General features: G+C 47.1%; 2 protein-coding genes across 4 annotated transcripts; one reads left to right on the top strand and one right to left on the bottom strand.

Moving 5' to 3' along the window:
• Positions 1-72,881: 72,881 nt before the first annotated feature.
• Positions 72,882-134,846, bottom strand: TARBP2 (TARBP2 subunit of RISC loading complex). 3 transcript variants are annotated; one of them, XM_078687886.1, is made up of 9 exons: positions 134,721-134,846; positions 130,730-130,899; positions 102,183-102,285; positions 97,544-97,627; positions 96,756-96,828; positions 95,968-96,085; positions 80,799-80,926; positions 76,665-76,857; positions 72,882-74,012 (listed from the first exon to the last, which is right to left on the bottom strand). In XM_078687886.1, exons 2-9 carry the CDS (start codon positions 130,887-130,889, stop codon positions 73,855-73,857), a joined length of 1,017 nt encoding a protein of 338 aa, XP_078544012.1. In that variant the 5' UTR covers positions 130,890-130,899; positions 134,721-134,846; the 3' UTR covers positions 72,882-73,854. The 3 variants fall into 3 exon arrangements, with proteins under 3 accessions (XP_078544012.1, XP_078544005.1, XP_078544023.1); XM_078687879.1 differs by lacking the exon at positions 134,721-134,846 and adding an exon at positions 134,111-134,236; XM_078687897.1 differs by lacking the exon at positions 134,721-134,846 and adding an exon at positions 133,581-133,756.
• Positions 134,847-151,757: 16,911 nt separating this feature from the next.
• Positions 151,758-275,987, top strand: LOC144829103 (pleckstrin homology domain-containing family A member 3-like). The gene is made up of 8 exons (XM_078687910.1): positions 151,758-151,911; positions 175,508-175,624; positions 186,381-186,536; positions 213,049-213,185; positions 252,755-252,925; positions 254,637-254,680; positions 269,816-269,973; positions 274,914-275,987. Exons 1-8 carry the CDS (start codon positions 151,872-151,874, stop codon positions 274,973-274,975), a joined length of 885 nt encoding a protein of 294 aa, XP_078544036.1. The 5' UTR covers positions 151,758-151,871; the 3' UTR covers positions 274,976-275,987.
• Positions 275,988-288,358: the final 12,371 nt, after the last annotated feature.

Here is a 288,358-nt window from a genome sequence, read left to right as displayed (position 1 = left end):
CAGCCACCCCAGTTCAGACATGGCCATATGCAAATCAGTCTGACCCTGTGCCTCATGGGAACAGTCCAGCCTGAACTGCCAAGCCATGTCTTCCCTGGACCGGAAACAAGCATCCTGGGACCGGTTTCGGATTCATAATCCTCATCAGCCAGGCTATCTTGAATCCAGTGGCCAAGTGAGCAAGGGACTCACATCTGAGCATACCCTGCCAACTTAGGGCGAACAAAGCGATACAAAAGGGGATGATGGACGGAACGTTTGAGCAAATCAAACACTCACCCCCAGTCAACTGATCTGGGTTTAATCCATCACCATTCTTTAGCTCACTCAGCCACCCCAGTTCAGACATGGCCATATGCAAATCAGTCTGACCCTGTGCCTCATGGAAACAGTCCAGCCTGAACTGCCAAATCATGTCTTCCCTGGACCGGAAACAAGCATCCTGGGACCGGTTTCGGATTCATAATCCTCATCAGCCAGGCTATCTTGAATCCTGTGGCCAAGTGAGCAAGGGACTCACGTCTGACCATACCCTGCCAACTTAGGGCGAACAAAGCGATACAAAAGGGGATGATGGACGGAGTGTTTGAGCAAATCAAACACTCACCCCCAGTCAACTGATCTGAGTTTAATCCATCACCATTCTTTAGCTCACTCAGCCACCCCAGTTCAGACATGGCCATATGCAAATCAGTCTGACCCTGTGCCCCATGGGAACAGTCCAGCCTGAACTGCAAAGCCATGTCTTCCCTGGACCGGAAACAAGGATCCTGGGACCGGTTTCCGATTCATAATCCTCATCAGCCAGGTTATCTTGAACCCAGTGGCCAAGTGAGCAAGGGACTCACGTCTGAGCATACCCTGCCAACTTAGGGCGAACAAAGCGATACAAAAGGGGATGATGGACGGAGCGTTTGAGCAAATCAAACACTCACCCCCAGTCAACTGATCTGGGTTTAATCCATCACCATTCTTTAGCTCACTCAGCCACCCCAGTTCAGACATGGCCATATGCAAATCAGTCTGACCCTGTGCCTCAAGGGAACAGTCCAGCCTGAACTGCCAAGCCATGTCTTCCCTGGACCGGAAACAAGCATCCTGGGACCGGTTTCGGATTCATAATCCTCATCAGCCAGGCTATCTTGAATCTAGTGGCCAAGTGAACAAGGGACTCACGTCTGAGTATACCCTGCCACACTTAGGGCGAACAAAGCGATACAAAAGGGGATGATGGACGGAGCGTTTGAACAAATAAAGCACTCACCCCCAGTCAACTGATCTGGGTTTAATCCATCACCATTCTTTAGTTCACTCAGCCACCCCAGTTCAGACATGGCTATATGCAAATCAGTCTGACCTTGTGCCTTATGGGAACAGTCCAGCCCGAACTGCCAAGCCATGTCTTCCCTGGACCGAAAACAAGCATCCTGGGACCGGTTTCGGATTCATAATCCTCATCAGCCAGGCTATCTTGAATCCAGTGGCCAAGTGAACAAGGGACTCACGTCTGAGTATACCCTGCCACACTTAGGGCGAACAAAGCGATACAAAAGGGGATGATGGACGGAGCGTTTGAACAAATCAAGCACTCACCCCCAGTCAACTGATCTGGGTTTAATCCATCACCATTCTTTAGTTCACTCAGCCACCCCAGTTCAGACATGGCTATATGCAAATCAGTCTGACCCTGTGCCTTATGGGAACAGTCCAGCCCGAACTGCCAAGCCATGTCTTCCCTGGACCGAAAGCAAGCATCCTGGGACCGGTTTCGGATTCATAATCCTCATCAGCCAGGCTATCTTGAATCCAGTGGCCAAGTGAACAAGGGACTCACGTCTGAGTATACCCTGCCACACTTAGGGCGAACAAAGCGATACAAAAGGGGATGATGGACGGAGCGTTTGAACAAATCAAGCACTCACCCCCAGTCAACTGATCTGGGTTTAATCCATCACCATTCTTTAGTTCACTCAGCCACCCCAGTTCAGACATGGCTATATGCAAATCAGTCTGACCCTGTGCCTTATGGGAACAGTCCAGCCCGAACTGCCAAGCCATGTCTTCCCTGGACCGAAAACAAGCATCCTGGGACCGGTTTCGGATTCATAATCCTCATCAGCCAGGCTATCTTGAATCCAGTGGCCAAGTGAACAAGGGACTCACGTCTAAGTATACCCTGCCACACTTAGGGCGAACAAAGCGATACAAAAGGAGATGATGGACGGAGCGTTTGAACAAATCAAGCACTCACCCCCAGTCAACTGATCTGGGTTTAATCCATCACCATTCTTTAGTTCACTCAGCCACCCCAGTTCAGACATGGCTATATGCAAATCAGTCTGACCCTGTGCCTTATGGGAACAGTCCAGCCCGAACTGCCAAGCCATGTCTTCCCTGGACCGAAAACAAGCATCCTGGGACCGGTTTTGGATTCATAATCCTCATCAGCCAGGCTATCTTGAATCCAGTGGCCAAGTGAACAAGGGACTCGCGTCTGAGTATACCCTGCCACACTTAGGGCGAACAAAGCGATACAAAAGGGGATGATGGACGGAGCGTTTGAACAAATCAAGCACTCACCCCCAGTCAACTGATCTGGGTTTAATCCATCACCATTCTTTAGTTCACTCAGCCACCCCAGTTCAGACATGGCTATATGCAAATCAGTCTGCCCCTGTGCCTTATGGGAACCGTCCAGCCCGAACTGCCAAGCCATGTCTTCCCTGGACCGAAAACAAGCATCCTGGGACCGGTTTCGGATTCATAATCCTCATCAGCCAGGCTATCTTGAATCCAGTGGCCAAGTGAACAAGGGACTCACGTCTGAGTATACCCTGCCACACTTAGGGCGAACAAAGCGATACAAAAGGGGATGATGGACGGAGCGTTTGAACAAATCAAGCACTCACCCCCAGTCAACTGATCTGGGTTTAATCCATCACCATTCTTTAGTTTACTCAGCCACCCCAGTTCAGACATGGCTATATGCAAATCAGTCTGACCCTGTGCCTTATGGGAACAGTCCAGCCCGAACTGCCAAGCCATGTCTTCCCTGGACCGAAAACAAGCATCCTGGGACCGGTTTCGGATTCATAATCCTCATCAGCCAGGGTATCTTGAATCCAGTGGCCAAGTGAACAAGGGACTCACGTCTGAGTATACCCTGCCACACTTAGGGCGAACAAAGCAATACAAAAGGGGATGATGGACGGAGCGTTTGAACAAATCAAGCACTCACCCCCAGTCAACTGATCTGGGTTTAATCCATCACCATTCTTTAGTTCACTCAGCCATCCCAGTTCAGACATGGCCATATGCAAATCAGTCTGACCCTGTGCCTCATGGGAACAGTCCAGCCTGAACTGCTAAGCCATGTCTTCCCTGGACCGGAAACAAGCATCCTGGGACCGGTTTCGGATTCATAATCCTCATCAGCCAGGCTATCTTGAATCCAGTGGCCAAGTGAGCAAGGGACTCACGTCTGAGCATACCCTGCCAACTTAGGGCGAACAAAGCGATACAAAAGGGGATGATGGACGGAGCGTTTGAGCAAATCAAACACTCACCCCCAGTCAACTGATCTGGGTTTAATCCATCACCATTCTTTAGCTCACTCAGCTACCCCAGTTCAGACATGGCCATTTGCAAATCAGTCTGACCCTGTGCCCCATGGGAACAGTCCAGCCTGAACTGCCAAGCCATGTCTTCCCTGGACTGGAAACAAGCATCCTGGAACCGGTTTCGGATTCATAATCCTCATCAGCCAGGCTATCTTGAATCCAGTGGCCAAGTGAGCAAGGGACTCACGTCTGAGCATACCCTGCCAACTTAGGGCGAACAAAGCGATACAAAAGGGGATGATGGACGGAGCGTTTGAGCAAATCAAACACTCACCCCCAGTCAACTGATCTGGGTTTAATCCATCACCATTCTTTAGCTCACTCAGCCATCCCAGTTCAGACATGGCCATATGCAAATCAGTCTGACCCTGTGCCTCATGGGAACAGTCCAGCCTGAACTGCCAAGCCATGTCTTCCCTGGACCGGAAACAAGCATCCTGGGACCGGTTTCGGATGCATAATCCTCATCAGCCAGGCTATCTTGAATCCAGTGGCCAAGTGAGCAAGGGACTCACGTCTGAGCATACCCTGCCAACTTAGGGCGAACAAAGCGATACAAAAGGGGATGATGGACGGAGCGTTTGAGCAAATCAAACACTCACCCCCAGTCAACTGATCTGAGTTTAATCCATCACCATTCTTTAGCTCACTCAGCTACCCCAGTTCAGACATGGCCATATGCAAATCAGTCTGACCCTGTGCCTCATGGGAACAGTCCAGCCTGAACTGCCAAGCCATGTCTTCCCTGGACTGGAAACAAGCATCCTGGAACCGGTTTCGGATTCATAATCCTCATCAGCCAGGCTATCTTGAATCCAGTGGCCAAGTGAGCAAGGGACTCACGTCTGAGCATACCCTGCCAATTTAGGGCGAACAAAGGGATGCAAAAGGGGATGATGGACGGAGCGTTTGAGCAAATCAAACACTCACCCCCAGTTAACTGATCTGGGTTTAATCCATCACCATTCTTTAGCTCACTCAGCCACCCCAGTTCAGACATGGCCATATGCAAATCAGTCTGACCCTGTGCCTCATGGGAACAGGCCAGCCTGAACTGCCAAGCCATGTCTTCCCTGGACCGGAAACAAGCATCCTGGGACCGGTTTCGGATTCATTATCCTCATCAGCCAGGCTATCTTGAATCCAGTGGCCAAGTGAGCAGGGGACTCACGTCTGAGCATACCCTGCCAACTTAGGGCGAACAAAGCGATACAAAAGGGGATGATGGACGGAGCGTTTGGGCAAATCAAACACTCACCCCCAGTCAACTGATCTGGGTTTAATCCATCACCATTCTTTAGCTCACTCAGCCGCCCCAGTTCAGACATGGCCATATGCAAATCAGTCTGACCCTGTGCCTCAAGGGAACAGTCCAGCCTGAACTGCCAAGCCATGTCTTCCCTGGACCGGAAACAAGCATCCTGGGACCGGTTTCGGATTCATAATCCTCATCAGCCAGGCTATCTTGAATCCAGTGGCCAAGTGAGCAAGGGACTCACGTCTGAGCATACCCTGCCAACTTAGGGCGAACAAAGCGATACAAAAGGGGATGATGGACGGAGCGTTTGAGCAAATCAAACACTCACCCCCGGTCAACTGATCTGGGTTTAATCCATCACCATTCTTTAGCTCACTCAGCCACCCCAGTTCAGACATGGCCATATGCAAATCAGTCTGACCCTGTGCCCCATGGGAACAGTCCAGCCTGAACTGCAAAGCCATGTCTTCCCTGGACCGGAAACAAGCATCATGGGACTGGTTTCGGATTCATAATCCTCATCAGCCAGGTTATCTTGAATCCAGTGGCCAAGTGAGCAAGGGACTCACGTCTGAGCATACCCTGCCAACTTAGGGCGAACAAAGCGATACAAAAGGGGATGATGGACGGAGCGTTTGAGCAAATCAAACACTCACCCCCAGTCAACTGATCTGAGTTTAATCCATCACCATTCTTTAGCTCACTCAGCTACCCCAGTTCAGACATGGCCATATGCAAATCAGTCTGACCCTGTGCCTCATGGGAACAGTCCAGCCTGAACTGCCAAGCCATGTCTTCCCTGGACTGGAAACAAGCATCCTGGAACCGGTTTCGGATTCATAATCCTCATCAGCCAGGCTATCTTGAATCCAGTGGCCAAGTGAGCAAGGGACTCACGTCTGAGCATACCCTGCCAATTTAGGGCGAACAAAGGGATGCAAAAGGGGATGATGGACGGAGCGTTTGAGCAAATCAAACACTCACCCCCAGTTAACTGATCTGGGTTTAATCCATCACCATTCTTTAGCTCACTCAGCCACCCCAGTTCAGACATGGCCATATGCAAATCAGTCTGACCCTGTGCCTCATGGGAACAGGCCAGCCTGAACTGCCAAGCCATGTCTTCCCTGGACTGGAAACAAGCATCCTGGGACCGGTTTCGGATTCATTATCCTCATCAGCCAGGCTATCTTGAATCCAGTGGCCAAGTGAGCAGGGGACTCACGTCTGAGCATACCCTGCCAACTTAGGGCGAACAAAGCGATACAAAAGGGGATGATGGACGGAGCGTTTGGGCAAATCAAACACTCACCCCCAGTCAACTGATCTGGGTTTAATCCATCACCATTCTTTAGCTCACTCAGCCACCCCAGTTCAGACATGGCCATATGCAAATCAGTCTGACCCTGTGCCTCAAGGGAACAGTCCAGCCTGAACTGCCAAGCCATGTCTTCCCTGGACCGGAAACAAGCATCCTGGGACCGGTTTCGGATTCATAATCCTCATCAGCCAGGCTATCTTGAATCCAGTGGCCAAGTGAGCAAGGGACTCACGTCTGAGCATACCCTGCCAACTTAGGGCGAACAAAGCGATACAAAAGGGGATGATGGACGGAGCGTTTGAGCAAATCAAACACTCACCCCCGGTCAACTGATCTGGGTTTAATCCATCACCATTCTTTAGCTCACTCAGCCACCCCAGTTCAGACATGGCCATATGCAAATCAGTCTGACCCTGTGCCCCATGGGAACAGTCCAGCCTGAACTGCAAAGCCATGTCTTCCCTGGACCGGAAACAAGCATCATGGGACTGGTTTCGGATTCATAATCCTCATCAGCCAGGTTATCTTGAATCCAGTGGCCAAGTGAGCAAGGGACTCACGTCTGAGCATACCCTGCCAACTTAGGGCGAACAAAGCGATACAAAAGGGGATGATGGACGGAGCGTTTGAGCAAATCAAACACTCACCCCCAGTCAACTGATCTGGGTTTAATCCATCACCATTCTTTAGCTCACTCAGCCACCCCAGTTCAGACATGGCCATATGCAAATCAGTCTGACCCTGTGCCTCATGGGAACAGTCCAGCCTGAACTGCCAAGCCATGTCTTCCCTGGACCGGAAACAAGCATCCTGGGACCGGTTTCGGATTCATTATCCTCATCAGCCAGGCTATCTTGAATCCAGTGGCCAAGTGAGCAAGGGACTCACGTCTGAGCATACCCTGCCAACTTAGGGCGAACAAAGCGATACAAAAGGGGATGATGGATGGAGCGTTTGAGCAAATCAAACACTCACCCCCAGTCAACTGATCTGGGTTTAATCCATCACCATTCTTTAGCTCACTCAGCCACCCCAGTTCAGACATGGCCATATGCAAATCAGTCTGACCCTGTGCCTCATGGGAACAGTCCAGCCTGAACTGCCAAGCCATGTCTTCCCTGGACCGGAAACAAGCATCCTGGGACCGGTTTCGGATTCATAATCCTCATCAGCCAGGCTATCTTGAATCCAGTGGCCAAGTGAGCAAGGGACTCACATCTGAGCATACCCTGCCAACTTAGGGCGAACAAAGCGATACAAAAGGGGATGATGGACGGAACGTTTGAGCAAATCAAACACTCACCCCCAGTCAACTGATCTGGGTTTAATCCATCACCATTCTTTAGCTCACTCAGCCACCCCAGTTCAGACATGGCCATATGCAAATCAGTCTGACCCTGTGCCTCATGGGAACAGTCCAGCCTGAACTGCCAAATCATGTCTTCCCTGGACCGGAAACAAGCATCCTGGGACCGGTTTCGGATTCATAATCCTCATCAGCCAGGCTATCTTGAATCCTGTGGCCAAGTGAGCAAGGGACTCACGTCTGACCATACCCTGCCAACTTAGGGCGAACAAAGCGATACAAAAGGGGATGATGGACGGAGTGTTTGAGCAAATCAAACACTCACCCCCAGTCAACTGATCTGGGTTTAATCCATCACCATTCTTTAGCTCACTCAGCCACCCCAGTTCAGACATGGCCATATGCAAATCAGTCTGACCCTGTGCCCCATGGGAACAGTCCAGCCTGAACTGCAAAGCCATGTCTTCCCTGGACCGGAAACAAGGATCCTGGGACCGGTTTCCGATTCATAATCCTCATCAGCCAGGTTATCTTGAACCCAGTGGCCAAGTGAGCAAGGGACTCACGTCTGAGCATACCCTGCCAACTTAGGGCGAACAAAGCGATACAAAAGGGGATGATGGACGGAGCGTTTGAGCAAATCAAACACTCACCCCCAGTCAACTGATCTGGGTTTAATCCATCACCATTCTTTAGCTCACTCAGCCACCCCAGTTCAGACATGGCCATATGCAAATCAGTCTGACCCTGTGCCCCATGGGAACAGTCCAGCCTGAACTGCAAAGCCATGTCTTCCCTGGACCGGAAACAAGCATCCTGGGACCGGTTTCGGATTCATAATCCTCATCAGCCAGGTTATCTTGAATCCAGTGGCCAAGTGAGCAAGGGACTCACGTCTGAGCATACCCTGCCAACTTAGGGCGAACAAAGAGATACAAAAGGGGATGATGGACGGAGCGTTTGAGCAAATCAAACACTCACCCCCAGTCAACTGATCTGGGTTTAATCCATCAACATTCTTTAGCTCACTCAGCCACCCCAGTTCAGACATGGCCATATGCAAATCAGTCTGACCCTGTGCCTCATGGGAACAGTCCAGCCGGAACTGCCAAGCAATGTCTTCCCTGGTCCGGAAACAAGCATCCCGGGACCGGTTTCGGATTCATAATCCTCATCAGCCAGGCTATCTTGAATCCAGTGGCCAAGTGAGCAAGGGACTCACGTCTGAGCATACCCTGCCAACTTAGGGCGAACAAAGCGATACAAAAGGGGATGATGGACGGAGCGTTTGAGCAAATCAAACACTTTTGACATTGTTCTGCATTCTGTCCATCAACTGTTGTTTTGCATGTGTCTATATAATGGTGCCAGACTTTTATTGATTGAGAATAGGGGTTAGTCGTGTAAATGTCTCCGTCCTCAAATTTTGAGACTTAAAGGCTTGGCCAACTAGGCGCGCAAGAACTTCCCATGGACGTTCCATGCGATTGTAGGTACAACGTATCTTTGTACTGGAAGAATTTTTTTGTGAGGGCAATCTCCGCAGGGTTCAAGATAAATGTTCCTGGGGTTTGGAATTGCCATTCTTCCGCATATAAGACTTTCTCTTCCAGGTGAAACTCATCAATAGTCATAAGCACTGAATAGTCCCGCTCATGTTCAGGGACTCTAGAGCATAAACAAAATATATATATATATATATATATATATATATATATATATATATATATATATATATATATATATATATATATATATATATATATATATGTTTCCCAAAGTGCCTTCGCGCTGTGAGAGGTCACACGACATCGTCCCACCATTCGGTTTGAAGCTGCAGGCTGCTTTCCACAATGCAATATTTTCATGAGCCAACGCGTTTCAAGACTTCCTGTCTCTTCTTCAAGGGCTGCCACATCACCTCACTGAAAAAACGAGCATTGTATTAATTCATGGTTTTTATTCATTATCATGCTGTCCCAAGTGGGCGTATACTTATAACAAGAATTCTGGGATATGAAGTTCAGTGCTCGATATCATTCAGTCTTTGGTAAGTTCAGTGGTGCAATGTAATTTTGGGGCTGTATTATACCTTAGTAGGTGGCAATTGTGGGTGCAGCCTCATTAAAGCAGGGGACGCTGTGCACACAGTCCTGAAAGGTTCTGGACCGACTGCCTCTGCAACCGGCTTTACAGTCCAAACCGGCTACAGATAGTGCTCCTCTCGGCGGTAAGACCACCGCATCAGTTTTATGTTTCCCAAAGTGCCTTCGCGCTGTGAGAGGTCACACGACATCGTCCCACCATTTGGTTTGAAGCTGCAGGCTGCTTTCCAAAATGCAATATTTTCATGAGCCAACGCGTTTCCAGACTTCCTGTCTCTTCTTCAAGGGCTGCCACATAACCTCACTGAAAAAACGAGCTTTGCATTAATTCATGGTTTTTATTCATTATCATGCCGTCCCAAGTGGGCGTATACTTATAACAAGAATTCTGGGGCATGAAGTTCAGTGCTCGATATCATTCAGTCTTTGGTAAGTTCAGTGGTGCAATGTAATTTTGGGGCTGTATTATACCTTAGTAGGTGGCAATTGTGGGTGCAGCCTCATTAAAGCAGGGGACGCTGTGCACACAGTCCTGAAAGGTTCTGGACCGACTGCCTCTGCAACCGGCTTTACAGTCCAAACCGGCTGCAAATGGTGCTCCTCTCGGCGGTAAGACCACCGCATCAGTTTTATGTTTCCCAAAGTGCCTTCGCGCTGTGAGAGGTCACACAACATCGTCCCACCATTCGGTTTGAAGCTGCAGGCTGCTTTCCACAATGCAATATTTTCATGAGCCAACGCGTTTCAAGACTTCCTGTCTCTTCTTCAAGGGCTGCCACATCACCTCACTGAAAAAACGAGCATTGTATTAATTCATGGTTTTTATTCATTATCATGCCGTCACAAGTGGGCATATACTTATAACAAGAATTCTGGTACATGAAGTTCAGTGCTCGATATCATTCAGTCTTTGGTAAGTTCAGTGGTGCATTGTAATTTTGGGGCTGTATTATACCTTAGTAGGTGGCAATTGTGGGTGCAGCCTCATTAAAGCAGGGGACGCTGTGCACACAGTCCTGAAAGGTTCTGGACCGACTGCCTCTGCTACCAGCTTTACAGTCCAAACCGGCTGCAGATGGTGCTCCTCTCGGCGGTAAGACCACCGCATCAGTTTTATGTTTCCCAAAGTGCCTTTGCGCTGTGTTAGCGTATATTGAGGGCGGCTGCCCCGGCTGCCGGACTTGCACCACCCCGGTCCTCTGGGGGCCACGCTGCTTCGTATACTACGGGGCCGATATGTGGAACACAGTTGTGGGATTTAAGGCGGACACTGCTGGCGGTGGCCCATCCAGGGCTTGTGAATTTGGACAGAAATTAGTGCTACCATCTAAAGGTCAAAATACCTGGACTACATTTCCCATAGTGCTGTGCTGTCATTGTACAGGCCCATCAAGGGGCGGGAATAACAGCGCTATGAAAGAATCCAGGAGCACGCATTCACCTAGCGATTGCCTCTGAGGAAGATAATTCGCCAGTAGGTAGTTATAGTTAGCACCTATTTTCCATAGGAAATCCGCAACATTCTATTTGGAATACCTTTGGCGCAGGTTGATGAATCTTTGCAAAATTTTCCAAACTAATATATCAGCTCTGGTCCGCTCCTATCCTGAAAATTTCGGGATGATTCATGTACGGGAGCCGACAAAAAAGAGGGGTCCCAAAACGTGTTTTCCCCATGCAATTTTCCATAGGACCTTTTGACGTAGCTACAGCCCGAACTGCTGAATGGATTTACACCAAATTTGGCAAAGAGGTAGTCCTCAGTTCAGACTCGTGCCTTTTGCTTAAATGCTGTCAATCTGTTCAGTAGTTCCTGAGAAAATGACTGTTAAAATTATTTATATATCTATGGCCGCGGTGGATCCACGCACCCTGAGCGCAGAATGAGCGCACCATAAGCGCACCCTTCCGATCACGAGCTGAATGCTAATTGGCCGTCAAGTGGTTGTCAACATTCGAAACCAGGAACTGTTGGCAGCCATTCTGTGCCTCGGTAGAAGCGAGGCTGAAGAAGTTAGTGGAACAAGTGGGCAAAACTTATTAAGGGGCGGTATAGAAATATCCTAATCATCTAGACCTGTTTAGGGGGCCCCTAGGGCTCAAAATTCAAGTTATTATTTTTTTAAACACGGCAGGTGCGCGCTGGATGCATGGATTTTGCCGTAAAAAAATATATATCTATAATGGATCTTCTTTTATAATTGGCCCCGGGGTAAATTTGAAAAATGTACGGAGGGCTCCAAGGCCCCCCCTGCAACATTAGTGGTGGGGGGCCTCAACAACCCCCCCAAGCCCCAGTGACCGACACCCCCTGGGGCTTTCTGTATTGTTGGAGGGGGGCTGCGTGGCTCCCCTCAAGGAGCCCTCGATGGCCCTGGGGAACAGCACCCCCCAGGGTTGGCTCCTGCAGTCTCCTGGGGTGCCTACCCCCGGGACACTGCTGTTTGCTATGAGAGGGCGGGAGCCTCACGGCTCCCGCCCTCCCATAGCAAACTTGGTTTGGATTTTGAAAGAGAGAGCAGGGAAATCTGTTCTCTCTTTTAAAATCCAAACCAGATTGCTTTTCCACATGGGGAGCTGCATGTTAGCAGCTCCCCATGTGGAAAAGCAATGCCGGCTCCCAAACTCGTAGAAGTTGTGTACCAAACGCGCTGGAGTCACGCACCCTATAGATTATGAGTTGTGCATCCAACGCGTGCACACCAGGGGGCCGCACTAAGTGCCGCACTGGGTGCACAACTTCTAATTTTACTGTAAAAAATAGCCCCTATTAGTAATTTCTAATATCTTCGGGGACCCCATCCCCTGGGGCTTCTAAAAAACATTGGGGACTGTGGGGGGAGCCCTAATGCCCCCCCGGTCCCGCCGGCTCCCCGCGTCCTTCGGGACAATACAGAAAGCCCCGGGGGGTTGTGGTCCCCGGGGCTTGGTGGGGTCGTTGAGGCCCCCCACCTCTAATTTTGCAGGGGGGCCTTGGAGCCCCCCCAACCATTTATTTTATAGCCCTGGGGGTGGCTCTCACTCTTGCATAGCAAACAGCAATGTTGAAAATATCTTCCGGTAAGGTAACAAAGGATTTTGAAGTCCGTTTTCGCCGTTTTTGTTGGTTTTTTTTGCCGATTTTAACGAGTCTTTGTAATATGCCCCTAAGTTTTGTAATGTCGAGAATCCCGTCTCCCATTTAAATAGGCACGAAGTATTTATTGAAGTGAATCGTGAAGCAACACTGATTAATTGTGATCGATAAAGAATTGAAAGAGTTGGGTACTTCTTTTGCTCGTAAAATGCATGGGGGAGATTTACAAGTTCATTGCGTTACTATTGCATCCCTTTTAAGATGGTAAAAGTGACGCGAAAGTGGCGCAAGGGACTTGTAAATCTGCTACACAGTGTTCTGTCTTACTTTGCTTTCCTTTCTGTCATGTAGAGGATCCTGGGTAAATATACGGTTTCTGTACAGTCAGTACCTTTGAACCGTACCCCCAACTGCTTATTGCCTGTTACTATAGTAACAGTTCATGGAACACTTAAGTGAGCACAGAGGTTAGAAGCTCACCACACAATGTTGCTAATCGAAATAGTTACTGTGCTGGAGTTTTAAAAGTTTTCCATAGGAACCGTTAGTCGTAGCTATAGACTCTGGTAAAGAGCTAGTAAAGAGTTAGACTCAGTATTATACTTCTAGTTATAAATATCATTTCTATTTTGAAATGTTTTCTAACTACACGATTATCACACTAAATAAAAGTGAAATGTTGTCAGACAAAGAAGACGTATATACTTCTTTTAATTAACTTTTATTAAAACAACAATAAATAACTAGAAACGTAACTTTAAGATAACAATATAATAAATAACTAGAAACATAACTTTAACAAAACAATATAATAAACAAAATGTGATATGGACTCCAATAGAAGTAGGGTAGGTAATCTGCAAAACAAAAATAAAAATAAGTGTTTAAAATTAGATTGATGTGACTGAAGGAGGTCAAAGATTACAAGTTTAGGTTATCCTTGGCAATATTTGTTAATTTACATGTCTGCAGTGTGCCTGATACATTCCACCTCTCTTATAGGCCCGTGTTCAAGAGGTGTCTGTACGGGACTGCCTACTGCGTCAGATTTACAGTATGGACCAACAGGTCTTTAAAATGATTCAGAGATGAGATAGAATTAGATGAGAGATCAAGTCATTATGCAGGAGGCTTATTTACAAGCCCCTTGAGACACTTTTGTGTTACTTTTTCCATGTTAAAAGTGACGCAAAAGTGGCGCAAGGGGCTTGTAAATAAGCCCCTTTATTTCTAACACATTTAATTGGAGGTATTGTGTATCTAGGCCGCTCTGCTTACCTTCTGTAAACACTGTGGCTAACAGAGTTCACAACTTGAACTCAGCTTTGGTTGTACACTGCAGACTGTATTACATTCAGCCTCGATTTTTTTATCGGCAGAGTGGACAGCAGCGTCCATAACTTTAAAAGAGAAAGAGAAACGATGTGAGAGAGAGTGAGAGAAAGAAAGAGAGTAAAAAACGACATTAAAACTGTGAGAGAAAGCTATAAATGGAGCAGTTAATACTGGAGGAAATCTTCGTAGCTCACCTTTTTGCCTCTGTTGTGTGTCCAAGCACGTGCCGGTTTATAGTGCACCCTCTAGTTTAGTGATCTGAAAGATAGTATAGAGTTAGTAATAGCAGAGTATATACAACTGCACAAGTATATTTTTGATTTATGTCTTTGTAAAGACAGGATACTGTATTTCATCAACTTCCACTCTAAGGAGGTGTCTGTGCGCTGTTTTTCTTCCAAAGTACAATATCTCATGCACTCCCACTGCATAGCGGTGAGTTCTCAATACTGCGTACCCAGACTGTTGCACCCCATTGACCCCCAGAGTCCGGAGGTGAGTGCTTTTTCTTGCACACTCAGGGGCAGATTTACAAGCTCCTTGCGCCACTTTCCTCATGTTAAAAGTGACACAAAAGTGGTGCCCCTCAGACTGTTGTAACCTATCTATTCTCACTGCTCGGAGGTAATTGTACATTCCTACGCAGTGATGCTGCACACTACCCACTCTCTCCGTCCACGGATGACTTGACGTTGTTTCGGAAACAAGCTTCTTTGCTTACCTTGTGTCATTGGCGTGATTCAAAGAGGATGCACCAAGTGTCGAAGCAGTCTTCTCAGACGTTGTTACGATGGCCACGCATCATCGCAGAATGCATGAACGTTAAGCTTTGGAGGTGTTTGAGGGGAGGACGCCTATTTGTGAAACACAACCTGTAAGATAAAAAGGAAGTTAACATTGTGTGTCATTTCTTTATCGAAGGAGAGAGGAAGTGCGAGAGTGACTGGAAAGAATATTCGCAGCTCACCTTTCTGTCACCGGTGTGTTTTTCACCACATGCCGGGACATAATGCACCCTGAAGCTCTACATCTAAAAGATAGTAAAAGAAAGATGTTATGATTGGTATCTTAATGTGGAGTAGAATTACATCGCACTTTCACACACCTTCCCTCCCGCATTTAAAAACCACTATTTGTACATTTCCAACTTGTTTAATAGGCTTCTATTTTTGAAAAATTACTGTACTAGTAATGTTTTTATCCGGTTGTGAAAGCAAGTGGTGCGAAGTGATACACGTGGTTTCGATCATCACGAGCATCGGACATTTGACCGATTATAAAAATGTTCCTGCTATTGGAAAAAATATATAAATGTAATAAGATATGGTATATAGGACTGCGTACACCTAAATCGCTGCGTCGCCTTATTGTATCCAGTCTGCTACACCCCATCGACTCCCTCCGCTGCGCACCCAGGCCTTATTGCTCACCTTTTCGTGGACAGGACACCTTCTACATCATGCAGTCGCGCTCTGCCACCAAGAAGTCTTACATTTGGTGCCGAGTCTTGATATCGTTATGGGAAAGGACATACTCCTGCACCTATCTTCATTGCAGGTTCCTCACCCGCTCAGTCCTTGCGTTACCACTAACTCAGTGACCAAAGAGGCCATGCAAGTAGTGGTGAGCCCCCCTACTCGGTGGTTTGGGCCTACATGAGGGGTCCGAACCACTAGGACGGGCCATCACAGTGTTTGCGATGGGAGCAACTCTAAAATGGCGTAGAGCACATGTGCCCCGTCTTTTTTATTGGTAGGGTCACGTGTGTAGTGATGCATTTGCTGGATGGGTGTGGTGTGGGTGTATACCAGGCATGAGGGAGTGTGTCTGTGCCATTCTGACAACTAGACCTGGAACTAAGAAATCAGTACAATGGAAATCTGGGCAATGTTGCGTTTTTGTTTTTTCCTGGAAGCGTAAGCGGAGTGGGCTGGCCTGACGTATGCCAGTGCTGCGCAAGGCTCTGAACCATGATTCCGGAGCTATGGGCGTGGTTCCGTCGTGAGCTATATGAGAAATCAAGTGATTTGGGTGTCCGTCTTGTAGTGCTGACGTCACCCGGGTCTTAAACGCAAATGTGTCATTATATCTATAAAGTTCCACAACATGGCCAACATGGAAGGTACGGGGTATCACTGACTCTATATTCATTCATAGTTGCATACATAAAAGATGGTGGACATGACGTATTTCTGCGATTATGAATATTTGTTGTACATTCAGTGGAGTGTTGTAGCTGTAGTAATACAGGGCTGTGAAAGGTTTAAGTTGCAGTTTTTGGCACATAAAATGCAGATAATATATATACCTATGTGGTCATTCAGATATACTGTTGAACTTGGTGCTGGAAATCAGTGTTCGAGGCTCGGAGTTGCTCCACATCCTGTTATTGTAGAGTAATGACGCAATCTAATCCTGCCTGAAAATGTACTGTAAATACGGTGGTCATGTAAAGTGTTGATATAGTTTTGGGTTGACTTCGCGCTATATAAATATGCTAAAAAAAAAAAAAAAAAGAAGAAATAGAACACATTTATAAATTGACTATACAGTTTCTTTGCAGTATTGTAATGATCCATTTTGTATGTTCGTATTTGTAGAATGATCGAGAGAAAGTTTTATAATCAAAGTTTTTGTTATTGGCAGAGGTAAGATGGTTGCATACGCTGTTTACAGCACAATATAATGTGGTAGGGCGCGGGAGCAGCATTTTACAAACATGTTAAGTACACTGACAGATAGATAGTTGAAGTGGGTACGAGCACGTGTGCTCGACTCCATTTTAATACGTTTCTGTTGGTAAGAAGTAGAATAGTAATCATGATATCATACACAGATATTCAATCATAAACGGTTTATACATTCTGCTGTACAAAGGTAGGAGCATTATATGTGAAATAATACACAAAAGATTCTATCGTAAAGGGTTTATGAGTTGTGGTACTCTGAGGTAGGGGCGGTTTGTCTAGAGTCTGCGATGATGCGTGGTTCAAGCAGAACGCACTGGTAAAAATTTCTTTTGGCAACTGAATTTTGTCTTAATAAGGCCACGTGGCGATTATTTATGGTGCACTGAGTTAGTGGTACGTGTGGTGCTCAGCGTGTGCTCACCCTGCGATGATGCGTGGTTCTAGCGGTCTGTACTCAAAATATTGAGTGTTGCATACTGGTCTGCATGAACTTTGAGGTTTAATAAAAAACCTACCATCAATGGTTATCAATTGCTCTGCAAACTAGATCTACTGATTGCTCCCCATAACAAATTAAACGATTGCATTTCACGCAGTGCATTCCAAATTTCTCAAAATGGGGGCATATGTCTGGTGGCATTTTTGAAGGTGATACCCCAGAGGTACTTGGTATTCCCAGTGGTGGAGGTACATTTTAGCGCTGTGTTCTACATTTTTTGTAAACATAGTTCACAGGATGTAGGGATTAACGGGGCTTGCACATACTAGCAGTGCGACAGGAGTATTTTTTGTCTGTGCCTTAAATAAATCAAGGCTAAATTCTCTACTGTCTGTAATGTAGATCCAAAGCCGAATTCAAGTTGTAAACCCTGCTGTCCGCAGAGTAGATCTTAGGGTGGACTGCATTATCTGCAATCATGATTGAAATGAAAGATACAACATGTATGTAGCGTAAATTTTATTATTCAACTAAATTTATAAGTGATATAAAAGAAGTTTTTGAAGGAAGCATAATAAAGGGATTTTTTGTAGGTTTGATAGGGGTTTTACTTAGTTTGGTTTGCACTGAGTTAGTGGTATCTGAAACAACAAGGTTCTGTGGAGCCTGCGATAATGTGTGGTCCGGGCAGGCCGTACTGATAGTAATGTTTTTTTGTGTTGTGAATGCTAAGGCCACGTGATAATGATTTTCGGTGCACTGAGTTACTAGTACCTTTGGTGCTTAGCGTGTACATATCCTGCGATAATGCGTGGTCTGGGGGGGGAGGGGGGCACAGTAATTGGAGTAATGTCTTTTGTCGATTGGATTCTGCATGAATTCCGCGTAAAAGTGATAGTATGCCTCATTGCTGACATAAAACTGTTCACTCTTCTTTCCGGTGATTTATGGTGCACTCAGTTAGTAGTATCTTTGGGGCTGAGCTTGTACGTACCCTGTGATAATGCGTAATGCAGGGGGCTGTCCTGGGAGCAATGTTTTTTGCCTAGTGAATTCTGCTTTAATAAGGCTATGGGGAAATGACTTGTGGTGCAGTGAGTTAGTGGTACCGAAAGAACTTTCGCGTGTGCGTACCCTGTGATGATTTGTGGTTCGAGGGGGGTCGCAGTGGTATAATGTCTCTTGTCTACTGGAATGCGTCATGTACAATCCTCATTCTATCTGAATGGTGAGCTCTCACAATGTAGATCAAAGGCAGTAGTCATCAAGAAATTCTTTTTGTCATATCTTTTAACAAAATCTGAGGACATAAAGTACAATTAACTCTACCTTTAAAAAAAACAAGGCTAAATGTCATGTTGTTCGTAGTATAGATTCAAAGCTGAATTCAAGATGTGAACCCTGCTGTCCGCACTGTAAATCGGAGGCAGTAGTCAGCAGAGATATTGACGAATGATTTTTGTCACTTTTTTTAACAAAAACAGAACACATACAGTACAATTGTCTCTGCATTAAATTAATCAAGGTTAAATTCCTTACTGTCCGTAGTATACATGCAAAGTTAACTTCAAGTTGGGAACCCTGCTGTCCGCAGAATACATCTAAGGCAGTAGTTGACAGACATCGAGGAATGCTTTTTTTGTCACATACTTTAACAAAATCTGAGGACACAGTACTATTTTCTACCTTAAATAAATTGAGACTGAATGTTATGTTGTCTGTAGTGCTTATGCGCCACTGGTATCAAGTGGTAAACTCTTTTGATCGCAGTGTACATTTGAAAACAGAACTCAGTACAGTCATTGAGGAATGTTTTTTGTGGCATCCTTTAACAAAATAGTCTTTGTCTTACATAAATCAAGGATAACTTGAATGCTGTCCATAGTGTAGATGGAAAGCTGAATTGAAGTTGTGAACACTGCTGTCCGCAGTGTAGATCGAAGGCAGTAGTCGACACAAACATTGATGAATGCTATTTTGTCACAGTTAATAAAATCTGAGGACACAGTACAATTGTCTCTGCCTTAAATAAATAGAGAATTAATGTAATGTTGTCTGTAGTGCTGATGCGCTTCTGGTATCAAGTAGTGAACTCTGTTGAATGCAGTGTACATTTGAAGGTAGTACTCAGTACAGACATTGAAGAATATTTTTTGTTGCATCATTTAACAAAATTGTCTCTCTCTGCCTTATATAAATCAAGGCTAACTTCAAGGTTGTCTGTAGTGTACATGGAAAGCTGAATTCAAGTTGTGTACCTTGCTGTCCGCAGTGTAGATCAAAGGCAGTAGTTGACACAGACACGAAGGAATGCTTTTTGTCACTTATTTAAACAAAATCTGAATACATATAGTAGAATTATCTCTGCATTAAATAAATTAAGGCTGAATTATTTCCTACTGTTCATACTTTAACAAAATCTGAGGACATAGTACAATGGTCTTTGCTTTAAATAAATCTAGACTGAATTCAATTTGGTCTGTAGTGCTTAAGCGCTACTGGTAGCAAGTTGTGAACTCTACTGACCGCACTGTAGATCGAAGGCGGGAGTAACTACAGATACCGACAAAGAATTTTTATCACTTATTTTAACAAAGTCTGAGGAGAGTAGAATTGTCTCTGCCTTACATAAAAGAAGGATAACTTCAATGCTGTGTGTAGTGTAGATCCAAAGCTGAATTCAAGTTGTGAACCCTGCTGTCCACAGTGTAGATCGAAGGCAGTAGTCGATACATACATAAGTCTGCGGTGCTGTTGCGCGGAGATCGCAATCGGCCTGTATCGAGGAGGCACGTGGTCATGGTAGCAGCCACGTGGCAGGGTGAGGACCTTCGCTGTGGCAGAGTCTTTTCTCTTAGGCGTAGGCTAATTATTTATACTCTTACGCTGGGGTTGCGTATGTTGGATCAGCCCACTCCACTTCTGCTTCAAGGCGGGAGACAACACAGCAACATGACCGAGATATTCTCCAGAGTCTGAGATAATATGGTTGCATCTATATGCAGTACACATGTATCAATGGTATATCTACACATGAACAAGTTTTTAGTTTCTATAGTGAGTTGTGTATAGCATTTCACCGGTAGTCTTGGCATTGTGTAAATTATTGTTGATGTGCGAGTTCCCTTCCTTATACATAGTTGGTTGCCACATCTCTGAACATTCAGTTAGAGTGCTATATATATTTTGAGAAGGTTTGTTGTCCTGTTTTGCGCAGCCTCTGAGGTAGTAGAGGGGTCAGGGTCAGGAGGGGTGGTTGTAGTGGTGGTGGCGCTGGGTGTTGTGATTTTGTTGGGTGTCGGAGGTGCATAATTAGGACCTCTATCACATTTTCGTCTTTAAATATGGGTGTGAGTTGGATGTAAATCACACAATACATAGTCGACCTCCTTACACTAGTTAAATGTTGATGTTAATTTGTTAGTGGTAAGAGGAACTATTGCCTGTTTTTTTAGGTAGCATTGCAGATATGGCTTGTTGAAAATATGGGGAAGTGGTGTTTTTTGGTTGTTTTTCTATGGGAACGCCTAGTTTGTATATTATTAACGTTAGTTGTGGTTCTGGTTTGTGGCGATTTTGTTGGCGTAAGGTATCAATGGAACAGTGGTGATATTTGCAGTTTTTACTAGGTTGAGAATGGGATGATGAAAAAAGACAGAAAAAAACAGATATGCTTAATGAACATTATAATTAGAAATTAGTATTTAAAAAACTTTTGAAATTCACTGAAAAAACCAAAGGTTTCAGGTATGTTATAGTTAGGAATTATCATTTAAAAAACCTTAGAAATTCACTGAAAAAACCGTAGGTTTCAGGGGTGTTATAGTTAGCTGGACATTTCACTCATACAAAACCATTGAAATTCCTCCATTATAGTTAGTTGTACTAACTGTAAATTGCGCGCTCGCAATCCACTGCTGATGATGTCACATATTACATCATTAATGACACGGTCAGTGACATCACCGATGACATCACTGATGACATCTCAAATGACATCACTGATCACATCATCCACATGACAATCAGATACTTGTGTTTGTAACTTCTTTGGGGCTACACTTAATCCCAGGTGACCACTTACCTGCATCAACGTGCCGTCAGCGCTGTGGGCCGCCGGCTGTTGTTCTCCCCCGCCGCCGCTTCTGAAACCACCATGCGGCCGCCGAGGGGGGGGGACACTACAGCCCCCAGAATTCTTTGCTGCATCACCCCACCCACCTCCGCGCCGGAGGTGCTCAAAGGAGTGGCGCTCCCTCGGTAGAGCAGGAGCTCGTGTTTGTAACTTCTTTGCGGCTACATTTAATTCCTGGTGACCACTTACCTGCATCAACGTGCCGTCAGCACTGAGGGCCACCGGCTGTTGGTCTCCCCCGCCGCCGCTTCCAGAACCACCACGCTGCCTCCGAGGGGGGGGGGGGGGGGGGGGGACTACAGACCCCAGAATTCTTTGCTGCATCACACCCGCCCACCTCCGCGCCGGAGGTGCTCAAAGGAGTGGCGCTCCCTCGGTGGAGCAGGAGCTCGTGTTTGTAACTTCTTTGCGGCTACATTTAATCCCTGGTGACCACTTACCTGCATCAACGCGCCGTCAGCACTGTGGGCCACCGGCTGTTGGTCTCCCCCGCCGCTGCTTCCAGAACCACCACGCTGCCGCCGAGGGGGGGGGCTACAGACCCCAGAATTCTTTGCTGCATCACCCCGCCCACCTCCGCCCACTTCCGCGCCCGGAGGTGCTGAAAGGAGCGGCGCTCCCTTGGTGGAGCGGGAGCTCGTGTTTGTAACTTCTTTGGGGCTACACTTAATCCCTGGTGACCACTTACCTGCATCAACGCGCCGTCAGTGCTGTGGGCCACCAGCTGTTGGTCTCCCCCGCCACCGCTTCCAGAACCACCATGCGGCCACCGAGGAGGGGGACTACAGCCCCCAGAATTCTTTGCTGCATCACCCCACCCACCTCCACCCACTTCCGCGCCCGGAGGCGCTCAAAGGAGCGGCGCTCCCTCTGCGTCGTGGGACGCGCGCGGGCGGCACTGGGCTAAGCCCGGGCAAAGGGCGGGCCATCTGTGGCAGGCAGAGGCTGGGCTGTGCCCCCCCTAAGCTCCTGAGCGAGGTGAGTGCATAACAAGTACTATGGGGAAACGTATAGTCTCTACAACTACCTCGGGACCACTAACGGACCGTTTGGCTGTCATTGAATCTAGGTCCATTGATATCCCTCACAAAGTTTGCTTGGTAGATCCGTTATCAATTTGTCCCGTCACTATTGAACCGCGACCTTTAGACCAAAACCTAAATATACTGAGCTGGAACATCGCAGGTCTAAAATCTAAACTGAATATAGCGAAGTGGATTATCTTGGTAAGTAATTTTGACATCTTAATTTTCCAAGACACATGGTGTACCAGTGGCCTGTTTCTTGATGGATTTGTCTGTTACAATAATATTGTACCCAGCCATGAACTTGGTCGACCTAGTGGGGGACTATCCACATGGATAAAGATTACTGCAGGAAGTAATATAAAACCCCTGGAGACAAATGATGGAAATTTTCAGGCCATGATCTATTCACAGGGCATTACGTTATGTTTAATACATTTTTACAATAATGATTTTACATCACTGCCCAATAGGAATTTTATTAATTTATTTGAATTTATTGACAATTTGGTAGATGAAGAGAGGTATGGCAAATTGGATGGAATCTGTTTGGGGGGGATTTCAATGCACATTTGTACAATAGAATGGATAACCCTGTTGTCCCACCTGTCCGGGTAATTCCGTGCAAAAGAAGGGAAGAACTGCACAATTACCTATCCACTCTGGATTTAATTAATGTAATGGACAAGGTCGGATGCGAGTCAGACAAAGGCCTAATGCCTACCTATAGAGGAGGTGGCTGTTCATCTACCATCGATTATGTTTTTATATCCTCCTCTCTCGAGAATTGCTTAGTCAAGGCTGAAGTTTTAGGCACTAGTTACAGTGATCATAACCCTATTTTGACAACTATTAGATTTTTTTAATAAATTCATAAAATGGAAAGAAATAGGGGCAAAGAACCTGGTAGTATCGACCGACAAACTCAAAGTGATTTGGAAGGGCATAGATAATAAGGCCCTACTTGCCTGCACTATAAAATCCTATCCCCTATTAGTGGAGACATGTTTGTCTAGTAGATGCTCAGGTATAGAGATTGTCAAGGCCTTTACCGGGTTATGTGCTGGCATCAAACACGAGATCTCTAAACCTGTGAAGAACCTGAGTAAGAACCCTAGATGGTTTGACGGCACTTGTTCCCGGGCTAACAGAGCACTTCGTGAAGCATTAGCTGGTGATCCTAGGGACTTGACTTTAGTTAGATTATTGAGAGAGCGCTATAAGAAAGCAACTAAATTACGCGCAGATGAGATACTGAAAGAACGGTGGAACTGCCGCTCTTAAAGATGTAACTGGGTTTTGGAGTGAGGTAAAAGCTATGAGGTCTATGGGATTAAACATCACTCCCCTAAACTGCAATATAGCTAGTAAATCATGGGAGGAGCATTTCTCAAGAATATTCACAGCAACCATTGACAGTCATCTCCCAGTTACTAAGGTTGCCATATCAATAACTGAAGTTGTAGACGCCATACATCAAAGTGCATGGAATAAAGCCCCAGGTTCTGATGGTTTGTCAATTGATCTTATTAAATCTGAACCCGACTTCTGGTCCCCTCTTTCATACAATGTTTTTAAGAATTTGACCAATACCCCAATTCCGAAAACTTGGTCAACCAGTATAATTGTGCCCATTTTTAAGAAGGGCGACAGATCCAACCCTAGCTGCTATCGCCCAATATCTCTGATAGATAATACTTTGAAGATTTTGGGCAGGGTTGTTTTTAATAAGATTAGGAATTGGGCAGAGGACAATCAAATTTTAAATTGCTGTCAGTTGGGTTTTAGGAGTAACGTTGGAACTGTTGAACAGTGTCTAAACTTAAATCTTATATTGGACAAATATACCATCCCTAAAAAAGCCCCATTATATTTGGGTGTTATGGATTTAACCTCAGCCTTTGATTTTGTCAACCGATCACGTTTATGGGAGATTCTTTTAAATTATGGGTTGGATGATGCACTTGTTCACTTTTTGGCATACCTGAAAGCACGGGTGAGGATAAACAACGAAGGAGAGGTCTCCAGGGATATTTTAATTGGTAGAGGGGTTAGACAAGGTTGTGTCTTAGCCCCTCTACTTTTTATCCTTTATATAAATGAACTAAACAATTCCCTGTCCAAACTGACATTTGACGTACCCAAAATTAATGGTAAACTTTTCCCCGTACTTTTATATGCGGACGATGCGGTCCTTATGGGCCGCACCCCAAAAGCACTTCGCACTTTAATTACGGGTTTTGTATCTTTTATGGCAGATTTGGACTTTGCACTAATTTTACAAAATCATATATAATGTCCTGTGGGCCAAAAAAGCATCGCATTAAGCACATAATGTCGGGAAGTGATTCTCTAAAAAGTTCTAGCACTTTCCCTTATTTGGGTTTAGTTTTCTCAGACTCAGGATCATGGCAGCCACATGTAGCCCATGGTAGAAATAAACTTGGCAAGGCGGTTAATTCTATCATCAGCCTGCGACAGCCTAAGAAGGTAGAGGTGGTGATACCCCTATTACAGATTTATAAAACCCAATGTGTACCAACGGCGACTTATGGTGCCGAAGTGTGGGGGTATGTAAATTGTAATGGGATACAAATTGAGGAAAATAGATTTTGTAGAAAGGTACTAGGGGCACAAATCTCATTGCCTACTTATATATGCCATAAAGAATTAAATTTGCATCATGTGGAGGATTTTATTAAATCCCGACCTCCATTATTCTGGCTAAAGATATGGCGAAACCCAGCTGCAATTATAACTCAAGAGATAATTACAGATTGTCTTAAATGTGATAGGGGTAGCTGTATACCTTGGCTCGGTGCAGTACAAAATAGCCTAGCCAGCGTGAAGCTGGAGCATACCTTTCATCACCCCTTAGCTGCAGACGGTATTAATCTAAAAACAGTGAGAGGGGCATTGTATGATTTATACCGCAAGGAAAGAGGAAATATTGAGCTCTGTAAACCTTCAATTATCAGAGATATATCCCTATCTTGGTGTCATCAAGCATTGAATATCATATGCCACAGGACTATCTCAGGAAAAATATCGGGAGATGGAATAGGAGTTTGCTTTTCCGTCTCAGGGATAACAGCATAAAATATTCACTTTGTTTCCCGATTGGTTTTAATAATAATCTAGAGGAGTTGTGCTGTCCATGTGGCATTGATTGCAAACAAACACTGTTACATTTTTTGTTTTTTTGCAAATTCTATGTGAGATACACCAAACAATATTTTATCCCCTATTTTAAGGCATATGCCATTATTGATTATACTTTGGCATATCAGGAAATACTGCAGCTAGGATGTGATGATATGATTTTCCGAGTAAGTTCATTTTTGCAAGCTGTGGTACGTTCACAAGCCTCTATGAATACACCTTAAAACATGTTATATATCTGCACTCGCTCTTTTAACAAGTTTTATAGAACACTGGTGTTTTTTGCGGGTGTAATGCCTGTTTAAGAGGATTTAACAATTATGCAACTGCCTACTTTGCACTTAGTCCGAAGTTTACATCCGCCTATTTTGCACGGAGTTCAAAGTTTACAACTTGCGATTGTGCACAATGATGCTGCTAGTTTTCGTGTCTGCTACATGTTTATATAGTATTCTATTTGCACTTTATTGCTATCCTTTGCACACTGGTTTCATGCTACCTACTGATTGTTAGACTTGACTTACCCAACCCCATTTTTTACTTTTCAATGTACTCTGTTACTTGATTGTATATTTTATGTCCTATTGGCGGTGATGATTGTACTTTTATGGATATTTTATATCCGAATAAAGACCATTTGACTTGACTTGACTGACAATCAGATACACCTCATCATACACTACTATAACCTTTCATCACTCACTGTAAAATACAGAATACCATTTCTGAATCCATTGACACACCAGTACAAGTTTCTAAAAACCCACTCAGTGATTCCTAGATCTACACACACATCTAATCACGTACCTATAGATTCACTCATACATGCTGTCAATGATCAATACAACGCTATCAAATATACTTATACACCTATATCGACATTACACACAAGCACACATTCTATTCACTTATACAGTCATCCTACTCAGCTATACAAAAAATGGATTATACTTACATTTTCTCAGCTACACACTTATACAAACACCACTTCATTTATTCATATAGATAGTAACTCATACTTAGTGTGTTATAAAATCACTATTACAAGTATACAGTTATCCATACAGTCACTCATACAATCACTGAGTCTTAAGTATACTTATTTATATACAACAAATGTCACATACACTGCCTTTTTATTTTTCTAGTTTGTTGGAGATGTACAACTGAGAGATATATTTGCTCATCGCCACACCCATAATGATATTCACTCACCCAAACAACTGTTATAACATGTAGTCTTAACCTCATATACCTACTGAATCAACTATTCACACATCTTTGGGCAGTCACACCCCCCCACCGAACCACACACACATTCACTCTCCCATACAAATACTCAGTTAACTAATAACCCCGGTACTAGCACATTCACCTAACAAACTGACACCCCATGCACACACATTAAGCGCATCCCCCACCCCACCATAACCCCAGCAGACACTAGACTGGATGAGATCATGTCCACACTTCATCTAATCAAAGAAGACCTTCCCACTTTTAAAATCATGATATCGAATCATCCATGGCTCCCAAGATCCAACACTCTGAAGGACTGGACTTTTAACAGTACCAGCGGTGCCAGGGAACAACACCTATAACCTTCATGGGATACCTGTTTCGGCGCACAAACTACAGAGACACGGGACACTTCCTTCGGCGTCAAAGATTCAAGGTTTATTTACTGCAGGGAACACAGAAGTCACAACAAGTACAACACGTGCAACTTGGGGAGACTGCTTCAAATTGGTTCTGTGGAGCGCTCCTTTTATACAGAATTTACTCATAGGACAACATGGTACACAAAAGTTTACAACCTGGTTCCCATAATTATCCCCCAGAGGGGTCGCTTTGGTCACTTTGGTACACATAAGGTCCGGAACATAAGTGCGAAAACATTTGGCGGTTCCCAACTGTAAAAACCCATCTTCCCAACATTAGTGAATTCCAATCGGCAGTAAAACAGATCGAAATAGGGACAAAGACAGGTGCAGAGGAAGATGGAGACAGTGGGGAGATCGAAAAGGGTGTAAAAGGGGAGGTATCGGGAAACACGAGATACAGGCATCAAAGGGACGTGCCTAATGAGATGCACGGCTGAGACAATAAACCGGCACGGCAAGATGAGCCTCAAGCGGGGCCATCTGCCTTACAGTATCATCCCCCTCATCGTAAAAGATATTTACAAAGAACATGTGTCTTCCACAAATATCTTGAGAGTCCCAGGGTAACGAAGCGGACAGTGTCCGTTCGCTGGCTACTTGAGGGCAAGAGACAAAATGGATGCCGTATCTAAGATGGAACCCGTGCGTACAGATGAAAAACCCACATATTAAACGAACGGTTTAAGTTAGCACAGCGAAACTGCGCACACTTACTAAACTCGTCATTTGCGGTTCTTAGATACCAGACTCGACCATATTCGTGCGAGTCGAAAACATCACTTACAATTGTCACGGAACCTCAGACGCTCCTTTTGCCCTCATGTAGGCAAGCACTAGTCGGAATCATATTCGATATTCATCAGACCCTCGAGATGTTGCTGTAGCATAGCTCTGTCCAACCGAGACCCTTTGGTAACAGGTGGCTGTCTCATACACGTTGTAGCACAGAGGCCACATAAGGCAGGACCGCACTGCACGCAAAGGCAACACGTGATCAGGAATGCTACAACGACTCCAATGATCATCAGAATCTTCCAACCCCAAGTCGACATCAGGCCCCAAATCCATCCAAGTAGCGTCCAATCCCCTACATCCACGTGTATGGATTCGGAGATCTTATGCAACTTCGAGATGGCTTGATAGACAGTCGGAGCGTTATCAGGAATGAAAATACAGCAGCTCGAATGGATCACCTTACATACCCCACCTCGATCTGCTAAGATCACGTCTAAAACCATACGGTTTTGTAACGTCATAAGTCTATCCGCCTGAAGTTCTGTGGTGATATTACCAAGGGCACTGGCAGTAATATTAGCTGTCGATTCTACCACTCGAGTCAACTGTCTCAGGTTCCTACTATTAACCATAGGTCCCCAAAATGGGAGGAAACCCTTGAAAAAGTCTCCTGCCTCTTGACCGGCAGTATCCTCTTCGCTAATTACGCCTCTCACAACTCTAGTTTTGTGATAATCTGCATCTACAGTAAACGTCGGAGGCAACAGGTTTGCGATAAAACATGAGCCCATGAAGTCAGAGGGCAAAAATGCATACGCACGATCATGACAAATAAAGTATGTACCCTTGGCAGCCAAAAACACAGGGGACGAGACCATTGGCAAAATATAATTTTCAGTGCAAGCACTCTCTCCAAGTCGGGCTTTCGATCTACGGCCGCGACCTATTAAACAAAAATTGCCAATGTGGGGTACGACCCATATCGGAGGCGAGCTTTTAAGCTGTTTTTCACCAGTGAACACACTATATTCGCCTCTACTTAGGACCCTATAGGCTTGTACCTCTTCTTCAGGGATAAGCGAGGGATCATAGATATCACTATCTAAATCCTCTATTGCTATAGACAAAGATTTTTGGTACGAGGTAGGACCAGAGTAGGGGGAACGTGGTTCTCGAATGGGGTGGAAACCCAGTGCGCTTCGAAACATTGTTTGAAATGCTCGAGCAGACCCTTGGGAGCTATATGGTAACACCAGATATGGAATTCCCTTATCCGTAGTATGCGGCATCAACCCACACACCCAACAATTAGTAGTGTTAACCACTAACTGATGCTGATGAAGGAGCTGAATAAAGGAATTGTTGCGGAATTCTGCACGTCTAGCCTGCTCGTGTTCAGGTAAAATGTGAAAAGAATGAGGAGAAACAGTGGAGGTGAGTTTAAGGTCAGGGGTAGGAGTAGGTATGGTAGAAGGCAAGAAGTAAGACATCGTGTAATATACTCCACCCGCCAATAACGCAGAAACAGTCACAAACAGTACGAACATTTGGAACACAAAACATTTGGTACGACTGAGTTGCTGCAGCTTGAATCTTTGTGCTTGAGCTCTTTCCAAGTCCATCAGCTTCGAAAATGCCATTCCCTATGACCGTCCGCAACGTTTCTTGACGCACTTCGTTCTGTGTAGCAATAGTCAATTCCTAGGAGTTCCCAGGAACCGACGGTCTTTAACCTAGCGTCAAGACCTACTAACCAGAAGGAAGTACGCGCGCGGCCCTACGGCCTTTATTTCACAAATATATATATATATATGCGAAATCAATGTCTCTCAGCTGTGGAAACAAAAAGTGTAAGGAACGAAGCTCAATGAATATGTACAAAATAATTACAATAGTATGAGTGTTCAAACTGATCATGGAAAACGGGATAATGCACTTGTCAAGGGACAGAACGGGGTCTTTTATTAGTCTTTAGTGCTGGGTCGCAAAAAGTATCGGGTTTTCCCAGGACGTGTCTGTTCGTTAAACAAAAGATCCGTTGAAGGGACAACGCCCTGTTGATCAGCTGAATGTTCTGGTCTTGAGTCTTCTGATGACAAGTGTTCAACAATGCCTTTTTGCTGCACTGAGGATTCTCCGACAGGTTGTGCGTCGCTGAAAGGTACAAACGTCGGCAATCCTTCGGTTTCAGTTGATGCAATGCCTTTCCTCACCCACGAGTCTGCTGGCAACGGGATGGGGACTTTCTTGGTATGGGTGGCATGCACCCAATTCTTCCGCCCCTCGAGACGAACTGCAGTTCTCGTGGCAAGGAGGACCTGATAGGGTCCAATGAACCTGGGATCCAAATTGTTCTTGCGCGAAAAATTTCGCGTTACCACCCAATCTCCGGGCTGGAGCTGGTGGCCTGGACCCTCCGTCTGCGTCGGCAATGCTTCGTGAACCTGTTGGTGAATTAACCTCAGTTTAGCAGTCAAGTCATGAAGATAATCGATCAACATTGGATACTCAAGATCACAAAAGGCACCCGGTCTAGGGACCCCCCAAACATTGGCAGGACGACCGAACACTATTTCATAGGGACTGAGCCCTACTCGGGAGTGTACAGTTGCCCTTGTTGATAGCAATGCTAAGGGTAAAGCGTCAGGCCACGAAAGACCTGTCATAGCCTGAATCTTTGCTAGTTTTAGTTTAAGGGTGCCATTGTACCTTTCAACCAAACCAGCTGACTGAGGATGATTGGCACTATGGAATTTCTGATTAATTCCAAGGCCCTTGCACACACTCTTCATCACACTCCCCACAAACTCACTTCCGTTATCTGACCACACAATTCTAGGCATTCCATACCGAGGAAAGTATTCCTTCAGTAGGATTTTCGCAGTGGACAAAGCAGTATTGTCTTTGAGAGGATAGGCCTCAATCCATCGGGAGAATGCGCAAACAACAACTAAAACGTATTTCAGGTTATTGCATCGCTCCATATGGATGAAGTCCAATTGGATCACCTCAAAGGGACATGAAGGGGGAGCAAAACTACCAGAAGGAGTTGGGGTTCCCTTACCAGGATTGTACAACATACATATCATACAATTCTTAACCAAGCGTTCAGCACATTTCGTAATACCATCATTCTTCCACACAGGAAACAGCAATTTACAGATACCTTTCGCGCTAATATGTGCTAACCCATGTGCCATAGTTACAACAGCCAGCACATACGCATCAGGCAACATCCATCTTTTCTGTTCCGATAAGTCAATCCAACAACCATTCGCATCCAACTTTCCCGTACTTTCTTTCCACTTCGTCTTTTCAGTCTCGGTGGCCTCATTCTGAATTGCTTTCACACTCTCGATAGTGTTTTCACACATACTTGATTCTGCAGGCCACCTAACCGAACTCGTCACATACATTCGAGTGCTAAGGTTCCGGGCAGTCTCCTTAGCAGTCTCATCCGCAAACGCATTACCACGACCAACATCATCCGTCACCTTACGATGCGCACTACATTTAACAATCGCCACTTGCTTAGGCAACGTAAGTGCATCCAAAAGATCATTCACAAGTTGGCCATGTTGAATCTTCGTACCATGTGACGTAAGGAATCCTCTCTCTCTCCACAGTCGTCCAAAACTATGTGCCACACCAAACGCATACTGACTATCCGTAAACACATTCACCCGTTTATCTTTAGACAATACACACGCTCTCGTCAAAGCAATTAACTCAGCAGCCTGAGCCGAATTCTGACTTAACCTTGCGTTTTCCACAATCGTTCTCAATGTAACTACAGCATACGCAGTTGTCACATCACCGTTCGGTAACTTGAAACAAGAACCATCCACATACAAAGTACCATCGGGGTCTGTCAATGGAGTATCTTTTAGGTCAATACGACCCTTAGTTTCCTCTTCAGTTTTGAGATAGCAGTCATGTACTGCTTCATCACTTGATTCTGTGTTGATCGGCAGCAATGTTGCTGGATTCAACACATTACATCGTTTTATCCGTATGTGACTGGCCAGCAACGTCAACTCATATCCAGACAATCTTGCACTTGTCAGATGTTGAGTTTTCGTTCGGTTCAATAGAGTGTCGACAGCATGCGGAACCATTACCGTGAGCATATTATCCATGACTAGACCTGCGGACTGTCGAATGGACGCCGCAGCTGCCGCTGTTGCCCTTAAGCAAATTGGCAAAGCTCTTGCTACTGGGTCTAAAGTCGAAGAAAAATAGGCACATGGGCGTTGCTTACCACCAAAAGGTTGTGTCAAAACACTCAACGCGCAACCATCCCTCTCGTGAACGTATAGTGTAAACGGCTTACTGTAGTCAGGGGTACCCAACACAGGAGCCGAACACAGCGCATCACGTAATTCCGAAAAACTTTTCTGACATTCTTCAGACCAAGGTACTGGGGATGAAACATCCTTGCACGTAAGGGCTATCAATGGTTTCGCCAACAATGAAAAATTTGGAATCCATTGTCTGCAGTAGGACGTAATACCTAAAAAGGCGCGAACATCTCTCTGAGTTTTTGTCACAGTCATTCGGGAAATCGCTGCAATTCTTTCTGGGGTCAACCTTCTCCCTTCTTTTGACAATAAGTGACCTAGATAGGTAACTTCTTGACAACAATACTGTAGCTTTGAAGGCGACACCTTGTGGTGTAAGTCATGTAGATAGCGTAACAGTGATACTGTAGCCGTTTTGCAAATAGCTTCTGTATCAGCTGCCACTAAAAGATCATCCACGTATTGAATCAAAGCTGCACCCGTTGGTAATACAAAGGCATCAAGTTGACCTTTAAGTGCTTGGCTGTAGATTGACGGACTCTCACAGTAGCCCTGTGGAGCGCGTTTTAGCCTAAAACTGCGACCACCTAATGAAAATCCGAATAGGTCTCTGCTTTCCTCTGCAATTGGGATGCTAAAGAAAGCATTCTTTAAATCGATCACTGTGAACCAGGAGGCAGTTGCCGGAATCATTGTTAGTAAGGCCGTAATGTCGGGAACCACAGGAAATTGCGGAACTACTATTTTGTTTACCTCTCTCAAATCTATAACAAAGCGATACACAGGAGGTTTAGTTGGGTCAGTTCGTTTCAGAATCGGCAATACAGGGCTATTGCACACGTTTCCACGAGTTTCTTCAACAACACCTTTTCCAATGAGATCATGAACGATTGCTAACAGCGCTCGTTCGCCCTCAAGAGAAATACGATATTGAGGTAAACGCGGTAATCGCGCATTTGGTTTCAATTGAATCACATAGGGTGGAATGTCTAACAGGCCCACGTCATTGGGACCTGTGGCCCATAGAGACGCAGGGAGGGAACTCAATTCCGGTGGGAATTTATCGACTGACAAATACATGGGAGAGATCACTCTCCGTCCTAATGTAAGCTCCACTCCTTCGGGGGAACAATACAATGTTGCATATAATCGTTTCAACAAATCCAGGCCCAAAAGATTTTCACCACAGCCTGTAGATAGAATCAGTGGAGCCGTTAGCTCACGAGGTCCAATCATAAGAGGCAAAGGGTTAGAGACTGGGTTACTAACAGGGGCGCCAGAGAATCCAACGGAAACGTTCGTTAAGCCAGACAAAGGTGCGCCAGGGAGTTTTGAATGCATGATGGAACTTTTCGTCGCACCAGTGTCTAACAGAAAAGGCTCAACTACACCCAATGTAGTCACTGCAACGTAAGGCCCACTCTGATCGACCGGAACTGACACTACTCCCTCTCTTTGTCGTTGGCTGTCCTAGTAATGGTCATTTACAACAGTCTCATGCTCTGCATAATAATCATCCACATTATACTGTGCAGATCGAACTGACCCCGCATTTCGCTGGTCAAAACAATTATTTGCGTCTGATTGATTTTGATAACGATCACTCTGATTGTGGGATAAACCACGTCCTCTACCACGTGGTGCTTGTTGGGGACCACCGCCACGATTTCCTCGTGCTGACACACCATTTAAACGGTCTCGTAAAGCAAGACAATCATATTTTAGGTGTCCCTCTTTCCTACAATATGCGCACTGATTATACCCAAGTGAAGATCTGTAATCAAAGTTGTCAGAGCGCGGCTGTATTCTATCGAGCTGTGCTCGTGGTCGATACTGCTGTTTTGAATCATTTTGGTTTGATCGTGGAGGGTATGCTTGCTGCAACAAAACCTTCGTTTTGAGTTCTTTCGTTTTCTTTTCTACACGATCACTTTCTTCCTTTTCCCTATTCTCATAATACTGGGCCGTTGCTAGTATTTGCGCAGGGGTTGAAACTGCCCACGCACTTTCTGAATTCTTTAATTTGTTGCATAGCTCAGGCAACAAATTTGACACGAATTTGTCAACGAATAACCGCTGGCCTCCCTCAGCGCCCATGTCCTGGCCGCTGTGGTCGACAAACGCTTCTTCAAACCTTGTAAAGAAATCCGAGACACTCTCGTCTTTCTTCTGCTTACAAGCTGATAACTTATCCCAGTTCACCTTCATCGCTGGCATGAGAGTTTTCATGAGCGTAATTATTTTCTGAGGCAAATCCAAGATCAACTGTTCAGGCTTGGCCCCACCGACTTGTAATGCATCAGCTGCTAGCAGTGCAGCCCAATCACCCCCTAATTCAACTGCGTGGTTGGCTTGACGAATTTTAGTCCAAACTGGTTGCGGCACAACGTTGCCAAACAACATGTCGATGTCGGCAAGGTTCATAATAGAAGCTTCTATCAGTTGTGATAACTCCTTATAATAACCAGCCGGATTTTTACGTGGATCGGGCAAGGATTGCTTCACTTGCAAAACTTCTGATCGTTTCCATGGAAGATGTATCCACACTCTTCGAAAATGCGGTAGCACCGGAGGGTTAGCAGCAGGGTCACCAGGCACCCACAGTGGCAGAACCTCTCTCATGGGATACTGACTAGGAACCGCTTTCCAGTTCTCAGTGGTATCATCTAATGATACCCGAGAATGTGCTGTGGGTCTGAACGCTAATAAGCGTTCCACGGCACGTCGTACATCGTCTCCTATAATCATACCGTTCGAAAAGTGACTTTGAAGTTCAATTATGTCGGACGGTACATTATCTACATCATCATTGTACCACTCTTCTCTCAAAAAGTTACACATCTCCTCAAATACGAATCTCTGCGTAGGCTCATTAAACTGAGAAAACGTATCAAAGACTACACGTGGAGTGTAATTAGCAGGATGTCTTATCCACCTATGTGCCATTGTTACTAACGTCTCTTTCTCCCTACCACTAGGGATCTGACTCCGTCTCTGAGGAGTTTCAGATGAATCAGACGAAAATAACGGACCAGAAAGAGGTGAATAAAGGGTAGCAACAGAGTTAGGAACACGCTTACGAACAGAAGGGGAAAGAAAAACAGGGGCAACAACACTGGAGGTGAAAGAAGGCATAGTAGGAACAGACAAGGTAGTCGGAGTAGCAGAAACAACAGTCTGCGAAGGTACAGGTACAGGAGCAGTAGGAACGAGGACAGGTGGTGAAACAAACGTAGGGTTGACAGCGGGCTGACCCGCAGCCGCTGGAGCAACAAGAGGAACAACAGGAGGTACTACAGGAGCAACTACAGGAGCAGTAGCACCCTGTACATAAGGAGGTGGTGATTTCATCAAATATGATAACAAGGAATCCTCCTTCAAATCTTCTTCTTTCTTTTCTGATTTATTCGGTAAAACTGGGTAACATTTATCTATTTTCATGTGATGCAATCTAGTAGAGATTTCCATGTCCTTTTCTTCTTTGTCTTGTCTACATTCTTTTATAGCTTGCATTACAGGAACAAACTCTTGCTTTTGATCCTTTTTAAGTTGTTTGATTTCTTTCTGCTTGGCCTCTTTACGCCATATCCGAAAGGAATCAAACATAGCTGGCCTAGCTTTCTTTAAAAATAGTTTAGCCTCAAGATTATCTAAAATCGAAAGTTCAAAAGTTCCATGTGGTGGCCATCTAAGGTCACCGTCTTTCTTTGTATAACGGATCCAGTAATCATTATAGATTATAGGACCTACCCCATGTCGACTATAAAGATCATGTATCGGAGTTCCAACTGGAGGTATCGGACACGAGTCCTCCAACCGGGAATCCATTGCGCAACATTTGAAAATACGAAACAAACCACTATGGCTAGGCATCGTGCACACTAACCTAGTATCAAACTTCAAGGATTATCGAAGCAATGAAACCTCGTGTAAGTCAAAACCCTCGGTTTTTGGCAATTGCAACTGTCAAATAATACTAAGAACCAATACTAAGAACCACAAATGCAATGGAACCATGCAATACAACAAAGCCTTAAGGCTATTACAAAGCTCGGAGAGCTAACCACAAAGCCTGAGGAGGCTATTACAAAGCTCAGTGAGCTATTACAACAAAAACCTTAAAGGTTAACAACAAAGCTTTCAAAAAGCTAGAACAACCACCAAGGACTGGGAGCGACCCACAAATACTTAACTCAGAACTTCAATGGCGTCTCCAGGAAGGCCCGTCTATCGTCTCGCTTGTACATAAGGTCTACGCCGGGCGTCGAAGACAGGTCGACAGTCAGGGCATCGGTCCGTCGCAGCCGTCAGGAGGCGGGAATCTTCGCAGGGAAAAACTTCGGGCCACTTATTTCGACAACAGGATCGATGAAGCGGGGTGCACCTTCCCTCGGAGATTTCACACGAAGTTCCTCACGATCATCAGGCTTTGGACCGGTACCGCTGAAGTCGCCCCACGTTGGGCGCCAACTGAAGGACTGGACTTTTAACAGTACCAGCGGTGCCAGGGAACAACACCTATAACCTTCATGGGATACCTGTTTCGGCGCACAAACTACAGAGACACGGGACACTTCCTTCGGCGTCAAAGATTCAAGGTTTATTTACTGCAGGGAACACAGAAGTCACAACAAGTACAACACGTGCAACTTGGGGAGACTGCTTCAAATTGGTTCTGTGGAGCGCTCCTTTTATACAGAATTTACTCATAGGACAACATGGTACACAAAAGTTTACAACCTGGTTCCCATAATTATCCCCCAGAGGGGTCGCTTTGGTCACTTTGGTACACATAAGGTCCGGAACATAAGTGCGAAAACATTTGGCGGTTCCCAACTGTAAAAACCCATCTTCCCAACATTAGTGAATTCCAATCGGCAGTAAAACAGATCGAAATAGGGACAAAGACAGGTGCAGAGGAAGATGGAGACAGTGGGGAGATCGAAAAGGGTGTAAAAGGGGAGGTATCGGGAAACACGAGATACAGGCATCAAAGGGACGTGCCTAATGAGATGCACGGCTGAGACAATAAACCGGCACGGCAAGATGAGCCTCAAGCGGGGCCATCTGCCTTACAGTATCATCCCCCTCATCGTAAAAGATATTTACAAAGAACATGTGTCTTCCACAAATATCTTGAGAGTCCCAGGGTAACGAAGCGGACAGTGTCCGTTCGCTGGCTACTTGAGGGCAAGAGACAAAATGGATGCCGTATCTAAGATGGAACCCGTGGGTACAGATGAAAAACCCACATATTAAACGAACGGTTTAAGTTAGCACAGCGAAACTGCGCACACTTACTAAACTCGTCATTTGCGGTTCTTAGATACCAGACTCGACCATATTTGTGCGAGTCGAAAACATCACTTACAATTGTCACGGAACCTCAACTCCTAACAAGTCCCCCACACACCCCCACTGCACAAAACACATTGCTCCAAGACGGATATCAGTACCCTCCCGTAACCTACCCTCCCGCCCTTTGCGTAACAACAACCATCTCTCTGAGACTGATCTCCTCTCTCTCCTGCTCTCCTACGAACCGCCCTCTACTACCACTGTTCCTCTTACACACATGCCCATACTCTCTATCCTCGCAAACCCTCACAGGCCCTCGTCTCACAACAACAGAGGAATCATCATCAATAATCTCTGTAAAGTCCCACTCATCCAGGAACTCACCTCTTTCCCCGTCTCCCCACGTCTTAAATGCTCACTCCTGAATTGTAGATCGGCATCGAAACACGCCACTGACATAGCCGACCTCATTATCTCGACTAACCTTGACCTCATCATTGTGGAAAAGTAAATTTTGCCATGTTCTGTGTCCCTACGTGTCCTCCATCTTATGTTATGTGTGCATGATTAATATGCATATGTATCCCCCATGTTCGATTAAAGACGCAATTACAGTTGTGTCCATCTCTAGTATGCCAGTTTCCAGTTCTCGTGAAAGCTACGAGTATTAGGCCTATGTAAGGTTACGTTGCCACGTTTCTCAGTGTGCACGTTATTTCATTGTAAAGTCCCCGTTTTCTAGGCCTCAAATGGGCCCGGACACCAGATTCAGCTTCTGTCTCCTGAACCCTCGCTGAGGAGCGATACAGCCCCCACCTGTATCCTCGACCCTTCACTTACTTCCTGCCTCGCAGTGCCCGGCTCGGCCTGGCTCTGCCTACGAGTCTGCCAAGAGTATGTTATGATTCTAGTTATCAGTTCAGCCCTCCTTCTCTGCATTCCTAAGCTACTGAATCGCATCAATAGTTTCCGTCATTGTCTAGCCTTTACGTCTCCATGTAAGAGAAATACTGCATTTAATGGTCATTTAATATTCTTCAACGCACTACATGTAGAATAATGCATGCTCCAGTCTTAGAGTCTGTTAGCCTTTCCCCTCCTAACTCTTAGTTTATATCAACATGTTCTCTAAACATTAGATACTAGATAGGGTTTAGGTACATGTCGCCCTGACTCTCCAGACTTCAGTCTCTACTCCTAGCACAGAGTTCATAGCCCCCAGCTTCTCCTAGTAACACGTCATTGTCAGTTTGCGCGCACCATTAGGTTAGAGGTCCCGGCTCCTTAGGTAGCCCCCTCCATGTTTCCGCCCCATTTATGACATACTCTGTTACGTTTACATCACATGTCTATGTATACGCCTCCTGTTACACCTACTTTCACCCTTATCTTTCGCGACTGCTATTGACCACACCCACTGCTCCGCCTATTGTATTCACTGTAATGCAACTGTTTTAGTATATATGCTCGTGTACTGTTATTAAAGTTAGCGCGCTCATCCCAGATCCAGCCCCGGCAGCTGTCGGGCCCCCCTGCCGGGCCCTGTCATCCTATTCCTGTGCAGGTTGTCCTGTTCCTGTCCTTTATGCTGTATTAAACCTGCAAAATCCTACTACCTTGAATCTTGACTCTTATTTATTGAGCTATCTGTTATTCATTTATCCATTCAAAAATAGAGGTATTATTTATTTATTTACCACATAATGGCGCCCGAACAGGGACTTGCCCTTTCCCCACGCGCCGGTGAAGCCACGCCGGCCCCCTGACCCTCTGCAGCCGTGACGGAACTCTTCTGCGCACCGGCAGATATTTCTGCTTCAAGTATCCCTCAGGCCCACGGAGGAGACGGAGGTGGCGGTCCAGCATCCAGACGAGGCGGTGGAGGAACGCGGCGAGTCCCGACCAGAGCCCAAGCCGAGAGTCCAAGGTCCGAGGTATCCGGAGGCCCACCCGTAACAGAAGTCCGAAGTTCGTCCGTCCGGCGTCGAAGCAGTCCAGTCCAGTCCGAGGCCTTCCGTTCTTGCTGCCCGGTGAGTACCATTGCTGGGGTAGTATCTAGACAGGGTCAATCTAATTGACTCTGGTCCGTGGGTTGGTGGTACACAGACCCCAAAACGAAGTGTCCACTTTGGTGGATGCGGGTCCTGACGTGTCTCTTTATGAGACCGGTGAGTTTCGTACTGTTTTAGCAGTACATCTAGTTTCTGTTCTAGTCAGTTCTGTTTCTCGAGAAAATTCATGTATTCTGTTTTCAGTATTCCAGGTAGTATTCTGTTCGAACTGTTATTTTAAATGTTTTTCATGTATTGTAATGTCGTGGTATGAATGTGGAGTAATTATCGTGTTCATGGTGTATTGTGTCTAGGTTACAGTTCAGTCATGCCCTTATTTTCTAAACTACGTCAGTTAAAAACCAGAAAAGGTCTGCTAGAAGCAGCAGTTCCTGTCCCGCCTAGGGACAGTCCAGGTCATTTTATGTATCAAAAGCATGGCATAAGTGCCATATTATATCTAGATTTATGGGTAGAGTATACCAAACAGTTAGAGGAAAAGTATAGATGGCCCGTATCAGGTACGTGGGATGCCGAGTGCATCATGCGAGTAGAAGAAGCATTATGGAAAAAGAAAGCCAGACAGTCACAGAAAGATGCCATCGAGTTATGGCGAAAAGAATCTCATAGAAGAACCGAAAAAGAAATCAGAAAGTCAGAATTAAGTAGAGAATCTTTAGAACGAGCCCAAGAAAGGGAATTAATCGAGATAGGTGAACGAGTCAAAACCGAACAGTCAGACAGACAGAGGCATGCCCTTACTAAGGGTATGTATCCTCTTCTTGCCGAGGGCTTGCCAAAAGCGACCCCGGAGGCATCCAGTAATTTTCCGCCACCATTAGTTCCGATCAAGCTACGTCACAAACCGACCGCAGCTGATATTTTCATCTCGTCCTATTTGGACGACACAGTCCCAGAATATGCAAATCCTGTTCCGCCAGCTCCTGTAAATAATGTAAATCCTGCTCCTCCAGCCACCGGGGCACCTGTTACGGTACCCCCGGTCCAGCCTACATTACAATTTCCCACTCTGCCAGCACGAAGAGTATCAGTCGACGATTCCAGTTTAGGGGCCGCAGGAGGAGGTCCTCCTGGTACCCCGCCACCACACCAACGTAGAACGTTGGCCGAGTTACATGAATGTGCGTTACAGCGTACGCCCAAATATAAGTCCGTTGCAGATATCCGACGAGCTCTCACTGAATGCCGCTATGATCCAGTTGCAGGTGATGATAGTACAGTTATATATTCCATCCGTGTAAGACGGGTGACCGGGTATTTGGACACCCTACCGGATATGAAAGGAGATCTAGACAGAATATATCGTTTCATCCGTACAGGGGATGATCCAGAAAGTATTGGCGAAGCTATGTCTCAAAGGAAAGCTGAGATCCAGCTCATGATATTAAAGTTTCTGATTAATTGTCTAATAAGAGAACAAGATTATCCGACTAAAGATCCGGCCGAAATGAGAATCCTGACAAGGTGGAGTGATAATATAGCCGAGGGTAAACACAGGACACTCAGTAGTATAGAGAGTATGTACAAGAAAATCCGTAAAGAAATAATAAGGTTACACGAGAAACGCAAAGAAGCACTAGTAAACGAGAAAGAAAATGACTCTTCTACTGAAGAGGTAGACGACGAGAATCCCACTAGAATAGCGTATGTAGGTAGAACTAGACTTTCCGACCGACATCCACGTCTAGACTACAAGAAAACTGTTCCTCATCCAGCACCAGAACAAGGTTCTCTAGAACAAGTATTTCAAGCTACCGATCACATTCTGAAATCACGAATCGGTTACAGTGAGTTAAGTACTATGCATGAACAAGAACTAGCCCGATCAGCAGTCCGATGGATTACTCCAGCCGAGCAACGACTGGTGGGTATGTATATGATCCAGCACCTCATTACTCTGTATGAGGGTCAACATTCTGATCCAGGTCCGTTACACGATGTCCTGAACGAGTTACTCCAGTATAGATGGAAAGGTCTAGGTACCGATTTAATTAGTGTTATTCTAGAACAGCGCCACAAATATAGAACGTTTTTGAACCCGCATTTTGTTCATGTCTCACCCCCAGAAAGTAAACCCTTTTACATAGATAGACAGAATCCGTTACGAGAAGTACACCCAGTCAGGACAGCAGATGGTGAAATGCAACGAGTGTTTGTTTACACCCCGATTACAAAGATGGAACTCTTAGAGATGAAGAAATTAATTCCCTGTCATGACAAAGATCCAGCAGGGTTCCACCGAGAATTAAAAGACATGCTCCGTATGGGAGAATACACGTATCCAGATATTATTAAAATGTTAAAAGTCCTGTTGCCCGCAGGGGTATATGAAAAACTCAAGGAAAAAGAATGGGAGGTGGGAGAGAAAAAGATCGATTGGGCAGTTCTCGAAGCTGAAGATAAGATACGAGTACCAGGTACCGGTCTAGGAGAGAAATGTAAAGAATTACCAGAACTGTTAATACAAGTTTTGCCAAGGTTATTAGCCACTAAAAAGGAAGACTGGGATGCAACCTCAGCCTGTAAACAGAAACAAGACGAAGACACTAGTGATTTTTATTCTAGATTCGAGAAATGCTTTAGTATTAACAGTGGCCTCAAGACAAGTAGCGAGTCATACCCTCATCTCTTTGTTACTAAATTAGTCGAGAATTCAAGTCCACAAGTTAAGAACCGAGTTTTGAAAGTCGAAAGTACCTGGCAAGCTAATACCCCGTCCCAAATGTTGCAGATGCTTCAATATCACCAGAATAGAATCAGAGAAGAGCAAGATCATGAAAGAAAACGTATGAAAGATACGAAAATGAAAGTACTAGTTGCACAATCTGTTCCTCAAGACAGTCAGAAGAGGGGTACGAATCAAGCCAGTCATCCTGCAGTTCCCGTTAAAGGGACCTGCAATTATTGTAAACAGCCAGGTCACTATATAAACGAGTGTGCAGTTCTGAAACATAATATAGCTACTGGTAAAACTAAAGAAAGACCACGTCCGCCTAGACAAGAACAAGTTTCACAGACTTCTCAGCCACAGAATGTACAACAGACAGTTCCAGCACCGCAGCCTATTGCTGCAACACAGCATGTTACACAGCAGATGTACCAGTATGCACAGTCCGAGTATCCAGAGTATCAGCCATATTCATGAAACAGCCTAGAGAGGGAGGTAGGCTTGCCTCTCATCGAGATACCTGTAGATCAAGAGGGTCCCTATGTTCATAGTCAAGTATTAGGGAAAGACAGAAAGTTTTTGATTGATACAGGGGCAAGTAGGACGACCATCAGTCACGCCGAAGTTCCAGGGGCTCCGCTCTCAGGCTCTAGAAATGTTTCCCTTGGATTTTCAGGAAAGCCTATTGTAAACGAGATATCTAAGCCAGTTACTTTAGAAGTAGGTCCATTGTCCCGCACTACCGATCTGTTACTTACGAAGTCATGTCCAGAAAATCTGTTAGGTATTAAAACACTGAAAGAATTAGGTGCAGTTATTTGCTGCTCCCCAGAGGGAATACGATTGTTCTTACGTGACTTCAAGGGTCACTATGTATTACGAGATTTTGATCCGAGATTATCTAATGTTCCGCAGCATCTATGGGCGCAAGGTCCAACTGATGTTGGTTATATGCAAATCACACCCCATCGTGTGACTCTCAAACCAGGTGTAGTGTTACCACGAATCAGACAGTACAGATTGCCACCTGAGGCTGTAGCAGCCTTATCCAAAATTATTGACGAGCTCATCGCTCAAGGAGTAGTTGTAGAAACTGACTCCAATGTATGTAATTCTCCGATCATTCCAGTCATGAAACGTACTGATCCAAATGCACCCCCAGTATATCGATTAGTGATTGACCTTCGAGAACTCAACAAATGTATTATTCCCCAGTACCCAGTTGTCCCAGATATCTCTTCCCTATTGACAGCCATTGATTCTGAAGCCTCATTTTTTACAGTCATAGACCTCAAGAACGCGTTTTTCAGTGTCCCCATTCATCCAGACAGCCAGTTCCTTTTCGGTTTTTGTTTAAATGGAAGGAGCTATATGTTTACACGAGCTCCTCAAGGTTTCACAGAAAGTCCTAGTATTTACAGTCAAGCACTTAAGAGACAACTAGACAATATTCACATGCCAACTGACACTGCCCTGCTCCAGTATGTCGATGATCTACTGATCACAGCCCGTTCTGAACGTGCTTGCGAGCGAGCATCCCTTACAGTCTTGTATTTCCTTGCAGAGATGGGGCACAAGGTGTCCCCTTCGAAGCTTCAATTCTGTGTCCAGCAAGTGATCTATTTAGGCCACTTACTGTCCAAGAGGGGTAGGCAGTTGACACCTGACCGTATCCAGTTAATAGCGAGTCTTCCTCAACCCAAGACCCAGAAGGAGGTACGTGCTTTTATCGGCCTCACTTCTTATTGCAGACAATGGATTCCTCAGTATGCATTTCTAGCCAAGCCACTGATACAGTTAACGACACAGGAGGCAGCCGTATCGACTGTCCTCCCTTGGACATCTGAACATACACTTAGTTTCAATGAGTTAAAGAAAGCCTTATGCCAAGCTCCAGTTCTCGCTACACCGAACTACAGTAAGCCTTTTACACTTTTCGTCACTGAACGCGAAGGTACAGCATTATCTGTTCTTACACAAGATCAAGCAGGACAATACAAGCCCTGTGCTTATTTTTCGAGCACACTAGATCCTGTAGCCCAGGCTCTGCCTGCGTGCCTCAAGTCAGTTGCAGCCACAGCACTAGCTATCAGACAGAGTGATTCCATAGTGTTAGGACATTCCTTGACAGTACAAGTTCCACACTCCGTGGAAGTTCTTTTAAACCGAACACAGACTCAGCACTTGACAATTGCACGTTTAACAGGTTATGAATTGACACTGTTCCAGCCACACATAGAAATCAGACGCTGCAACGTTCTAAATCCTGCTACACTGTTACCATCAGTTACTTTAAATCCTGCCACACATGACTGTGTGGAAATAGTTAACATTATGACTAAGCCAAGACAAGATCTGACAGATATTCCATTACCAGATCCCGACCTGACACTTTATGTGGATGGTTCATGTATGAGAACAAGTACAGGAGAATTAGTAGCCGCGTATGCAGTGACTACAGACACTGAAGTTATAGAGACACATCGTATTGACACCCTGTCTGCTCAAGCAGCAGAGCTAGTTGCTCTGACCCAAGCCTGCATACACGCTAAAAACCTGAAAGTTAATGTTTACACAGATTCACGTTACGCATTTGGAGTCGTACACGACTTCGGAGTGCTCTGGCAGGAGAGAGGTTTCATGACTTCTCATGGAACCAAGATTCAGCATGGTCTCCTTATTCAAGCTCTGTTAGATGCCATACATTTACCGACATCTATTGCTAATATGAAATGCAAAGCACATACGAAAGTTACTGACACTATTTCCCAAGGTAATGATCTAGCAGATCGCACAGCCAAGCTTACAGCTCAGACACCAGACATTCCAGTTAATCCGACACAGACACATACTCCAGATCTGACTACCTGTATGACAGTTAAGGACCCCACTCAAGATGTCATAGATATCCAGTTACATGCTACTCCCGATGAAATCAAGAAATGGTCCGAACAAGGAGGGGTCCAGACAGATCAGGGATGGGTAACGAAGGGTAAAGCCACATGGTTTCTCCCCGATTCTATGGTTCAAGTCATTATCAATACCGCACATAGTCCAGCACATTTAGGAGAAAAAGCTATGTTAGACAGTATCCAGAACATTTGGTCCAACAAGCATTTACGAGCTGCAGCCAAGCAGAAGGTCCGTACCTGTATGATATGTTGCCAGTTTAACCCAGGTAAAAGTGTCCCGGTGGAACAAGGTGGATTCCAGCCCCCTGACCACCCTTTTGAAGTCCTCCAAATGGATTATATTCAGATGGAGCGATGTCGAGGTTTCAAGTATGTCCTTGTAGTTGTATGCGCTTTGTCCAGGTGGACAGAGGCATATCCAGTCCCAGATTACACAGCCGCGACCACTGCCAAGCAGTTGGTTCGTGAATTCCTCCCCCGTTATGGACTCCCTAGAGTCGTATATTCTGATAACGGCCAACCATTCTCATCCGAGCTTATGAAACATATTTCCCTGTTGTTAGGGTACCAGTGGAAGTTCCATTGTGTACGCCATCCTGAAGCAGCCGGTCTCGTAGAGAGACATAATCAGACCCTGAAAATTCGAATTGCAAAAGTATGTCAAGAGAAAGGTGTAGACTGGCTAGTAGCTCTGCCAGTTGCTTTGTTTTATATGCGCATGGTCGCACATTCCAGATCAGGTTTGTCCCCGTACGAGGTCGTATTCGGCCGCCCCCCTAATATGTGGGGTACACCTAGACCTCGAAGTATTACCGATGTTTCAAGTAATATGCTGACAGATTACCTAGCTTCCTTGATGTCTGCCCTACACTCTTGTCGTTCACAGGTTGCCGCCGCATTTCCAGACAATACCGAGGTGGCACCGCATGAAATCGTTCCCGGATGCATGGTTCTTGTGAGGAACTTCGATCGTTCAAGTCCGCTGGAGCCTCGCTGGAAAGAACCCAAACAGGTCCTCCTGGCCACCCGTACTGCCGTCAAGCTGGAAGGCAGGAAGGGCTGGGTCCATTTGTCACATGTGAAAAGATTTTTTGGATTGAAGTCTGTTACCAAGAACATTTCCGAGGATTTGAAAGACTGCCAAAGTACTATTCTTAAGGACTGTCCCGCAAAAGACTATGATACGAATCCCTCCCCGTTAGAGAAAACTCCGCAGCAGGAGTATAAGCTTAAATTAAGGTCTAGTAAAATAAGTCAGCCAGTTTGATTGTCTAAGTCCTCCCCTAGGTGAAACGGTTAGACCGGTTTCTGACATGTATAAAATAGACCCCCATAGTGAGAGAGTTAGTCAAAACTCAATCCGATGTATCGTTTTTCTAAGTTTCATATTGTTTTTCAGCCTTATGATTTCCTGCACATGTTATGCATTTTACTTGTGTTTTCCAGTTTCTCATGTAAATAAGTCTGCTAATGCTACAGTAGAGCATACGTTTAGTGATCTGCCTCCTCATGAACTCTCATATCGTCTTGCTATGCGTAATAATTCTTTTATCCGCATGTTACATTATTCACACCAGACCAGCAATGCCACTAATTGTTGGGTGTGTGGTCGACTCCCCCCTTTCCAGACACCGAAGGGAGTTCTGCCACTCTTTCCCTATCCATTTTCACATAATGGTTCGTGTGGAGCATGGTCCACGTTAACGTCATCCTCAACAGATATGTCTTTTCTTAACAGTGCATGTTTCCCAGGCAAGCAAGGTCTTCCCCACAGAACAGGGTTAGATCTAGAAAATGAAGTTTATAATTTGGGTAATTATTCTTCGAATTTTATGGTCCTGAATGTTCAGTCTGATTCTACTCCAGACTTACCTGCTATGTCAGTATTACCAGTCAAAGGCGAATTATGTGTCCGAAATAATGGTTCCATACATGTAGGCCATAGTGATTGTACGACTATTGTCAAGTATAGTGACAGTAGGAAATCTATTTTCAAAGCTTCACGTCATTCTTATTTTGTTTGTGGTCAGACCGCATATGTTCGTCTGCCCCTCGATTGGGAGGGAACCTGTTACATTGCCTTCCTACTTCCACCAGTTTTTCTAGCCCCACCTGACTATCATAGGAATTCCCACCTAGTACATACTAGACACAAGAGAGACCTCCCGATTGTCGATTATACTGAAACTGCTCTAGAACAATACATAGATATCAATAAAGGTGTCTTCCCTTACTTAGGTACTGTCGTGAATAGTAAACTGATACGTAGATTAACCAGAACCCTTGAAGCAGTAGTGATTGAGATTACCTCTGCTCTAGGTAACTTAACCGAAGAACAATCCTTTATGAGAATTGTCGTGCTCCAGAATCGTCTCGTCCTTGACGTCATACTGGCCGATAGGGGCGGGGCATGTAGAGTCATCGGATCTAGTTGCTGCATTTTCATTCCTAATAACGCGCCGTCTGTTTATTCAGCTATAACCAGACTCCATAAAATTGCCCATATGTTACACCAAAATCCAGGCACCTGGACATGGTCCGGTTGGTTCTGGAATATAATTTCCGCCTGGGGATGGAAAGTATTGTCATTTCTGGGTATTGCAGTAGCGATCATATTCAGTTGCTGCCTCTGTATACAATGTGGCCCTGCGATTTGCGGCATTTGTGCTACATCCTGTATTCCTAGTCCCAAGTCCCGTTCTAAATCCCGTTCCAAGAAAATTCGAGACGAGCAAATGATACTGTATGAAATGATAGATGGTATCATGAATATTGATGTTTCCTGATGGAAACGTAGTGACAAGGAGGGAATGTGGAAAAGTAAATTTTGCCATGTTCTGTGTCCCTACGTGTCCTCCATCTTATGTTATGTGTGCATGATTAATATGCATATGTATCCCCCATGTTCGATTAAAGACGCAATTACAGTTGTGTCCATCTCTAGTATGCCAGTTTCCAGTTCTCGTGAAAGCTACGAGTATTAGGCCTATGTAAGGTTACGTTGCCACGTTTCTCAGTGTGCACGTTATTTCATTGTAAAGTCCCCGTTTTCTAGGCCTCAAATGGGCCCGGACACCAGATTCAGCTTCTGTCTCCTGAACCCTCGCTGAGGAGCGATACAGCCCCCACCCGTATCCTCGACCCTTCACTTACTTCCTGCCTCGCAGTGCCCGGCTCGGCCTGGCTCTGCCTACGAGTCTGCCAAGAGTATGTTATGATTCTAGTTATCAGTTCAGCCCTCCTTCTCTGCATTCCTAAGCTACTGAATCGCATCAATAGTTTCCGTCATTGTCTAGCCTTTACGTCTCCATGTAAGAGAAATACTGCATTTAATGGTCATTTAATATTCTTCAACGCACTACATGTAGAATAATGCATGCTCCAGTCTTAGAGTCTGTTAGCCTTTCCCCTCCTAACTCTTAGTTTATATCAACATGTTCTCTAAACATTAGATACTAGATAGGGTTTAGGTACATGTCGCCCTGACTCTCCAGACTTCAGTCTCTACTCCTAGCACAGAGTTCATAGCCCCCAGCTTCTCCTAGTAACACGTCATTGTCAGTTTGCGCGCACCATTAGGTTAGAGGTCCCGGCTCCTTAGGTAGCCCCCTCCATGTTTCCGCCCCATTTATGACATACTCTGTTACGTTTACATCACATGTCTATGTATACGCCTCCTGTTACACCTACTTTCACCCTTATCTTTCGCGACTGCTATTGACCACACCCACTGCTCCGCCTATTGTATTCACTGTAATGCAACTGTTTTAGTATATATGCTTGTGTACTGTTATTAAAGTTAGCGCGCTCATCCCAGATCCAGCCCCGGCAGCTGTCGGGCCCCCCTGCCGGGCCCTGTCATCCTATTCCTGTGCAGGTTGTCCTGTTCCTGTCCTTTATGCTGTATTAAACCTGCAAACTCCTACTACCTCGAATCTTGACTCTTATTTATTGAGCTATCTGTTATTCATTTATCCATTCAAAAATAGAGGTATTATTTATTTATTTACCACATCATACTCACTGAAACATGGCTTACAGACTCTTCCTCGCCCCTCATCGACATTTCTGTTCCCCCAAACTATGACATCATCAGACTAGACAGGTTGGGAGGCAAGATTGGAGGTGGCATTGCGTGCATACACCGCAGCAACATCACCATAAACAGAGCCATACCCTTGTTACTCCCTTCTTGTGAATACATCAGTCTTGACATCAACAGAAATGGTAAACCTGACTGCTCGCTCCACATCATCTATCACCCACCTGGCGACAACCTCCTATTCACAGAACACCTCATGGACCTGATCAAATCACTCACCGGTCGACGAAACACACACATTTTCCTGGGTGACTTTAACCTCCACTGCAACGACCTTAACGACACAGTAGTCAACAGCCTCAAAAACGTCCTCAACGCCTTAGACCTCATCCAATTGTGCAACTGTCCGACACACAATAAGGGGGGAATCTTGGACTTAATAATTGCTAAGACTGATGCCACCCAACTGTAATTGATCCTCCCTTGTGACTGGTCTGACCATCACATCATCACCTTCTTCATCAATGAAACAATCAAGCTGACCTCTGCCCAAGTTACAAAACCTAAGGTATGGAAAAAGGACTGGAAAAAGCTCAACACAAACTCCTTACCCGCCTCTAGCAAGAATCTACTTCTACCCCCCCGCTGGAACTTCCAACGTAACTGACCTCACCAACCACTACCTAAACTCCATGACCTCGATAATTAACGAATTTGCTCCCCTGCAACTAAAGAGAGTCTCCACGAAAGACTCTAAACGCTGGTTCAACTGGCTCCTTAGCGAGGACAGACCTTCTCTCAGAACTGCCGAACGCAACTGGAAATCAGTACCATCCCCCAATCTCCTTCGGACGCTAAAAAGAAAGAGAAATGCTTATTTTCGTAAGGTCAAACGCACTAAAGCAGACTTCTTTAGCCAACAACTTGAATTAATCAAAATGCAATCTAAGGACCAACCGCAAAGGCCACTTGAACTAACTCACCCACAACCATCTTGTGATGACTTTTCTAACCACTTTAACCTAAAGACGGAGACATCAAGAAAGATCTCCTCAAGGATTTAATCTCTCACTCTGGCCCCCTCACCAAATCCCCCCCCCAACCTATCCCCAAACACTTCTCAACAAATTCCATCAAAGTTTACCTTGAAAAACAACGCAACATGGTCATATTTTTACTCCTACTCTGAAGAAGCTATAGGAAAATTTCTCAGTGCCCTGGAGCCTTCCAGTCATCTCTCGGACCCTCTCCTCGCAAATGCGGTCAAAGATCGTACACCTTTGCTACTACCCATATGGACCAAGATCATCAACAGTTCACTTCAACAAGGCTGCATCCCGGACTCATTAAAGGTAGGACAAGTGTCTCTCATCCTTAAGAAACCCACAGCTGACCCCACGGACCTCAACAACTAAGGCCCAATCTCCAATATTCCCACCCTGGCCAAACTTCTGGGAAAATGTGTTCATCACTAACTGACAAAACATATCGACCACTTCAACCTCCTAAATAAACACCAATCCGGCTTCCGGGAAAATCACAGCACGGATTCAGCCATGACACACATGATTGATGATGTACTACAACTTCTCGATCATAACGAAGCATGTCTCCTCATCCTATTAGACCTTTCCTCAGCGTTCGACACGGTCAAACACGATCACTTGACAGATCTATTGAAACACAGAATGGGTCTTTCAGGACCAGTGCTAGACTGGTTTACCTCTTTTCTGCATAACCGGACTCAAAAATTCAAGGGCAACAACACACTGTCCAAACCAGTTCCTGTTACTCTAGGTGTCCCACAAGGTTCCTCGTTATGGCCCACACTCTTCAACCTCTTCATGGAATCACTCACCGATCTGTTACAAACATCCAACGTGCAATTCCACATGTATGCAGACGACACTCAATTCTACCTCAAAATCAACACCTTGGAGGACATTAGTTTACTCAACAATATTCTTCAGACCACCAAAACATGGCTGGCAATGAATCACCTCAAACTGAATGCTTTAAAAACTGAATTCCTCCTTATTGCTCCACCCGCCAAAGTTCCCACTATACACAGTTTGATAAAACACCTCACAGCACTTGATGTTCAACCAACCATCGTGGTTTCGGTGAAATCCCTTGGTCTAACTTTGGACAGTAACCTCAATATGCAGAAGCATATTAGTAATGCAACGAGGGGAGCAAACTTTCAGATCAATACACTAAGGAAGCTGAAGCCCTTCCTACCTCCCAATGACTTCAAGTTAGCGGTTCAGGCTCTAGTTTTACCTCAGCTGGACTATGGAAGCGTCTCGTTATGCGGTCTCCCCAAAGCCACTAGAGCTCCTCTAAGAGCCTCCACCAACGCGGCAGCGAGACTCATTACTGGCTCAAAAATAAGGGCCCGCATCTCCCCGGATCTAAAATCTTTAAACTGGCTGCCATTTGAAGCCAGAATCCACCTGAAAATAGCTTGCATGACGCACAGGGCCCTACATCACAATGCGCCCAGCTATCTCACACAAAAACTCGGAATATCTGGAGGTCAAGATCAACAAGAAGTGCGGACAACCTCCTTCTGAAACCACAAAAATTCAAAAAGAAAAAAACGTATAATCGCTCCTTCTCAGGAATGGCACCTAGGATCTGGAATGCCCTACCACCAGAAATAAGACTGAACCTCTCCTCCTCTTCCTTCAACTGGAAGTAAAAGGCATCCGTATGGCTAAATTTACATAAACATTGCCTCACATGACTGTGGAGAACCCCTATTCCATTCTTATTTCCTACCTATTTAATGCTTGGCTCTTATATGTACAGCTTTGTTCCACTTATTGTTGTCGTTTTCACCATCAATGTATTACCATCATCCTTCAAAGCCAATCGGTACTGTTTTGCACCTTATCTGACTTACCCTTCTATCCGTTGATTGTCTTTGCTGCCATCCCTTTTGGTCCTGCTTATCCTTAAATGTTTGATATGTCCTTTTGCTTTTTTATTAAGCCTTTTGAAGTTATACTTACGGTCCTGCTTATTTTTACTGTTTGTTTTGCCTATACACTTTTTTACTGTAAAGCGTTCTGATACCCGCAAGGGTCTTGTTCGCGCTCTATAAAACTTTCAAATAAATAAATAAAATAAATAGACTTTCACATTGCTAGTAACCAACTGGTACAGCAGTTTACACAACAACTGACAAAGTGATACAGATATCCACACAGTTTAGTCACTACATTTAGTGAAACACTATAAATTAGTCAAGTAAACAGTCAATCACACTGCTACTAAATCCTCCATCCAGATATTTATATATCCACTCATTTTTCAATGCAGATTGCTAAATACATAATAAATATTTAAATAATGAACCAAACCACATTCACTAGATGTCATCAGTGATGTCATTTGAGATGTCATCAGTGATATCATCAGTGATGTCAATGACCAAGTCATGAATGATGTAATATGTGACATCATCAGCAGTGGATTGCGGGGGCGTGAGTTACAGTTAGTACAACTAACTATAACCGAGGAATTTCAATGGTTTTGTATGAGTGAAATGTCCAGCTAACTGTAACACCCCTGAAACCTGTTTTTTTCAGTGAATTTCTACGGTTTTTTAAATGATGATTCCTAACTATAACATACCTGAAACCTTTGTTTTTTTCAGTGAATATATATATTTAGCATTCCTGTAAATAGAACATGCACTCCTTTAGTGTTTTAACATAGCCCTTTATTTTCAAAGAAAAAGGCAAGTAATAGCAGGCAATTAGCCGAACGTCTGCATATAAGAAAAACACTCCAGTAATATAACTGGTGCCGTGCCTTTAAGACCTCCAAGACCTACCTCCCTGCTCCCATCATGCCCCATTAGTGACAGTTAGGTCAGTTCTTTTTTTCCGGCTCCTTCAGTGAGGACCCTGTAGCATTGAGCTTGTCAGTTTTTGGCCTTTCCTGTCAAAAATTAGTTTCGAGAGATTTTTTTCTCTTCTTTCACTCGACATTTTTGACTGCTGACTATCTTTTCTAGCTGTTTTCTAAAAATGTTGAAAGATTTTCTGTCAGAAATGCCAGCATTACTCAACAATGTCCTTCATGTAGAAAGATGGCTAAATCTGATCCACACTCTGTCTGTATTGTGTGTTTGCCATCCTTGCACAATCCAGATAAGTGTTACAATTGCCAACATTTCTCCAAGGAGACACTTCGGGACAGAGAGAATATCAAACTGCATGCCTTGCAGGAACGAGGAAAGGGATCACAAAGTGACCTTGGAAGCAGCCATGCTTACAAAGAGCACTACTCTTGTGACAAATCGGAACACAGGGGCAGATTGGAGAAGAAAAGACATAGTTCTGCTTCGCCATCATTGAAAAAGAGATACCTGTTGAGGCAAGTACCTGACTGTTCTCCTTCAGCGTCACGATCGACGTCTGAGAAGCATACACAACATGCGGCGATGTCGAGGCAATCAGCGCCTCTGTCGACGAAAGGCAAATCAGAGTCGAGACCCCTTGCTACGGGCTTGGAAGACGTGAGACCTAAGAAGGGCAAGTCAATGCCGAAGAGCAGACTTGGGTCGACGTTGAGGAAGCCTCCACGTCGCCATTCGCCGACTACTCTTCAACGATCAGCGTCCAAAATTCCACCGAAGTCAGAGCATAGACTGCTGGTGTCAAGAGCATCGCTGTCGTACAGCCGCATGTCGTCGTCGAGGACTCCGCCGATGGCACATGGGTGATCGGCATTGAGCGCGTCACAGTCAGTGTCACCGTCTCCAGGTCAACATTCGGCATTGAGAGGCCCGAAGTCGAGGCTTACCTCTCCGCACCTCTCACTGGCGTAGGACTACTTCCCTGCAGAAGAATCCTACGGCGACGGTAGTCATCACGACGTCGAGGTCCCCCTCGCAGTCGACATATGCACAGGAAAGATGGAGATCTACATCAAAATCCAGTCAGTCGACATAGAGAGAAACATCCTCTCCAGGCATCAGGATTGTGCAAATTACACCAGAGGGCTCTCCGGTTCCTCAAAAGCAGAAGCCTCCTATTAATCTGCCTCCAAGGTGGTTGCAGAGTGTCAGACATTGGAGAGTTCCACGCAGAAGTCCAGGACCAGACTACTCACAAACGTACTCCCCTTGAATAGTCTCTGCTGGGCCTCCACCTAAAACGACTGCTGGAAGATCGCCACACAGGTCTCCAAGGAGAACGAGGTCTCCTTCCTCTCGAAGATCCCTATCTAGAACACCTCTCAGGTGGTCTAGATCTCACCATTCTCGCTCCTCCAAATCACAAAGAGGCAGACAGAGATCACCCTCATGGTCTACAGCATCATCATGATCTTCAGTTCGGGACTATTCGCCTACTCTGTCTGCTACTCCTCCGGTTAGGGTGTCTCCAGTGGTCGATATGATTACCTTCAATGAAGTTCTGAGCAGAGGTGCCAATAAGTTGAACACTGAGATGCTTCTACATCAGTAATATTCGAGGCGCTACATCACAGGTCTTCAGCAAGGCCTCTGCTCCCTCTGGTTCTTGGGCTACTTGAACCAGCTCTACAAACCTTCATCACCAACAAATACAAGGTGCCAGACCAGGACCCACTGTTTATAAGAGCAGATCCTCCCCCAGACTCTGCAATAGTGTCAGTAGCTAGAAAGGCACATCCAGGAGCTGCCTTCTTTTCAGTCCCACCAGAGAAAGAGAGTAAACACATGGACTCATTAGGAAAGAAGATGTGCAGTACTTCGGCGTCCTTATTGAAGGTGGCTAGCGCCTCTGCACTCCTAGGGAGATACGTCAGGGTGCATTGGGACTCTCTGGCAAGGTTTACGGATAAGCTGCCCAAGGAAGACCAACAAGACTTCCAGGAGATCTTACAGGAAGGTAGTCTTGTTGCGAACCAGGAGATCAGCGTGGCTATGAATGCCTCGGATCTGGCAGCACATGGCTACTTCCACAGCATCTTTACTATGCGCTCGGTCTGGCTACGGCTCACTGGTATGAAGCCTGAAGCGCAGCGCAGGATCATGAACCTCCCCCTTCAGCGGTAACTCCCTATTCAGCACACATGCCGATGATGGTAAGTCCAAAAGGAAATCAGAATAGGACACTTTGAAGGCAGTCAGCCTTGAAAAGCGCAAAGATTTATGGCGTAAATATAATACCGACTTTAGGATTGTTGGCATTTCCAGCAGAGGGTTCAAACCCCTCACTGGTCGACGCAACAGCAGCAGTCCTGGTCACATTACCATCAGCGTCGACGAAGAAGAGGAGCCTCCAGACCAGCACCCTCCTCAGCAAAACAACCAGTAAAACAATGAGCACTGGCTTCCCCTGTCCCTGTTGCCCACTCCGGTCGGGGGGGGGGGGGGGGAAGTATCATGTTTCATCTGGACGAGTGGAAAAAGATTTCAAAAGACACGGGGGTGCTCAATATTGTGCAACATTTATGCAGATTGAAGTCCCCACCTCCAACAATACCATCTCGGGGATCATATGTCCATCAACGCCATTTACTCCAGACAGAGGTAAATACTCTACTACAATAAGATGGCATAGAGGAAGTTCCTTTACCACAACAACAGCCGGAAATGTATTCCTGTTCCTTCCTGGTTCTGAAGAAGGGTCCATCCCAGGTGTATGGACGCATATTATATCTAAGATGCTTAAACAGGTTCATCCACAGAGAAAGATTTCAGATGCTAGCATACACTAAATCTTTCCTCAACTCGATCAAGGGGACTGGATGTGTTTCATAGACCTTCAGGACACATATTTCCACATGCCAATTTCCAGAAAACATCAGCAATTCCTCCGATTTAAGGTGGTGGCAAAGCACCTCCAGTACAAAGTCCTCCTGTGTGGGCACATTCACGAAATGCATGGCAGTAGAAGCTGCTTTTCTATGTAGGCAGAAGATCTTCATCTACTCGAACCTGGATGACTGGTTGCTGAAAGGTTCCTCACCCACTCAGCTGCAGAAACACCTTCGATGCTGCACTCGAAAGCTAGGCCATCTAGGCTTACATATCAACTACATAAAGTCCATTCTCAACCCAACTCGAAAGATTCATTACCTAGGGTGTGAGGAGGCACGCCCGGACTACATTACGGGATGGGCCGGCTCGCCGCGTAGACAGAATGAAGTACGCTATCTAGCATCGGCAGGGGAGAACCCGGAAGACCGCCTGACGTCATCACCCGAGGACAGCAGAAAAGACGCCGTGAAGGAGTCGGCGTTGTCGAGAGGCGGCCCAGAGGAGGTGAGCATGGAACCAGGAGGGAGAGCTGACCCACTAAACGGAGAGGAGAACACCGGAGAGGAAGAGAAGACCCAGGAGAGAGCCTCTTATATAGCAACCCAGCCCGGTGGTTCAGCAAGGAGAGAAGACGCCCCGGGTCCCTTTACCACGGTCCTGGACTCGGACCGTGGTTCAAGGCGAGTACCGTTGGGGGGGGGGATCCTTCTGGTGGGGGTGGTTGTGAGATATGGGGAATTGAATCACGTGTGTGTGCTATCACTGTATTTTTTTGGGTGTGTAAGCTTACACCACGGCAGTTTCTCCCCTCCCCTTCACATCCTGCCCTCACTACCCATTTTTTTTCTTTAATTGTTGGTGGCGGTGACACATAGAAAAGAACCGTGACAAAAACGGTAACCTCTTGGTTTTGCTTTTCTCTTTTTTTTTTGCTGACTGACAAATCCGGACCGTGCTTCAAGTGGGAGAGAGCAAGTGCGAACAGAAGTCTCTTTGCCCAAGAACCCGAATAGGAGGACTTGGAGAGACTGTGATATTTTTTTTTATTTCATACCTTTGACTGTTGTGGTATTAGACAACTACCTAAAATTCCCTCATAAAGAAAATAGAATAAAGTGGCAATAAATCTCTAAAACTTACCATTTCGTGGTCCCTCTGTCCCACACCCCAACATAGGGATGACTCTGGATACCATAAGGGCAAGCGTGTGTCCTTCGGAGTAGAGGTTATCCTTTAATAACCAACAAGTGTCACACTCTCCTCAACTCACACGGCCACACAGGTCTCCTCCCTTCTGGGCTCGATGGCATCCTGCATCTTCACTGTCCCAAATGCTAGGCTACAAATGTGTCCTCTCCAGCAGGCTTTGGAGGATCAGTGGTCACTTGTCTCGGACCGCTGGGAAGACACAGTGGTTCTCCCTCAGGTAGCCAAGGATTCACTCAGATGGTGGAAGAATCGTTCTCACCTATTGGAAGGAGTTCCTTTCCACCAGGATCTTCCCAGCCAGACCATTATCATGGACGCTTCACTCCAGGGTTGGGGAGCTCACATGGGTCCTCTCGAAGTACAGAGATTGTGGTCAGAGGCGGAGAAGGGGTATCATATGAATATGTTAGAACTGAGTTCTGTACATCTTGTACTCAAGTCATTCTTCCCTTCCATCCAAACATGCACTCTGTTGATTCAGACGGACAGCACCAAAAGGAAGTTACCGTGTAATCCGGACCTTCTATCCAAACTCAGGGGAAGGTGTTCCACCCCAACCTTCCATCTCTGAGATTGACGGCATGGCTCCTGAAGTCCTCCAGTATGGACATCTAGGTTTGTCTTCAAACTGTATGAACATTCTTAAAGAGGATAGGAGACTATCCACGAGAAAGTAGTATGCTTTCAAATGGAAGCGGTTCTACATACGGTGCACCAATAATGATTATGATCCCATTTTAGGGCAGGAACAGGTAATTTTACCATACCTACTGTATTTTGCCAAATCAGGCCTTCAGTTTTCCTCTATAAAGGTTAATTTGGCTGCTATTACAGCATACAGAAAATCTCCCACACAGGTTTCCGTTTTCTAGATACCTGAGGTTAAAGACTTCCTTGAAGGGTTTAAAAAAGTCTATCCACTGATTAAATCCCCTTCCCCTCCATGGGAACTTAATGTTGTCCTCTCTAAGTTGATGGGCCCCCCTTTTGAACCCATTCATAAAGCATCTCTGCAACATTTGTCATGGAAGAACGCTTTCTTAGTGGCCATTACCTCTGCTCGCAGAGTGAGCAAGATACAAGCTCCGTGTTGTAAAGAACCTTATCTAATTTTCCATGCAAACAGGGTGGTCCTTAGAACTCATCCTAGTTTTTTACCTAAGGTGGTCTCCGATTTTCATATTAACCAATCCATCACCCTTCCTACCGAACCCATCAAGTCCTTCTGAGACAGCTTTATGTTCTCTAGACCTGAAAAGGGTTCTCAAATTCTATCTACACAGAACCAAGAATTTGAGAAAATCGGACCGTCTGTTTTTCAACTATGGTTCCATACGTACTGGTTTCTTATCTTCCAAACAGTCCACCTCTAGATGGATAGTCTCATGCATTACTTTGTCTTACCACCTGGCTAACAAACAACTCCCTGGTAAGCCAAAGGCTCATTCCACCAGGGGAAAAGTCTCTTCTACGTCCCTCCTCAAGAATGTACCGATTGCAGAAATCTGTAAAGCTGCCACATGGCGATCAGAACACACATTTACACGCCACTACTGTTTAGACTCTGACACTCAAGCGGATGCTAAGTTTTGGCAAGCCTCTTTAAGGAATTTGTTTGGATAATTTAACCTTACAGTGTTTTTTCTATGACTATACTGGTGTTCGTCCGCATGATGGTGGGGATGGGCTTGCTATTCTATTCAGTGCCTATGACTATAGATGAGTATCCCCTGGAAGAGAAGGATAAGTTACTTGCCTGTAATCCCAGTTCTCTTCCAGGGGTATACTTATCCTAGTCATAAGCAACCCACCCACATTCCCGGACAAATACTTTTGTTATAGTAGCACTTTCTTTCTTCACGATTCCTACAGATTAGTACGCCGTAAAAAAGACCTGACTAAACTGTCACCTGTGGGGCGTGATGGGAGCAGGGAGGTCTTGGAGGTCTTAAAGGCATGGCGCCAGTTTTATTACTGTTGTGTTTTTTCTATATACAGCCTATGGGCTAATTGCCTGCTATTTCTTGCCTTTTTCTTTGAAAATAAAGGGCTATGTTAAAACACTGAAGGAGTGCATATTCTATTTACAGAAATGCTATATAGATATATGTTTATTTTAAATGAAAAATCCAATGCAATTTTGGCATCTTAGCCTGTTAAATGGTTCTAGGCTGCATATTTATGAGTGGAGAAGTGTGGCTCAATGGTTAGAGCAGGCAGACCTCGATGCAGAGCTCTGGCCAGGGACCAGGGTTCGATTCCTGCCTCGGCGGGTCTCGGGCTCATTAATTCTCCTGACCGTATATTCTCGCCTCAGTGCCTATTCTGATCATGGGTCCCACGCTGCAACTCTGGGCAATAGCTTGCTTAGTCTCCACAGCGGCCCCCACAACGCGAGGGATGCCTGGTCTGCACCATGGGGGTGCCCAGGAGTGGACACTTCACAGGGAAAGCCAGGAAGGGTTCCTTTGCGGTATTCGTACAAGCGCCGGGAAACCCACTGCGGGTAGCTGTGCGCTATACAAGTACAAAACACACACATTTATATATGTTTGAAAGTACAACATACGTGTTTTTGTCAAAACATACATATATATAGATATATATCTATACATATATGTATATGGGGAAGGCGCACGCAGGCTCGGGTGCTACCCGCTATTTGGACATCCCCATGGAGCGTAATACATTAGCGGCGGTCCTGCGCTGGGTTGCACCACCCCGAAGAAACGGGGGCCACGAGACTCGCTATCCAAGGAGTCTCGTATGTGGAGCTGCGCGATGGATGAGGACAGGAGTGATGTTTGGGGCTCATGGTAGAGCCTTTGGAACGAGCAGTAATTTGAAAGTGCATCCATCCAGGATATATGGACTACATCTCCCACAAGCACAATATGTGTTTTCATACAGGAAGATGGTAGACGTCGTGCACTTTACTGCTGGCCCCTGATGAGGAAAATAAATTTCCGAAACGCGTCGGGCCTATTTCAAACACGCAACTGCCCATACCAACTAACGCTTTGGGGAAGGCGCACGCAGGCTCGGGTGCTACCCGCTACTTGGACATCCCCATGGAGCGTAATACATTAGCGGCGGTCCTGCCGCTGGGTTGCACCACCCCGAAGAAACGGGGGCCACGAGAATCGCTATCCAAGGAGTCTCGTATGTGGAGCTGCGCGATGGATGAGGACAGGAGTGATGTTTGGGGCTCATGGTAGAGCCTTTGGAACGAGCAGTAATTTGAAAGTGCATCCATCCAGGATATATGGACTACATCTCCCACAAGCACAATATGTGTTTTCATACAGGAAGATGGTAGACGTCGTGCACTTTACTGCTGGCCCCTGATGAGGAAAATAAATTTCCGAAACGCGTCGGGCCTATTTCAAACACGCAACTGCCCATACCAACTAACGCTTTGGGGAAGGCGCACGCAGGCTCGGGTGCTACCCGCTACTTGGACATTCCCATGGAGCGTAATACATTAGCGGCGGTCCTGCCGCTGGGTTGCACCACCCCGAAGAAACGGGGGCCACGAGACTCGCTATCCAAGGAGTCTCGTATGTGGAGCTGCGCGATGGATGAGGACAGGAGTGATGTTTGGGGCTCATGGTAGAGCCTTTGGAACGAGCAGTAATTTGAAAGTGCATCCATCCAGGATATATGGACTACATCTCCCACAAGCACAATATGTGTTTTCATACAGGAAGATGGTAGACGTCGTGCACTTTACTGCTGGCCCCTGATGAGGAAAATAAATTTCCGAAACGCGTCGGGCCTATTTCAAACACGCAACTGCCCATACCAACTAACGCTTTGGGGAAGGCGCACGCAGGCTCGGGTGCTACCCGCTACTTGGACATCCCCATGGAGCGTAATACATTAGCGGCGGTCCTGCCGCTGGGTTGCACCACCCCGAAGAAATGGGGGCCACGAGACTCGCTATCCAAGGAGTCTCGTATGTGGAGCTGCGCGATGGATGAGGACAGGAGTGATGTTTGGGGCTCATGGTAGAGCCTTTGGAACGAGCAGTAATTTGAAAGTGCATCCATCCAGGATATATGGACTACATCTCCCACAAGCACAATATGTGTTTTCATACAGGAAGATGGTAGACGTCGTGCACTTTACTTCTGGCCCCTGATGAGGAAAATAAATTTCCGAAACGCGTCGGGCCTATTTCAAACACGCAACTGCCCATACCAACTAACGCTTTGGGGAAGGCGCACGCAGGCTCGGGTGCTACCCGCTACTTGGACATCCCCATGGAGCGTAATACATTAGCGGCGGTCCTGCCGCTGGGTTGCACCACCCGAAGAAACGGGGGCCACGAGACTCGCTATCCAAGGAGTCTCGTATGTGGAGCTGTGCGATGGATGAGGACAGGAGTGATGTTTGGGGCTCATGGTAGAGCCTTTGGAACGAGCAGTAATTTGAAAGTGCATCCATCCAGGATATATGGACTACATCTCCCACAAGCACAATATGTGTTTTCATACAGGAAGATGGTAGACGTCGTGCACTTTACTGCTGGCCCCTGATGAGGAAAATAAATTTCCGAAACGCGTCGGGCCTATTTCAAACACGCAACTGCCCATACCAACTAACGCTTTGGGGAAGGCGCACGCAGGCTCGGGTGCTACCCGCTACTTGGACATCCCCATGGAGCGTAATACATTAGCGGCGGTCCTGCCGCTGGGTTGCACCACCCCGAAGAAATGGGGGCCACGAGACTCGCTATCCAAGGAGTCTCGTATGTGGAGCTGCGCGATGGATGAGGACAGGAGTGATGTTTGGGGCTCATGGTAGAGCCTTTGGAACGAGCAGTAATTTGAAAGTGCATCCATCCAGGATATATGGACTACATCTCCCACAATCACAATATGTGTTTTCATACAGGAAGATGGTAGACGTCGTGCACTTTACTGCTGGCCCCTGATGAGGAAAATAAATTTCCGAAACGCGTCGGGCCTATTTCAAACACGCAACTGCCCATACCAACTAACGCTTTGGGGAAGGCGCACGCAGGCTCGGGTGCTACCCGCTACTTGGACATCCCCATGGAGCGTAATACATTAGCGGCGGTCCTGCCGCTGGGTTGCACCACCCCGAAGAAACGGGGGCCACGAGACTCGCTATCCAAGGAGTCTCGTATGTGGAGCTGCGCGATGGATGAGGACAGGAGTGATGTTTGGGGCTCATGGTAGAGCCTTTGGAACGAGCAGTAATTTGAAAGTGCATCCATCCAGGATATATGGACTACATCTCCCACAAGCACAATATGTGTTTTCATACAGGAAGATGGTAGACGTCGTGCACTTTACTGCTGGCCCCTGATGAGGAAAATAAATTTCCGAAACGCGTCGGGCCTATTTCAAACACGCAACTGCCCATACCAACTAACACTTTGGGGAAGGCGCACGCAGGCTCGGGTGCTACCCGCTACTTGGACATCCCCATGGAGCGTGATTTTATATATATATATATATATATATATATATATATATATATATATAGATAGATATATATGTATTTTGTATATGCTCTAGGGTTCCCGCACATGGGCGGGACTATTCAGTGCTTATGACTATTGAGGAGTATCCCCTGGAAGAGAAAGTCTTATATGCGGAAGAATGGCAATTTCAAACCCCAGGAACATTTATCTTGAACCCGGTGGAGATTGCCCTCACAAAAAAATTCTTCCAGTACAAAGATACGTTGTACCTACAATGCCATGGAACGTCCATGGGAAGTTCTTTTACTCCACCCTTATGGCGGCCTTGTCATCTGCTCTTTCTCCTGCTATTTTGTCATGTGCATATGAGGACGTTTTTACTGTATAGAGTTTAATACGTGATTTATTTTGATGTTGTTTTATTCTGTTTCTTCCCACAGGAGGAAAGGAAGGGGCCCAGACACAGCATTCACTTTTCACGGGCAACCTACCCTTTTCACCTTGTCATCAGTGAGCACTTTTGACTGATGGCCACTATCGGCATGGACCACATGACATTCTGAGAATGACCAGATCCTCTTCAGGTTGAAGCAGTCACCCTCACCCACTGAGAACGACATGGACACCTGCCCGCTCACACCTACCAACAGGGAACGTCGTGGGCACTTGCTCGTTTTTGCTGAACATCTTGCACTATTAGTTCACACCTAAGATCGCGCACACGTCTCGAGAGCTGCGATTAGACCCTGGACAATGTGCACGCCCCGAGCATTTCTCTGCGGGCACGATCAGATGAGTGACGGGTAGGCACTCATTACCTGCCACTCGCTTTATTTGTAGCCGACTATCATATTTTATCACGTTTATGTGGTCAGGTCTTGTCTCAATGCCTACTTTTCCGCATGGGCATTAATTTATTCATTTAAGCCCAAAACACGATCCTTGGGGTTCGACCGATTTGTGGGTTTGTAACCTATGACATGCTCAAAAATGATCCACTACACGTTGGCGCATCAGATTTACATTTCCATTGAGACCGCATCTATCCAGATGTGGCTTTCATGGTTTCCGAGCCTTCACTATAATGGTTGTAATTTTGTGTATATACAATAGGCCTAACCTCACACTCCAAGATGTCTGCCATACTTTTTGACGGTATGCAATGCTTCTCAGTCCTACGTTTATCTTCATGTCTTTGTCCAATGCTTTATTAGTTTTGGTTTGTGCACATACATTCATGTGATCAAATCTTCTCTGCAAGCCGAAACATGTTGTGAATAAACACCCTTGGAACTTTGGAATCTTGTGGAGTCTATGTCACTGAGAGCGCACGTCATTGGGAACTTTTGTTGTGGATTAATTACCGGCGTGATCTGCCACCTCCCTAGGGTCCCCAGCAGTCGGAAGGAGCAACTTCGAGGAAACACACACATATATATATATATATATATATATATAACGCGGAAACCCAAGCTTCCAACCACGAGTAACACAGAGCAAGAGGGGCAACAACAAAAAGTAAACCAGCTCTCTGTTGTTAACTTATCAAAAAGACCTCTCTCAGATATTGACATTCGAACTCTACAAAGAGGACTCACTTTTTTCCCTACAACAGGATGGGATTATACCCAAACCCGTATCGACTTGTACCAATTTGTCAGGAAATTGAAGTTGAAGAAAATGTTCGTACAACATCCTAGACGGATCAACATTGGTGTTACATCATCCATAGCCCCCACAGATATACTCACAGGCAATGACTATGAAACGTTACAGATTTTACACCAGTTACAGGACTCCCAATCAGACGCAATATGAAGTAATACTGCTGGTTAGACAGAGACATTGGAACACCTGGGAATTGAGCAAACCAGCGGCAAAAGCCATTTTAAACCCACATCTAAATTCATTCCAAAGACCCCCTTCAATACGATTGACGGTTTCCATGAAGCAATGATTAAAGACTTGGATATATTGAGAACTGCGCCCATACAACAAGCAACTAAGAGAAAATACAATCTCTCTAGAGCACAATGGACTGCAGTGAAATCCCTTAAAGAGGACAATACAATTGTTATCAAACAATCAGATAGGGGGGGGGGATGTTGTTGTTTTGTCAAATTCACTAGTAATATCAATAGTGAGGAAATTGCTTTCCTAGATTTGTTAGTCTTCAAGTCAGATGACAAACTCTGCACCAAACTCTATAGGAAACCTACCTCAGGCAACAGTTTTACATTCACAAAGCCAACATCCATGAAATTTGACCAACAGCATCCCTTATGGGGAACTGTTGAGGTTTAAACAAAACTGTTTACTTCCCGAGGATTACGAAGAAGCTGAAAAGGACTCCCTTGCAAGATTTAGACCTAGAGGGTACAAACAGACCGTGTTGAAATGTGCCAGGGAGAAGGTCCAATTGAAGAATAGGCAAGAACTTTTAACACAAAGATCTGTCGACAGCCCAACTCCAGATGAGGATAACGCAAGTCAGGCTAATCCTTGGATCTCAGCAGAATCACCAAAGACCAGGGATCTGGTCCCTAAAAACTGGGGGATTCTCCAAACTAATAGTGTAATCGGGCAGTTGATATCTGATAGACCGGTTATTACATGCAAAAAAAATGCTTCCTTAAAAGATATTCTCGTTCATAGTCATTTCACAGAGGAATATTGTAATAAGAAAATATCAATTAATGGATTTTTTCCATGCACCAGCTGCAAGGCGTGCAAAAATAGCTCCAAGGTGAAGGACTATGTAGTACCAGGAAAGAAGGAAAAGCGATGCATTAACAAATTGCTCAATTGCAACTCCAGCTATGTTGTATACTGTTTGGTTTGTCCGTGTAGACTCCAATACATCGGTAGCACCATTCATCCGGCTAGAAAATGAGTGTTGGAGCACACACGGGCAATCATCAACAAAGATGCCTCATATCCTGTAGCCACCAGATTCGTTGATGATGGCTCACCTGTGAACAAGGCTACCGATGTAGCTGAAAAGCGTCAGGAAAAGTATAATAAAGTACTTAATAAGCAGAATAAAGTACTTGTTAATTCCAACGAATCTGGTGTCCGGCGCGCCTCTACGTGGATTAGAAGCGGTTTTGGATGTTTATGGAGGTTGTCCACCCCCATGCGACGTGACTGCCTTGTTGCGATCCATTTTCCCTGTGGACGCTTTGCGGTGGAATGTAATTAAAAGGAGCAGGACCCGCCAGCAGTTTGTCAACCAAAAAGGCACGGAGTTCCAGCCAAACGGTTCAGGATTATACTGCTGGCAAAGGACAGTGAAGGACACTCGTCTTTCTCATGCGGAGTCTAGGACATACAGGTACAGCAGTAATTGAATATTATTGACAGCTATGCAACCACAGAGCAAGAAAAGAACGGACCTTGAAAAGACTCATGTATGTTAAACGTTTCATTGCGAAAACACCAGTTTTTGAACAAGGAAGTGAAAATTTAGCAATGATTTCAGAAATGACGAGACTTTCTTTCAAGGGGCATGATGGGATTTGTAGGATGTTGGTGACTACGAGGGAACATTGTAGTCTGACAAGGGCGTATAAATCACGTGTTCGCGCCACAAATCCGTTGATGATGGCTCACCTGAGAACAAGGCTACCGATGTAGCTGAAACGCGTCAGGAAAAGTATAATTCAGCTGTCATTTTGCAGAATTAAGTACTTGTTAATTCCAACGAATCTGGTGTCCGCCGAGCCTCTACTTGGATTAGAAGCTGTTTGGGATATATCTATGTAGCCCCCCCCCCCTCTGAAGGCATAAAATACTCACTGCATTTTACAGCCATATGGGGAGAAGAAAGGAAGCTACTCACTGCATTTTACAGCCATATGGGGAGAAGAAAGGAAGCAGTCTCTCACTGCGTGAAGGTGACTTGGGTTGGACACACCATCATTGCCTCCTGTTTTACCTGCCGGATTAGTGTGTTCATCCGTAGCCAGCATTGTTTAGGACAACACCAGGTGTTCGAGTATGCAAAACCCTGTATTTGCTCTCGCAGCGTAGGCACAAAAACTGACCTGGATTATTGCAGGATGGGTGCAGCCAGAAGCAGTGGAGGATGGGCCAGCACTGCAATCCAATGAGATAAGATCCATTTGGATTTAAAGACCAGCCCCCAGGTAGAATACCATAGCAGTAATGAAGCGAGCACTGAGGAAAGCTGTTTGGCTGAAATGCGTCTGCCCAGCATTTCATGGACAGAGCAACATTGCAATATGCACTTGGAATTAGAATTAAAAACGTCACCCTTTTCACTGAGCAAGTGTCGGACCCATTCTGTGGAGTGGGATTGGACAATATATATGTACATACACACACACACGTATGTATTTTGTATATGCACCGGGGTACCCGCACATGGGCGGGAATGTTCAGTGCTTATGACTTGAATGAGTATACCCCTGGAAGAGAAGTAGGATACAGGTAAGTAATCTCAGTGTTTCCTCCTGGGGATGTTAGTATAAAATGATTGATATCTAACCCCACTAGGAGTTGAAACTACAAGGTACAATCCATATACGAATGGTATAGCAAACAATGCATCTAATGTCTCTTTTATAGAGTCTGACAACAGGACGATGTCCCACTCTCACCCTGAGTTCTGGAATGGTTATGTGAAACTCAGTTAAGAGATATACTGCTTCCGCATTAGTGCAATTAGGTTGCATGACAATACAAGCTAACGCAATTGTGTTTTTAGAGAAATGAAGTGAGTCACGATCCCTGCATGGGGTTTGGTGGAAGGCGTGAGTGAAGTGTGAGCACATATACAGATTTACAGATATGATTGCTCAAATAAATTGAGTGAGAACAATCTGTGAATGGGGCAATTCACAGGGGCAAAATGAGCTAACCTCTATAAGCCTATAATGTATTAACGAAAGGTTTGCATTTATAAAAACGTAATAGGTTATCATTTTATTACAGGACGTTTCTGGCGTGTTACCATAACAAAAAAGCGAAGTAAACACGAAAACCTCACTTATAAAATATTTTAGGAGGCTAGTAAACGAGTTCTATAGCCTGAAGAATTCCAAAGACCCTAGTGGGCTGTAGAATTTGGATAGACACATGTCAATAAAAGCAGAGAGGGTGACAGGGACGCTAATTCCTGAAGTACACCAGCAACATACATTTTTTAACCCCATCAGGAAGGACCTAGGAATAAAGTGAAACAAGCATTTACAATGCAATGGTCTCGGCATTATTAAAGGTAGAGCTATTGGCATTGCTCATGAATTTTTTTTTTTTTAAATCATAAATAAATAGCATTGTCATTTACATTGCCAATAGCTTAATCGTTTGCATATGCGAGACCTATTGCATTAGCACCCACACACAGGGGGCAGGGGCAGGAGAGCAAGCACAACGAACGAGGGGGCAGTGGGCAGGAGAGCAAGCACAGCCAGGGGGCAGGAGAGCAAGCACAACCAGGGGGCAGGAGAGCAAGCACAACCAGGGGGCAGGGGAGCAAGCACAGCCAGGGGGGCAGGGGAGCAAGCACAACCAGGGGGGCAGGGGAGCAAGCACAACCAGGGGGCAGGGGAGCAAGCACAGCCAGGGGGCAGGAGAGCAAGCACAACCAGGGGGCAGGAGAGCAAGCACAACCAGGGGGCAGGAGAGCAAGCACAACAAGGGGGCAGGAGAGCAAGCACAGCGAGGGGGCAGGGGAGCAAGCACAGCGAGGGGGCAGGGGAGCAAGCACAACCAGGGGGCAGGAGAGCAAGCACAGCCAGGTGGGCAGGAGAGCAAGCACAGCAAGGGGGGCAGGAGAGCAAGCACAGCCAGGGGGCAGGAGAGCAAGCACAGCCAGGGGGCAGGAGAGCAAGCACAGCCAGGGGAGCAAGCACAGCCAGGGGGAGCAAGCACAAACAGGGGGAGCAAACACAAACAGGGGGAGCAAACACAAACAGGGGGAGCAAACACAACCAGGGGGCAGGGGAGCAAGCACAACCAGGGGGCAGGGGAGCAAGCACAACCAGGGGGCAGGGGAGCAGGCACAACCAGGGGGCAGGGGAGCAGGCACAACCAGGGGGCAGGGGAGCAGGCACAACCAGGGGGCAGGAGAACAAGCACAGCCAGGGGGCAGGAGAGCAAGCACAGCCAGGGGGCAGGAGAGCAAGCACAGCCAGGGGGCAGGAGAGCAAGCACAGCCAGGGGGCAGGAGAGCAAGCACAGCCAGGGGGCAGGAGAGCAAGCACAGCCAGGGGGCGGGGCAGGAGAGCAAGCACAGCCAGGGGGCGGGGCAGGAGAGCAAGCACAGCCAGGGGGCAGGGCAGGAGAGCAAGCACAGCCAGGGGGCAGGGCAGAAGAGCAAGCACAGCAGAGCCATTACTCTGCGCCTCCAATGCCTGCCCAGAGTGGAGGTTGATGAGGCGGCCTTAGCTCCAGTACCACAGCTGCAGGTCAGTCTTGTCCTCCAGGAATGGTCTAACCTGGACAGGCCCCCCCTCTCGGCTGCCAGTGAGTAGAGGGGAACGTGTCGACTTGTAGGAAGAAGGGGCAGAGCACCCTCTTCAGCTGCTCCTGGATGCCCGGGTTGGGGATCAGCCGCCAGTGCTTCTGCTGCCCTCGGAGGGCCGTCCTCTGGTTCTGGAGGGCGTCGGGCAGAGCCTTGAGACCACGAAGCAGTCCTCGGAGTCCACAGCCAGCACGCCGCCCCTCCGGCAGCGCACCCAGGAGGCAGTGGCACGGGGCGGGGGGCAGAGGAGGCATGTTGAATCCGCTGGCACTGCAGGTAGTCCAGGCTGAGGACGGCCCCCGTAGCGCGGTTGCGCAGCCGGGCACCGTCCATCCATGCCCAGAGCTGCCCCTCGGCCTGCGCCTCATCGTAGTCCTGCTCCGAGGGCGCACTCTGGTTGGCTCGGCTGGTCAGCAGCTGGCACTGCCCACGTGCCTGCAGGAAGTACCAGCTCTGCCCCCCGGGGCAGGACAGGTTGGCATGGGAGGGCAGGTGCCTGGCAGGGAAGTCCAGGGCCACTTTCCTGGTGAGGGGCCCCCCGGACATGAGGCCTGCGGGGCCCGTGTATCGCCTCCTGCGGAGCAGCGCCGGGCCCATGGCGGGGCTGGCAATCCCCGCGGAGCTGTTGCGCTTTTGCCATCCAGAGTGCCCTGCGGGTATGAGGGGCGCAGCCTGCCTTTAGGTTGACGTGGCATTGACCCCCCCGGACGAGCATTTCGGAGGCATCCACTGGTCCCGGTCTGCGGATGAGTTCTGGGGAGGGTTGGCGCCGCTTGTCAAGGAGCCCAGGGCGTCGCCCCGGGACTCTGTTGTCTCAGCACTTTAGGACGAGGGCTGAGCGCCGGGCAGCAGAGTGCCTATCAGGAGAGGGCTTGAAGTGCTCTCGGTTACTGGGATTCTGCTGAGAGGCCCTTCGCCCTCTGCAAAGTCTGCAGGCAGCGAGAAGCCACGTGTGCGCAGAGAGCTGGCACCTGGGACCGATAGATTTAGGGTGGTATGATGGCATGGGTATGGTAGCACTCTAAATAAGAGGCGCAGTTGAGAAATGTTAGAGGGGTGCTGTACAGGGGGTAATATAGACATGTCTTACCTCTCTCGGATGTATTGTTTCCTCCACTCAGGGGTGATGTGGGCCGAAAGATGCTCCGCGAACTTCATGCTGCCCCCGGAACAGCTGCCGTCAGCGGGTCATAGAGGGTTACACGGACCTGGGACCCGCTCCCTCCCGTGTGTGTCCCTTTCACGGTTCCTCTGCCCTTCTCTCCTGTTCCCTTTCACTGTAACCCTCCTTTCCTTTCCCTCCCTCTACACCCTCTTTCCTCCTCTCTCTGCTTCTCAGCCCCTCTCCCTGTTTTCCCTCCGTCACCTCCCTCTCCCCTCTGTCTGCGGACCCGCAGCCATCTTCAGAGCGCTCACTACGCCTGCGCATTTCACCCGGCGTGATGTCATCGTCATGGTAACCACCTCCTCCTTCCCAGCGATCAGAGGCAACCTACACCTTAGGGGAGGAGCGTAAAATGTCAACAGCCAATCCGAAGGTGCAGAGGAGGAGTTAAAATCGAGGGTCATGCATAAGTCTCCACCTTACAAAAAACCCCCACCTATTAGTAAACAGAAAACCGGGGAGGGTGATGGTGGGTGGGGACAGAAGGGAGCGGAGCGGCCTGGATGGTAAAGACTGCAAAGCATGTCGGCCGAGAACTTTTTTTCAGCGCTATACAGCGCTAACTAACAAGAACTGAACCATTTTCAGTATTATTCAAAAGGGTCAGCGTAACATTTATGGAACAAAAGGGCTTTACGGTGTAAGGTTCCATACCGGAGTACAGCCTCTGTTGACTTTGGAGCCTGATAGAAATATACAACACTTCAGTCGGAAATTGGCCTTCTAAGTTGAAAACACGAGATGCAACAACTGTGCATTCATGAAACAAGCTATGTAAAAAAAAATGACTGCATTCTCAAAGGCAAGAGAGGAGCGCTCCACACGACCATGTTTCTCCGAAGCGAGGCAGGAATGCCTTGGAGAAAGCATAGTCTTTTTCAGATTAGGGGGCGTGGTTTTCGATCTCTCCTCTTCTCATTGGCTGGAAGGTAAAATTCCAGCCAATGGGAAGAGGAGAGAACGAAAACAATAAAGAAGAGAAAAAACACGCCCCCGAATCTGGAAAAGACGGGGCTTGAACCGAGTGACGCCCCTCTCCTCCAATGGCTGGCCTCCGTTTAGGAAGCCAGCCAATGGAGAAGATGGGCGGGTTCAAGCCTCCTACTAAGAGACATTAATTCTCGGCTGCGCGAGCACTGCTGTGCAGTGCAACGCTAGTCCGAGACTTAAAAAGAGGGTACTCTCCCAGATAGTTTTAATTGAATTACTGCCTCTGCAACAATGGACGGCTAGAGTGAAAAACAAAAATGCGCTCCACCCTGTATGTTAGCCTGCAGCAGGGTGTAGAAGCGGCCCTATGATAAATCATGCAACTTACTAGTGGGCGAGTGCAGTATTTACAAACCCTACGGGTTTCCCTAACTCAGATTATGAAAAACTAAATGAACATGAAGGCTTCCCTTTTTTGTGAGTGTTTATTTGTACAGAGCTGCCATGGGCAGCACTCACTTCCTACTAGTCGCGCTGGCTGCCACCTCAAACCCAAAGTGGAGTCCGTGCATGGACTCCTCACTGGTGAGCCAGTTGAAAGCTTGGGGGGGGGGAGACCGTGCAGTGCAACCTGGTATCACAGGGTGAGATGAGGTGAACCTACACCTAAATACTTGACTAGATTGGTGAACTTTTACAGTCAGAAGGCACTTGGTGGGGATTCTTTTAAGAGGGAGGATTACAAAGGTGGGCAGGATCTGGCTCAAGGCCTTCATTCCCAGGAATCACTGAAACAGTTTACAGAACAAGGACAAAGAGGCAGCGACAGGACTCTTTCACCGGAGGTAGGGGTTCCAGATTCCAGTGGGCAATAACCGCTATTGTTAGCTGCAGACTTTGCCCTTGGATGACTCTTAGGGTACCTTAGTCTGGTTATTATTATGGTAGATTTGTGTTGAACCGAAAGTAAAGTGTGGTGTTTCAAAATAAAGTTGGATGGACATTAGTATATTGCACGTTATTGTTGTGCTCAGTTCTGAATGTCTACACCCAAACCATCTCCCGCTGTGAGCCTTGAATTACTCTACTTCGTTAACCTGAGGAGCATACGCTAAAAGGATACACGGTGTGATAAATTTTGGATCCATTAGTAGATGAGCCCCTGGGAAATGTAACGTAAAAGGCCCCATCTGACAACTGGTGCCCAGTAACTCCTACATGCCACATCCCCTCAAACCAGTCCCAGCTAAGCCAAATGAGCATAAGCGTGACACATTTACACACACCCCGCCAGCGAGTTGTGGGTACAAAAAAGGTGATTGTGAGGAACACTTTCAGGGGAACCCAACAATGGGTTTAAGTGGGTGATGAAGCTGGGCGGGATGCAAAAATGCAGCGACAGCAGAACAGGACGCGGGATCAAAAAAAGAACATAAATCACATCTGAGGACACTGAAGAAGGAAGGAAATTGGGTTTTGGAATGATACAAGACTGTGAGATTAACCCACACATGCAGTGTTTCTTCCCAGTGCAACACATTACATCCATGGTATAGGTAAACGTTTTGGATGAATACAAATGACTCATAACCCTCTTACTCACTGCTGAGACTGATAACTCACTGAGGTATGCATCTACCAGTGAGCCAGCCTGAGCTACCAGACTATCCAGTTCTAGAAGTGGCAATCCCTTAACACTGAAACACACGGTGCACAATTTGTTTATTTTTTTAAATTATTTTTTAGTTTTGTAACCAGAAATGCAGCAATGTCCAAGGTGGCATTTTTTTCACAGAAAAAAAGTTCATTTCCCCCAAGGAGCAAACTCTTACATTGCACAACCTAAAATGGCCAGCATCGTGTTAGAAAATGACAAATTGAGCACAAGTGACAAGGCTGCTCTATTCGCTCAGAGGCATGGTACGTGTTACCGCTTCAGCACACGTGGATTTGGGCACTTGCAACACATTCTGGGACTACTTGTACATATCTTTTCCAGGGCTTCTCATTTCTCAAACAGAGGCCCCTTTCCCAAGATTGTGTAAAATCTGGAAATTGCTTCCTATTTGGTGAAGTTCTTCCGAACGCTAAGATCATAGTGGCCTTCAGAAGCCCCTTACTACACTGAATGGAGTGGGAAATACCTGCTGTGGCAGGGAGTGTTGGTGAAACACTATCTTCTGCCAAGCAGCTGAACAGTTGGGTGATACTTTCTGCCATCAATCCCATTACTGTGGCAGCTGAATTTGGACTCGCATCCCTCTCTTAAGTTAATCTTCCAAAATTAATGACTGTAAGAGTTGACGAAGCAGTGGAGACCTGCCGAGTATGACTCATATCAGGTTTTATCACTAAGGAAATTACCTTCCTAAGAAACAACACAAATGCACGTTGGTAGGTACCTATCTACATATTATACACAAACCCAGCATACTTCTTCAGAGTTCTTTTTTTGGTCAAGTCCCCCATGCTCTTCCTCTCTTTTGAAGAGAGGTGGTGGGCAGTCTTTTGCCATGTTGAAAAGTCAGATGCTGCCCGACACCTTCCTGCAGGTTTTGGCTCTCCTTCCAAGCTATTTTTTTGGTTGGAAACAGTTGAAAGGAAGACTAATTCATTCATGAATTTTAAAAGTCAAGTGGGGGGGGGGGGGGAGCAACATTCTCGTCCCCCCCCTCTTTTCACTTCCCTACTGCCATTATTTTGAGGTATTGCAGGGCGTTGTGGGCTGCGTTGGCACGAGCTGCATCACGCGACGCTGCCGAGCCATGGCACACAGTGGTCGGCTGCGTCGAGAGCTCCACGAGGCATTGGTAGAGGCCGCTCAAGCTGCGTTCATCTGCAGGGGGTGTAAACCATATGAACAGGGATTAGAGTGCGCAAACAAACAGACTCCCTCTACATATGTATTTTTTTTTTTTTAACAGAGTTTATATAGCACGAACTTGACCCGAATCGGGTATCAGAAAGCTTTACATATCACCAGTTGCATTACACGAGGACACATTCAAATTTTGTTAGGCACGGGGAGATTACGTGATTTGCCCTGAATCACAGGATGTTCAGCGCCATTGCAGAAACTCAAACCCAGTCCCCCAGATTCGAGGTCGACCAACCTAGATGTCTCCATATATTTTTTATAACTGCTGAATGGTACTGCCTGCCAGAAGGGCTTGTTGGTTAGTTGGTAGTTACGTAGGATTTGACCTTGCTTGCTCACCATACCCAACCGCAACGCGGTGTGCCTTGTATACACATGGATAATGTACAACTACCATTCTCCTCGTCTACCCAACACTGTGCTTTAAACCATTCCTTCCTCAACCACCAACCCCATCTTCATCGAGGCATATAGTATCTGACTTACATATCTTGGGCAGTTCCCCTTTAAGCCATCTCAACACGTTGTCTTTTTTCATGGTCCCTTTGATAGGTTCTGGATCATGTTTTTCTTTTCTGTGTCCATCTTAATCCCAACCCCTTGCTCAGTCTACCCTTCCTGCATCCAGGGAGGGTGTATTAAGCTTACAGGCACTTGCTCCATCTTCTCCAACGCATTCAGGAAGCAGATACACTTTGCAGGGAATCCGCCGTTGATCCTGTTGATCTCCCCCTCTACTGTTGTCATCCAGAGCCGCTGGATGATAAAACTCCACGATTTACTCACTTCTGCCACACTCATATCTTTACCATTCCTTTCCTGCCATTAATACGTATAATATATATTCTTTAAAAAACAACAGTTACTTTTACAAAGCAACACCTAAAACACAGTTATATTCGCTAATAAGGTTAGAACTCTAATCTGTACAGAGAAGCTGTGCAAACCATAACTCGCACAGTTTTCTGTGAATTTCTTTTTCTTTATAATATACTACATCAAACTTCTACGAAACCAAACCCTAACCACAGCCAGGCACTGCACCCTGCCTGCTGCAAGCTGGATGCCTTTGACCAGGCGCAGCAATGCTGGGCTGTAAAACTTTACTTTAACAGTGGTTTTAAAGTGAATTTCAGAGTTTTTTTTTAACCAAACACTAAGGTGTTATAACCAATTCTAACCACAGCTTCACTTTCACCTCTTTTTTTTCACAAGTAGCTGTCGTAAAAGTACCCGCAGAGCTTCTATATCAGTGTCTCAACACCGCCTTATTATCCTCAGATCCCTCCCTGTCCTACCTCCTACGTCATCAAAGTAGAGTAAGTGGAAGTACATTGCTCATCTTGTCTCCTGTAAATGACCTATATGTGGACAGGTGACCAAGAATCACAAAAATGTAGGTCTACAGCACCACTGACTCCCTCCCTCCAGGTCTCTAATGGTAAAGCTCTACAGGTACTTCGTTTTATGTCCTTTCTCACTATACGCATTTCGTACATCCAGGTATCGCCTGTAAAATCTCTACAGGCTCAAGTTGACACCATCATCCTATCAATCAACACCTTTTCCAATTATTTGATGGGCTTGTAGCCAACTACTTGGGTAAGAATCTAAGATTTGTGTGGGTACTTTGCCGATTGCCTCCTTATCCGCTCCCTCTTTCACGCTCTTAACTATACAATGCTGTGCAATTAAAACTCTACACTTATCACCGGCCCACCATTTCTGTTGTACACAATCGTTCACCTATGCCAAGGTTGCGGATGTCACAGCTCCACAGAGCATCTATCAACGGTGTTGCTACAACTGCTTCGGTCTATCAATCCACTTCTCATGTTCTCTCACAAATCCCAGGTGGCTGATGTTCAAGCTGTACAGGTTCTTTGCTCCCAGAGTCTATCCTCTGATCATACTTCTAGGTGGCTGATGCAGAAATGCCTCAAGCACGACTCCAATATCTCTTTCAAACCATGTTCCCATTCTCTACTAGGAACCCAGAGTGCTAATGTAGATCAACAAGTACTTTTCTCAGTGTATCCTGTCCACCATCTCTCACTTCTGCATAGATAGCTTACGTTACAAGTCTACGATACACAAACGGTCCAGCCCTTTCCTTCCCCTCACCCACTTCTTGAGACATGTCCAGAGAGCTGCTGCAGAAGCTCTAAAGGTAACGTACTCACGTTGTCTCTGCCCATCCTTTCCTTCTCCATCGCAGATCTCCCCGCATTTGCACTCAGGTAACTGAGATTGAAGTTCTACATGCACTTTGAGCCCCAGGACATCGATACTCTTCTTCTCCTATCATAATCTCCGGGAGAGGTGTGGCACAGTGGCCAGAGTGGCTGACTCTAGAGCATGGAGCTCACGGTTCGATTCCCGGCAGCAGCTCAGCTCAGCACGATGTGACTCTGGGCAATAGCTCACTTAATCTCCCCGACGGCCCCCAGCTCCTTGAAACCTTAAGGGGTGATATGTTCGCGCTTTACAAGTATGGATTATTATTATTATAATGATCCTCACTTCTAGGATGTTGTCGGAAAATCTACGCAAGCACACATCCCTACAATTGCCGTTTTCCCCCACACACCCATCTCCTCCGATGCTCACCTATGTCCAGATAGCTGATGTTGAAGCTCTGCTCCTCAGACAGCTCCTTCAGAAGGTTGCAGAAGCCAGAGTTGAGGAGCCCCAGAGGCTGGTTCTTCAGATGCAGGATCTTCTCGCCGACTGAGTTCCGCAGAGAGTCCCACGTGCAGCATAGGCTCTTCCCTTTCACATTGTCATGCTTGTTATTGACCATCTGTACAGTGGGATGGAAGGTTTTAACAAAGTGACAAATAGCGTAACGAGATCTGCAATCTCTAAGCTCCCTCCGGTCTGTTGAGGCTGCTGGCCTTCTTTGCATGGGAATGCTGATAATCTCTGACTAGGCGGTGTGCAGAAAGGGGCTATTGAAGTGAGCTTGGGCCGTGTCCATTTGTCAAAGGCTGCTGTGCAGCCCAAAGGCAGAAGGAACTGAACAGGTACCAATAGATAGTTATGCTCACCTGTAAAGAGTTAGTTATGTAAAGAGTTAGTTATGCTCAACTGCAGAGCACCTTGCTGCACTATTTGCACCAAGTTTCAAACCACAGAACTTGACAAGTCTCTAAACGCACAGCACAATACTAAACATACAAAATCGCTTGCCATTACAGGCTTGCCAATGCTCGTGTAGATAGGGGGCATGTTTGGAAACATGGTTCAGGGGGTGTACTTGAAAGTCAAATCTATTCAGTAATTCAATATTGTGTGGCTAAGAAGCTGGTGCGATTCGGCCCTCCAGACGTCTGCAGCTGTTCGACTGTGAACACCTTGGTTACTTTTTGCCGGTCATCACCGCAACATTAACCCACACGCCCTCAACATCCTGGACTTCCAGAACCTCACATTTTCCAGGCTAAATCCCTTACTTTTGGTCAATACCTCCGCCGGAGCGGCGCCACCGGATGGGACGCCTTGATATTCGTAACCCTAGCTAATAGAGTGGTTGTCTCCCTCGCGCCCCAGTGCCGCGTTTCGATACCGGCTTCCAGTGCTTCCAGGGACAGCCATCACCGAGCTGGAACCGACCTATCCCTGGACCTTCCCTCATAATTAGGCTTGTACATTCAGGCAGTACATTGGTTGTCCTGATGATGATCCTTTATTTTAACATGATCGAAACGCCGTCGACAGTTGATGTAGTTTAAACACTAGTTCCCCACTGTGTGACATAATTACCTTTTTACTACATGAGTAAAGCTAGGTTGATTTATTTCCATTTCCTCTAGCGGCTCATAAATTGTAAAATTGCCTGAGAAACCTCCCACCTTGTGTATATTGTTTGTCTAGCCTTGTGGGTTGTTGTGGATACAGGACTGTGTCCCACTATATATGTGTTCTTCTAAAATTTCTTTCTATTTTTGTCATTTATTAAATCATAGGGTCCGGCTGGACACCTTACTTATTATAGCGCAGATTGTGGCCTATAATTATTTAAAGTCTGTATATTTAATTGCTAAGGACCGTTGTTGACTTATAATAAGAAGCGACGGAAAGGCACATTTGAAACAGACCTTTGAAGGCTCATACAGCAGAGTTTTATAACTCGGCCAGCAGAACCAACACAATAATTCAGGGTAGGCCCCAGTGTATAGGTGCACAGGAGTACCAAAACATTGCTTCAGGAAGCTGCTTTCAACCTCCAACACTCCTGCGCTAGCATCCCACAGGCTGTTCTCACATGATGGCTGTACTGAGTGGGAAACAAAGGCTCCAGTTATAGAGACATAGTCCACCAGACGGTGCAGATGGAAGCTTTAACTGCTCCAAAGTGATGCTACTTGAGAGGCATCATTTTTCAGTTTTCCTTAACCAAGCCTTTGACTAGAAGGTTTTAATTCAGAAAGCAGCCAAACAGGCATCCCTGTTTTTGGATAATAGTAACTGGTACAGCTCTCTCTTGCCCACTATAACTAGTCTGCCTCGAGGTAGTGGTGGGGTATGCTGGCGGTTCATTGGTCGTGCTCCAAGCAGCTAGGCTCTATGCTGTAGTTGGTTAAAATAAAATTGGTTGTTAACATTATTTTAAATGATTACACACTTTTCGTGTGGTCTGTCAACCGCAAGGTGTACAGTGTTTGGATTTCAATCTCGTCTTTTCGCAGATACCTTAAACAAAAAAAATCAGGCATTGCAAGAGATAATTACAAGCCATACCAGTTGTCTAATACGAGTATCATTATGTGTTTACTACATCTATTCATATCAGAGCTAAGATAGGTTGACATGAATGTGAGACTTAATTTAAAAAAAAAATTTAATTTGTATTTATTGAGCCAATGTTCAGAGAAGCTACTTGGTGCTTCGGGATAAGCAAAAGAATTGATAAAAGAACATAGGTGCAACGCTCAAACTTGTATTCTTCAAAACGTCTCCATATCCAGTTATGAATCTTTTCTTGACTGTCTATGGTAAAACATGGCAGGTGGTACATGCCATTAGTTATCATCACACACCTTAACCAGTGTGGATAGTATATCTCTAGTTCTTTAAGGTGGTGTGCCATGATTTCTGACTGCAAGCCTTTGAAGTAGTGTTTCCTAAACAGTGATTTCAACGGCTGGCCTACCCTTTGCTTTGCAAATTCTCTGGATGGCTTCAGTTATTCAGTCTGTTCGGTGTCCAGTCATCTCTGTGACCTCAGCCCAGTACTGAGCCGTACAGGTCCAGAACGAATGAATGAGGTTTGGTTGTCAGAGTAACATTAGGCTATATATTAAAGGACTAAGGATGGCTCCTGTGTGGTGCAGTAATTTATATTGAATGAACTTAAATTGGGCTTTTCTGTACACTGCTTTCAGGTAACCCTGAACCCACCTCCATTCTGCATTTGTCAGACACTTGCCCGTATTTGCATAGCACACTTTTTTCAGTGTTTGAAGAAACGCTCCATTAATGGTCATTAGAGCTGAATACATCAGGGTCCCTGCTTTCCTACCAAAGTCATAGATGGTTTGTAATACAGTAGGTGTCTTACGCGCCTCTGTAACGCAGGCCCAGATAAGTTAAAGAGTACTGGTTCCAGGGTTAAAGGTTAATAACTGACCTGCAGGTATGAGAGGTCCTTCTACAAGGTCCGGTACATATGCCTTCCCGCGAAGGATTCTGTTCCAACACTGCTTGGCTATAAAGAGCACCCTGGACAAACCTTGGCATCCCTGCCGCCTCGCACTGAAGTGTCAGCAGCACCATAGCTTCAATTGTCTCTGTCATGTATCGTTTCGTCGGGCTACTCGTGTCTCCCAAACACCTGACTACTACCTGTGGTTGACAAGATAATAGAGCTGGATGTCAGGCATGTTTAGTCCTCCCAGAGCACAATTAAAGCTTAGCTAGAGACAATGTGTGCCTTTGGCGTCCCCAAAGGATGTCAGTCCGCGTGGTGTCTATTTTAATAAACCATTGCTGGGGCAAATACACTGGGACACTCCTGAGCAAGTCAAGGAAACAGGGTGGCGCTGCCATTTTTATTACAGCGATTCAGCCTATTGTGAAGAGGGGCAGCTTCTTCCAAATGGATGCCAACGTCTAGATGTTTGAGTGCGTCTCCACCAAATTTCTAGCTACTAGTGCCTCATCTGTGTGGAAAATCTGGACGCCAAGACATCTGAAATTGGTGCATTGTCAGTTGCTGATCAGGCAGCCTGCTAGGGTCTTCCCTTGGTAGGGGCTTCAGGGGGGGAAAGCAGTGATTTGTTGGTGTTCCCCTTCAGCCCAGATTCCTCCCCAAAGTGATTCAAGTGTTCCTGCACTACATCCACTTCAGCATTCTTTAAATTCAGAAGTACATTGTCCACATATCGAGAAACACAATATGTGTATAGAGACCTACTGCACTTCGGCTGCCCAATGGAGGTCTGAGAGGTCCATGCCCAGAGGAGCAACTTTGCACTGCACAAAGTTTGCTTTCCCACTGCCTCCTCACTCTCACACCATTTATCTACACAGTTCTGTACCCATGTCACACATGCCAAGAGGACTTAATATGCAGAAGTTGTTAACTCCATTTTAGCCAAACAAATGTGTCCTTTTATTACTTACCATACTGTACTTAGGAGTGATCTTGTGATTTTGGCAATATACCTGATCACTGAACTTGGCCTAAGAACTTTTGCACTATGGACTTTAATCAGTTACAGTGGTCTCTTCAATACGTACCATAGAAAACTGGTCATCCTCCGTCTCTGGCTCTCCACCATCCCGCTGCCCAGTGGGCACATTGTGGATCCGCACTAGCATTTTGGCTGCTGCATTCCTCTTCGCTAACTTTTTGGATGTGCCACTTCCTGCAGGGACAGGAAACAGAGGTTAGCGATTGGCACAGAAGACTTGACTAGCAGGCTAAGGAGGAGAGAATGCAGGGTAGTTGGAATTCACAGTCTAGTTTGGCTGTTTCCCCTACAGGGTGTTGCACTCCTGCAAGATCAAAATGAAAGAACGCAAAAGCCCAAACATGCTTCCTTGATGAATGACAATCCTTGTGGAGGTTCGGCAGGGAAAATGTCGTTGAAGGAAAGAGAGCAGCACACTCAGATGAAATTATTGGTAGTGAGCGATCCTTACATAAAACCACTCAACACACAAAAAATAATAATTATATACATACATATATACATACACACATACATACATACATACATACATACACATATATATATCCTACTGGCGGTCGCCAGTAGGTAGTTATAGTTAGGATTGGCTACCATAGGAAATCCGCAACATTCTATTGGGAATAACTCTGGCGCCGCTTGAGGAATTTTTGTGTAATTTTCCAAAATTTTGGCCAGCTCCGCTGCGCTCCGGGGGGGATTCGTGAAGTGGGGGCTGAGAAAAAAGGGGGTCCCAATACATGTTTTCCCCATGTTAATTTCCATAGGATGGTCTGACAAGTCTACAGCCCGAACCGCTGAACGGAATTACGCCAAACTTGGCAAAATTGTAGGGACTGGTACGCAGATGTGCCTTTGCTATATTTGCTGAAAATTGTTCCAGTGTTTTTTTTGAAAATTAACTTCAAAAACACATATATATCTATAGACGCGCTCCGAGCGCTCTCCGGGAGTGCGCGAGCAGAAAGCTGATTGGCTGTCGGGTGTCTGTCAACATTCTAAACAGTCCGGAGAGTCCGCCATCTTGTGTCTCGGTAGAATCGAGATACAAGAGGTGAAAAAGAAAGGGGGAAATAATTAAAAGGGAGCAGAGTAGATCCCCCCTGACCCCGTAGGTTTTCTGAGGGGGGCCTAGAAGAATTCTTAAGGGCAAAAAACATTTTTTTTTTAAATTTTCGCAGGGTAAGCGCTGGGTGCGCTCTCCGGTACGCGCACCCTGAGCGCACCACGGGTAAAAACAGTGTAAAAAATTATAGTAAAAAAAGTAATTTCCAGCAATGCATCCTTTCACGTGGGGCAAGCCCCATGTAAAAGGGCCTGCGTCAGTCTTACGCCTGCTGTGAGGCAGGCGCAAGATTTTGACGCAACGGTGTCCTAAAAGTGACGCAATGAAATCTCATAGATTTCACTGCGTCACTTCTACGACCCTTCCTTGCGTCAATACTCCCCCTTTGCATACATTATACCTGGCGCAGGTATAATGTGGCACAGGGGTTTACAAAGTGACGCATCTACCTAGATGCGTCACTTTGTAAATATGACTCAACAAGGTGCAATTTTTACACCACTGGTGCGTCACAACAAGTGATGCACCGGCGGCGTAAAAGTGACGCATAGCGCACCACAGGGCAAAACAGTGTAAAAAATTATAGTAAAAAAATAATTTCCAGCAATGCATCCTTTCACATGGGGCTTGTGTGAAAGGGCCTGCGTCAGTCTTACGCCTGCTGTGAGGCAGGCGCAAGATTTTGACGCAACGGCGTCCTAAAAGTGATGCAGTGAAATCTCATAGATTTCACTGCGTCACTTCTACGACCCTTCCTTGCGTCAATACGCCCCCTTTGCATACATTATACCTGGCGCAGGTATAATATGGCGCAGGGGTTTACAAAGTGACTCATCTACCTAGATGCGTCACTTTGTAAATATGACTTAACAAGGCCCTTTTTTAACACCACTGGTGCGTCACAAAAAGTGACGCACCGACGGCGTAAAAGTGACGCATGGCCTCATAAATGAGGCCCTCAGTCTTCTACTCTCACTTTTTCTTTCACTTTCTCTGTCTCTTTACTCCCTTACTCACCTTGTCTCACACTTACTTGCCTTTATCCAGTCTGTATCTCCACTCTTTCCTAAACATCACTGCTCTTTTCTTACCCTTCCACACCCTCGTTCCTTTACTACATTTTCTTCACTTATCCTCATTCCCCATGTTCACTCTCCTTCTCCTCACTCACCTCCCACACTCACCTTCTTTCAGTCCCCCTACTTCACTTCCCTTCCCCTCTCGTCCCTTTCTTTGCTTTCTCACTTATTTTCCTCTCCTCTCTTACTGCACTCCACTTCAGTTACTCTTTTTCATTTTTTTTTAAGAATACAGCTCTTTTTTGAGAATTGGAGGTAGTTCTAAAAAGAACTTTTTTTCCCCTTCTTTTTTCTTTTTTTTCAACAAAAACAAAAACAGGGAATGGCAAACTGCTCAACAGGAGCAAAAAAAAAAATCCAAATTAGGGCTGGGGACGGCAGCGGTAGTTCTCCAATGCTCGAGCAATGAACAAAATACTTTGTTCCCCGTAACAAAGTAGGGCATCACAATGTTTGCATTTGATGGAGGCCTCATTAAAACAAGCATTTGCAATGCAATAGGTCTCGTATTTGCGAGATTTTGAGAGCTACTGGCATTCTAAATGACAATGCCTTCAATTTATGTGTTTTGACAACCTGCAAGCGGTGCATAAAACACGCCCTTTCTACTTGTAGTCCTTGTTGACTTAACCCCTTCCACGCTGATGACGAGCTGGGCTCGTCATGAGGTAGCCTCCTGCTACGCTGATGACGAGCCCAGCTCGTCACGTAAAATGCGGTTTCGCAAAACTCCGCGTACGAGCGGAATTCCGCCCGCACGCATGCGGTTAATAGCACCAAGAGATTTTGTTTTGGTAGTGTTTGTTAATGCTATACGAATGGTCATTTAAAAATAATTGCATTAATAAGGATTATAATTATTAATATGAAGGAGGCTCTTCCTGTATTGAGACTAATGGAAGCTTGCCTGCTACGGTTTGTGCTGTATCCTGGTGTGTGAGAGAAACAAGCAGTGCTGCTGTCAGTGCTGGAATATTCGACGTGAGGGAAGCTTGCACAGCTGCTGCCTGTGTTGTAACTGTTCTCTATGCAGGGGATGGTGTTGGGGAGGGGGGAGTGTGTGTGTGTGTGTGTGTGTGTGTGTGCGCACCCGCCCTGCTGCTGCCTGTGCTGCACCTGTTATGCAAGGGATGCTTGCACTGATGCTGCCTGTGCTATATCTGTGCATGTGTGTGTGTGTGTGTGTGTGTGTGTGTGAGAGAGAGAAGAAACAAGTAGAACTTCTGTCTGAGCTTTACATGTTTTATGTGTGAGGGAAGCTTGCACTGCTCCTCCCTGTGCTGTACCTGTTCCATGTGAGGGAAGCTTGCACTGCTGCTGCCTGTGCTGTACCTGCTCCATGTGTGAGGGAAGCTTGCACTGCTCCTCCCTGTGCTGTACCTGTTCTGTGTGTGAGGGAAGCTTGCACTGCTGATGCCTGTGCTGTACCTGCTCTGTGTGTGAGGGAAGCTTGCACTGCTGCTGCCTGTGCTGTACCTGTTCTATGTGTGAAGGAAGCTTGCACTGCTGCTGCCTGTGCTGTACCTGTTCTATGTGTGAGGGAAGCTTGCACTGCTGTTCCCTGTGCTGTACCTGTTCTATGTGTGAGGGAAGCTTGCACTGCTGTTCCCTGTGCTGTACCTGCTCCGTGTGTGAGGGAAGCTTGCACTGCTGTTGCCTGTGCTGTACCTGCTCCGTGTGTGAGGGAAGCTTGCACTGTTGCTGCCTGTGCTGTACCTGCTCTGTGTGTGAGGGAAGCTTGCACTGCTCCTCCCTGTGCTGTACCTGCTCCGTGTGTGAGGGAAGCTTGCACTGCTGCTGCCTGTGCTGTACCTGCTCCGTGTGTGAGGGAAGCTTGCACTGCTCCTCCCTGTGCTGTACCTGCTCCGTGTGTGAGGGAAGCTTGCACTGCTGCTGCCTGTGCTGTACCTGCTCTGTGTGTGAGGGAAGCTTGCACTGCTGCTGCCTGTGCTCTACCTGCTCTGTGTGTGAGGGAAGCTTGTACTGCTGCCGCTTGTGCTGTACCTGTTCCATGTGTGAGGGAAGCTTGCACTGCCGCTGCCTGTGCTGTACCTGCTCTGTGTGAGGGAAGCTTGCACTGCTCCTGCCTGTGCTGTACCTGTTCTGTGTGTGAGGGAAGCCTACACTGCTGCTGTCTGTGCTGTACCTGTTCTGTGTGCGGGAAGCTTGCACTGCTGCTGCCTGTGCTGTACCTGCTCTGTGTGTGAGGGAAACTTGCACTGCTGCTGCCTGTGCTGTACCTACTCTGTGTGTGAGGGAAGCTTGCACTGCTGCCGCCTGTGCTGTACCTGTTCTATGTGTGAGGGAAGCTTGCATTGCTGCCGCCTGTGCTGTACCTGCTCTATGTGTGAGGGAAGCTTGCACTGCTGCCACCTGTGCTGTACCTGTTCTGTGAGGGAAGCTTGCATTGCTGTTGCCTGTGCTGTACCTGCTCCGTGTGTGAGGGAAGCTTGCACTGTTGCTGCCTGTGCTGTACCTGCTCTGTGTGTGAGGGAAACTTGCACTGCTGCTGCCTGTGCTGTACCTACTCTGTGTGTGAGGGAAGCTTGCACTGCTGCCGCCTGTGCTGTACCTGCTCTATGTTTGAGGGAAGCTTGCACTGCTGCTGCCTGTGCTGTACCTGTTCTATGTGTGAGGGAAGCTTGCACTGCTGTTCCCTGTGCTGTACCTGTTCTATGTGTGAGGGAAGCTTGCACTGCTGCCGCCTGTGCTGTACCTGTTCTGTGAGGGAAGCTTGCATTGCTGTTGCCTGTGCTGTACCTGCTCTGTGTGTGAGGGAAACTTGCACTGCTGCTGCCTGTGCTGTACCTGTTCTATGTGTGAGGGAAGCTTGCACTGCTGCTGCCTGTGCTGTACCTGTTCTATGTGTGAGGGAAGCTTGCACTGCTGCTGCCTGTGCTGTACCTGCTCCGTGTGTGAGGGAAGCTTGCACTGCTGCTGCCTGTGCTGTACCTGCTCCGTGTGTGAGGGAAGCTTGCACTGCTCCTCCCTGTGCTGTACCTGCTCCGTGTGTGAGGGAAGCTTGTACTGCTGCTGCCTGTGCTGTACCTGCTCTGTGTGTGAGGGAAGCTTGCACTGCTGCTGCCTGTGCTCTACCTACTCTGTGTGTGAGGGAAGCTTGCACTGCTGCCGCCTGTGCTGTACCTGCTCTATGTTTGAGGGAAGCTTGCACTGCTGCTGCCTGTGCTGTACCTGTTCTATGTGTGAGGGAAACTTGCCCTGCTGCTGCCTGTGCTGTACCTACTCTGTGTGTGAGGGAAGCTTGCACTGCTGCCGCCTGTGCTGTACCTGTTCTATGTGTGAGGGAAGCTTGCATTGCTGCCGCCTGTGCTGTACCTGCTCTATGTTTGAGGGAAGCTTGCACTGCTGCTGTCTGTGCTGTATCTGCTCTGTGTGTGAGGGAAGCTTGCACTGCTGTTGCCTGTGCTGTACCTGTTCTATGTGTGAGGGAAGCTTGCACTGCTGCTGCCTGTGCTGTACCTGTTCTATGTGTGAGGGAAGCTTGCACTGCTGCTGCCTGTTCTGTACCTGTTCTATGTGTGAGGGAAGCTTGCACTGCTGTTCCCTGTGCTGTACCTGTTCTATGTGTGAGCGAAGCTTGCACTGCTGCCGCCTGTGCTGTACCTGTTCTGTGAGGGAAGCTTGCATTACTGTTGCCTGTGATGTACCTGCTCCGTGTGTGAGGGAAGCTTACACTGTTGCGGCCTGTGCTGTACCTGCTCTGTGTGTGAGGGAAGCTTGCACTGCTCCTCCCTGTGGGGACACAAGAGGTGCGGGGAGGGAGTGCTTGTGGGGGGGGGGTCCGGTGAGTTGATTGAAGGAATGATGAATTTGCGACGCCATGCAAATGACGTTAGCTATTCCGGCTCCTCTGACTGTCATTGTGTGTCCTGCTGATGTAGTGATTGTGCTGACGGCAGAATGTTTGCGTTGGTTAAGGCTGGGTATAGCTGAACGCTATGTTCTGGGTCAGTTTTGAATGAATTTATCGATCTTCCTTCTTTTATGAATTACGAGAAAATGGCAGGATCTGGGAGTCTGCATCGATTGGGGTAGATTAAAATTGCATTATGCTCCCTTTCACCTTTCGTCGTGAAGAACAAGTTACTTACCTTCGGTAACGATATATCTGTAAGAAACAGTAGTTAGTATTATATTCCTTACCTTAGAATATACCCAGGCGTCAGTCTGGATCCGGAAACGTTTGCGTAGCAGTAAATGGTCCGTTTATGTACCGCCCGTCCCTTCTTCGCACCCACGTAGCCAACAAACAGTTGGTCATCCACCCGGAACTGGCGTGTGCGATCCATGTAAAATGAAAGTGCACGTTTTGGGTCCAGACGATGGAGCCGCTCTTCTTCCTTTGAAGGATGCGGAGGCGGGAAGAAGGAGGGTAAGGTGATGGACTGCCCGATGTGAAAAGCAGAAACTACTTTGGGCAGGAAAGAAGGTCTAGTTCTCAGAACCACCTTGTTTGGATGAATGGACAGGAAAGGAGGTTTGACAGAAAGAGCCTGGAGCTCACTCACTCTCCTGGCAGAGGTGATGGCAACCAGGAAGGCCGTCTTTAAAGTCAGGAGACGGAGAGGACAGGAATGAAGCGGCTCAAAAGGAGCGCACATCAAGAAGGTCAGAACCAGGTTCAAGTCCCACTGAGGCATCACGAACGGAACAGGTGGATACATGTGCGTGATGCCCTTCAAGAATCTCGTTACAATAGGGGACTTGAACAAAGAAGGTTGATCAGGTAGCCTTAGAAAGGCCGAAAGGGCAGAAAGGTAGCCCTTGATAGTGCCCAGAGCAGAGCCCTGCTGGGCAAGAGAGAGAAGAAAGAGGAGAACCTCGGAGAGAGGGGCAGAAAGGGGATCCACAGCCTTTGCTGTGCACCATGCCACAAATCTGTTCCACCGGCAGGCGTATACCGACTTTGTGGAGGGACGCCTGGCAGCCAGAATCACATCACAAAGTTCAGGAGGCAAGTCAAATGGCCTCAACTGTCGCCGCTGAATCTCCACGCATGGAGGTGGAGACTGGACAGGTTCGGGTGGAGGACCGTCCCCTGTTGCTGCGACAGAAGGTCCTCCCGAAGGGGCAGGCGGATCGAGGGACCGACTGACATGCTGAGTAGCTCGGGATACCAGTACCTTCGAGCCCAGTCCGGAGCCACAAGGATAACTTGGGCCCGGTCGCGCCTGATCTTCTTCAGCACTCTGGGCAGAAGTGGTATAGGCGGAAAGGCGTACAACAGACCGCAACTCCACTCGCGCCGAAAGGCGTCGCCGTGCGAGTGCCGTCTTGGAAACTCCAACGCGCAGAACTGATGACATTGCGCGTTCTCTTCTGTGGCGAATAGATCTAACCAAGGCTGTCCCCATTGCAGAAAGAGGCCTTTCGCCACGTCCGAGTTCAGACGCCATTCGTGATCCACCGAGCACCGACGGCTGAGTTCGTCCGCCCTGGCGTTCAGAGAACCTGCCAGGTGTTGAACCGTCAGAGTCACGCCCTGACGTTCCAGCCATTGCCAGAGACGTAGAGCCTCCTGGCAAAGGGTCCACGACCCCACTCCGCCCTGCTTGTTGCAGTACCACATGGCGGTGGTGTTGTCCGTGAACACCTGCACTACACTCCCGTTGACAAATGGGAGGAATGCCTTCAGTGCTAGGCAAATCGCCCGCAGCTCCAACATGTTGATATGGAGCCGGGACTCCGCCGGAGACCAGATGCCTCTGATCTCTGCCTCTCCCAAGTGGCCTCCCCAGCCCTGGAGGGACGCGTCCGTCACAACTACGTGCTCCGGTTGGGGAAGGGAGAGGGATCTGCCTCTGACCCAATCGCGGTCCGTAAGCCACCACTGCAGTTGTCTCGCAGTGCCCTCCGAGATCAAGACATGGTCGGACAAGTTGCCCCGATGCTGGGCCCACTGAAACTTCAGGTCCCACTGCAGAGCCCGCATCCGCCACCGGGCGTGATGCACCAGAAGGATGCAGGAAGCCATCAGCCCCAGCAGCCGCAGCGTCAACCTGACCGAAACCCGAGATAACGGCTGAAAGATGGGAATCAAGGCCTGTATGTCTCGGACTCGCCGTTCCGGAGGATAAACCCGAAACTGTGCCGAGTCGAGAACCGCTCCGATGAAAAGGAGCTTTTGAGAGGGACACAGGTGTGATTTCGGCACATTGATGGAAAACCCCAGCTCGTGCAGGAGGTCTGCCGTCATCTGAAGGTGGTGGACGACTGTTTGGGGCGAGCCCGCCTTCAACAACCAGTCGTCGAGGTAGGGGAAGACTGAAACCCCTAACCGGCGCAGATGAGCTGCGACCACCGCCATCACTTTCGTGAACACCCGTGGGGCGCTGGTAAGGCCGAATGGGAGCACGATAAACTGAAAGTGCTCGTGGCCTACCGTGAACCGTAGGTAACGCCGGTGGGCCGGCAGGACGGGGATGTGAAAATACGCATCCTGCAAGTCCAACGCTACCATCCAGTCTAGCGGGTCTAGAGCAGCCAAGACCTGAGCCAAAGTCAACATCTTGAACTTCTCCTTCCGGAGGAAGCCGTTGACGTTCCGTAGATCCAAGATAGGACGTAGGCCCCCTTTGTCCTTCTTGGGCACCAGAAAGTAGTGGGAATAGCAACCACACCCTACTTCTGGCCCAGGAACGCGCTCGATGGCCCCCTTGGCCAAGAGGGCCGTAACTTCCCCCTGCAGAAGTGTCAAGTGGTCCCCCGACACACGGTGGTTCTGCGGTGGCATGGCTGGAGGAGAGGTCTCGAAGGGGAGGGAGTAGCCCCTTCGGACGAGCTGCAGCACCCACCTGTCCGATGTGATCGTGCGCCAGTGGCAGAGGTGATGGCGAACCCTGCCGCCTACCGGCGTCACATGGGCCTGAAAGCACGGACTAGGAGGATTTAGAGGCGGAAGCTGCGGGGGGAGGTGTGGCCTGACCTCGCCGCTGTCCCCGACCGCCACCACGGCGGTTCCCACGGCCGCCGCTGCGTTGAGAAGTCTGTTGCGGCGCGTGGCTGGCAGCACGTGTGGGACCGCCCCTTCCGTGGCCACGAAAGGAGCGAAACGAACCAGTTTGCTGGCGCTGGGTCGAGAGACCCAAGGACTTGGCCGTGACCCTGGAGTCCTTGAAGCGTTCCAGCGCGTGGTCCGCTTTGTCGCCAAACAGGCGACAGCCATCAAACGGCATGTCCATCAATGCATTCTGGACATCTGCCGAAAAATTGGCGGACCTCAGCCAGGCGTGGCGACGAATCGCCACCGTCGTGGACATCGCTCTGCCCAGTGAGTCGGTCGTATCAAGACCACACCGTATGGAGTATCTCGCTGCGTCTCGGCCCTCAATCATAGCCTTGCCGAGCTTAGCCCGTACCTCCTGCGGGCATTCAGGCAGCGCTTCCGCGACCGTATCCCACAGAGAGTGGGTGTAGCGGCCTAAGAGGCATGCGGTGTTGCAAGACCGCAGTCCCAGACTCAGGGACGAAAAGACCTTCTTACCATACTGGTCGTACCTCTTAGATTCCCGGTCGGGCGGGGCCGACGGGAATGCGGACTGGGAAGTCGAGGCCTGGATCACCAGGCTCTCAGGGGTGGGATGGGTGGACAAGAACTTTGGGTCATCCGTACACGGACGGTGGCGTCTGGCCACGTTCCTGTCAACAGGCGAACCTGAAGCGGGCCTGGACCACGTGCCCAAAAGAACGTCAGTCAAGGCCTCATTGAACGGCAGCAGTGGCTCCTGTGGGCATGACTGCGGTTTGAGTACCTCAGTGAGGATGTTAGTCCTCACGGCCGCGACGGGGAGCTCAAGGTTTAAGGCCTTGGCAGCCCTCATCAACACCACTGAATAAGCAGCCCCCTCCTCCGTAGCCACGGTAGGAGGCGAGACAAAGCCAGGGTTGGGGGAGTCATCCAGACCACTGGCGTCACCCAAGTCACCTGTCTACTCCACGTCGTACTGACACTCGCGGGTCAGAGCGTCCTCAGACGCCTCCCAATCCTCTCCATAATCTACATCCTCACCATATTCTGAGTCAACAATGTAGACCGGCTTCCCGGGGTCAATGGGCCCCCTCGGCGCCGGACTCGGCGTCGGGCGACGCCGGTCCGACTCCGCGTCCGGAGTCGGAGAGGGAATGGGGGTGGCGCCGCCCGGAGCCGGCGCCGGAGCCCCGGCGCCGCGCGGAGGCGGCACTATGGGTTGCCCCGATGGAATCGGCGCCGGAGAGGCCGGTGGACCGGCCGGCGTCGACCCTGAAGGGCCCTGCGGCGCCGGGGCCGGAGCCGCCGGCGGCGTCGGGGCCGGAGCACCCGACGGCGTCGGGGCAGGAGCACCCGAACCGCTCGGGCCCCCGGACGGGACCACCGGGCCCGCAGGCGCCGTAGGCCCCGCCGGAGGAGACAGTGCCCTCATGGCCATGAGGAACTCCTCTATCTCCTCGCGCAACGCGCCTTGCCCAGGGACCGTAGGGTATGGAGCAGGCCGCGCCGGCGACTCACGCGGAGCCGCGGGGGTGGGGCCACCCGAACCCCCGGCCGCGTCGGGGGGAGTCGGGGGTACGATGACGACGCCCCGACTTCTTGTGCTTCCTACCTGAGGAACCAGAGGAATGGTGACGACTTCCGGAGCGCTCCTGACGGCTCCGCGACCGCTCCCTCGACCTCCGGCCGGACCGGGACCGCTCTCGACGCGGGGCCGACACCCGGAGCTCGAGTAGCTTGCGGGACCGCTCCCGTCTAGCTTTACTCGTCAAGGCCCAGCAATCGACGCAGGAGTCCACGTCGTGGTCCGGGCCCAGGCACCGGAGGCAGAGTCGGTGATGGTCCGTGACCGACATCGTGCAGTCACACCCGTCACAATTCTTAAAACCGGGCATCCTACCGGCACCTTAGGGGTAGATAAGTATCAAAAAACTTTGGTCAAAAGACCGGAGTACTGCTCTTCGGATCTGCGCTAACTGGCGCGGAGAAAAGAAGAACTGACGTCAGCGCGCGGAGGCGGCGTCTATATACTCCAGCGACGCCATCACGGCGCCGGACGCGGAGCCGCAGGAGACGCCTGCAGACGACGCCTACCGACGCGCAGGGGTACTGCTACGCAAAAGTTTCCGGATCCAGACTGACGCCTGGGTATATTCTAAGGTAAGGAATCTAATACTAACCTGTTTCTTTCAGATTTCTTAAATTATTGAATAAATAGCACGCAATGTGTGTCTGTCTCACCCAAAAAATGATTCCTTCAAATCCACATAATTCTAAGGCCTTAAATTAAAGTTGTCTGTGTTAGAGCAGTTTCAAGTGACTCACAAACTTTAAATCTGCCTCCAGTGACAGAGTTTGAGAATGCTTAACAAAGAATTAAAGAAAAAGATGGACTACTCATACCCACATTCAGCTCGAGACATGCCTCCGCGCGCATCAGTTAATGTATCGCTATTAGACATTGGCCGCAGCATGGCTTTTGTGCTTCTTGCCTTTCTGGATTTTAAGAACTATGCTTTGTCTTCTTATTGGGACTTGCACTGCGGAGCTTATCGTTGCTCTTTTGTATGCGGTGCTGTACCTTACACCTTGTGGTAGCACGAGCTGTTTAAAAATTCGAGGGTGACAGTGACTGCTTGGGAACGTGCATATCAACAGATTAATAAAGTTTATTTAAATAAAGAAGCACATTGAACATTTTAAGACGAATAGATTTGATTTATTTTTTTATTTACTTTATGCGTTTTTATATAGCGCGGACTTTACCCGAAGGTGTCAAAGCGCTTCACAATGGGAACAGTAGCGTTACATGAGGAGAAAATTACAAGTGGACGTGTTACAAAAGCAAACGTTACATTGCATGAGGCAAAGATGACAATTGTGCATGTGCCAAAAGCAAACAAAATACAAGAGGTAGCAAGCGATACGTTACAAGAGGAAAAAGTGACATGTGTGCAATTACAAGTAGAGGTAAAAAAAAAAGGCAGATAACAAGACCAGGGAGACATGGACGAGAAGGAAGACACTGGAGAAGAGACGGAGCAAGAAAAGTCAAGGCAGGAGCTGTACGAGGTTGTTCTAAAAAAACAAATCTTCTGGTCGTGACGTGCGATCATTGGAGGGGGTGCAAGGGATGAGGGAACACGGCCTGGGGGAAGCTGGCTGGGGAGGGGGAGGAGAAATGCAAGGAAGTTAGGGGAGGAGAAGCCGAGAAGCCGCAGAGCGCACGCTGGGCGAAGCCCTTTGATGTGCTGTGCGGCAAATGGAGGGAGGCTGATGCGCGTTCATGTTTGAACACGTGGTTCACATGAACTGCATGAAAACGCCAGCAAAAAGCTGGTGGTTTCATGAGCATTTTGAGCACTTGAATTCTCGCTCCTCAATGCGCTTGCGCGCATTTAAGGTCACGAGACCTAAATAGGCTGAATATTTGGGATCAGCTCCTCTGGTCGCCCCCTCACCGATGCAGTTGGTCCTCCAGTTGAAGTATAGGCACCATCTCTTTGAGCCTCTCGTGCCAGAGCCCTGACACTCTCCCGGGCATAGTTCTGGGGATGCCTTCTCTGTACGTGGCGAATCATGGTAGAATGACCAAAACTGTACTTCCTTCGGGGGTCTCCTCGGGAAAGTAAAGTATGGCAGATCTTACACTCCACCTTTGGAGCATTTACTTTTTTAAATCCCTCAGGAATATCAAAAAATTTCCAGATGAAATGTTCTTTCACCTTCGGCTGAGGAGGCTCTTCATCTATGAATCCATCTGACTCCTCACTGCTGCTGGATGCTCTGGCAGCCATTGTATCCACAGATTATAAGCAGAGAAAAAAAGAGGTCTTGCTCTCACCAAAGTGAAAGAAGAAGTGAAGGAAAAGGGTGGGGTTTTCATTCTTTGGAAAAAAAATCTGATAGCAACCAATGAAAATTGTTATTTTAAGTTCACATGACTTGACGCGCTTACGCTACGCGCACCGGAGCGCTTCCGGGGGCGCTCACGCGGCGCGAACGTAGGCGCTTACGCGGCATGAATGTAGGCGCTTACGGGGGCGCTTACGCGGCGCGCCTGAGTGACGTTTTGGTAGCTTTACGGAAATGCAAAATCATTTTCATTCGGAAAATCAAAAATACTGCTTTATAAGTATGGTACAGAATGTCTTGCATTATTATTTAGTTTTCATACATAGTTTTTTTTACGAACGAAGAAATAGCGCACTCGCTGCGCTCTCGGGAGAGCTTACCGGTGCGCGCACCCTGAGCGCATCAGGAAAAAATGATAAAAAAAATATATATACATTTAACAAATATATATATATATTTTTTTAAAAATATAATTATTATTTGTAAAAAACAGCTAATAAAAAAAAGCTAATAAAAAAAAAAGAAACGTAGGTTACAAAGTCGATATAAGAATTAGCTTTAAAAAAACTATGAAATTCACTGAAAAAACCATAGGCGTTATAGTTAAGAATTAGCATTTAAAAAACCTTTGAAATTCATTGAAAAAACCATAGGTTTCACACCAGTTATAGTTAGCTGAACATTTTACTCATAAAAAACCATTGAAATTCCCACGTTATAGTTAGTTGGACTCACTATAACTCGCGCGCCCGAAATCCACTGCTGATGATGTCACATATTACATCATTCATGACATGGTCAGTGACATCACTGATGACATCACTGATGACATCTCAAATGACATCACTGATGACATCACTGATGACATCATCCATGTGATAATACGATACTCCTCCTCACACTCTAATCTAACCTTTGATACACCCAGTGTTAAATACAAACTACCATTCCTGAAATTATTGACACAGCAATACCAGTAACTACATACGCACTCACTGATTTCTAGGTCTACACACACATCCACTCATTCACCCATACAGTCACTCATACATACAGTCACTCATCAATAGAACACTATCATATCCACTCATACACCTATACAGACACTCACACGCTGACACTCATCCACAGAGTTACTCACACACCTAGTCAGTTATGCAAATAATCAATCACACTCCCATTTCCTCAACTACACAGTTTTACTCACTAAACCTTCCTTAATCAAACATATACTAACACATACTTAACTCTCTTTTACAATCACTGATACAAGTACACATTGATCCATACAGTCACTTACGCAATCAAAGGCTCTCATGTATAGTCATTTATATATGCCAACTCTCACATGCACTGTGTTTTACATATGTACTTACTTGGACATTGAGCACTGACATAGCCATTCACTCACCAACACACCCATGCACACAGTCAACCACCCATACAGCTCTTTCCACATGCACTCTTGAACCCATATACCAAGTGAATCAACTGCTCACACATATATGCACAGTCACACACCTCCCAGCCACCCACACACACACTCATCCTCACATACAAATATTTGGGCAACCAATCAATAACCCATATAACCACTCATATAGCTACTGATCAACACATGCAGCAGCTTACACAACAACAGACATACTAATGCAGACATTCAGACAGTTTAGTCACTAACCAATGCATTCAGTAAGACACATTTAATCACTCACTCATACAGTCAGTCATGCACGCACCTACTAAATCCTACATCCAGACACTCATACATCCACTCATTCTTCAATATAGAAAACATTTTTATTTTTCAGAAGCACACGTTCACTGGATGATGTCATCAGTGATGTCACTGACCATGTCATGAATGATGTAATATGTGACATCATCAGCAGTGGATTGCGGGCGCCCGAGTTATAGTGAGTCCAACTAACTATAACGTGGGAATTTCAATGGTTTTGTATGAGTAAAATGTTTAGCTAACTAGAACTGGTGTGAAACCTATGGTTTTTTCAATGAATTTCAAAGGTTTTTTAAATGCTAATTCCTAACTATAACGAGTGTTAAACCTATGGTTTTTTCAGTGAATTTCAAAGGTTTTTTTAAATGCTATTCCCAACTATAACGTTTGTGAAACCTATGGTTTGTTCAGTGAATATATATATCTATACACACATATACATACATACATACATACATACACACATATACATTCCTAGCTAGCTTGACATACCAATCTCGACAAAGCGCTCCACCCGGCAGGTCATTGTGAATTCCTTTCGGTGTGCAGGGCCGGACTCCTGTGTCACTGTGTATTCCGGAAGTCGCCATCCCTTCTGCACCACCAGTTCCTGGGAGGGAAAGAAGTACCCATGAGGGAAATGGGTCCCTTGCAAGCAGTTACTTGAGTTAACCATGCTCAGAGTGACTCCCACCATTAAATGCAGCCCCTTTAAATAGTCCGTCTTTCTGCTGGGAGCAAAGGCGTGCGCCCTACTCTTGACATGGCTGCAAGGCAAACAATGGGACCTCTTTTGGATTATGAAATCAGAGTTAAAATATGGTTTTTGAACAGTAATTTAGTGGTTGAACTCAGGCTGTGGTGTCAAAGGTCAGTGGTAATTCCACTAACATGCACTTCTAACAATCTTTTGAACACTTGCTCTCTTGTGCTTAATTAGTTCTAAGAAGTAAGTGTCAGGGACCTTCTTGGAAGGTCACTGCAGTCTGCACCACCAAACCACACCCAGCGATGCCAAGGCACCAACATAACACCTAACCATCGCACTACAACAAATGTGAATTCAGACCGTTTCAGGCCACACAAAGCTATAATAATGGCATGATATTATTATTTTCAATGTATATTGACAATAAACACTGTTGTTGTACTCATCTAAAAATTAAAAAGACAGCACCAATATGTGGTGGACTGTCACTAGAGCTGGTGCTGAAAATTAAGTGCTGGTGCCGAGCTCCAGAAAACACTGGCACAAATTAAGCACTGCTGCTCTCACTCACCTGTAAGGCACCGACAGGGTTACACTCCGATTGCTGTGCAGTGGGCGGAGGCTTCATTTCCACTGAAGGATTTCTAGAAGGACACACAAAAAAAAACGAGTGGTGATGCCACCCAAGCAATCGTTGTGGGCAATGCCCTGACAGTGATCAATAGAATAGATGGGATGGAATGAGCGCACTGAGCAGACTAAAATGGGAGCACTACAATGTCTTGACCACTCATGAAAGAGCCTGTAAGTCAGAGAGGGGAGGATTCAAAGGGGGTTGGAGGTAATTCTACTTTCACTGGGACACATGCAATACGAGGCACTGCTCGGACCTGGACAGACAAGTGAGGGAGGCAAATCTTGGACTGAGACTAGTAACAAAGGCAGACACTCCTTTCGTGAGCACCAATACACAGGATAAGAGGCTGCACATCGCAAATGGAATTGCTGGAAAACTCCGCTCAATGTAACAGACTGGGGAAGAAGGGCACTGCTCTAGGGAAGGGTCTAACGGGAGAAAGTAGACTGACAGGACACAAATTCAGACTTAGGAGTTGGCGGTGAAGGGATTTAAGGTCATGCAAGGTAAGCCCGTTCCCTTGAAGTGGGATGTTTACTTTCAACGAACCGAGGGATGAATGTAGAAAATCAGCAGTCAGAGATGAGAGAAGCTACTAATGTAGTAATGAAAAGTGTTAAGTGTAAGACAAGAATGGATTCAAAAGTGAAAATAGAGTCCAAAAACCACCCTCAAGAAAGGGACAGAAAAATACAAACTCAGGCATGTCTGGCAGATCTTACCTGGGGGGTTGTGCGCCAGGGGGCTTGGGGACTGGTTCTGGAGCAGCAATGACCTGGGGTGAAGGTTCCTCTTTGACAGAAGAGCTAGAGTATGGAAAAATAGGAGTGTTATACACCCTACATGGCTAGATTTGCCTTTTAAATCACTGCCTTAATGAGCATTAGGAAATCGCTTACAATGCCATGAATTCCTGGGGAGTTGTCCTCATACTTCTGCTTATTGGGGCCTTAAAGGATAGTCATCTACCATTCATTAGAATAGCTCTGTCAATATGCAACATCTCAGCACATGGTTATACTAAATATTTTTTTGATAAGGCAATTTTAAAAATATTTAAGTTAAGCCTAACTAAAGGCTATCATGACTGAATTTCATTTGCATTCTCCTTTAAACTACCCATTTCAACAAAAAAAATAAACTAAAAGTGAAAACAGCTTCGCAGCTCACAGTCATTAATCAGTGGCTTAATGCACCTCAGGACGACTCAGCGTACCTCATGGACAGACATCTACTAGAACCTGGTGGGATTATGGGAGCACTCTATAATAAGGTCAAACGGACCGTTCTCAAGGGTCCAACGGCACACACCATTCAGGTATGGTTTGAGGCGCAACGAACACTGGGCTGGGAGGGGGTCATAACACAAGCCACGCCACTATGGGACTCGAAAAGGCTAGGTATGCTACGCAACACCAAAGGCTTTAAACAATGGGATTTCATAGGCATCTCGAAGGTGGGAGATATGTGGAAGAAAGGTGAAATGGTCACATTTGCCCAACTACAGCACACATATGGTCTAGCACAAGAGGGAATGTTCCGCTATATACAGATTAGGCATGCACTCAATGGGAGGATCTCACCGGGCACACACCTCGCAGAGGCATCACCGCTGGAGAAAGACTCCCGACAGATAATTTGACTAAAAAGGCCATCTCGCAAACCTATCGGAAAATAATAAACAATCAACCGGACACCACAACGGCCCTTAGGGCTAGATGGGAATTGGAACTAGGCGAATTAGATGACACAGATTGGCAGGAGGCACTTGCGTCCCCCAAGGAGGTGGCGATATCGTCTAAATTCAAGTTAATACAATTAAACAGTTTGCATCGTACATACTTTACGCGCTTACTTCTGCATACAATAGGTAGGTCAGATACACCGCTCTGCCTCCGTCAATGTGGTGAACCAGGCACATCCCTACATACGATTTGGCAATGTCCAAAGATTGCACGTACTGGGGAGCAGTCAGGCGCACAATTTCGTAGGTCACGGATGTTACGGTTTTACCAGAGCCGAAGAGGTGCATTCTTAACATTTGGGAGCCGACAGATCTCAACCACATGACTCAGGAATGGGTGACACTCGTTATAATGCTGGCGAAACGAAACATAACTCAATGTTGGGGTCCCGACAGACCCCTACCCTTCTTCAATGGTGTCGAGACATTGATAGTGTAATGGTGGTGGAGAAGTCAAGTCCATATCAACAGAGATTGCTCCAAGAAATGGGCACGAATATGGGGTGGGTGGAACGCTTACCGCTGGCATATCTGTGAACCCCCGCATGAGGACTTATTTTTGAATGTCAGTGGTTGATGAAAGTAACACAGAAATGATATGTATAGCACCAGTAACCTCTGTTGTCTACCAGTGAGAAGCATTGTAGAATATTTCCGGGTGAAAGTATCAGTCATGCAACTGATACATACTGCTAAGAAACAATATGTATGCACCATTGATTTTAACTGTATAGTATCATGTTTTGTTATTTACAAAATGCCAATAAAAATATATATTTTTTAAAAAGTGAAAACATATCTGTTTATGTCTAAAGCCTACTAATTAATGCTCCTGGAATACTCTTTTGATGGGATTAGTCCAAAGCCAGATCCAAAAGAAGAGAGTGTTTGTATAGGTAAGTAATCCAGCTGAATCCTCAAGGCATTCAGTGGAGTGCTGGTCTCCAGCTTTAGCAGTATTTGCAGTGGCTTGAGCCATTATGCTCCTTACCTCTGCCCCCTAGTTTACTACATAGGCTGCTTTTGCACTATAAGCCTCTAGCAGCAACGATACATTTTCAAAACGTATTAGAAAACGTAAAAATTGATCAGGCTGCTATCTACAGTATTGACATCTGCTTCTAGGCCAGGCTAATATGAGTTAATCAAAACTTAGTACAGTCTCAATATAAAAGGCATTTGAAGTTTGCACAATCTTACATCAATAGGGTACTTCCTTGGGCATAACATCTGCAGACGATCAGGACCATGCTTGTACTAATGGTCAACCTTCTTAGTTGTCAATAATAACAGAAGGCCTCCAGTGGGTGATGCAGGCCATTCTCAGTGCAAACAAGGATGATTGTGTCACAGGAACACTGGGGTGGGAAGGATCACTAGTGGAACATTTGCCACAACTCTAGCCATTATAGCGGCTACATTATTTACCAATACATTAAATTGGGGCTTGAGCACATTCCTGACTGAAAAAAAGTGTTTGCAGGCTCTTCTTTTGGGCCACAACAAACTGAGCACAGTTATCAGTGTGCATATAATGAATGCTTCCACCAGCCAGTGGATCATCCAAGCCTACGTCTAGCAGTGTGGACCACAGAACATTGCGGCCAATAGAGCATTATATAAAGAGAAGCCCAATTTTTTCCTGAGTAAATATATTTTCACATAGAAGACAACCGTTGAGCCTTATCCACTTACATCCTAAAGCCAGCTTCTGCAGAAAAAATAATAGAATTAGAGCAAAGCCACAGTTGCAAGCATGACAAACCCACTTTAAAGCGGATTTTTGCTCTACCATCGATCATCAATATGGGCCTGTAGTTGGTTGTCCTTCATGAATAGGGTCCCAACTATAGCATCTTCCCAGCAGAAAGGGTATTTCCCTTAGTCTGAATGCTTTTTAAAATAACAACTAGAAGTGGTACCCCCAGTTTAGGGTCTGATTTATACAAATCATCTCTGATACGGTCTGGCCTTGGGCCATGTTACATTTCTGTTGAGCCAAGGGGTATGCCTCTTTGCAGGTGAGTAATATTACTACGAGGTGTAACGTAGAGGACTTGGAAAAGATGTAAAACTGAGTGAAGTAAGCAAAACAGTTGTTCCACTGATGACTCAATTAGCGGAAGAAGTATCATTCGCCACGCCCCTTATAATCAAAGCCCACAAATTTCTGCTATTGATAAGATTTACCTTCTTCTTTAAAGTCCTGCCAGGCTCTACTGGTGACATCTTTCTTCTTCTGAAGGCTTAGACCCCTGTAGGAGGATTCGATTTGAATGATTTCCCCTCTAGCATTAAAATGAGATCATATAATAGGACTCAAGAGCACTCAGTAAGGGGGGGAGGGGGTCTCAGCGACTAGGTTTCAATCATTATTAACACACTTCACAGCCAGTGGAATATCACATGGCCTGTCAAGGACTGACCACGTTCAAGAGGGCTTTTTCAGCTGCTGGTTGAGAAAATGTCCACAGTGCAAGCAGTAGCTAGAGATTGCGATTTGTGGCCAAAGGACCAATACTTAAGCACCTTCGAGGACCCCGGAGTCGCTAGAATATAATCAATTACCTTTCCAGCCCTTTTATGAAGGTGCCCCCCCCCCCAGAGTTTATAAGACAGCCTCTAGCATGAAGGGATGTCAGAGCTAAAGAGGCTCTACTAAACTGGATTTACAATTTATTTTAGTTCTGCGTTTGGTTTTATATTGCGGTCTCTCAAACAAAAAAGTAAAGCAGACATTACACCTACCTAAATCAGTACGGACAGCATTACCTAAAAATGTATAAATATTAGAAACCACAAAGGCTAAAGGGCAACACTTTTATAAAATCAGGTGAACCTTTTAATGAAATATTAGTATTGTACTTAATTAGAGACAAGTGACCATATTTCCCAAGCCCGCTAGAATATGATATAGAATATCTGGGCTCGAAGGTCGGCCTCAGCGATTGGTAATTTCAAATAATTTTCAACCCAATATAAACCATTCCTGATACCGCTAATCTGCACATCCCCATCTCCTTTTGAAGCTGCAGTAAAAAATATGCTAAACCAATTCATAATTTGAGATAGTTTAAATTTCTTGCAAACAGCCAAGTTTGAGAAGACTACAATAAATGCGTCCAGTGGCTTCAGTTCTTATAGATGGAACCTTAGAAACTTTGAGTTTCTATGGATTATTATCCTCCTACTCCAGACAGGATCTTGTGTGACTTCAAAGACGTTCTAGTAAGCAGTTACCTATATTTAGAAAAAATTAAATAAGCAAAGCATTATTTAGTATGAAAGTGCTCCGAGATCCTGCACATGGGTGGGATTATGACTTGAATGAGATTCCCACGTTTGGGTACTATGATTACAGTAAAGTAGATTTCCTCTGCCTTGTCCAGTACAATCGTGGCAAGAACTTCAATAATAATTGTCAAAGGGCCCACTAGCCTCCTCGGTCCATCCCAAGTCCTCTTTAGGACTTGCGGCTTCTGGCAGGGGCCTGCGGAGTCTCTTGTGGTACACCAGGTGCTCCTTTGATCCCCTTCAACCCCAGAGCTCACGGTCTCCCTCCCAGGACACTCTGGATCCACTTAGTGTTGCTTTGCATGTTCTCTTCGATCCCTCACCTGTTTTCCTCGTTTAATGCCTCCAGCATGCTGGACCCTTTCAGCTGTTTCAAAGCAACCTCTGCAGCCCTATGTTTTGCAGCTTTCTTGCTGGGACCCTGACCTGAAAGAGAGGATAGGCATATCAGAATGTAAATAGTTGCCCTTTCTTTCTACAAAAGAGACAGCAGAGACTTTTTAGAACATCAACCTTTCTACAGAACAGGTAAGCGTAGTACACTATAGATTGGGTTGTTCCACATGCCAGTGACGCACTTCAATCCCTCTAACAGAGTAGATAGCATAAAAGTAAGAATGGGACATTTTGCAAACTTCCCACGTGCCCTAATCGCATGTGTGGCACTTTGTCAGCCATCAACTCAGTCAGTGACACTTTCTACAGAAACACTTTGCACAGTGGAGCCTTTTGGCTTCTGAAACTGCAAGCCCCAGAATACACTTTTACGCTGCATAAAAAAGACAGAGGTGGCTGAAAATGTCACATTATCAGACCCCTTGGCTACTCTACCTGTAAAGTGGGTAGCAAAACAAAGCATTTTTGTGCTTACTGTTATAGCAACACGTCAGCTTTTTTTGGTCACGGCAACTGTCTTTTGTTGCTGTATATATAGTTTTTACTATTTCAAATTTACATTTTCCGTTCAATACATAAACCACAAGATATCCAAAATATATAAAATTACAAAAACCTGACAAATAAAATCTCCAACCATCCTTCAGAAGAAACGCTAATCAGACGTAAAGCAGGCAGAAACCCTCCCACCGAGGTCAATTGATCTAAAATTTGCAAAGAGGCCTCAAAACACAAACTCATTCATTCCTTTCTCAATCAACACTATTCTTGAATCTCATTTTCTCTGGACCCCTGACAGATTAGTGAAGCTCAAGGTAACAGAAGCAACCCTCTGCTTGAACAGTAAAGCTGGTTAGGGCATTGAGTTGGGTAACAATAAACATCTGCTATTCAGCACTAAAATACCCTTGGGTGAATGTGCACTTTACAAATACTTGTTATGTTAATAGTGATCATATGTTGTAGGGGCTTGTTAAGCCTTACTGGGTTCAAACCACACCTGCCTTAATAGCATCTTCAAAGCCCATATAGTAATGGATTTCACAACAGTTTTTTTCAATTCATTTACAGCGTCTTCACCTCTATTTCTTAACACAGATGAATGACATTTATTTGACTTACTACTTACGGTTGCGACCAAACTAACCCGGATTGAATGGAAATATACTAATAATTTATTCTGCCACACATGGGGGGCATGGGTGTTGTAGAACCCACACAACCCTCATGAGCCATCTAGACAGTATGGAAGACAGTCTGAAATGTGAAACATTTTGATGCTTTCATGCACAATGCCAATAGGTAGTAGCTCAAAAAACGTTCCTTCCCTTCCTCTCTCGCACACCTCCCAGTTCCACCTTTGTCTCCAACAAGATGCTTATACAATGTGGTCAAATTTTACATCGTCATATGATCCCTGCATCACGATTGTCCTAAATACAGATACACAGCCTGCCTAAATCTCGACCCATTTATATATCTGTCCACAATTCTGGTACTATCACAGCATTGACAAAATATTTGTTGACCCCAGGTATGTTCAATGTACAAAAATAGAAGATTTGGGGCGGTAAACATATGTCTCACCATTTTCCCCGCCTCTCATCGGCTCCAGGATTACAGTAATTTAGCCATGTTGTAACGTTTAACCAGGGATATGTGTATTCCAACCAATTATGCTGTACCTGCTTCGATACACCATGTAACTTGTACCTGTTTTCCCTCATTTCTGTAGAACTTCATAAAAATGCTTTATATATATTTTTTAAGTATTACATGAACTGTCACTTTCTGTTGTCCAGTAGTATTCCACGCTTTCTGAATTCAATTTTATACGCTGAAGACCAGTGAAGAAAAAAGTGTTCTCATGCGACACTTCTTGTCTCTACATCCTGTGGTTAACCACTTTCTATTCTGAAGCAGAATACAGATTGGTGGAATAAAAAAGCACTGACAAAACCAATTCTTGACTTGGATGTGGAAAGCTGATGTGTGCAGAGCATATAGACCTTTTTTGTAAAAGGGAACAGTTAGCAAAGGGTGGTGTAATGGAGTATGTGTGCATAGCACAGAAGGGTTGAAAACAAGCTGTGTTAATAGTTGTGCCCAAAATACTTTATAATTTTTTAGAATAGGTCTATATCACAGTTCTTCAAACTGTGGGGGGCGTGGATGGGTCCCCAGGGGGCTCAAAGGCCTCTGCTAGCACATGTAAAGGAATACGCCTGGAAGTGCAGCGATGTTTATTTGCTGCATTTCCAGGCTGTCTTAATTTACTCCGAAGCCCTCAGAGTGCCGTGGGGCCAGAGGGTTTGCTGCTGGGGGCTTGGAGGGCAGTGTCTGGAGTCTTATTAAGACTCCAGCATAACCGAGTTTTTCACAGGTCTTTAAAGACCATTTGCATACCTTCAGAAACTGTTTACCAAAGTTTCGTTTTTTTCTTTTCCCAGTACCCCCTGGGCCCCGACTGCCTAGTTCTTACATTTGTATTTCAACTTTACTGCTGTACTGTGAAAATGCATTTCATGAAAAAGATTACAAAAAAGGGTTGCCAATAGAAAAAATGCCAGCCATGTATGTTTGAAGAGCCTGCAAAGACCTTGCTTTGACACTAAATAGGGTTTAATTAAATAAAAAAGTATGTATTCATTTGTAATGTGACTTTCTGTCTGTTCCTTTTATTTTCAGTCATGAATCATTCAGGCAGCCCTAGAACACATTTAAAAGTGCTTTATATTTGCTTTTCGAAGTACGCACAGATAAGTGCTGTAAATAGGGCTTTAGGTGACTGTTTATTTTTGTACCGTCTGTAACATCAAAATAATAAGCTGGCAAACCTAATCATAAGACTGGAAGTTTGTTGCAGGATCAGCACATTATTTATTTCACCCTCAATTCCCTGATTAATTCCATAATAGCAATAGTTTAACTTATATCTGAAACCCTATGACCCGTCAATAACATGCTACTAAACTTCAAGTATCTGGGAATTCACCCTGCATTCAGACAACTTATTCCTCATTCTCAGCCTTCACTTTTACGCCCACCTTGCACTCACAGCGCATAGTTAATGGTTTTCCGGCATTTGCCACATAATCCATCGTCTGCTGTATAATTTGCAGTTTAAAAAATTGTAGGAACACATGTTACCTCACAGTGGAAGGCCCTTTCCAAAGGTTGACTGCTCACCTTTCTGTTGCTTATTGCTATATGTGGGTGTTAATGTGGCACTTATGAGGGGCAATAAAGGCCAGGACAATGTTAACAAGTGTAAAAATAGCAAAATAGTGTAGAAATGCCGTCACAAAATATGCAGCATAATTCGCCTTTGCTTGCTGCAGAATTTAGTCAACCATGCTGCATAATTTGGCCTTCTCCTGCCGCATAATTCCAGTAGCCCTGTTTATAGTGCTATGAGGTCCCAGCCTGTGGCAGAAAGCACTGTGAATATGTAAGTCATTATTTTAAAACAGTATTTACATACTCTAAGCTAGGCTGCTGTAAAATGATGCAGTGATTGAGATAAAACAAATTCTTCCAAAATATACTTTTAGTAATAAGTAATCAAACTGTATCTAATGCAGACATTTTTGTAAGTGTCTCCACTTATCCAGATCCCCGCTGATAACTCCTTTACATTACATCTTAAAAAGAATAGATCTTTGCCACCATAAAGTTTAAAGCAGATCAACTGGAATTATTCAGCAGAAGAGGACAAAATTATGCGGCAGGTTTGACTAAATTATGCAGCAAGAAAAGGTAAATTATGAGGCACAATGCGCCACATTTTGTGGTTAGCATTACTTCATTATTTTGTCATTTTAACTCACAGTAACGCTGAAAGGGGAAATATTTCACCTCATTAGTACCAGTTTAACACCCAATTTCAGCAGTAAGCAACTACAAGATTACCAGTCAATCTTTGCAAAGGGCCTTCCACGGCTCCGGAACACTTTGTCAAGCTTTAATTACCTTTTGTTCCGTTTGAGCTAGAATCAAGTATTTTGTTGTTGAAATCTGCAGATTATGTAGCAAATGCAGTAAACTGATAATTATGTGAAAATGGTGGTGCTGCAGAAATTCATAATTCCAGTGGCCCTGGCTTTAAGTGACTCAATCAATTAATGGCTGTTAAGAAGGCCGGTTTCTTTTTTAACTTTCGGCACTACCACCACACACTTTGATTTCAGGCACAGGCACCTCAAAGTCAGTATTAACCATTCAGGGGAAGTTTTTCTGTGAAAGCGGAGTCCACGGGGTGGCAGGTAGAAAGCCAGCAGGGTTGCATTCAGATGCAGAGCCCTAATCCTCTCGATCCTTGGAGTCTCACAGAAATGGTCCAGGAGACAGAGGAAAGGAGCGAGATTCATAGACATTGTCAAAGAGAAGGCCCAGAATAGGAAGCACTGTATGCAGACTCATTTTTATGTTTACAAATGGCCAGAGACAGCTTCTTCAGAGATATACCACAAAGAAGGGGACAATATAAGTGTTTTTTTTTTTAAAGGGACATTTATTAGTGAAGCTGGTACTGCTGCCAAGTGTGTAAGTGGCCACTCCTGGGTATCATAAAGGAGCAGATGGAGCAGGACTGGGGCCTAGAAATTTTGGGGGCCCACTGCATCACAATTATGACTGTCTACCTTTAAAAAAAAAGGGGCATCAGAGCACATTATCCTTTCAAGCATTAGGACAGTGGTGATGATCCATCATGGTGGGAAGAGGCAAAAGAGGCAGAGGAGATAGTCTGCAACTCAGGAATGCAGTTATCATTAATGCAGGAGGTATAGTTGCATTGGGGTCAAGGAGTGCGAGGGGCTCACTACACCCCAATTATGAGGAGCAGTTTTTTGGGGATATCTGTTTTTGTTTAATGCATTTGCTGTTTTAAAAGTTTCATAATTGGTGCGGTTCATAAGCTATAGAAAAAATATTCCTGAAATCATCTCATAAGCCCCGCTCATAAGCCCCGCTCCCTGCATTCAGCCATGTCGCTCCCGCTCCCCTAATCCTTGCCATAAAGTTTTGGAGGGGGGCCTGATCTCAAAACATTTTGCTTAGGGGGGCTCAGAGTAAAAAGTTTGATGACCTCTGGTCTATATGCTAGTCCCTACCTGCTCTCATCGCCTTCAAAGCCTTTGTTTCAAGAAAAAAAAACAGTGTGCTGTATCTTCCTGTACTGAACACCGTCCTTAAATTTAGAATTTGTTGAATTACTGCAAGATTTGATTATTCGATCTCAATATGCGTACAGAGTATTTATGATCATGGGAGATGTTAATATATAATGGTAAACATATGAAGCCTACAAGGTCAGATGATGTAATGCAGGAAACCTGCTTGCTACTTAGCCTTTACGCTACACATCTGCGGGCCCACACATAAGGCTGGGCATACACGGAAATTAATATTCAGCTCCACTAATTATGCTAAATTCATAAGGACCATCAAATCTATCCGACTGGATCATCGCACTAAAACAAAGCGTTGAAAATAAATAAGTTTAGCTCAAGTGGAAGATAATTTCTTCAGAGGCTCCAAGTAACAATTCTGAAGCTGCTAATTGAGCAGCGAAGATGTAAAAAACATCAGCTTTGAAGGTAAGCTAGAAAAAGATAACGCCACATACTACCAGCACTAGACTCTCCTGCCCCTAAAAAGACAATATTTGTAAAAAAAATAAACTGCAATCACATCAGTGGTACACATCTAAATTAACAAGCATTTGCAATGCAATAGGTCTCGCATTAGGAAAGTTTGAGCTATTGGTATTGTAAATGACAAATGTTTTATTTATGTGTTGGTTTTGAAAATAGTGAAATTAATAGCTTTGTCATTTACAATGCCAATAGTTTTAACTTTCCCAAATGTGACACCTATGCCTTGTTTTATTAACTGGTCGGTTATAAACAGTTGCATTTTGTTGTGGACAGCGGGTCATTGGGGGTTTAAGCACTGCAGGCCTCCAGGCCAAACGTCCCGACTGAACTTTTTTTTTATTGGGGCTGTTGTTATTGTGAGGTTTATGGCGGGGTATTCTGGCCGCCTGAAAGTGTGCAGAACAAAAGAAGGAATTCCCTGGGTAGCTGTTTCAAAGCATCTGCAACGGAAGGATAAACAAATGACCCCGATCCCTTCTTCCTTTCCCCTCCAGTACCACCTCCACTGCCCCTTCACACGCTAACACACAAAAAAAGAGCTTTAACGTTCAAAGTGTACCTTGTATGTAACCTTTTAGGCGCTGTTCGCAAGCTGCTACGCGCCCAGGCTCGAACCTTTGTTTGCGTTAGCACAATTTTATTCCGTAACCTTCAGAAAATGTATACTCTATAAAGTTTTACAGCTGTCGTATTGTTTTATTGCGGGGAAATGCATTGCGCTTTTTTTCTTCTTTTTTTATGACAAGGCACTTCCTCGTCTCCTCCCTCGCATCCAAGCTGCAGCATTCGCTTCCCTTTGTGTTTCCTTTTCTGGGCTGTGCTCGCAGGAGCGGGGGATTCAGGGGAAATAGTTGCCAAGAGGAACAAAGCCACCCCTGATACTGTGCGTGCTTATTTTATTTTAAAAGTTTTATATAGCACTAGCTAGACCCGTGGGTATCAGAGCGCTTTACATACACACTCTGAAAAACAGAAGGGCCTTACATTAGATAGAAGGCCGGCAGTAAGTAAGCAAACCACGGATTTGCGAAGGTTTAATTGTGATGAGGCCTCCGTCTATTTCCTCGTGGCTGACTCCAGGCCAGGGCATGTTTGATGGCTGGATGGTCTGGCTTCCTCGCTCCTGGGCCTCGCAGCTCACAAACCACGGGCTTATTTTAGGAACACAATTACAGCCGATGTGTGGTGCGCAAATGGGAGTGAGTGTGTAAATCCTACACGTCCCCTGTCTTATAAAACAAAGCCTCCACCCTGTCTCGTAGCCAAAGAACGTGTCGTTAGTGCTTGTGTCTTACCCACAGGCATGAGCGGGTAGGGGAGCACTGAACAGACCACACGATCTTGTCTAAACAGCACAGATATCACAGCTGTCCACATGCACAGGTAAAACACTGCAGGTATCTTCGTAAACAGTACAGGTACCACATATATCACCCCTTTCCACCTATACTGTGCCATAGTAAACAGTACGAATACTGTAATTCTCCACCTTCACAGATAAACCAGGCAGCTGTTGCTGGCGCCTGCTATCCCAAATCCGTGGTTTGCTTACTTGATAAACAGTACAAATAACATCTATCCACCTGAACAGATAAAGCAGTGCAGATATATCTATCCACCTGCTCAGATAACACAGTGCAGATATATCTAACTTTCCCAAATGTGACACCTATGCCTTGTCTTTCTCACAACCACGCTATCAAAGCAAATGCTGTTTTATTAGAAATAACTTACAACGGTTTGTCCTTGTAAAATAAATGATATATGGTCACCCTGGCTCTAAGCTACTTAACGCATGCTGCGTTTTCCAGTGTTTCATATAGAAGGCAGTACGTACTACTTTTTATCCGCAGCCCGGCTTGAACAGGAAGCCAGGCAACCTGTGTTGGGACAGGGGCGGGCCGCAAAAAGACAGGAAGCAGACGGGAGCCTACCCCGCGCTCCTGTGCTGAAGCGCTCCTGTGCCCGTCAGCCGGAAGATTTGCCTGTCAGCTAGCGGGGCTCCCGTGCTCGTGGAGAGCCCCGCCTGCTGCTGAGGATGACCCGCTGCCTGCCGAGGGAGAGAGGGACACACGAAAAGAACTCGGTGAGTGGGGTGTGAGGGGGGGGGGATGTGTGCGCGCGTGTGTGTGTGTGCGAGTGTGTCTGTGTGTGTGTGTTTGTGCCTGTGTGTGCGCCGGTGTCTGTGTGTGTGTATGTATGCATGCATGCATGCGTGCGTGTGTAAAAAGAGCCGATGACTGGTGGGGGGATGGAAAGTGAAAGTAACCAGCGCGCGTGTGTTTCAGTCTATGTGGTGGCTGGCTGTGTGCGCACGCGTGGACGGAGCCGACGTGCGCGTTCTCGCACCCAAATCCTGGAGAAAAGCTCGTAACACCCTTTTGTCCCTCATTCCCCCGAGACAGGCAACATTAAGTCTCCAGCCTGGACGCATCCTTCGGATGCTAATTCCAGGCGAGACCTAAAAAGGGAGACAAATGCAGCTAAAAATTAAATGAATTCATCAGAAAGGGTAGCATGCAAGAGGCAAATCTAAATACAACAGCTTTGAAAGTATAACTAAGTTGTAAGAACTATAATAAAAAATGTGAGTATCTGAAAAATTCCCAAGGGAGATCTTTAAAACGATTGAATAATTGATCAGCCATTGCCAATAAGAAAGCTCTGTTGTAAAAGCTACGAATGAAAAATAAAAAGTGAAAGAAAGTATCATCTACAGATCCCAAAGCATAAGTCCCTTTGGGTATCTGTGACTAGTAGGTGTATAGCCATTGGAAGATTGTGAAAGGCTTAAGGCATCCAGTAAACTTTGGGATCTCTAGTTCAACACATCAAAGCTACTAAAAACATACATATTTACAACAAGGGGTGGTGATGGACAGAGTCTCTGAATTAAGCAGAGTACTCTCACCCAGTCAAGAGATCAGGGCTAGATCCAACAACTCTGTCCCTTACCACCCCTTGTTGTAAATATTTTTGTCCACCCTAAGCGTGGAAGGGTATACTCAGACATGAGTCCCTTGCTCATTGCACCATCAGGATTCAAGCAAGCCGGGCCGAAGACGGCTGTAATGCCAGAAACCGGTCCCCGGAAGCTTGTTTCCTTCCCAGTGTAAGAAATGGCTTGTGTAGTTTGGTTTGCCCTGTTCCCATCATGCACTGGGACAGTAACAGACTAATTTGCATACAGCCAGGTTCTGAAACTGGGATGGTGCAATGAGCTAAAAAACGGTGTTGGATCTAGCCCTGATCTTTTGACTGGGTGAGAGTATTCTGTTTAATTCAGAGACTCTGTCCCTCACCACCCCTTGTTGTAAATATTTTTGTCCACCCTAAGCGTGGAAGGGTATACTCAGACATGAGTCCCTTGCTCATTGCACCATCAGGATTCAAGCAAGCCGGGCCGAAGACGGCTGTAATGCCAGAAACCGGTCCCCGGAAGCTTGTTTCCTTCCCAGTGTAAGAAATGGCTTGTGTAGTTTGGTTTGCCCTGTTCCCATCATGCACTGGGACAGGAACAGACTAATTTGCATACAGCCAGGTTCTGAAACTGGGATGGTGCAATGAGCTAAAAAACGGTGTTGGATCTAGCCCTGATCTTTTGACTGGGTGAGAGTATTCTGTTTAATTCAGAGACTCTGTCCCTCACCACCCCTTGTTGTAAATATTTTTGTCCACCCTAAGCGTGGAAGGGTATACTCAGACATGAGTCCCTTGCTCATTGCACCATCAGGATTCAAGCAAGCCGGGCCGAAGACGGCTGTAATGCCAGAAACCGGTCCCCGGAAGCTTGTTTCCTTCCCAGTGTAAGAAATGGCTTGTGTAGTTTGGTTTGCCCTGTTCCCATCATGCACTGGGACAGGAACAGACTAATTTGCATACAGCCAGGTTCTGAAACTGGGATGGTGCAATGAGCTAAAAAACGGTGTTGGATCTAGCCCTGATCTTTTGACTGGGTGAGAGTATTCTGTTTAATTCAGAGACTTTGTCCCTTACCACCCCTTGTTGTAAATACTAAAAACATACAGACCTCGGGCACAGTCCCAAAGGCCTTTGAAACAGCTATCATATGCCTTCTATTAAAGAAACCTTCTGTCAGTACAGTAGAGCTTTCAAACTTCCGATCTATCTCTTTGCAGTCATGTCAGGCAACACTTTTAGAGTAGGTGGTGGAGCATCAATTGCAATCAATCAATCAATCACGGACATTTATAGAGCGCACTACTTACCCGGAGGGTCTCAAGGCGCTTGGGGGGGGGGGGGGGGGGTGCTGCTACTGCTCGAACAGCCAGGTCTTCAGCTTCTTCCTGAAGGAGAGGTGGTCTTGGGTCAGGCGCAGGTCTGTCGGGAGGGAGTTCCAGGTCTTGGCGGCCAGGTAGGAGAAGGACCTTCCTCCTGTTGTCGTTCTTCGGATGCGGGGGACGGCGGCGAGGGCGTGACTGGCTGAACGGAGGTGGCGTTTGGGAGCGTAGAAGTTGATGCGGTTGTTGAGGTAGCTCGGGCCTTGATCGTGTAGGGCTTTGTGTGCGTGGGTGAGGAGACGGAAGGTGATTCTTTTGTTGACGGGGAGCCAGTGCAGGTCTCTCAGATGTCCGGAGATGTGGCTGCGTCGGGGGATGTCGAGGATGAGTCTGGCTGAGGCGTTCTGGATCCGCTGGAGTCTCTTCTGGAGCTTGGCGGTGGTTCCGGCGTAGAGGGCGTTGCCGTAGTCCAGTCGGCTGGTGACGAGGGCCTGGGTGACCGTCTTCCTGGTCTCGGTGGGGATCCACCGGAAGATCTTCCGTAGCATGCGCAGGATGTTGAAGCATGACGAGGAGACGGCGTTGACTTGTCTGGTCATGGAGAGGGAGGAGTCCAGGATGAAGCCCAGGTTGCGTGCGTGGTCTGTCGGTGTGGGTGCGGTGCCCAGGGCGGGGGGCCACAGGAGTCGTCCCATGCGGAGGGCGAGGAGCCCAGGATGAGGACTTCCGTCTTGTCTGAGTTCAGTTTCAGGCGGCTGGTCGTCATCCACTCGGCTACATCTTTCATCCCTTCGCGAAGGTTGGCTCTGGCAGCGGCGGGGTCGTTGGTCAGGGAGAGGATCAGCTGGGTGTCATCGGCGTAGGAGATGATGTTCAGGTTGTGTTGGCGTGCGATGGGCGCGAGGGGGCTCATGTAGACGTTGAAGAGGGTGGGGCTCAGCGAGGATCCTTGAGGGACGCCGCAGATGACTTCGGTGGCCTCTGACTTGTACGGTGGTAGACGGACTCTCTGTGTTCTTCCGTCGAGGAAGGAGATGATCCATTCCAGTGCCTTCTCCTGAATTCCGACGTTGCTGAGGCGCTGCACTAGGGTGCGGTGGCAGACAGTGTCGAATGCCGCGGAGAGGTCTAGGAGGATGAGGGCCGCTGTTTCTCCGTTGTCCATCAGGGCTCGGATGTCATCGGTGGCAGCGATGAGGGCGGTCTCGGTGCTGTGGTTGGCTCGGAAGCCCGACTGTGAGGGGTCGAGGGATCCATTCGTCTCGAGGAAGGCGGACAGCTGTTTGTTGACGGTCTTCTCGATGACTTTGGCTGGAAACGGGAGGAGCGAGATGGGGCGGTAATTCTTGAGTTCGGTGGGGTCCGCTGTTGGTTTCTTTAGTAGAGCGCGGAGTTCGGCGTGCTTCCAGCTCTCCGGGAAGGTGGCGGTGTCGAAGGAGGTGTTGATGATGTCCCGCAGGTGGGGTGCGATGACAGCGTCGGCCTTGTTGAAGACGTGGTGAGGGCAGGGGTCGGTCGGAGATCCGGAGTGGATGGAGTTCATCATGCGGATGGTGTCATCGGTGCTGATCGGAGTCCAGGCGCGGAGGGTGGTGGTGGGCGGCGTTGTTTTGGGCGTTGTGTGCGATGGTTGAATGCTGAAGCTGTTGTGTATGTCCGCGATCTTGTTGTGGAAGTAGGAGGCGAGGGAGTTGCAGAGGTCTTGCGATGGGGTGATGTCGTTGTTTCCGGCGTTGGGGTTGGAGAGCTCTTTCACGATGTTGAAGAGTTCCTTGTAGTTGTGTGCGTTGTTGTCCAGCCGGTCCTTGAATGCAGTTTTCTTGGTGGCGCGGATCAGTTGGTGGTGCTTCCGGGTGGCAAGCTTGAGGGTGGTCATGTTGTCCGGTGTTGGTTCCCTTCTCCAGACTTTCGAGGGCTCGGCAGTTCTTCTTGGAGCTCTTGAGTTCGTCGGTGAACCATGGGGCTTTCTTGCTGCCGGGTCTGCTGGGCGGGGTCCTCAGAGGGGCGAGTTCGTCCGCGCAGTTGCTGATCCACTTCGAGAGGTTGTCGGCGGCCTGGCTGGGGTTCGCTGAGCTGGCGGGAGGGTGCTGAATCAGGGAAGCGGCGAGCTGGTCGGCTGTGATCTTGTTCCAGCTTCTTCGGGCAACCTGTTGCTGGTGGTGGTGGCTCGTCGTTCTTCTGAAGGTGAAGTGGACGCAGCTGTGGTCCGTCCAGTGGAGTCCTGTGGCGTGGCTGAAGGCGATGTCTTTGCTGGATGAGAAGACGGCGTCGAGTGTGTGTCCGGCGAGGTGGGTGGGGGTGGTCACCAGTTGCTTGAGTCCGAGGTTTGCGAGGTTTTCCAGCAGGGTGGTGGTGTTGCGGTCGTCGTTGTTCTCCAGGTGGAAGTTGAGGTCCCCGAGGAGGATGTAGTCGGCTGAGGGGAGGGCGAGCGGGCTGATGAAGTCGGCGATGTCCTCGCTGAATTGTGTGCGTGGTCCCGGGGGTCTGTAGATGAGGGTGCCGCGGAGGGTGGTCTTGGGGTTGACGTAGATCTGGAAGTGCAGGTGTTCGGCGGGTGCGATGGTATCGTCGGTGTTGGTCGTGATGCGGATGGTGTTCCTGTGAATGATGGCGATGCCTCCTCCTGTCTGGTTGACGCGGTCTCTCCGGATGATCTTGTAGCCGTCCGGGATGGCGATGGCGATGTCGGGCGCTGAGGAGGCGTTCATCCAGGTTTCCGTGAGGAAGGCGACGTCTGGGTCTGTGGTGTCGAGCAGGTTCCAGAGCTCGACGGCGTGTCTGTGGACCGAGCGGGTGTTGAGCAGGATGCACTTCAGGTGGATGCTGCTGGTGTTCTGCTTGGTGGATGCTGGTGCAGTGCAGGTCCGGATGCAGGAGAACTTGCAGGACTGGCAGATGAAGGGTCCGTGGGTGCGTCTCGGGGTGGCTCGGTAGCATCCAGGGGTTCGGCCGGCGTGGAGTGCGTTGAGGGTGGCGGCGTCGTACGTCCGGCGGGTGGGCTGGGGTCTGCGGGGGCCAGGGGTCCTGGCACTGGGCGCGGGCCAGGCGCGGACGGGCGCAGACGGGCTTACCTTTGGCGCACCTTCGGCGCTCATTCGGTGCTCCCGCTGCGCGCGTCCGCTCTGGGGGCGTCATAAGTAAGGAGCCGGGTGGGCGGGTCAGCTGGGTGGCGGGAGCGGGCCGTCCAATGGGCTGGTGGTGGGCGGGGCCGCAGGGGGGCAGCGGCGGGAACCTCTGGGCGGCAGGCGGTGTCCCTGGGTCAAGCGTGGGAGGCGGGGGAGATCCGGGCGGCCCAGCGGCGGCTGGGTCGCTCTACAGCAGTCAGGAGGCAGGTGTCAGCAGCGGCAGGCGTGGGAGCAGGGGGGTGACCCGGCCTCGTGAGAGGCGCAGTGGTCACTGTATTGCAGAACTTTATCAAGATTCACAATTTGATCGATGCTGTAGAATTTGTGTTCAGACCAGAAATCAGCACTGAATCAGCAGTTACCTCTGTAACTGATTATCTTCACATAACAATGGATGGCAGTGGTTCAGGGGTGGTTGTGTTATTAGCCCTCTTAGCTGCGTTATTATTATGGACTACCAATTACTGATCCAATGGCTCTTTAACTTTGCAACAGATGATGTAGGTATGTCAGCTGATATATTTCTTCATGACAGAACTCAGCTTGTGCAGGCTGGTTCTTTTGTCTGATAACTCACACCTTAAAGATGGGTGGTGGGGGATTCTGTAAGGATCATAGTTCTCCCTGCTTCTTCTAAACATCTAGTTAAAACAGACTGCTCAATTTTTACCAGGAATCGACAATACCAAACTAATATTCAATCTGGGAAAATACAGCCATAACTCACATCATGATTTAATAATGGTATTACAAGTTATTTGGACAAGTAAAACGTAATTCTTCACAATCTGAGATTTAGTAACAAAGTTCTTCTCTGTGATTTGTCCTTATAGCTAATGACAAGAGGCCACTGTTAATTATCTAGAACTGGCCCTGCATGTATTTTAAAAAAATACATGATCTTAACATTGACATGGATCATCAAAGCTCAAGGGTGATGAAATCTTGTTTTTATTACTCCAGTCTCCTGCGTTTTTTTTTGTTTTCTTGCATTCCTACACAATGACTGTATTGATTCATATAATTCAACTTGTATTACACTTTCTTCAAGCAGCTCTAATCAGCTCCAGAATACACCGAATTTAGTAGTGAGAAATAACTTCACTGAGAAAATGTCACAGTGTTTCTGCTAATGTATCACATTGATCAAAAGTCCAAACTTTATGGTGCCCAGTTAAAAAAAAAAATTATATATATATATATATATATATATATATATATATATATATATATATATATATATATATATATATATATATATATATCTCTTTCTAGGTCCAAAAGGCCTACGGTTTGGATAGCATCCTTTTAAATATACACCTGGACCCATTTTTAAATACTAAGAAGTAACTTAAAATTGGGATTTTCCTACAACAAATGTGTTGATTATTTTCTGTAACCATAAGATGCAGCAAATGATTCAAGGGCGCGAAGAGATTACTTGTGCTCCTAGATTATGCCTTTAAAATGGTCACAAAATACAGACACAAATGTTTTTAGCAAATGTCCTTTTGGTCACTGTTTCAGTGAATATCAACGTATCAACCATGTCAAGCAAAAACCACCCCTGTAGTTTCGGTCTTGAATAACAAAGCACTCTTTAAATAAATAAAAAAAAAGGGGTGGGCTGAAAGGTAGCCTAGGAAGTCACATGCTCTGCCCTTAACTAAAGGCCTGCCACACCAGAGAGCGTAAGTGTACAGTGATGTCAATGAGTATCTTTAGGGCTGGCACAAGATTAAAACATATTGTCATCAAAGTTTGATGTACATTGAAATGGGAGCTTTGCCTCATTAATATACAATCACAAATATGCAACGACTTGGTCCCCCACCATGACCTTGGATCCTCCAATGCAACAGTCATTCTACCCTCCTTGTACCCAGGATGTGGTGTTAAGGACAGAAGCTCAAAAACGAACGTCCTTTAGGAGTGAATGAACTCTTGATTTGCACTATCCCACCACAAAAAAGCATCCAACCTAAAAGATCACAGTTGAAACCAACAAACCATGTATTGGTGCACAGTCTATAACTTATACATTTAGATAATACATTGTATGCATTGAGATAATAAATGTACTAAAAATATAATGCAAGAATTAATACAGGAATTGCAAAATAAATTTTTCAATACACAATAAAAACAGGAATCTGTTAATCACAAAAGACAGCAAAAATAAAACAATCATACAAAACGTTTTTTTAAAACACAATACAAGAGTTAAAGGAGACATTTCCACTTTGTCATTAAATGCCATGACTCATATCAAAAAACTTCTACAAAATCACCTGAACGTGTCGAAATTCATTAACTTTTAGGGTAGATATAGAGTGATGAGTTATTGGCAAACGGGCGTAGGTGCGTTTCGAAGGTGATATGGTTGACGTTTGTTTTTGAGTTTCTGCTTGTATCCTAGTCCTTTGGGTTCCAGACGGTCCCTCTCTGTTTTTAAGAAGTGTTAAGGGCAGAGCTGACGACTTTGGAACTGGAGAACCAAGTTTGAGTCTTGGCTCACATCTTGTGATTTTGGACAAATATAAGTCTCGCTTTTGGGACCTTATAAGTATTTAGGTATGCAGCACAATATCCTTGGTGCAACAACATTAACTGTTGCATGGTTAAACACTAATAAGGCCCCAAAGGCGAGATCTATTGGATATGCCAATGCTTTTTTTTTTTTTTTTTTTTTTTAAGGACAAGGAGTGCTATCAGGCTCCGGCTGCACTTAAGAGAGAGAGAGGTGTGTAGAAAGAGAGAGAGAGAGGTGTGTAGAAAGAGAGAGAGAGAGAGAGGTGTGTAGAAAGAGAGAGAGAGAGGTGTGTAGAAAGAGAGAGAGAGAGAGAGAGGTGTGTAGAAAGAGAGAGAGAGAGAGAGAGGTGTGTAGAAAGAGAGAGAGAGGTGTGTAGAAAGAGAGAGGTGTGTAGAAAGAGAGAGAGAGAGGTGTGTAGAAAGAGAGAGAGAGGTGTGTAGAAAGAGAGAGAGAGGTGTGTAGAAAGAGAGAGAGGTGTGTAGAAAGAGAGAGGTGTGTAGAGAGAGAGAGGTGTGTAGAAAGAGAGAGAGAGGTGTGTAGAAAGAGAGAGGTGTGTAGAGAGATAGAGAGGTGTGTAGAGAGAGAGGTGTGTAGAAAGAGAGAGGTGTGTAGAAAGAGAGAGGTGTGTAGAAAGAGAGAGAGAGAGGTGTGTAGAAAGAGAGAGAGAGGTGTGTAGAAAGAGAGATGTGTAGAAAGAGAGAGGTGTGTAGAAAGAGAAAGGTGTGAAGAAAGAGAGAGAGGTGTGTAGAAAGAGAGAGAGGTGTGTAGAAAGAGAGAGGTGTGTAGAAAGAGAGAACGAGGTGGTGGAGAGAGAGAGAGAGAGAGAGAGAGAGAGAGAGAGAGAGGTGGTGGAGAGAGAGAGAGAGAGGTGTTGGAGAGAGAGAGAGAGAGAGGTGGTAGAGAGAGAGAGGTGGGAAGAGAGAGGGAGAGGTGTGTAGAAAGAGAGAGAGAGAGGTGTGTAGAAAGAGAGAGAGAGAGGTGTGTAGAAAGAGAGAGAGAGAGGTGTGTAGAAAGAGAGAGGTGTGTAGAAAGAGGTGTGAAGAAAGAGAGAGAGGTGTGTAGAAAGAGAGAGAGGTGTGTAGAAAGAGAGAACAAGGTGGGTAGAGAGAGGTGGTTAGAGAGAGGTGGAGAGAGAGAGAGAGAGAGAGAGAGGTGGTGGAGAGAGAGAGAGAGAGAGAGGTGGGTAGAGAGAGAGGTGGGTAGAGAGAGAGGTGTGTAGAGAGAGGGAGAGAGGTGTGTAGAAAGAGAGAGGTGTGTAGAAAGAGAGAGAGGTGTGTAGAAAGAGAGAGAGGTGGGTAGAAAGAGAGAGAGGTGGGTAGAAAGAGAGAGAGGTGGGTAGAAAGAGAGAGAGAGGTGGGTAGAACGAGAGGTGGTTAGAGAGAGGTGGGGAGAGAGAGAGAGAGAGAGAGAGAGAGAGAAAAGGTGGTAATTGTGCATTTGTCGGAACACTAGTGGCACATCAGGCAGTACTTCCTAGCTTTTTAAGCTATTATCATAGTGTGTTCTGGGACTTGTAGTTTCACTTTTAAAACTGCAACTAGTTCCTCAAAAAACAACATCATGAAAAGTGAGGACTGGCTAAAGGTGCCAGTGTCACACATACCACACGTGGGTCCTCATTTCATATATGTTGTTTATCTTCAGTCCTTTGCTTGCAGTTATAAATAGAGAGAATCTGAACGTGGCAGTGCCAGAATGTAACAATAAACTGGTCTGAATAAACCACTCACACGTGACCAGCGCAGATTAAAAGTCAGGGTTTTGCACTTTCCAAAAAGTTCCTTCTAGCGCTTTCAAGCCGTGCTTTTTTAATTTAAACCATTAGTCAGTGATTGGTAGAGTTGCCGGATTTCTCCCCACCCACTTACTGAAGTTGCCTGACACGAGTCATTATCTGGGAGGGGTAATGGGGTGTGGGAGGGAAGGAGGAACTAGACTCTCCTGCGACTTTGTTTTCTCCCCTAGAGTAAAAAAATCAGGGAAAACTTGCTGCTCGTTGGATGCGAGCTGTCAGTGGAGTCGGTGGGCGGTCGGGTTCTCGTGGTTTGGGGACGACCGCTCAGCCCTCCACAGGGCTTGGTCACCCCACTCACTGCTGCCGCTCCTGCCTGCCTTTGCCGCCTCCTGCCTGCAGATTCCTTCGCTCGCTGCCCGCTGCTCCTGGGAATTTCCCGCTGCTCCTGGGAATTTCCCGCTGCCCGCTGCTTCTTGGAATTTCCCACCGCTGCCTCCCTGCGGCCCCGCCCCCCTGTGATTCCATTCGCCGCCCCGCCACCCAGCTGCTCCTCCCTCCCGGCTCCTTACTTAAAACGCCCCCAGAGCGACCGCGCAGCGGACGCGCGCAGCGGGAGCGCCGAAGGTGTGCCAAAGGTAAGCCCGTCCGCGCCTGGCCCGCGCCCAGCGCCAGGACCCCTGGCCCTCCCCGCCGAGGCAAGACGACCCGACTGACCTACGACGCCGCCACTCTCAACGCACTCAATCCAGGCCGGACCCACGCCTGCTGCCGAGCCACCCCGAGACGCACCCACGGACCCTTCACCTGCTGCACCTGCAAGTTCACCTGCCTCCGAACCTGCCCCGCACCCGCCAAGACAAACACCAGCAGCAACCACCTCAAGTGCATCCTGATCAACACCCGCTCTGTCCACAGACACGCCGTGGAACTCTGGAACCTCCTCGACGCTACATCACCGGACGTCGCCTTCCTCACGGAAACCTGGATGAACGCCTCCTCTGCACCCGACATCGCCATCGCCATCCCGGACGGGTACAAGATCATCAGGAGGGACCGCATCAACCAGACCGGAGGTGGCATCGCCATCGTCCACAGGAACACCATCCGCATCACGACCGACGCCAACGACTCCTTCGCCGCAGCCGAACATCTCCACTTCCAGATTCACACAGACCCTAAGACGACCCTCAGAGGCACCCTCGTCTACAGAACCCCGGGACCACGCACACAATTCAGCGAAGACATCACAGACTTCATCAGCCCGCACGCCCTCCCCTCCACTGACTACATCTTCCTCGGGGACCTCAACTTCCACCTGGAGAACAACAAGGACCGCAACACCACCGCCCAGCTGGAAAACCTCGCCAACCTTGGACTCAAGCAACTGGTCAACACCCCCACCCACTACGCCGGCCACACGCTTGATCCCGTCTTCTCTTCCAGCAAGTACATCACCTTCAGCCACGCCACCGGACTCCAATGGACCGACCACAGCTGCGTCCACTTCAGCTTCAAAAGATCCACGACCCACCCCCACCTGCAACAGGTACCTCACAGGAATTGGAGCAAGATCACCGCAGACCAGCTCACCACCTCCCTCAGCCAGAGCCCACCCGCCAACACAACGGACCCCAACGAAGCAGCCCGCAACTTCACACAGTGGCTGACCGCCTGCGCCGACGACCTCGCGCCACTAAAGAACCCTCCCAGCAGACCCAGAAGCAAGAAGGCATCCTGGTTCACCGACGACCTCAAGGACTCCAAGAAGACCTGCCGCACCCTCGAGAAAGCCTGGCTCCTCGACCGGACCACCGACAACATGACCGCCCTCAAACACGCTACCCGCAAGCACCACCAGCTCATCCGCACCACCAAGAAGAATTCCCTGAAGGAACGACTGGACAACAACGCCCACGACAGCAAAGAGCTCTTCACTATCGTCAAGGAGTACTCCAACCCCAGCACCGGCACCAACGACATCACTCCGTCACAAGACCTCTGCGACTCCCTCGCCTCTTTCTTCCACCGCAAGATCGCCGACATCCACAACAGCTTCGGCGCCCCACCCACGCACCCAACCGTCGAACCAACGCCCCCCACCGCCACCCTTCGCACCTGGACCACGGTGACCACCGAAGACACAGCCCGCACGATGAACACCATCCACTCCGGATCACCGACCGACCCCTGCCCACACCATGTCTTCAACAAGGCCGACTCCACCATCGCACCCCAACTCCGGAACATCATCAACGCCTCCTTCAACACCGCCACCTTCCCGGAGAGCTGGAAGCACGCCGAGATCAGCGCACTCCTGAAGAAACCTACAGCGGACCCCACCGATCTCAAAAACCTCTGCCCCATCTCGCTCCTCCCTTTTCCTGCTAAAGTCATTGAGAAGATCGTCAACAGACAGCTGACCGCCTTCCTCGAGACGAACGGATCCCTCGACCCCTCGCAGTCCGGCTTCAGAGCCAACCACAGCACCGAGACCGCCCTCATCGCAGCCACCGACGACATCCGGACCCTGCTCGACAAGGGGGAAACAGTGGCCCTCATCCTCCTGGACCTCTCCGCTGCGTTCGACACGGTCTGCCACCGCACCCTAGTCCAGCGCCTCAGCAACATCGGTATCCAAGAGAAGGCACTGGAGTGGATCATCTCGTTCCTCGCCGGAAGAACACAAAGAGTCCACCTCCCCCCGTTTCGCTCCGAGGCCACCGAAGTCATCTGCGGCGTCCCGCAAGGATCTTCACTCAGCCCCACCCTCTTCAACATCTACATGAAACCTCTCGCAGCCATCGCACGCCAGCACAACCTCAACATCATCTCTTACGCCGACGACACCCAGCTGATCCTCTCCCTCACCAGAGACCCCGACACCGCCAGAACCTGCCTACATGAAGGGATGAAAGACTTCGCCGAGTGGATGAAGGACAGCCGCCTGAAACTGAACTCGGACAAGACGGAAGTCCTCATCCTGGGATCTTCGCCCTCCGCCTGGGACGACTCCTGGTGGCCCCCAGCCCTGGGCACCGCACCCAAGCCAACCGACCACGCACGCAACCTGGGCTTCATCCTGGACCCCTCCCTCTCGATGACCAGACAAGTCAACACCGTCTCCTCATCGTGCTTCAACACCCTGCGTATGCTTTGCAAGATCTTCCGCTGGTTCCCGACCGAGACCAGGAAGACTGTCACCCAGGCACTCGTCACCAGCCGACTGGACTACGGAAACGCCCTCTACGCCGGAACCACAGCCAAGCTACAGAAAAGACTCCAGCGCATCCAGAACGCCTCCGCCCGACTCATCCTGGATGTCCCCCGACGCAGCCACATCTCCAGCCACCTGAGGAACCTGCACTGGCTCCCCCTCGACAAGAGGATCACGTTCCGGCTCCTCACCCACGCACACAAGTCTCTCCACGACCTGGGCCCCAAGTACCTCAACGACCGCCTGACCTTCTACACGCCCACCCGCCAGCTACGGTCCACCAGCCTCGCCCTCGCAGCCGTACCACGCATCCGAAGAGCCACCGCCGGAGGAAGATCCTTCTCTTACCTGGCTGCCAAGACTTGGAACTCCCTCCCCATCCACCTTCGGCTGACCCAGGACCATCTCGCCTTCAGGAAACAACTCAAGACCTGGCTGTTCGAGCAGTAGCATACCCCTCCCCCCAAGCGCCTTGAGACCCTCCCGGGTGAGTAGTGCGCTATACAAATGGCATGATTGATTGATTGATTGATTGCCCTGTGAGCATGAGCCATGACGAACAGGAGCACAGCTGCTGCGAAAACACGACCCATAGTATTAAGTTGATAGCTTCTTTTTCATTGGCATTACTAAGCAATTGTGGGCGGACCCAACTGTTAAATTAATCAGGTTATTCGTGCAGAAACAATGTCGTCGCTGCAGGACTGAGTTGAAAGTAGTAGAACATACACACAAAAAAGCAGGGAGGTGACTGCTGAAGGGAGACGTATTGGGCACAGAGGCGAATTTCCCGCGAGGTGCGCGCACTTGGGAGAGCGAGAGGAAAGCCAGATGGCGCCTCTGTCGTGCCTGTGCGCATAACCGCACGCTCTATGCCACCTAAAAAAGCTGTGGTCGGCTTTTTAAAGCGCCACTCACTAAATGTCTAGCCAGAGCAGCGCATGCGCTAGCTCAGGCGAGACCTAATGAATATGACCTTGTGTAATGTAACTGGTGCTCAAGTAAAACACTCCGATACCTTCGGGTCAAGTTCGCTCTTCATAAAAATGCACAAAGAGGTCCAATCAAAGAGCTAACATTTAGTGTGTGATTTGTACAAAGTGAAAACAGAAACCTGGCTAAATCCTGGCTTTCCTGCTTAAAGTGTGAGATCTTAGACAAATATTTTATTTTACAAAAAAATCCTTTTTCTTATCACGTATTAAAGCACTTTCAAATATGGGTGTTCAGAATACCAGTTGTACAAAACCTATTGTATTTGATTTATTTGACTATAATGTTGCTCTATAATAATTTGGGCCTGTACAGGGCTTGCATGACAACTGTCTGGTCTTCTTAGTTAACTAATGGTTTATTTGAAAATTTTCACTTTTAATAAGTACTTCTCAGTGCAACACTAAGCTCTTACATGATGTTTGTTGTATGATTTACATTAAAAAAACATTTCCACGGCTCGGCTTGTGCATGGGCTCCAAGAGCCAAGCCAGCACCTTGGCTCGGATCCCTCTATTAATTTGTTGGCTTGCCCACCTGTAAGGAAAGTAGGATCTGCATCTTATGGTTACCCCCACTTTTTGCCAAATGTGAAACTGTTTTTGACTAGTCTGAGTGGGATCCTGCTAAACAGGACCCGGGTCTATCTGCTTTCTCCCTAAACTGTTATGGCATGTACTTAGGTAAACTCCAGATTGGATACTGGGGTAGCCTTGTCAGTCCCTAGTATATGGTACCCATGTACCCAGGGCATAGGTATGCCAGAGGCCTCCCATGGGCTGAAGCATGTCTTATGCCACCCATGAGAGGCGATGCAAAATGGAACTATAGGCCTGCCATTGCAGCCTGTGTAAGTTAGTGCATGTACCACTTACTTAAGATATAGATGTACTATATGTAAGAGTCACTACATTTAAAATCTATAAGTCGCCCCTACAGCAGTCCTTAACAATCCTGAAGGCAGTTGCTTGGTTCTAAGTGAGAGTGTGCCACTGCATGAGCAGGACACCCCTGCAGCCTACGGAGTCCATTCTCCCGGGTTGTGAAGCAGCCATTTACAACATATAGAGTGGCATTATGCGACTACGTGATGACTAACTCCAAAACATCTGAAAGTAACCCTATCGTATTTGGTATCAACCATTGTGGAATCATACTCCCACACTGGTAACTGGTGTGGGAGGTAGGATTCCATACTTCAGAAGCGAGCTTCGATGGGTCCCTGGTGCCCTCTAGTCCTGGGCAGCACAAACTGGTTGCTGCCGACCAGAGACACATTTCTGCCCTCCTGCTGCTGAGCCAAGCTCGAGCAGGGGGAAGGCAGAACAATAGGCATCCTGTCACAGGCAGGTGTGACCACCTCCCAGACAGAATTTGGTTTATTTGGGCTGGGTGAGTGCGCTTGCCAGCGACCGAAAGTCTGCATATGGGCACATTTGGTGTCCATGTGCATAGTCCAGTTCAAACCAGTCATGGGAGTCGTTGGTTCCTGCTCTGGCGCGAAACTAGAAAAAGGAAATGGGAGTAACCTCCCCACTGTCCAGACCCTCCCCTGGGAGAGTTCCCTGAATCTGTCGAACCCTCTCCCGTGGGTACAAAAGGGCTTACCTGGCTGTAGGACTTTAGATTCGATGTGGACAAGATTCTGAACAAAAACCACTGAACTTCGACCATTTGAACACTCTGGACTTCGTTTGGGCCCGACTTCGTCTCCCACTCAGTCTGAAGCATCGTTTGTGCCCGTGCACCATACAGGATCTGTGCAGGATCAAGGACAACTGAAGATATCGCCCTTGAAGTGAAGGAGTCACTCCCCTACATCTGCAGGCACCACATCACGACTGACCGGTCTGCTGATCCAGAGCTCCTAGGGACTCTGATGGCTTCAGCAAAACAGGAGGTGGGTTTCTACGTCCCTCGAGGTCCGAGCTGCCCTCTTACCAAGTTTGTGACAAGAATCCCTCGTGGGGGGCTGCAATACCCGTACCCCTGTGCACTGTGTTTATTTGCAAGTGCATATCTTGGCGTTTCCCGAGAAGGTGCATTGGGTTCAGAGTAGCCCCAACCTCTGGCACCATTTCCTACCAAGAACTCCTGCCTCCTCACACCGAGTGCTCCGTGGGCTCACTTGATGTACTCTCGCAACTCCTGTGCCTCCAGCCTGTAAGTTCACTTGATGGGTCAACTTTGCTTTTCTTGGGCTCCCCTGGTCGCTCCAGGCCTGCCCTGACTCCCCTGACTTTGGTGAGTCTCCTGGACCTTGCTGGTCCGAACTGTAACTTATTGGACCTTCAACATGAGTTGCCGCTGCCAAGGCTTGTTGCTGCTCCCACCTGACACCGACCCCATAGCACTCAACATCCTTCATGGAACAGCTTGACTCCGGCTCCTGGCCGCGTTTGACGTCTCATTGGTCCCCGTGGCTGCAGAGTCAAGAACTCCCTCAACGCACCTGAAGCTCCCGACATCTGTGGGCATTCATTTACCGAGCCCTTGGTGTGAGAAAGTGCCATCTTTCTTGCCTTGGTATGCCCCCCACTTTTTTCCGAACTGCTGATGTGCTTGACTGAGTGTGCCCTGGGTCCCTGCCAATCAGGTACCCAGAAAAGAAAAGCTATGCTGAAACAAAATACCCAATTGGCACCTCTGTCCACCTGTCAGCCCCCAGTAAAATGGTACCCTAGGTACCCAGGGCATGGTGACCAGAGGAGACCCCTGAGGGCTGCAGCACTTATTGTGCCACCCTCAGGGGCCCTGTACCCTGGCACCCACACCCAGCCTTTGCAGGCTGAGTGCCTAAGTACAGAACTAAAACAAGAGTGGACATGGCACACATCCCTGTGTGCCATGCCCACAGAACCCACTGCCCTGGCATACTTCAGTCACCCCTCTAGCTGGGTGCCCTATGCCAGAGGTGAGGGAACAAGGGCATGAGCCCTGTGCCCCTAAGGTACCCAGGGCCATTCGTGGGCACTGTAAGTGCAGTGATGCCATGTAAGAGTATCTGGTGCTGGGAGGGTGTCATTACGAACTCCACAGCACCATAATGGCTACACTGAAGACTGACAAGTTTGGTACCAAACTGCTCAGCACATTAAACCCGCACTGATGCCAGTGTGGGATTTAATGTAAAATGCACGAGAGGGAATCTTAGAGATGCCCTCCAAAACCCGAACCTACAATCCACGTCTGGGCTGAGTGGCTGCCACACAGCAGACATGTTGCTGGACCTCTGTGTGGAGAGCCACCCGCTCTCCTGGGCCTGCAACAATGCACATCCTGGGCGAGGTGATGTGTCTCCTCCCCCAGAATGGACAGGGGGAAGCTTCAAATGCATACCGCCTCTGAGAGCTTCTCCAGACCATTTGCTGTACCCAGGAACTGCCTCCCCACCCGTTATACCCCCACTCTGGCGGGAAAAACGTCAGGAAGGAGGGTGTGCCAACCTTTGCCAACCCCACCCCTCAGGTGGAGGAGGCGAGGTGAAGCACGACCCTGGGTTCCGGCCATCTTATAGATGGGGAGCCCTGCCCAATCCCAGCTAGGCTCCTGCCCCACTCCCACAGGAGAGGAGCAGGCTAGGAGGTGTCCTCACCCCAGAACAGGGACCCATTGGTCCCTGCCCTTGCCCTACCTGTAACGCCCCTAAATTTAGTATTTAGGGGCTCCCTGAACCTTCCTTCCTCAGATCCCGATATCAAAAGAAGAAAGAAGATCAAGAAGAAGAAGACCCGCCGCGCAGCTGCTAACAACATGACAACAACGACTGACTTGGCCCCAGACCTACCGGCCTGTTGATCCTGAAACCTGCTCCTGCCTAATCCTGGCGACCTCAGCGGACAGCAACCTTGGGACACCCAGAGGACCGGCCTGCCTTGACCCTCTCGAAGATTGGGACTCCCATCAGCAGAGGCTGTGCTGCAACACCCCACCTGGTGCTCACCAGGAACTCCGGACCAGCCCACTCTGCACCAGCCGAGCCCGGGCCGGGTCAACATGAACCAAGACCACGAGGACGTCCCCCCAGCGACTGGGACCCAAAGTCCAGGGCCCAAAGACCTTCCTCGACGAACCAGCCGATACCTGCAGACTCAGAACCAGGGGCCACCCCAACCGTGACCAGCCGAGGGTAAGCTTTTCCGACCCCCAAAGACACCCCTGCACCCGGTGCCCCCTGTGCCTCCCTTTGGGGTACCTACCTGTGCTCAATCATCCCAACTTACCTCTCGAAGTGCTGGTCGCCCCTGGAGAGTCACCGTCCCCGAGCCTGCAGCCTTTGTTCCTCTTTCAAGATCCTCATTGGATAACATTGAGCGCCCGACGGCTCAAAAGCAACCTGCACCCAGCCGCCCGAGTGCCGCTGGCTGTGACCTCTTTGCCCTATCCTACTTCCCCTCTTGCCCAGAGCAAGTAACCAGGAGCCCAGTTCCCAGAGCCGTGTGGCCTGCTAGCCAGCAGTCACCAACCGAAGGCCCCCTTTCCCTCATTGGATACCATTGGGCCTACCTACCTCTGCACCCGGCCGCCCCTGTGCCGCTGGGCCTGAACTAACTGTACTCACCTGACCCTGGGGGACCCCTGACTCTACGCCCAGAACCTAACTTCACCAACCAAGTTCTCACCTGGAAACCGGTAATTCACTTACCTGCCATTGGATAACATGGACCCATTTTGACTCGAAAACTTTTTAAGTGTGAAGTTTTGAAAACTGAAAATATTCCCATAAAATCAGCCAAAGTCCGAATTCGAAAATACTCACCTGTGATCAGGAGAGAAACCAGGACTGTACCTTTCAGCCAAGTACTGAACCGCAAAAGTAATCCCTAGCGGGTTTACTAGTAACTTGTATTTTCTCCATAGGAACCTATTGTCTGTTTTTCCATGAAATTCCTTCTCTCTACTTTTGAAAACTGCAAATATTCTTTAAAAATTGTACGACATACTGAAACGCAATTACCTACCTGTTTTGAGTTAAGCCCCCAGTGCTGGCCCTAGGAGACTAGTGCTGGTTACAAAAGTAACGCAATGGTACTTTACCTGTAACCTGAATTTCCTCCCATTGGATAACATTGTCAGAATCACCTTGAAAAGTTTCTAAGTGTGAACTTTTAAAACAGCTTTATATTCAGGAAAATTCATCACATTAACTAAAATGTTTTTACTAATCTGGTTTCAGCTTAGACCCCAGGACTGAATCTAAGATCTAGTCCTGTAACTACCAAAGTAATCCATAAAGTAATCAACTGTACTTTCCCATGAAAAATCCATTGAGCCCAATGCTAGAGTGTGTTTCAGAACTGTATTGCTGATTAGCTATCCTGCAATTATTGTCTGTACAAACTTATTGCTCCTCTGCAAAGTATTTACCTGAGAGTACTCGTACCTTGAAAAGTATATTTTGATAACTGTTGGTTCTAAAAATAAAACAACTATATCTGTGGATATAAAAACAATTGGCCTTGAGATCAGTCTTTAAGTGTGTGAAACCTTTTGCTGACTGAGTGTGTACAACAAGTGCTTTACACTGTCCTCTGGTACTGCCTTACTGCTCGACCAAGCTACCACTTTCGAGAGTAAGGTCAGTTCTGACTTTAACCTCTGTTATACCTCTGGGGTTGGTGGACTCTATACACACTGTGCTTCCTTCTAGTCCAGTATATATAGAGCCACTTTCTCACACTTGGTCACTCCTGAGTGACCCAGATTCTGGATTCTGTCCCCTCTGCTTTCAGGTACTCTTCGACTAGAATCCACCTTTGGATTCCTACTGACACTTTTCTTCCTTCCAGCAGTGGCTCTTCTTTAAAGTCCTCCATTTGGTTCGACAACGGTTTCCGACGCCACTTCAGACCTATGCACCCGGCTTCCCTGGGATAGGTAACTTTGGTACTTTGGTATCCACGGGTGGGGTGGCTCTCCAACCTCTTAACTTCCACAGGCTTTCTTCGAAGTCCACTGGGAAGGGTCCTTAAACTCTAAAACTTCAACCACGACTTCCCCATAGAATTGTACAGAGCATGCGGTTGTGTTCCCACACTGCACCGTCCTCCGTGGGGTCCCTACTTACTCACCTTGGGTGGTTCCTTGGAGTCCCAGCGATTCTACATCCTCTAGACAGTCTTGACTCTGGTTCTTATACCACTATTTTAGTATATGGTTTTGTCCCCCCCCCCGGCCCACTGTGTATTAGTACGATTTACTATAATTTCTGTGCTTAAGTATTGTGTGCTTTGTGAGTATCTATGTGTAGAAGATACTGTGTTGTACTAGAGAGTGTTATATTAATAAATACATATTTTTAGAACTACTGTATGGTTCTCCTTTCATTTAACCAATACTATAAGGTTGCATTCTGGTAAAACAAGCTGCTTAACATTCCCTCAAGACTAAGCCTGAAGGCTGCTCTCCACGGCTACCACTCGGATAGCTTTCTAAGGTTATCTTTGACCTCTTAAGTCACCATAAGGGTTGTTTGGACTGGTGCAAGGTGCCCACATTAATTAGTGGACAGCTTATACCTGGCCAACTTCTCACACCACCTCTACTTAAAATGGAAAGTAAATGTCACAGCATGTAACATGTTTCATCCTTCTCAGCATGTATAAAGGTAAGTGCACAACTCTGAAAAGTTGCCACCTTTACAGCTTGGCCTTCATCAGAGGCGCAGGATACACTTAATTAGCTATCTTCAAGCAGAGGCACGCTGTACTAGGAGCAGTTAGCTATCTTAGCAAAAGTGCAATAAACATCAAATGTTACCTATCTTTCATATGGTTGATATTCCACAGTGAGCAATCTTTCAGCAGAGGCACACTATACATTCAGCAGTTTTTAAACACAGGTTTACATCGGACACAGAAGTAGCCAGCTCCCACCAAATGCATTTACTTAGCAGTTAGCCATCTTTCATTAGCATCACAATTACACCAAGCAGTTTGATTTTCATAAACAGAGCAAGCACGTTGATACTGACCTGTGCAGTTAATGTCGCCAACTGTGACTCGAAAGGTGAAATTAGGCTGGTGGGCTTGTCCTTCTGCCTTGAGCAGATCATACACGGGGGTCTTCCCTAGGCGAGTCCCATACTCCTGCAGAAGACTGATAGGCGTCTTTCCGGGATTGGCAGCCAGCATTTGCTCTATACTGAAGCCAGAACAGACAACATCATACTAAAGCAAGCAGCTATACTTTAATGCAACTACACATCTGCAGGTCACCTCGTCGACGTTCATGTACTGCAGAAAAAATAGTCGTACACATTTACAGGCTATGCCACCATCTTTACAGAACTGCATGCATCCAGCTTGAATTACTGAGCATCCATTCACATCTCTAAAAACCTTGGTAAAGAACAGAATGTAGTAAGACCGATAAGCCCGTGCACATTATTGATTACCTAGAGCGGTGTTTCCCAAACTGTGGTCCGCGGACCCCCAGGGGTCCCTGACACATTCCCAGGGGGTCCGCAGGCAGCAGTTTTAAAAGCACTGCAAAGTATCTTGTTTAATTAGCAGTTTTCAAAGAACAATAAAAGTGTTAAGATAACGCCAGTGATTAATGTCCCTGCTAGAGAGACATGAGAGTTTTGTCCAGTGGCAGCTTTGACTTATCTAATGCAGCACAGAGGGTTAATATTCCTACTGCAAAGAACAGTGTACCATGCATTTTATAAAACAGTATTTTAAATGCATAGGTCAATGGGTTACTGCTTTTGTCAGAGAGATTGAAAACAGTGCAGTTCATAAGTGACAATCGTAATCTAGCACAGTGATCTATAAACTGTCATCAAACAGCTACTTGCAAATGCCAAGGTACCATATTCTTGTAAATATGGTGCAGCCCTGCATTTCTGAAGTGGCTGACGGTGTTGTTATTCCAAGGAGGCTAACAACACTCTGCGCCTCTTCTGTTGTATTTTATATTGAAAGAATTTGCAAGACAAAGAAAAAAGTTGATGGGAAGGTTGGTGCTGCATCTCCGTGACTAACTTTTCAATGGTTGGTTTTTATTTCGCAGTACGAGGCTCCTGCTCCTGCCAGGGCCAGACTGGAAACCCAAGGCAGCCCTGGCAAAGGATTTCAGACCAGTCCCCATACGGTGCACACCATGTGCAGTGAGTGAGCCTGACCACTACAAAGGGGGCTTTAGGAGGCTCTCTCCCCAAGAAAATTAGGAAACAATGGTGCAGTCTACAACACATTTATCATTATATCTTGAACTGTATTCGCTTTCAAAGAATAGTAAATGAAGACCTGACTATGCACAAGAATACGACAATCTGTGATTCCCCTGCGCTGGCGCTACACTTAACAGGGGAAGATTGTTTATGCACAGGAAAGTCCCCCTTCCTGCACATAAAGAATCTTGAAACATCGTTTTGTCACTTCTATGTGTGCTGCTTAATGCAGCACACATGGAAGTTACAAAATGTCATTTTTGTTTTAAAGATTGTTGATGTGCATGCAGGAAGGGTCACTGTCCTGATTATAAACAATCCAAGGCGTTTTGCAAAAATGAGGAGAAATGAAGCATTTCTCATTGTTTCGCCAAGTTAAGACCAGGTTTTCCCTGGTCTTAATTTTGGCACTGCCTCCCATTTACGCTGTCCTTGTAAATAGGGGGCAGCGTCAAAATAAATGGGTGTTGCAGGGGATCTTATTTACAAGGCACTGTTAACGTTGCCTTGTAAAGAAGGAGAAGCCCCTATCGCCACGGGAACGTCTCAAAAAGTGATGTTCCCATGGTGATAGGAGTTTGTAAATATGCTCCTAAAATCATTAGCAATTCGGGTATTTATTTTGTGTTTACACGTGTGTTAATTGTTTCCGAATTACTGTTTTAATGTTTGAAATTTAAATCCTACAAATTGCTTGGGGGTCCCCCGCTTCCAGGGGTGACTCAATGGGGGACCTCAGGAGTCAAAAGTTAGGGAATCACTGACCTAGAGAGTTGCTAAGATTTATAGTCCCATTTTTAGGTCGAGCTTAAATCAACCTGTTATATCTCTTCTGTGGGGTCTGGCACACCCACCCACCTGATTTAGAATACCGGGTAGAACCCACTGTGAAACAATGTTCCATATGCCAAGCCTCTGACCCGTAAGATCCGCCAGCACCCCTCATCACTGAATCCATTTCCCCCATTCCTTGGCACCGAGCGAGTGCTGATTTTGGAAGCCTGTCTCGTGCCCGACACATGTTGGCAATAATAGATGATTTCTCAAAATCCCCAAAAGTTGAGATTCTAGAGTCAATGACGGCCGGAGTTATTTACCTGCTGCTCATGCCCATGGAATGTCATGCTGTTCTCTAAGTAGGTCTCCGCACACAGCACATGGAGCTGAAATGTCCAGCTGCCCAATGCGCACAAAATAATATTGCCTTGCAAGTGTCCCTCTATACAAGGAGTACAAATAGCTCACCCACTCCTCCTGTGTGGACAAGCTTATGCGAGGAAAGGTACTGGCCTAATCCCCCTAGCCATGGAATGGTATCATCCCCACGCCACAAACGTGCAAGGTAGGTACGGCCTTGTGTGGTGGTTCTCTTGTACCTCGATGCTCTGCCACCTGCCCTCTCTTAATACGAGAATACAGCGCCATCGACTTGTGTAACGAATGCCATTGCTCGGATCTCATAACAGTGGTTGATCTTTGAGCAAGGTATTGCTGTCAGCTATTGCCATGTACTATCCTCTGCGCATAGAGGCACTGCCTTGATCTTTTCCCGTGTGCAGAGAACCACCCCCCCCCCCCCCCCACAAATATAGGAACTGCAAAGTTATATTGAAAGGACATAGTCGTGAACGGTAGTCCCGTGGCTTACCTGGGCTCCCCGGCGCAGTCGTTGGTCTCAGAGGCCTTCTCCTCAATCATTCCCTCCGTCCCCCGAGGAGCCCTCTTCCCCCCGGCCCTCGGATCACCAGCAACAATGGCTGGGACCCCCACACATGTGTGATGCCGGTGACAGTCCCTCTCTGTGACGGCCCTGTGGGATGCGTAGTTCGTGCATCCATTCTCGGCATTATTCTAGCGGTACTCAGAACGACAATACCCACAATCCTCAGTTCACACACCTACCCGGCAGCAAAGCTGCTTCAGAGCGAGGGAGAAATCTAACTGGCCAATCAGGACGTGCAGGGAAATGTCTTTGAAAGGTTGCATCACAGTGGCGGCCACCTTTGAGTCAGGCTCAACAATCTAACATTTGAGTTTGTCGATTACTAAAAAATCTCAGATCCTAAAAAAACTGTACGGGCGGCGTGTTTAAGTATGAGTCAATACAATTCAAAAGGGGTAAGTACCAGCACGGATATGTAATAAAGAACAAGAGAGCAAATCTGGTTCAAAACCTACCAGCACGGTATGCTGTGCTGCGACTGCAAGATTAAAACTGCTCTAGATTGCTTTATTTTCCGTTACAGCGAGCTGATTTTTAGTTCTCGCCTGAGTCAGTGTTGACCCTTGCGAGACATTTCGTTTACATACATGGCACTTACAGCCCGCATGTGCTTTCCATTGGTTGTCTTCAGGTCGCTTGCGTTTCCTTGCTTGTATTCGCATAGTGCTAAACACTGCGGCCCTCAATCTTTGAACAGGTGCAGCTCCTATTGTTCAGAGGCAGACGCGCCTTTCCAAAACTTTTTAAGGAGTTTGGCGCCTGAGTGACAACAGCAGGTTTTGAGGGTGCTCAGGCATCATCTCAGTGAGTTGAGCACCCTCTCCAGAGGAAGTCTGAGTCATGTCTTCTCCTGTCAGATTCCAGAGATCTGTAACCAGGGCTTTAATTGGAATGAAAAAACTGGGGGGGGGGGGGGGGTCTCTCAAAGGGGCGTGGCTAATGTAATGAAGGGCGTGGCTTAAAACACATAAGCTAAAAATCTGTGCTTAGCACAGTGTGCCGCCCCACTTGTATTTTGCTGTTTCTTTCATTGCATCCAGAACAATACAACTAGTAACATCATACCTACAAGAAGTCAGGATTATTGGCTTTGTCAATGGTTGTTAGTTGCATAAAATTATTAAGCAGCAACTATGGCTTGTATATCGTATTGAAAAAGCTTCGACTTAAAGCCCTGGTGACACCAAAACAATGCTGCTGCTCCTGAGTTTCAAAAAGTGAAGGGAAACCAGAGAGAAAATGACTCTCTTTAACCCGTTGGCTGCGCCGAACGTTCAGCTCCAGTGCTGAACATTCGAAAAAACGGGTGGGGCAGCGTTGGCGAACGGACGTGCGCAGCACTACCAAGGTAGTGCACGCGACAACCGTTGGCCAACGGCAGCAGCCAACGGGTTAAAGGATTTTCCTTCCCCTACAATGCTCACCTCCCATGACGTCATGCTGTGACCTCCACTAGTGAGAAGTGAGCACAGCCCTGCCAAGTATCACCCATCAGGCGTGACACTAACACATTTCAGTGTGGTGGTCCACATCACCGCACTGAAATGCGAAGTCACGCATGATAGCGCCTTGTCAGTAGTGGTAAGTAATCATGCACCTTACTGACTTGAAACTAAAGCTGGTTTGTCTGTCTGGATTGGCAGCTTGCAGTGCACGCTGCTTCCAACAGGCTTGAGGCGAGTCAGCAGCGATAAACTGCTGCAAAGTATCAGAAATTCACCCGACACGCATTGCGACGCAGTATGATTAATGACATCACCTTCATTACACTGCAGCGTGACTAGTGAGTGGGTGTTTACAGTCAGAAAAAGTGACTGGCACAGATTCTTACCATGGGAATATAATTGCTCTTCTGGTAAAATGAAGTTTGCCCTCTTAGTCAGGAGTTAGTGCTATAGTGCGCTCGTGTGATTTGCAAAGCTCAGCGTGTAGGTTGTGAAAAGTGTAACGTATTGCTTTCACAACAGAAATGCTATCAGGAGCAAAGGCGGCGGAGTCCCACACTTCGTCTCGACAGGAGGAGGATCTGTGCCGTGCCCGGAGGATGAGATCGGGGAAAAGCTTGTCTCTAACTCCTTTCTGTAGAGGCACCACCACCGGCTACCTGCCTATTCCAAATTAATTATTGAGTTTAAAGATGGCTTTACATAGTAGCTGTTTAAACTAGCACCAAATCTGCTTTCTGTAGATGTGTCTCGGGTCGCATTAGGTTCCACGTGCACACACTATTGGTTGGGGTGGAGCCGGTTCCGGTGGGCCCAGGCTGTAGCAGGATGTTCAATTTCCTGCCCGCCAGCCGGGCCCCAAGGCACCCAGGAAATACTTGCTGTTCTGATGCGTGCCCTGCTCCATGGCTGAGAAAAGGAGGAAGCCGGTGTTCGAGAACAGATCAACTCTGCTCACCTGCACTTGACCTCGCCATGTGCTGTTGCTGTGCCCTGTCCAGGTAGAGCCCAACTTGTGCCCCAGACTCACCACTTACAGGATGAGACTCACCGAGGGAGCAGGTGCACAAGCTGAGACAGTGCAGCACGGCTTGCTCTGACTCTGAAGAGGAGACAGGCAAGCAATCTCCACGGCACCACAGCAGCTTCTCTCGGTGGATCCTTCTATCAAGAGACTTAGTAAATCACATTTTAATACAATTTACTCCTGTCATTTAAAATGTTTGTTACGAGAATGGGGAGGGGGCTCCAGCACAGCATAGCGCCGTGCAAATGGCACACTCAAGTTGTCTGTGCTGTAAATACCGGGCCATCTAAGGCAGCAATTTTGTGTAATTAAACCAGCAGTTGTTTTGCTGATTTATTAGTTCGAAGGGTTTAATATCCTTGCTTGACAGTATGAAGCATCTGGTTTTATGTTCGCAAAACACTAAGAGACTTGCTAAGTGAAAGTCACAGATAAGTAGGGTGATTAAAGTTCCTGTTGGATAGAGGTTATACTATTCTCTACTAGTAGTTTTCACTCTCACCATAAAGTAGTGCAGAGGGTTAATATGCTTGCTATAAAGAAAGTCTACCAGCATATAACAGAACTGTATTGTATGTGGTTTGCTCAGTGGGTTGCTGCTTTTGTCACAGAGTTCCCTTTGATACTTGTGGTTCAGCCGCACCTGGAGCTGAGGTTGAGGTGGAAGGTGCTGATTATTTAGAAATTTAAAAATAGCTTTAAAAGCACCTGCTGCAGAGTGTGACTTTCATGTTGTACAAATGAGTGTGTTTTCTGATATTTGCCTGTTTCCATGGACTTCATTGCGTGATTTTGGTTGCAAGAAAGTGTCACTTCAAGTGTCACACATTTAGTCACTGAATGTCTCAGAAATCCACTGAATCTATGAAAATGTCACACATAAGCAATCGCAAACATTAGCAGCTGTGGAGCGACCCTTGACCCTTCCAGGTAGGTCACTCCCCCTCCGCACAGCACCGCCTGTGCCTCCCTGCCCAGCTGCCGCTACCACCTGCTCCTCATGCCTGGTGGCCAGTGGTAGGCTGTAGGTTTGCTCATCCTCCATGGTATTACCTGTACTTCCTCTCATTGCTCTTGTTGTAGTGACTGCATTTTCATTGTTGTGTCTGTGACTGCTGTTGTATGTCTCCCCCGTGTTGTCTGTGCCCGTTCTCTCCCTCTGCTCCCCTCGCTGCCCCGTGTCTCTCTGCCCGTTTTTACCTTCTATTGCTTAGCTGCCCCTGCATTTCTGTGACCTTTCTACCCTTTCTTGTGACCTTTGTGCCCTCTGTGCCACTCGTTTCCCCCCGTTTTTTGTGACCTTTTCTGCCCTTTCTTGTGACCTTTGTGCCTCTGTGCCACTCGTTTCCCCCTGTTTTTTGTGACTTTTTCTGCCCTTTCTTGTGACCTTTGTGCCTCTGTGCCACTCGTTTCCCCCCGTTTTTTGTGACCTTTTCTGCCCTTTCTTGGGGCTTTTCAGTCTCTGTGCCACTTGTTGCCCCATGTTTTTTGTGACCTTTTCTGCCCTTTCTTGTGACCTTTCTGCCACTCGTTTTCCTACGTTTTTTGTGACCTTATCTGCCCTTTCCTGGGACCTTTCTGCCTCTGTGCCACTCGTTTCCCCCTCAGTTGTTGTGCCCTTTTGCCTTCTGTTTCCTTCGTCGCCCATCGCCGCTGCGTTCCCTGCGGCCCCACCCCCTGACTGCCCATTCGCTGCCCCCACCTCCCGCCTCCCAGATGCTCCTCCCTCCCACCTCCCCATATAGGCCGGCCGCTGCGCGGTGAGGAGAGTGACCCTTGACCCTTCCAGGTAGGTCGCTCCCCCTCCGCACAGCACCGCCTGTGCCCGTTCTCTCCCTCGCTGCCCCCGTGTCTCTCTGCCCGGTTTCCCTTCTGCTCCCCTCGCTGCCCCTGTGTCTCTGTGCCCGGTTTTTCCTTCTGCTCCTCTCACGGCCCCCGTGTCTCTCTGCCCGTTTTAGCCTTCTGTTGCTTAGCTGCCCCTGCATTTCTGTGACCTTTCTACCCTTTCTTGTGACCTTTGTGCCCTCTGTGCCACTCGCTTCCCCCCGTTTTTTGTGCCCTTTCTTGGGAACTTTCAGCCTCTGTGGCACTCGTTTCCCCCCGTTTGTTGTGACCTTTCTACCCTTTCTTGTGACCTTTGTGCCCTCTGTGCCACTAGTTTCCCCCTGTTTTTTGTGACATTTCTGCCCTTTCTTGTGACCTTTCTGCCTCTGTGCCACAAGTTTCCCCCGTTTTTTGTGACCTTTCTGCCCTTTCTTGTGAGACCACAGACCTTGGTCCACTGTCGTCACTCTCCCCACAGCACTGTGGCAAGCTGCTTGCCTTCTGCCATACAACCCTCTGCCTCAGGGTTCGAGCCTCCCCTCAGCCCGCTCCCGCCCGGGCCAGTGGCACTTTAATTTAATTTGTTTCTCCTTCTCATATCCCCTCTCAGTCTGCTCTGCTATTTCTAATTTGTTTCTTATTTTTATTCTGCCCGCACTCCCTGCCTACTTTCCCGCCGGGTCTTCCCCCTCCCATCCCGCCCCGCTCCCGCCTCTCAGCCAATAGTCCCTCCCCTTCCCCTATATACGTCGGCCGCTAGGCGGTCGCGCAGCGGACGCGCCAAAGGCAAGCCCGTCTGTGCCCATCCGCGCCTGGACCGCACCCAGCGCCAGAACCCTTGGCCCCCAGAAACACCATGACGCCCGTCTGCACTACGACACCAACACCCTCCACGCACTCAACCCTGGTCGAGAACACACCTGCTACCGGGCAACCCCGAAGCGCACCCAAGGACCCTTCTCCTGCTGGAGCTGCAAGTTCTCCAGCATCCGGCCAGCCACACCGCCCACCAAGGAACCCAACTACCTCAGATGCATCCTCCTCAACACCCGCTCCGCCCGCAAACACGCCATCGAGCTCTGGGACCTCCTAGACTCTACCTCCCCTGACGTCGCCTTCCTGACAGAGACCTGGCTGAACCCTACCTCCACACCCGACATTGCCATCGCATCCCAGAAGGATACAAGATCAAGCGCAGGGACCGCACCAACGGAACAGGAGGAGGAATCGCCATCGTCCACAGGAACACCCTCAAAGTATCGACCAACGCCGACGACACCATCAGCACCGCCGAACAAATGTACTTCCAGATCCACACCGATCCCAATACCACCATCAGAGGAACCCTCATCTACAGACCCCCGGACCCCGACCACAGTTCAGCGACTCCATCACAGACTTCATCAGGACGCACGCCCTCCCCTCCACGGACTACATCCTCCTAAGAGACCTGAACTTTCATCTCGAAAACAACAACAACACCAACTCCACCACCCTGCTCGACAACCTCTCCAACCTCGGACTCAGACAGCTCGTGACAACACCCACCCACATCGCCGGCCACACACTCGACCCCATCTTCACCGCAAGCCCCCACGTCTCCTTCAACCGCACCACCGAACCCCACTGAACCGACCACTACTGCATCCATTTCACCTTCAGGAAGCCCACCAAGCACCACCGCACCCAACTACTGCCTTGACGATGCTGGAGCAAAGTCACCGATGACCAGCTCACCACCGCCCTCACCCAGAACCCACCCACCGACACCACCGACCCCGACACCGCCGCCCGCAACCTCAGACAATGGATCGACGACTGTGCCAACACCCTCGCCCCGCTCAAGACACCGTCCAACAGCTACACCAGCAAGAAAGCCACCTGGTTCACCACCTCCAAAAGAACATGCCGAAAACTGGAGAAGAACTGGCTCCGCGAACGATCACCAGACCGCTACACCGCCCACAAGAACACCACCCGGAAACATCACCAACTCATTAGAGCCGCCAGGAGGGCCTCATTCAAGGACCGCCTTGACAATGCACACAATAGCAAGGAGCTCTTCAACATCGTGAAGGAACTCTCCAACCCCAGCTCCAACGTCAACGACACCCCGCCGTCACAACACCTATGCGACTCTCTGGCTACCTTCTTCCACCTCAAGATCACAAACATCCACGACAGCTTCAAACCACGACTGCCCGACGACCACCGCCCCCACCACCACCACACGCACCAACCATCTACTCTCCTAGACAAGCGTCAACGACAAGGACACCATCGATATCATGAAGACCATCCACTCCGGCTCACTGCTAGACCCATGCCCCCACCACATCTTCAACAAAGCCAGCGCATCCATCGCACCCCATCTCAGCAAGGCCATCAAAATTTCCTTCGAGACAGCTACCTTCCCGGAAAGCTGGAAACACGCCGAGATCAACGCCTTACTCAAGAAACCAAAGGCGGTCCCCAAGGACCTCAAGAACTTCCGGCCCATCTCCCTGCTCCCATTTCCGGCCAAGGTCACCGAGAAAATAGTCAACAAACAGTTGACCCGCTACCTTGAAGACAATGACATCCTGGACCCATCCCAGTCCGGTTTCCGCAGCAACCACAGCACCGAAACCACCCTCATCGCCGCCACGGATGACATCAGGACCCTCTTGGACAACGGAGAAACAGCAGCCCTCATCCTCCTGGACTTATCAGCCACCTTTGACACAGTCTGCCACCGCACCCTACGCATACGCCTACACAACGCTGGAATCCAAGGGAAGGCCCTGGACTGGACCACATCCTACCTCACCGGCAGAACCCAGAGCGTCTGCCTCCCCTCCTTCCACTCCAATGCCACCGAGATCATCTGCGGCGTTCCCCAGGGCTCCTCCCTCAGCCCAACGCTGTTCAACATCTACATGGCACCCCTCGCCCACGTCGCCGTCGACACAACCTCAACATCATCTCCTACGCCAACGACACCCAGCCGATCATCTCCCTCACCAAAGACCCTCACACGGCAAAACCAACCTCCACGAAGGAATGAAGGCCGTCGCCGACTGGATGAGGATCAGTCGACTGAAGGTGAACTTGGACAAGACGGAGGTCCTTATTCTCGAGTCCACACCCTCGACTGGGACGACTCCTGGTGGCCGACAGCACTGGGAACCGCGCCGACTCCCACAGACCATGCACGCAACCTAGGGGTCGTCCTCGACTCCACCCTCACCATGACTAAGAAGGTCAATGCCATCTCCTCCTCCTGCTTCAACACCCTCTGAATGTTACGCAGGATCTTCAAATGGATTCCCACTGAAACAAGAAGAACAGTCACCCAGGCCCTCGTGACCAGCAGACTGGACTACGGTAACGCCCTCTACGCAGGAGCATCGGCCAAACTCCTAAGACGGCTGCAATGCATCCAAAACGCCCCCGCCGCAGCCACGTCAGGAAAAATCAAGCAATGAAACATATAGAGAAAGATATAAAATATCATAATTTACACCCATTTGAGCAACAAGAAACTAGTGCGCTAACAAAGGCCCGCCTGCAAAGAGCGCCAGCGAGCTGCTCTGCCAATCCATGCAAACATAAGCAAATGCTCAATGTGTAGAGATAAGATCCAGCCCGGGCCAGCCGACTTGAGGCCACTTAGTGAGGGAGAGTGCTGCATGATTATTCAACAGCTGTGAGAGGGCCGGTCGACGTCGTCACTGAGGAAGAGCCGCGCTGCCTCACCATGGGGGCTGCAAAAGAACAACAGAACAAACACAGTGGACTGTGGCGGAATTCCAGGAGATGTGCCTTAAGGGGTTCTGAAGGAGAGACAAATACGTAAGTCATCATGTAACAGGAATGTGGTGCATTTTCCAGTAAGAAGACATTAGTGCCACACGCAGTGAAATGCTGTTGCTCATCTTATACAACAGCAAATGGCGAATAATTGTTCATGGAACACTGATTCATTTTTCTTTTTTTCGTTTTGTTTTCAATGACAGGGTGCATGTTTTTTGTGTCTGAACTGTATCATCGGGTTTAAGGACATAGTTAATATTTTGTTAGTCTAGGCAGCAATCCCTACATTTGTGCTTTTTACAATTGTTAGTATCACTAACTGTACGTAGTAGGCATGGTGAGTAGCCACAGTATGATTCACTGCAGAGGGTCACGTATTTCTTATATTTCTTGACACACACGTGTTTGTAAATTAACTCTGCCGCATGTTTAAAAGGATTGTTTCCACCTGTATTATTTATGACTAGTTTGCTATCAGTTTGCTTGGAGGATAACTTTGTTTGTTTTAGGGATGGTGTAATGGGGGGCGAAGCTGCCAACCTTGGACCATGGTGTGAATATGCTGGTTTCCACTCTGGATCTTATCTCTACACATTGAGCATTTGCTTATGTTTGCATGGATTGGCAGAGCAGCTCGCTGGCGCTCTTCGCAGGTGGGCCCCTGTTAGTGCACTAGTTTCTTGTTGCTCAAATGGGTGTAAATTCTGATATTTTATATGTTTCTCTATATGTTTCATTGCTTGATTTTTGCTCGTGGTAAAGTGTCACTCATAGTCGTTAAAATGTCGCTCATCATTTTTTTGGGGGGAAAATATTTTTATTGCGAAATCATAAAAAGGCACAGGTTACATGGTTATCCAGACCTCTTTTTAGCCAAAGTTGATAACATGCAGGTTCCACGACAATACACAGCCATATGAGGCCCACATCCCGGAGGCTGGGCGGCGTAGGATCAGAGCATGTACAAAGAAAAGGTGTAGTTGCGCCTAAAGGATAAGGAATTATCGTTGTATTCGCTAGTTTTCCATTTTTGTGCATTTATACTATTTTAACGTTTAACAAGAACTAAAATCCCCAAGTACGGCATCATTAGTACAGAATTTAACGAGGCAGGTCAGTTATGCGAGGCCCATCAAAGGCACAGTCATTATAATACAGTTAAGACCTATGGGAATCACAGCTATTCACAATAATGCGTGTAAAGGAATATTTGCGTGGTTGCGTAGGGCCTTCACACCGGATCTAAACCCTCCAGCTCGGCTCCCTCCCCAGCACACTCAGACTCCGATTCAGCCGGGGTGAATAATTCAGCGCTGGTGGCATCCGAATCATCATCCGCCAACCCCTCCATGCACAACATCCTCCAAGCAAGCAGATCATCCTGTAGCTTCTCATCTCTGCGAGTGCGCTGCATTTGCATCTCCTCAGCCAGGGCCCATTCTCTAGCATCCCTCAACCATAAGGAAATCTCGGGCGCTCTCTGACCCATCCAGGTGATAGCTACTCGCCTCCTCGCCAAAACTAGCAACAGTTGCAAGAATTTATAAGACAGCTTCTTCTTTCTAGGTTTGGGCACCAGCGCCAGGAGACAATGGAGCGGGTCTAGGAGAATTCCGATTTTCGCGGCCCGAGCAATGTGGGCCACCACCTCCCCCCAGAAGCCATGAACCAGAGGGCATTCCCACGCCAGATGGAGAAAACCCGCCCTCTGAGCTCCACACCTAGGACAATTGTGTTGTCTATCTGCCGATATGCGATTCAGAGAGACAGGGGTCATATAGGTACGATGAACAAAGTTGAAATGTATAAGTTTAAAACATGCATTACAGGAGACCTTACGGGTCAAAAGCCTGATTCTTTTCCGTTGTTCAGGCACCAGCTCCACCCCCAAGTCTGCCTCCCAGGCCGCCCAAGCCGGTGCGGTCGGGGGGGTCGAGTCTCGACGCATGGCGGAGTAGAGCAGGGAAATCAGCCGTTTCCCTCTCCCACAGGATAAAATAATATCAAGAGTATAGGTAAGCGGAGGTGCTTCCGGGTATATGGGCCACGTTGTTCTGGCAATGTCCCGGAGGCCTCTGTAGTGGAGGTACTGTCCCCCACCGAGATCAAAGGACTCCATGGCACGTTCAAAGGACACAAAGGTGTCGTCTGGATAGAGGTCTGCTAAAGTCTCGCATCCTCCACAGCGCCACTCTCGGTAGGACATGTTCTCCTCCAAGCGGAGCACCGGGGCCAAGATCCACACTGGAAGCTCCCTATGGAACGGAGCCTTTCTCAGTACCTTTTTGACAAATCGCTGCCAAATTCCCGCAGTGGGTGCACCACATAGGGTAGAGTTTCATCGGCGCCTCGACCCTGCATCAAGGCCTCCCTCAGAGCCTTTTCGTTCGCCATACCTGCCAGCAGTGTCATTTCCCAGTTGTCTTCATCAGCGAACCACTTAGCGGCTGGGAGAAGCTGTGCTGCGTAGTAATACAAATCAAATCTCGGTGCTTCCAGGCCTCCCTCCTCCCAACACTGTGTCACCGTGCGCAAAGCCACTCTACTACGCCCGCCCGCCCAAAGCAGGGATGTAAGGAGTGAGTCAAGTGTACGAAACACTCGGGGGGCAATGGACACAGGGTATTCTGTAATACATACAAAATCCTGGGGAGCATCACCATTTTGGCGATCGCCAATCTTCCCATAAGAGAAAGAGGAAGCGTGTTCCAAAAGGTAACAGATTTGTGGAGAGCCCGGAGGACCCTGTCGACCTTGTAAGTCAGGAGGGCCTTGTCAGATGCGGCCACCTGAATGCCAAGGTATCGGAACGCTTCCCGCTCACAACGCAGACCCAAGTGCGGCATATCCACGCTCGGGTCCGGAGTACAACCCATCAACGGGAAGACCAGGGACTTATTAAGATTGATACGCAACCCTGAGGCCGCACTAAAGCGGTCAAGGGTCCGCATCAAGGCAGGGAGGGCCTCAGAGGGGGAGGTCAGATAGAACAGCGCGTCATCAGCGTAGAGTGAGACCACATTAATAGTGGCACCCACCGCTATCCCCCATTGCTGTAGCTCAGCGCGGGCGGTGACGGCGAGGGGCTCAATCGGGAGAGCGAACAGTAGAGGGGAGAGAGGGCAACCCTGTCGGGTGCCTCTCTCCAATGGCCAATCCTCCGAACGGGCCGACCCTAGCCTGACCCTGGCCCGGGGCGCCCCATAGAGCACTCGAACCCAGTCACGAAATCTAGGTCCGAAACCCGTTTTCTGGAGCACTTGCATTAAATACCCCCAATGTACGGTATCAAATGCTTTAGCCAAATCAATGGACACCAACACATGCGGACCCTCTCTTCCCCGCACTTCATGTAGGACATGATTCAGGCGGCACAGATTCATCGCCGTGTTGCGACCCGGAATAAATCCGCACTGATCCGAGTGGATCAGACGAGTCATTTGCGGGCGAGTCGAGTGGCCAACAGCTTAGTGAGGATTTTCGCATCTGTATTAATCAAGGTGATAGGGCGGAACGCCGCGGGATCACTACTATCACCGCCCGGTTTCAAAATCATGCAGACTTCCCCCTGATTCATGGTGGGCGGAAGGGTGCCCTTATTCAGAGCTTCATCATAAACTTGCAACAGGAGAGGGGCCAAGACGTTCCTGAATGAGTGATAAAATTCTGCCGGGAATCGGTCCCCGCCAGGGGTTTTGGCACGAGGGAGGGCGGCAATTGCCGCGGTAATCTCACCCAGCGTGAGCTTAGTATCAAGTTCCTTTACCACGGCCTCCGGGAGGGTCTGGAGGCCCAGATCCTCCAGGTACGAGCGATAAGAATCCTCCGTAACCAATGGGTCAGCCTCATACACGGTCTGCAGGTGGGACCGGAGGACCTCAAGGATATCAGACTCCGAGTGGACCATTACCCCACTCGAGTTTCGCAGAGCAACTATCCTTTCAGGTGCAAACTCACGGCGAAGGATCCAGGCCAACAAGCGGCCAGATTTATCACCCTCGCGGTGGAGACGTTGCCTATATTGGCCCAACGTAAATTTGTCTCGGCGGGTGAGGACGTCATGTATCGAAACCTGAGCTTCCTTCTCCGTCCGTTGCTCTAATGTGTCTGGATCCGAACGGGACTGGGCACGTTGGAGCACAACCTCTGCATCGTGCAGTTCAGACAACATTTGTTTCCGGACCCCGTAAGTGAGGCCCATACATGCTCCACGTACCACCGCCTTCAAGGCTTCCCATTTAGTAGAGTAGGGCAGACCATCGCTCCCCCAGTTCAGCTCTAGGTAGTCCGACAGTGATGCCGCCACATGGTCCTTGCCCACCGGATCCTGAAGAATGTCAGTAGGCATTCGCCAGGTACGGGGACGAGCCTGATTCGCCCACTGCGCCATGCACGTCACTGGGGCATGGTCCGATAAGTATCGAGCCTGATGTGTAACCGTCAAGGTGAGAGACGGAGTGAGATTAGCTGCAAGAATACGGTCCAGTCTACTATGGGTACCATGTGTCAGAGTGTAACACGTGTAGAGCTTCTGGAGAGGATGACAAGCACGCCACACGTCTAGTGCCCCAAGATTGTGCATCACTTCCCGAAGACGCGCCGTCATACGGGGCTTAGTGCCCGATCTGGGCTGGTGACGGTCCAACTCAGGATGCAACACGCAGTTAAAATCCCCAAACCAAAGGAGGGGTGCGTCCAAATCCGGGGCAATAAGATCCTGGATTCGGGAAAAAAAGGTCGGATCATCGGTGTTTGGTGCATAGGTGTTGAGGAGTAAGAAGTCCTTATCATCTAATCGAAGCCGCACTAACAGATACCTGCCATCAACGTCCGCTTCAATTGGACAGTGCAAGGAATCCCTGGGGCCACCCAAATGAGGACCCCCCTGGCATACGTGGAGAAGGAGGAACGGTAGACCCGACCCCTCCACTTCTTGGATAGCCGCTATGCGCCGTCTTCGTCTAAATGGGTCTCCTGTAAACAGGCTACCGAGACCCCATGTCGTTTAAAGGAAGAGAGGACTCTGTGTCTCTTGGTGCAAGTACCCAAGCCACGCACATTCCAAGTTAAAAATGTAAAACCCATGGTCGATGATTACGCCCGTGTGGGGCACCACACATGTACAACACGACCTGTCTCTGCTCGGCCCCCATTCTAGGCAGACCGGACTGGGTAGCCCTGTCAGAGAGCCACACATAATTCGGATACCACATACATATGATGCCAGTAACAACTTCTTCACAAACCTCAATCCACCCCCCAAAAACCCCAGAACACAGAACTCTTGCAAAAACAGGTTCCCCCCCACCCACGAGCAAAAGGATAGCAACAATGAAAAAAGCCACCCCGCCCTTCCCTTGCCAGTGCCAGGACGTACACAGCCACCCCATACAACTCACTCAACACACACTCACACACAGCAAACCAAACCCACCCACCCTCCCCCCCAGCACCCTGAAAGACCCAGTGGTCTCAAGACAGTTCCCGGGCATGTCTTCTTATATCAATAAGCAGTACGGGTAACATGTTACTCAGAAAGAAAGTTGAGCCCCACTCCCGCCTCGCTCCTTAGGCCATAGGGGCGCAAGTTCTCTATTGTGGCTAGATATCCAACACCCTCAGTGTCAATGAAAGGCAGTGGTGGACTACCAAAGTGTCAAGTCGAGGTGCCCCAACACTGAGGATGACAGCAGGCACAGCAATATACAACAAAAATCATTAAGTTATTCCAACCTTGGTTCAGAGAAGGCAGTCTCCGGGACCACCGGGGCTGCAGAGTCGGTATCAAGCGGCGTCTCCTGCAAGGTGTCCGGGACCAAAATTTCACCAGGGACAGGGACAGGGACCTCGGGCGACCCCGGTCCCGCCCCAGCGGTGATGTTTCCATATGCATAGCGCCGTCCGCCCCCACCATAACTCAAGTCACGGGAGGACCGCGGGATCCAGACCGGCGCCTTCCCCGACCTCGGCGCTTCCTCTGTGGTCTGGTTCCCCAAGTTTCTCGAGGGCCACCACGCTCACCTGGGGGCAGATCATCTCCTCTGATCTCAAGCCACTCCCAGACTTCCGCAGGCGTCTCGAAGAAGTGTGCTCGGCCCTGGGAGAGCACCTTAAGTTTGGCTGGGTATAAAAGCATGTACTGGAGTTTCTTTTCGCGGAGCTTTTGTTTAACTCCCAGGTAGGATTTTCTCTGGTCCTGCACCTGTTGGGTATAGTCAGGGTATATTGACACGCGACTGTTCTCAATTGTTAGCGACTCCGTTTCCCTTGCAGCCCGCAAGATGCAGTCACGGTCCTTATAGTTTAGGATCTTTGCAATGAGGGCCCTAGGAGGTTCGCCCAGGCGCGGAGGGGGCACAAGGGCTCTATGTGCTTGCTCCACGACGAAGACGTTGGACAAACCAGCCGGGCACAGGTGAGTGCGGATCCAGGTTTCCAGGAAGCGTTCAGCGTTTCCCGCCTCCAATCGCTCCGGTACCCCCAGGACCCTGATGTTGCTGCGACGGGCCCTTCCTTCCGCATCCTCGGCGCGTCTCTCCAATGCGCGGGTAGTAGATGTAAGCTGCGCAACTGATTTTTGCAAAGATGCAACCTCAATTTGCAATTGCGTGATATTGCCCTCTGCGTCCGAAACCTTGTCTGCCACCTTGCGGAGGTCGGTCCAGAGTAGGTTTACATCTATAGAGACAGTCTCTATCTGTTGCTCCAGGGCAGAGTGGGACCCCTGAATAGCCTTCAAGATTTCAGCTCTAGACGGTTCCGCAGGACCCTCACTCCCGTCTTCAGGCCCCGTCTGACGTGTGATCCTCTGTGATTGCAGACGTGGAGTAGTATATTGGACAATAGTGTTAGGTTGGGAGACTTTAAAAGATCGATCTTTACTGGTCGTCATGGCATGAGGTAGGTGCTGCGCCTATCCAGCGCGCTCCAAAGGGTTCACCCAAGGCCCCACCGGTCAGAGAGAGAATATGCGAGTGGGCCCAAGTCAGGGATAGCAGGGACAATAAGGCCACACCAGGGCTCGCGGCAACCGCAGTGAAGGCAGTGTTCGAGGCAGTCCAGGCGATCCAGCAATAAGGACAGAATGGAGGCAGCGTGCTCTCCTCTCCCCCTCAATGCCGGGAGCGCAGTGGTGGTCAGAGTCCGGCACTCGCCGAGGCAACAAGGAGGGGGACGGTCGGCACGCACACCAAATCACTTCACGTTCTTCCCCACACCTCCAGTTGGCAATAGTCCGGCTCTCGGGGTCCCAGGAGCACCCCCCGGAAGAGCACACAGCCGCAGCTCCCGTCGTGACAGAGGTCTCCCCAGCCATGTGCACCCACAGCACCACCTAGGAATCGCCTGAATGCACAGTCAAAATGGCGGGCGAGCGGGGGAGGGGTATTAGCGTGGTCGCATCACCCGAGGCGCCGTGCCCCGTGTCCCCCCCAGAGTAGCGAAGCACCAGTAACCCCCAGGGGGGCGCAAATCAGTCTGCAGTCCGGGGGGGGAGGGAGGGAAGCAAGTCCGCAGCGTACATGTGTGGGGCACAGTGAAGGAATCAGGCCAGACCGGCCGCCCAATATTACAGGATCTGCTCCTCTGGATGTACGTCTGTATCAGGGGTCAGGGCAACAGCACTCACGCTCTCCCCGTGGCCTGTGAATTCCTCAAGGCCGCGGAGGCCAGCCAGGCGAGGATGTATGACGTTACAACGCATACTTTTACAACGACTACCATTACAACAAATTTTTTACAACGCAAAAACTTTTACAACGCATACCATTACAACGCAAGATTTTACAACGCAAGTACCTTTACAACGCATACCATTACAACGTAAATATTGGTAAGTATATAATATTTTTTTTAATATAAATTATTGTAAATTATTAAAATATAATTAAATTGTATTTAATTTTATTTAATTAATTTAATTTAAATATAATTTTAATTTATTTTTACAAATTAATCCTGTACCCCAAAAACCCAAAACTGACCCTGAACCCTAAAAATATTTTTTTTAATTTAAATTATTAAAATATAATTAATTTTTATTTAATTACATTTAATTAATTTAATTTAAATATAATTTTATTTTATTTTTACAAATTAACCCTGTACCCCAAAAACCCAAAACTGACCCTGAACCCTAAAAATATTTTTTTTAATTTAAATTATTAAAATATAATTAATTTTTATTTAATTACATTTAATTAATTTAATTTAAATATAATTTTATTTTATTTTTACAAATTAACCCTGTACCCCAAAAACCCCAAACTGTCCCTGAACCCTAAAAATACCCCTTTACCCAAAAACCCAAAACTAACCCTGAACCCTAAAAATACCCCTTTACCCAAAAACCCAAAACTGACCCTGAACCCTAAAAATACCCCTTTACCCAAAAACCCAAAACTGACCCTGAACCCTAAAAATACCACTTTACCCAAAAACTGAAAACTGACCCTGAACCCTAAAAATACCCCTTTACCCAAAAACTGAAAACTGACCCTGAACCCTAAAAATACCCCTTTACCCAAAAACTAAAAACTGACCCTGAACCCTAAAAATACCCCTTTACCCAAAAACTGAAAACTGACCCTGAACCCTAAAAATACCCCTTTACCCAAAAACTGAAAACTGACCCTGAACCCTAAAAATACCCCTTTACCCAAAAACTGAAAACTGACCCTGAACCCTAAAAATACCCCTCTACCCAAAAACTGAAAACTGACCCTGAACCCTAAAAATACCCCTTTACCCAAAAACTGAAAACTGACCCTGAACCCTAAAAATACCCCTTTACCCAAAAACCCAAACATATAATATTTTAAAAATAATTATATACTTACCAATACTTACGTTGTAATGGTATGCGTTGTAAAGGTACTTGCGTTGTAAAATCCTGCGTTGTAATGGTATGCGTTGTAAAAGTTTTTGCGTTGTAAAAGTTTCGTTGTAATGGTAGTTCGTTGTAAAAGTTGCGTTGTAATGGTTGTTTCCCGCCAGGCGATCCCCGGCAGCGGCAGCGCCCGGGCCGGAGCTCCGCCGCAGGGTCACAGCTCAAGATGGACGGCGCCGCGATCCTCCTACTGCGGTCGCCACGGACCACCGGGACCTCCCAGCGGTCAATCCCCACCTCCAACTGCTCACCAGTAGCTGTGTGTAGAGCGCCGGGGTCCGCCAAGGACTCGCCCGGCCTGGAACCCGCAGTATGTCCGTCCTGGGCGGGTCGCTCGCAGCTCGGCCCCGCGACCCAGGCCCAGACCGCGGTGTTGCGTAATTCAGCGAGCCGTCCCGATCTCCGACAGTGCCGCTGTCTCCGCTCACGAAGGGATCCGGGACCGCTCCTACAACTCGGGAGGTCCCAATCAAGTTAGGACGGCATTCAGCACGATTCCCAAGCAATGTGACAGCCCGGGCAGGAGTTATTTGCAGGATTGCGGGTCTTCGGGACGGAGCTGGTGGAGCTCACGTCCTGTCGGCCATGTTGCTTGGCCACGCCCCCAATGTCGCTCATAATTACACTGAAATTATGAAAATTTCACACATAGCAATCTGAAACCTTGGCAGCTATGCATAATGGATATTTTACATGCTCACTTTTCGCGCAGATTTATTTAAACAACCGTATCACTGTCAAGCGGCTTTTGATGCAGACTCTTATGAGAACAATTTTCATTTTTTGCTCCTTGAAACGTTGTATACAGTCTATCGATAACTAATAAAAGATTCCGAAATCACCCGAGCGTAGCAAACAAAGATGCCCACTGATTCCGGCCACTGAATTATGTCCTTCCTTTGTTTCCAAGTTTTTTTTGTTTTTTTTAACAACAGAAGATTGTCGCTAGGTGGCAGCCATGGCATAGACGATTTTGGGTCCCTTGTGAACAACGGAATCATCCCGCTAGGAGCGTTTTCTTTGGTCGAGACGTGCGTTTGCCTTCTTAACACATGCGGAATGGCTTTACGTGATTGGTCAACAAAGGGGGACGACTTACTCCAGACGCCGGGGGTTGGCTTACGTGTACGTCGATCATCTTCTGCCGGCTTCTCGGCGGCGACAGTAATTGGTGGAAATGAGCATGGTACCACCTCCGTGTGTGTTCGCCGAGGGTTTCGGTATCTGTGCTTCTGGCGATGGAGGGTCCCCTGCTTAAATGGACTAACTACTTGACGGGTAAGTCGTGAATTGGGCCCAACAGGCGGGCACAAAAGGGTGGTCCGGTTCTACAGATGGTAGAGGGGGCAAGAGTGAGTGCAGGGAATATGGATGCGGGAGTAAAAAAACGAGTACCAAAGATGTGAAATACCCTACATGGGGCAAATAAAAGCAACAAGGGACTGAAGAGAGGCATCAGAAGAGGTAGGCAAGTTGTACATTCGATTAAAGACAAGCGTCTCTGTGTTCCAATACGGGCATTGAGGTAACATATTGTTGTAGGGTACAAGATAGGTCGGTAGGATTTTCTCCTGATATTGGGATTTGTATGGTCTGAAGGATGGCAACAAAGTATAAGCATGGATTGTGCTCATTATGGGTGCAGCATGCAGCTGTTTTAGGCAACAAGAGAATGGCAGGTCGCAACCAACATACGGGCGCTAAAAGGCGTCTGTTGCTAAGGGGAAGTCCGAAAGTAAGTTTTCGTGGATTCGAAAAATACTAGCACAGGAGCGGAATAACGTGGATTATCGCAATCAATAAATAACATGTGTCCGAGGTATTGTTTTAATGTACACCTCACTGAAAAAATGGAACAGAGGAAAGTAGATTTTTTCCATCCTATCGGTCCCATAGTTGTGACACAAGTGGCTTCAACTAAACACACCAAAATGCTGACTATCGATCTTCTAGAGCCTTATAGATGTATTGCTCCAGAACGACTCTGGTGTAGTGCCACTTATTTCGTTTGCAGGGAAAAATGTGATTACTGTTATACGACAGCAGTGCCTTAGATGACGCAGAGTCTGAAGACCTGCCCCCCCCCCCGCATCACCATCCAGTGGCGCTGGAAGTAGGGGTGCGGGAGGTGCTACTGCACTTCCATAACACCTGAAATAGTTTAGATGAAGAATGAGCATCAAGGTGGGATTGAAATATTTTTTTCTGCAGCATTTGTGTCTCTTCAAAGAAACATGATTAAATATGCCCTTTGCCTTCAGTGAGGTGACGTTATTGAACAGCACCCCCTCTCTAAATAAAAATAGTTTGTGCACCATTGGCACCATCACACAGTTTCCACCTTCACCATACCTGACATTCGCACACGTTGATTTCAAAGGTCACAAGATCCCTTTTGGACATCTTGAGTGAGGGGAACCTTCACCCTCCCAACCACAGACTGGCATCAAAATTCACCACAGGGCAACATCTGCTTGATGAGTCATAGCCTCGGTTGGTCCTCCCCTCTCCTCGTTACAGACGTAGGTCACAAATCTTCTGTCTACTATCACAGCCCATACTATCTCCCTAAATTGGACCTCCATTTCACTGGGAATATGTAGGCGCTCTAAAAAGGATTGTGCGGCCTCAAGGTTTGTCAATTTTGCCCTCCTGCAGACTAAAGGAATGCTTATCTCCCATTGTAAGTCTAAATTTCCACTCATTTGCAGCCTGGGTGTCAGAAATGGGATAAGGGCAAGAGATCAGCCTTGGTTAGTAAGGAAGCTAGATGCCCCCATAAGCGCCCTATAGCCGCTCCTTTGGATATTTTCCTAGATCAGTTATAAACAGCACTGAGCTAACCCCCCCCACTCCCACTAAAACTAGATTAGTCTTTGCTGCTGTAGGCTGCCCATTAACACTATTTCGGAACGCATTGTACCTCTCCAGATATCAACTCCCATTTCTTCCCCCGTAATCCTTTACAGCTCTACCCCTCCTGGCTGCTAATTATCAATAACCACCATATCATTCTCTCACACTGGCTCGCCAGCCCTTCACCTACCCACCTCCTCAGTAGCCCACCCCCTGTTACCTCATTTTCGCCTCTGGTTCATCGCCCCATACCGAGACACAGGTAATTTAATATAGCGTTGTTTCTTTATTTACTCATGTTTTGCATAGCATTTCATTGCACTATTCTGCACTTTTTAGACCTTTTTCTTGCATCCTATTTGAGTTGCCGTAAGCACCTTTCCTATGTAATTGTTTGTTAATTTACCAAGCTGTACAACTGCTATCAAAATCTGCTGCCCTTGTAATGTGTAATGTTTTTGCAATGAAAACCTGCAAATAAAGATTGTTGGAAAAAAAGAGTCACATCCTAAGGCTTACGTCAGAGTAAAGCTCCATTGGGGCAGAGTAATTGGTGATAGCTGCACAATACTAATCTCTAGTAACCTTTCTTGCCTTGAGGAAGTCGCCAAGTGGATGAGTCTATCCCACTTGAAACTTAATGGTGAAAAGACCGAGCTCATGATCCTCGGCAATTCTCGAAGTGTGCTACCAAGCACCATGTGGCCTTCCTCTATGGGTCCGGTGCCAGTTCCCAAGACAGAGATTAAAAGCCTGGAAATCTGGCTAGACCAAGACCTTACTTTCACAGTACAGGCTAGTAAGACCGCTGCTTCATGCTATGACCTGCTGAGAATGATCCGCAAAATCCTCCCCCTCCTACCTTTCCAAGCAAAAAAATTACTGATCCAGGCTCTAATTTTGTTGAGGATAGAATACGGAAATGTCCTTTACTTAGGTGCCCCGAATGCAGTGATCGTGTAATTGCAGGTCGTACACAATTGTGCAGCGAGGCTACTCACTGAGACCCCTAATCGATGCTCCGCAAGGCCTGCACAACGCTCTCTCCACTGGCTCCCGGTGCAAGAGAGAATCAACTTTAAGTCCCTCTGCATAGTCCATAAATTGCTGGACGGGCATGGGCCCCCCATCAACAAAGCCATGATTTTACCTTACAGGGTAAACGGAAAACTCAGCTCAGATGAATTTCACCTTGCTGTGGTTCCTAGGATTAAGAAAGCCAGAAGTGGCAGACGGCTTTTCTCGTTTGAGGCCTCCAGACGCTGGAGTGCCCTTCTGCTGAACCTCCGTAGGGAACCAAATCACCTGATGTTCCGAAAACAGCTAAAGACCTGGCTTTTCCCCTAGGGTATCTGTCCTCTAGTTACAGCTTCAGCGCTGGGATGCCTCCGGGTAGCCAAGCGCTATACAAATGCCAATTCAATTCAATACACATTTAGAAAGCAGGACGGGGATAATTTTCCCTGATATTGTCCCCAGATATATGTGACAATTGTGTGGTGATCTATCATAGCGCTCATACTCTGGGTACAATGTTTTTGGGTATGTGTTCTAAGTTCTCATGGAATGTAGGTGATGTAAACCAGGCTGGCAGTTGTCTCCTGGTGCTGGTAAGTGTACAACATGAATAATTACTTCTCATTAATCCGTGCCGTGTGTCACACTGGGGTAGTACAATTTGGCGACGAGCGGTTTGGCGTCCACAGCAACACCTGCATCCTACAGGAACTGGTAACTCCGGTTATTTCTACAAGTGGATTGAACAATGTGTGAAAGATTAGTAGTTAGGGAGAATTCCATGGACACTAAGAATCCTTGGATGGAAAAGTTTCCTAAGGTTTTTGATGTGAGATTGGGAAAGATTAGAGGGTTCAGACACCAGATTACGGTTCAGGATAGCGTGGAACCTATAAAACAAACTGAGAATGATGCCTTTTAGCATCAGAGAAGAGCTGGCAAACATACTGAGAAAATGTGCATATAAGGGGATTATCAAACCAATTGAATCTTTGCCTTAGTTACCTCCGTTGGTTATCACCAGAAAAACAAGCATTGGCAATATGAAATAATTATTTAAAAAAAAGAGAGAGTTGTACGAGGAAGAGGAGAGAGAGGAAGGGAGGGAGGGGTGGGTGGGTTGTCGCAGCCCTAAAAGGATGTTCTTTGAAGGAGAACATCAAAGGGGCGCTGCTAAAGTGATTGCGGGGCAAGCGAAGGGAAAACAAGCATTGGCAATATGAAATAATAAAAAAATAAAAATAAACGAGAGTTGTGCGAGGAAGGGGAGAGGGAGGTGGGGGCGGATTGGGTTGCCACAGCCCTAAAAGGATGTTCTTTGAAGGAGAACATCAAAGGGGTGCTGCTAAAGTGATTGCGGGACAAGCGAAGGAAAAACAAGCATTGGCAATATGAAATAATTAAAAAAATAAAAATAAACGCGAGTTGTGCGAGAAAGAGGGGAGGCGGAGGGAGGGGGGTAGGGCGGGTTGTCGCAGCCCTAAAAGGATGTTCTGGCATTGCGCGGAGGGGGGAAGGGAGCGGCATCCTTTGAAGCCTGATTGGGAGGGGGGGAGCGGCTTCCTTTGAAGTCTGATGCCTTGGCATGGTGTGAGATATGGTTGGCGATGTGCACGCGCCTGCCTCACATGAACTGTATGCGATCCGCAGCTGTTTGTGTAGACTTTTGAAAGCCTCACTATAATCTTGACCCTAACAAGCATTGCTAAAGCAATGCTGTAGGTCGAGACCTAAATCAGGATATTTAGGAGTTTGTATTGACCTGCGCAGTCCGAATAAAGCGGTTTGGCGTCCACAGCAACACCTGCATCCTACAGGAACTGATAACTCCGGTTGTTTCTACAAGTGGATTGAACAATGGGTGAAAGATTATTAGTTAGGTAGAATTCCATGGACACTAACAATCCTTGGATGGAAAAGTTTCCTAAGGTTTTTGAGGCGAGATTGGGAAAGATTAGAGGGTTCAGACACCAGATTACGGTTCAGGATAGCGTGGTACCTATAAAACAAACTGAGAAGGGTGCCTTTTAGCATCAGAGAAGAGCTGGCAAACATACTGAGAAAACGTGCATATAAGGGGATTATCAAACCAATTGAATCTTTGCTTTAGTTACCTCCGTTGGTTATCACCAGAAAAAAACCAAGATATTTAGGAGTTTGTTTTGACATGCGCAGTCCGAATAAAGTTACCTGGGTAGATTTGCATCCTCTACCGTGAATCACTTTTTTTTCTAGTTTTGCTGATGCATCTTCATTTAGCAAAATTGATTTGGCATCCGCCTACCATCAGGTGAAATTAGAACAATCCTGTAGGCATCTCGCAGCTTTAATTTCTCCAGTAGGTACTTTTCAATCCGAGAGGATGCCTTTTGGTTTGGCATCTACCTTGTTAGTCTTCCAACGCATCATGGAGTCTCTGTTAAAGGGCATCAATGGTTGGGCTGGGGTGGTTGCTAATGTCAAAAAGTGAGTTTGCCAAGTCCAGGATTAAATATTTGGGGCATGTTTTTGCATGACAAGGAGTAGAACCACTCCCAGGTTTAGTTGAGGCCACTGTGAAAGCCCCTGCACCCAACAGTAAGGAACATGTGTTTATCGTTTTTGAGTGTTTGTGAATTTTATGCTAAGTTCATCAAAAATGTTGTCAGTAAGACTGAGAGAGTTTGAGGAATTTGTCAACAAGTACACTTTTTTTTCAAGTGGGATGAGAGGTGTTGGGAGGATTTTGTCCAGTTGAAGGAGAAGATAAGTTCAGAGAAAATGTTGGCTCCGGTTGATCCTGTCAGTCAATGCCTTATCTCTGCTGGCACAAGTAACAGTGGATTATGGGCAAGTCTTTCCCAAGTAGTGTGGCAAGGTTAAAGAACTGTAGGTTTTGTATCAGGGCTCTGCGATACAATGAGGAAAATAAACTCTGCAATTGAAAAATAACTGGTTGCCTGTTGTTGGGCTGTTGAGCGATTCAAGTGTTTTGTTTGGGGTAGGCATTTTAGCATATTGACAGACCATAAACCTATGGTTGGTATTTTGAGTGGTGTTTTTGTTGCCCAGAATTGCCAGATTGAGTGCAAAACTTCTCCAGTACTATTTTGCTATTGAGTATATCCCTGGCGGGAAGACTATCAGAGCGGACTACCTGTCAAGATCATTATCTGTGTTTATGGAAAGAGAACCTGGGGATGAAGACCTGGAATGTCTCTTTACAGCTGTTGATGTGTTTTGAGAGTGCTTTTGATAGAGAGCGATGAATGGATTGTTTGGAGAAAGAAGATCTGAAAATGGTTTGTGAATTTGTGATTGGAGGGTGGCCAAAAGAAAGCTCTTTACCTTCAAGTGCCTAACCGTATTTTAAGATTTCAGATGAGTTGACGCTAGAAGACGAGAATTTAAATATGAGAGAGGACAAGTTTATACACCGGTTTTACTCAGAGAAAGGATCATTCATGCTAAGCATGAGGGGCCATTTGGGACAAACAGCCACTTAAAGAAGAATATGTTCTGTGTATTGGTGGCCCAGTATGGACAATGAAATTGTTCAAACTGTCAGGGATTGTATTATTTGCTCGGCAAGTGACTAGGTTTTGAAAACTGCTACCCCACCTCTTCACCCCATTGAGCTCCATGAAAGGACTTAATTGAAGCGTGCAGTGAATTTCATTGATCTTTTCAGTATTTTGCCACCGATGTTTAGATAGGCCTTGGTTTTAGTTGAATATTATAGTAAGTGGTGGGAGGTAGAATTCGTCCCAGAACCAGATACTAGTGCTCTAATATAATTTCCAGCAAAACCTTTGAGAGAAGGGTTTCCGAATGAGCTAGTCTCAATAACGAAGTTCAATTTATTTAAAAATAAATTGGTTTTTGAATAAATCTGGCATCGAACACAAAAGGTTGCACTGTATCACCTGCAGGTAAATGGTTTGTTGGAGAAAATTAACATAATACTAGTAAATTGGATCCAGTGGACTGGTAAGTACAGTATTGGTGTGCAAATGGCAGTAGATGATATGTTGTTTGCCCATCAAACCAGTCCAAATTTGGTTACAAGTAAAACACCTTTCGAGATTATGAGAGGTTTGTTACCTGCTAGTGAATTGTTTGCAGCACGGTTGAAAGAGTGTCGGTCTGGCTCTTTCAATGAAAGTGATATGGATAAGTGTGACTGCCCGAAGGTGGAGATGGCGCAGAGAAAAAAATCAAAGCAAAGTTTTGATGAGAAACATGGAGTGGGCAGGCTTGGTAATGACATTATGAAAGGAGATTGGGCCTGCATAAGAGAACCTTCTCATGCGCCGAAGGGTCAATCAAAGTTCAGAGAACCTTTAAAGGTAGAAGCTGTTAATGAACATTCAGTTAGAGCGAAAAGAGATGAATGGTGGAATTGTTTTAGGGTGTTTAAATCTAAAAATATAGAAGTGATGAATGCAAAAGAGGAGGATGGCCTGTCTAGGGTTTCAGATCTTGCCCAAGGTGTGGATAATATTACTCACCCAAGAAGAAGAATCAGGAAACCTGTTGGGTTTCATTAGTAAAACATAGTATATATTGTGGTCTTTTATTTGGGTGTTGGTTGGTACAAATTTGGATCAATTGTTTGTCAGGAATGTGTAATGATTGCTTTGGTTGTTTATTATGTTATTATGTATAACAAGGCATAGAGCTTAAGTTTCTTTTTGTGTTTATCTTTGAGTAGAAGTTTTTTTTCTATTTTAACAGTATTATTGTAAATTAAATATGGTATTCAATGGTCATATGTAAATGTATCCAGTGTGTAAAAGGGTAAGATGTTGTTATGATCTATTATATCACTCATATTCTGGGTAGAATGTTCTTGGGTATGTGTTCTAAGTCCTTGTGGGATGTGGGTAATGGAAACCAAGCCGACAGTTGTCTCCTGGTGCTGTTAACTGTACAACGTGAATAAATACTTCTCCTCATTAACCAGTATTGTGTGGTACACTGGGGTACTACACATTGCTTCCCCGAATATAGAGACTACTGTCTCTATATTCTATACGGTTTGTCTATTGTCCGGATTACGATCATCCCTAATAATTATATGTGCTGTAAATCCTTTTACCACATATATTACCATTACTAGTTGTGTGATAAGTACCCCACTACCACATTCATCCGGGTAAAAGTAGGGTGTGAATTTTGGTGCAGTAAGCACCAAACTCTGCACGCTATTTCTCATCCGTTGTAGTCTTAAAACAGGTGCTATTTATCTCACCTACGAAATTTCAATCCATGCTGTGTCAGAATAGATCGAAATTGCACCCTTTTCTGGGCTGACCATGAATGGGGGCCTCTGTGTCTCCAATCAATTTTGAATCTTAGATGTGTGGTTGCGTAGTGGGATTCTCAGTGCAACAGGGGTTTGTTTGTGAAGGGTGGATTTTGATGGCATACAAGTGTCATGTAGGACCTGCATTGTTCGGACAACATAAACTAAGGGCTTGGTGTCAAAACTGATTCCAGACACCGCCGCATGATATGCTGGCCTATAGGCCAGCTATCTCACAGTGCCACTGTAAGACCCCCTAATCTACCAGGGAGCGAATGGTTTTCTGGCAACCCCTAAACATGACAACCCTGATTCCTCAAGAATTGTGGAAACAGTACAATACCCTTTTGATCCGTCACTTGTGCTTGCTTATTCTCAGAGAAGTATACAGAGAATATACAGTTTTCAATAATATTTATTGAACCAACGTTATTCTTGCATAAAATAGGTGTGGTGCAATGATTAGTAGACAGCAGCAGATAAACATGATTACAAGCACCAAAAGCATAAATAGTAGATGTAGTTCTACCATGATGCTAAACAGTTGTATATATGCAGGCATATAAACAAGGCAGTAATCTAGCGTACTCCTACTGTGCAAATCTTACTCTAAGTGTACCTAGAGTGGGTGTAGGCGTAGAGCCAAGAATCCCCCCCAAGGGACGATTTAACCTCATTACCTGATGGGTTAGAGTGAAGGACCCCGTTCTTGGTCACAAACTGGACACCCCTCACGAGATGTCAGGTTGCCATGTGTTGATTTCTCAGCATGCAAGGACCCTTGGTGTCAGCGGAAGCACCTCTACTACTAATCTATTGGAATGGTCATCTTTTATAATAGAAAGCAGCCTTGCGATGTACGCATAGATTAGTGATGTTGTGGAAATGTAGCTAGCCCTGTCACCCAGTGGATGAAGAAGTGATGACATTTGTTCATAGTAAGGAGCAAGACCATGTACACGATGTTCAGGGCATTGTGATAATGCTGTGCGAAGCTAGATGTAAAACAGATTTAGTTTCATAGAAATTAATCCAACATTGTTGTGCGTACAAATTTATGCAAAAGGTCACAGCTTGGAAATGTTATTTGTGAGGACAATGTAAGAAATAAGCTGCTACCTACATTTGCTGTCCATTTGTGAGTCTACTCAGTTCTCCTGCGTAGCATTCTAGGACTGGTGTTTCAGGAGGCTGGCATGCTGTTCCTGTTTGGCGCCTTGATCATACCTCGTGTTGAGATGTGCTTCTGGTCTACAGACAAGCAGTACAGATTAGTTTTTAGGTCTCGTCTGAGCCAGCGCTGCTCTAGCGAGACATTTAGTAACTGGGTTTTCAAAGTGCTACTCAAATACTTTTTCCGGCCTCCAGCGTGCGGTTACGTGCGCGTGGACGTGCACAGGCGATCTGGCTTTCTGTACTGGCTCATTAAGCCTTACAGCGCGTGAATCCCCTCCATTCTCCCACTCCGTCCATGTCAGCTTATCTTATTACAAGCTTCCCGCGTCGCACGGCATGCTGATTGGATCCATTTCACAGGGAAGCAACTAAAGGAAAGAAGGAAAGAGAGGTGGGCTGCTCGCGCGTTAATTGGAAACATATGCTGCTTTCACTTTCGCCACGGCGGGCGCTTGCACCACTTTTGAAGCCGGGCTTGTCTTGTTAGGGTTATCACCAGCTTTAACCCCAAACCCCCAGTTTTTTGCAGAACCGTGAGTGCTTGGCCAGATCGCCCGGCAGAGGTTTCCTGTTGCATCCTAGGTGAATTGCTGTCCCTGGCTTTGCTTACACGAGTACTAAAGCAAATATGCAAACATTCATTTTCACATACACATTCCATAGAATTAGGCGTTTTTGAGCTGCGTCGCCGCAGACTGCTGTTTGCACAATAGGGGACCAATGGTTCTCTTGTTTAATATCCTGCTCGTGCATTCTCCTTTGCTTCACCCGTACTTTTTCGTTAGCCGCGGTTCGGAGGCAGTGTAGTTTGGCACGTGGACGACGCTCGTGGCATACAAAATTCATTGAACCCCAAGCTGCGATAAACAGTAACTTGTTTTTCTTCCCCTTTCATACTTCGGTCTGTTAAAAAGCAAAGAGCCCTTCCATGTCAGAGAAATTCACATCTCATGATCAGTCGCTTGCAGCTGGACAAACGGAGCTTTTAGGTGTGCATACCTGGCTAATTACTTTCTATTGTTTGTATTGCCAGGCCGAGTTATCAATGAATAAACATTGTTAGGGCAGCATTCCATATGTTGCGATTTATAAAACATTAAACATACGGATACCAAATTGTGACCCTAGCTTCTTTTTTCGGGTAAACTGCAGTTCCTCGCAGCTCTCTCCACACAGCATATTATTATGTTAAAATTAGATAGTTAAATGTTTGAATAGTATTTTTTCAGCCTTTAGTTTCAGAGCTTTTAAATGCATTTCCAAGAAAACACACCACCGGCCGCATTACAGAAACTTTGTACAGGTGCAGAAATTGAGGAAAACACTACTTGTACCATTTTTGCTGTTTGCATAATTAGAATGGAGCAAAATATATTTGCACCATAAACTTATCAAACCAATTTCGCACGATTTTTGACCTGTTTTCATACTACCAAGTGGAAAAAATGCCTTTCCCAACTTTTCAAATGTGCTGGACAGGTTTTTGTTCGAGACAAGATCAATTAGAATACATCACTTGCAGCACCTGCTAGAATTGGCTTTGCGCCGTCTTACCACAGCATCTGCACACATAAATATCAGGGCTTTAAATTTTGTAGTTTACCCTCCTTGCCCTCCCCTACCATCGCAACAGCAAGAGGCAGTGGAGGAGCTACGGGTCAGTCCTGTGATGTCATTAGTAAGAGTGACCACTTCTGCTACCTCTGGCACTTTAAAGAACGTGCACCATGAATAAGATATATTTTACAATTTTAATGACATTGGTAGCCTTAACACTGAAAAATGAAAATGCTTTTTAATAAAAAAATCAAAAGCTTTTTAAATATCAAAAAGCGAAGTTCTTGGACTCCTCATTTGAAATAATTTGCAAGCAACACATATGTTGCATATGGCTTCACAATATACGTCCTTGAGTTTTGCCCTGCTGAAAAAATCTTTATTAAAAATTAGATTTGGAAAAAATAGGGTGTGCGCCATATTATATAAGCTGCAAAAATTATGCAAATATATTTGACCTTTTTTGGCAGCAGATCACAGTTTCTGTAATAGTAGGGTCTAAATATGACTGCAAACAAGACTCATTCCTCTGCATAGAAAAATTGATTCAAACACTTCAATTGTTATTGAGTTCACATTCATTTGCAAGCGTCAAAAGGGGGATAGAAGTATAGAGAAAAATGAGTCCAAACTGCACTCAAGGAACTTCTCGACCAAGGAGTAAGTTAAACACACATAATCTTCCTGTGTGACTTGCTTGTGCCAACTGCATCCCATCAGGGCTTCCTCTCCCCTCCACAATTTAACACCCAAATTCAGCAATAAGCAACTTATTGATGTCCAGTCTACCTTTGTGAATGGCACTCCGGTGCGCAGGAACCAGAGTTGCCATATTTTTTGTAACTTTTGATCCGTGTGTGCTAGAATGTTTTTTTTACTCTACAGATTATGCAGCAGATGATGGATTGTGTGACAAATCCAGATATATAAGTTCAGACTACCAGTTGTACAAAAAATGCACTTAAATTAAGTACTTCTCAATGCAGTGCTGTAATGTGCCTATTAGTGTCAAAGCTTCTTTGTTAAAGAAATGCACTTTTTTTTTATTTTGAAAGACACTGTATCATATTTTCATTACAAAAAGGGGGTGGTGATGGACAGAGTATCTGAGTTAATCAGAACACTCCTACCCAGTCAACAGATCAGGGCTTGATCCATCACCGTTTTTTAGCTCACTGCACCATCCCAGCTCAGAACCTGGCTATATGCAAATTAGTCTGTCCCTGGCCCAGTGCATCACGGGAACAGGGCAGACCAAACTACCAAGCCAATTCTTCACTGGAAAGGAAACAAGCTTCCGGGGACCAGTTTCTGGCATTACAGCCGTCTTCGGCCCGGCCCGCTTGAATCCTGATGGTGCAATGAGCAAGGGACTCATGTCTGAGCATACCCTTCCACACTCATGGTGGCCAAAATAATTACAAAAAGGGGGTGGTGATGGACAGAGTATCTGAGTTAATCAGAACACTCCTACCCAGTCAACAGATGAGGGCTTGATCCATCACCGTTTTTTAGCTCACTGCACCATCCCAGCTCAGAACCTGGCTATATGCAAATTAGTCTGTCCCTGGCCCAGTGCATCATGGGAACAGGGCAGACCAAACTACCAAGCCAATTCTTCACTGGAAAGGAAACAAGCTTCCGGGGACCGGTTTCTGGCATTACAGCCGTCTTCGGCCCGGCCCGCTTGAATCCTGATGGTGCAATGAGCAAGGGACTCATGTCTGAGCATACCCTTCCACACTCATGGTGGCCAAAATAATTACAAAAAGGGGGTGGTGATGGACATATTTTCATTAAACAGCACTGAAGCCCATCCATGGGTGTGTGTGGTCGTTCGCCAGTGGCACGTGAAGCAACAGTAGATGTTGCAGCACCCAGGATACTGTGCAGCATGGCTAAATACTTATAAGGTCCCAAAAGCGAGATCTATTGGCTATGCCAATGCTTGTTTGACCTACGTTCCCAGCAAGGTGGACAGTGCTGTGTGACACACAACTTGAACATGTAGGAAATACTCTTCCCGTCTACATTGCAAATGTTCAAAATATTAGGGCTTCCGGCCATTTCATGAATGGGGCATCTTTCCGCACTACCTTCCCAGGCAAACTGACTTTATCAGTTACTACACGCAGCTTAGGTGTGGGTATTTTGATATTCATTAATGCCCAAGGTGTACTGGCGCCATAGAAAAATGGAAATATTTTATAATCATGTTGAGGTTAAATGAAAGGGCCACGTCCTATATGTGTGTGTCTTCCTTTGCCAGCCTCAGAGACTGCAAGTTGACCAGAAACTTGGGACTGTGGACTAATGCGTCACAAGGAGCAAAAAGTCCAGCAGGATCACAAAGTCTGTTAGATTTTCAGTATACCTTGATGGGATACACTTACAGACAGAACGTAGATGGGAATCATTTACATACTAGTTATTGTGAAACCTTCTCATGACTTAATTCAATATGGGACAACAACCACGCTACAGTGAGTGCACAAAGCCTCCTTTCCTACTCCAGGCCCCATTTTGGTGTTATGGGAGCACTGGTTTTGTGCAGTGATAACGATCCTCACGATCTGTATAAGTGGTTAATTTCCTCTACCCATGCACATCTTTGTACTCCTTTAGTTTGTGTTGTGAGTTTCTCAGAGCAACGAGTGATCAAACAACATAATCGTCGCCCTCCTATGGAATTAGGGTCTTTAAGCTGTGAAACAAGACCCTCATTCCATTGTTGGATGCTCTATAGCTGTGTTTCATTGACAAGTTTGTACTGCATGAAGTTGAAAGTGCTGTCAGCCTTAGAAGATTAATCTCTAACTTGGATTTAGGGAGGGAAACCAAGGATCACACAGTTCATTGACTAGGATAAAATTCAGAATTTCAGTTTGAACAGCAATACAAGCACTGAATTCCATACCCGGACTAAGCATGTGCTGTGACCGTGCCAAGTTCAGCATGTTTGTTTAATTTTATTTTGCACCGCTAATTGTTTGTGCTGACAAATGCATTTAGTGGACTCATTTATTATTAGTTTAATATTGTTGTATAGAATATTTTTGCAGGGAAGTTGTAGTCTTTTTTTGAGGACAGATTGGTTCCTGGTGCAAAAAAGTAAAATACACCCTGCTCGAATACAGGAGCTTATTGTCTTCTGTCTGAGTCATACAATCTCTAAACTTACAGTGGGATGTGCTATTTTAAGCCTAGCAGAAAAATCTTGAAAGGTTTCTTTCATAGCCTGATTTTACTTTGCACAGAGAGACCCCAAAGTTCCTGCTCCTTTGATTAGACGGGAGCTTGTTGTAATTTTTAGGTCGAAGCCTTCCATACATCGCAGCTGTTTGGTTTGCTGACGACATCTTGGGTACATTCGCTAAGCTTCCCTGAGAATGCATTCTGCCCATTGCTTACTGTTGACTTTGCGGTTTGTAACTCATGTTTGCTTGCTGTCTGTTTTATGGCTTTATTTCTTTCACGTAGTACAGCTTGACATCGTCCCATCCTTTGCCCAAATCATATTTATTCTTCCACCAGTACTACATTTCTGTAAACAGGCCTATAAATCTTGTTCATATTTTGGTACATTTGCTGTGCATTCTAAGACGGAGTTCGAAAGTCAGGAAGTTCTCTTCCAGGGAGCTTGGTTTTTAGGTCGAGCAGACCTTCTCAATGCATGAGCATTGAGAGTCTGCTTCAGACCTTTTGTGGCCCGTATTTAGGAGAGTGGACAGCTACCAGACGCGCGCTTTGACGAGGTCGGATTTCACCTCGGGAGCGAGCGTCTGATAGCTGCGCATGCGTGGTGCAAGCCCTGGCTCTCACACAGACACAGACAGCCCCCACCCCTCTGCATGCACGCACGCACACACACACACACAGGCGCGCGCATGCACACGCAGGCATACGACACACATACAGGCACACATACAGGCACACTATCCCCTACCTCGCATTCTCTCTCAATCACACAGTCACGCATGCGCACACACATTCCCACACGCACACACGAGCGCACACACTCCCCCTCCCCCACCCCTCCCAGGCATACACACAGGCACGCACGCACTTCACTTCAGCCCTGGGCCCCACTCACCGACTGCGCTCTTCCGGCGGGCTCCTCTCGCGCTCCGCGCCTCACGGCGCGTCTCGTCTCCTCTTCACAATCGGGGCTCCCTCAGGTCCGAGGAGCCCCGCAACAGACGCCACACTCCTCCTTCTCCCCGGCCCCCTCCTGGGGACCCGGGCTGATTCGGACAGGCAGGGCGCTCCATGCGCCGGCAGCTCGCGGACCTCGGGAGGCGGGACTTCCGGTCGGCCGCGACCGGATTGGCCGGCCGGCCAAGAGCTTCCGGGTCGCCGCGGGACTTGTTTATACACAAGGAGCTAGGATACTGACGCACCAAAGGTATGTTTTTTGTGAAGTGCGTTTACTTTTGGGTAATGTCTAACTACAAATGTTTGTTACTTTTTGGGGCTTTGGTTATATGTGCACGCTCAATGTAGGGACACGCACGCGGCATCGGGCTTATATAACTATTTTAAAACACATTCAGTAGCGCTAGTGCGTCAGTAGCTTTTTCGGTGGTGCGATCAGTTTTGATTTGCATTTGTGGTTGTTGTCTATTTTTCAGCAATCTACAACAATCGCTAGAATCTTAGCATCGCAACTGAAGTATACGCACCAAAGGTATGTTTTTTTGTGCAGTGCGTTTACTTTTGGGTAATGTCTAACTACAAATGTTTGTTACTTTTTTGGGCTTTGGTTATATGTGCACGCTCAATGGAGGGACACGCACGCGGCATCGGGCTTATATAACTATTTTAAAACGCATTCAGTAGCGCTAGTGCGTCGTTACACTGTAAATTTAATGTCTTTGCAGCGGCCGTTTCTGGAGCGCCTCACGTAATCTTACAAATTGTGTTCTTTGGGATGTACCATCATCGAAGTAGAGGGTGGGGTATTTATTTAAGTGTAAGGACAAATGCTTCATAATGCGCTAGAATTGCTACAACCTTATTTTTTATTAAATACATTCAGTAGAGCTAATGCATTTGCAATCTTGCGGAAGTGCGCTTTAGTTATTTCCAGTAATGGCAGGCTAAACCCTTTAGTTCCACCAAGATTTGGTTTCATCCTGTCGAATCTTCTGCTTCCCTTCGGTGTTGCTGCGTGTTACTTGGGGTTGTTTGTACTCCGGGTTGTTAAAAGAGGAAGACAGGTCTTTTCTGCACTAGGGAAAGTTTAAAGAGTTATTTTAATCATCAGCAGTGTTTACGTCAGCACTGAGAAGACTAATGAGGGACTTCAAACGGTATGTGTGCACTGTACATTTTTCTGTCTTCTACCAAGGGGACAGGCTCAATGTATACTCTCAGCCGGGGATCAGAGTAGAGTCGACAGCCATGCTGGACAGGTTTGGAGCATAACAGTACGGACCTTAGCAGGGGCTTTGTCAGGAGAAAGTAGACCCCCTCACCCCAAGCAGTCGTGTTGGTTTCTTCTTCTCCCCTAACCCATCCTACTCATTCATTCCTGTCTGCTTGCTAGCTCTTTACCAGCATTACTTTCTGGGACGCAGCTCCTGCTGCAACGGATCTCTTCCTAGTCTCTTTACCAGCATGGCCGCTAAGCTATACATAGTAGAGCCTGCTTCTTTCCATTCCCCACTCCTGCATCCCTCTCCTGGCACAGACTCCAGTTTCCATAAACACTCGTCCGTTTCCTTAAAATGACTTTAAGGAGGACAGCAGCAGACTGTGATCCTGCGGTGCAGGAAGAGAACAGTACTGTAGGTGTGTGCTGGGATGAACCAACTGAGGTCCCAGGGAAGTGGCGCACATGACTAATGTATCGCATTGCCCACTATGTTTAAAGTAATAATATGCCTTTGGCTATTTGCACTCCTGTAATTTAAGTTTGTTGGAATCTAACCTTTTCTTCATTCATTTACTCTTTCACTCATCCATCCACGCTTTCAATCTGTCTATCCACTCTCTAATCACTACTACTCTAGTACTCACTATCTACTACTCTAGTACTCACTCTCTATTACTCACCCTCTACTATTCAGCCTCTACTACAATACTACTCACTCTCTACTACTCACTCTACTACTCTCTACTACTCTCTACTCACTCAACTACTCTCAACTACGCTCTACTCACTCTCTACTACTCACAATCTGCTACTCACTCTCTACTAACTTTGTACTACTCTAATACTCTCTACTACTCACTCTACTACTCTACCTCACACTACCTCTACGTGCACACATATGCACATATATATGTATATATATATGTGTATGCATTTATATATATGTATGTGCCATCACTATGCGCTACCACAGCATCACTGAAAGCCACAGCATCACTTGTCGCCACGGCAACATCACTTCGCACCATCACAGCATCAATCTGTGCAACCATTCAACAACGACTTGTTCAAATATGTTCTCTCAATGTTTCAAGCTTTATTACAAATGTCACAAAAAGATGTTAATATTTCACTTCTGTTCTTGGATTTTCATCACAATAAAATACACAGAACATAATCTTCTCAAAATTATTTACAAAAGTTTAAGCTATTGCCATTATAAATTACAATCACTTTTATTTAAGTATTAATTATTTAAAAAAATTAAAAGCCATTGTTATTTGTAATATCAATACATCTAAGTCACGTAAATACAAAACATGTTGCATTACAAATGCTATAGGTGTCACATTTGCAAAAGTTATAACTATTGGCATTGTAAATGACAATGCTATTAATTTAGCTATTTTCAAAACTAACACATAAATAAAAAAATTGTCATTTAGAAGACCAATAGCTGAAACTTTCCTAATGCGAGACCTATTGCATTGCAAATGCTTGTTACCTTCTTTGCTCTGACTTCAAAGTGAGAGGATTTATGTGACAATCGTGCGGACTACTCTGGGTATGCTGTACGATGTTATTTTTTTTTCTAGCACAAAACAAAATGTAAATGTCTGTAAATTAACTGTGCAGAGATTTCAGAATATGGAAAGCACAATGAAGCACATATTTTTGGTAATTTCCGAAGTGTGGTGGAAAGGGATATTTTGATACGATCAAAACAAATCAGTACGCTAGGTGATGACATTTCCACACGTCCTTTGTGCACTGTATACATTTATCAGTAAACCTGTACGTCTGTACAAATGTAATTGCCATTTCAATTGAAGATTAGTTCTCTCTAATGGCAGTATGCTACAACACCCACATACTCCACCTTACCCCACTCCACTCTAATATGCACCACTCCACTGTACTGTGCACCACTCCACTCTACTTTACTCCATGCCCCTCTACTCTACAACACTCTACTCTATGCCAATGCACTCCACCCCACACTACTCTACTATGCACCACTGCACTCTACGCCAATCCACAGAGCCACTCTAATCTGCTCTGCACCACTGCACTCTGTGACACTACTGTATGCCACTGCACTCTACACCATCTCACTCTACTCTAAAACCATCTACTCTATGCCGCACTATTCAACTCTTCACCAACCCACTCTACACCCCTCTAAGCCACTACAATCTACCCTGCGCCACTTCTCTGCACACTACGCTGCTTTACTCTACACTGATGCACTCTACACTGATGCACTCTACACCACTTTACTCAAGACCAACAGACCCTTCACCACTGCACTCTATGCCAATTTCCTCTGCACCACGCCACTATACTCTACTTTTAACCACTCCACTGTACACTACTATGCTCTACTCTGCAGCACACTACGCCACTGTACTCTGTTCTACACCATTGCACTTTACTTTACGCTGCACCACTCTATACTACTGCACTCTACACCAATGCACGCAACACCACTCTATTCTGAGACACTGCACCCTCTGCCACTCTACTCTGCACCACTGCACTCTGCCACTGCACCACTACTGCGCTCTACGCCACTATATTGCGCTCTACGCCACTATACTTTACGCCACTACAATTTACGCCACTACGCTCAACACCACTCTAATCTACAGTGCACCACTTCACTCTGCCACTACACTCTATGCCACTTCACTCTACCACTCTGCTATACACTACTGAGCCACTGCACTTAATGCCCCTGCACTCTACACCAGTGCATTCTATGTCACTACACTCTACTCCCCTTTTACTCTGCATCACTGTGTACACCATTCTAATCTATTCTGCCCCAGTGCACTCCATGCCACTGCACTTTACACCATTCTACTCTATGCCACTGCATTCTACGCCACTCTACACATCTGCACTCTACCCTGCACCACTTCACTCTACGTCACTTCATTCTACTCTGAAATAATGTACTCTAGTCACTGCACTCTACACCACTTTGCTCACTCCACTCTGGCATTGCACTCTACGCCATTGCAATCTACTCTGCACCACTTTACACTATGTCATTGCACTCTACCCCAGTGGGCTCTATCCCGCTATACTCAAATACAGTGCTCTGTATGCCAATCTACTCTGCACAACTGTACTTTATGCCATTCTACGAATTTAACTCTGCCACACTCCACTCTATGACGATATACTCCATTAAACTCTACTGTGACACTCAACTCTGCTCTGTGCCACTCCACTCTATGCAACTCATCGACACTACTCCACTTTGACGCTCGACACAACTCCTTCTGTGCCACTCAATGCCACTGTACTCCACTCTATTGTACAACACACTACTCCACTCTACTCCACTTCAGTCTGGCACTTTATGCCACTCCACTCTGCCATTCAACTCTCCTACACTGCTCCACTCTATGCCACTCCACTCTACAACAATCTACTCCTCTCTGCATCTCTCCACTTAACGCTGCTCCACTACATGACTCTCTATGCCACTCCACAAAATTCTACTCTACTCTGACATTCCACTCCACTCTGACATTCTACTCCACACCTTCCCACTTTGACACTCTACTCCCTCCAGGATACTCCACAACACTCTATTCCACTCCGCTCTTTGACACTCTACTTCATTCAGCTCAACTTTGACACTCTACTTCATTCAGCTCAACTTTGACACTCTACTTCATTCAGCTCAACTCTACATCACTCTATGCCACTCCACTCTCCTCTACCCTATTAACTTTGAGCCATCTGAACAGCAGCCACGCTGGTGTGAAACATGGCTAAAACATATTGGCAAAGCCAATAGCTCTTGCATAGGTGAGGCCTATTGATTGTGTCAAAGTTTTTTCATAAAGTGTGCTTGTGTTGCTGAACTATTTATTTGATTCTTACTCTTTTCCAGCAGTTCAGGTATTCTAAGTAGTCCATTCACTATTGAACTACCTGTTCAAACATTATGTTTAACCCCTTCAGCGCTGATGACAAAGCCAGCTCGTCATGGGCGTTACCTGCGCTACGCGGATGACGAGCTGGCTTTGTCACAAACCGCGCATTTTTAAAATTCCAGCGCACAGCGGGAAAACGCGGTAGCACGGAAGCGGTTAAATGATTGAAAAAAATGTTTGGGACCTATTTGTTTGCCTCTGAAACAGTTAAAACGTTGAACAAATTTCTCATCACATAAATTACTTTATTGTTTATCTAGAGCATATCTCGGCAGATACAGACAACCGTAACCACTTGTTTGTAAATTGCGAAGTTTTAAATAGTTTAACAAGTATTTGAAGTTATTGTTATGTGATCAAATGAAATTATTGTAAAGCTTGCAGGAGTATGAAGTAAGACATTTAAAGCAAGAAGCAGGATCTCAATCCTTGTTATTTAGTATCTAAATAGCAGGTATGAAATTAGGCAGCATACTTTATTTCCTAATCTGACTGTTGGTAATAGATGAAACCTTTCGTCCCCAGATTTCTCTGGCTACCTAAATACATGTTGCTTTTCGAAACTGTGTTGATTTACAGAATCAAGTTAAACCGCCAGCTTTATATTTAAACTTCTAACAATAAATGCTGCACCATTTACAGGATGTTTTACTTTTCCTGCTAGGTGGGTGGTGTGGAGGTATGGTTAGCATATAGTGTTGCCCCCTTAATTCAAACTTTTTTAGGTCGAGCCTGGGTAGCGCATGCGCTACGAGGCATGCTGTATTCAGGTAGGAACTTGAAGCTCCACCCATTTCCCGTCCATCTTTTCAATTGGCTCCTGTGACTGTCCTTTCTAAATCGTTGCTTTTGATTCATGAATAGGCTTAGTACTCACTACTTGGTACTGCCTTGTATGCATGTGTAACCTCTCATGAGAACTTGACTTTATACTTGTGTTGTTACACAGTCTGCTTTATCTAGTTTGTGAGCACTATTTTCTTTAATGATTTCCCCCTATTCCACACACGACATGCTTTCATACAACGCAGCATGCTGCCCCCTTTTATATTTTAATTAGTAATGGCGGTCCACAGCGCTTCTATATTACTTAGGCAGCGTGGTCTGCTTTAATTATAGCAGCTATGCTTCTTTATTTATTTAATTTGCCAGTGTGGTCCACTTTAACTATAGCGGCCACGCTTCTTTATTTATTGTAGTTGTCAGCGCGGTTCGCTTTAACTTTAGCGGGCACGTTGTGAAATCTTTTTTTTGTTGAGGGAAAGTGCCCATACCATGCTTTCACTTTAAAAGTGGCCATGCCGCTTTCTTTATACGCTGCTCTTCCGTATTCAGGTTACAACAAGCCGTTTCTAAACAAAAGTGCGATGCTGCCTTAAAGTGAAAGACAGTATGGGGATGGGGCGCTTTTACAAAAACAAAATGTTTTTGAACTTCACAAACAAATGTTTTTTTTTTGGTGAAAGCACCCCATGCCGTGATTTCACTTTAATGGTGTCCGCACCCCTTTCTTTAGACGTGGTTCACTGTAACCTGAATACAGCGAGCAGCATCTGAAGAAAGGGGAGTGTACAGTATTAAAGTGTTCTCGCATTTGCGAGAGTTTGAGCTATTGGTATTAGAAATGACAATGCCTTTTATGTAAGTGTTGGTTTTGCAAAACACATAAATATAAGGCATTGTCATTTACAATGCCAATAGCTTAAACTCCAGCAAGTGCAAGACCCATTGCATTGCAAATGGCTTGTTTCTTTTGCTGTAGAGTTTACATTTTCATTTCATTCATCCATTTGTACTAAAAATATATCTCTTGCATGCACACAAACTAAAGAATACTGGGGATTTGGTCTTTTCCCACCTTCAGACAATAAATATTGAGGCAGATCTAATTTTAGTGAATTCTAACAAATCCAGTGATTATGTTTAACCCTGAAGCCAGAACGGGGTTTAAAAAGTTCTTTTAAATTCAGCAACAATCACAAAAATGCTGTGGCTAGTGTTTGATTCGATAATTATCTGTGAAAGTTGAAATCTTTCATTCATTAAGGAAACCTTATAGACATAGGGCGGAATTAAATACAAAACGGTCTATTTTATGTAAAGTCAACTGGTGCTAACGAGTAGTACAAGCTACAAAGTATTCAATGTCGAGCATGAATTACCAATTTTTTTGTTCATTCCAAAGCCTTTTTTTATCCCCCAGCATTTGATGTGGTTTCACCACATAATGCCGTTTGCGGTTGAGCTGTGACTTTCTTACAGTTTTGATTCCCCCCACTTGCCAGTTGCTATAATGGTGTACATTTCCTGGGCATCCCTGGTTTTAGTCCCAGTAATCTGGTGCCATGTGGAAATTCAGATCCTGGCAAAGGTAAAGTACTTCAGGAGCAGATAAGAACGGAACAGAGGGATAATTCTGAAAAGTGGTTCAGACCCAAAAGTCTGTTCCAGAAGGGGAAACTCCATGAAGCAGTGGCGTCTTTCACTGATCCACAAGGTTAAGGACTCATAATGTTGCAGTTTGGTGTGCTCATCCCCAGCCGAGCATGCTTTTAGTGAGGTTGGGCTTGCATCTCCAAGTTCAGAATGGTGAGGTTTAGGTAGCTGCCCCGACCAATTCAGTATTCACAATGGTTGGGGTTTTGGCTGCACCCACAGGTTCAAGATTAGGGTAATGAATTGCATTCACCTCGATGGAGACTAGTAAGTAAACAAAGAAATGCACAGTGTAAAAAAGCAAACATCGTGACATTGGTTTACTAATTGCTTTTAATCTGACTTGCTTTAACTTGCCTAAACTCTTTTCATATGGGAAGTTTGCAAATATATGAGGTCTTGTGTAGTGTTTAGGTCTTGTGATCCTTCTTTGGTGGTGATATATGTGCATGATGCCTCATCAATGAATCCCTCAGAGTGCTTTGGGGGAAAAACAGACATTCCTAAACGGGAAGTTAAAAAAAAAAAAGAAGAAAAGTAGGGTGATCTGCCATGTTAGGGAATGTGAATGCTTTATTAAGAAGTCATGTCCAGCAATCTTATAATAGTTGGGGAATAGCTGAGAATCTAAAGTTAATGGATGCTATTCTATGTTTCCTCCAATATAGCTGCCATGGAGATCCATTCCTGTGATGATATGGCAGGAGGCCACTGTGCCAAGAATAGTACCTGCAGACAACCAGGTGGTTGCTCATCTTCATTAAAAGCATTGTCACAGTACAGGTCTTGACTTCTGTTGTGCACCGCCACCATGATGGAACGGGCAGCTGTGACTTGATAAACTCTTTGGACTGATGTTTGTATTTTCTAGTGTCATCCGTGACTGTGTTTTCAGTCCTGTGCTTTTCGCTTGCATATATTTGCTATCTGATGCGTTAGTCTAATTAGCTCAGTAGAGGCAAACCAAAACTACAGTACGCAGAAAGCATTAGATTTTCACATGAAAGTCCAGACCTGAAAACTGTTTCTGTAATGATGTGAAGTGAGGTGACCATCCTTATGTGGTCGCCGGGTCTGAACACAAACCCATGTATTGAGACACTGATGGCAGTCACAGTCATAAAAGGAGCAGAGCTGAAATAAAATGCCAATGACCTCTTGGAATGAAAGCTTACTGCCAGCAGTTTCTAGAGCTATTTTTTTGCTTTTCTCCAGGATGGCAGCCACGCTACTTTGTGCTGGATAGTGGCATTCTGTCGTACTACGATTCGCAGGAGGATGTGGGCAAAGGAAGTAAAGGCAGCATCAAGATGGCGGTCTGTGAGATTAAAGGTCAGTGGATCTAGCTTTAACCTTAGCCTCAAAATTCCGTTAAATTTGCTGATCCAGCCTTTCTGTCTGTCCTCCCTAATATCTGTATGCTGTACTAATACTAGGACTGGTCTAGTGGGCTCTGCTCTCTTCTTCTTGTCACACATTCTTCCCCTGAGCACTGAAAATTCTATACTAAAACTACTAGATATCTTGTATCTCTACAGTCAGGGGTGTGGAATTCCTAAAGCCCGACGCCCAGGACATATTTTTGGGATCAAGGGCAACAAGTTTTCATTTGTATGTTGTCCCTGGGACAAGTAGGCCCAACCCCCTGCAGCACAAACCCTTTGGCTGCCAGTTTGCAGTACCACATTATGAATCGGGAAAGGGCACTGTCTGAAGTTAAGTTAATATTTTTGCCCATATGTTAGGGTTAATATTGTTCAAACTTGTATTTATGTTTCATTAATTGAAAGCCTTTACTATTAGTGTGAGCGCTCTAAGTAAATGTTGTAAGCTCTGACTGCACTACTAACAGTAATACCAGTATAAAAATGTGTACACACGTTTTCAAAGATTTGCAATCTGAGGCTATTTATAGTGCTCCCATAATGCTCTCAGATTTGATGCAAATATTTGCAGAAGCTTGAAAGTGAGATTGATCATTCTTTGCTTTCGAAATAAAATGTAATTAAAAAATGAAAGCAGGAAAAAAACATTTTGCGAAACTACTGTAAAATTCCAGGTACCATTTCTTTGCAGCAACATTGAATAATATGTGTTGATGCATGCTAGTATTTCCCCCCCAAAATTCATTATGGAAAATCAGTGTAACCAGTTTCAGTAAGATTATGGGAAGCAAAAAAAAAGAAGCATTGGCAAAGCCAGTAGGTCTGAAATTGGTGTTCAGCTTTTTAGTTTTGTCAATGTGTGACTTGTTTTGGCATGGCTTTTGTAAAACCTTATTGGTGTGGGAGCTGCTGGGCCCTCACCATTATAACAAACACTGGCAAAAAAAAAAAGTTTTTTGGTCTTAAAAACCACACACTGCCACAGTAGTTACTGGCACTAAACACAACTACTTTGTGTGGCAATATGCTCCTTGAGAAAGAGCAGAATGCTGTCACTCACAGTGAAGGCAGCCGATTCAGAGAGAGAGACGGAATTTGAATAAAAGACGAAAGGTCACGGTCAACGCCAGACCAAATTAAGGGCCCAATTATTAAAGAAAGTCTCAAAGGTGCCCCCATGGTATATGTCCTTGCATAAAGTGCAGCTATACTGCTTTCTTGAATTCCCTGGAATTTACAGAATTAGGACAAGAAATAGTACTCCTAGCAAATATCTGTGAACTGCATTTTAGCATGAGCAAATGTGCATGTGTGGATTGGCTCATATGAAAATCTGAGTGTTTGCAAGTTCACTTTCCCTCCAACCATTTTTTTCCTAACTCTGGAAGAAGGTTTACTTCGGCCATTGTCGCCTGTAAATTTCCAACATTTCTCAGAATGGGAAAAGATTAGAGAAGAGTTGTTGAAAACCCTTAAAACCTGCAGGTGAGTAGGTTTGCACCGACTCAAAAGGGCATTCTAACCCTGGAACTATTGCTTACCACTACCTTCAGCCCCAGTATGCACATCTGCGGAAATGTGATAACATAAGGGAATTGCAAGTATTCCATCACTACTATGGTATGAGCCCATGCATAATCGAAGAGGCTATATCAGAGCTCTTATATAATGAGATTTCTGCCATAATTTGTTGCCGCACTACTTGGCACCAAAGGGACAAGAGGATTTTTTTTACAGGACAAGTAGATTTATGAAGAACTATGCCCCATTGACAAGTAGATATTTAATTAAATTCCACACCCCTGAGTACCACATTATGGATCATGGAAGGGTATTGTCTGCAGTTAAGGGAATATTTGTGTCCATGTGTTAATGCTGCTTAAACTTGTATTTATGGTTAATTAATGCAAAGCTTTTATTATTAGGTTGAGCGCTTTAAGTAAATGTTGAAAGCTCGGACTCCACTACTAACAGGGATTCCAGTATAAACATCTGTACACACGTTTGAAAAGTTTTGTAATTTGAGGTTATGTATAATGCTCCCAGAATGCTCTCTGATTAGATGCAAATATTTGCAGAAGCTTGAAAGCAAGATTGATGATTCTTTGCTTTAAAAATAAAATGTTCACAAAAAAATGCAAGTAGGAAAATTCTTTTTTGCGAAACTACTGCCAAACTTTAGGTACCATTTCTTTTTTAGCATCATTTAGTAAAATGAGTAGATGTATGTTATGATTTCCCAAAAATATTCAAAATGGAAAATCATTGTAACCAGTTTCAATAAGATTGTGGGAAATATCAAAATAAACAAATCTTGGCAAAGTTATTAGGTCTGAAATTGGTGGTCATCCTTTTGGTTTTGCCAAAATGTCTTGTTTTGACATGGTTTTTGTAAAATCTTATTGGTGTGGGAGCTGCTGGAACCTCACCATTATAACAAACATTGGTAAAAGCATAAAAACCATTAGGGTCTCAAAAAGCACACATTACCTCTGTAGTTCCTGGCAATGAACAAAACTGTTTTGTGTGCCCATATGCTCCCTGTGAAAGAGCAGAATACTGTCACTCACAGTAAAGCGAGCCAATAGTCGGAGACACAGATAGACCGAGAGAGACATAATTTTAATAAACACAAAAGATCATGGTTAACACCAGACCTAATTAGGAGCCCAATTATTTAAAAAAAAGTCTCAAAAGTGCACCCACAGTATATGTCCTTGCATTAAGTGCAGATTTATGGCTTTCGTAAATTCTCAAGAATCTACAGAAGTAGGCCAAGAAATAGTACTCCTAGAAAATATTTGTCAACAGCATTTAAGCATTAGCAAGTATGCATGTGTAGATTTACTCATGCGAAAATCTCTTGAGTGTTTGGATCACTTTCCCTCCAACCACTTTTTTTCCCAGCCCTGGATGAAGTTTTATGCCTGCTATTTTGTCAGGATTAAATTTACAGCGTTTCTCAGTATGGGAAAAGATTAGAGAAGAACTGGTGAAAACAATTAAAACTTGCAAGTTGTTAGGTTGGCATAGACCCAAAAGTGCATTTCAACCCTGGAACTATTACTTACCACTATCTTCAGCCCCAGTAGGTCGATCTGTGGAAACATGGCAGAATAAGGGAATTGCTAGTATTAAAATCCTACAGTAGTATGAGCCCTGACATAAGCACATAGGCTACATCAGAGCTCTTATATAATGAGTGCTGCCATAATGTGTCGCCGCATTACATGGCAAAAAAGGGGCAAGTGCATTTTGTTACAGGAAAAGTAGATTTATGAAGCAACCTGCCCCATGGACAAGTAGATATGTTATTAAATTCCACACCACTGTGATGGTTCATGGTCCTTTCAAAGACCCAAGTCTCCTTCCCTACATGTTGAGTGTGTAGTATTGATGCAGTCAATAATTGTCAAGTGGCTCTGCTGATGTTGTCTTCTCTCGTTCTGAACTGTGTCTGCATTCTCATCAAGCAGGCATGCTGACTCTCTCCAAACCATCCTTCAGCTCCCTCTTTCTCTGTGCCCCTCTTCGCCTCTAAATTTGCTGTACAAAATAAGTGGCAGGTCAGCCCTTTTTGTATAGCATGCTTGGTAATGCCAATACTCAGCCATTCTTTTCGTTTCTTCTTCCTAATTGCCTGCACAGCCAAGAGGAATGCTGGTGGTTTGAAATTAATTTTAAGGCAACAAACTGTTAGATATGTTTGTTCCCCTTGGAATGGAAGGCTTTCTCTTCAATCCCAACCTTTATATCTGAATGTAAAGATTTGTTTACCTTTAAATGTAAAGGATCAGGGTGTTCCACCAGCACCATGTGTATAAACCATCTGTGCAGGAACTAGTAATGTGTATCTTGATTACTTCCCAAACGTGGAATGTTTATAAAATTCCTTTTTTCCATCTGCTTTGACCATTGTCACATGTGACAAACTGCAAAAAAATGATCTGTTCATGGCACTCTGTTGAACAAGGCCATACTTTATATGTAAACTGGATCTTTGAGGAGGATATTTTACACGAGGCTGCTACTTGCTGTGCAAAGGTTTAGCAGTGGTTGAGAAAGATAGTTTGTTAAACCCTACAACAGTAATATGCACTTCGTGTCTGCAGATAGCGGTATCAGCAGCATCTTATGTTAACATTCCAAATGAAGTAATAACATGGGAATCCGCTAAGGAACAACTCAGTCACCCAGCCTAAAATGTGGGTCGACTAGTAGGAGTTGCCGGGCCCATCAAGATTACGAGTAACAGGGTTACTTCTCATCCGGGCACTTTTCCCGTGGGATTTTGGCTGCTCATAGCTGGTGAAATCCCCAGGTGAAAATGTGTCGGAGATAAATTATAGCTTGCAGTGCTTATGTCCTCAATATGTTTGTTCAAGTAAATAACACCCCAAAGTGAAATGAAATTAAACAACTCATAATTATACAAATGAATGATACAACAATCGTACTCCTTTCTGTCAAAGTGGTATGGGCAATGCCATATATAATCTCATTTAAAACATAATTTCAACATTTTTAATTATGCCCGTTTCATTAAGGGTGGGCCATGAGCATTATAATTGGTGTGCGAATTATGGCTTGCATGGCTGTTGTGTGAGTTAAGGATTCTGATCCTAGCCATAAATTGCAAGTTTCAGTGGTTTTTCTGTTTAAATTTGTAATCAATAAAAGTTTTTTTTTTTTTAAATGTTTAGTTGTGCTAACAAAGACAATCTTAACTTCACTTGAATTTTTGATTTTTTTTCTTCGGTGAATATATGTAGAGATGAATGGATACATAGATATATGTGACAGATAACCAATGCCAGCCATATCGAATCTGCCTATTTCATTGTCCGGTGCAGTGCTCTAAGTGATTGCAGCAGTTAGAATGCGATTACTCCTCTGTGTGTCCTGTGTTCTCTGAAAGATTTGGTCCATTACACCATTTCTGGTATATTGGTTTGTGTATTTACCACCCTTTCCTTTCAGAAAAACTAATTATTTTACTTTTCGACCCTCAGTGGCAAGTCCTGTTTAATCAGCTCTTGGTCTAGAGCCACAACATACCTGGCAGGCATGTTGTATTTTTAGCCCTCTGGAATTTAAAATTGTTCATAGCTCATCTCTCACTCAATTGTTTCAGACTTTACATAGTTCAGTCCTTTCATCTTTCTTTGTAAGGTTGCTGTTGCAGCCCTTGATCTCTCTTGTTCACACTCCACTGGACTGTATGTATTTGGATACTGTTAATTGAATCCCCTGTAACTAGAAAGCACGCCTTTGACAAAAGTTTCCAAAGCAAGGCCAGTGTCAAATATTATTCTCTCCATCTGTCTTTAAAGTGAGTTGTTATGTTTAACTGACTGGAATACTCTACTCCTGCAGCTGTTTCACCCTGATAGAGATGCTGTCATCAGGGGCTGTCTGCTTGCCAGAGGCAGGTGCCACAGGGGATCAGATAGGTTGTTTGGTGGCGGCATATCTAACCGGCTATTGGGAGGTTGAAGGCTGGAGCATGCAACAAGGAAGTAATATTTCTTGAGTATGCTTAGTCTTTTTGTCACTCGACTGGAATATCAACATTCCAGTTTAAGCGCAAAAGCCTCAGGGTCTTTTTGTCTGAGTGGAATTTCCTGTGTGTGTTCTTTTTGTATACTTCTCTTTTGTAGTGGGCTCTACATGCAAAGAAATTCTAATAATAGTATATAATTTATGGCATTTTGCTTTGTACTGCATAGGGTAATGAGTTTCCCTTTGTTCGCTGTTTCTGTGCTACCATAGCTTTTACAGTTAACTTCCTCTCAATACCTGTATAACTTGTGACTCCAAGCGCTGTGGGTTACTCCCCATGTGCCAGAATGAAGTGCGTTCGTGTAAGCCCTGCTGGGAGCCCCCCTCTCACGTGCTGAGTCTCCATGACTTGTGCTTCATTGTGGGGCCCTCTCATCCACTGGTTTGTTTGACGTCTAGTACTGCAACTCTGCAGGTGGATCCCTGTCACCATGCCATCTGTTACTGGCTCTGCAAGAAGCTTCTTCTCTCCCCATGCACTGGTATGGTTTGTGCTATTGCATGTGATACATGTGGTCTTCATCCTCATTTGTGCCTGAATGGCTTGTGTTATTGTAATCATCCCCCAGCACCGTCTACCTCTGTGTAAGCTTTGTGAACTTGCGTAAAGACGACGAAGTCCATAAAGAGCACCTAACATGCATTTGCCCGGTCAAGGAATTCCTTCTTCACTAATGGAATTACATACAATGGTTAGACCTCTGAGACTGATATTGCAGATATCATAGACATTCGATGAATGGGGCACCCCCTGCACCTGAGAGGCCTGCCTTACATCCCTCTCGTTCATCCTGTGCATAGATGACTTGTAATATTGTGAGCTCTGGAGGGACTTTCTTTGCAGCTGCTTGTCTGTCTTACTTGTGACTACATTGCACACATGTTTGCACCCATAAGGTAAGAATTTGGCACAGAGTAACCAGAAGAACTAGTCCTCATTCTATGGTTCACTTAGTTCTTCGTTAGACAACTTTTGAAGTAAGCCCTCCATCGATCTATTCCCTGCATGCCGGTGCCCAGTTCCCTTCAAGGTCCATTCACCTCACCCATCGTCTCCGCCCCCAGTCGAGCTTCGCTGCAGGAAGGATAACTGAGAATACGGATTGAAATAGGGTGATGGAATGGATTACCACCAAAGCTCTCCCCAGGAACACATCAAGTACTCATGATTGGACCATGACAACATCTCCTACGAGTCCTGCCTCGCCTTGCTCTCTGAAAAGTCAGCAGCCTTCTAACCAAAACCATACCCAGGGATATAAGTACACTCTGCTTTCACATTAATTCATAGCCCCACAAAAGGCCTCATACTGAGGTAGAGCATCACTCCTGCAGCAGTCAGGCATCAAACGCTGTGCACAAAAAACTGATGCCTCCAGGGCATCCACTTCCTTTTGACTCTGGTCGGGACCGAGAGAAGGCTTCAGATAAGAGGAGCCCACCCAATTGCATTGATCTTTATCGGCCGTTGATTCCCTACACAGCCCCAAGGCCCCAGAAGTCTCTCCTACACAGGAAGCCGGTGCGAAGGCACCCTCAAAGCTAGCAATGGCACCCATAATGGCATTGACCAGTTCTTTAGTAATGTCGTTGATGCCAAAAGCACCGCCTACAGTTTGTCCAAGGAATCAGAGCAGCCAATACCTCAGAGATTCCATGAGCAGCTCAGTGCCAGGCAGAAATGCCTCTTGATCCATCCTGTCATTGTGAAAATCTCGAAGAAGTCGACAGACCCTGCCTTGCAAGAAGAGGCTTGCCTTTAATGAAGAACCCTCTTCTGAAGTCCTCCATAACTGGTACTGAAGAGGCATTGAGACAGGGCCAGTAGCCCTCCACTGTGTGTCCTACCTCCACCAGCTCTACTTCAGCTACCATGTTCATGCACCTCACCCCCTTTTCGTCTGCTAGAGACACCTGAGGGGTCCCCATGTAAATTTTCGGATCCATGGATCCTTATTGATCCTGTTGATCTCTATGACCAGCTCTTTGATCCAGCGCCTACAGCGGACCCCTCGGACAACTACAACATTGATAACCCCCATAACACCCCCGACCATATCTCCTTTGGTTGACCCAGATCTGGACCACTATCCCTTCAGGCCATCCTGCTTGATGATACTACAGTCTACTATGAGGTCATCCAGCTGGCTGTGGCCTTGTAAAGAATGTGGTTATGCACGGTCTTTACAAGGAATATTAGCAATGCTCACCAAATCGCAGTGGATGGTGCAGTTCCAACCTGTGCTCAAGGGCATGCTTAAATCCGTACCAAAGCCCATAAAGGTGAGGATAGTAACACCCAGGGTGGAGAAAAAATACAAACCCTCATCCAGAGTTCCTGTCTACATCAATTGCCATGTTCCTCTGACTCCCTGGTGAGCCACACTGACTGCAAAAGGGCCTCTGCTGAGGATCCAGGCGGTGCGTCCCCGCCTGACAAGGAGAACAAGAAAACAGATTTGGTGGGCAAGAGGGTGGCCATAGGAACAGTTAACCAGTGGTGTATAGTCTGCTCCGTCCGACTCCTCCCCCACTATGACAGGTCTCAGTGAGAAAAGATGCAGGAACTTCCATAAGGGGGCGAAAAAGGTGTCTGGAGACAAGACCGTCTCCAGCAGCAACATTGTTTGTGCCCTTGATGTTGTGGGTACAGTCTCCTCCTTAGGTAATACACTCCGCATCTCTGGGTTTAAACCAGAGGTCTAGCAGCATTTCCTTAACCTCCCATTCGACTGGAAACCCCTCTTTTTACCACAGGTTGATGAGATGCTTAGAGAAAATTAGGAGCACAGAGATAGCGAAATCTATTGGTCCCCTACAAAGTCCAGCTGCTTGGAGCGTACTAGGGGAGGAGCGAAAGCATTTTCCGATCACCTTAACTCTTATCGGAGATAGCAGAAGTCCTTTCTCTAGCAGGCGATAAGTGGTTACACCAGAGGATCCTACAGGAGTAACAATGATATGGGTAGGAGTAGAGGCAGCTCTGGTAAAAAAAAGCCTCTGCCTCCAGACACTGAATCTCCATCAGTAGTGCATGCCTATTTTCCAGTGAAGCCTGCAGGCTGACCACATGGGCCTGCTTTGCGGCAAAGTGAAACAAGTTTCTCCACTATTGCATTCACAAGTAACTTGACCCTCTAAAGCTCAGTTTTCTGGGCATCATTTGTTATCTCTTGCACCTCCAGAAGTGGGGTGTCTCCTACAATTCCATGTGCCTACATCTAAATGCTTTTGCCAACTATGTGCAATACGGGGAACATTTGTATGACTTGTTTAAATTTCTAGTAGTCTAGCCATTCATGGAGGGCCTTAAAAAGGTCATAGCTCCCAGAGTACCCCCCTACACTGTGTGAAACCTTAATGTAGGTCTCACCAGGTTCATGGATTAACTTTTTGAATCCTTTCCCTTTCATTTCCTTTCGTGGAAGGTGGCTTTCTTAGTAGTCATAACTTCCCTCTGGGGCATCAGTAAGCTGCAGGTACTTACTGTATAAGAGCCTTTCATTCTGGTTCAGGGGCAGGGTTGTCATAAGAACTAATTCAATGTTTCTCCCAAAGTTAGTATCTATCCCCTTTCCACCTCAATCAGACTATAGAGCTTTCAGTTTTATTTCTTCAGCAGACCTTTTATTGGAGTGAGCCCTCACACCTTCGACGTTAAACATGTTTTTATATAGTATATTGATACGACCAAGCCCTTCCACTAGTGTGACAAAAGACTTCCCTTCTTTAAGGCTGGCATAGCTAGATGGATAATGAAGTGTGTCCAAACCCACTATTACATAGCTAACAGAACCCTATATGTACCCCATCCCCTGGGCACACACTACCCATTAGAAAGGGGCTCTATGTATTTCTTGGGTAATATCTCCACTAACTGACATACAAGGGCCACCTGGTCAACCCTCTAAATTTTTACTAAATGTTGTTTTGTGGACATCTTTTCCCACCAGTCGACCGGTATTGGCCAGACAGTCTTAAGAAGTTTATTTCATACATCTGCATCGTACTCACACCATCCATTGCTTGTGAAGGGTGCTGCTTTACAGTCTGTGTAGAGCATGTGCATCTACAGCCACACATGCTGCGAACTGGAAACCCCGCAAGCATCTGTTCATAGCATGTAGTGCAGTAGATTCTCATGCGCCCCCTTCTTCCTAAAAGCCTGTTTGCTGCCAATCTCTTATCTTATTACCTGGTTGATACTGTACAACACACATGGCTCACCTTGCTACATTCACTCGCCACTCCATACATACTCTCTCACCCACTGTGTGAAAAGCAATCTATCGAACATGGAGTCGGTGCCCATGCACATTGTACACTAAGGGTGGAGTCGCAGTACATCCTGTGACTTGAAAGACTTCTTCATAGGAAAAACAAGCTGCAATTTTCCGAGCCCTACGCTAGCTAGGGGGCAGGAGTATATACAGTGTATGTATCTACAGCTCTACATGCCACAAACCGATGCTTAGGGAGTAAGTAACATTTTCCTTCTGTACAGAAAGGCACAAAACTCGTCGATCTCATAGGCAGCACTCACGATCACAACAAGCACTTCTGCTTATATTGCATGCAGGTTCTCCTTCTCTAGTAGTTCTCTGCACTCCTGCACCAGGACACCTTCAGCATGCAGACAAAGCAGTGTAAACAAGAAAAAACAAGGCACCAGGCCTTTTCCATCCATGCACCAAGAATCTGTAACAACATCCTTGTTTCAATCACGACCACTTTAACGTTACTCCAAAATAGGAAAGAGCTGAAGACGCACCTCTTTAAAGAACACTATATAAAGTCCACATGACCATGCATTCACAGTCCTTAAACCAGCAGCCTATCCCTCTGTAATTTTATGCTTATCTTTGACCCTGTACAGCACTCTGCTGCCTATTGGATAGATTTGCGCTATGGAAATTTCACATACACAGATGCATACAAACATAAATAACCCACTGAAGAGATGTGTGTATCTACCATTTCACAGGTTCGAATACTATAGGGGATGTTGATGGTAGTAGGAGTACTAACACATTTAATAATAACTTCTACTATACAAGACAAATTTCAATTGCTATGTTTTGTTTAAATGGTCATTATTATGTATGTATTGCTTAATTGCTTCTGACTTCTCTCCTCTTTAGTACATTCAACTGATGCCACAAGAGTGGACCTGGTAATCCCTGGCGAGCAGTATTTCTACCTCAAGGCAACAAATGCAGCTGACCGACAGAAGTGGCTGGTGGCTCTCGGCAGTGCCAAAGCCTGCCTAGGAGACAGCCGGACGCGCAAGGAGAAAGGTCAGTAAAAAAAATAACATTTAAAGGAGGCTGACACTTTTATCTTAATTGGCTCAAGCCCCATTTTATTTTTGACCATCCATGAATCGCCCCATTTTTTTATGAGCATATCCTCCAACAGTGGGTTTAGAGGTTTTACAGGTGTGTATCATCTCCAGTTGGAATATAACGTCTTGAAGTAGATAAAAGAAAAGGACCAATACAGCTAAAAATGTACCACAGTAATGGGGAATCCGCGAAAGTTGTAACCATGACCGGTAATGCCGCAGATAGAACTACTGGCATACCAAGAAGGTCACCATATCATAGATTGAAGTGCATTGTCTGAGGTTTGAACGCTTGCAGGCCTGGTGGTTTACTAACGTTTAAACAATCACTGTACTTTCACTAACACCTTGCTATAAAGGAGAACATTGAACTTCAGAAGAAAGCAAAGATCGTATTGGAATTCAGGAGGAGGAATGAACTGGTTAAATCGGCCTTCAAATCTGAATTCTGAACAGTGTTGCATTCTTTTATTTCCCTCATTAGGACTTCCATTTACATCTTGAGCTGGGAAAGCTGATTCCCCTTTAGGAAATCGTGAGGGAAGGCTTATTCATGGTGGATGTAGTGTGAGGGGGTGGGGTAGTTAAAGTGTCCCTGAAATATTTGGTGCTAGAAAGTGGATGTTCAATTTTCTCACTTTTTACTATCAAAATTCTTTCAATTTGGAAATGTCAGCTAAACAAAGATTTTATTTTGAAACATTTCAACATCTCTGTTGTAGGAGTTGTCCGTTTACCGGGATCAAAGTTCAGTGTTGTTTAAATATGCCACCTTTCCTCCAGGCTGATTAGATGTGTGTGGCTCCACCCAGATGTCAAACCTAGTTTTTCAGGCACCTGGAATCAGAAAAGCATGTGTTTAGCGATGCCAGCGAGATACTTCATAGCATTACCTCACCACGCTTTTACCACTGTTTGCCTTCCCTGGCTGAGGAATAATCAATTTGTAACAGAATATACTCTTAGAGTAGGCTGCAGGTTCTAGCTCTGGACAGGGTAGCTCATGTTTTATCCTTTAGAAGCGCATACATTCAAAATCTGTTTGAATTTAGTGTGGTTTTCAATTGAAAAGGTTTAATTGAAAAATATCTGAGTGCTTTGTCAGTGCTTAGTGATATTGTGATTTTAACTTTCATGTTGTTGGCAACTTACGTCTGGGCCACCGCCTTGGTGGCATCAAGATATTATTGGGATTAGCTCTATGTGCACTTCTAATAGGCTGTGTTCCTGGGTAAATACCCTCTCCTCTTTAGGGAGGCAGTGTTCTGTTGAGTGCCTGCAGAAATTTGGTGGTGAAAGCAGGATTGGGATGCAAGCAGGATTGGGATGCCTCGACAGCCGTCTGAAGTTCCCAGTGTGGACTTTTAGTTAGGAGCCTTGCAGATCAGGGAATGAGGTGCATCAGCGGAGCAGTATATATTTGCACCCATCATTTACTGTCCTTATCATGACGCCTGCTGGTAAAGTGCAACAGCCAGAACCGAGTCATGAGCAAAAACCCTTAATTGGAGTCTGAGAGGGAAACATGCAGCCTGTATCAATTTTGTAGTCTGGTATTCCATTCTGTATCCATTCCGTAGTTCCTTAGTATACAAGCAAGTTTAAGAGCAAGCCCAAAAGTGGCGGGACTGATACATTCTCTCTGGGGTGACATACCTGTCATGGAAAAATAAGCTTTACTATGAGTAAATTATTATGAATGGGTAGTACAGCAATTATGATCAAGGCATTGGTCGATCTGTTGTTGGTCATGGGACTACAAATAATGTGGGCAAACTTGCCACTGGTTGTGCATTAGCTTCCTCGATGGAGGAAAATACTACCTCTGTGCACTAGACCCTTGACAATTGAATGCACCACACCAGGATCAAATATTCTCGTGATGAGGGAACAAGGTGTTCGTGGGATGTGTGCTGTAGATACACATGCTTTGCATACTCCTGCCATCTAGTGTTGGATCCGTATGTTTGCAAGTTGTTTTTCTTCAAAGAAATCTTTCCTAGACACATGGTAAGGTAACTCCTGCTTTTGGTGATCATGCTCATGGGCATCAACTCCATTGTTAGATGGTTTTGTCAGCCATTGGGTTCGGTCGTGTTTTGCTGCGCTCCGGCTCGATACCATTCTTCGGGTTCCCCTCCATGAGCAATCTTCTCTACCCTTGACGGTATTATTTCCATACGCGTTCCCACTTCTCTGAGTATCGTTTCGACAACAGAATTGACTTTTCGATTGGAAAGCTTCGTGGACGGCCTTCAGGCCTAACTGCACCAAGTCAGCTCTCCGTTGATGGATCGTACTCCATTTATTCTGTCCTCGGTTGCACGCAAAGTATCCACATACCGACTCACACAAAGTGTGCAACTTGTGCTTGTCTCCTGAGCACAGAAGAAACCTGCAACGCTTGCAGATTGATCTGATCAAAGAAAACTCTTCGCGATCGGCGGGCTCGACATTGAGAGATGCAGTGTCAAAGCATCGAAGATACGCAGGACATCTTCGGCCAAGACTCCGACCAAGAAGACATCGATACATCAGCTGCAAAGAAGGAGGAAGCCTTCTCCGAACAAGACTCAGAATCGGAGCTCGAGATAGACCTCCACGTCGAAGAACTGCCACAGGGAAATGGTGATGTGAGTAAAGATGACCCCTTGCCCCCACAAACTCCAAAAAAACACAAGACTTTGGCACCACCTCTGCCTACTGACCAAGGTTGGCACCAAGACGACGTTTCCGACTCTCCTCCTCCAGGCCCGGCTCTGGAACAGCCAGTCATGCCTTCCTACTTGGTACTGAGTTGTCAAAAGTCCTCCTCGGAACCGAAGCCCTCCAATTACAAACACAATTGGAGCCAAAATCAGGCGATAGCAGGCACGCATTCCCAGTTCAAGGTGCTTCCCTTCGGAGTGACTATAGCGCCCAGAGTTTTTACTAAATGGCTGGCTGTAGTCACAGCTCATCTCAGAAGACAGCAGATTCACATTTTTGCCCCAACTAGATGACTGGCTTATCAAAGCCATCACTCACCAGAACTGTCTACAGCACACACAGATCACAATAGATCTACTTTTTCAACTGGGGTTCACCATCAATGCTCAAAAATCTCTTACATCTCTCACAGATGCAGTCTTATCTATGAGCCAGTCTAGACTCAGTCAAAGTTCTAGCCTTCCCCAATATAACCATAATACACAATATTCAAGCTATCATTCTACAATTTCAACTCAACCAAGCTTTCCCGGCCAGGGTGTTCATACAACTATTAGGAATGTTGGCGTCTTGCATAGCAATTGTACCTCATGAAAGGCTTCACATGCGCCCCTTACAAGAGTGCTTAACATGCGAGTGGAATCAATCGCACGGTCTATTAACCGATTTAGTGTTGGTAGATGGCCGTACCCATCGCTCTCTGCAGTGGTGGAACCCACAAAAACTTACCAGCAGGTCAGCCTTTCATAGACCCTATTCCACAGATCATGCACACAGCAGACACGTCTCTTTAACGGGTTGGGGAGCTCATCTCAAAGATTACACAATACAAGACCTGTGGAGCAACAAGCACAAGACTCTCCACATCAACTATCTGGAGCGAATAGCAGTTTTTCTAGAACTCAAAGCTTTTGAGACTCAACTCATAACCAAGACTGTCCTAGTCTGAATGGACAACATGACAGCAATGTATTATGTGAAAAAGCAGGGGGGAAATACTCTCTCCAACTGTCAATACCCACTCAAACCAATTGGAATTGGGCAATCCATCACAAGATCTATCTTCTGTCAGAACATCTCCCAGGAGTAAACAATCAAATTGCCGATCTCCTCAGCAAAAGGAGGCAGAAAATTTACGAGTGGGAACTTCATCCCCAGGTTCTCCTTCCGTACGTTCAACAATGGGGATTTCCACAAATAGACCTGTTCGCCACAGCTGAAAACGCGAAATGCCCAAACTTCAGCTCCAGGTTTCCCACACCCACTACCAAAGGGCAAGGCCGTATGGATAAACTGGTCAAGGATATTTGCCTACGCTTTTCCGCCTCTCTCGCTCATTCCATGTGTGGTCTGGAAACTCAGGCAAACATCCCTCACACTGATTCTAGTAGCTCCCCATGGGCCCGTCAACCATCGTACACCACCCTGTTGGTGCTGTCAGTAGTTCGACATCAAAAACTGCCCCTTAACTCCAGTCTTCTCACACAGAACAATGGAGAAGTCCCAAAGAACTGAATTTAGCAATTTGGCTCCTGAAGTCATAGAGTATGGTTATTTACATTTATCGCCAGACTGTATGAATATCCTAAAACAGGCAAGAAGGCCTACCACCAGAGCTTGCTATGCAGCAAAATGGAAAAGATTTGTTGTCTACTGCAATAACAAAATCAATCCTTTAGATGCTTTCATTCAAAACATGATCTGTTACCTGTTAAATTAACAGCAAACAGTACTGGCTTATACGTCTATTCATTTGCACCTTGCAGCAGTAGTAGCTGCCTACTTACAAAATAGGCAACATCTTTCACTATTCAGAGTTCCAGTAATTAAAGCTTTCATGGAAAACTTAAAACGAGTATTACCACCACGGATTCATCCTGCCCCAGTGTGGAATCTCAGTATTGTTCTCACAAAGCTCAAGGGACCACCTTATGAACCATTGCACAAGTGCCCTTTGCAATTCCTCTCATGAAAAGTTTGCTTTCCTCATTGCCATCACATCACTAAGGAGCTACAGGCATTAACTTTAGAAGAACCCTTCTTTCAGCTACACAAAGACAGGATAGTTCTACGCACCAACCCTAAATTCCTTCCCAAAGTAGTGTCTGCTTTTCATATAAACCAATCGGTTGAGTTACCAGTTTTCTTTCCTCAGCCTGATTCTATTGCAGAACGTGCTCTACACAAGCTTGTCCTTAAATGAGCTTTACTGTACTACATAGATAGGACAAAAGACTTTCGCAAAACAAAACAACTGTTTGTTGCATTTGCTCCAACTCACAAAGGCAATCCTATCTCTAAATCTGAGATTGCCAGATAGATTGTTAAATGCATTCAAACATGCTATGCTACAGCTAAAAGAACTTTGACCATACCCCCTAGAGCGCATTCCGCTCGCAAAATAGGGGCCTCTGTGGCCTTTTTAAGTAACATTCCGCTAGCTGACATATGTAAGGCAGCTACATGGTCTACACCACACACATTTACCAAACACTATTGTGTAGATGTGTTAGCAAGTCAACAGGCTAATGTAGGCCAAGCAGTACTTAAAACACTGTTCCAAACAACTGCAACATCTACAGGCTAGCCATCGCTTTGGGAGTATACTGCTTTTAACTCTATGCAAAGCATGTGTATATACAGCACACATGCCTCGAAAGGATAATGTTACTTACCCAGTGAGCATCTGTGCTTGGCATATAGAGCTGTAGATTCACATGCGCCCACCCGCCTCCCCTGGTACCTGTAATTGTTGCAGTTCTTCATTATACATTTATACACATGGACATTTATATAATGCACTTCCTTACTCCATTCTCATCCTCTAGTGGGAAAACAATCTAACAATGGAGTCGATGCCCATGCGCACTATCACCGAGAGGAGGAGTCACCTTACCTTGTGACTAGGAGAGACTTCTTCGAAGGAAAACAACTTGCAAACATTTGGACCCAACACTAGATGGCAGGAGTATGCAAAGCATGTTAATCTATAGCTCTACATGCCAAGAACAGATGCTTACGGAATAAGTAACATTATCCTTTCTTTCAATAAGCTTTGAAAAGCTTTTGCATTATTGCCAGATGGACAATTTAATTTAAAGAAAAAAAGGTGAATTTGAAGTGCTTGTGTTTTTATTGGGCTGGTAATAATCAATGAAAATAATTGACAAATCCCACCAAGACACAGAGTCCTGGGACAGTGTAGAATGTTACCCTATTTATATATGGATTGTGTAACATGGTTTTGGAAAGGGATTGCTTAGTCAAGAACTCAATGAACTGCTACGGTAAATTAATGCAAAACTAGGGTATCGTGAGGAAAAGGAAGTGACTTGGACTGGGAAAAAAACAACTTGTCATTTTCAAGTCTCCATTGCATACCAGAGATGCGAACATATGCCACAGGTGCCCATCAGAAGCTGCAGATGCACATCACAAACCTCTGGTTCTTAAAAAAAAATCTATTGATGCCCACCAGATAGAAGAGGTGACCACCTTACACCAAGGTTGCTCACTGAATTCCAAGGGTGGTCTCCAAATGTCTGGGAGCTAATGTGATATAATGATGCGCATTTGAAGTTGGGGGTGACCATTCAAAGCCAAGGATGGATGTTAAAAGCCAGAGGTTACATTCTGCTATGCTAGAATGGAGCTGCCTGTTAACAGTAGTAGCCTCCAACAGCCCCAAGCTAGCCCACTAGACAGACACACATTCTCCACATGTGCATACATGGACACTGTAGTAGTGGTGATATCAGATGTTAGTTCTTGGTAGCACCTGATGCTCATGATGTCACTTATCTTTCTCTTCTCCCCCTCCCAATCCAACTTCAAAGCTCAATTATTTATTAATTCTGATGGAATCACCTCGATTCCTGGGTCTGTTGATCTCTGCAAGCTAAAGAAACTGTCATGCTCAGCAAGTTGATCTGGGTTCAGGGGTGCTACATTTGCACTCTCACAGGCAGCCTGAAAAATGTGTAGATTAAAAGCATGAGGTTTACAGTAAGCCATAGGATAATAAGCCATCAGCTGCTTGCCCTTGACTGATATTCATCCTCTTTGTACAAGTCCAGGGCACACCAAGCCTGCCACTGACATGCAAAACATCGTGTTTGACTGGCTGCACTTTACATCCACACTTTAGGGCCTAGGCTCGGAGAGTTTGTGCCACATTACTATGCCAGCTGTCAGGCAGCCTAGAGAGCTTCTGACACCTTTATAATCTAAACTTTGCGATTAATGCTGATGGTATCAGAGGGACTGTAGTTTAGCAGTGACCTTCCATCTCTTGATAGCAGACAATTGTGAAATGGTGTGCTTTGACCACAGCTCTTCTACTGCTGTTTGTAAGGGAAGCAGAAACTTTAAAATATCTGCATCTGGAAAAGAATAAATTCCCAGAGTTCCGAAAGGTGTGGGGCAGTAGGATATAACATAGTGGGTTGGACCTATTAGACACACTCACGCAAGCCACAGCCAGTGAAGAACCATAGACACACTGGAAGAATGAGAAGGGAGGGAGATTTATCATAGCAGGTAATCGACAGAGAAGTAAATGCTTACAGTGATAACCAATAGGTGTACGTTTATACTGAATAATCTGAGGGGTTTATAAGATGTTGTCCATCATATGTGCATAATGGTTGTGTTATCAAAATAAAATCAATAAAAATATTTTTTTTAAAAGAAGAAACTTGTAGCACATGGGAAGGACTGGAGAAAATGTATTCCAGTATAAGTTCAGGAGCTTGACCTTTCATCAGATTTAAAGGCTAGTATTAGCCATTAAGACCTTGGGCAAAAATTACCCCGTTAAATAAAATAGTTCAGTGGCAGTGTACCCATCCTGAATTTGAGATGCAAAGTTTTACTCAAAACTGGGGTAAGATTGCTTGCGCAATAGGCATACCTTAGTCAAACTACCATGATGAGGCTTAAGAAATGGACTTTCCTAAGAACAGAGCTTATGTGATGACTTTGTCTGATTTGTTGTGAAGGGTGACCGTAATGGGATATTCCTAAACACATGGAAGCACAATTTACCCCAAGATGTTCCTAACAACCCTAAACCAACCCACAACACTACTGTCAGAGAAACCCAGTACATCACAGAGTCAATCTTTGGGATGGCTAAGCTCCAGTGTGCCCCAAACTCTGAATCATTATAGAAGGGGTCTAGGTTTGCCTTGAAGTCGTTCCCACATGCAAATTCACAGGAAGTGTTGGGTTACAACAGGAAAGTCTCTGCAGTCTTCTAAGAACAGTCTTCGCAGGTTGAGAGATCAGCAGGATTTGAATGGTTTCAGAGTTCTGCTTAATAAAGAGAAGTGTTCTGATAGTGTGCTTTGTATACTTCCAAGGCAGGAGTTATGAAGTTGCCTCCTTCATCTTTTTTGTTGCAAAGTGTGCCATTGCTCCCCCCTGCTGTTCCGGAGCGTTCATCATTCTGGAGTTGTCTTCCAAGTAATACAAGTTGACAGACTAATCCCTAGGTAGGGGATCACATTCACCTGCTTCAGGTTAAAGATTCTAAAAGTAGAATTACTTCTTGTTCCTGTGTGTTGTCTAAACATCACTAATTTTGTCTTGTCTGCACTAAGTACTAAAGGACCCTCACTTCTGCAGTATTTTTAAAATTTATCGAGAAGAGTATCTAAGCCCAGAGGAGCCATTGAAACCAGAAGGCCATCCTTAGCAAATAATGTGCGAATAATTATTCCACAAGGTTGGGGGTATCATTGTAATGGCTAAACTTCTGACCTTATCTTCTTGAATACGAAGAAAGAGAAAGAGTGCCAGTGAGCAGAATTTGTGGACACCTTTGTTCATCAGGAAAGATTGTGTGGTTGCCTCTGCAGGTCCCCATCTAACAGTAGCCAATCTCCTGTCATGGAGGTGACTCAATATGTTTTAATGATCCGGAGAAGACCCATCTCCTGAAGAGAGTTCAGTAATAAGTGCCTCAGGACATTATCAAAAGCAGATTGAAGATTGATAAACACAATGTACAAAGGTACTCTTCTGATGGATACTTATTACCGCAGATTCTTCACCTCGAGATTATCCTCAGGCACCAAATTGGATCTGGAATATTTTTCATCATAGCCCCTACACGCCTGTAGATGGTGTCCTACAGCTTGATGTCACGCCTGCTCTGCCCCAGAGTTAGGGCTGGTGCTGAATAAATGCACCACCCAAGTGAGGTGAATACTTTGAGGTGAATTCTTTATGAGGTGAATACTTTATTGTATGATTACCTAAAATCTTTTACAAATACAATGCATGTTACTTTCTTTTTTTAATTTTTATTTATATATTCACAGCGAAAACACATATGCAATACCTAGAGAACCTTTACAGTTCTCAACCTTAAAAGAAATAAATGAACACAAATCATCATACAAAAAAGAAAAGAGAAGAAAAGAGCTTCAATCTTTCCATTGTTTTCCTGCACATTTCATCATTTCAACAATTATCAATCCTCATAGTAATTGCGGAATGCGCCCCAAATTTTTAAGCCCAATTGTCTCTTCCTAGAACCCCTAACCGAGAAAAGCCCCCATTCCAATTTATATATACTGTACATTTTAGCTCGCCATTGTTGAAATACAGGTGGGTTTTTCTGCAGCCACTCAGTAGCTATACACAGACGAGCTACCGTCATAGAAAAAAAAAAATGGCGATGTTGATATAATACATCCGATGACCTATTTATAGGAATTTTCCCCAAAGCATCATAGCGGGTGTGATGACTAAAGGCATTTTAATAACCAATGACCATGCCTTTTCAATTCCTGAGATAAAGCTCTGAAGTTTAACACAATAAAAAAAAATATGAACACTATCCGCGTCATCGTCCCTACAACAAAAGCATTTGCCCTCATGCCCACCCCCCCCATTTTGCCATTCGTACCGGAGTATAATATAGGTCAAACAAGGTCTTAAAAAATTGAACTTTTAAATTTGCAGACATTAATGATTCTCTCGCCAACATAAGCATATCTTCTACTTCAATATCCGGATCCCCTAGCGCAGTAACCCACTTCAACCTGACTTTATCGAGGTCATCTGTTCTTCCCAAAAGTAGAATTTGATACAAAACTCCTATTTTAACCTGTCTTCTAACCCCTTCAACCACACTGTTTGTTTGCGTAACCACCTTAAGACGGGATAAAAAGTCATGTATTTGAAGAAATTTGAAGAAATAGGTTCTAGGAAAAGCAAACTGGGCCATTACCTCATCAAATGATTTACAAATCCCATTATCCATGTACAAATCACCCAACCATCTCACACCCTTCCTCTGCCACTTTTGTGAAATATCATCTGAAAATATTCCTGGTAGAAGCCTATAGGCTTTGAAGGATGTGTAATAGGAAATTTTCCCCATTGCATTTATTTTAACAAGCCATTTCCACACTTTAAATGCACTAATCCGTACTTTAAAGCGCGTACGTTTATAGTAGCTACCATCTAGCTCCATAAATAGACACTGCTTCGCGATTTGGCCTAATAGCATTTCAAAGATAGTCGGAGCAATAGCCATATTAGCAGCCATCTCCCCCGTGATCATTACCCTCATTTTTAACAAAAAACAAGTGACATAATAAAAGAAAAAATCCGGCACTGTCATCCCCCCCTATCCAGGGGTAATGTCATAAGTTTTATTGCCCGTCTGGGTCTACCTGGGCTCCAAATAAATTTACCACACATTGATTGTAAGGCCTGTAATCTATTTTTAGATATTTCTAAAGGTATTGACCTAAACAAATAAAGAACCTTTGGTAACACATTCATTTTAACTATATTAGACCGACCAATAATCGTAAAATATAATCGCTCCCATGTATCTAGCGAAGTCTTGATTTTAGCAATCAACACATTCCAATTAGCATCCACCAATTCAGTCCTGTTTGCTCTAATCAGAATCCCTAAATACGTAGCTTCTTTTACCACCCTCTCATCATGCAGTACTAAGGTATCCGAGCACAAAATCTGGGTCTTTGATTCATTGAGTTTATAGCCCGTTACGCTACCAAACTCTTTAGCCAATCTCTTAATTTCTTCAATGGCACGTACGGGATACACTGTAGCTACAGCAATATCATCCGCGTATGCAAACACGGAAAAAGAATAATCAAATAATCGATACGGTGGAATGAGTGCGCTCCGGGTCAGTTGTTCAATAAAAGGGTTGATATACAGGGCAAACAAGAGGGGAACAAGGACAGCCCTGCCGAGTTCCCCGAGTGATGGTAAAGGAGTCCGAAAGCAATCCCATGGCTGATATCTTAGCCTTAGGGGAAACATAAAGAGACTGTAACGCAACAATACATTTCTGGTCAAAACCCATTTTGCCCATAAACCTCCACATATAGCCTCAATGAACCCGGTCGAACGCTTTCTCAGCGTCGAGTAAGATAAGCGCGAGCTCACTTTTCTTTACACCTGCAATATCAAATAAAGTAATTACTTTATTTACATGATCTACCGTGCCTCTTTTCCGTATAAAACCGTGTTGATGTTGCGACACTAGAGACACAATGACTTTAGACAATCGATTAGCCAGGATCTTGGAGTAAATTTTATTATCAGCATTTAATAAAGATATTGGTCGATTTAAGATCCTACTAAATCAGGAGCCTTGCCTTTCTTACAGAACACCGCGATCGTGGCATCCGACCAAGATCTAGGAGGATAACCCACCTGTGCCATCTGCATAACTCTCAACAGCTCGTCCTTGATCATATAAAAAAAACTGCCTATAAACCTCCCCGGGAATTCTATCAGGCCCTGCTGCCTTACCTAAAGCCAGACTTTTTACTGCACTTTCCAATTTCAGCATCGTAATCGGGGATTCCAATTCCTGTAAATTTGTGGGATCAAGTACTTTCAAGCCATCTTCCAGCATTTCTATCCAATCCGCTCCCACCTCTCCCACACTCTGCTGCGTATATAAATCAGAGTAAAACAGCTGAAAAATCTTAAGAATCTGCTGGTGTTCAGAATGTGATACCCCATTTACATCTCTCAATGCCTTAATGTTTCTAGCTGACTCCTTCACCCGTAGTCGGACAGCAAGCAGTTTTCCAATTGTTTCACCAAATTCATGTCTTTGCATTCTAGATGTTAAAAACTTTCTGGCATTCTCTGCACTCCAATACCCCAAGACGTTAGCCCTCTCCTTTGCCACCTCATTCTCCAATTCAGATAGGTCAGTCAGGCCAGTGGCAACCCCCTTTGTTAATGAAGTTTTGGCCTCAATTAAATGCTCATAAAGCGTGGCCAACTCTTTTTTAAGTTTCTTTTGCTGCCAAGAGGTAAAGCTAATACATTCCCCTCGAAAACACACTTTAAAAGTGTCCCAAACTGTACTGACTGTGGCCGTCCCTTTATTATTCCCCAAAAAATCTGCATCCATCTATCCATATGCTCCTTAAATTCCGTATTTAACCCTCATTTCCGGTCATTTGTAAAGTTTAGGCATTTAGGTCTGTTGAGGCAGCCCAATAATTCAAGTACAATAGGAGCATGATCTGATGTAATCCTTGGATAAACACTTATTGTGGCCCCCCCACCTAGTAGTGAAAAGGTGCAAAAAAAATAGTCAAGTCTAACCAGCTTTTTGTGGGGGTAGGAGTAGCATGTAAATCCACTATTTTGTCCCCTCAAGCTACCCCACACATCCACTAGCCCTTGATCCCTAACTAAATTATAAAGTGCCCTATAAACATTCGGTTTCCGCCCCCTATATTTATCAAAGCCATCCTGAAGTGCTCTATTTGTCAAATTTATATTGATGTCTCCACATACCACCACCGGTTGCGGCCAAGTAGCCAGTTCAGAATTTACTTCCTTCGGGGGGCGTGGCCAACAGCATGGCCGGTTAGGAAGTGCCTTGCCGGAGCTCCCGTCGAGCTGATGCCGAATCCGTCGTTAAACTATAATCCCAGTGCACAAAACCTGACAACGGGAATAGCAACACCCCTGGAGCCAGCGAGGACGACTCCCCAGCTGAGAAACCACCGGGAAACCACATAATACCGACGCGGTTTGGTGACCGAGAGAAACCCCTGCATGGCCAAGATGGCGGCCGCGGCACCCGAGATCCGACTCCTGGATTAAAAGCCAGCTACTGAACACCTGGTGCCCAGCGGAGTTTGCCAATCACCTGGAGCGCCTTCGCAGGGGGGCTTGAGCGTGGAATCGGGAGCCCGGCGGAGGGAACTGCGACCCATTGGAGACCGGCCGCCTTTACCAAAATGTATTGATAAAAAAGGGCTAGCTCTAATCAGTAAGGCTGAGCCTATCAAACAACCAAACAAAGGAATGTGCCAATACTGATAGGGTCATTTAACTCTCATAATAACATCCACAGAAGAAACGGAATTCAAAAATGGGAATGGCTATTTAATAGCTATTTATTTAAATCAATTTAGAAGATACCAAACTTAGAGCTTAGTACAAAATAGAAAAGTTACAGACGCCAAATTGAAAAATGAAACACAGTGAAATACAATTTCAATCACCACAAAAGTCGCACATATCACAGTCATCCCACTCACATTCACATTCAAACATTCAAACAAAAAATGCAAAAGAGATTGCCCGGTCCAGGTAGACTTATATACCCGTAGGGGAAATCAAAAACGGTCTGCTCTAGTTTTAACGGAGATGTTTATAAGTCACTAACAACTGGAGTCTTTTATCACAGTTAGGGCTATTCAGAACACATCTTTAGTAAAAATAATATACAAGATGTTTGTGTGTAAAACAAGAAAAAAAGTCGGTCCTCCGGTCTGCCCGACTTTTTTTCTTGTTTTACACACGAACATCTTGTATATTATTGCACACCGGGGGACTGAGAATCACGGGCGGCTACGAGGGTGAGCCCCGGAGAAGTGGACTGCCATGGGGAAAAGAGACACGATTCCTAAAACGCCGAAACAAGGACCCATGGACAACTTTGCGGCGCCAAGGCACCTGCCGGAGTCTCTGCCTGCAGCCTCCAGGGTGCGGACTGACACAGCCTTGCTGATGGAAGCCATCCAGGCATCCAGGACGGATATACAGGAGTCTTGAGCGGCCCTGGAAGTTGAGATCGGGGAGGTGGGCTCCGAGGTGACATTGCTCCGGCAAGATTTCCGAAAATTGTCAGATAGGGTGACGGCGACTGAAACGAGGATCGGCGAAAACGAAGACTCGATCTCCACCCTGAAAAAAGACATGGCAGAGCTGCAAGCATCCCATCGACAGCTGCTGTGGAAGGTGGATGATGCTGAAAATAGAGCGAGACGCAACAACCTTTGCTTCGTGGGTTTTAGAGAAGGAATTGAAGGGACGAGCATGACTTCATTCCTCCACGCCTGGCTGATGAAGACCTTCCCAACTGCACAGTTCTCACCTTGCTTCATCATCGAGAGAGCGCATAGGGCCCTCCTGGCTAAACCTCCTGAAGGTGCGAGACCGAGACTGGTGATTGCGCACTTCCTGAACTTCGCAGATAGAGACCTGATCCTGAGAGAGGCCAGGAAACTGGGGGAGATCCGATTTGAAAATGCGACTATAATGATATTCCCGGACTACAGCCAAGAAGTTCAGAAGCAGCGTCGCTCTTTCGATACAGTGAAGGCGAAACTCAGAACCTTAAATATCTCATATATGCTCCTCTTCCCCGCTAAGCTCAAGGTATTGTACAAGGACAAGTGCATCTTCTTCACTCATCTGGATGAAGCGTGGCAGTGGCTGGAGGAGCGCCCTATCCTGAACAGCAGAGAGGCCGTGGGGCGAGAAGAGATGGACAGATCACTGCGACAAAGGTCTCAGTGGGAACTACCGAAACCGCAGAGGCGAAAGTCGCGTAGAGTGAAGAAGCAAACCCCGGCGACACCGTGCCAGGGCGCAGGGGACGGGCGGAGAGGAGGATCGGCAGCACCGGGAGGCTACTCCGTGGCAGGATCCAGGTTTAGCTGTCTTCGAAATGAAATCCGCTCGGAAGGCGACTACGAGGAGGAGTCGGAGAGCCGTGCATCTGGAGGAGAAGGAGGGGGGGGGTGACAGGGCTCCGTCCACCCACTGGTAGAGGCGATCTGGCACTTGGAGCATGATTCTTCGGGGCAGACCAGCGCTCCCGCAATGGACACACAAGACTCTCACTCATGATCGATGGTGTACCGGGACATTGGGGATGGCAGCTCGACACAGGGAAGCACGCAAGTTGACACACCCTTCTTTGTTCCTTAAGTTTTACTGTTTTTTGGTTTGTGAAGGGAGGGATGAGTGGGTGGGCGACAGGCCTACTCCTGCGGTAGTTCTGTCCTACGTTAGGATGCGACTGGATGGGGAGGGAGGTGGGGAGTGGGGGGGGTTTGGGGAAGTTTCAGATTGTCTCAGGTTGGGGAATGGGAGGGGGAAGTTGGGGGGGGGGGGCAACAGTTTGGGACAAGGCAGCAGCACACTTTGAACCTACACACCGCAAGGACACGCCAGAGACTGACCCTATGCAGCTATTGCATCCTAGTGAAGAGGGTACAGCGGGACATGCTGCAACTGGGCACGACACATATACGAAGGGGATTGCCTGCACACAAATACCTTAGACCCAATGACACATACTCAAGATACAATGCACCTGGGAGACAGAGGAGTTACCATCCTGACGTGGAATGTCAATGGATTGGGCACCAAGTTTAAGAGAGGGCTTGTAAACGCCTACATCAAAAGGGTAGACCCTGATATCACCCTCTTGCAAGAAACTCATCTAAAAGGAAATCATTGTGCTTTTATAGCCAGGGGTCGCTATAGAGTGCTGGCTCATGCGGGCTATACGTCAGACTACAGAGGGGTAGCTGTCATTATAAAAAAGGCCTCGCCATTCAATATTACACGCACCTGGGTAGACCCACTAGGAACATACGTAGGTGTACAGGGGACATGGAATAGAAGTGTCTACACGATAATTTCGGTATATGCACCACCCAAACTACAGGCACGTACACTTACAGCCCTTGCCAACCTTCTGCTGGACACAGCTGATACGATTAAAGTGGTGGGAGGGGATTTCAACTATGTCATGGAGGTAGAGCTGGACCGATCAGGGGGGACAGGTAGAGGGGGGGGGGGCCAGACCGCGCTGGCGCGCCAGATGCATAATTTAGGGCTTATGGACATATGGAGACGGCCACACCCCACCCAAAGAGCTTACTCGTATTACTCGGGTGCACACAAGGTATTCTCGAGGCTAGATTATATTTTTATGTCCAGACCATACTTGGGGGCAAATGACGCGGCAGAATATAAGGCCAGAGGTGTGTCTGACCACTCGCCCTTGCTCGTGGAGGTGGGCCGGTACCGGGGAGGCATGGGTGCCTCCTGGGACCTGCAGAATGCGGCGATCGTCCGTGGCCTACGAGCGGACATTCGGGTCTACGTGGCTGAAAACGAGGGTACGGTAGACTCTGGTGTCGCCTTCTGGGAAGCCCTAAAGCCGGTCCTGAGAGACAGGATACAAAGCAGGCTAGGTGAAGAAAGGCGTAGGGTCCAGGCGGACGTTGCGGCCGTGGAACAAACGATACTGGACCTGGAGAGGGATCACCAGATCACAAAGAATACTGAGACTCTTAGACGGCTGTTGGACGCCCAGAGGCGCTACAGAGAGCTGGTGACAAATGAGGCAAAGACACAGTCCCTGGCCACCCTCCACCCTCTATACGACGTGGGAGACAAGTCTGGCAAACTTCTGGCGTGGCTTAGTAAGAAGGAGAGAGCGGCGAGGTGGGTAGACAGTATTAGAAATACCGACGGGGAGTTAGTTTGTGCGGATGCGGAGATAACTAATTTTTTGCCACGCATTATGAAAGCTTCTATGCACCGCGGGCCTTGGGGACGTGTGAAGAGGCTCTGAACTACATGTCTCAGATAGACTTGCCGATGTTGTCCCCGGAGGACCTTTTGGGCTTGGAGGCAGACATTTCGATAGATGATATATCCGAAGCCATTGCAAAATGGAAACCGGGTAAGACTCCAGGGCCTAACGGTTTCCCCTCGGAATTTTTTAAGCGCACGACGGACCTCCTGTCGCGCCACCTCAAGGGTCTCTTTGCCGACGCGTACCAGGAAGGAGAGCTCCCCCTGGACCTCTCCTTGGCAACGATAGTTTCGATCTACAAAGAAGGCAAGCCGCGGGAAGACTGTGCGTCCTACCGCCCAATCTCCCTCCTCAACACGGAAGTGAAGATCCTCGACTATCCTGGCAGACCGCCTGAGAAAGGTCATACCAGACCTTATACACTTAGACCAATCCGGTTTTCTACCAGACAGGGCGACCAAACTGAATCTCAGGCGGACACACAACTAGTTACAGGAGGTGAGAGGGAGAGAGGAACCCCACTGGTTCCTCTCCCTTGACGCTGAAAAAGCGTTTGACGCGGTACATTGGCCGTTTCTCATGGCGGTACTCAAAAAGTTTGGCTTCGGCCAGAATTTCCAAAAGTGGGTCCAGCTCCTTTACACCACTCCTAGAGCTAGAGTGCGGGTGATCGGCAGGCTGTCCCGGGAATTTCAGATCCGGAGGGGTACCCGTCAGGGGTGCCCCCTGTCCCCCTCCTCTTTACGCTTACCATCGAGGTATTGGCAGCCAGGATCCGACAGAACGAGGACATTTCCGGCTTTATGAGGCCGGGAGCCGAACAGGCACAAGTAAAGATCTTGCTGTATGCGGAGGATGTCCTCCTCTACATAACGAGACCGGAGACCACCATCCCGGAGCTATTCCGGTAACTAGCACGGTATGGCGGACGGCCTGGGCACACTATAAACTGGCACAAATCCATCCTTTACGACCCGGGGGGTCGGGACAGATGGGGACGGCTACCGGAGCAACTGGTGACTACCACCGAAGGTTTCCAGTATCTCGGGATCTACATTACTTTAGATGTGGCTTCATCATTCCAGAGGAATCTGGAGCATATTATAGTAAATGCGGTAGCGGACATGGACCGATGGAGACAGCTCCCACTTACACTCCTTGGCAGGGCAGCCATGTACAAGATGATTGTCCTGCCCAAATTTATGTACGCTCTGCAAAATGAATACTATCCGATTCCTAATGCGGTAATCGCTCGAATCCACTCTGACCTGCGAACTTTTTTGTGGTTGGGTAAGCATCCCCGGGTGGCTCTGACTACGCTTCAGAGACACCAATTCAGTGGAGGCATTTCACTGCCTAACTTGGAGGCCTACTATTGGGCGGAACATTTGACGCCGATCAATGCCTGGATTCATGCACTGGCGGACCACCCGACCTATGCCTTAGAGCGACTAAAATTGTCACCTAAGAACCTACTGTCCTATCTGTACAGCGGTTCGGGACGGGCTTCGCTCCTCCCGGCGACTGTCCTTACACTCAATGCCTGGACCAAGGCCACGAGACGTATGGGGTGGGAAAAGAAGCCCACAAGACAGACACCGTTGTGGCACTGTCACTGGTTGGCGGAGCTTCATAAACTGCGTGGATTCCAGCGATGGGATGATATAGGCGTCTCCACGATAGGGGATGTGATAGCCAAGGGGGATCTAAAGTCCTTTGGTCCTCTACAGCGGGATTTCGGCCTCCACGAGTTACAGTTGTTTAAATACTTGCAGTTCCTCAGTGCGTGGCGGGTTCAGAAGGTCCCGCTGAGAGATATCCCGGAATACGCACCGCTAGAGGGGCGGCTCCTCCAGGAGCAGATGGTGGGACAGGCAGTGTCCCTCACCTACAAAACTTTAACCAAAAATATGCTGGGTGACCTAGCAAAACTCAGGGGCCTATGGGAGGCAGAGGTAGGAGAGATGGAGGACCTAGACTGGGAGTTAGTCCTGATGCATCCCAGGGAGGTGGCGATTAAATCGAGATTACGCCTGATTCAATTCAATGTGCTCCATAGAACATACTATGATAGAAAGCGTCTCCTCCGTATGGGGAAAGTGGAGGACTCCCGTTGCCTTCGGTGCCTACAGCAAGAGGGGGACTTCTATCACACTCTCTGGGCCTGTGACAAGATACAAACCTATTGGACACACGTATTTGTAGAACTGGGAGAGGTCTTGGGGGTTTCACTCCAACAAGGCCCGAAGTTGGCGCTGTTGGGAATGACTAACGATGTTGACCTTCCGCGACCACTCCTCACTTTCTTAGTTCTGGCACTGGTGGTAGCGAAAAGGGACATTGCCAAATACTGGGGAACACCGGTGCCGCCGGACATAGAGGAATGGAGGAGAGGGCTAGACCTCTACAAGGCAGCTGAAAGAGTGACGTACAGGGCAAGGGGATGTCCTAAGAAATTCCGCAGAGTCTGGGCAAAATGGCGACACTACCATGGGCTAGACGGGGGGGCTGTGAGGGAGGGAAGTATGGGCCGGGTCTACCTAATTGTTCGGGGGCGGGGGGCAGGAAGGGGACTGGGTTGATCCAAGTTCTTCACAAGGGGTGCCAGAGGCACTGAATATGCGAGGCTCCAAGTGGTGATGGATCGTTGGACTTTGAGGTGGGTGGGGATGGGTAAAGAAGTGTAGCTGCTGCCGTTTATGACTTTATTGTTGAGTGTTGAAACATGCTAATGTATATATTCTTGGGAAACAAAAGTTAAAGAAAAAAGTGATGATCACTTCCACATTGATTGTAAGGTTCGGTTTGCTGGCGATGCTCCCATGCAGCAGTAGTCAGAGGACAGATCTGGATGTCGCCGCCCGGCCCCCGGGATGTGGGCTGAACGGCTGTGTGAGATGCTGCATGGTTATGGACATTTGGCTATTTGTTCCCTCGTAAGAGGCACTGTACAGAGTAACTTACTTCCATCACAATAAAAATAATAAAAAATAAAAAAAAGAATTTACTTCCTTCAAGACCCCCAAGTCATCCACATTAGCTCCATATACCGTACAAAGCGTTACCTTTCGCCCTTCGAGATTACACTCTGCTATAGCCCACCGCCCGTTCTTATCAATTAGTTTCCTACCTATATTAACATAATTATGTTTAGCAAGGATGGCTACTCCCCTTGTCATACTAGATTGGCCAGTTGCAGCAATTAATGAATATCCCAATTCCTTTAACACCTCCCTTTTAGACCATGGGATATGAGTTTCCTGAATACACAGTACGTCTGGGCGAATATGTCTCAGTTCAGCTGCTACTTTTTGTCGCTTTATTGGATTATTCAGCCCAGACACATTCATTGAGCAAATTCTTATTCCTTTAATTGACATTTTAAATCAAAAAACCAATTCTCAAAGGCGCTTATCCTTTCAGATCCACTAATTAATTATTATCCCCCAACAATCGAACTGGCTTTTGCAGGAATTATTTAATTCTAGTGTTAATCGCTGTGAAACATTTTTCCCCCTTTTTTTAAACCCCCTACGTGCTGTCCACCACCCCCTATCCCCAGTGCCCCTACCCTCCCTGAACTAACCCCCCCCCTACCTGCCCCCCCCCCCCCCACCCATTAACGAGGCTTTAGGACTTATGGTCCTCTTGATGCGAGCTTGCCCACAACCCCCTGCCTTTGCCCGCGGAGCATAATAACAAACAAACCGTCCCTCAAAAAAGTACCATCAGAGAAAAGAGCAGAAGAGAAGAAGGAAATCCATCCTTAAGTAACTTCAACTACTAATTTCGTTACCCTGTATGTTCAAGCCACTTAATTAAATACAGCCTATATTACATTGAGCCCAGAAATTCTTTAGCAGAGACAGCTGTCGTAAAGAAGCGGGTGCGCTCCTTGTAGATTACTTTCATTTTTGCAGGGAACATTAAAAATGCCTGTGCACCCTTGGCTTGGAATTCCGGGATTAACTGTTGATACTGCCATCGTAATTCAACTGACTGTTTACATAAATCAGGGCGAACAAAAAATTCACAATCAAGTCCATTTCTTTTCTTAACCGGTTGCGCTTTCAAAAATATCTCCTCGCGAGCAAGGAAACTATTAAACGCCACTAAGATGGCTCTCGGCTTCTAATCTCGCTGGTTGTTTCTGATAGAGAATGGGAATCGGTGTGCCCGCTCAACCTCCCTGTCCCAGTCCCATTTTGTAACTTCTGGCAGCGCTTTATTTAATAGCTCAATTATAAACCCTCGAGGATCCAACCCCTCCTTTCCTTCAGGAATTTGCAAAAACCTCAAGTTATTTCTGCGGGATCGATTTTCTATGTCCGCTAATTTCCAGTTGATATCTTCCTCAGTAGCCATGCGTGTCTCAATAACGGTCTTTTGTTGCGCTAATTCGTCCTCCAGGGTCGATATACGTGCCTCTGCTTCATTTGCTCTTGAAAGAAATTCCGCATGTGACTTAACCAACCTCCTGACCGAGTTCTGCAATTTTCAATAAGAGTTCTGCACTCTCAAGCTCTCTTCTCGGGTTTCTTCCCTATGCTGCATGATAGATTGATAAATCAGGCCCAATGAAATTTCTTCCCGCTCTGTCCCTGGGACAACAACAGTTTGATTTTCCTCCACTGCAGCATTTCCCAAATCCACTTCCCCATTCCCATCCCCACTCAAATGGAGTTTCCTCACTGTTCGAGAGTCCGTCTCTACCAGATCCTCAAGGTCAAAACTACTATGTATACTTCAGTTCTCCATACTCATATGGGTCGCATACTGTTGAGCAAGATCCTCCGAGGAGGACATTGACTGCTCTGAGAGGGAGTAAAAATCAGCAGAATCGGACTCAGTAGCATGTGATATCATCACCTGGCTGCGTGGGATACCCCCACTAAGGTTAAGATGGTTCTTCGCATTTACCAGGGGGGCCGGGGCAGTTCCTCCCATAACCATTTGCCCAGTATTAGTGGCTACAGTTACCCTAGCAGCTCCATCCGTTATTTCCTCAATCATTTCAATCGCCTGTGCTTCATCCTGGATATTAGCCGCCAAACTCCCTTGTGTCTCCTCACCGTTCTGGCCAGAATTCTGATCAAGCACTGCTGCTCCCCCCTCAGCCGAGGCATCAGGACTATCCATTGCTACTGCCACCTGGATTTTACTCCTCTGCTGCTGTCTATCCAACTCCTTATTTTTTGCCGAAAGAAATAACTCTGGGATTTTCTTCCCTATGCTCGCTGCTGCCGCCGCCACTTTAGCCCGAGTTGCAGCTGCCCCAGACCCTGCCTCCATTGCCTTACTTTGAGTGTCAATTTGCGTGGCTTCTTTCGCCTGGTTCGCCACCTCTGTGCCATCCTGCAGCTTTGCATTTCCCTGTGCTCGACCTCTCCCCCGAAGATTTTTCGGGGGCATCGCTCTCCGCTGTTCTCCCCGCTGTTCTCCTCACCGTAAGCAGTCCTCTGCCGAGCTTCTGGTTGCCGCTGAGCTTCTAGCTGCCGCCCAAGTGAGCCAGGTGAGCCGCTTCAACAGGAACGGCCACCGGCTCTTCTGTGTATACCGCGCTCCCGAAATCACCAGCCGCAGCAGCAGCATTCACGTCCGTAATCTCTGCACACCAGCGCAGCCCTCGCAAAATTCAGCAAATCTAATGCAGGGGAGTATGAGCCACCTTTCCCCTCTCTGCTCCGCTTACTCCGACAGAGAATCCCCGCGAGGTCCAGCAGGAGCAGCTTGCTCATGCGTCCATCACGGACACCATCCTGCCCCCACAATGCATGTTACTTTCATAGTTAAAACAGTAGATTAGTAAAAAAAGCATCTAAAAGCACATCTAAAATGAGGTTGTATTTAAAAGAAAAAAACATCTAGTGACATATACATCTGTTGATCAATCAATGCCCTAATATAAATTAATTAATCTCAACTGTTTGGGCTTAGTGCAAGAACACTAATGGCAATAATGTGCTGTGATATTAATTGCTCAGCGAAAATAGCAATGTTCTTGACCATTGGACTTAGCACAGGATTACTGGTGGTGATATTGAAGCTCATAGTCAGTCGGCGTGTAGATAGTTATTATGCTTTTATTTTTTGTTAATTGAGTTTGACATAAAAACTTTCCGGCAGCGGCAAAGAACTTCCCGACATGTGCAAGCTCCATTGGTACTGTCGTAGTATATATGTACGTTAAAGCCTCCTTGTATGTTCTTACTTTATTTAGGTTGAACATTGTCCTTAAGTATTTACACCTCGGACTTACCAAGGCTGAACAACAACAGATGACATGCTCTGCTGATTCTATGTGGTATTGACACAGGCGACATCTTCTGTTTCCAGTTGGTATGGATTTCCAATGTGCCCTGTAGTCCTTTATTGGTAGAGTTAGCAGCCTGGTCTTCAGGACGTTTTGAACAGCTTGTCTGCCCAGACCGGCTTTCAGATATGGTTGGTATAGAGTGACTTCATGTGATTTGGCAAGGCCCTCTGCGCCACGAATAGCTCTGATTGTTTCTATGTCCCGGTTCCTTGAGATGATCTTTCCCTCTTCTTTTAGCAGGTTTTTTTGGCTAGCCGTTGGCAGTTGTAATACCGTTGTATGATCAGCAGTCAGGCATAGTGTGTGGTTGGCTTGAACAAGATACCTAGCCCATTGACTGGTTTTGTCCATGAGGAGTGTTTGAAGTGCTTCCCTTAAGGTGCCCGTCCTAGCCTTGTTCACATGGTGATACAGCTTCACTATTTCTTTTTTGCATTCTGTGTCCATTGATGATAGGTTAAACTCAAGTCGGATCAGTGTCCGCTTTGTCGAGTGTGGTAGCCTAAAGACTTTTCTGAAAGCCATGATGCACAAGTGCTCCAATTTATCGGACAATAAGCCCGGGAAGGCCAGCTGGCCATAGCGAATTGTTGAAAGTAGTTTGGCTTGTATTACTCCTCGGATATCCTCTGTTGAATGGCTCACAAGCTTCTGGTGTATTTTGCATAGGGCGTGTGTGACCTTAGCCTCTTTTGTCTCAAGTATTTTGGCCTGGAGAATTGTTCTACCAGTATCTGAGAATTGTACTCCCAGGTAGGTATACCTATTTGCGGTTGCAATTCTTAGTGGTCCGATATTCCAGCCCAGCAAGGATTTTTTTGGTTTATGTCCAAAAACCAATACTTTGGTTTTATTTGCATTGGTTCGGAGTTTGTTTTCTGTGTTGTAAAAATAGTCTCGAGCCCTTTACATGCCTATTCTAGATTGGTCTAGGACGACCAGGTCGTCCGCGTATTGCATGATAGGTATTCTAAGGTGACCTAATTTGGGTGGGAAGATATTGGTTTTTGAGAGTGCAACACCCAGGTCTGCAGTGTATAGGTTAAACAGTGTTGGTGCAATCACACAGCCCTGTTTTAACCCCTTGTTTGTGTAGATTTTGGCATTTGCATGTGTCTGTGGGAGCTTAGTGCGGGCCCATGTACCGGTATGGAGGGCCATAATGACCGCCAGAAGTTTCCTCGGTATACCCCACTTCGCAAGTTGTACCCACAATATGTTGCGGTCGATGCCATAAAAAGCAGCACTATAGTCGACAAAGCAGGCATATAGGGGTGGGGTTACACCCTCTATGGCCTTAGTTGCCAGGTATGATAATGCAATGGCGTTGTCCATTGTTGATGAGTTCGGATGAAAACCTGTCTGATATTGTGGTATTATTTGATTGCTTGTTATCCATGCCTCTAAACTAAATAACTCTTCTGTCATAGGCTTCCAGCTGCAAGACCTGGCCCCTGGGCCAGAATGATCTCTGGTACAATAAAGGTGTTAGTGGTGACAGTCGTGAGGTTTGGGGGCTCCATGTATTAACCATAGAAGATGGAGCCATCCCATATCCCATTTGCCTCTGTAAAAAATATCTGGGCTTAACGTGCAAGCATGCCTTGGTACTCTGGATGTGATTGGCAGGTACATTGTTTTAAACTGCTTTGGAGCTTGAAAATCTATTCTAGATTTTGGTAATTCTGAACCCCAACCCACTTCTTTGAGCTCTGCCCAGTTGCTTGTGATGCTGCAGCCTTTCTATAAAGTGCTGCACATTGCCCTCAGGCTCATATATACATTTACTTTGCTTGCATACACATAAAATGGCATCAAAGCCACATTGTATGTAAAAGTGCTTCAAAACATAATCATCCACCTGAAGCCATGGAATGGAAAGCTGTAGAACCCAGTGTTATCAAACAAATGAGAATGTCTTTCAGTACACTCGTCCATGCACATTGTTCTCAGCAGCGTTTCATCACAGGACTGTTCTGGCCACTATCCCACATATTGAATCACTAAATAGTACTTATTCTGACTTAGCTGCCCACTATCTTCTGTGATTTATCTTCAAAGTATATGAAACACATCAAAATGCAATGTTAATCTATTAGTTTGACCTGAGGCAATGAGAATCACAGAGCTCTATAATGTACAAATTCCAAACATGTTTTGATGAAAATAATTCACATAACCTACTGTTCTTCTTTCTGTCAATACTCAAAGATAGTTAGAACCTACCATTTTTCACAGAAATGTCACATCAGATTTTCTGTTGCATGCCATGTGCTTTCTTAGACCAATTATGAAGGCCATTTTTCCATCCTTGTTTTCTGGGATAATCCTCTTTTTGGTCTGTACTATTGACCGTCCTCTTGGCCTCAGAAAACCTGTTTTTCCATGTAGGCCTTAGCTTCTGACTAATTTGCATTCCACTTACATTAAAGAAATACTTAATTTTTCAACAATTAAATAGATCATAAATACATTGCCATGCCTTACACTAAGGGCCCTATTTAGAGTTTGGTTGATGGGATACTGTGTGAAAACTTGGTTTATAACCCATCTGTTGGGTTTCAAGTGACATACGCAATAATGCACATGGAATTTGGAGGACACAACGTCTGCTGTGTTTGTGATGAAGTATCCTGTCTGCCAAATTCTAAATATGACCTGCAGTCTTTTAATCACATTATTTTCCGAAGATGCTGTCTAATTATTCAAATATTTGCCACCAGGCCATTGTACAAGGCATTAGAGTGATCCAACGTCCTAAATTCTGTGATCCCCTTAGATTTTCAGCGCCTGGGTCTAAATTCTAACAAGCATGTCCCTGTATATAGCAGTGTACATGCAGGAGAACAAATCATTACTTGGTTGTAATAGCTCTTTTGTAGTGTTAGCTTTTTCTATAATCACAGGAATCTTTTCTATCCTCCTCCTCGGTACGGATACTGGGTTGTTTGTCATATTTCCAAAAATGGTGGTTTTCACTGGGTAGAATATTAGGAAAGGTTTGATGTTATGAAGTCTAACCAAAATGGAGGAACCTACTAATGTGGTTCGGTTAAATTATTGCGATGATCATTTACAGCAAAGGAAAGTATATTAAACCTTATATCTTGAGCTGATACCATTGGAGCATTGTTGTTACAGGCAAGGAGCTTGTTTTTCTCTACCCCATTGTCACCTGAATTCCTTCCATCCCTTTACTCTTTCATCTCTACGGAGCCTTTCCTCACATAAGGTCCCTTCCAACTTTTAACCACAGTTTCTTTTCCCAGATCTTCTCAATGTATAGGTTTCATCTTTTCATTTACCCTTTGTATTCCCAAAGTTTCTTTCCTTCCTCTGTTTCTTGGTTCTCCATAGGTCTGGGTGATGATGCTTTCATTACCTTTTTCCAGGGATAATGCTTGTCTAAGGCCTTATTCACTCAATTCACAATCCCCACCCCATTCATAATTCTCAAAACCATTCACATAATCTCCTAAAAAAACAACATTAATGAGTATTCTTTTCATACGTAATTGCTTCACTGTGCACATTTAACTCTTAACGTGTTTAATTCTTTCTGTCTTGTAGAAGTCCACCTCGGCAGCGAATCTCTCTCTCGGAAGATTTCTGAACTGCGGTTGTTCTGTGATTTGTTGACGCAGCAGGTGCTTGAAGTGCAACAAGCCTCACGTGTGCAAGAGGATGGAACAAAATGTGACTCTGAGGTACAAGGATCCCTTACGAGGAGAGGGTCTTTGGAGGTGGGAGGGTCTTTAACTGGAGAAGAGAGTGCATGAATACACTTCCAGGACATGGGAAACAGTGCATGCTACCATTCTGTAACTAGTGTATATGTTACAATTGCTTAACTGATATGTCAATCTAAATGCGTATCTTCCTTAGTGAATGTGTTGCTAAGTCTGTGTGGTCTTGGGCATCTGTGCAACTATGAGACACCAACCAGATGAAAACAAAATCATCTCTTGTTGCACTTGACTCTCTCTGGGTGGCAAGTTCAAGCAGTCAACTCTAGGCTGGGCGGTGTAGTTAGAAACTGAGAAATAATATGAACCTTTAAATAACATTTAATAACTGCAATATTCTTTACTTTAGATAAGATACACTCTTTGATATGGGTAACTAAAATATTCTAGACATTAAATATAGACACACAGTGAAACCTAGAGATGTTCAGCACATTCTGGGCCAGTTAACCAACTCCAAACATGTTAGTTTTAACATTGAGCCCTAGGGACAGTGTTATTAGCACTATCATGGTTGGAGAGTTTCCTCTCCGGGAGATCACAATCTGTCAGCCTGGGCCCCTTTTGTTCCATCTCTAGGGGGCTCACGAAGGGGGTGCCACAGGGCTCATGCCTTAGCCCTACATTGTTTAATGTATATGTGGCCCCCCTTGCTGAGATTGTGCGGAAGTATGGGTTCACACCGATCTCCTACGCTGATGACACCCAGCTCCTCTACCCTTTCAGCTCCCTTGACTCTAAAGTCAAAGAGAACTTTGCTGAGGGTATGAGGGCGGTGTCACATTGGATGGTGACGAACTGCCTCCAATGCAATGTCACAAAAACTGATGTCATGCTTTTTGGCAAAGCAAGTATTCTTTGGTCCCCTGACTGGTGGCCAATAGATCTTGGCCCAGTACCTACATCTAAACATCATGTGAAGAATCTTGGGGTGAAACTGGACCAAAAGCTGACCCTGAAGGAGCACACCAACCACATTGCAGGATTGTGCTTTCATACTATTGGCCTACTTAGACGTGTCTTTCCGTATCTCCCTGCCTCTTACAGAAAGACACTTGTGCAGGCATTAGTGACCAGTCGTCTGGACTACTGCAACGGCCTGCTGACGTTAGCAAACGCTGACGCAGTAGGTCGTTTGCAGGTGGTCCAGAACACGGCAGCAAGACTGGTTATGGGTGCACCAGCTAGGACCCCCTCTAAACCCTTGCTGAGGGAACTGCACTGGCTCCCAATAAGACAGCGCATCGATTTTAAGATCTGCTGCACGGTCCATAGATGCATCTATGGTATAGGTCCTAAATACTTGTCTCAATCCCTGGTGCCATATCAGCCCAGTAGGTCCCTTCGTTCAAGTAGTCAAGCCTTGCTAAAACCCCCGGCCACAAAGAAGTCCAGACAAGGAGACCGGGCCTTCTCCTCAGTCGGACCTGCCCTATGGAACAGACTGCCCCTTGATGCCAGAACAACTACTAACTACCTATCCTTTAGGAAAATACTAAAAACCATCCTTTATCAAGAAGCAATTTTGCCCACTTAACTTTCCCTGACTCACTGACTGAGCTTCCTACTGCTGGCACAGCGCGGAGATACCCTTACGGGATTGATTCCTGCGCTATAGAAGAATTTAAAATAAAATAAATATTCTAAATGGGTACTATTTGAGCTCAGGTCTCCTTTGGATTGCTAAAGTCTCAGATACATAAAAATAATTTTAGGGTCCATATGCAAGACCCAATCTCATGATCGTGCACGTTTTTAGGTCGAGCCTGTGCAGCGCATTCGCTGCACTGCGAGGCATCCTGTATTAGAGTTTGGACTTGAAGCTCCGTCTGCTCTCTGCCAATATTTTTTCATTGGATTGTGTGTTTGTTCTTTGTAAATGCTGGCTTCTGATTCGGTAATCTGCTTGATAGTCCCACCTTAGTACCGCCTTGCCTTAATTTGTAACCTCCCATGAGGACTGGCCCTTTCACTTCTGTTGTTACATGGTCTGTGTTATTTAGTCAGCACTATTTTCTTAGTGAGTTTTGTCCTACTGCAAGCACGACTTGCTTTAAACAACATTCAGGGCGCCATGCGCACTTTCCAAGCAGCCAGGACAATGGCGGACGCGTCTTTGCAATGCAATAGGCCTAGCATTTAGGAGAGTTTGAGCTATTGGCATGGCATTGTAAATGACAATAGCTTAAACTCTCGCAAATGTGAGCACTATTGCTAATCTTTTTTTTTTGGGGGGGGGGTTGTTTCCAAGCGCCCCATGCAGCGCTTGCACTTAAGAGGCCATGCCCCTTTCTTTAGACAAGACCCGTCTAAAGAAAGGGGCGCGGTTGCCATCAAAATGAAAGCACTGTTTGGGGCACTTTAAAAAAAAACCAAAAAAAACCACATTTGTTTTACACGCCCCATACTGCACTTTCACTTTAATGGCGGCCACACCCCTTTCTTTAGACACAGCTCATCTAAAGAAAGGGCGTGCAAGATCGGCATGGAGCGCTTGCAAACAAAAAATCTTTGATATATTTAATAGGTCTCACAATTGCAAGAATTTAAGTTATTGCCATTACAATGCTAATAGCTCAAAGTCTCGTAAATCTGACATGGAAAATGCTTGTTATATTCTGTGAGTGGGTTTTAGTGTCTCAGAAAGACAATTAACAGAGATGTACCTTATGCACCTGCTTTGATCATAAAAGAAGATGCTTATCAAGCAAAAGACCTGAAGTGTCAGCTTTTCAAAAGGTAAAAAAGTCTTGCTCAAACCATCTAATGTTGGACTCAGACATTTACAAGTTGTTTGTCTTCGAAGAAAGTCTTTGAGTCTTGAAATGTACTGTGGCTCCTTCCTTAGTAGGTAATATGGATGGGCACCAACTTTTAGATTGATTTTCCCGCCATCAGGTTCGACGGTGTACTGACCGTACTCAAAGACTCTGCGTGTTTTGCGTGTTTTACTTGTTCTTTCAGTCCTGCACGCTTCATTTTCAACACCCAGAAATGTGGAAAATCTTCTGCGTTCACTTTTTTCACGCTACGGCACTATATGGAGACCGATGCCACTGATCAACTTCCCAAATACCAGGTCCCTTGCGCCCTGCCCAGGTCCGCTTTCCTCTACGCATTGCTACTTCCACACCGGGGACTGCAGATCCCCAAAGGCTACTTGTACTAATGACCTTTCAGTTCAGTGCCCCATGAAGTACCCGTGGTATTATCACAACAAGGTTTGTAACCTCTGCCTCTTCCTCGACCACGCCTTGTATGAAGCTTGCCTTGTCTTCCAGTCAAAACTATATGGTACAGTAGGGGAAAAACTGAGCGCCAGCAGCCTGCTGTTGACACACCAACATCTTTGGTGAGCAACACCCTTTTGGTGCCAAGGAAGGTGAAGATGCTGGCCCTTCAGGCATTCTGCTGCATCAGCTGACGCCAACTTCAGAGGACATCTCTTCTAGCAGCTCTGAACCAGAGGAAGATGAAGAGACTCCACTGAACTCCATGATCAGCAGCTCATGGAATGAAGACCTCCACAAGAGTTGCAAAGGCAGTCGAATCTGATACCCACACCATATCTCCCAAGAAGCCTCATACCTAGGCAGAGCATCACTAACGAGTGAGTTCGGCATGGGTCAGCAGAGAACAAAGGACGTTAATGTGAAGAAGAGTCCGTCCACTGGTGTCAACCCATCTCGACTGTCAAGATGCAAGGCCACCGACAAGCCTGGATTTGCGAAGGCCCCTTTAACACTGGTACGAATGCCCTTGGCTACTTAGAGGCCATTGCTGATGTCGAGAACAACCTTGACAGCCTGCTCCAAAGATCTACTGCAGCCATACCTCCAAAAGCTGCAGGGGAACTTGATGCAAGGCTAAATCACCTCTTTATCCACCCTCCCACCCCCCTTTACTGGGAAGATTTGTGGAAAACCACCCCTGCAGAAACCCACAGAGACTCTCTCTCGGAGGAGGATTCTAGCATATAAGAAGGAACTTGCATTGGAGGGCCCTCCGGATCACAGGCCCAAGAAGAAGAGAGACAGAGGTACCACCACCTCCTCTTCGTCCTCCACCACTTCCTCTTCGTCCTCCACCACTTCCTCCATGATCATGCACACCACCTCCACTACCTCCTCCACAGTCACTATAGGGATTACACTCTCTTCTTATGACCTAGGTAGTCCTTTTAGCATAGCCTACGTTTACTACACACTCTTCGAACCAGGGTCCACGGACGACCTGTGAAGACTATGATGCCGACCCAGACCTCCAACATTATCCCATCAGGGCATCTCTCCCTGATGATGCCACAGCCTATCATGCGGTCATCCAGCGAGCAGCTACTTTCCACAAAGTAGACATGGGCGTCCTCTATGAGGATGACGATTACCTTGTTGAGATGCTCTCGAAGTCGGAGTGGACAGTATAATTTCTGCCCATGATAAAATAGTCCACCCCGGATACATTCAGGGAACCTATGAAGGCCAAGGTAGTAACACACAGGTTGAAGTATAAACCCTCCCCCTATTGTTCATATCTACATCAGGGGCCTTGTCCCACCTGACTCCAATGTCATACACACAGCCCACAAGCGGATTTCTGCTTATCCCACAGGTGATACCCACTGTCTGACAAGGATGGGTAGAATCTAGACGCAGTGGTAAGAGGGTGGCAATAAGAAAGCTGTGAAGACCAGACTCTATGCACAGTAATGTAGCTATTCTATCTGTATGCTGTTGCAAGGTCTGGACCCTAGATAGGTGACAATCTCAACTATGCTATTATGGTGTTAATCTCTTTCAACACCAGGATACCTTTATAGTATTAGTGCGCTTTGCAAATTCCATGACATAACATAACATAGGGGTGGTTACCTACTGGTGCATAGCCAACTCTTTGGGGCTCTATTGAGGAATTCATAAGAAAGGGGGAGGAGATAGTGTTCGTTCCCAATGCTACCATCTGTTGCACCCTAGATGCCACTGGCAGCCTCTTGGGGATTAATAGTTAACCCTGGGTTTTTCTCGAATGTCATTCTGACTCCCTATTGTGGCGTTTAAGCCAGAGGTTTAACATCATCTTCTCAACCTTCCCTTTCATGGGTAACATATATTTGGGCCTCAGGTTGATGAGCTACTGGAAAAGATAATGAAGGACAACAATATCGCCAAATCAGTAGATGCCCTTCAAACTCCAGCTTCCAGAGGCTCCTATCGGATGCAGCAGTCTCAAGCTGGTGTCAGGCCATCATCTACGCATCCGTACCAGAGGCAGCAGCCTTTCCATCAGCAGACTGCCAGGGGTCCTACAGGGGCAATAAGAACAAAGGCAGGGGGAGGGCAGCTCCAGCAAGGAGCCACCTCCTCTAAACACTGACTTGCACCCACCCCCAAAACTCTGTTGACCTCAATTTACTTGATAGGGGAGACCACCGGATTTCCTCTCTCGTAGGTAGGAAATCGCATCAGATCAGTGGGTATTGGTGATGGTATGCCACAACCACTGCCTAGTTCTCTCACAACCCCACCTTTCATCAGACCCTGCATACATACCTTCAGAACGTAACATCTCAGCCTTCTAGAGCAGTGTTTGCCCAACTGTGGGTTGAGACCCATTGGTAGGTGCTAGCCGATTTTTGGTGAGTCGCCAAATTCCAAGCAATAAATAAAGATGCTTTTAAATTCTGGATTTATTTTGTCACATTTGCTACACTTCAAATTCAGGGATCAAATGTCAGGCTATGCCTTCTGACAAATTGCTATTTCTTTTTTTAACATGGGTATTGGTGTTTACAAAATTATTTCACTTTGCAGGCAGGGATTGATATGTTCGAGGCATGTGGGCTGCTGAATTCATATCTATAGCATAGATCGCCACCTAGTGTTGGGTCCGGATGATTGCACATTGTTGTCCTGGAAGAGTCTTCGAAGTATCACGAGATAGGTGGCTCCTCCCCTGGACTACAGTGCGCATGGGCATCGACTCCATCCCCAGATTGTTTTTTTCCGACATTGGGTTCGGATGCATATTTGATCACTCAAGTTCGGATTCGATAGAAACTTTCTTTTCGGCCCACGGGCCTTTCCTATATCGTCGGTATTGTCTTGCGTTCGGTGCCCAGCTCTGTTCCGGCTCAGTTCCCGAGTCGGACATCCTGAGGAGTCGCGTGGCTCTCGGTGCTCGAGGCCCAGTCCTTATTCGACGGCGCATCATGGAACAGAGCCCGTTCAAAAGGTGCCCCGTGTGCAACTCGAAGTATCCCCACATCGATGTCCACCCGGTGTGCAACAAGTGCCTGTCGCCGGATCACGATGAAGCCAACTGTTTGGCTTGTTCTCGTTTTCGCTCCAAGAAGACGATTCGACTTCGGCGCGTGGCGCGCCAGGAGGCCCAGCAGACGGCACCTGACCCGGTGAACATTTTCGATACCGAGGGAGAAGAGGCAGACGAGCAGGAAGTTCGAGAGCCAATTTCAACTCCAGCGGCAGAGATCGACTCCAGCTACGACACAGACGTCGAAATGCTCGATACAGAAGATGTCGTCGACGAGGTAGGAGACGACAATGAGGCCTATGGGGCCACGGAAGATAGCTCAAGCGAGGAGCTACGCCCCGTTCGGACAATAGCGAAGGCTCAGGTCGAGGGATCGCCACATGGCCTTACCCAAGATCTTGCACCTAGATCCACGGTCTCGCCTCCGGGCCCGGCTACGGACACTTCTACGGAGCCGCCATTGGTCAAATCGAAACCGAAAGAGAAAGCTTCGGTCTCGACAAAGCCGAAAGTGATAGAGGCGCCGTCGAAACAAAGCGCCTGTCGCCTTGGTCGGCTCCACGTCTTCAGACCTGTCGGTGCATACGAAGCCAAAGAAGGTTGTCGAACCGGTGAAGTCGCTCAAGGGCGTCGAGCCGAAGACTGGGGCACCGAAGGCGCTCGTCAAGGCCGCCGACCCGAAGCCGTCGGCGCCGAAGGCCGTCGACACAGACAAGGGACTCGGAGCTACAAAAGCTGTCGATCCTGCACGTCTGCCGGACAAGGCCATAAGTACTACGACCCTCGAGTCCGCACATGGTAGTGGCTCGAGAGCACCTGTTGAGTCGGCGAAACCGTCCGCATCTTTCACGAAGCAGGTGTCGTACTCATTGCAGCGCATTAAGGACAAGGCTTCCGCGGTCGATCCGAAGGATACTTCCACGCCAAAGCCTGCCGCCAAGCCGCAAAAGTCGACGGCGCCGATTCAGTTCACGCTGCCGCCGAAAGCGTTCGCGCCCAGGAAGGTCGTCGAGGCGTCCATGAAGGTATCCACGGGGCCGAAGCCTACCCCTGCAGTTGTAGGCACAAAGCATCGACAACCCCTACTTGAGGAGCAGTCGGAACAATTTATCGACGCCGACACCGGTAAACTTTCCATTTACAAGCAAAAAATCACGCCAGCACAGCCTATGGAGTCCTACACAATTACTTTGAAGAAGAAAAAGGATTCCACAGATTCCCCAGTTCTTGTGGAACTGATTAATCCACGTGCTCAGGACACAGCTCCAATCTCACCCAATTATTCGGATGTGGAGGCTGGGGAAGGTGACTATGATGAATACAACTACCCTGCCGATACTGATCCTGAAGATCAGCATGAAACATGGGCAGATGCTGCGGACACAGGGGATCCACAAACTGCCCGGACACTCTAGTGTATACTGTCAAAATCTCCCCTACTGAGGATTCTGCAGCATTTAATGCACTTATTGAGAGGGCAGCCAAGAATCATGACGTCCAGCTCCATGCTGACCCTATTGAAGTGGACTTTCTGTTTGACACATTTTCCACCTCTGAAAAAAACGTAAAGACTCTGCCAATGCTGAAGGGTGTCTTAAAACATGCTGCAGACATTTTTAAAGAACCCACACGTGCCAGGGTTGTAAACCCCAGAATTGAACAAAAGTACAAGCCGGCACCTGGCGACCCTACCTACATCAAAGGCCAGTTGCCGTTGGACTCTCTAGTTGTCTTTAATGCCCGAAAGAGGGCAAATTCACAAACTACTGGTGATGCTCCTCCCCCTGACAAGGATTCTAAGGTGCTAGAAGCATGGAAGAGGGTGGCGGCTCAAGCGGCCAATATCTGGCGCATTTCGAACACGCAGGCACTCTTGGCCAGATATGACAGGGCACATTATGATACACTTGAAACCCTGTTACAACACTTACCAGATGAATATAAGGAGGCAGCGGAGATGCTCATTCAAGAAGGGAAGCTCATCTCAAATGCTTCTATTAAGTGTGCACTGGACGCAGCGGACACCGCGGCCAGGGCCATGAACACAAGTGTAATGTTGCGGCGTCAGGCCTGGCTCAGAATATCCGGGTTCAAGCCGGAGATACAAACCACCATCCTAAATCAGCCTGTAAACCCTGATCACTTATTTGGGCCTGAGGTGGACACCACCCTGGAAAAAATCAAAAAAGACACAGAGACTGCAAAGTCTATTGGGGCTCTCCAGTCCCAGCAGTTCAGGGGTAGTACTTTTCGCCGCTCAAGCAATAGAGGTGTTTCCAGAGGCCAGCTGTCCCAGCAAACACAGTACACTAAAGGTGGTGCACAAACCTCATACAGTAAACAGAGTGGAGGTGGCTATCGCGGAAACAGCGCCAAGGGCAGAGGTCGTGGAAACAACAACTCCCGATCCTCCGCCGCCAACAAACAGTGACGTCTTGTCACTGCCCTCCGACCATAAAACACATGGAAATCCATCACCACAGACAGGTGGGTCAGAAAGCTTATCCAGTACGGTTATTGTCTGGAGTTAACATCCACTCCACCCAACATTCCCCCAAAACACCATCCTATGTCCACAGAGCATTTGCACTTATTGCAGCAAGAGGTGCTCGTCATGCTGCAAAAAGGGGCAATCGAGCTCGTACCAGTGGAACAAAGAGGCTCGGGAGTGTACTCCCTGTACTTCTTGATCCCAAAGAAAGACGGGTCCCTCCGACCCATACTGGACCTCAGGCCCCTAACCCTGTACATTCTCTCAGAACACTTTCTTATGCTCACGCTTCAGCAGGTTCTTCCGTTGCTCAATCAGGGGGATTTCCTCGCAACATTAGATCTAAAAGATGCATATTTTCACATTCCACTACATCCATCACACAGAAAATACCTCAGATTCACCATTCAGAATCAGCATTACCAATTCAAAGTCCTCCCTTTCGGAGTGACCACAGCACCCAGGGTGTTCACGAAGTGCCTGGCGACAGTGGCTGCGCACCTCAGGAGACAAAACGTTCACTCTACCCTTTTCTAGACGACTGGCTTGTCCAAGCAAAGTCGGCCCAGCAGTGTGCTGCCAACATGTCCCACACCATTCACCTTCTTCACGATCTGGGATTCTCACTGAATTACCAAAGTCACACCTTCAGCCGGCCCATGTGTGGCAGTATCTGGGCGCGACGATAGATACTCTGGCGGCCACAGCGCAGCCAAATTCTGTGAGGATCATCAGCATTCAACTGCTGATACAGAAATTCAGGCCGCAACACTCGCTTCCAGCACGAGTGTTCATGCAGTTGATAGGCATGATGGCCTCCTGCATCTTCATAGTCCCGCACGCGAGACTACATATGCGTCCGCTTCAGGAGTGCTTGGCACGTCAGTGGAATCAGGCTCACGGACAATTAAAAGACCTAGTGTTGGTGACCGGTCGTGCATACAACTCTCTGCATTGGTGGAATCCACACAACCTTTGCAAGGGCCGACCGTTCCAGGAGCCTGTTCCACAGATCATCCGAACAACGGACGCTTCTCTCCAGGGTTGGGGAGCTCATGTACTCCACTACACAGTGCAGGGACTATGGTCAACGCAGCAAAAGAAGATGCACATCAACCTCCTAGAGCTGATGGCAATCTTCATGGCAATGAAGGCATTCAAGGTACATCTGTGCAACAAAGTCGTGTTGATCCGGACGGACAACATGACAGCCATGTACTACATTCAGAAGCAAAGAGGTACACACTCTCCACAGTTGTCTCATCTGGCTCAGAGCATGTGGAAGTGGGCCATTCAGAGGAACATCTTCCTCGTGGCGGAACACCTCCCAGGCAAGGACAATCAGATGGCGGATCTGCTCAGCAGGTACAGCCACCAAATGCATGAGTGGGAGATACATCCATCAGTACTCCACCCGTACTTCCAGCAGTGGGGTCATCCAGAGATAGACCTGTTTGCCACACGGGAAAACGCCAAATGCCAAAGCTTTTCCGCCAGGTTCCCACACCCACAGTCGCAGGGCAATGCGATATGGATGAACTGGTCAGGCAAATTTGCGTACGCTTTTCCCCCAGCACCTCTAATACCGCTGGTGGCACGAAAGCTAAAGCAACACTCTATGACTCTCATCCTGGTTGCTCCAACGTGGGCACGCCAACCATGGTACACCACGTTTCTAGAACTTTCCGTGATACCGCATCAAAGGCTGCACCTCACACCCAGACTTTTGACGCAGAGCCATGGCGACATTCAGCACCCAGATCCGCAACAGCTCAACCTGGCGATCTGGCTCCTGAGGTCTTAGAGTTTGGCTACCTCAACTTGCCTCCTGACTGCATGGATATCATACGGGAGGCACGAAAGCCCACCACCAGAGCATGCTACGCAGCTAAATGGAAGCGGTATGTCATTTATTGCGTAGACCACGAGATTGACCCGCTTGACGCGTCCACGCACAACATCATTTGTTATCTGTTACATCTTTACAAATGCAATCTGGCATATGCTTCCATTCGAATACATTTATCCGCCATAGCGGCTTATCTCCAAAACAGGCAGCATCTCTCCCTTTTCAGAGTGCCTGCCATTAAAGCTTTTCTAGAAGGGCTCAAACGAGTCATTCCTCCCAGGACCCCACCTGCTGCTGAATGGATCTTAATGTGGTCCTCACCCGTCTGATGGGTCCACCTTTTGAGCCTCTACATTCATGCGAGATTCAGTTCTTAACATGGAAAGTGGCTTTCCTGATAGCCATTACGTCACTGCGACGTGTTAGTGAGCTCCAGGCGCTCACCGTACAAATTCACTCCAACCGGGTGGTGCTGCGCACTAACCCTAAATTTCTTCCAAAGGTGGTTTCACAGTTCCATGTCAATCAGACTATTGAACTGCCTGTGTTCTTCCAAAATCCTGAGACAGTGGCAGAAAGAATGCTCCACACTCTTGACGTCAAAAGGGCTTTGATGTACTACATTGATAGGACCAAAGATTTTAGGAAGACGAAACAACTCTTTGTTGCCTTTTCCGCACAACACAAGGGCAACCCCATTTTCAAAGCAGGTATAGCCAGGTGGATCGTTATGTGTATTCAAATTTGCTATCAAAAGGCTAAGCGCATTTTAACGATCCCCCCAAGAGCCCACTCCACCTGCAAGTTGGGGGCCTCCATGGCTTTCCTTGGAAATATCCCTTTAGAAGACAGTTGTAGAGCAGCCACATGGTCTACCCCACACACATTTACGAAACACTACTGTGTAGATGTGCACTCCAAGCAGCAAGAAGCTTTAGGGCAGGCTGTTCTAAAAACGCTTTTTCAAACGTCTGCAGCTGGCACAGGCGGCCGCTGCTAATGGAGGGACTGCTATATATTCTATGCTATAGATATGAATTCAGCAGCCCACATGCCTCGAACTGAATATGCTACTTACCAGTATGCATCTGTTCTTGGCATGTAGGGCTGCATACATTCATATCGCCCACCCTCCTCCCCGGCGCCTGTAGCGGCTGCAGAATTTACACTTACTCTTAGCATGGTCATCGCTCACACTGTTACACTCCATCTTCACCACAATGGCTAAAAACAATCTGGGGATGGAGTCGATGCCCATGCGCACTGTAGTCCAGGGGAGGAGCCACCTATTTTGTGATACTTCGAAGACTCTTCCAGGACAACAATGTGCAATCATCCGGACCCAACACTAGGCGGCGATCTATGCTATAGATATGAATGTCAGCAGCCCTACATGCCAAGAACAGATGCATACTGGTAAGTAGCATATTTATTAACCCCTTCGACGCTGGTGACGGAACCATTCCGTTATCAGTCACGGTTGAGCTGTGCTGATGACGGAATGCTTCCGTCACGACCACACCCGCGATTGGAATGTTCAGCACAGCGCTGAAATTCCTGCCGCATGGAAGCGGTTAAAGTTAATTGTGTGAAAATCTTGCTCGGGTAAAGGGAGTGTGAAAGGAAAGGCTGTAGGATGCCATTTTTTGTAACTAAATATAAATACCAGTAAATGAGCTGTACACCTTCAGAAAATGAAGCACATTTTCTTTTGTAATTCTGAAGTGTAATGTAAATAAAGATTTTAATTTTATCAGTACAACGGGTTGTCTGTGCAAATTTAGTGGCCATTTCAACTGAAAATAATTGCTGTCTTTAAATGGCAGTGCTGTCCCACACAGGGCCCTATTTAGATTTAAAAAAAACTCCACCCTTATGGTAATTTGAGTTAGGTGGTATGCGAAAGCTTGTCATCCTAAAAATGGGGTTCTGGTCCTAAAGAAATTGGGAAAAAGTAATCTAGAGGAGGAGGCCCAGGCATCACTCCACAAAGACATAGACAAAGTGCCCCCTCCAGACTGTGGCAATGGTATCTACTCTCTTTACTTCCTCATCCCTAAGAAGGACGGCTCCCTCAGGCCCGTCCTGTCGCAACATTTCCTGCAGGGTGTCATTCTTCTCCGCGAACAAGGCAACTACATGGCAGCGCTATTCCTGAAGGACTCCTAGTTTCATTTGCCCATGCATTCTTTCCACTATTGCCACTTTCACTTTGTGGAATGTGGTAGTGGAGGGACAGCTATGGCAAATGAGCCTAAAACTCTTAAGAACTGATTTGCTCTTCCCTCTTTTTTTAGCCCAATCGTCAGGTCACAGTTAGAACTTTCATGTTCCTCCTAGCGATGATGGCCTCCTTCATTGCCATAATACCAAATGCTTGAATCCACAAGCGCCAATTGAAGGAATGCCTCTGTTCGAGGCATGTGGGCTGCTAAATTCATATCTAGTGCATAGATCGCCGCCTAGTGTTGGGTCTGGATGATTGCACATTGTTGTCCTGGAAGAGTCTTCGAAGTATCACGAGATAGGTGGCTCCTCCCCTGGACTACAGTGCGCATGGGCATCGACTCCATCCCCAGATTGTTTTTTTCCGCCATTGGGTTCGGATGTGGTTCTCGACGTCTCCGTGTCGGAACCGATAAACTTTGTTCTTAAGGCCAAAAGGCCTTCGTTACCAGCGTCGGTATTGTTTGCGCACGGTCTCGAGCGTCGTCCGACTCTCGGAGCCGGAAATCTACGGAGTCAAGTTACTCTTCAGACATCGAGGCCCTCTCGTCGCAGCAAGACCCGACAACCTTACCATGGAGCGGAGCCCATTTAAGTACTGCCCCATCTGTGGATCCAAATATCCACACATCGATGTGCATCCGGTCTGTAATAAATGCCTGTCACCGGACCACAACGAAGACAACTGCATGGCCTGCTCTCAATTCCGGTCAAAGAAGACGCTCAAGCATCGGCGCGCCTCGAGGCCCAGCGAGCAACACCGGCACCCGACAACATATTCGACGACCCCGCGGTGGAAGGCAGTAGCCATCATCTCCAAATTTCGCCTCCGACGACGGAGGTCCAGTCCGATGCCGAAGAACACGTCTAAGGACACGGCCAGGACACTGAATATGTCGAGGAGGTAGGGGACGACGAAGAAGTTTATGGGGCCGCGGAAGATAGCTCGGAGGAAGAGCTATGCCCCGAAGTCTATATAATTCAGGCTCAGGTCACGGGATCGCCACTCGGCCTTACACACGACCCCGCACCGCTATCCCCGGCCCCGCCTTCTCGCCCGGCCTTGGACACTCAAGCGGAGCCGCCATTAACCGTATCGAAACCGAAAACGAAACCTTCGGTCTCTACGGCACCTAAGATGGCCGACGCCCAGCCGAAATCGAAACCGAAACCCACGGATTCGACAAAAGACAAAATGGCCGACGTCCAGGCAAAATCGAAAACGAAACTACCGAACGCGACAACACCTAAAATGGCCGACGTCCAACAAACAATATCGAAACCTGCTCCTTCATCGGCTCCGTCCGCCTCCGGCCCACAGAAGTCGAAGAAGGCTGTCGAGCCAACAGCGCCACACAAAGTGCACAAGGACTCGTCCTCCAAGAAGGCCGTCCGTCAAGAGTCGTCCTCTGTTGCTCCGGCACGGTCGTCGAAGTCGGTTCACACGCCTTCAGACGCTCCTACGGCGCAGCCAACTAAACGCCCAGTCGAACAAAAGTCGACTACAAGCCACGACCCGAAGGCCGCAGGCACTACGCATCGGCACAAAGATGTCGGATCTGCAGCATCGGCGCCTGTGCCAAAGTCTACAACGGACCCGCGCCACGTTGCAGCTGAAGATTCGTCGACGCAAATACCGTCGACACCGAGGGACTCCGACGCCACCGGACACCGGCCGTCGGCTATCACACCCTCCGCCTCCTTCACTACACAGGTCACCGACTTCCTGAAACGGATTCGGGAAAAGACTTTGTCGACGACGGCTCCCACGCCGTCGGCTCCAAAAGAGGTGGACACTCCTCAGAAGTCATCAGCCAAGCTTCTTTACACTCTTCCACCAAAGGTGCCACCAAAGGCATTTGCACCTAGATCGGTGCCAAAGACTTCGGCTCCTTCGGCGCTTCAAGCCTCAGATGAACAATCTGAGCATTACATCGATGCCCACACAGGGAAACTGACCCTTTACAAAAGGAAGATCACTTCCCAACCACTGGAATCCTATGTTATTCCACTGAAGAAAAAGAGGACAGCACAGGACAGTCCTGCCCTTATTGAGCCCATTCTACCACCACCAAGAAGGAGTCCATCACCTTCCCCAAACCAATCAGGGGGAGAGGATGATGAGGAAGACGACCAATACAATTTCCCAGTGGACAATGACCCTGATGTTCAGCAGGACACATATGACGACACTGGGGACCAAGGTGGACAGCAGGTGGTACAAGATCCACAAGGTTTTGGGGCACGTACATCTCCAACAGAGGATTCTGCAGCATTTAATGCTTTAATCGAACGGGCAGCAGCAAATCATGATGTAGACATGCATGCTGACCCGGTGGAGGAAGACTTTTTGTTTAACACTTTCTCTGTCTCAGAAAGAACTGTTAAAATACTTCCTATGCTCAAAGGTGTCCTTAAACATGCCCCAGAGATCTTTAAGGAACCTTCCAGGGCAAGAGTGGTGAACCCACGTATCGAGAAAAAATACAGGCCAGCACCTGGAGATCCTGCATATATTCAAGGACAGTTGCCTCTGGACTCGTTGGTGGTCGCCAATGCCCGCAAGAGGGCAAACTCCCAAACTACGGGTGACGCTCCTCCCCCTGACAAGGAGTCGAAAGTGCTTGAGGCATCCGGCAAGAGGGTGGCTGCGCAGGCTGCCAATGTATGGCGTATAGCAAACACACAGGCACTATTGGCGCGTTACGATAGGGCGCATTACGACACCATAGAACAGCTCCTTCAGCATCTACCTGATGAGTATAAAGACGCAGCCGAGATGCTCATACAAGAGGGGAAGCTTATATCAAACGCTGCAATAAAGTGTGCACTTGATGTGGCAGACACAGCGGCTAGGGGAATTAACACTAGCGTCATGCTAAGACGACAAGCTTGGCTTCGTATATCTGGATTTAAGCCTGACATCCAAACTACAATCCTCAACCAGCCCGTCAATCCTGACAGACTGTTTGGCCCAGATGTAGACACCACACTTGAAAAGATTAAAAAGGACAACGAGACTGCTAAGTCCATGGGGGCACTTCAGTCACAACAATTCAGGGGAAACACTTTTCGTCGCTCAGGAGCGCGTGGTGTTACCAGAGGACACTTGGGTCAACAATCACAATTTACAAAGGGTAATGCACAATCCTCCTACCCCAAGCAAGGTAGAGGGGGTTACAGAGGTAACAGTGCCAAGGGCAGGGGCAGAGGGAACAACAACTCCCGTTCCTCTGCCGCCAACAAACAGTGACTCTCTGTCACTGCCCCCCGACCATCCAACACCTGTCGGGGGGAGACTCCAGCAGTTCCTGCCAGTCTGGACATCCATCACCACAGACAGGGGGGTGAGAAAACTAATCCAATACGGTTATTGTTTGGAGTTAACATCCACTCCTCCCAACATTCCCCCAAGACACCGTCCTATGTCGGCAGAGCACTTGCACTTATTGCAGCAGGAGGTCTTGGTAATGCTGCAAAAAGGCGCAATAGAGCTCGTACCAATAGAGGAGGAGGGCACAGGGGTCTATTCCCTGTACTTCCTCATCCCAAAAAAGGACGGATCCCTCAGACCTATTCTGGATCTACGCCCCCTCAACATGTATATACTGTCAGAACACTTTCACATGCTGACACTGCAACAAATTCTTCCCCTGCTAAACCAAGGGGACTTCCTGGCAACCTTAGACCTCAAGGATGCTTACTTCCACATCCCACTCCACCCATCCCACAGAAAGTACCTCAGGTTCACCATTCAGAACAAACACTATCAGTTCAAAGTCCTACCCTTCGGGGTGACTACTGCCCCCAGAGTGTTTACAAAGTGTCTGGCGACAGTAGCGGCGCACCTCAGACGGCAGAACATACATGTCTACCCGTACCTAGACGACTGGCTTGTTCAAGCGAAGTCGGAACAACAATGCGCAGCGGACATGTCCCACACTATTCAACTCCTTCACAGTCTAGGATTCTCGCTAAACTACCCAAAGTCGCACCTTCAACCAGCCCATGTGCGGCAGTATCTAGGCGCGACAATAAACACCCTAACTGCTATGGCTCAGCCAAACCCAGCCAGGATCAACAGCATCCAGTCACTAATCCAACGGTTCAGACCGCAACACTCCCTACCAGCGAGAGTGTTCATGCAGTTGATAGGCATGATGGCCTCCTGCATTTTCATAGTCCCGCACGCGAGTTTGCACATGCGTCCTCTCCAAGAATGCTTAGCAAATCAGTGGACACAGGCTCGGGGACAACTGACGGACCTAGTGTTGGTGACCGGTCGGGCATACAACTCTCTGCATTGGTGGAATCCACACAACCTTTGCAAGGGACGACCGTTCCAAGAGCCTGTGCCACAGATTATCCTGACGACGGACGCATCTCTCCAAGGCTGGGGAGCTCAGGTGCTCCACTACACTGTGCAGGGACTGTGGTCCACTCACCAACAGAAGTTGCACATCAACTACCTGGAATTGATGGCAATCTTCATGGCGCTAAAGTCCTTCACGGTACATTTGTGCAACAAAGTCGTGTTGATCCGGACGGACAACATGACAGCCATGTACTACATCCAAAAGCAAGGAGGTACTCACTCACCACAGCTGTCTCATCTGGCTCAGAGCATGTGGAAGTGGGCCATTCAGAGGAACATTTTCCTCATGGCAGAACACCTCCCCGGCAAGGACAATCAGATGGCGGATCTGCTCAGCAGGTACAGCCATCAAATGCACGAGTGGGAGATACATCCATCAGTGCTCCACCCGTACTTCCAGCAGTGGGGTCATCCAGAGATAGACCTGTTTGCCACAAGGGAAAACGCAAAATGCCAAAGCTTTGCTGCCAGGTTCCCTCATCCGCAATCGCAGGGGAATGCGATATGGATGAACTGGTCAGGCAAATTTGCGTACGCTTTTCCCCCAGCGCCTCTGTGAGAAGTTGGCCTGATGTGCAGTGCTCACTGTTCTAGTGATCACTATATATCAGTCCAAACAACCCTTATTGATGATTGGTTGTAAGTCAACCTTATAGACCAGCTATCCTAGTAGCATGGATACGAGCAGTCTAAGGCTAAGACTCTAGAGGGCGTGTTAAGCCAGCTGTTTTACCATCACATTACCCCTTGAACACCCAGTGAAAGGACACCACACAAGTGTTATGAAAATAAACAGTGTATTTATTAGAATCACAACAACCCTGTACTCTTTATGAGGACAGGGTGCTAGGCACACAACAAAACTCTTACGAAAATACTTTTAAGTTAGCACGTTACACAAATGCCCGAGGGGCACGAAAAACCATATACGCTAAAAGTGGAATGCGAATTACTAGCAGGTAAGTAACAGTTCTAATAGGCTTTGGAATCGCTAGGACTGGACTAGGGAATCGTTAGATTACTACTAGGAGGCCCAGGGGACTCGGGTGCAGAGTGTGCACTCTCACGCGGGATGCGGGACAAAGTCTACGGAAGCTAGAATTCACAAAGTTAGTGTTCACGGGCGAACCCGACCTGGTAGGGAGAAAACGACAGTGGATCCTGACCCTTGGATAGTGAGGCTATGCTGGGACACCGGAGTGCCGAAGTTACCTAGCCCAGGGGCTGCAGCTGCATAGGTCTGAAAAGACGTCGGGGATCTCGTTGCCGGACCAGGAGCCTGGAAGGAAGAAGTTGCTGGCAGGCGACCAGTGAAGAAAAGTTCGATGGATCCAAGCCTGGATCAAGGAAGAAGAAAACCTGAAAGCAGAGGGGACCAAGTTCTTGAATCACTAGCCAGTGATTAAGTGGGCACCAGGATGGCACCGGGCGAAGTCACCGCAGTCAGGTGAGTGGGCGCTGCTGGACTCTGCAGTCTCTCGGACCAGGAGGCGTTGTCGGCGACCAGGATGGAGGTGCGAGCTGTCCCACGAAGGATGAAGTCGTCGGCGTCGAAGTTACCCAGGATTGGGCAACAAGCCTTGGCTAATTCAAGCCCACGCGGTGGACTCAAAATGGCGTCTTGAGTGGACCAGGAGGGTCCGGGGGGCTCCTCTTCTGGAAGGGAGCAAGGGCCAGTCTGGAGCAACCAGACCAGCAGCAGAAATGTCGTCGGGCGTCGTCAGGAAGGCCACAAGCCAACGGGCTAGTAGCCAAACAACGCGGTGAGCAGCGGAAAGCAGAAGGGCCCCACGCAGATCGTGGAGATGCTGGGGGGCTGCTCTTCGGTGCTGGAGCTGCTCAGGGTGGGGGCTTCTCGGACCCCAAAGCACTCACCAGGAATTCACTCGGCGGGCTTGCTGGAAAGAAGTCGTGCAGTCTTGCAGATGGCCGGTCCCTTGAGGTCTCGTCGCACCCACGGTTCTCAGCTGGGCTGTAGAGGTGGGTAGAGGTCAGAGGTGCCAGGGAAGCCGGTTCTCGTCGAGCTGGGCAGTCGGATTCCGGAGGAAGGACTTGCAGCAGACCGCAGTGTTCTTAGATGGTGCCTGCGGATGCAGGGTGACTACTCCTTAGTCACAAGGGAGAAATCTTAGGAAGAAGTCTTGAGTTCCTTTCGCAGAAAGTAGTTTCAGGATTCAAAGATGATCTGATTTGGAAGGGGGCCAGTCTCTACCTTTATCCTGTAAAAAGGGGCTGGCACGCGACTAAGTCCTGCCCTATGGGTGGGACTAGGAGGGGGGTGGTTACACCCACTTCCTTGGCGGGCTTTTCCCCAGCACAGGGTCTGGAGTGACCCTGGAACTGGTTCCAGCCAGCCTATGCACAGTGAGCACCGGGGTGCCACGTGCAGTCACCTTCCTCTAAAGCCCTGCCTACCTACAATACACAAAACCCTGTCTGGGACGGTGCTGGCACCGCCCCTGGCAGGAAACCCTTTGTCCTTATCTCCTGCTCTGGGAGGACTCCCAGCAGCAGGAGGGCAGACTTGTGTCTCGGTGGCAGCATCCATTTTGTGGATGCTAAGGCTCTGTCTGACTTTTAACCGGGTTATAGGTTACATGCATGTCGTGTCCCTCTAGAAGGGTGGAATGCTAACCCCGTCGCCAGAATTGGCGAGGGGTTAGTATTCCAATTCGTATGACACCTTACTCGACATGTTTTGATAAAGCGATACCAGAGTTGGCACATAACCGCGAGGATTATAATGCACTTAAGAGTATATGGTATGCGATATCATGGAAACGGCTAAGGGATAGATCCCGAAAGCCGCAGACAGGCTCAGCTCATGCCAGAGCACCGTCTCACACGATTCCAAGCACTCTGCCTTCAGGATTGTTAAGGCCTGCCATAGGAGTGACTGATAGGAGATCTGTGTGTCCATTTTAGGGTTAGATATAGGTATACTATATCTAAAGCAAAGGGTGATTACACCACCTTGCCCCAGCTGTCAAGCAGCCAGTTGTGTCAGATTTGGATGGCCAGCCAGGGGTGGCATAATACATGCTGCAGCCCCTGGTAGGCCCTGGGTACACCTATGCCCTGGGTACCTAAGGTACACTGTACAGGGACTGATAAGGTGACTCAGTATCCAATTTAGATATGTACCTAAGGTACATGGAATCCATTTTACAGAGAGAGCAGTAGGCCTGGGGCCCTGAATAGCAGGGTCCCAGGTCAACTAAGTCAGAAAACCAGCAAAACACCAGGCAAAAAGTTGGGGGCAACCATAGTCAGGGTTCTACCTTCCTACATAACCCCCCCCCCCAAACGAAAGGAGATAAGGCTATCCTTGTCCAGGTAAGCCTATATTGCCTAAGTGGCCATTTAAGGAAGTACCAGCACTGGCATGGTTACCCCCTATGTCATGGTCCACTAAGCAATCCCTCACCCTAAGGGTGTCTGAGGGTCTCCACCATAGGGAATCTCTACCTGTGGTGTGTTTTGTCAAAGAAAAAGGCTGGTGCTGAAATGGAGTACTGAAGTGAGGCTCCACTAACTTTGGGCTCAGCTTCCTCCAATCATCATCCACCATAGAGGCCTTTCTTTCCAAGACTGAGTTGTTTTGGGCGCTCAGGGTCAACCTCTGGCTACCTACAGCTGGAGGTTGGGTCCCTCTGTTTGGCTTACTGGAGGGACAGTTCAGGTCTGGGGCCCTCAGGTCCCAAGTTTGGCTGTGCCCAACAGTGTCCATCTGTGGGAGGTCCCTAACTAATTTTAAGGGGGATCCCTCAGGAGTGTGTCTTATTTTCACTTGGCTAGGTCTACTAGCTTCAGTGCCCTTAATCTGCTGATTGGGAAATTCTTTTGGACAGGGGGCCCCTTGGGGTCCAACACTGGCCTCCCTGACCTCTACAGCCCTGGGCTGACTGAGGCAGGGTAGAGAGGGGCAGGTTACCTGCTCCAGACTGGGTAACACCTTGGAAGGGTCCACTGACATCAGGGGTTCTGCCAGGCTAGGCCTGACTACCTCTGTGGCAGTTTCTTCACAAGGGGTCAGATCAGTTCCCTGAGGAGGCTGATCCTTTCCTAAAGTCTGGTGGGAGGGAGATTTCTCTTCCTCCTCAATACTCTCTGTCTGAGTGGAGTGATCCATAGTTTCAGGCTTCACAACACTATCATCTGTCTGAGTTTGAGCTGTGGCCATCACAGCTCTCCCAACCTTTTCAGGAGGGGGCTCAGTTTGGGTGTGGGCTGTTACCATTACAGCCTTGACAACCTGTTCTGGGAAGGAAGTTGTCTGAGATTGGGCTGTGACTGGCACAGCCCTCCTGACCTGTTCAGGGAGGATATCTTGGACTGGGGCTGTGGCTACCACTGCCCCACTACCCTTACCATGGATGTTCACCATTCTAGAATGGGTCTCTTGCTCTACTTCAGCCCAGGCTGAGAGCTCTAAATCATTCCCCAGTAGGCAATCTACAGGCAAGTTTGGTGACACTGCCACTCTCTTGTGGCCAGTGACACCTCCCCAGCTGAGATTGACCACTGCCATGGGATGATCTCTCTGTACTCCATCAATATTGGTCACCTGGTATGTGGCACCAGGTAAAAGTTGCCTTGAGGGGACTAGACTCTCAGTCACCATAGTGATGCTAGCCCCTGTATCTCTATAGGCCTCAACTTTTATACCATTGATGAGGGGCTCCTGTCTGTACTTGCCCAAAGTGTTGGGACAAGTTGTGAAGTTGGCAAACCCCATGCCAGTCTCACAGACAAGAGTATCTAAGTTTGGGGACCTGGTTAGGCCAGAGTCCCCAGGAACTCCCAAAGTAAATGCACCCAAATTCTTGGGGGCACTCCCACCACCTGGGGGATTACTACTAATAGTAACAGGAGGTTTGGGAATGTTACTTGGGGGTATGTTCTCCTTATTGTTATTCTTTGGGCAACTGCTGTCAGTTTTCAAATGACCCACCTGTTTACAGGGATAACAATAGGGTTTCTTCTGGTTATTAGAAGGATTCTGGGACCCACCCCCCTCAGAGGATTTTTGGGGCCCTGATGTGGTTTGATCTGTAGATTTATTCCCACCCTTCTCTTGAGGCTTGGTTGATTCCTTTTTCTGGTCACCACCTTGGTTCTTGGGCCTAATCCTGGTTCTGACCCATTTGTCTGCCCTCTTACCCAATTCTTGTGGAGAGGTCAGATCAGAGTCTACCAGGTGCTGGTGTAATAACTGGTTCTGACAATTATTTAAGACTTGCTCTCTCATAATTAGATTATACAATCCCTTGAAATCAGTAACCTTACTACCCAGTAGCCAGCCTTCCAAAGCCTTAGTGGCACAATCAACAAAGTCAGACCAGTCCTGAGACTGAGTTTTCTGGGTGTCTCTGAACAGCAACCTGTACTGCTCAGTGGTTAAACCAAACCCATCAACCAGTGCATTTTTCAGGACCTGGTAATTGTTAGCATCCTCCACTCTTGTAGTGAGGAGCTTATCTCTACCTTTACCATCAAAGGAGAGCCACAGTATAGCTGCCCACTGACTCTGGGGAATGCACTGCACAGTGCAGGCCCTCTCCAGAGCAGCCATCCATTTCTGGATGTCATCCCCTTGCTTAAAGGGGGGCACTATTTTAGTCAGGTGTTTAGTATCTAAACCCTTCTCTCTATCTCTTGGGAGATTGCTGCCACCAGTGGGAGCTAGCCCACTCATCTGCTGCTCTCTTGCCAGGGCAAGCTTCTCTTTGGCCAGGGCAATTTCTTCCCTTTCAATCCTCAGTTCAGCTTGTCTCATCCTAGCTTCATGCTCCCTTCTCTGAGGGGAAGTAAATCTCCTCTGTGGAGGATTCATTCTCCCCTGAGAAGAGGCATTAGAGTGCAGAGATCTATTGGAGTCCCTAGAAAGAGATCTATCTCTCCTAACTCCAAGGTTAGGCCCACTTCGGGTTAGTACTGGGGGGCCCCCAGATCCTAGCCCAAGTAAGTCTAAGTTGGTCCTAGTTAGCCTTCTGACTACCTCAAGACCCTTGTCTACCTCATCCCCAGAGAGTACCTCCTGATCCTCCTCCTCAACTGCTGAATCAGTGTTGTGGAGATCTGGATCCCCAGAGGTTCCCTCTAAGGCTGGCATGTTCTCATGTAACTGAGAAAGCTTTCTGGCATCATATGTCTCTAAGAGACCTATCAGAAAGGAAGTGGTGGGGTTAGACCCCTGCTTCAGTTTTCTGGAGACACAGATCTGTCTCATCTCATGAAAGCTGAGAGCTGCATATCTTGAAGTGACCTGTGGAGGGTCAACACTGACCAGGGGAGTCTCAGTAGAGTCCCCCTGAGTCGACATGCTTTTCTAGTGAGGTGTAAGTGGTGCACTTACCTACACTATATGTTTGCCTACTGATCCCTTGCTAGAGTTGTAGTTTAGGGTGTGCTAGGCCCTAGGAGCTACAACAGCTGGTTCAGTAGAACTCAGAGTATTCTAAGCTAAGTTATATGTACCTTTAGTACTTATGTGATCTTTCACAAGATATTCTTAGGGCATGTGTGGTAAAACAACAGCAAGCTCAAATCCCAACCGCTGCTCACCAATGTGAGAAGTTGGCCTGATGTGCAGTGCTCACTGTTCTAGTGATCACTATATATCAGTCCAAACAACCCTTATTGATGATTGGTTGTAAGTCAACCTTATAGACCAGCTATCCTAGTAGCATGGATACGAGCAGTCTAAGGCTAAGACTCTAGAGGGCGTGTTAAGCCAGCTGTTTTACCATCACATTACCCCTTGAACACCCAGTGAAAGGACACCACACAAGTGTTATGAAAATAAACAGTGTATTTATTAGAATCACAACAACCCTGTACTCTTTATGAGGACAGGGTGCTAGGCACACAACAAAACTCTTACGAAAATACTTTTAAGTTAGCACGTTACACAAATGCCCGAGGGGCACGAAAAACCATATACGCTAAAAGTGGAATGCGAATTACTAGCAGGTAAGTAACAGTTCTAATAGGCTTTGGAATCGCTAGGACTGGACTAGGGAATCGTTAGATTACTACTAGGAGGCCCAGGGGACTCGGGTGCAGAGTGTGCACTCTCACGCGGGATGCGGGACAAAGTCTACGGAAGCTAGAATTCACAAAGTTAGTGTTCACGGGCGAACCCGACCTGGTAGGGAGAAAACGACAGTGGATCCTGACCCTTGGATAGTGAGGCTATGCTGGGACACCGGAGTGCCGAAGTTACCTAGCCCAGGGGCTGCAGCTGCATAGGTCTGAAAAGACGTCGGGGATCTCGTTGCCGGACCAGGAGCCTGGAAGGAAGAAGTTGCTGGCAGGCGACCAGTGAAGAAAAGTTCGATGGATCCAAGCCTGGATCAAGGAAGAAGAAAACCTGAAAGCAGAGGGGACCAAGTTCTTGAATCACTAGCCAGTGATTAAGTGGGCACCAGGATGGCACCGGGCGAAGTCACCGCAGTCAGGTGAGTGGGCGCTGCTGGACTCTGCAGTCTCTCGGACCAGGAGGCGTTGTCGGCGACCAGGATGGAGGTGCGAGCTGTCCCACGAAGGATGAAGTCGTCGGCGTCGAAGTTACCCAGGATTGGGCAACAAGCCTTGGCTAATTCAAGCCCACGCGGTGGACTCAAAATGGCGTCTTGAGTGGACCAGGAGGGTCCGGGGGGCTCCTCTTCTGGAAGGGAGCAAGGGCCAGTCTGGAGCAACCAGACCAGCAGCAGAAATGTCGTCGGGCGTCGTCAGGAAGGCCACAAGCCAACGGGCTAGTAGCCAAACAACGCGGTGAGCAGCGGAAAGCAGAAGGGCCCCACGCAGATCGTGGAGATGCTGGGGGGCTGCTCTTCGGTGCTGGAGCTGCTCAGGGTGGGGGCTTCTCGGACCCCAAAGCACTCACCAGGAATTCACTCGGCGGGCTTGCTGGAAAGAAGTCGTGCAGTCTTGCAGATGGCCGGTCCCTTGAGGTCTCGTCGCACCCACGGTTCTCAGCTGGGCTGTAGAGGTGGGTAGAGGTCAGAGGTGCCAGGGAAGCCGGTTCTCGTCGAGCTGGGCAGTCGGATTCCGGAGGAAGGACTTGCAGCAGACCGCAGTGTTCTTAGATGGTGCCTGCGGATGCAGGGTGACTACTCCTTAGTCACAAGGGAGAAATCTTAGGAAGAAGTCTTGAGTTCCTTTCGCAGAAAGTAGTTTCAGGATTCAAAGATGATCTGATTTGGAAGGGGGCCAGTCTCTACCTTTATCCTGTAAAAAGGGGCTGGCACGCGACTAAGTCCTGCCCTATGGGTGGGACTAGGAGGGGGGTGGTTACACCCACTTCCTTGGCGGGCTTTTCCCCAGCACAGGGTCTGGAGTGACCCTGGAACTGGTTCCAGCCAGCCTATGCACAGTGAGCACCGGGGTGCCACGTGCAGTCACCTTCCTCTAAAGCCCTGCCTACCTACAATACACAAAACCCTGTCTGGGACGGTGCTGGCACCGCCCCTGGCAGGAAACCCTTTGTCCTTATCTCCTGCTCTGGGAGGACTCCCAGCAGCAGGAGGGCAGACTTGTGTCTCGGTGGCAGCATCCATTTTGTGGATGCTAAGGCTCTGTCTGACTTTTAACCGGGTTATAGGTTACATGCATGTCGTGTCCCTCTAGAAGGGTGGAATGCTAACCCCGTCGCCAGAATTGGCGAGGGGTTAGTATTCCAATTCGTATGACACCTTACTCGACATGTTTTGATAAAGCGATACCAGAGTTGGCACATAACCGCGAGGATTATAATGCACTTAAGAGTATATGGTATGCGATATCATGGAAACGGCTAAGGGATAGATCCCGAAAGCCGCAGACAGGCTCAGCTCATGCCAGAGCACCATCTCACACGATTCCAAGCACTCTGCCTTCAGGATTGTTAAGGCCTGCCATAGGAGTGACTGATAGGAGATCTGTGTGTCCATTTTAGGGTTAGATATAGGTATACTATATCTAAAGCAAAGGGTGATTACACCACCTTGCCCCAGCTGTCAAGCAGCCAGTTGTGTCAGATTTGGATGGCCAGCCAGGGGTGGCATAATACATGCTGCAGCCCCTGGTAGGCCCTGGGTACACCTATGCCCTGGGTACCTAAGGTACACTGTACAGGGACTGATAAGGTGACTCAGTATCCAATTTAGATATGTACCTAAGGTACATGGAATCCATTTTACAGAGAGAGCAGTAGGCCTGGGGCCCTGAATAGCAGGGTCCCAGGTCAACTAAGTCAGAAAACCAGCAAAACACCAGGCAAAAAGTTGGGGGCAACCATAGTCAGGGTTCTACCTTCCTACAGCCTCTCATTCCGCTGGTGGCAAGAAAGCTAAAGCAACACTCGATGACTCTCATCCTAGTTGCTCCAACATGGGCACGCCAACCATGGTACACCACGTTTCTAGAACTTTCCGTGGTACCGCATCAAAGGCTGCATCTCACACCCAGCCTCTTGACGCAGAGCCATGGCGACATTCAGCATCCAGATCCGCAACAGCTCAATCTGGCGATCTGGCTCCTGAGGTCTTAGAATTTGGCTACCTCAACCTGCCTCCTGAATGCATGGACATCATCCGTGAGGCAAGAAAGCCCACGACCAGAGCTTGCTATGCTGCAAAATGGAAGCGGTTTGTCATTTACTGTACAGACAACAATATCAACCCGCTAGATGCATCCATTCCTAACATCATCTGCTATTTGTTACATCTTTACAAATGCAATCTGGCGTACGCTTCCATTCGGATACATTTATCCGCCATAGCGGCTTACCTCCAGAATTGGCAGCACCTCTCTGTTTTCAGAGTGCCTGCCATTAAAGCCTTCCTAGAGGGACTGAAACGAGTCATTCCTCCGAGAACTCCACCAGCTCCTGTGTGGAACCTCAATGTGGTCCTCACTAGGCTGATGGGCCCACCTTTCGAGCCACTGCACTCATGCGAACTTCAGTTTCTAACGTGGAAAGTGGCTTTTCTTATTGCTATCACGTCGCTCAGGCGTGTTAGCGAGCTGCAAGCGCTCACGATCCAAGAGCCATTCATCCAAATACATTCTAACAGGGTAGTGCTCCGCACTAACCCCAAATTCCTTCCTAAGGTGGTGTCACAGTTTCATATCAACCAAACTATTGACCTGCCTGCATTTTTCCAAAACCCGCAAACGGTAGCAGAAAGAATGCTTCATACATTAGACGTTAGGAGGGCGCTAATGTACTACATTGACAGGACACAACCCTTTAGGAAGACACAACAACTTTTTGTTGCCTTCTCAGCACAACACAAAGGCAACCCTATTTCCAAAGCAGGAATAGCCAGATGGATTGTTAAATGCATTCAAATCTGTTATCAAAAGGCGAAACGCACTTTAACAATACCCCCAAGGGCGCACTCCACACGCAAATTGGGGGCCTCCATGGCTTTCCTGGGGAACATTCCCTTGGAAGACATTTGTAGAGCAGCCACATGGTCTACACCACACACATTTACCAAACATTACTGTGTAGATGTGCATTCCAAACAGCAAGCAGCTGTAGGACAGGCTGTTCTCAAGACACTTTTTCAAGCTTCTGCAGCTGGCACGGGCAACCGCCCTTAATGGAGGGACTGCTGTGTATTCTATGCACTAGATATGAATTTAGCAGCCCACATGCCTCGAACTGAATATGCTACTTACCAGTATGCATCTGTTCTTGGCATGTAGGGCTGCTAACATTCATATCGCCCGCCCTCCTCCCCGGTGCCCGTAGCGGCTGCAGACACTCTCTTGCATTCATCATTAGCATGGACATCCTGTACACTGTTTCACTCCATCTCTGCCACAATGGCTAAAAACAATCTGGGGATGGAGTCGATGCCCATGCGCACTGTAGTCCAGGGGAGGAGCCACCTATCTCGTGATACTTCGAAGACTCTTCCAGGACAACAATGTGCAATCATCCGGACCCAACACTAGGCGGCGATCTATGCACTAGATATGAATGTTAGCAGCCCTACATGCCAAGAACAGATGCATACTGGTAAGTAGCATATTCATACCTCAATAGTCACAGAGTGTCACTTGCTAGATCTAGTGTTGATAAAGGCCCCCACCTATCACGGTCTGCAGTGGTGGAACAGCAGCCTGTTACAGGGTAGGCCTGTCTCAGACCTACAAGTCCCCATACCACGATTGCCTCTCTCGCTGGGTGGATTGTGCACATCTCAACAATATGACTATACAGGGGGTGTGCCCCCTCCCCTCTCTCCAATCACCCGCGGTGGCACATCAACTGTCTCTCAAGCTGCTGGACATGCAATTTATTCTCAAGGATTTTCTTCAAGTAATTGGCTTATTAAGTCAGACATGACTGCCATGTAGTACCTTCAGATGCTGGGTTATGTTATGTTATGAGGCTTCTAAAGCGCAACTGTTCCCCCTAAGGTGTCCTGGAGCCTGGCACTGCCTAATTGATTCCTTGTGATGAAGTAACTATACAGTAAAAAGCCAGGTTTTCAGCCCTTTCCTAAAGGAAAGGAGCTCGGTTAAGTGTCTGAGATGTAGAGCTAGACTGTACCATTCCTTTGCAGCACATGTGACGAAGCTCCCGCCACCCCAGCTAGCTTTTTTGACAGGGTAGGAAACAATCACTTGTTTTGCTTCCGTGGAGCGCAGAGTCTTCTGGGGACGTCCAATTGTAATGTAATGTAAAATGTAATGTAAAAATTACTTATAAAGCGCAGCTAACACCTAACGGTTTCTTGGCGCTTGAGCAGTGGAGGAAAGACAGTTCACAACATATAGGCATTAGCAAAAAGCATTACGGAACAGGTGAGTTTTGAGAAGGGACCTGAAACGTGCGTATGGACAGGCAAGTCTGATGCTCAAAGGGAGTGAATTCCAAAAAGAAGGGGCAAGGAATGAGAATCTTGAACCTCCATGTTTCTTGCGCTGAAAGATAGGGACCTTGAGTAACGCGTGGTTGGAGGAGCGGAGGTCACGAACAGGAACATAAGGGTGCAGTAGCGAGGAAATAAAAAAGGGACTCAGACCTGCAAGGGATCTAAAAATAATACAGCCTAACTTGAATTTGCACCGCTCAGACACAGGGAGCCAATGGAGGGACTTTAACAAAGGGCTGACGTGGAAATACCTGGGTTGATGGTGGATGAGGTGTGCAGCCTGGTTCTGGATAAGCCGCAGCCTCTTCAGCAGATAAGATGTAATACATACGTAGAGTGAATTGGCATAGTCAATTCTCGAAATGACTAAAGCCAGCAGGACTAAGGTGAGGGCTACAATGGTCAAGAAGCGGGCTATCTTCCGGATTTTCCGGAGCTGAAAGAAACAAGCGGAGACTACAGCATTAACCTGGGGCTTCATCATGAGGTCATCGCTGATAATGACTCCCAGACTTTTTTGCTGAGTCGACAGGACAGGGGGGAGAGCCCAGGCTCGCCGGCCAGAAGGTGGATTTCCATGGGTTGGCGGCACCCCCAACAAGAACCAGTTCGGTCTTGTCGGGGTTGAGCTTCAGGTGGTTAGCCCCCATCCAGTCGCTAATGTGACAAAGGGTAGACTGAAAAGTGAGGATAGACTCCGCCGAGCCGTCAATATTAAAAATCAATTGAATGTCATCCGCGTAATTAAACGCGGTGACATGATTGCCACGTAGAGACCGGATAAGAGGGGTCATGTATAAATTAAAAAGGAGTGGGGATAAGTAGGAGCCCTGCGGGACGCCACAGGTTAGGCCTACTCTATCAGCATTAAACTGGGAGAGCCGGACCGCCTGATGGCGGTTGGACAAAAAGGAGCAGACCCAGTCCAGAGCGGTGCCCCGGATGCCAGCCTCCCTGACACGGTCGATCAAAATATTATGGTCGACCGGGTCAAAGGCGGCCGACAAATCTAGGAGCACTAGAACTTGGCTGATGTTAGAGTCCGCTCCTCTCCGCAGTTCCTCCATAACTGAAAGAATAACTGATTCAGTGGAATGGGCGGGTCTAAAACCAGCCTGTTTGGGGTCAAGGTATTGAGAGTGCTCAATGAAGGAGCTCAATATGTTGGTGGCATGAGACTCAAGCACTTTACTGAGATAGGGGAGAAGGGATATGGGGCAAAAATTGCTCATGATCGTCGGGTCTGCTGTGGGTTTCTTCAGGATGGGCACTACCTCGGCCACCTTGAAGGAGCTAGGTACCAGACCGGAGGACAGGGACGAATTCAAGAGTCTCAGAGGGGGAAGCGGACAGGCAGTAAATGCCTCGCGGAGAATCAAGGGGGGGCAGCAGTCAGTCGGAGACCCTGAAGAAACCTTCCTCAAAAAGGTTAGGAAGTCCTCCTCCGAAATGAGGGGGATCTGAGTAAGTTGGTGCAAGTTCGGAGAGGGCAGAGGGAAAGCGGGCCCAGAAAGGGAATGAGGGCCGGCAAAAGAAATGCTCTTTTTAATGTTGACAATCTTGTCCACAAAAAACTGGTTGAGGGAATCGCAAAGCGCTTGGGAAGGGAGGGGTTTGACGGTGACCCTGTCAGGAAGTGATAACTCCTCCACTATGGAGAAGATCTCTTTCGTTTTAGTGGCAGAATTGACAATTTTTTGTGAAAAATAAGAGGTCTTGGCAGCTAAAATCGCTATTTTGTACTCTTTATGTAGGGACCTATACCGCAACTTTGTGTCCGCGGCATAGCCTCGCCGCCATTGACGCTCAGCCTGCCTGAGCTCGAACTTTAAGGTTTTAAGGTCTTCAGTAAACCACTTTTGTGCATCATGTGGGCGCCTAAGCTTGATTCGTTTGAGCGGGGCCACAGCATTGCTAGCTGTTACAAGCCAATTCGTGAGAGCTGAGGCTTGGATGTCTATAGAGTCAGTAAGATTGGCTGCGGGGGGAGGGGAAGTTTTAAGTAAATCGGCGAATTTGCCAAGGTCAGCCCTCTCCCAATTCCGGGCTTGGAAATTACTCTGTAGGATTCTGCTACGACAGGAGGTGACTGTGAGGGAAAAAGAAATTATAAAGTGATCTGACCATAGACAAGGGGAAATGCGGGGAGCCGAAATCTTCACATTGGACGTCCAAACCTGGTCCAGTACATGACCTTTAATGTGGGTAGGGACATTTATATGTTGGCAGCAGTTCATGCCGGATAAGAGATCAGAGAACATGTTGGAGCAAGCACTCTCCTTTTTGTCAAAAGGCCAATAATTAAAATCCCCTAAAATTAGGATATTAGAGTTATTGATGATTAGTTCAGTTTGCATATCGCCAAACAGCGTCGGAAAATTGGGCATGGGTTGAGGGGGGCGGTACGCTAGCACACAGATTAGAGGTGTGACTGAGGATTCCAGTCTTAGCACCAGATGATCAACCGAAGGAATACAAACTGTGGTTAAGGAAGAAAATCTGATAAAGGTTGTAATAATTGCTGCTACTCCTCCACCTGGCCTGTCAGAAGCTCGGTCTGCATGCAAAATATAATAGCCAGGGGGGATAGCGGCAAGAATGTCTGGGGTAGAATCAGCATTGAGCCAGGTCTCAGTCAGCAGCAGTAGATCGGGTTTCACAGAGTCTAGGTAATTAAAAATATCCAACTGATGTTTGACCAGTGAGCGAGTGTTAAGGAAGCTCACTGTGAGTTTCAATAACGAAGACCCTTTAGTGGGGGGGCGGGGGGGGGGAAGAGAGAGAGTCAATGCCTGCAGGGAGGGGCAGAGGAGGGAGACCCGCTGGACCTTGTGACGGGGGCAGTGGGATCTCAGGAAACGAGATCCTAGCACAGAATATCCCTAGTGACTCGAGTTCCATCCGAGTAGTAGCTGCAAGGGGCCAATTGGCATGTAGCTGGGTAAGGTGAGAGGGTGAATATCCGGAAGAGCGGACAGGGGAACTGGCCCCTTGGCCCGGTCGTCCGCGGACGGGCGCAGACGGGCTTACCTTAGGCGCACCTTCGGCGCGCCATCGGCGCGCCCGCTGCGCTTCCGGGATGCCATTGCAATTTGAGACCAAACCCCACCCCCAGCTAGAGCGCAGCGCGCGTCACCGCCGGGACGTTGTTTACAGTTATCGGGGCTTGCGCCCTTAAGGGCCTTATAGACCGTGCAGAGGACTTTAATTTGTGCCCGTTGTTTTACTGGGAGCCAGTGAAGATGTCGAAGTCCCTTCCTAACCGGGACAAACCTAGGTGTACCCGTCAGCAGCCTGGCTGAAGCATTCTGCACAATCTGGAGTCTGTTCATATGTCTCTATTGGATGTTCAAGTAGAGACCATTACAGTAGTTCAGTCGAGACAAAATGAGCGCTGTCACCGCTTTCCTCAGGCTGTCTTCTGGAAGAAGGAACTTTATTTTGCTCAGAATTCTGAGAAGGAAGAAACTTGCAGAGACAACCCCACTTATCTGATCACCAAAAGTGAGTCTGTTGTCCACGATCAACCCCAGGATCTTCACTTATTTAGTCCGAACATGCAGTGTTCCTATTTCTTCCGGCCACCAGTCAGGCATCCAAAGATTTAAGTTGTTACCAAATAGAATGACCTCTGTTTTTCCTGCATTGAGTTTCAGGCAATTAGATGACATCCATCCCGAGATGGCTTTCATACAGTCATAACCAAAGGGGATGATGGTCAGAGTGTTGAACATTGCAAGCACTCACCCCCAGTCAACTGATCTGGGTTTAATCCATCATCATCCTTTAGCTCACTCCGCCACCCCAGTTCAGACATGGGCATATGCAAATCAGTCTGACCCTGTGCCTCATGGGAACAGTCCAGCCCGAACTGCCAAACCATGTCTTTCCTGGACCGGAAACAAGCATCTTGGGCCCGGTTTCTAGCTAATCAGTAGTCATCAGCCAGGCTAGCTTGAATCCAGTGGCAAAGTGAGCAAGGAACACACGTCTGGGCATACCCTGCCAACTTAGGGCGAACAAAGCAATACCAAAGGGGATGATGGACGGAGTGTTGAACATTGCAAGCACTCACCCCCAGTCATGACATCTTATTCCAGTGTCAGCTTCTTGGCCGCGCTGAAGGGACAGCACAATTTGCGTGTCATCCGCATAGGATGCCAATTGGAACCTGATAGATCTTAGCAGGGCTGCCAAAGGGGACACATACACATTAAAAAGGGTAGGACTAAGGGACGACCCCTGTGGCACCCCACAAGGAAGGGACAAAGGCCTTGACCTATCTTTATCCAAGTCCACTGTTTGGATTCTATCGGTGAGAAAGGATTTCAGAAGATTCCAGGCAGTGCCTTGAACCCCCCTCTCTTCTGATAAACGGTCCATCAAAACCTCATGATGGACCGCATCGAAGGCCGCTGAGCTGTCCGCAGTTGCGCAAAAGATCTGGCACTGGGCTCTCGACCACCGCATACCCCTCGTGGAGGAGTACCTTTGGGGAGTGGACAACGACAAGGTAGATAGAGCTACTCAGCAGGAATCATCAAGAGGTCCGCGGGTGGGAACTCCTCCTGCAGGTCATACTCGAGTACTTTCAAATCTGTGAAACCCTCCCAAAAGTGCAAAATGCCCAAACTTTGCCTCTAGGTACTCAGACCCCAAGTCCATGGGAACTTCCCTATGGAGGAACTGCCCAGGGATCCTTGCTTACGCTTTTCTGCCTCTCCCACTCCTTCTGTATGTTGTACAGAAGATGAGGCAAACCTCTCTAACAGTTAGCCTGGTGGCTCCCACTTGGACTATACAACACTCCTCAAGATGTCTATCAGCACCAATGAGAAGCCCCAAAACAGGCTGGACCTTCTCACTTGCTACCACAAGCCTGTTCAGGCACCCAGATTCCAGGAAGCTGAATCTAGCAATCCGACGCTTGAGGACTTGGAATTTGGTTACATGTGTCTCCTGCAGGAATGCATGGATATTCTTTGTGAATCTCTTCAGACCTACCACTCTGACCTGCTATGCTTCAAAATAAATGGAGCAGGGTTGTCCTCTGTTGTATCTCCTATCATCTGAACCCTTATTAGTTGTTAACTTATTAGGTGTTAACTTTTCCATTTGCAAAGGTCAGGTCTGAATTACACTTCTAAATGGCTACCTCTAGCTGCCATGGCTGCATAGGTGCAAAACATAAAGACTCCTCCCTTTTCCAAGTAAGAGTCATCAAAGTCTTTATGGAGGGCCTCAAAAGTGTCATCCCTCCCTGAATCCCCCTTGCCACTGCATAGAACCACAGCGTAGGTCCTCCCAGACTGAAAAGTAACTTAAAATGTTATCATCTTTTTCTTGAGTTTTTGACGGAGTTAAATTGACAAAAAGGAAGGCGAAACGTATAGGTACAAATTGACTTGGAACGCAAAAATAATGTTATATAGGTATGTTGTATGGACAGTGTAATTAATTCTCAGAACCACTCACAGTTCCTCCCCAAGGTGGTCTCCGCATTCCACCTCATGACTGTAGAGCTCATGCCCTAGATATGATCTTGTGTATTACATCAACAGGACAAAGTTCTTCCACCGGTCCGATGAATTGTTAGGTTTCACAAAAGCTACAAAGGCCAGCCTATTTCCAAGGACAATATTACCAAACGAATAGTCAAATGCATTCAAACCGGCTACCATAAAGCTAAAGGAGCGCTTTCTGTTACCCCCCCGGGGGCACTCTACGTGCAAGAAAGAAGCAACCATGGCCCTCCTTAGTAATATTTCGTTGACCAGAGAGGCCTAATAACTGTTTCAGACAGCTGCATCGTCCACATGCTAGCGACAGCTTGTAGGGGGTATTGCTTCACATTCTGTGCCTGTATCTCAGAAGCCACTGGTCACACTTTCTAGCGCCTGGTGCATCCACAACAGCTACTGAGATGTACAGTGGCTATTGGCCTATTGGCCTACTGGCCTCAACAAGTGTCTTCACCAAAGGTCAGACTGCTATATCGCTAGAATCCCTTGGGCCATAGGAATTATTTTCTTGTTTCGTCAGTTAGGGTGACCACCTTTAGCTGATGCCTTGGGTCCATCCCCAAGTCATTGGATGAAGTTGAGTTTTCGCAAGAATGCCTGGGATGGGTTGAAAAGTAGGTACAGACACCCGTCCGCAATAGAGTAGGGTGGGGGGTGTAGGAGAGTGGGGTCTGCAATCCCATGGCCACCCCAGATTTTTGCTTTTTGCTTCACTGGTTTACGACTTTCCCTGGCTGTGGGCCTGCTAATCAGACCCACAGCCTAGCTGTTCTCTCTCTAAATTGACGAGCATGTACCTTAGGTGCATTTACTAATTGGTACTGGGCCACCTTATCAGTCCCTGTACAGTATACCTTAGGTATCCAGGGCATAGGTGTACCCAGGGCCTACCAGGGGCTGCAGCATGTATTATGCCACCCCTGGCTGGCCACCCAAATCTGACACAACTGGCTGCACGACAGCTGGGGCAAGGTGGTGTAATCACCCTTTGCTTTAGATATAGTATACCTATGTCTAACCCTAAAATGGACACATATATTCCTATCAGACACTCCTATGGCAGGCCTTATGGAATTATGTGAGATGGTGCTCTGGCATGAGCTGAGCCCGTTTGCAGCTTGCGGAACCAAGTCCTTATAGCTGTTCCATGATAACGCTATACCATATACTCTTAAGTGCATTATGATCCTCGCGGTCAAATGCTAACTTTGGCATAGCATTATCAAAACATGTCGAGTAAGGTGTCATACGAATTGGAATACTAACCCCTCGCCAATTCTGGCGACGGGGTTAGCATTCCACCCTTCTAGAGGGACACGACATGTATGTAACTGTGAACCCCGCTTAAAGTTAACTCAAGCCTCAGCATCACAAAATGGATGCTGCCACCACAGACACAAGTCTGACCTCCTGCTGCTGGGAGTCCTTCCAGCGAGGGGGGCTTGGACAAAGGGTTTCCTGCCTTGGGAGGTGCTAGCACCACCCCAGACAGGATTTTGTGTATTAGGTAGGCTCAGGCTGAAAGGAATGAGACATGCCTGGGGCACACAAGGTGCCCTGTGCATACACTGGTTCCAACCAGTTGCTGGGGCACTCCAGCCCCAGCTCTGGCGGGAAACTGGACAAAGGAAAGGGGGTGTAACCACCCCCCTTCCTGGTCCCACCCAGAGGAGGGACCTAGTCGTAGTGCAGCCCCCTTTAGCCGGATAAAGGTAGGAGCTGGTCCCATTCCAAATTAGATTACTCTTGACAACTTCCACGAAGAACTCTTGACCTTCGACCTCCTGAACATCAGAAGACTGAAGAATCTCCCCTATGGTCAGGGAGTGACCATCCTGCTTCGCAGGCACCATCAAGCTTCTGTGCGGTTTGCTGCAAAGTCCTCCCATCCCGGAATCCGACGACCCAGCTCGACAAGACCCGGACCTCCAGACCTCTCTGACCTCTACCCACATCCACAGCACAGCTGGGACCCGTGGGCGCGACGAGCAACGTGGAGACTGCCATCTTGAAGAAACCTGCACAGCGCTTCCAGCACGACCCCTGAGGGTTCCTCGAGTGAGTGCATTGGGGACTGAGAAGCCCCACACCGACGCAGCTCCTGCACCAAAGACCAGCCCCCCCAGCATCTCTGTGATCTGCGTGGGGCCCTTTTGCTTGGTTGCTGCCCTTCCTGTTGTCTGGTCACTTGCCGGCTGGCTAGTGACCTCTGAGACGACGACCCGAAGAATTCCACACTGCTAGTCTGGTCCCCTAGACTGGCCCGTGCTTCCTTGTGAAAGAGAAGCCCCTTGGACCCTCCTGGTCCACACCAGAGGCCATCTTTGTTCCACCGCGTGGCTTGCATTAGCCAAGGCCTGTTGTCCAGATCGACGATCCGACACCGCCAACAGCAGCAGACTACGTGGGACAGCTCGTGCCTCCAGCCTGGTCGTGAAGAACAGCTCCTGGTCCGCGCAGCTACAGAGAGAAGCGACCCTTCCTTCACCTGAACGCGGCGACAGCTCCTGGTTCCCTCCTGGCTCCAGCACCGTCACTGGCTAGTGACCAAGACTCTGTCCCCTTCCTTTTCAGGACTTCCTTCTTCCTAGTTCCATCCTTGGAACCACCGGACTCCTCCATCTGGCTGCCTGCCAGCAACTTCTTGTTTCAGGCATCACCGGGATCACCTCAGCAAACCCGACACTACTTCAGCCCTATGCACCCGCAGCCTGTGGGTTAGGTAACTAAAGCTTCTAGGTCCTGAAGTCTGTGTCCACTATCCTAGTGTCCAGGTCCACTGTTGTTTTCCCTCCATCCAGCCGGGTTCGTCCGGAATCCGTAACTTTGTAAACTGTTGCATCCATAGACGTTGGTACGCATCCCGCGTGAGAGTTTCCACTCTGCACGTGAGTCCCATGGGCCTCCTGCTCCTTACTTACCTAGTTTGTAGCGTAGTCCCACCGATCCTCCAGCCTCTGGATCTTCTTACAGTATTTTCTTTCCTCGCATTCCATTGTTTTGAGTATATGGTTTGTTGTGCCCCAAAGGCACACGTGTAAATATTGTGCGAACTCGTATTTCCTTTTTAGTATTGTCATGTGCTTAGCCCTCTGATCTCATAAAGAGTTCAGAGGTGTTGTTATGAAAATAAACAATATATTTATTATTAACAACCTGTGTGGTGTCCTTTCATGTGGTATTCAAGGGGTTATATTGTGGTAAAACAGCTGGCTTCACATGCCAAAAGAGTTTAGCCTAAAGACTGCTTTTGTCCACGCTACTAGGATAGCTGGTCTATCAGGTTGACTTACAACCAATCACCATAAGGGGTTGTTTGGACTGATACAAGGTGATCACTAGAATTAGTGAGCCTCATATATCAGGCCAACTTCTCACAGGGGGCATCGCTGGGCAGTTCATGCTCGCCCTTTTCAGTCCCTGATGGCTATTGGACCGTTTGTTTTGTGGCAACTTCTTTTGGCAGACCTTGTATCTCTTAGGTAGTCTTTATCCTGCAAGGCTGCACCAATATTTCCAGGTAGTTGGTCATTGCAAAGGTTCCTTGCAAAGGTCCTTTCACCTTATTCTGCTGGAAGAAAAGTTCTTCTGTTCTCTTCACAGCTTCTAGAAAGGAGTCTCTCAGGTCTCTCAGCCTTAGGCCAGTCTGGAGGGATGGACTAGAGTAGCAGTCCAATCCTATTTCGTTTGTTCTGAACTAGTTTGGAGGTTCCCAGTGGTTAATCGTTGAATGAATTAATGACTGGTCGGAGGGGCCATATCATGATGGCCAGGTGATCTGTACTTTTTTAACTGCATGACCCCCATCCAAAACGGTGCAATCACGTGGTTTCCAAGTAGATAGTGCTCTTGGCTCATCGGAGACTGATCATGCGGGTCCAGCTGGATGTGAAATGGCTTCAGACAGGAGGCCATCACAATAGAGATGTAGATTTGTAATAGAGATGATGAAAGTGTTAGGTTTCACTCTAGTAGGGATTGTGTGGCTACTTGACATGGTGTTATGAACTGCCACTCTTCACCGAACAAATATAACTGGTTTCAGGGACAGATACAGGTGATTTGTTCCTGTAGGGCACCAGTGTGCTAAATGAACAATATAGGCAGCTGTGCACAAAGAAGATCACCATCTTGTGAAGCTCACACACGTAGTGGAGTCCATGCGACTCCCAGTTACAAGGGACTGCACAGATGATATCTGGTTACATGGGATTGCATGAACATAACCCCAGGAAGAGCTGGTAGGTAATCCCCTTTCTCACATGGGTATCGGTAAAAAGGCCTGTACCCAAGGACTAAGATTCACATTGCCTCGACTGTATAAAAAAACCTTTGTAGATGGAAAAATAGTCTGTATTGCAAAGGGAAGCACACTTTGGCTGTGCCTTTATACATCAGAGTCCTTCTTAGATGTCCCACACTCTTAAAACGGAAAACCCCAATAGACCTGCATGATAATCTAGCACGTTAGGAGAAAAACTTGCAGGGCCAGGCAGAAATGTACAATGGCAGGACAGCATAGTGCTACAAAGTCTAGCTGAAGATCATTGTTCTTACAGGTTGTTTCTTACAGTTGTGTACAGTTTCATATGTATTTAAATATATTCATTTGAAATTATTTAAAATTTCTCTTGGTCCATTTAATCTATCTCCGGCTCTAGGTGATGTTGTAAGCTCAACAAGAAGATGAACTTCTGTTGAACTGGGTCATTTAATATCACCAGTGAACAACTTACCTGTATCAGCAATATGTAACACCACGTTATTAGAGCCTAGTTTCCAAGATAATGTTGCCTGTGTCTAGAATCCCTTAGCCACTCGCAACTGCGTTCTCTGCAAGGGTTGTATCTATGGTCGGCATATGTGAACGTTCACCACTCTGTTTTTATGCTTGTTCACACAAACTCTTGTTTCCATCTAGAAAATCAGTGACACATCGTCCCTGCTCCAGCACACCTGCAGTCAGTTCATCACCACACTGGAAGAATGTATGAAGTTTGCCAACGAAAGCCTGTCGCCAAATCTCCTCCAGTCCCCAATGACCTCCTCACCACCTGATTATGTGGGTGCCAAACTGCCACACTCTCACAGGGTAAGGACCCCCTTCAAATGATCCCTCTTTTCCACAGCGCGCCTTGAAGTGAACATTGTCCAATCCAATCATGTGACTACTCGTGCAAAAAAGTGACTTCTAGTTACACATTGGGTTTCAACCTTTTCTGTAGTGAGAGCTACTTCTTATCAGTAAAAATTGTTGTGAGCTACTGAATGCCAAGTCACTCGGGCAATGGGACCAGACACCCCAAGCCCAGTTTCAATGATTAAACCTAATTTCCACAGAGCCAAAGACTATGGTTTGAACAAAATTCTTTTGTCTAAAGGCAATCTGACTGGGCTGCCCTGCGTATCGGTAAGAGTGTGGTCTTTAGGGATGTATGAACATGTTTGGGTATGAATGGAATATATGTGTATGGGTTAATGAGTGTCATATGCACTTGTGGCACAGGACATGTAGAACACAAACATACAACCATTTTCTAATGGGAGAAATTTAAAGTGCATAAAAATGTTCTGAAAAAAAGGTTCCTAGTATGGAAATTTTTTCTGTACTTTAAATTTCTCCCACTTAAAAAAGTCTCACTTTTTTAGTTATAAATTTGACACTGTATCTACCAGCTACTTGGAGCAAGATGCCTGTTGTGTGTCAATGCCCTGTAGACATGGTGCCATATTTACAACAGACAAATAGCCATTTGTTTACATAGGAGGAATTTAAAGTAAAAAAATGTGCTTCATAAAATATTAAGATGTAATTAACTTAATTGAAATTGGAGAAAAACATTGGCTCAATCTTGTAAAGATTTTTTTTTCCTCTTTAAATTTCTCCCACTTGAAAAAAATGACTATTTTTCTGTTATAAATCTAGTGTGTCTACTGCCCACTGGGATCATAGGGCCTGCTGTTTGTAAATTCAACACTTTGGGATAAAGTTCAAATAAAGAGTTAACTTAATCATTAAGATAATTCTTCATTTTAATATTCTCTCATTTAAAAGCATCCAGAAACATAATTTTGTTCTGGTGCTCCAAAATTGAGTTGTCAAGGACTTTTATTTAAGTTTTAAATACCTCAGTGCTTCAGGTCTTCACCTCTGTGCCCTGGGTCATTAATACAACTTCAGCACTGCTCATTATCAGGCCCTGCTATCTGCAGCCTGAAAATAATAATGTAAAATAAATACAGACTTCCCTTAACTTTGGAAGGAAAATAGGACCCAGTGCTGATTGAAAAATGAACTCAAAGCTATGAGCTACTCTGAAGGTGTCGTAATCACTGGTTGGAGACTCCAGATCTAGTAACCAGGTCCATTGAGAGAAGCCTCCTTGTAATGCCTAGAGTGATGTACAATAAAAAATGTGAAACGATAGACATTTGTGTTCTGGAGAAGTTAGATGAAATTCTGTCTTGGCATCATAATTGGAAAAATACAGATTAGACCGTGTTAATATTTTGAAATCTGCCTTATTGCCATTGAGCCACGCCATCATTCTGGTGGCACATTCCATACTGCAAGTTTCATGTCACAGCTGTTCCTTAACGCAGGATTAGCGCTGTGAAGGTCAGCAATACTTTGTGAGAAGGAACTTAAGGAAAAATAAAACAGGAGCATCTTTGTAATAACATAAAACCTTTGGTTCATCCTCTTAATCGAAGACATTGCATTCCTACCTTGACACAGCACAAAATTGGAATTTTATAATTTGAAAGCGCAAAATGATGAGCGTTGTCCCGTTCGTCCACAGATCAGACGCTCCCTGAGTCACACAGGCGTGATAACACCAAACAGGTAAATCATTTTACTTTTGGCTTTAATCTGGGCTGGGGTGTTTTTGTCAAGAGGAAGGTGGGTAGTGGAAGCTATTTCTGCAGGGATAAATGTGAATGGCAATAACTAGGTGGCCTAAACAGATAAGTTCTCTTTTTGTTTGGCTTTTTCCCTTTCTTCTTTTCAGCCTTACTCTAATCCATTCAGGCACTTGTTCTTCCGGTCTCTCACTCGCACTCATTTTGTATGACTCATATAGTGAATGCATTCCCTCATACACAGTCTCTACACCCACACCCCAGCTGGTAAAACTACTGAGTGGGCTTCCTTCCCAGACTCTGGCTGCAGGACAGAGGTTTAATTGAGAAACCGTCTAAGATACTCTGAATACGCTTTTATCACTGAACACCTTCACTTCCCGTTAAACTTTGATAAACCATCTCTAGGAGAAACTGCTTGTAAAGCCCTCCACACTAGAAAAAAAAATTGAAAGTCTTGGAAATGGAGCAGAGACAAGTCACTCAAATTGCCTCTACCATGATGTAAAAACAGAAGTACCATAGGCCTCTCTGCTCTTCCCACAAGCTTAATAGAGGAGCAACATTCTTTATGCCCACTACTCTACGGAGATTTCCTGCCAGTCCCATAGCGACACCCCAAATGGTTGTTTCTGCAATGTTCTATTCTCAGCCGAGTGTCCCTCCTGATGCTCTCACCTCCACAGGTTTGTAATCGGCACTGTGCCATCTGATCTCCTCATCATTAGAAAATGGAAGGGGCTCTGCTGCCTTCTCATGTCTGCTTGCTCCATAAGACAGCCCTCAAAGTCGACATTAGGAACTAGAAATGCTTCCTCCACCATTGGCCTATCCCGACTAGCCACATCTCGGCCCTGCTATGGCCTCAGGAGGCCACACCGGACCTCTAGGGAGCCACATCTGCCTCCGAGCCTATCCCCTCAGGACAAACATTTTAATCCCACCAGTCTCAATTCTGGCTTTTATTCTGTTGATAAAATGAGCTGCATATAGTTAATCATTAGCACTAATATAACCTGCTATTGAGCTGTGAGACTATGTGATATGTTATGTTATGTTATGTTACTTTAATTCTTTTATAGCGCACGGCAACTCCGAAGGAGCATCCCGGCGCTTTGGCAAAGGAAAGAACAGCAAAAAGCAACCACACAACAAAGGAAGAGGGATAAAGGAACTGTTACCTAAAAAGCCATGTCTTCAAGTCCTTTCTGAAAGTAAGGAGACAAGGGGCCAATCTCAAGGACAATGGTAGTTCGTTCCATGCCTTGGGTGTCAGATAGCGGAAGGATCGACCTCCCTGACGAGCACGGCGAATTACAGGGACAGTCAACAGGGACAGACCCGATGACCTGAGAGTCCTGCTTGGCACATACCTGGAGAAACGTTTCCCAAGATATTTGGGGCCAATACCATGAAGGGCCTTAAAGGCCACCGTCAGGCATTTAAAAAGGACTCTCTTGGAGATAGGTAGCCAATGAAGGGTGTTCAGTAAGGCAGTGGCACCAGCTCTCCTCGGGAGTCCAAAGATGGCACGGGCTGCCGAATTTTGGACCACTTGCAAACGGGTCATAAGATATTTCGGTAGACCCACAAAGAGAGCGTTTGCGTAGTCCAGTCGCGACCCGATTAGTGCCTGAACGACTGTCTTCCTGTGGTTGAGTGATAGTAGAGGAAGAAATTTCCTCAGCATCCGTAAGATGCCGAAGCATTTCCCAACAGTGGACGAGATGTGAGGTCCAAAGGATAAGTCACAATCTACTATCACCCCCAGATTTTTGGCCTTAACAGCAACTTTGTCAGGAGGAGACATATCCAGTGGCCACCAGGATTTCCAGTCCAGTTCCGGTGCGCAACCGAAAAAAAGCAACTCTGACTTGTCAGAGTTGCATTTCAAGCCATGCTCTCTGAACCACTCAAATACCGCACCAAGGCAGTCCCTGATCTTTGTGCCGTCAAATGACCCAGCCCTGTCACAAGTGAACAGGAGTTGGGTGTCATCGGCATAAGACACGATCTGGGCGCCAAAGGATTCCGCGACTTCCGCCAGAGGGGCCATAAAGATGTTAAACAGCATAGGGCTGAGAATGGAGCCCTGCGGGACTCCCACCTCTAGCGGAGCCATATCAGCGGAAAAAGGAGGCGCCCAGATCGTTTGTCGGCGGTCGGCCAGAAATGATTTTAGCCAGTTCCACACCGTTCCACGAAGGCCACACTCCCAGAGTCTTACAAGGAGGGCATCATGTGGAACGGTGTCGAAGGCCGCCGACAAGTCAAGCATGACTAACACGGCCTTTCCCCCCAGGTCGAGTACTTCCCTGATGGCGTCCGTGACCTCCAGCAGAGCCGACTCCGTGCTAAAATTAGTACGGAAGCCGGACTGCGAGGTGTGCAACAGGTCGTTTCCTTCGATGAAGCTGGAAATTATCCTGTGCACATAACGCTCGGCCACTTTTGCCAGAGCAGGGAGCAGGGAGATCGGCCTATAGTTAGCATGTATCAGGGGGTCCAAGGTGGGTTTTTTGAGCAGCGGTAGAATCATGGCTCGCTTCCAGGCCTGAGGTACCTTCCCTGTCGACAGAGATGTATTCAGCAGGGGGTTCACCAAGATGTTAATGGCGGAAGCCACTTTCCCTAAGCATTTAGCCGGACATGGATCTAATGGAGAGCCGGATTTCAGGCTAGACAGAAGCTCCAGAGATGTACTAAGATCCATAGAGGGGAAAGCAGAGAGGAAAGGGCCGTGGTCTTCCACAGGACATGGTAGCATTAGATGGCATGGATCAGATTGCGCACTGGAGAGAGAGGCCTGAATGGCTGTGATCTTATTGACAAAGAAGGTGGCAAGTTGTTGTATCCATACATCAGTATGAGTATGGTTGGGGGTGCAAACCACAGGAGAAATAAAATCCTGGACCACTTTAAAAATTTCTTTGCAGACATTATCAGCCTCATCAATACGGTGTTCAAAATAGGCCTTCTTTTCATCCCAGATAGAATGATGATAGGCTTTAATGGCTGCCCGAAATTTCAATTTCACTATTGGATCGTAAGCCCGCCTCCAGGCCCTCTCAGCCCTTTTGCACTCCTGACGTTGTAACCTCAACCGAGGGGAGAACCAAGGGGCTGACTCCCTACGCCCTCCAGATTTGGAGCTTTTCTTGGGAATTAAGGACTCAAATCTTGCTAAAAGCCAATTGTGTAGGTGGACAAGATTCTCCTCCAAACTTCCCAAAAGAGGGCAAGGAAAGGAGATGAGAGCCTCGGATAACATGTCCGCAGAAAGTAAATGAAACGGACGTGAAGTTCGCGTGGCTGCATTTTTCCTCACCCGGGATGGGGCAGTGACAGGGAGGGAAAAAGAAATTAGAAAATGGTCCGACCAAAGTACAGGCTGGATGGTACCGACCGAAATGGGTTTCGTTGAGAATACCTGATCTAAGGTATGTCCTTTATTATGTGTAGGGCCTATCACAAAGGGGGATATACATTCTTTGTATTTATTCAATTTTAAACATATTTTTAAAGTGTATATATCACTCTGTTGCCAAGTGGCAACAGAGTGCTGTATAAATACATTACAAACAAAAGATAACTGTGCATGTCAGTGCAACTTTTTTTAAAAATTAACATATTATTGATAGTCAGGCACGTAACACAATCTTACAAATGTTCACATTAGTTTTAAAAAGTAGACCCTTTTGGCTCATCAGTACATTAGAGTACTGCAGTAGTCACAGGCATAATACTTCACGAGGTTAATCATGCAATTGTCTGTCTGTTATCCCTCTCTGGTTACACAGCTTGTTCAGATTGTAAACATTGTACAAATGGGCCCCAGAACTCTCTTGGGCATGATGCTATTGGTAGCTTCTCTGCGTAGATTTCAAACTGTTCCTTACAATGTCATATCTGCTACCCAGTGTTTTATGTATGGTGCATGTTTACTTCCCAATTGCATAGCAACGCATCATTTGGCCAATAATAGGGCTATGGCCTGTAGTTTACGTCTAGATGATTTTTTTTGTTTTTATTTGGGTAATCAATTTTATTATAATTTGTAGAAACAAAACATAGGAAGACAACAGAAAGGGTGCATGATACATCAATGTCCATCATCAACAGACAGCAGGAGGCCCGATCTAAGTATATGACCATTGAATCAGCCGTCTCGTACGAAGAACATGAGCAACAATACTAGCTGGAAACCTGTATAAAGTTCAACCCAGCAAATTCAACCATTTGCCCCATACCTTCTCAAACCTTTCAGGGCAGCCTTGGGCTTCAAAGAGGGGTTCCTCTTGGGGCGAGTACCAGTTCACCCCTTGGTGCCATTTACGTTCAGTGGGAGGCTTGGCCTGTGGCCAGGACGCTGCGATATCTCGTTTGGCCACTGTCACAGCCGTACCCAAGAAACGCTTGTCTGGCCGAGAACCATCCAAGCTTTCAAATACCCCTAGGAGGAGGCGTAAGTGATTGCGTGGGACCTGCCACCCCAGAGTGTACGTGAGTTCAGATTCTATACCCGCCCAGAAGGAGGTGAGACCAGGGCATTGCCAGACCATGTGGTAGAAATCGCTAGGAGCCTGACCACAACGTGTAATCCGATGAGGGGCGCAGGCCTGCCCTGTGTAGGCGGGCGGGGGTAGGATATGCCGTATGGAGGTAGTAAAGCAGATTGAATCGTAGTTTAGAGGAGGACGTCAGGGTTTTGGGGGCCATCAGGGCGTCTCGCCTGTTTGTTTTATTTTAATACGGTCCAAGAGGCAGACCTTTGCAGAGTTGGGGATTGACTCTGTGAGCATAGTTCCCAGGGTGTTCGTCACTTCCTCCCATTATCTCTTCACTGATGGGGTATGCCCATGCCACGTGTATAAAATCTGCATGTGCTGTGCGGCAGCGCACGCCTCGATCATCTACTCGTAGACCATATATATGTAGTTGTACTAGTGTATAGCATGTTTGTTGCAGGAACTTAAAATAGATGATACGTACATTGCAGTTTGGCGTAAGTGTCTGCATAAGTGCACAGCAGTGCCTCCACTCCTCTTTGGATAGAGGTATATCTGATAGAGACTACTAGCCACAGATTCCTTCACGTAGAATTATCCCCAGGCGTAAGACTGGATCCGGAAACTATTGCCACAGCATCCCTGTGCCGGGGCGGGGTGACATCACGTGACTCCGCCCAGGCGTCGCCCGCGTACGCGACATCCGCGAGGTCACACAAGCCCCGCCGCGCCCACGGCAGTTTTTTCCTTTTCCGCGTGCAACGCAGATCCGATCCTTGCTTCGGGCCTGTTTGGGGGGCCTTTTTTCTTCCCATTCTCTTCTTTTGGTGTGCGAATGCCTTCGGGCTTCAAGACTTGCACATCGTGTGGGCATCTTATGTTGGTGACGGACCCTCACCTCATTTGTATGTGGTGTTTGGGGGAGGATCATGGCACCACTGATTGTGAGGTGTGCCAACAGTTGAAGCCGAAGTCGTGGCGGGAGCGCCGGATGAAACTACTCTCGGCACGTCTCTCCAGGTCAGCGTCCTCCCCTCAGTCAGCTTCAGCCGACTAATTCAGATACGGCCGTGGTCGTCGTCCTCTCCCTTCTCCAATGTCACGTGAGCGTCGCTCTCCGGTGGGTAAGTGTCGCAGTCTGTCCCCGGGGGCTGGTGTCCGGCCTGCTGGGGGCGTGGGCTCTCCGCGGGTGATGCAGCCCTGCGTGTCGTCCTATCCACCGTTTCCCGGTGATGGGGCGTCGAGAGCCCAAATGGAGACATAAGCGGTGGCTTTGCATGCCTTGCTGGTGTCTCCTCCTTCCCCTCCTGGGGCGTCAGCGGATCCCTTGTCTTGCGCGGGTCCCTCTGCGGCGCTGGCGGCGGCTCCCGCCCCGGCGCCGACTGGTTCGGATTCAGGCTTGGAGGATGTGGTACAGTTGGGGTGCAGCCCATCGGGGGTCCCTCCTTCGGACCACGGTGCGTCTGCCTCGCCGCAAACTGCCCCGGGAGTCCCTGTGGTGTAGTGGGAGGTCGCCGGGCCATGGGTCGCCTCCCCGAGCCCCTCTCGGTTCTTTGACAAGGTGGTCCCATCTAAGGCTGAGTTGACGCCGCTACGGCGCCGACAGCTGCTGGTCTGGGCGGTGCCACAGGGGTCGGTAGACCCTCCTCAACCAGCACCGGGACGAGGCTGGGTGGGGACCCCTTGTCCCTCCCCGCGCCTCTCTCGTCTCTCCCCGCAGGCAGCTGCCTTGTCAGAGGGAGAGTTGGAGGTGAAATCGTCCCTGGCGCCGCCACATGGGTCACTGGGCCACCTCTGCCATATTCTGGGCCGAGGCTGGCGGAGGGCTTCGTGTCACTCCGCAGGTCCTTCTCGTTCCTCCACGCAGGCGACGGCCTCGGCGGAGGTAGAGTCAGCGTAGTTCCAGCGCCGCCCCTTGGCCAGTTCAGCTCTGGTCCCCGGAGCGGTGTGACTTGGCGGGAGCCCTGTCCGACAACGCCGGATGGTGTCAACGTCCTGTCTCAGGCGGCAGACTCTACGGCTCCGCGCATGAGTTGTGCCACGGATTCGTCCTTAGACGCTCCTTCTCCATAGGCTGGCTGCATGTTGGTGTCGTCTACTCCGGAGACCGGCCGCTGTGTTGTTTCTTTCTCAATGGCGCCGTCAAAAGGCGGCTCCCCGCCATTTCTGAGACCGAGGTGTTCGTATGAGGAGCGGCAGGTCTCCCATTCTTCTGTTCCATCTGACTTCCAGGTCTGGCCTTTGCCCGTCCCGCTTGGCTTCGGGGACGGCAGCCTTAGTTTGCAGCAGTCGCCCACGGAGGAGCTGCTTTCTCCACCGCGGGGCCTTACGGAGGCGGAGGTGGGTGCGGTCTTCGCTCACGCGGTGTCCTCGGCTCTCTGCATTCTGCGTATGGGTGACCCGAATGCTCATTTTCCGGCGGACCACCTCTTGGAGGTTCTCCACCAGGGCTTTGATGGAAGGGAAATTTTGGTTTCCTTTTGAGGGTTCGCTCCTTTCTTCCCTGACGGGGGCTTGGAGACGTCCTGCCTCAGGGGATCTGGTGCCTCAACATCTTCTGCACTGGCACCTTCCGGTGCCGTGTGACCCGGCGTGCCTTTCCCTCCACCCCTCTGCCGCCAGTCCACTTTTGCAGACTGCTTTGCCCTCCCTGCTGCCACTGATGACTCCACCGTCCGGGGAGGCCCGCTGGCTGGACTCTTGGGGGCGCAACATGTTTGCCTCGACCAGCACTGCCCTGCGGGCCCTTAATAGCTTGTGTGTCCTGGCTAGGGCCTCCTCCTGTTTGTGGGACTCGGCTGAGTCTCTGGGGTCCGCAGATACCCAGGAGACTGTTCAGGTAGACTTACAGCATCAAGTGTTGGATGGCTGGTAGCTAGCGGCGTTTATTCTCAGCTCCGCTCTGGACTTCTCGGAGGTGCTGGGCTGGGCCATGGCTTCCTCAGTCGCTCTCCGTCGCCATGCCTGGCTTCGGGACAGAGTGTTCCCTGAGAATATTCGGGAGCGACTCATTGATCCTCCGTTTGATGGAAGCCTGTTGTTCCATGCCCCTGCTGACTCCGCCATCCAAAGTTTCTTGGCGTGACTCCGTCCTCCTCCTCCACCTTATCCTCCTCCTCCTCCTCCTCCTCTCTTGGCGTGACTCCGTCCTCCTCCTCCACCTTATCCTCCTCCTCCTCCTCCTCCTCCTCCTCCTCCTCCTCCTCCTCCTCCTCCTCCTCATCCTCCTCCTCATCATCCTCATCCTCCTCCTCCTCATCCTTCCCCTCCTCATCCTTCCCCTCCTCATCCTTCCCCTCCCCAGTGACTGCTGAGTTGAGCTGGTTCTGGACCTTCTTGGACGGTCGCTCTTACTGTAGAGTGTGTTTTTTGGCCATTATGTCCTCCTAGCTGGGACTTGGGCATTGTTGGCTGCTGGACGACCCTTTGTTCACTGTGTGTGTTTTTGCTGTAATTGTTACGCAGACATGGCCCTTGGATTAGGCCTTCTGTTTTTTCCTTCGGCTGCTTGACAAGCCTTTCGCGGGGATGTTTTCCCTGTGGTCTTTTGTTTTTTCCACTGCTGCGGAAGTTCTTCCAAAGAGGGTTTCCATGTTTGGGCTTTAACGTACCCTATGTGGGGTAGTGGTAGCTGTTATATAGCTTGCGCTCTGCTGGGGAGTTCTGGTGGCCTTTGGGTGCCTGTTCTCCGTGGCGTTTGTGCATGTTGCTTTGCTTCTTGAGGTTGTGTGCGCGGCCCCTCATGGTGGTGTGTCAGGCTGTTCCCTCTCCTCCCTGCTCCTGTCCTGTGGGCTGGGATGTTTGTGTTCTCCCTTGTCGGACGTAGCCCGCCCGGTCTTCCTGGCTGCTTTCTGGCTTCTGGTGGCTTACGTCTGTTGGCGCAGCTCTGGCTGGGCTGTTGCCTTCCGTCTGGGGTGGACTCGCTTTCTTTTCCCTTGTCTCCTTGGGCACTCTGAGCTCGTCCCCTGGCTTGGGTGGAAGCTTCTTGCCTTGGAGGGGTGTGTGTACTGCAGCCTCTCTGGCCTTGCCCGTGGTTCCTTTGTAGTGAGTGTGAGGGCCTCTTCTTTCTCTCTTCCTCCTTCCCTCTGGGGTCCGTGGTGTTCTGCTTGGGGAGCTCCTCTTGCCTGGTAGGTCTGGTCCCATGTGTGACCCTGTGTCCTGTCATGGCTGGCGGGGTCCTTTCGCAGACCCTCCTTCCCCGTGGGTATTGCTAGGGTATCTATTCTACGTGAAGGAATCTGTGGCTAGTAGTCTCTAGCAGATGTACGAGTTACTTACCTTCGTTAACGATGTATCTGGTAGAGACGATTCTAGCCCCAGATTCATTCACACCCCGCCCTTCCTCCCCATTCTGCGAGGACCCTTGGGTTGGTCTTAGGCACTTGCCTCCCAGGGGGGGCTGTGTCTCCTGTGAGTGTATTCTTTTGCTTTTGCTGGGCTGCTCCATCTTGTTGCCCTTCATTCCTCCTCTTTGGCTCCTTCGAGGATGGGGTTGCGGTGCTCCTATCCTCCGCTGCTCTGGCTGCTCCAGGTTGGGGTGGTTGGCCTTCCAATATCTACCTCCCCTCACTTCCCTCCTTCTTGCTGCTAGGGGTCCTGCCCCTCTGCTATCTCTGAGTTGGGATCTTATGGTCCTGCTTTGCCCTAGTCCCTTGGGGAGGTTGGTTGTGCTCTATGCCGGGGTGGCTTGGAGGATGGCTGTTCCTGTCCGTTTTGGGACTGGTTACCCTCCTTTTTTTTCTGCATAGGGGTAGTCGGCCTGCTGCATGTGTCCTGACCTTTTACACATGTTCCTTGTGTACGGGGAAAGGGAGGGGTGGCTGTCTATGTACTGGCAGGCTGGTTGATCAGGGCTCTGCTCTATTTCTCTTCTGTCCCTGCCTTTGGACACCGCAGTCTTGCTCTGCTCTTTCTGGTGTTTTCTCTTTTCTACTCTTTCGCACACTGTTCCCATGCTCCCACAGTTTTTGTCTGGTGGCTCCGCGTTGTGCGGAAAACTGCGGAGAGCCCACGCCCCCGCAGGCCCGACACCAGCCCCCGGGGATAGACTGCGACACTTGCCCACCGGAGAGCGATGCTCACGTGACATTGGAGAAGGGCGAGGACGACTACCACGGCCGTATCTGAAGCCATCCGCCGAAGCTAACCGAGGGGAGGACGCCGACCTGGAGAGACGCGCCGAGAGTAGTTTCAGCCAGCGCTCCCGCCGCTACTTCGGCTTCAACTGTTGGCACGCCTCACAATCAGTGGTGCCGTGATCCGTACCCAAACACCACATAAAAATGAGGTGAGGGTTCGTCACGGACATAAGATGCCCACACGATGGGCCAGTCTTGAAGCCCGAAGGCATTCGCACGCTGTTCCACCAAAAGAAGAGACAATGGGAAGAAAAAAGGGGCCCCAAACGGACCCGAAGCAAGGATCGGATCCGCGTTACTCGCGGAAAAGGAAAAAACTGACGTGGGCGCGCTGGGGCAGGGCTTGTGTGACCTCGCTGACGTCGCGCATGCGGGCGATGCCTAGGCGGAGTCGTGTGATGTCGCCCGCCCCCCGCGCGCAGGGATGCTGGGGCACCCTTCTGGTTGCGGGGATATAGTGTTTGTCGGTTGTCCAGGAACCCTAGGTACCCCGAGCTAACAACTGAGCTGCACTTTGGGGCCCTATCTCAGCCCACACCCAGGGAAACAAAGCAAACGTGCACATTTTTTGAACCCGGGGGAATAAAGGGTGTTGTGTTTTGCGTGGCTCTCCCCAAGTTCTTACCCAGAAGTCCTTGCAAACCACAAGCGTTTGATAAAAACATAATCTACTCGCATATCTGTGCAGGAAAGTTCTGCAATCTGTGAAGAACCACAAATTTCGTATCACACACAGTTCTCACATGTCTCCTGATAGCAACGGTACCCCTCTTGTGTGGGTCGACCAAGAGACCGCCACACAAAAGTCCCTAAAGCGTTGTTGGAAGAGATCAGTAATAGAGGTAGCTGCAGCATTTGGGGCCATACTCCATTACCACCAATGTAAAGTTTTCAACCACAGACCTTTTTGAAAAGTAGACAGTCATGGGATTCCTGAAGGGGTGGTCCTTTGGTGGATCCCATGAGTTTTTCTTACCCAAAAGCCCTGCAAACCTTAACCTTTGCCTAAAACAAGCATTTTCTTATATTTTTCTTATATATGCTCTGGATTGTTGAGTTCCAACTTCATGCCTAGCTCTTTCTGATGTGTCCACCCTAGTAAGTAGGATCCCTGTGTAGCTATATAAACTTTCCCTATGGTAGAATGATCTTTAAATTCACGTCTCCTAAAGCCCATCCCTAACAATGGAATAGGGTCCTTATTGTATCCACTAGGATTTATGTCCGCCTCTTTGAGATAACCATTTATCCCAAATTTTTCAAATATATATTTTGTTCTAGAAAGTGTACGGAGAACACATATCTGTAAAAACAGTAACTTCTTCCCCATCCAATGCCACTTTACATGTAGGATAAATGTTTTGGGCATTGTTTTCCAACGTATTTATTTGTAAAATAAATTTTTCTCTGACCTCATCAATTTCTACGGCATGTACTGGTTTGCTAACCATATTTTTTGCAAACTTTGGCATTATCACCCCTTTTATTGCACTTCCTGTATACATAATAGTGAGCAGGACAATTGGGACTGTTTGGTAGATGGTTGTAATTCCCGCATCTATAACAATTTATTTTGCCAAAATCCTGGTCAAGTCTCTGTTTACCCTTATTAGTAGAATTTGTTTGTTGTACTTCCAACGCCATGTCCTTATTTCCCCCCCTCCCCACCTCCCCCCCCAATCGAGTACTTCATGTACCTCCTCATTGCTACTGGGTAGCTTCATTACTTTTATACACTCTGCAGTGTGCTCTATGCTTTTTGCAATTTCTAAAGCTTCTTTCGGATTTAGGTTATGTGCCAGTAACTTTTCTTGAATATGTGTATTATTAGTACATCTCACTAACTGGTCACTAATCTATGAATCACAAAGAAAACCAAACTCACATGTAATAGAAGACCTCGTAGCACAGCAGTGCAACTCATCACATTTTTATTCTTCTCCTGCACCCTGCTAAATAATTTTTGGCGCTCAAGGAAACATTTTCTGCCTAGAATGCTCCTCCAGCTGCTTCACAGTTGCTTGTTACAAATCTAACGGATCTGAATCTTCATCATCACTTTCCCTGTTAGGGTCAATAAGGTTCTCGTAAATCATTCTCCCGAGTCCCTAAATTGTGGAGTGGGATATGTTGTGTCGAAGATGGAGTGAACTTTTCCCCCACTATGGCTATTACATAAGACTCAAACAAATGTTTCCACTCTTTCCAGGGGAACAATGGATCACCAATTTCATTTAGAAATGAAGGGAGTGGATTTATGTTTGCCCTTAGTAATAAGGACCAGAGAAAATATTCTCTGAAAAAGGAGAAGCACTTATGTAGAGCCAATCAAAATGGAACAGGCACTTTTGTGCAAATTATAAAAGAGTACTAGAAAATCCTGAAGGAGAATCCTTAAATGATCTCCAATATGACTGCCAAATATCCCTTAACTGTGGCTCCCTCCCATGTTCAATTACAATACAGGAACCTCACAGGAAGTGAAGTCAGTGGAACCATACCCTCCGTGCTGCACAGCAGCTAATCTGAACAGTACCCACACACAAGGTAAGAATAAAACATATGATTCAATACTTTAAACTATAGTTGAACAAATAATACTATTTTTGCTGTGCCAGTCAGCGGAAAGGGTGCCGGCAAAAACAAAAAGAAATCTAGGACGAGGCATTGAGTTTTTCCCCCGGTAGCGTTCACAAGTACAGAGGAAATGATTGTAGCCTAAATTCTTCCAAAGCTGTGCCTGTCAGCATAGAGGTCCAAAACTACACCCGTAGTACATCTGACAGGCCGCACACTGGTCACTGCTGAGCCGGTCAGCGATGGGCTTCTAGTAAGAACACGCAAAAGGCTGTGTCTGTAAGTGATTGGGCTAGAACGCTTACTGCTGTGTCGGTCAGTGACAGGCATTCTTGAAAGAATCACAGGTAAATTACACCCGTCCGCACCCGTGTTGAAAAAACACCAATCACAGCTGTGCCTGTCAGCGACAGGCTTCCGTGACACAAAACCAGATGAGCTGTGCCCGTCAGCGATGCATACTGAATAATCTAATTGAGCTCACCTCCGGCAGAAAGTGCTGAAGAAAACATCCTGGTGCTCGGGAAATGCCATGACGCAGAAGGTAATGGAGATTTCCTATAATAGTGATGGTGAGCTCTCCTAGAAAATGCCCAGGCTCTGGTAAGAAATGCTCAGTGCAAATCCTGCTTGCAACGGAGAATACTTGCTTCGGATCGAAGAGTTAACACAATCAGGTCTTTACATCTGCCCTTCTAGATGTTACAGGGCTGGGACCTATATGCTTTCTTTACTGGGAGCCTGCTGGGAGCAGGGAAGGACGGTTTGAGAGGCTTGGCCGCAGATGCCAGTAAACACTATAACAAGTTCACAATAAAAGCTCTCACCCTCACACTGCACAACATAAATGCTTCCTTCCACTCTGTCTACACACGAGACACCTTCTCACCGCAGAAACTTATTGGATAATAGAGTGGAACAAATTGCTTTGTGAGTGATACCACACACACAGGGTTGGAGGTGTGAGATGTCCCCTGCAGAGCCAGGATCCCATCCTCGTCGCCAGTGAAATAAAGATCCTTGCGCCAGCAGTTGATGGAAGAATGTTCTTTATTATAGACACCTCCTGGTCACTGCACAGCAATGCCATTAGGAATGCCAACATTCCAAGGTAAGCACACGGACATTCCAAATGCACTGGAATAGTGGGGAAAACAGAATCTAGGGATAAAAAAGGGATAGGGTAACACCAAGAGAAAAATGGGAGATAATGGATGCAAGGGTATATTATATTATATATTACGGCAGTGCACTTTCTATATTGGGAAAGAAAGCACAGCTCAGTATCTTTCTATTAAATATGTGATTTGACAGGTAATTAAAAAAAAATGTAAGACCTATTTTTAGTAGTATCATAAATTCCAAACTTCATTTTGACAGTAAATAATTGACAGGTCGCAGGAACAATGAAAGTTTAACTTTGCGATCCTGGGGCTGTCTCATCTACACATTCGAACCAAGTTAGTGGTCCACGCATCTGTTTCTGCTTAATTATTCTGTCTGAAGCACCTGCTGGAAAATAGTCCAGTGGCTTTTTCTTAAAGCTGCATTGTCTGCAGCTCATACACTCACTCATAGATTTGCTATGTTTATGTGTGCAGGCAACACATTTGCAGCACAATTGGCACATGGAACCCTTCTGGGCCTGTACATGGTTGCTGAAAGATGTTAGTTATATGGCCTTTGTCCCTCTTCTGTAAGAGGGATGTAGCTCATATAAGCTTTCTTTTCAGACTAGCACAATGTAGAATTACACACTCGTGTTGCGTATAGTGCTTTGAGAGTACATTCATTCTGGATGTGTCCATATGCACAGTGATCTTTATTGAATGTATGACTTTTCAATGCATGCCTTTATCATGCATCCGTTACCACCTATACCTTTTTCGCCATGCATATGCCTTAGATATATATATATATATATATATATATATATATATATATATATATATATATATATATATATATATATATATATATATATATATATATATATATATATATAGGCCATTTTGAATCTAAAATTCAAGGATTAGAGTGGAAACAGGAGTATGTTCTTATTGTCATGGCCATATGCTCATTGTATACAGTATACATCACACTGATGGAATAACAGCTGGTTGAATTTTTTTATCCAAACGTAACATTGAATATCATAATCATAATGAAATGCTTTTGAGTAGGATTAACTTATGCCTTAATAATAGCTACTTCATGTTTAACAAAGAAGTGCATCAACAGCTACAAGGAGTGGCGATGGGGGCGTGCTTTTCTCCCAGCTATGCGTGTCTCCACGTTGGCTGGTGGGAGGAGCACGTCCTCAGTACCACCCACAAGGAACTGTAAGAAGCACATGTGAGACAATGGTGATCGGCGATGTGTGTTGTCTGGGAAGGATCAGTTGAATCTGCTTTCAACTTTGTCGATGAGGTCAACACACATGATCTGAACTTGAATTTTTCAGCTCAAGTCAGCAATGAAAATGTATAATTTCTTGATGTCGAGATCTATATTAAACAAGACACTATTCATACAAAATTGCATAGAAAAAGTTTTTAGCCGCATATTGCAACACTTGCGAGCGAGCCATAGTGAACTTATCCCTTTGAATGTGACCAATGAATTCTGAGTTCCTGGATACCAGTAATGGCAGCAGATAGAATAAATAAATATAGGATACAGTCCTAGAATATAGGTGACTGTTGTACAACTAAAGCCCACCCCTCCCTGGAACAGTTCGTATCTCAGCAATAAAAACATGCCACTTTATAACAATATGATGATTGCCCTGAAGGTCACACAACCATGACAAATATTGGGCAAGGGCTAATGGTGCTCATTGCTTATGAGAATTTGAATGCACTAGTATTGACAGACACATATTTTTTCCTCTAGGCAACCTGAACACAACCGCTCAATGGCACCGCGGCAAAAAGGGGGTGTCACTGTGTTACGTAACCTAGAAGAGATGGTTATGTTTCGTTCCAGTAAAGGGCGACATGAAGATCTGCCAAACGAGGATCTGGAAATCAGTTTTCCAGAAGAGGATGAAGGTACATGAGCCGAGGGTTCAATGGCATATTACTACATGGGGCAATTCATGTTTGGAGTAAACTGCGTTATGCAGACAATGGGTGTAAAGTGCTGCATGGCATTGGGATGGTGAAGGTACAGTAATGACATGATACAAAATATGGGTAGAGAATAGAGCATGGCACATGGACAGGGTAGATCGTGCTGCACGGAAGTAAGAATGGGTGTCGACCGGCATGGGGCTAGGCATTGGTGGTGAGTGCTACATGGTTAACCCCTTCCATGCTGATGACGGAACCGCTCCGTCACCAGCCTCGGTCGCGTTGTGCTGGTGACGGAGTGGTTCCACCACGGCCCGCTCCGCGCGCCTGCGCGGCGCGTTCTATTGAGTGGGCGGGGTCGTGACGGAACCGCTCCGTCACAAGCACAGTGCGCCCGAGGCTCGTGACGGAGCGGTTCCGTCACGAGCATGGGAGCGCCGCGCGGCACCCTCTCCCCCCCTAGCGCTGCGGCGGAATTGCTGCCGCAGCAAAGGGGTTAAAGGGAGGGGTGGGAAGTGTTGAAAATTATAAGCTATGGATGGGGAAAGGAATTAGACTGGAGTTTTGCATAGTAAATGGATGGGTTGGGAATGCTGGTTAGTACATTGGACAGGTAGAGTTTGTTACATGGTGAAGTTAAGTGGATGCTGTTGTAATCTTCAAGGTATCCGTGGACAGTGTTTGAGAGTAGATGGAATAAATACTAATTTTGCATGGCAAAAGGGAGATGCACAGTGAGTCTTTCTTGGCAAAGAAGGTTATCCGAAAATGCTTCAAGGTCCAAGGACTGACTGGGGTCTGGTACAATTCATTTGTAGAAAGTATTGCATGGTACAAGGGTGAGGTTGGAAGTGTTATAAGGTACAAGGAATGGTTGAGGAGTGTAAAAAGGTTGGTCGAATGTTGCATAGAACAAGGGCTGAGTTGAGATTTGCACCTGTAACAGATGGCTGGAGAGTTGTGGGGTATATAAGGAAAGCAAAAGAGTGTAAAATGTTGGAGGTGTTTGTTTCCTCCTAGGGTGTTCAGTTATTGTATGTTCACCTTTTTTATTCTCCATTAGTTGTTATAAATCACATGTTGACCTCTTACTCCACTCATGGCACCCATTTGTGTATTTAGCCTAGATTTCTTTGTATATAAAATATTATATTGCCTTACAAAATTCTTTTGCCCACTTTGATTAAATACATGCACTGTGTTTCACTGCACCATGTGGTCAACCTCTCTCCCTCCTTGTGCGCAGGGTTTTCATTATATTGTATCAGGAACCTAAATAAAATAAAACCGTTTTCAGCCCCAGAGACCATCTTTGATGTCAGGAATATTCTAAGGTTTAGATAGTCTTTGCTAACTTTTCAGTGCTGTGAACAATGTTTCTTAGAAGCTATCGGAACAATTCTTATATATATATTTTATTTTAAATTTTTTATAAAGCGCTCACACGACATAGGGATACTACAAAGTGCTGGGGGCATTGAGGAAGGAGAAGCAAGAGAACAAGTGGTGACAGTCATTTAGGATTTTCCTCCAAGCTAGTTAAGGTTAGATGGTATGAGACATCTGTAGGAGACCGACCATAGCCATCCAATCAGGCAACATGTGCGAAATTATTTGTAAATGTTTCCCAGGGTTGTGCTGCTCTATTCACGGAAGCTCGGACCGAGGCATCCAATGCTTCCACAATATTATCTTCTAGGACAGCGTCCTGCTGTCCTTCTGATGTTTCCTCCCCTTCTGCCTGTTCCTCTTCAGGGTACTTAGCCCAATTTTCCATGGTGCTATACAGTCAAACACACAAGGGATTAAACCCTGGCAGAAATGGGGGTGGTGGGGGGGGTCAGCCCACTGCACACAAGCAAGCAATACATAATCCTCCGTGTCCTTAATAGAATTGAAAATTCTTGTCGCGAATGCTAGCACATTTTTTATTCATGTCGGCAAAATCCTCTTCAAACTAAGGGGTTTCAGCCCGGCGTTTTCTTGCAGTTCACGTGAACATGCACGAGCATTCACGGCCAGGGCTTCTCCTCCCCTAGCAGCACTCCTCCCACACCAGCAACTCCCCCCTCCCACACCAGCACCTCCCCACTCTCTCCCCGCAAACACAGCCTTGCCGTAGCAGCACTCCTCCCACACCAGCACCTCCCACCTCCCACACCAGCACCTCCCCTCTCTCTCCCCGCAAACACAGCCTTCCTTTCATTTCTCCTCCCCCTCCCCAGCCAGCTTCCCCCAGGCCGTGTTCCCTCAGATATGCTATTGCATATCGTTTGCTACCTCTTGTATTTTGTTGCTCTTGATACTTGCACAACTGTCACTATTGTCTCATGTAACGTAACGTTTGCTTTTGTAACATGCTCACTTATAATTTTGGCTTCATGTATCTAAAAACGCCTCCCTCGCGCTCCTTTCTCCCTCTCTCCCGCTGCCTAGTCCTCCCACCCCCTCCCTCTCCAGCGCGCGCTCCACTCGCATCTGCCTGCTGCTCCCCCGCCCACCCCCCCCACTCCCCCAACCAGCAATGCCGAGAAGCTTGTTTCCTCTAAGAACATATCGTTTGCTACCTCCAGGCCGTGTTCCCTCAGATATGCTATTGCATATCGTTTGCTACCTCTTGCATTTTGTTGCTCTTGATACTTGCACAACTGTCACTATTGTCTCATGTAACGTAACGTTTGCTTTTGTAACATGCTCACTTGTAATTTTGGCTTCATGTATCTAAAAACGCCTCCCTCGCGCTCCTTTCTCCCTCTCTCCCGCTGCCTAGTCCTCCCACCCCCTCCCTCTCCAGCGCGCGCTCCACTCGCATCTGCCTGCTGCTCCCCCGCCCACCCCCCCACTCCCACAACCAGCAATTCACACACAGCAACGCCACTCACACACGCAACGCCACTCACACACGCAACGCCACTCACACACGCAACGCAACTCACCCACGCAACCCCACTCATCCACGCAACCCCACTCATCCACGCAACCCCACTCATCCACGCAACCCCACTCACCCACGCAACCCCACTCACACACGCAACGCCACTCACACACGCAACGCCACTCACACACGCAACGCCACTCACACACGCAACGCCACTCACACACGCAACACCACTCACACACGCAACGCCACTCACACACGCAACGCCACTCACCCACGCAACGCCACTCACCCACGCAACGCCACTCACCCACGCAACGCCACTCACCCACGCAACGCCACTCACCGACGCAACGCCACTCACCGACGCAACGCCACTCACCGACGCAACGCCACTCACCGACGCAACGCCACTCACCGACGCAACGCCACTCACCGACGCAACGCCACTCACCGACGCAACGCCACTCACCGACGCAACGCCACTCACCCACGCAACGCCACTCACCCACGCAACGCCACTCACCCACGCAACGCCACTCACCCACGCAACGCCACTCACCCACGCAACGCCACTCACCCACGCAACGCCACTCACACACGCAACGCCACTCACACACGCAACGCCACTCACACACGCAACGCCACTCATCATATTGTGCTGCAAAACTAAATACTTATAAGGTCCCACAAGCGAGACCTATTGGCAATGCCAATGCTTGTTGCTCTTTGTAGCTTGCATAGTGATCTGACTGGAGAGTTCCTATATTTGCTATTGCAGTACTCAAGGCATGATAAGACTACTCATTGTGATAAGGGCAATTTAGTTGTGAGGCTTAAGTAAAGAAAGTATTCATCTCCTGTGCCAGAGATGAAAAAATTCATTTTTTGTTACAGTGGTAACTTGGGAGTGCAAGGATAGGTAATTGTCGAAGGCAACTCTCAGATTCCTGGCTAGGTTAGCGACGGTTTGAGGGAAGCACAAGAGCGAGAGAGACCAGATGGAAGCAAGACTCGCTGCTTTTTCAGGGCAGATACGAAGAATCTCAGATTTTGTGTCCGAAATGCAGGGGCAGTTGTCTGCCATCTATATTTTTTACCAATTTGGAGGAAGGAGGACATTGTTAAGTTTAGATATTGTTCTTTTGGGAACCACAGTTTCTATTAGTACCCAGAAATATGCCACAGGGAGCATATTAGACTTCTCTTTAAATGTTCGTGTTAATGCTGCAGTGACCGAAAAATACTAAAGGGATTTTCTCTAGCAAGCACTGGTGAATTCGAGCACTGGCATTCTGAGCTCCCCCAGCTGCACAACGGCTGGGAGATCTTGATTCTTTGTTATTTCAAAGTCAATTAAGGTATTTCTACCTCCTTCATAGACTTGGAAAATGATTAGATGTTGTATATCACACTGCCATCTCCAGTCTTCCTGAGACATGCAACTTCGATGTACGGCAGTAATGCCTTAAGCTGTTGCCTTGGCCTGGGCTCTGTCTCCAAAGCTCATTAAATTCGTAGGTTACGTTTGTAAGAAATACTGATTTTTTAAAACTCCCATAGGTGGTGTATTCTACACAGATTTCATGCAACAAGTATTGATTGCTCCTAGTATAGTGTGTCCCTAGTTGAGAGTACTTTCACATTTGTGTAAGCCTCTGAACCAGAAACTTAAAAGTGTCTAGTGACTGAAGCTGAACCTAGGTACTAATGCACAACCCCAGCTTGGGAGTTAGTGTACTCAGTAGTTAGTGCAAGAAAAACACAGTGGAAGGGAACATATTTTCAAGGTGCCGAATTCACTCTTTCCAGCCATCCTCCAAGAAGTTTACATTAATGAAACGCCCAAATATTTACCATCTCCCAGACCATTTAATGAGCAATTGCCTAACTGTAACAGTCAAACAATATATAGATATAGTGATACACTGCACTAGCTGTATAAACTTTTGCATGCAAAACCCTCTGCATTGTCACCCAAGTTACTAGTCTTCTACAAACTTCATATTTGTTTCTTTCTATCTCTTTCCTTTCCGAGCAGCTCCCTCGCAACCAGTGCAAGACATCCCTGTACAAACCGTTACCAGTGAGAATCACAAATGAAGGAATCTTACGACTACTTATCGTGTCAAACCTCGTGGATGTTTTCCAACCCCGTTGTCTGGTTATGGGAAGGAAGAAAAACATTCTCTGCAACACTGCATAGCCGTCCACCAACTGACGAGTGCACCTCACCAGTCCCGCCCGCCACTAAGAAACATGTACCAGAGTGTATTGTTGGATTTTCCTTGCCGAGCTACCATTGTTTTATGCTGGTCTGCTGGCAGTCCCGCATGCCATACAGTCATCTTTGGGGGCAGTGCCTTCTCATAGACTGGTGCATGGATCTGTAACGAACAGGTAGAATGTACCTACTATCTTGATCTCTTGAAGATTTTTGTTTTTTTAATTGATACCTTCTTCTCAAGACAACCTACATTAAATGTTGAGCTCGGGCGATCTCTTACCCCTTCTGTCTGTCTGCACCTTTTCATAGCAGTGTTGGCTACTAGTTATTTTGAGACCATTAATATGTATGACCATCGTCATCATGTATTAGACATTTGGGGTCATGAGAATGGGAAAGTCCTACAGTACCTGTAATGGGGATGAAGATGGGCTGTTCCAATGGTGGTGGGGACAACCTGATCAGTGTGGGGTACGAGCTACTGTCTGGTAAAAGGGACTAAAAAAGTTCTTGGAATCCACACGGCTAGTGTTGTGGGACTGTGCATGAATTTGAAGGCTAAAGAGACGAGATGAGGCAAAGGTTTATTCCTTGTAAATCTCACGTTTTCTCTAGTGTTTTGATGCTTGGGGGTGTCCTTCAGACTGAAGGAGGAGCCCCTTATTCAGCACTGTGTATTTCTGCATATATTGCACTTTAACACCGTTGATGTGATAGGGGAAGGAGGGTGTCACTCCATCTGTATCTGTAGTGGAGCACTACAACTGTGTAGCTTTGTGTACAATGAACTGGTTTGGAAGACTCCTTTTTATGAACTGTTTTGTATCAAATGCATTTTATAGATATTTTTTTAATGTGATCATTACTAAAAATCCTGCCAAAAAATGACTCCAGCTGTACTGTTTTTCTTTTCTCTGTTGCTTGAATCAGTGCTGCAGAAATTCCCATTCTGCACAGAAATTGCGTTTACGCTCCATCATTGTTTTATTTTGCTTTTGAACTCCCTTTCGTCAACAGACCCTTCTATTTGTGAACATTTTACTCTGCGGGTAAATGGCCAAGGTGCTATTTACATCACTGAGACCCTTAAAAGACTGCTCAAGCATCGCTTTCCCTAGCTTCACCTTTTATCAGTCACCTTAGAGGATCAATTGCTGTACCCTGGAATTTCCGAAGCATGCCTCAGTTTTTCTACTTAGTTTTTGTAAAGAGATGTATTTCTTGTTTGCAGGCTTGCACTCATTCTTTGACTCAATTTTGTGTGACAAAGCACTGGATACAAGGAATCCATTACCTGCAAGACACTGGTCTTGTGGACTATTTACAGTCCCTAGATTTTGCCCACTGTAAGAAAATGGATTATTATTTGGGATAAATGACTGCCCAACTCGAGGAATATGCACAACCCTTTTTTGGGTGAACCCTCAAAGTCTCTAAGTAAACTTATTTTTTTCTAAATCTTTTTTATTGGCATTTGTGAATGCAAACATTACATCTGAATATCTGGATGCATAGCCTTGCTTACACTTGTCTTTCACATATTAACCACATCCTGGCTCACACAACTCTTTATATCATGTTACAAAGAAAACATCATATGGAAATAAATCCCCAACTAACCTACCCTCCCCCATTCCCCCTCCGGTCTGTGTCAGTTAAAATGGTTGCATGGAGAAAGTCAATACTGTATTTAGCATCTGGTCTAGGCATTAGTCCCATCCTGTTCTCCTCTAGTGGAGACTCTCCCAACCTGGGGTCTCGGGGTTCCGCTCTGCTCTCAATTCTGCTACAATAGAGGCCCATGCCCAGGAGATCATCTTCAGTCTTATCTTTTCATACAAACTACATTCTCACTGATTCCGCAGTCGCCCATTCACACATATCTCTGATCCATTCCTCGGACTGTGGGGGCAGAGGAAGCATCCATACTATGACAACATGCTTCTTGGTCAGGACAAGCCCCTAGAGAACTAACCGCCTACTGAGCCTCCTGCGCCATGCTTTATGTCCCAAGGGATGGTCCAATCTATAGCCCTTTGTAGATGCGCGAGAGCTTCTTCCCAATAAGGAAACAGTAGCGGACAGGACCAAATCATATGAAGAAAGTCCACTTCATGTGCGTTACATCTTGGGCATTTGTCTGTGCGGGACGGGTAAATTATGTGCAATGTACATTGGGTGAGGTATAATTGATGGACTAAGTTTTACTGGAGGAGCTTAAACCATGTATTGGCACTGACCCTCTGTACCCCCTCGTGGACTTTCCTTCATTCACCCTCCGTCAGGGGTTCATCCACGAGTGTATCCCATTTTTGCTGGATCTTAAGAGCATCGCTTGGTAGGTCATCCCTCCGAGCGCTTTAAATATGGGAAACCAGCCGCCGACCCAACGCCGTGTACAGCATGCCCTTTAATGTGTTAGTGGTGGGAGGCTTGTCGGGGAACCCTGGCCAAATTTCTCAAGCTACACTAGAGATTTTTTCATATTGCAGGAATTGACCCGACCCTAAACTGAAGGTGACCCTAGCTTCCTCCCGAGAAATACATTTCCCATCAATGTATAGGTCCCCTAATGTCCGGCAGCCACCCTCCCTCCACCTACTCACCGACATGGAGTCAGCAATACTGTCAAAAGAGCGCAGCTCCCACAAGGGCATATCTGGAGCGTATGGGGCCTGTTGCATCACCCGGCGCACCACATTCTCCCACACTGCAACTACATGCCGCACAATGTATGGGCTCACTCGGGGGCACCGCATCTTAGCATCAGGAGCTCCGTCAACGGACTGTCTCCGCACGTTCCTGCCGAAAGACGTCTCTCCCAGTTATTTTCGTTGTTCATCCAGCGCACCGCCTGTTGCAGCTGGGATGCCATAAAATAAAATGCTAACCGGGGAACCTCCAGCCACGTTCATTGTTGTCAGACTCGCCCATCTGCATTTCTTTCCCCATAGGAGGTCTGCCATGAGACTTTCTAGTGTGTGAAAGTAATGTAGCAGGATCATATAGAGCGAGTGTAACATTGCGTAGAGACGGAGAGGTAGGATAATCGTTTTAACAATTGCAATGCTGCCCATGAGCGATAACTGCAGATACCGCCAGAAGCTTATGGACCCCTGTAGCCCTTCAATCACCCAGCCAATATTCAGTTTGAGGTATGTAGAGGACGTATGTGCCAACCGACTACCTAGATATCGCTTCCCCTCACCCACCCACGGTGGCTCAACTTGCGGCAGCTCTGTTACTGGTACTGCAGTCAGTCTACACATGGGAATCAGCTTGGACTTCCCGGGTTAATACGAAGGCCCGAAATGTCACCAAAGGACAGCAAAACACCCGTCCCACCCGGGGTGACAAATGCAAAAACAACAGACGATGGACAGAATGCAGAACAATGTCATACATTCACCCCAGTACAGAGATCTGGGCCTAAATCCATCGTTTTTTTGCTCACCATGCCATTCCAGTTTGAACCCAGCCATATGCCAGGGAAGACATGGCTTGGCAGTTCGGGCTGGACTGTTCCCAAGAGGCACAGGGTCAAGACTGATTTGCATATGGCCATGTCTGAACTGGGGTGGCTTGGTGAGCAAAATAACGATGGATTAAACTCAGATCTGTGACTGGGGGTGAATGTTTTGCCATTGTGCAACATTCCGTCCATCATCTTGTGTGTTTTACCAAAGGACAGCCACTCAGGAGCAAAGGCACAGAGAGCACCGGACGTGATAAGTAGACTGGCATGTCAACCGCATATAGGGAAACTACATGGTTGGACACCTCTAACTGTATGCCTCAGGGACCCAGCTCATCACACAGACGTGCTGCCAAAGGTTCCATAGCCATCGCAAATAGTAGGGGGGAGAGCGGGCACTCCTCTCAGTAAGCGGTTTAGACACCGCTCTCCCAATTCTGATTTTGGCTGTAGGACATGAATAAACCGCTCTCCCACCCCAATTCGTCTGAGAACCTGCCACATATAGGACCAATCAACTGAATCGAAAGCTTGTTCTATATCCAGCATTGCTATACCACAATCATTCACTTTAAGCTTGGAGCATTACATACATGTGCCAAGAGTCTTCGGTTATGGGCCATACTCCGTCTCGGTATGAATCCTGCCTGATCTGAGTGGATAAGCTGGGGAATCTTCGAGAGGAAACGCTCCGCCGTAATCCCGCTGAGTATTTTTACATCAATATTTAGCAGCCTATAGGGCTGCATAGGATGGGGTCCCTGTCATTTTTGAGGATCATGGCAACCAACGCTTTTCACATGGAGGGCGGTAAAGATCCCCGTCCCAGTGCCTTATTTTCACTTCTAGCAACTTAACCGCTAGAAGTGGGGCAACCTGTCGATAAAATTCGGCTGGGAGCCCATCGGAACCCGGACTTTTGGCTCGTTTAAATCTGTGTATGGGTAGCAATAATTCCTCTTTTGGGATCAGGGCACACAGCACCTCAGTCTCCCCAGGCCCCAGTTGGGGAATCTCGACAGTGTCCAGATAAGCGAGAACTGTCTCCTGACTCTTGAGGAAGGCCGGTGCGCATATATGGCTTGTAAGTGGTTAGCCAGTGTCTCCAAGATCGCTCGTTGTATGTATATCACGTTCCCACTGTTACTGCGGATCCGTATTATTGGGGCAACAAGGGTGTCCTGTTTAACTAGTCATGCCAATAAGGCTCCATTTCTATCTATACAGCCTTTGATGATCGGTCGTATGGACGTGTTTTTCCAGTCTGTGGAGGTCGGTCAACAGGGCCTCACACCACTCCGCCAGTCTCTGGAGAGCCAAGGGGCTCTCAGCTTCCAATCTTCCCAGAATTGCCTCCTGAGCAACTACATCCCTCTCCAACTGCTGTCAGACCCCATAGGACGTTTTGATACATATTCCCCTAAGAACCACTTTTGTGGTCTCCCATTCGACCGTGCGGCTTGAGGCCAAACCCACCCTGGTAATCCTCTCAGTAACGAATTAGCTCTTCGGAGAGTGTGGCCACAAATGGAGGGTCTGTCAAGGCCTCTGTATTAAGCCGCCATAGGGATAGCTCAGATCCAGCCCCGCACCCTCCAAGCATCAACAGGACCGGGGAATGATCCAAGAGATATCTTGGTAAGTACATTATTCCGCCCACACTCCATCCGAGATCCGCAGAGAGGAACCAGTAATCAAGTTTGTTAGAGGTCCCTGTTGCAGGGATGTGGCAGGAGAACTTTCTAGTGTTTAGATGGTGCTCGTGCCACACATTCTTCAGGTGCATGCCCTCTAGTATATCCCGCAGTGTGCCAATCAAGCGCAGCTTGGTGTGGGACCGTGGGGGCTCACGGTCAAGTGTACCGCCTATGACGCAATTAACATCTCCAGCCAGTAGCATCGGTGCCCCCAAATATGATGATGCCGCCGCCATTAGGGTGGGGAAGACTCAAGAACAATCGTCATTAGGGGCGTATACTTTAATAATACACACTTCCGTTCCATCAAGTCTCCCATGCAGGATAGCATATCTCCCCTCCAAGGCAACCACATGGTGCAAGTGTTGAAAGGGAACACCTGGAGCCACCCATATAAGAGCCCCTCCAGCAAACCCAGAGTAGGAAGTACCATACAATTTCCCACCCCCCAACGCTTCCGCAGACATGATATAGTGTCCCCCCAGATATGCGTCTCATGTAGGCATGCTATTGCAATCTCCTATCGGTTCAGGTGTGCAAATACTTGTCTACGTTTTTTAAAAGGCGCTATACCCCGGACATTCCATGTAGTCAGCTTAGTCATGGTGGCTGCCATGGAGCACATACTTTCCCTGTTTTGCAGCCACACATCCGTTCTGCCTCAGACCCTTCATATGACCCTGAACCTGTAACCATCACTGCTAGCTCCTCCACCAGATACCCGCCTCTGGTGGTAGACCCCCGTCAACTATCATCAACTTGTGTGTGGCAGTCTCCACCCATATACGTCCGAGTCGCTATAGCTGCCATCTAACAATTTGTTCTTGCCATATATCCTTGGACTAATATTCCCATTGATTGTGTCTATTGTTTCTCAGCTGCACACCTTTGATAGTTATCGGTGTCCTCACCTGGGTTACTGTTCGTGGGTCGATTGGGAGACGAAGCCCTTGAGTCCGGGACAACATCTGAGGCCTGTAATATTCCATCTGGACATACTCTAATGCGGCTAGGACTCTGAGGCCTGTCGTCAGCCTGTGAAAGGTTTTGCTTTTGTCGGATCCGGGGTGGCCTGCTCGACCCCGTCGCTCTGGGCGATTCCGTCGAGGACACCAGACAGGCTCCCGGGGACCCCCACGAGTCCAGCCAATCACTCGCCTCCGCTACAGAGAAGAACAGCACTTTCCCTTTGCATTCAACTCTCAACTTGGTCGGGAAGACGAGGCTGTATTTTAGATCGGAGTCCCAGGCGGCGTTTCACTGCCAAGAAAATTCTTCTTTGATCCTGTACTCGCTGTGTGAAGTCTGGATAAATTGATATCTGGTGGCCTTCATAGAGCAGCGGCCCTCGGTTTCGGGTAAGTTGCAGATGGCGTCATGGAAATTGAGAAACTGGGCAATAATGGCTCTGGGCGGTGCACCAGGTTGGGGTGGTGGGACAATTGCTCTATGCACTCACTCCACAGTAAAAAAAAAATTGAGAGCCTCTTTGGGGCCAATGCAGCAACAAGCCAGTCCTCCAGAAATAGTACAGTGGGCGGTCACTCCGCCTTTTCGGGAAAGCGCACAAAGCGGAGGTTGTTCCTGCATGACCTCCCTTCGGCGTCTTTTGCTCGGTCATCCAGGCGGACCACACGTTTCTGGAGGTCAGTAACTGTTATATGCGCAAGCATATGTTACTCCTCTTGTAAACATCATGAGAGTCCATGGTTTCATACCTATCTCATATGCAGACAACACTCACCTCCTGCTAACTTTTGATAAAGATTCGTCCGAGACAGGGGACCATTTTATGAATGGCATGAAAGCTATCACAGCTTGGATGGCCGCAAATTTCGTCCAGATAAATAGTGGAAAAACTGAAACCATGCTCACGGTGCCGCTAAACTGTTATGGTCCCCTGAGTGGTGGCTGCGCGAATTGGGGTCACCACCTATTCCAAAATCCTCAGTGAAAAATCTGGGCATAAATTTAGACCAGAACCGAACTATGAAAGACCAGGTGATGTCTACCAATGGCACCTGCTTTCATGTTATGAGGCTACTATGAAAAGTTTTTCCAATGCTCCCACTTGCAGTAAGCAAGGCCCTAGTCCAGGCGCAGGTGATTAGTCGCTTGGACTATGGCAAAGCACTTTTGGCCGCAGTCAACAAATCTCTTGTGGATAAAATCCAGGTTGTTCAGAATACAGCGGCTTGTCTAATTCACAATCTACCAGCAGGATCTGCCTCGGTTCCTTTACTATGTGCACTAACTACACTGGCTGCCTGTGAGGAAGCGTATCACCGTCAAAATCTGCTGCCTAGTGCACAAAGCGTTTAACGGCAAGGGACCTACCTATTTGATGGAAAAAAACGTATTCCCTACCGACCAATACGGTCCTTAAGATCTATGAAAAAATCTCTACTTACCATACCTCGCATCAAGAAAACCCGCTCAGAAGGCCGTGCATTTACATTTCTAGCTCACCACCTTTGGAATAAACTTCCCCTACAAGAGTGTACTGGCCACTATAATTTTAGGAAATTATTCAAAACTGAACTATTTTAACTCCTAGGCTACTGCCGATGTTTTTGTTCCTTCTGCGCTGAGATATCCCTTTGGGGGTGATTCATGCTCATTAAAAAACAAGTGAATAAATAACCCGTCTCTCGTAGGGTGTGAAACTCTGCCTGTAAGGTATCCACTGTTTGTTCAGTGGTGGTCACTCTTTCTGAGCATTTCTGTATATCACTCCGGAGCAGATTGTCATCAATAGCAACGAAGTCTATTTTGTGTATAACCTTATCCCTCGTAGAATGGATCGCCGTCAGCACGTCTGCAATATAGGGGGCCCGCTCCTCACTCTCTGGCACACCATCTTCATGTGATGTCAAAGCCGCCACCTGCGCTCCCTGGTCAAGGGTGAGGGGATGTGTGTAATTTGACATTTTGTTGGCCTGGGTCGCCTTGCCTCCCTTCTCTTTCACGATCTTAGCTGAATGACCCTTTACCAGGCAATGTCTCCCAGTCCGTTCCGCAGCTAGTAGCACCTCCTTGCCCTGCTGCGTGGGTCCATGCCGGGCTGCAACGCTGGATTGTAGGCAGCCTCACCCAGCCAGCCCTGTGTGGTTCCTTGGGAAATGCAGCGTTCTTTGTTGGAGACTGCGCAGTGCATGCAGGGGCTACTCCGGTGTACTTCACCTGCGCCCACCACTATGAATCTCAAAAAGTCTCCTAGTACTAGCACATGTATATCAACAGTGAACTGCTGCATGGGCACCGGGCATTGTTTCTTGCCACCTCTCGTTGTGCATGCCCCAAAACTGCTGGTCATCTACTGCGTTCGGTTCGCAGCTGCCACTTAGTTTTCGACAATGCTGGCATTATGCACTTGCATCTGAAATCAGGGCCCGTACTGAAGCCTTTTCGGTCCAAAACAGTGTTCGATAATTTCTCCGTTGGCCCTCGTCTCGGGTACTCCACATCGGGGGCCGTCCACAGGCCCGATTCCAGTTGCCAGGGGTGTTTCGCCGCCGGTGCACCTCGCTGTTTATTCGGCACACCTCATGAGGATGGGACACAAAGGGCGAAAGCCCACTTTAAATTGCCTGTTCTCCAAGTTGGAGTGTCAGTTCCCCAGGTGCACTCGCACCCGTCCACCCCGTCCTTTAAATTCACGGCCCCTCCAGTCCGGCCACGGGGCCGCCTCCTAATCCACTGGGGCCCTTTAGGGATATTGCGCGCCCTCTGCCGCCTGTCTATGTCCGCCTTTAGGTTGTGCCCACTCACGCTGCCGAAGTTTGTGATCCGGCCGCTCCAGACCCAGGGCCTGAACGCGCCGCTCCCGTATCTCCTCACCTGGTATTCGAGGGGATCGGTTTTTCCAATTGGGACGACGCTGACACGGGCCGCCAAGGCCGTTTCCCCCCCACCCCCCGGGGGACCGGTGCCCGTCTCTGCGCACCTCAGTCTCTGTCTCTGACGCCAGCTCCCAGCGGCAAAGGCAAGATGGCCGCAGGTCGTCTTTGCGGCCGTCGTTCCGGACCGAGAATATTACCTCACACAAGCCGGGCAGGGATCACAAGCGGCACCCAGGCAGGAAAGCAATCTGGTCAGTCGATTGTGAGTATTTTTGCTGACTCACACAGGATGCTTTCCAGATAACTGGAGTTGACAGGAGCTCCAGGGGAAGAGTCTACTCTGCCATTTTGCCATGCCACGCCCCGTCACTAAATTATCTTGTGCTCAACCCCCTGGTAGCTATGGGACAGAGCAGACTGGCTTCATTTACAGTAATGCGAAAAGTATTTATGCAGTACCAAACAGTAATAAAGTTACGTTGCAAAACAGTAAAAATCCCAAACCAAATTAGAAACATACAAGTTAAATATTTAATAAACAAAATTAAACCAAACTGACAATCACAGGATGTTGCGCGTCCCTGCCGAGACTCAAACCTGGTTTCCCTAGCTCCGAGGTCGACCGCCCTTGCCATTAGAACCAACTCCTCTCCCAGCTAGGGCAGTCGACCTCGGAGCTGGGGAAACCAGGTTCGAGTCTCGGCAGGGACGTGCAACATCCTCTGATTCTGGGCAAATCACTTAATCTCCCCCTGCCTAGCAAAAATGAATGTGTCCTCATGTAACGCAACTGGTGTTTGTGTAAGGCGCTCTAATACCTTCGGGTCAAGTTGGCGCTATATAAAACTCTGATTGCTCAACAAGACCTTTATATCAGGCCTCGAGAAATCTATTTACCCGCCCACTCGCTATGGTGAGCCAGATTTCATCAGAGTGATCTATATTTAGGGCCTACTCGTCTGTTCTGGGGAGCTGACAAAGAAGGTGTTCTGTTCACACAGAAAGTGAAGGAGCAATAAAGATTCCTTGTCTTTATCTCGTCACATTTGCTGTGTGTTCAGAGACAGAGGTCAGAAGTCAGTTTGTCTGCTTACAATTACTTTTCTTTCTATGACTGCCAGTAGTTTGTAAAGCGAGCTGACGTGCTGTACTAAGAATGTGAAATGAAAGGCTTTAGGGCATCAGGTTTTTTTCTCTATAACACAACCTTTAATCTCTAATAAGTGAACTGTACAAACTTTTCAAAACTTGTTTCAGTAGTTATGAAGGACCATTTTTAGGTCGAGCCCTGAGCCAGCGTGCAAGCGCTGCTCTGGGGTTGATCTGGGGTAGTTGAGTATGGGATAGAAGCCATGACTACTCCTCCGCCCATCTTTTTCATTGGCTTGTGTCTTTGTCCTTTACTAAATGTTGCCTTCCATTGGTTTATAGGCCTGTTAGTCCCTCCATATGAATGCCATGTCGTCATTTGTATCCTTACATGGCTACTGGCCACTTTACTTCGAGTACTATTTTCTGCCCTGCCTTCTCGCCTCCCCCCAGCTCTCCCTTTGTTCGTGCCCCAGCCTGCAATGCATTAGCTCCCGCGTAAATGTGAGTCCTATTGCATTGCAAATGCTTGTTTGTAGTTCTGTGCGACAACATTTCTTTATTAAGAGGATGAAAACAAATCAGAACACTTGACTTGGTGATGTACAAATGATAAATATATTTGCTGAAACCCAATTTTCACAGATTATTGTTATACTTTATAGTTTTACTAGTAAAATCTGTTAGTGGGAAAGTTTTTGTCCATTTCAATTGGAAATTTGCTGTATGTAAATGACCGTGCGATACCACATCATGCTGTAGTAGTATAGGGCCATATGTACAAAATCTTTTTTGAGGTTGTAAATGTCCTAATTCGCCGAATCGGGTCGTTTGCGACCGCATATAAGATTTTTAAAATGAACAAAAGCCTCATATTATCGAATCACAATTTGGGTTTGCACTTTTGGTTTACAAATCCGTATTTGGAAGGGGTGTCCCTTCCTAATACGAGTCGTTGAGGTACGTATGAATGTTATGGAACCTATTTACAGTTGCAAAATATTTCACTTTTTTAATCGACACCTCAAGGGTGCTGGTCACCATTCGCAAATGGGAAGGGGTATCCATGGGACCCCTTCCCTTTGTGAATGTTGATGCAAATATTTATGAGTAAGCAGTGGACTCACGGACCACTCACTGCCTACTCTTTAACAAGCATTGGCAAAGTCAATAGGTCTTGCCTATGAGAAGTCGGTTGGCTTTGCCAATGTTTTTTTGCAATGTTGCAAATAGCTGAAAGTAAAGATAAAAAGCTTTATGACACAGCCAGTGTTGACTGCGTTATAGAGTTCCTTTTGGTTTTTTTACGTGCAGCTATGCTGCACTGAAGACGGTGCTGCTGTAAAATATATACTATATTGTCCCTGTCGATCTATAGTCTGGGGTCGCAAGCGCACTCCTGACCTTTGCATATGGCCCCCTGTTCAAAACGGGCAAGCATTTATTTAAACGTTAATCGACGTGAAAGAAAGCAAGTAACTATGGTGTCCGGCATAGTTAGTTCACTTTTGGGCCACCTTCATTTTTACAAACATTCTGCAATAAACATGTAAAATATGAAAAGGCCTCTTCAAATATTCCCAAAATATATTTTATTCCCATACAGTACTATTTCATCTTAGCAGTAGTAGTACATCAGACTAAATCAGTGCACGTATTTTTTATTTTTTGAGGAATAGTTTTCAATCATTAATTTTCAAACGTTCATACTTCCACCCACCCTGTATTGCCAATAGTAAACTAGGAGGCAAGTCCGTTATGTGCATCCTTTGGATGGCCTTGGTTGCTTTTCTACATGGACAACATTTTAGTAAAATAAAATGTTGAAGTTTTCGTACGGTAACTGCAAACACAACAATGATGGACAGAATGTGGATCAATGTCACACATTCACCCCAGTCCAAAGATCTGGGCCCAAATCCATCGTTTTTCCACTCCACACCACCCTGGGTTAGACAATGGCGATATGCAAATCAGCGCTGACCCTGTGCCCCATGGGAACAGTCCAGTCCGAACTACAAAAGCCATGTCCTTCCCAGAACGGAAACAAGCATCCGAGGACCGGCCCGGTTTCGAGGTAACACCTCTCTTCAGCCCGGCTAGCTTGATTCCAGTGGTGTGGAGTGCCTGGGACTCACGTCTGAGCATCCCCAGTACACTTAGAGCGGTAACTGCAAACACAACAATGATGGACAGAATGTGGATCAATGTCACACATTCACCCCAGTCCAAAGATCTGGGCCCAAATCCATCGTTTTTCCACTCCACACCACCCTGGGTTAGACAATGGCGATATGCAAATCAGCGCTGACCCTGTGCCCCATGGGAACAGTCCAGTCCGAACTACAAAAGCCATGTCCTTCCCAGAACGGAAACAAGCATCCGAGGACCGGCCCGGTTTCGAGGTAACACCTCTCTTCAGCCCGGCTAGCTTGATTCCAGTGGTGTGGAGTGCCTGGGACTCACGTCTGAGCATCCCCAGTACACTTAGAGCGGTAACTGCAAACACAACAATGATGGACAGAATGTGGATCAATGTCACACATTCACCCCAGTCCAAAGATCTGGGCCCAAATCCATCGTTTTTCCACTCCACACCACCCTGGGTTAGACAATGGCGATATGCAAATCAGCGCTGACCCTGTGCCCCATGGGAACAGTCCAGTCCGAACTACAAAAGCCATGCCCTTCCCAGAACGGAAACAAGCATCCGAGGACCGGCCCGGTTTCGAGGTAACACCTCTCTTCAGCCCGGCTAGCTTGATTCCAGTGGTGTGGAGTGCCTGGGACTCGCGTCTGAGCATCCCCAGTACACTTAGAGCGGTAACTGCAAACACAACAATGATGGACAGAATGTGGATCAATGTCACACATTCACCCCAGTCCAAAGATCTGGGCCCAAATCCATCGTTTTTCCACTCCACACCACCCTGGGTTAGACAATGGCGATATGCAAATCAGCGCTGACCCTGTGCCCCATGGGAACAGTCCAGTCCGAACTACAAAAGCCATGTCTTTCCCAGAACGGAAACAAGCATCCGAGGACCGGCCCGGTTTCGAGGTAACACCTCTCTTCAGCCCGGCTAGCTTGATTCCAGTGGTGTGGAGTGCCTGGGACTCACGTCTGAGCATCCCCAGTACACTTAGAGCGGTAAC

Source organism: Lissotriton helveticus, chromosome 1_1, assembly GCF_964261635.1.
Source record: "Lissotriton helveticus chromosome 1_1, aLisHel1.1, whole genome shotgun sequence".
NCBI classification, from domain to species: domain Eukaryota; kingdom Metazoa; phylum Chordata; class Amphibia; order Caudata; family Salamandridae; genus Lissotriton; species Lissotriton helveticus.
Note: the sequence above shows the minus strand (reverse complement) of the source record. Positions and strands in the feature narration are given on the sequence as shown.

Coding starts and splice junctions, on each gene's coding strand:
- TARBP2 (XM_078687897.1), bottom strand. CDS start 133,630: ATGATTGAGGAGAAGGCCTCTGAGACCAACGACTGCGCCGGGGAGCCC. Junction 102,286..130,729: donor TGGCGACATTAACTGCACAG/GTCAGTATCAAC, acceptor CCTCTCTTTCAG/GTCAGGGTCCCAGCAAGAAA. Junction 80,927..95,967: donor GGAGCGCTTTGTCGAGATTG/GTATGTCAAGCT, acceptor CTGTCCCTGCAG/GAAGTGGCACATCCAAAAAG.
- LOC144829103 (XM_078687910.1), top strand. CDS start 151,872: ATGGAGGGTCCCCTGCTTAAATGGACTAACTACTTGACGG. Junction 186,537..213,048: donor CCGGACGCGCAAGGAGAAAG/GTCAGTAAAAAA, acceptor TCTGTCTTGTAG/AAGTCCACCTCGGCAGCGAA. Junction 252,926..254,636: donor AACTGCCACACTCTCACAGG/GTAAGGACCCCC, acceptor GTTCGTCCACAG/ATCAGACGCTCCCTGAGTCA.